The sequence below is a fragment of the Lissotriton vulgaris genome, chromosome 6 (genome assembly GCF_964263255.1).
Source record: "Lissotriton vulgaris chromosome 6, aLisVul1.2, whole genome shotgun sequence".
Taxonomy (NCBI): Eukaryota; Metazoa; Chordata; class Amphibia; order Caudata; family Salamandridae; genus Lissotriton; species Lissotriton vulgaris.
Window position 1 is genome coordinate 1866125807 of NC_141694.1, and position 224918 is coordinate 1866350724.

The 224918-nt window shown below is 44.6% G+C and overlaps 2 protein-coding genes across 5 annotated transcripts; one reads left to right on the plus strand and one right to left on the minus strand.

The window, feature by feature from the left end:
• Window positions 1-19638: 19638 nt before the first annotated feature.
• LOC147709692 (uncharacterized) lies at window positions 19639-176525 on the plus strand. 4 transcript variants are annotated; one of them, XM_086928204.1, is made up of 12 exons: window positions 19639-19832; window positions 31923-32069; window positions 58264-58410; window positions 89961-90101; window positions 94392-94547; window positions 100626-100772; window positions 108934-109077; window positions 130575-130724; window positions 147996-148136; window positions 154988-155137; window positions 166751-166900; window positions 176227-176525. In XM_086928204.1, exons 1-12 carry the CDS (start codon window positions 19754-19756, stop codon window positions 176265-176267), a joined length of 1593 nt encoding a protein of 530 aa, XP_086784330.1. In that variant the 5' UTR covers window positions 19639-19753; the 3' UTR covers window positions 176268-176525. The 4 variants fall into 4 exon arrangements, with proteins under 4 accessions (XP_086784330.1, XP_086784331.1, XP_086784332.1 ...); XM_086928205.1 differs by having other exon boundaries at window positions 19680-19832; window positions 108940-109077; XM_086928206.1 differs by lacking the exon at window positions 108934-109077 and having other exon boundaries at window positions 19680-19832.
• A 6817-nt stretch (window positions 176526-183342) lies between these two features.
• LOC147709693 (antileukoproteinase-like) lies at window positions 183343-196461 on the minus strand. Its single transcript, XM_086926073.1, has 3 exons — window positions 196323-196461; window positions 185488-185643; window positions 183343-183521 (listed from the first exon to the last, which is right to left on the minus strand). The coding sequence occupies exons 1-3, from the start codon at window positions 196333-196335 to the stop codon at window positions 183343-183345; spliced, it is 348 nt and encodes a 115-aa protein (XP_086782199.1). The 5' UTR covers window positions 196336-196461.
• Window positions 196462-224918: the final 28457 nt, after the last annotated feature.

The window sequence follows — 224918 nt, forward strand, 5'->3', positions numbered from 1 at the left end:
CGTATTACTTCAGGATTCCTGTTTTCGTTCTCGGTGCGAGAAAATACGTCAGCATCTTATCATGGAAGCTCTGACTGGCTATTGAATATAGAACTGCACGTCAACTCTAATGGGAAGTCTGTGATGATCTGTGGGCCGCCTGAGGTATACTATTGTACTCACCTACTGTCACTCATTCCTAACCAGGATCGGCAAAGCATTACCTTCCTAAGCACAACGAAACAAGGTGTGTTTTTATTTTGTCTTCAAACTAATTCTCCAATAGGACCATGCGCTTTTCTATCGGATATACATTGCCAGGATGATGACATTTCTTGTCATCTGACAAATCTTTTGACTTTAATACGGATTCTTACCTTCCTTGATTACGAATACAAGAAGTTCACAAACAATGCAACTAGCCCTGATGAAGTTCCCTTGGCACTGGGGTACGAAACGCGTTGGCTGTGTGCCGCTATTGTTATTCAATAAAAAGAAGAACATTCAAAGAATTCACTTCTCTCTTGACTGTTTGTGTAGTGCACCTTCCTTTTGTTTTTCAATCTTTTTTTAGATGTCCAAAATTGAGGAACCCCACCAAGTCTTGGCAGGAAACGGACATAATAATATTTCATAAGCAAGGGGAAACCATCGACACTGCCTGGTTCATATCACCCCATTTCATTGATAAATTCGGATGCAAAGGTGTACTCTAAAATTTTAGCGACTGGGCTTCAGAGGGTCATAGCCAGATTTGTTTCGCCATGGCAACATGGCTTCGTACCTGGTAGGGGAAAAATTAATTACCAATTAATAATTAATTTACAATAAATTAATTAACAATAACGATAAATACAAATTAATAATACATTACTTATAATTAATATAATTGTAAATTAACGTATTAATATAAATTAATTACCAATTCATAATTAATTAACAATAAATAAACAATAACAAAAATATAAACATTTTAATTAATTATAATGAAATTACTTCACATCCTATTCCCCTATAAACCCACAACTCGCTCTCATACTAAAACGCAATATTTACTTTAAAAAAACTACTATTTTCTTAATATTTAATACATATATTTAAAAATAATTACAAAAACATAAAAATGTTTTAAACACACATATAAAATATATACTAAAATACATAACACAAAAAAATCCAATATTATTTACAACTATATTTTTGCTAACAATATCATTTTCTTCGATATTACTTACTTCGATATTAAAAAAATCAATATTACTTACCTTAAAGTCAATATTCTGGTCAATGATATTTTTGACTTAGATATTCTGTCCCTACAATATTAAAAACTCAATATTAATGTAGGTCCATATTATAAATTCGATATTTTGACTGCGCACCAGGGCACTCAGTAGCTTCCAAGCTCATAATACCAATTTTGATGGTTGCTTTCTTTACTTTCATGGTCAAACCCGGCATGTGTCCTTCTGTTGTGGTCAAGTGGAAGCCTCCTCTGGCTGACCAATTGTGCCAGTATGATGGTGACTGCCCACTAAAAAATACATGCTGCAAACACTACAGTAATAATTGTTTAGACGCAGTACCAGGTAGGGATGACGCTGGTGCTGGAGGTGCCTGTGATCTAACTTGAAAAGCTGGCATGGGCAGAATACATTATTAAGAGCTCAGCATGTGAAAAAACCAGCCAAGAAATCATGTCTAATCCCATCTTAATGTGTTTGCTGTAGGAAGGGTTCCGGAACATCTGAGTGGTGGCAAGTGCTATGACTCTGCCCCTCACCAACTCAACTCCAAATGTAGTTTGTGAATCTGTACACCCCCTTTCTAGAGCCTAGAAGCAGTGGAAGGATGTTTGATTTCAGTCTAAGGATGTAGGGTATTACAGAGGCCTTTAGGTATGGAATATCTTAATGTTTCAGTTAAGGAAAGCCCTTGTGTAAGGCCTAATTAATATTATCTATATCACTGTGTGATACCTATTACATATATTTCTGGAAATTATATTTCTATTCACTGAACAGTCTCAATGCCTCCACATGTCTTTCTTCCTCATTATGCATGAAGACATGTTTGCTCCATGGGTTGCTTGAAGTTGACTGTGAGATGCGTCTATTGGGCAGCAGTCGCTCACTTGTACAAGAGATGGATGGAGTCAGTGAGACTGCTGACCCCACCCCACCCCACTCTCTTGCAAGGTGTTACTGATTGATTGACCCTCAGCCCAGGGCTTAAAGCTGAAATGCCCAGGTCTGAGAAAATCAGTGGCGCTCCCCCTCTTCACAAGGGGAAGGGCCTCAAGGCAGCTCAGCTCAGGCAGCCAGCAGGAACCTCCACATTTAGCACATGTCTAGCCGCTAGCTGCCTCACCTGAACAAGAATAGTGTTTTTCAGGCTGACCTTTGTTCATCCTGACAGACCTTGCTTCTTTCTGGAAAAACATGAGGGGTGTGGCCCCTTCGCCCGTATGGACCGGTTGCAGCTGCTTATATCTTACTTGTCCATTGACTGCAATTCATAAAGGGAGTTATGCACAAATGTTTACTCTTGTAGTGCTCATGAATTCCATGAGTAAGCCAGATGGGCGTGAAGTAGCACTAGGAGTGTTACTTTACATACTCAAAGGTAAGGGGATTATTATGAGAGCCCTGCATCACTTTTGCACCGCATAAAGTGGTCCTTGCGTGATGCTGGGCTCTCATGAAGATTTGAAAAGCCATGCTAAGCTATCCTGTGTGGCTTTGAGTGACCTCATAAATCATGAGTAAGGCAATGGAGCGCAAATCAATTTGTCACCTTACTCTGCACCCGAGAGGCGTTGCAGTGGGTTTTCCTGTGCAACGCCTGAATTTGAACCTTCAAAACCGTTGCTGGATCTGTGTGGGCCGCTGCAGCTAGGAGAGAGCTGCAACCGCTGAGTGCCCGCACCTTTGCCAACTTTGTATCACCCTTCCTCCTGTGGGCTGCTGCATCTAAGAGAGCTGCTGCCGCTGAGTGCCCACACCTTTGCCAACTTTGTATCACCCTTCCTCTTGTGGGCCGCTGCAGCTAAGAGAGAGCTGCCGCCGCTGAATGCCCGCACCTTTGCCATCTTTGCACCACCCTTTGTCCTGTGGGCCACTACAGCTAAGAGAGCTGCTGCCGCTGAGCGCCCGCACTGTTGCCAGTATAATACTGGGTATTATATCGATCCGTCCTGTGGGCCGTTGCGGCTAAGAAGGAGCTGCTACCGCTGAGTGCTTGCACTTTTGCCGACTTTGCATATTTTGTGATTTGTCCTGTGGGCCGCCGCAGCTGAGAGAGAGCTGCTGCTGAGTGCCCGCACCCTTGCTAACTTTGCCTCATTGTGATTTGTCCTGTGGGCAATCGCAGCTAAGAGAGAGCTGCTGCCGCTGAATGCCCGCAGCTTGTTCCACATTGTCGAGGATTGCCGCTATAATCTCGTGGGCCACCACAGCTAAGAGAGAGCTGCTGCCACTGTGAGCCCACCACGAATCTGCAAGATAAGAGTTATTGCCACCACCAGCCGGGCTGCCGCAGCCACGTGCTGCTGCCGCTGAGAGCCCACCTGTCCCTGAGTGCCCGACCCTTGTGGGTGCACGCTGCGGGCCCCTGCAGCCAAGACTTGTGGTCGCTGGGAGTCCGCCTGTCACCTTCTCTACTTCTTCGAGAAGCTGCGTGCTGTGTCACTTTTCCCCGGCAGGTATCTGGTGCGTCCTGGGTCGCGTAGGCCCCGGCCTTGAGCTCAGTCATTGTCATGTTCTGGGAAATACGTTATTGCCTTCTTGAGTCGTTACTGGTTTATGTGCATTGTAGCTTGTTGGACCGCTTTGAGAGTTTTGAGTTGAACTTTAGATAAAGATATTATTTTTCTATACTTGTATCCTTTTGTGGTGTCATAACTGCCTTATTGTGCATGATCATAAATGCTTCACACACTGCCTCTGAGATAGGCCTAACTGCTCGTGCTACGTTACCACAGGGTTGAGCAGGGGTTGTCAAAAGGGGTAGCCCACTTGCCCTGACTTAGCAAGAAGGGTCCCTATTTTGACACTGGTGCCAGCCATTGCCAACTATAGACCCCCATTTCTAACACCTAGCAAATATTCTTTCCAGATAAGTAGGAAGAAATGATGGCAGTGCTTAAAATGGAAATATAGAATTATAGGTACTCAGTACTCCAGAGCACTTGTTTGTTACTGAAAATTACTGGTACTCTCCTGTTAAAGGTGTTGCACAACTGCCAAGAACTGAAGGTACTCGCTTCCTAAAAATAAAGAGGTGCTAATACTCAGTCACTAACCTATCCATTAAAAGCATTGATGTATGCAGTATACCTATTCTCTTCACTCAAGCTGGTAAGTTGGTACACATTTGTTTGTATGTGACTAGGTGTCTGCAGGAAGTTATTAGGGGAAGGGCCTTGCCATTCTACTGTGGCAGGTGGCCCACCCTGGGTGGAAGAGGAAGGCAAACACTGAGGCAGAATAACACCAGGTACCAAACCCGCCATACCAAGTCTGGCATGATTCAGATCACATGTGCACCAGCCATAGCTCCCTCAGAATACAAGGAACCAGGAATTGGTGAAAGTGCTAAATGCAGATCAAAGTCCCAATTCACTTGAAACACATCCACAAGGGTTCTATCAGAAGAGCTGGAGGTCTCAGTGTAGTGGGCACTATGGCCCTCATTTATGGGATTGCGGTGAAAGGCAAGAAACAGGCTACCCTACGCCAAAGTAAAAGGGCAGGAATGTATTATATTTGTGCAATACGGTGCATTTCAATCCTTTCTTCCTGCATTAGCACAGTTTTGGCAGTCTAGCGCCAACATAGGTCCCCGTGCACCTTGGTGCAAGGGTGCCTCTGTTGCATGCTGGATTGTTTTTGTGCAGGAAGGGCACTCTCTTGCAGAAATACAATCCTAGGAGGCACTTCAGTCTTTTGATGTGTGAATGCAGCACACATAGAAAGAGGAACAAATTAGGATAAATAAAGATATTTCACCTTGTTATGCTTCAAGGTATATGGATTTGGCGCTTCCCCAGGTTTACATCTGTTTGTAAATCTGGGCAGCGTCAAAATCCACGGGTGTTGCATGAGAACGCCCACAGTAATGCTCATAGAATGCCTCCTGGGCGCAGACTAATGGAGCGCGTCAGGCATGCGTTGAGCTGCCTTACTCAAGATTTATGAGGCTACACAAAGCCATGCACAGTGGCTTCATAAATCAGATTCAGAGCTCTGCCTCATGCATGTACCACTTTACGTTGTGCAAAAAGGATGTAAAAGTGTTGCAGATTTCTCATAATTGAGCCCCTGTATGCTTTTTTAGGTCTCGCCTCGGCAGCGCATGTGCTGTCTCGTCGAGAGATGCTGTATACAGTACAGCGGTGAACCTCCGCCCACTTTCCGCCTATCTTTTTAATTGGCCAAAATCCTAAATGCTGTAATCTAATTGGTTTTCCTCAACTTACTCCCGCCTCCTGACTGCAATGTCGTCATTTTTCTCCTTCCACATCTATCGGCCCCTTTACTTTTAAAACTCTTTTGTTCCTCTGCCTCCCCCCGTTCTTCCCGCAGCCGGTCATTTCTCTGCCCACCACCACCCCCCCACCTGCCTTCTTGGACACCAGCATTTTTGTTTACAATGCAATAGGTCTCACATAAATATGAGTTCTATTGCATTTGTAAATGCTGTTTTTCCCTCTGATTGGCTGGCTGCATTCGCACTCTATTTTGCCTGGCCTGTCTAGACTCTCGCATGCGTGCGAAGCTATACATCGTAAGCATGCGACCCAAAAGTCTGTCTCTGCCTCTTGTAAGGACTTGTTCCTACAGCGCTTGATGGGATACACTTTCATTTCATAAGAAGTCTTCAGTAAAGAAGCAGAACGAGAGCCTGTAACATCGTGTGCAACGTTTAACAGTAAATGGAAGCCCTGCTTTCCGTTCTCCCACCTGCTTTCAGTGATCGTGCCGACTTCGTCTCCCAGCTTCAGTTGACTCTGCGATTTCAAACATGAAGCATGCCTCCTTTTCATCTGGCTGCCACAATTAAAATGTAATTTGTTGTATTTCAGCCAACATTAATGAGACGTGAGTCAGGACTCATCAACCAGCTTGCCCGAGGGTGGAGACCACGGATGGCTGTTCCCTTGGCCAGTCACATGAATGCTGTAATCATGCAACTTCTGAGCTTGGAAGTTTAATTCAGCATCGTTTCTGGTTAACCAACCACCGTACAGCCAGACGAGGAAGCGGAAAAGACGCGCAATCCATTCTTTGACACAAAGGCAGGCAACGGGGACTTATCAGGTCATCCCTTGGGCACCGCTCTGAAAAGTTTCCGTGAAATTAGGTTTCTCACACCACAATGGAAGGGCACTGCTGTTCCAATGGTGTACTTCATTGTTACACAGTTGGCGCCATACGCCACTATCAAAAGGGAATTCAGAATATATTCTGCTTACACAAACCTGCCTTCTTAGCCCTGATCACAACATTCTTGGAGCCTCCAACTCGACATCGGGGAGGGTCAAACACAGTGTGGTCTGCAGACCCTCACAGTACAATATTCTATCAATTGGGTACAGGAGACATTTGATATCAGCAATTTATTACCTCATACCTCATCGGAAAGGATGGGGTAGGGGTGTTCAAAGCCAATCGGTCTCGCCATAATGAGGAACCCTTTGCAAAGTTTTCACTTTGTCTGTTTTCAAAAATCATATAAGTGTTTTTTACGTCCAATTTTAAGCACCTTTATGCTAAGCAGAATAGTTTAGTGACACTGCACACATAAAACGTAAATACAAATGGATTTAAGGAGCACTGACAGAAAAGTCTGCAGCAAGCACTGTTTTTTTGGGGGGCTATGCTACTGCAGAGGTCACAAGTTGTTCAACTACATTCTTATGCCTAAAGCCATTCTAATCACAAATAATTCCCCCAATGGAAAAAGGAAAGCCGGGCAGGGCCATTTGTTTCAGAGAGCTGCAGACATACATACACACCGCTCAGAAACCAGATGGCATTTATAAGAGCCCCACAAAAAAAGCTAACATACTCGCAAATGATGCTTTCAGCGTAAGTGGATGTCATTGAGATAGCTCAGCTGGTTAATGCATCTGATGTGGAGCTCTGTGTAAAAACAGCAAGGTTGAATGTTGCTGTGGAAGCCTGTCATCCTTCTAAAGCTGATAAAGTATCATGAAAGCTGAGTATATCAAATTGCTGCAATGACAGCGCTATGGAGCAATAAGTCTGTATGTTAACTGTCCTCATGTCTTCAAGCGTAACATAGTAATACAATTTCTAATTATTTACTGCTACATCTGCTGATGGACACAAAAGCGCTCCGAAACGGTCACTGATCAGGGTTCAAAGAACGCACGTGGACTCTCTTCCTCCATAGGGTTGATGGAGGAGGTTACTGCTTTGTCTGCCTACTGCTGATGCCAGCTGTGCAGCACATCTGTTTCTTATTACTCAGCTTTACAATAAACGTGCACCCATTACCAACTCAAAGAACCTAGTCACGAATGGTTCCTCAGCCTTGTGATGAATAATGTGACCACCAACATGATTTGCTTTAAAAATCCTTTAAAGAAAACTACCGGTGTTGACAACTGTTATTATCAAAAGCTTGTATCAACTGTTGATATTTATTTGTGTGCCCAGGTTTCTGTGTATTCATGCAGAGGGAGGGGCTTTTAGCTCTTCACTCACTTAGGGGTTTTGGGTTTTCCCTGTTCCTGGAGGCACCTCACACAACCACTACATACTCATCTCTACTAGCTACCTGCCTGAGCGCCATTTACCTGCTACCCCAAACCCTGCACAGTAGCTTTTGTGCAGCACATCTGTTTCCTATTATTCAGCTTTACAATGAACGTGCACCCATCACCAGCTCAAAGAACCCAGTCACGAATGGTTCCTCAGCCTTGGGTACCGCAAACGCTTATGATGAATAATGTGACCACCAACATGATGTGCTTTCTGAAATAGCACCAACAAGGAATGCCACTACCGGCAGCGTCTTCTCTGCACCACTGTCAGGACTAAATATTAACCTAGTATCGTTTGTTGGATATCTGCCAACAATGCAGAAATGTAGAAGGCCAGGTTGCACCTTTTTCCTCACAGGGCAGACCTGCTGCCCCCGGCAGTGCCACTGTCTGAATCGCCTTTAGGACCTTATAAGTATTTAGCCATGTGGCACTTTATCCTAGGTGCTGCAATATCTACTGTTTGCAGATTTAGATGTCTGAAAAAAATCTGCAAACAGTAGATTTTGCAGCACCCAGGATGAAGTGATGCATGGCTAAATACTTATAAGGACCCAAAGGTGAGACCAATTGCATTGCAAATGCTTGTTTCAATAGCAATAACGTCCATTTCAAGGGGGTCACGGAGTGAGAAGACTGACTGCCTCCACTGTTTATCTGCAAGGTAACACCGGCTCAGTTCATGAATCCTCGTGTTGCGGGAACCCTCTAAAAGACTCGTCAACAGCGAGACTTCAGGAGCAACAACCCCTTGCCAAAAGCACTGCATTTCAAAGCATAGGAAAGCAAGAGTTTAGCACTGCATAGAAAAGCGAGAGCTTAGCACTGCATTTCAAAGCATAAGAAAGAGGGAGCTTACAACTGCATTTCAAAGCATAGGAAAGCGAGAGCTTAGCACTGCATTTCAAAGCATAAGAAAGAGAGAGCTTACAACTGCATTTCAAAACATAGGATAGCGAGAGCTTAGCACTGCATTTCAAAGCATAAGAAAGAGAGAGCTTACAACTGCATTTCAAAGCATAGGAAAGCGAGAGCTTAGCACTGCATAGGAAAGCGAGAGTTTAGCACTGTATTCCAAAGCATAGGAAAGCGAGAGTTTAGCACTGCATAGGAAAGCAAGAGCTTGGCACTGTATAGGAAAGCGAGAGCTTAGCACTGCATAGGAAAGCGAGGGCTTAGCACTGCATTTCAAAGCATAGGAAAGCAAGAGCTTAGCACTGCATTTCAAAGCATAGGAAAGCGAGAGTTTAGCACTGCATAGGAGAGGGAGGGCTTAGCACTGCATTTCAAAGCATAAGAAAGAGGGAGCTTACAACTGCATTTCAAAGCATAGGAAAGCGAGAGTTTAGCACTGCATTTCAAAGCATAAGAAAGAGAGAGCTTACAACTGCATCTCAAAACATAGGATAGCGAGAGCTTAGCACTGCATTTCAAAGCATAAGAAAGAGAGAGCTTACAACTGCATTTCAAAGCATAGGAAAGCGAGAGCTTAGCACTGCATAGGAAAGCGAGAGCTTAGCACTGTATTCCAAAGCATAGGAAAGCGAGAGTTTAGCACTGCATAGGAAAGCAAGAGCTTAGCACTGTATAGGAAAGCGAGAGCTTAGCACTGCATAGGAAAGCGAGGGCTTAGCACTGCATTTCAAAGCATAGGAAAGCAAGAGCTTAGCACTGCATTTCAAAGCATAGGAAAGCGAGAGTTTAGCACTGCATAGGAAAGCGAGGGCTTAGCACTGCATTTCAAAGCATAAGAAAGCAAGAGCTTACAACTGCATTTCAAAGCATAGGGAAGCGAGAGCTTAGCACTGCATTTCAAAGCATAAGAAGCGAGAGCTTAGCACTGCATAGGAAAGCGAGAGCTTAGCACTGCATTTCCAAGCATAGGAAAGCGAGAGTTTAGCACTGCATAGGAAAGCGAGAGCTTAGCACTGCATAGGAAAGCATAGGAAAGCCAGAGTTTAGCACTGCATTTCAAAGCATAGGAAAGTGAGAGCTTAGCACTGCATAGGAAAGCGAGAGCTTAGCACTGCATTTCAAAGCATAGGAAAGCGAGAGCTTAGCACTGCATTTCAAAGCATAGGAAAGCGAGAGTTTGGCACTGCATAGGAAAGCAAGGGCTTAGCACTGTATTTCAAAGCATAAGAAAGCGAGAGCTTACAACTGCATTTCAAAGCATAGGAAAGCGAGAGCTTAGCACTGCATTTCAAAGCATAGGAAAGCGAGAGCTTAGCACTGCATAGGAAAGCGAGAGCTTAGCACTGTATTTCAAAGCATAGGAAAGCGAGAGTTTAGCACTGCATAGGAAAGCGAGAGCTTAGCACTGCATAGGAAAGCGAGAGCTGAGCACTGCATTTCAAAGCATAGGAAAGCGAGAGTTTAGAACTGCATAGGAAAGCAAGAGCTTAGCACTGCATAGGAAAGCGAGAGCTTAGCACTGCATTTCAAAGCATAGGAAAGCGAGAGTTTAGCACTGCATAGGAAAGCGAGGGCTTAGCACGGCATTTCAAAGCATAGGCAAGTGAGAGCTTAGCACTGCCTTTCAAAGCATAGGAAAGCGAGAGCTTACATAGCACTGTTTGGTAATGTGTCACAAGGACGTCATGTTAAAGATAAGATGAGGACCATAAAACCCAGGCCACAGGCTGTAAATCGTGCCAGCCAACAGAATCCCCTGCAGCACAAGTATATTGTGTTTTTTAGGTTGCCAAATATCCTAAATTTTCAATTGCGTCTTGATGACCCCCCCTCCCGATTTCTAGGAAAAAGCTGTGTTTACAATCGCAGCAACTGACCAAGAGAGAGCAGATGACCATGCAGCACACAGCACTGCAGGTCCAGACACACTCCTGATATGTCAAGAGGGACATGAACTCAACCACTTACCTTCCAGAATAACCACTCCAGTATCAGTAGTCTCAGCTGACACATACACACCAGCAGGGGAATTGGGTTTGGGAGAGAGGAGAGACTGAGAACAAGTTTTTTCAGGCTGGCGTATCCTGATTCTGCTGCAGGAAATGGCTTATGTGCTTTGGCCTCTCTGAACTCCTAATTTACGAGAGAAACAACAATCACATCAAAATGCACTCATACAACATTTTGAACGTATACAGCTGTTTCCTACACACAACTTGAACATTAATCTCTTGCCTTTACAAATTCTTACCAGAATCTTATTTCTCATAAGCTTCTATTCCAGAGTGATTACCCCATTTACATTCAGCATGAAATTGTTCACGCTGTAAAATATGTATATCCTCATTTAAAAAAGAATGGTGACCACTGCTGGGTGACTGGCAACCGTTTCTCCACTTCTAGGTTCCAAATTTGCCCACGTATACTTGAACTTGAAATGAGTATTGTTGCATTCCACAGACACACTCATTCTTGAATATTCCTCATGGAACAGTTCTGTTGTTAATTAGTTGTTGTGCTGTGCTAACACACGCATCACATGAATTTGTGTTATCTGACCTAACTTCTCCTTGTAAATTTATTCCAGGGTTTCCAGGCCAAGTGCTTCCCATCAGGCAGTGCTTCAACAGCAAATACAATTTTGCAGGTACGTTGGGTATCTTGGGGGGATTCAGGGCAGGCTCTTCTTGTGCTGGATCCAGCAGTATCTTTTTGTGTGGTCTACAAAGACTGGACCCAAAGAGGGATGCCCCATCATGTAACTTTGGAGGGCTGCATGATGAAAGGGTTATGAGCGGCACAACAGGTCAAGGATGGGGCACAGTGCACTAGAGCGCAAGTGATGGAGCACTTGGTAATGGAGGCACAGAGCACTTAAGCGCAAGTGATGGAGGCACAGAGCACTTTAGCACAAGTGATGGAGCACTTGGTAATGGAGGCACAGAGCACTTAAGCGCAAGTGATGGAGGCACAGAGCACTTTAGCACAAGTGATGGAGCACTTGGGGATGGAGGCACATAGCACGCAGACACACGTGAGGGGCCATGGTAAATAGAGCACACAGACACACGTGAGGGGCCATGGTATATAGAGCACATAGGCACATGTGATGAGGTACAGAAAATGCAATGATGTAATACTGGGGAGATCGGAATCCTGACCAAAAGGACACACATATGTTGGGGCTGCTTGAAATGGAAACCATGCTGAAGAGCTTACATATGGGGAATGAGCAGAATGCAAGAAGCCTCGAGGCCCAGCAGTCATTGGGCTGGTAAAGTCGGAAAATGAGCCCCGGACAATACCACAGCATCATAACCTGAATTTCTTGGTCTCAATGTAGAGGGGAAACACCCCCAAGATAATGGGGCTCCTGGAGATAAGACTTCAGACAGTTGTTTTTAACCCCTAGGTTGATGAGCTAAAGGACTGAGCTGTTGAGGTGATATGACACCAACTGTCATGAGCCCACCTTTAAACATAATTGACAGGAACACATGTATTCTCCACTTGCAGAGATAGGCAGCAGCAACCAAGAAAGGAGTTTAGGGCTCAATGATCCAAAATGCCCTGAACCCGCTTTCTTTGTTACCGACGTAAAGTAGATAGGATTACCATCCCTGGTCAGTTTCCGTCTTGTTGATCAACTGTATGGTTACCTTGCTGAAATAGCATAGCACCTTCATGTGGAGGATTGGAGAATAGTTGGTTGACATGGCAGAATGGATGGGTGGAAAGTAGGTGGGGAGTATGCAAAAACAGAGGGGTCTATACATTTTCAAAAATGTTGAGAAGTAATGGCTTGGCAGTTTATGAGAAAATATGAAATGCTTCTCCCACTGGGCACCTGTGCTCACCTGAGGACAAACAAAAGTGGTTCTGAGGCAAGGGTGTGAAAGTGGGAGGAATTAGGCTGTTGCTGCTGGTGCTAATTGACTTGGCAGGTCCTTGGTCTTTGAAGCCCCAAAAACTGCTGGGGCTGGTGCTAATGACAGGACCCCTCAAGAACACCTGAAACTTTCACTGTTGGTGATGGAATTTGCTCACCAGGGAAACCACACCTATGGAGTCAGCTGTAGCACAGATTTGATTAAATGGATCATGTGGAACCAGTGGAAAGCATCCGTGCATGACACCAAATGGCATTGGAGGTGCCTATGCATCTGGGAATATAATCTGACATGTCAATCCGGAATAGCCCCACATGTGTTCCTGTAGGTAACGTATTGCCACTTCATCCATCTAAAACAATTGTTGGAAGTAGGACACACACAAGCCGGTGACATTAGAAGAATGCTGGAGAGGACTTCCAGAAGAGAACACCTTTAGCATCAACGCACTTGAGCTCCATTTCTAGGGGAGAGGCTGTGAAGGCACTTGGGTTCTGAGTAGAAGATGATGCCTGAATGACAACTTTCACATTGGGTGAGCATAAAGTAACTTGAGCTCCCGTTACTGCCCACTGGTGCCTTGTGGCCTCATAATTTAGAGCAGGAGCATAGAATGGGTCCAAGACTACATCAATAAAAGGCAGCAGAAGCTATGCGGCAGACAATTCAGATTGTAGAATTTACATCAGTAAGTTTGCCCTGGACTCTTCAATAAGAAGAGGAGGTTCCAGAAATGACACTGCTTTTTAGATAAGTCTTTTACAAGAGGCCGCCTCCTCTGAAGGTAGACCAGTGGGACATTCAAACTCATCTTTAGGAGAGAGTTTCAGTCTGCTAGAATCCTACAAACCTGTTAAGTCCTTCAGTATGGTATGGAGGAAGGAGGTGCGCCCGGGGTATTCTGTTGGACAATGGAGTTCATATAATCTCAATGTATGCAGAGGATGTGCTTCTTTATCTGCAGGACATTCGCATGGGGATCATTGTGAATGCAGGAATACCGGAGGGATGTCAGCAGGCATCAGGATTGAGAGTCAACTGGACAAAACCTTGTATATTCCCTCTATGTGCAGATTGTCCCCCACAGGAGGTTATATTGGGAGGCCAGGTGGTGAGGTGGAAACCCCAAACTTTCCATTATCTGGGGATCCTCATCTACAACACTACGCAGGATGTAATTGAAGGGAATTTGACTCATACTATACCCTCCCTGCAACCACAGACCGCTTACAGTACAAGGGTGAATATCTCTTTTAAAATGGTAAGGCTTCCCCACATTTTAAACTTTTATAAATATTTTACCAGTGCTGGTACCCCAATCCACTTTCAGGGCACTTCATGCCATTTTGGGGGAGGTTCATTGGGAACAGGGGCAGGAGAAGGGTGGCACTCAATAGACTCCAGTTGCCAGTGGACAGGGGAGGCCTAGGGGCACCAAATTCTGAACATTATCATTTAGTTGCACAGCAGTAGTGGTCTGCAAGATGGTTAGCCAGGAGGCAGCTGGATGAGACTGGATGGGCTGTTTGCCGATACTTTTTGGCCTGAACCTCGTGGCGCCATTTTGCACACCCATTGGTAGGGAAGGTTTGGTGATATGGAGAGATGTTGGATTGACCTTTGTAAGAAACCTAAACATGGATGCTAATACCCTTTGGGCAATTACAGGAGAAACATGAGTTGCTCGTGGGGGCACTTTCAAGCCCATGGCTCGCTGGTGCTAGAGTTGGGTGATCTGTGGAATATAACAGTCGCCGAACCGGAACAACACCGACTGACTCACGCCCTGAACATTATGGGGAATGGCCTCAAACTCATAACCTGGTTTGTCAAAGCCTTGGCTGACATGATTACCGACCCCTTGTTACCCAAGAGCTGACTCTGGGAGACAGATATAGGCCGTGACCTGACACTTAAGGAATGGGAACGAATCAATCATTATCGATATAAGGTGTCCTTAAATGCCAAATTCCAGTACATACATTATAATGGACTGCATAGGGCATATCTTACCCTGCGGTCTTACATGAAATATTGCCCCCCTTTGCCCATATGATCTGGTCGTACCCAGCCACCGTGGCTCTGTGTACTGCAGTTACAAATACACTAATTACACTGATACATCGTACAGACCTGCACACTCTGGAAGGTGCATTACTGGGGTTATATAGGATTAAAAAGACCCAAAGAGTGACCAGCAGATTCATAGATTTGGCGATGCTTATCACTCATTGTGCAATAGCAATGCAACGGAAAGCAAATACAATTTCAACAATACAGCATTGGAGCACAGCAACACTAAAATGGGAAAGGGCTGAGTCGGTTGCGCTGCTGAGGGAAGAGGCTAGGGTCCTGCCAAGGGTCCCTATTGCTGAGTATTGGGAGAATATGTTGCAAGAGCTGCAAGAAATATAAGATGCTTCCTCGAAAGTGCAATGGTTATAAGAACATGGGGTGTCCTGAACCCCATCGGGGGACCTTAGCAGGGTCTGGTGAATACAATTAGGCGTAATTATCTCATTATGCCTGATGGGTTGGCGGTCTGGTGTTCCTACGTCTCATGTGTGGGAGGGAAGCAGGGGGCTCTGGGGCTATGTGATGGTTTAAGTTGGATTCGGATTAAGTTTATATGCTTGATCTTGCGGGATGCACCCAATGGATGGGCGGCAAGCTATAATGCATGTAGACATTATAAATATGTTGTTGAATCAGAGAGGGGGAGAAGGAAGTGGTTGTGATCCATTCAGCTTCCTTAATGCATAGTTCAAAAAATCAGAGGGAGGAACGGATCACTTGTCCTGGGTCACCAGGGTTTTTTGTTCTTTCGTTTCACGCTACCGATAAAAAACCCTCAATCACGTGCCAAGGCTCGGGTGGCGGTATATCTTGGTTCTCCGCCTTTATAGGTACATGGCAGCATCATCATTGGGTTAGTGGTTATGCTTCCTCCACCCGGAAGTAAACCACTGGTAGAACCAGTAGTGATCAGTGATCAAAATAGCAGTGAGTTATAAGTGAGTGAAAAAAGTTAAAAAACCATGAGTATCCAGAAAAAGAGAAGTTTATTGGGTCTGGGTTCAGGCTGTTTAAAATCTTAAGTGTGCATTGGAAGGGGAGTTAGTGGTCTTCCGCACTGATATTAGTCCATTAAAAAGGTCGACATGTTTCAGCCTTTGGATGCACAGAGGGGTCAATTAGGCTTTCATCAGGACCAAAATTAGTGAAAAAATGTGATAATGACCTTAATATTCAGGTTTCTTTTAGTCAAGGTATATTATCCTGACTGTGGTAAGGTCTATTAGTATCTTAATGTCAGTAGTTTCTGACCTCTTCGGGTGATCCCAGATGGGGTATGCCTGCTAGTGTGCAGGGTGTGCACGACTTGTGATGTCTCTGCCTCTTGGTCCTTGGAAGTCAAACTTCAGAAACTACTGACATTAAGGTTTCCCGGCGCCTAGCACACAAATTGCTAGAAAAGGAGCAGTCAAGAACCATTTGCTACTCGTCTTTACTCGATTCTATTGCATAATGTGCTTACTATGACCTCAAAATCAATATTGGCTAAATAAAATAAGTATAAACTCAAACGGAGCAGAGGGTATCCAAGTTGTCGGTAAGAAGGACAATTAAAAATATGTAAAAAGAAAAATCAAGGGAGTAGGTTATTGGCCTTGCTATAATTATCATCAGTTTGCGGCACACGTGTAAGCATCTCAATTGCACAGGAATCAGAGCCAAATAAGGAATTTACCCTGGTTAACAATTGGGAAAGGGTTATATGGTTTGCGCAAGGTGTCACCTAAAAGGAGTATTTGACCTGCTCTATAAATTTTTCGGACAAGACGGTCTTTAAAACAGAAAGAGTCTGCTGGTGTTGGCATTGTCAACCAAAGTGGCAACACTTGTGCTAGTGTCATGTCAACTTTTAGCAGAGCAATAGGAGATGGCCTCAGTGCCAAAGTGGTTGTGGGACTGATGTTGAAGCAGCACCGTTGTTGAAAGCTTGTTTGGTGGACCAGAAGTTTCCCTAGGATAAGAATGTCCACCAGAGAGAGTCAGAGAGGAGTGGAAGAGCTTGAACATTAAACAAACAAATTGGCTTGATACCCTCAGAGAAATGTTTATTTGCTTAATCAGCAAATCAGCAGGTTACTACCAGAGACCCAATGAGTTCTCTGTGGGCTGCTAGTTGTTTGTTACCTAAATTCAAGGCAATTCCAAGAATCGGATGAGGATGGCTCACTCATGGAATGTTACATGCTTCATCAGTTGCCACCTCGTCCCACCCTGGTAATATGTTAGTACGAGGGCAGACTCAACCTCGGAATTTGGCTTTTCTGAGGGAGTTCTTAGATATTTTTTCGCTCAGTTCAATGATTTAGGTCAAGTTTATAACTTTTAAAAACCATGGGATAATCCCCTAAAGTATCCTTTCATTTGGTGGTATCACTGGTTGATTAAAAGATTACCAAGGGGTAAATACAGGAGGCATACTTAGGTGTATTGACCTGTATGCGTCACTACAAATAATTATGCCCACATCTTTCTGCCACGAATCAGCCATGGGTTGAAGGCATTTGTCAGGGAAGTGTCTATGCCCCCTACACTGCAATTAGTAAGTGGTGGGGGGTTTAGATATAAAAAGAGGACCTACCTCTCAAATGGTATCATAATTCGTGATAACCTATGAGATAAATACAAAAAGCTGAAAAAATTCTGGTTCATGAAATAGGTGAACAAATATTTACAGCAGGCTTAACTTAGCACAGTGTTCAAGTAGAGAGATGGTTGCTTTTACCAAAACATTTAATATATGTAGCACTGTATGACACAAATGTATTAGCAACAGATGATTGATTAGGGTGAGTAGACCAACTTCAGCCCTTGGTGACATATATAAGGTTAGTCTTGTGCATATCATTTAACAGTGCAGTGATTAAAATAAAGAAAGCAGACAAAATTAAATACCTAGAACTATTTATCTACGTGCTTCATGGTCTGTCTGGGGTGGGTCTCTCCTGTCGTCACACTCTTGAGTCACAAATAGATATATAAGATAGAGTTTAGACAGATATCATCGCAACCACAATTAAATAAATGCAGTGATGCTTGAGTTCTAGAAAGCAAAGTTAAATGTCATGGGGATCCAAGCTCAACATCTTATTAAGACAGGAATAACATTGGTTGAAACCTTGGACCTTACGGGGTTACATGTCCCTAAAAGTAAAGTTAAAGCTTTGTTGCCACTACCACACCTGTGCATAAACTCAACAGATTTCTGTTTAGGAATGTAATCTTTCATCAATGACAGACACACAGTAAAACACATCTCTATTCTTGTACATTGTGTACATCAGCACTTCATAGGTGGGGAGTATAGAGAATCTGGGACCGTATACATGCATTACATAAGCACACATATACATATGCCTGTATATGTGATTTTAGTAAATGGTCACGGACAAGCATAACATCAATGGGTCGTAGGAGGGGAAGCTGGATTGTGGATGGTTAATGGATTGTTTTGTAGTGTTCTTTTAAGAGGTAAGTCTTCAACTGTTTCCTTCATTTTAGGGGCGTGGGCGCAGATAGATATGGGGATATTGTACCAGATCCTGGGTTCATAGATGGAAAAGACATGCCGTCTTTTTTTTCTTTTTTAGACTTCTTATTCTGCAGTCTGATGCCGGCTGAGTCAGTCTAAGTCAGGTGTTGTGTGCAAAGAATCACCAGAGATCGTCAGCTTGTCTGCAAGATAAAGGGGTGATGCAATAATATTTCCTCAGTCCCTAAATGATAAGTGCTGCAATGTGTCAGATGCCCTAAAAGGGTGCCAGTGTGGAGTCTGGGAGAATATATTAGAGAGCAGGTACAAGGCCCTTTTGACATTTTAGGAATGTGTTTCTTGAGGGTGAGGTAGGTGTCCAGGGTGAATCTAAGTGACTTGGCATTCAGTAAAAGTAGGGATTTGGAGGTATCAAAGTTTGTGCCACTGAGCCAGGTTTGTACATAGTTTTAGGGGAGCCTTGAGGAGCAGTAGTACAACCCTCTTGTAAACAGGCAGCCTCATGCTGATGTATGAGAGGTGCTGATGTATGAGAGGATGCTCATCATCTTTAGAGTGACTATACGAGGCAGAGCAACAACATCCATCACTCTCAAAAGTTCTTGTTGGTTTGGGAGGTTAGCAGTTGATGAAATTTGAACATGCAGTTTAGTTGAAAAGAATGATAGTGAGCACATGGTATGGCCTCACTGCTTACCATAACCTCTGGGCAAGAGCTTTGGTATCTGCCTTTGTGAATGATTGGGTTGTTCAGCCATTCACCTGAGTGCAAGGACAGTGGCAGACCCAGAGTGAACTCTGCCCAGTCCAAGGACATCTAGCACCTGATAATCCAAAGCTTCTGTTGGTGCATCTGCATTGCTTCTGTCAGGATCACTGCAAAAGGAGTCTCCTGTGCAGTCATTCTGCAGAACCGGATAGTTGGATGTGAGCAAAATAGGCTCTTCCATTCACACACGAGCATTGGCTGCCAGCCTGGTGGCGGCTTTGTCAATGTTTGTTTTGGTTTGTCATGGCTACCAGTCCTTCATGAAAATATTTGTAAAAATTCTGAAAGCAAAAATAGATTTAAGCTAAAAAAATACACCCTGTCACCGCCATGCCTGGCAGTGAAGGGAACTGCTTTGTGTTTAAAGTGCTCCTTGTGAAAGAGAAGAAAGCTGCCCCCCACACAGTGAGGGCCCCCACTCTGTTTGCTGGACAGGGTGGAACAAACATGAACAACACAAGACACCAATGGAAGAATTGTGGTTGCAGAGAAAGTATGTTGTATATCTAATTTAACTAAAATCAAAAGGCCTTGGCTAACCCCACACCTACATTTGTTACTACCAGACACTCAAGCAGACGAGCAGAGAGCAACAGAGAGACAGTTGTGTACAGAGGGCAAGAAACAAAAACAATTCACAGAATGAAGGACACTTTCCTAGAATATTTCACCCCAGTAACCATGACCCGCGGTTCAGAATGATTCCTGCCGTGAAACAGACTATTATGAAATAGTCTTGGCAGAGGTTCAAGGCATGTTTGTTAATGTTAGTCTACCACCCACACCATTTCGATTAAAGCTGAGGCAGGAGCGCTGGTGATTCAGACAGTCCTGACTGCACCATGTGGACATCCATTGGCTGCTTGCTTCTGCTGGCCCTCACAGCCATCTGCAAGGGGGGCCCCCCAGACCATCCTGGAGGTATGTGGGAAAACTTCCGAGTTTACTGCATTCTTATGTGAGACTTTAACGCGGCCCCATCCAGTGTAGAGAAAAACAGGTCTCTTACCATATCCTGCCTTGCTTGTAACTACCCACAATAGACCTTTCAGAATGTTCCTTTCTTTGTTAATGTTTACTTGGTTTTAGAGGTTTAATGTGACATAAATTCTGGGATGGCCCCTTTAATGCCACTTCCACCAACAAATTCTAGATCTAGTGAAGGTGCAACCGGAACCTACTTGTTTCTCCCTTGAACGTAAACAGACACGGTTTAATTTCATTTCTCACTGGTTGATTGCATCGGGGCATTGCAATTTGTGGAATTAGATGTGGTCAAAGTGCAAATATGGAAATGTTTTTTCGGCAAAATATACACTTTAATATGTAAATGTTGTGGGGGTCCCAAAAGGTGGTTGAACTCAATGCATTTTGTTTAATTTATTTGAATGTGTATATTGCGAAAATGCGACCTACAGATTTGGTGAAAAAATGGCTGGATTAGGTACTATGGTGTGCAAATGCCTATTGTGGGTAGTGCAGGTAAGTAGTGTAACTGTATATTAACGTAAACTTTATTTAAAGGTTGTGAGGTCAGTTTGCGCGGTACGTTTGTTTAATATTGGTGTATTTTGCTGTACTACCACGGTACATAGTGATGACAAATAATTAGGTGATTGCCTAATGACTGCCTTTACAAAGTTGAAGCCAGGTGTTTTGTTTTAAGTAAACTTTTCCTGTGTCTGCCTTATGCCTTTGGCTTAGGTAAGTATTTTGTTTGTTATATTTACCCTACCTATTAACACTACCAAAGTGGTTATCCACTTTGCAAAATATGTATACATTCATATAAATAGGTTGTTGTTCAGTACTACCTTCAAATTTCATCAAAAAGACAGTTTTCACGCTATGTAAAAAACAATGGTCTATGGAAAAATGCATTGGACTTAAAGCCTGTTTTGGAACCCCCCTTTTTTTTTCCACCCTATTCACAAAACCCTGCAAGACGTTCAAGACTCCAAAAATAAAACAGGGCCATCAGGTCTCCCCAGTTTTAGGAACATTCGCCAAATTGGTGCAAAGTTATTAAGGGACAAAAATCGCAAAAATCCCTATCTCTGGTCACTCTAATAATGACTACAGAGTGGCTACCACCGGTGGTAGTTTATCCCGTATAATATATGGTCACACCATCACCTTTTCCTCAAAACAGTAAAAACCTTGTTGAATATATGCAGGTTTTTTGTAAAGTTTTTTTAATTAAGGAAGTTTTTTTCCTATATAACACTCACACAGCAGGAGCCAAACACAATACAGGTCTAAAGCCCAGGCCTAATTTCCAACCTCCTACATGGACTAAACCAGTGGAAGTATTGAATTGTGACCCGGCAGTCATTCAAGCCGTTGAGCCAATTAAACTAAAAACAAGAGTTTTTTTCATAGTTCGTCACACCTGGCCATCAGGGCTCTCGAGAACAATCAGACCCTTGGAATAAAACCAACACTTAAGGGAGGAGCGATTGTAGTAACAGCCTATGCTAAGCATGACCAGGAATGCAAACACCTCATATTTGATGCCAATAGCTATGAGATTCTCAGGGATGATACCAACCCCAGACTTAGAATTTCCTTTTGAAATATGCCTCCTCGAAGGTATTACAATTTATGAGAGCAGTGAACTGCATATCTGAATGAACATAGAGGCATTTTACACAAGTATGCCCAAGGAACATACACTTGAGGTTGTAGATCAGGGGTCTCCAAACCGGTCCTGGAGGGCCGGATACATGCCAGATTTTTAAAATAACTACATGTATCTCAATGGGGATATCCCAAAAAATCTGGCATGGATCCGGCCCTCCAGGACCGGTTTGGAGACCCCTGTTGTAGATCCAGCCTCAGTAGCATAGGGTGGGATGTGTTTCAACAATTTGTTGTTTAGTAGGCCTGTTTCTATGTCCATCAGTCTGAATGCATCTTCATATGCACTGACACAAACCCTTACAAGAACTAGAGTATACTGAGGCACATATATGAGATTTTGATCATGTGGTGCTATGACAACTACACTGCTTTGGAACATGTCCAATACATTATTAGATGTGGTCCTTACCTATGATTCACCCACACTATAAATAAGACTAGAGTTACCTTCCTGGACCGTGACATAGCAATCAAGGATAGTGACTTCACAGCAAAAGTGTTTTTGAAACCCATTGATAAAACGAAAGCTTCTCCGATTCAATAGCTGGATTACTGAACTGTTTGCCTTGCCCGGGGATCTTGAAATACCCAGTCGTGCTGCCTGACACTGGATGTAGAGAGGCTTTCTCTACACGGGGAGTTCCTGATTGCGAGGAGCTAGAGCGGGCGCCCGGGACTGCGAGGACCAGCATTCTCCTTTCCACCTACAGCTGGTGCCTTTTCCCGGGCGAGCTCCACCTCCCTTTCTGCTGTACTTAATTGAACTCCCAACGCGCATCGCGGGACGCAGCCCGGGACGAAGCCCAGGCAAAGGGCGGGCCGTTTGAGGCCGTTAGAGGACGGTAGAGACCGGACCGGGCCACCCCCCTAAGTTTTTGCTCAGCAGGACACCTTAATCCCAAATCTTTGCCTGGTTACCCTGAAGTATGGCGTGATCGACATGACAACTAGGGAAACAAGAAGCAAGGCGGCCACCATGGTTACAGGTACTCTGGACAGTTTTCTTGCTAAGGCTAATACTGTGGTAAACAAGGGTCTCACAGTCCTAGAAAAATAAATAGCAGAAGGGATGGAAAGCTCGCACCTAGTTTCCCCAGGGTCATCTTCGAACGTTAGATCGTCAAAACTGCTGGATGCTACACACTTATCACTTATGGATAGCATTTCTAAAATTTTAGAGTCAGTTCTGCAGCAGTTGAGGACTCCATCTAACTTACATAGGGATCGAGACTCAGCTCATACCATCAATGAGGCGATATCTTCCCCGACTCCACAGATAGTTTTAACTAGGGACATGGGGAATTCTTCTACTGCAACGGATCTCATGGGTCTTCGAGAGGGCGTTGTCTCGAAAAGGAAAAGATCAAGGAAGTCCAAATGTGCTAAAAGGGCTAAAGTAGATTCCTTTCCAGACACTGTTGATGACAGCACTGATGCCCCAGGAACATCTTCCGCAGTGAGCGTCACTGAAACGGCGAGCCCTGTACTCCCCGCCCCCAATCACATACCTCCGCATATTGGGCCATTCATCTTTGGAGGGGGACTTTCAAACACCTCGGAGCACATTATCTGCTCAATCACTGACATTATTAAAAATCTTTTGGATCCCCTCTTGTTTAAATTGGACTGCATTGAGGCTAGACTTCTAGCAATAGAAAAGTTAAGTGGGGGTAGGGCGGACCAGCAAGGGTTGCGATTAAGTACAAATGGAGCAAATGGGACTAATGGTGGGACTTCTCTCCCGCCTAGTGCTTCTACTACTGTGGTTTCCACCCTGCCAACTACCCTTTCCACGGAGAACGTCCCCATATTTACCCCATCCCAACCTGTTCCTGTTCCTCTCCATAGGCAACTCCCTCCGGTCCCGCCTGTCAGGAAGTCAAAGTTACCTACTTCGGCTACCACAATGGGACAGGAGAGACCGCCCAACGTAATGGCTGACTGCCCCAACCGGAATAGCAATAGCCTCAACCGTCGAAAAGCAGTCAACTTGCCTCCAGAGGTGGCAGCTTATACTGTAATTCTGATGGGGGTACCTGATCTCTCCAGTAATGTGGTGGAATCTTTTGACTCCCTACGTAACAAAGTTATTAGCTGGTTAAATGTTCACAGGCCCCTGCCACCCAATCTGAGAGGAGAAGTATTGATGGTTAGAAGGGTCCCATGGGTTGGGTACACTGTTAAGAAAAAAGGGGGAGATTGCATAATCATAAGTTTTAGTAGTTCTCTGGTTGCTACCTACATCTGCAATTGGTTTGGGAGTTCAGGGAATACATCCATAGAACTGGTCCCCCTGTCGTTCTTCTATCCTAATGTTGGAGACGCGACCATGAGGAAGGACGACGGCTGGACCAAGGAGGGATTTGCTGTTGATGGGTCAAGGTATAGGCCCCCTCGCTATGATACCCTTGTCTATAGTAATTATGTTCACCCTAATAGATACAGTTGCCTCGACCAGGTTGACTGACTCCCGATAGGCGCATCTGATGGGGATACTCAAGGTGTAGCTTCCTAAATTGCTTGGTTGGGAACAGGAATAGATGTAACTGATATCACCAACCCAGACCTTGTCGCATCTCCTTCGGAGAGCACAACTACCATCAGTCCCCGGGGCCATCCCGCTAATCTATCCCGAGACCTTTCAGTTCTAATCTAACATCTGAAGCTCCAATTGATTTGGGAATATTACCGGATAGTTCTGCATTACCATTAATAGGTAACACTGCTGAGAGGACCAGGGGGACGGCATTTAAGACTCCCGTAGGACCCATGAAGGTCCTCTCCTGGAATGTGGCAGGTATCGCCAACAAATTAGATTCAAATGATTGGATTTCCCTAGTAGGCAGCAGCGACATCGGTCTCTTTCAGGAGACCTGGGCTAGGGAACCCTTTCTCAGGGCAGGTTACGCAACTTTTTACATCAATGCTAAGTGGAATGGTAAAGGGAGGCCTTCCGGTGGACTCGCTGTCTGGTGGCCAGTCATATTGGTTGTAGTGCAGAGATAATACCAACCTTCTCGGAGGACATACAATGTGTTCTTCTTAAATGGCCTAACGCCTTCCATCTGGCAATTGTCAATGTGTACTCGCGCCCAGTCAGTGCGTCCATGAAATCACCCACTTCGGATGATCTATCATCATTATTGGGGCAACTTCCCACCGACTGTAAGTTATTGATAGGTGGAGACTTTAACTGCCACTTCGAACCCCTGGAAGGTTTGAAGGAGGGTGGCCTAACTGCTGAAGACGATTATTGGGGGATCCCTCCATGCCAATCCCCCCATCCAAAATCATGGTCCCCTCTAGCGGTGCAGATTATGTCCCTGACTCTGAACTTTGCCCTGAGGGCTTGTAATGGGCGTACTCCATCAGATACCCCTTCAGCGTGTACCTTAAATAGGAAGGAGCACGAATTGCGCCTGGACTACATTTTTGTAGATACAGGCTTGTGGTCCAAGGTCCAGGATTTTAGGGTAATAGAAAGATCAGATAGCGACCATAATGCCCTCTGTTTAGATATGGCTCATCCTGCTCCTGCAGCAGGGACGTCATCTATTGACCCCAGTGAAGACATAGGGAATTTGGATTTATGCAACAATAGACGCAGGGTAAGATGGTGGAAATTAGTAAGTTCAAAAGAAAGCATAACTAAAATTTACGAATTGACACTCCCCAAGCTAGATGAAATAGATGGATTAATTAACCAACCTAGAGCCACAGATTTTAATGAGAAATTAGCCCAAATCCACACAGATTTAGTGGAGACTTTAGGAGAGGTTTTTTACCCGGTGGTGGTGACCAGGAAGAAGAAGACTCGAACTTCAGCTTGGTATAATTCTACTTGTAAAAAGATTCAAGACCGAGCTGATTTCTACAATAAAGTCCGGTATTAATAAGGGCAAGGTAGCTGAGCTCAGACGAAAATATAGGGAAGCCATGGCACAAGCAAAGTCAGAATGGGACTGGAATAGATGGCAGGACCTATCCCTAGCACTAGAAACAAGGGATTCTAGAAAATTCTGGTCTCCGGTCAACACTGGTACAGGAGAACCAAAAACAGCCGTGGAGCCAAATATTGCTGCCTCTGTATGGGACTCCCATTTTAGCAAATTGTATCAAGATACTTCGGAATTTGCTAATGAGGTGGCCCTTGATATTACATTTGACCCCGCAGGTAAATTAGAATTTACATTGGGTGAGGTAGTGAACGCCATTGAGAGACTGGCGTTGGGGAAGGCCCCGGGACTTGACAGACTGCCCGGCAATTTATTTAGATATCATCCAGAGATCTGGGGCCCGTACCTCCTAATTCTTTTTAATTCCATCCTAGGAGGCATGGAGATCCCCTGTACTTGGCTCGGGGCAGAGATAGTACCAATTTTCAAAAAGGGCACTCCTCTGCTCCCAGCCAACTACAGGCCGATCAGCCTTATAGATGTACCCCAAAAACTCTTTTCCCGCCTTCTCCTGGACCATCTCCTCGACTGGATGGAGGATAATGCGATTCTTAGTCCCTTCCAGGCGGGCTTCAGGAAAAACACGTCCACCATGGAACAGATTTTCCGCCTCGTCCTTCTCTACTGGAAAACAGTGAGGATTGAGGGGGGGAGTCTGTACATGGTGTTTGTGGATCTGAGGTCCGCATTTGACTTGCTTCCCCGTAAGAAATTATGGGAGGTTCTAAAGGAGTTGGGCGTCCCTCCACAACTACTACAGGCTATAATTAGGCTCCACGAAGGCAATTTTGCCCAGGTTAGGTGTGGGAGGGATGGAGCGCTGTCCTCTAGCTTTCCAGTTCTCAGAGGGGTAAGACAGGGTTGCGTTCTTGTGCTGACCCTGTTTTGCCTCTTTGTTAACAGTGTCATACTCCACCTTGACAATGTCAGGGACAACGACGCACCCTTGTTGGCAGGCAGGAGGGTTCCGGCTATCATGTTCGCCGATGATACCCTCCTGCTTTCCAAATCCCCAATGGGGACTCAACGGATATTAGATGGGTTTGGGGATTTCTGTAGGTTACACGGTTTAGAGATCAATACAGAGAAAAATAAATTCATGATATTCAATCCCTCCTTTACTACTAGGCCCAATCCAACACTGGGTTCTGCAAGGCTGGAAAGGGTCAGAACTTTCCAGTATTTGGGGGTAACTTTACACAAGAACTTATCATGGGGTCCTCAGATAACTAGATCCCGGTTAAAGTTGGCCCAAATGTCGGGGGCAATTCTGAAGGTCGCAAATACATCAACCTTTAAACCCATTAGTCCAGCAGCCACATCCTATGGCGGTGAGTTGTGGGGTCAAAAAGCCAGGACAGAACTTGTCAGGGTAGAAAATAACTTCCTCAGATGCCTTTTGGTTCTCCTCCAAGGTACACCCTTGTTACCTCTAAGATTAGATCTGGGGCTCCCTTCAATAGGGGATGAATTGGAACTAAAACCGCCTAGGTTTTGGCACAGGCTCTGGTACACTGGGGAACTTGCCCACTATAGGGACGACCTTAAGCACGTTATGAATCTCAACCAGCGTGACAGAATCCCGTGGTTGGCTTTAGTGAAAAGAGAACTCTATCGTCTGGGACTTCCTGAGTTATGGGAGGTTCCTGAAAGAGGTTGCCAAAGGGTGCCACGCAAAAGGCTGGTTGAAATATCCAAAGAGTAAAGTCTAGGCTCTCTTGTGTGTGCATCCAAAGTCGGCACCCTAACTGAACAATTTCTGGACTCCAAAAATTCTTATAATTTTGAAGGTTTTATGGACATTATATTTCCTATTTTGGCAAGGAAACTGTTCATTCAATGGAGGCTAGGCACCCTGCCCCTCAAAACTTTCACTTACAAATGGACAGTGCCCTGGGTGCAATATGAATGACGAGGAAGAAACACACATCTTGTTTGTCTACCCTGCCTACACTAGACCGAGGAAATACTGGCTAGTGTCATTGTGTAGGAATGTGAGCATAAGAAACTATTTACACTCATACAGAATTCTGAAGACAAGTACCCTCCCCCATAAAGTTTTTGCAGTTGCCAAGTTTTTAATGGCCATGTGGCAGACAAGGAGAAAAATACTAAAAGATTGATTTTCTATAAAAAGTGTTATGAACTGTAATGAAATTGAGTTAATCGCCTCCTCATGCCCAGACCCCACAGGGAATTGTACTACTTGTGAAATGCACCCTGCCATGCTTTTATTGTGTGTCTGATGTGTTTTAAATGTTTTAAATGTTTTAATGCTCTTTTATGGTCTCAAATGGCCGAAATAAAGAATTTTTGGATTGGATTCGATTCAATAGCTTTCATCCAAGATCATTCTAGGAAAATCCCACATTTGGTCAATACCTACCAATGTGTAAGAACTGTACAGATATCAATGCTTTGACGATCAAGCTGATGCACTTATGAACAAACTCACATCCCACCTATACACCAAAAAGATAACATGAAAAGCCTGCAACAGAGCAGGCAATAACAATTGAGATACCCTCCTAAAATGTCAGCTGTAGCAGAAAACAAATAGATTAACCTGTATCACCATCTATTCTGCAGGCTCCAATTTAGTAAAGAAAATCATATTGTGGCATCCTACTTTGACAGAACTGTTAGGAGACTCAGGGTCTCCCACTGATGCAACCACAGCGCTTTCTGGAACTTGGCTTAGTATAAAATGGACCTCGATTTGCAGGCTCGCTTACTGGGTGGAACATTCAGTGGCTGTGCCACATCCCACACAAGTAGGTAGGATCCAATGTCACAGCACTTTACCTGCAAAAGTTGTGTAGTCAGTGAGAACAAACCTCGTGCAAGACAGAGTACACAACTCTGCCTTTGGCTTCTTACTATGAAGCATATTGTTTAGAATTTATCTTAAACATTGTTGTTAGAAATTGGGTTTCTGGTTGGCAGAGGTAAAGCCCCTGTCCAAGCGGGAACCACAAACCTAGTCAGGGTGTCACTACACAACCTAAATTATCCTGTACTCACCCTTTGGCAGCTTGGTACAGAGCCATCAGGCTTTACCCAAGATGCAATATGTAAAGGATTTTTGCAACACTTAAACTGTAAAACCTTGAAAACACATCACAAAAAGCATCCACACCAGTTTAGACAAATAGAACGTAATTTAATAAATAAAGCAAGCCCAAACTGAAAAACATCCAATGTGTTCTAGTTGAGATATGATTTTTTAAAGAATAAAAGCAAAAAGAGAGCTTAAATGCAAATGGCATCTAAAGAGGTAATTTGTCACGCCGGACTGTGACAAAGTTAAGAGTTCAGACCAACCGCGATGGAGCGTGGGCTGGATACAGGACCCATGCAGGGCCCGCTGAGCAAAGAACCTTAATCCTGGTCACAAGCATGAGATGTGGAGTGCAGGTAAGTGATACGTCAGCGATCCCCACACAGTTGAGTTCATGTGCTGGATTTCTCCACCCAACAGTGCTGAGGGGATGGTTCTGTGAGTGAAATAGCAGTTCAGAAGTGCTGCAATTCCGAATGCGATGAGCCGGGTTTCTCCACGCTGTACAGATGATGCATCGATCTTCTCCAAACAGTGGTGACAATGTGTTGCTTTCGAAGAGGCAGTTCCGAGTGCGATGCAGTGTTTCCAAGTACGATGTGCCGATCCGGTTCCCACAAAAGCAGTGATGCCTTGATTCTGCTCATGCAATAGAGGTTTGGTTCCACTGGAGAAAGCACTAGGTCCACTTCCAAGGGCACAGGACTGGGTTGGCACCACTTGATAGGACAGACTCACAAGCTGATGACCCAAGGGTTCTTAAAAGAGGGTTCTAAGTCTTTTGTATCCCTGAGACTTAGGTAACAAGGGGAAAGCCAGCAAGTTCATGGAGTCACTCTAGGTTGAAGTGATTCAGGTCCAATCCATCTCACCCAGGCAAAGAAAAAGCAACAGGCAGCAGGGCAACACAGCAAGGCAAGAGTTCAGCAAACAGAATTTCCAGGAGATTGGCAGTCCTTAAACAGCAGCGCTGATCCTCTTCTTCCTGGCAGAGCGGTCACAGGTCCAGAAGTGTGCTGAAGTTGTGGTATCATGGGCCCAGTACATATACCCAGTTGTGCCTTTGATGTGGGGGAGACTTCAAAGAAGGTTTGAAGTGGACAGAGGTCTACCCTTCCTGCTCTGGCTCCAGCCTCACTACAGGGGATATGCAGCCATTCGTGTGTCTGTGGGGAACAGCTCATTCAAGTGTAAGTGAAAGGCTATGCCCAGTTCCTCCCTCTCAACCCCCCTGGAAGATCCAGCAGCCCCACTAAAGTGTCCTTTGTGTGTTGCTGCTGCAAGGGAATACATAAATCCCAGCTGTCCTCCCACCCAGACTGAACCGAGACGGGCAACATGCACCAAATGGCTAAAGCAAGTAAATGCCAATTTTCTAACAGTAAAACTGCCAAAAGGGCGACACATGGCGCCCCAGCTGCTGCACTGCTAAAGTGAAGAACTTTTCCTCTTAAAGTAAACCACATTTTTTTCACTCTTAAACAAAGTAATCCATAGTAATCCCCAAATTTTTAACTATCAAATAATCCATGTACTCAATATGTATTCGATCACTCCAGAGACAGGTGGGTTGAAATAGAATGCTTTATTCTGCATTTTCAGATACCATTTGCTGCCAATCCAAGCTTAAAAACAGATGTGCTGTCAAACATCCTTCGAGTCAACAAAATGATAACCCAATGCATTTTGAACTTTTAGTTCTTTGTTAGGGTTACTGCAATAAATCAGAAAAGTGTGCATAAACAATTCGCTTTATTCTTGTAACTCGTAATATCAGCAATGACCATACTGACGTGTAACCGTGATCTGCCTCATTAACTCACCTCATAAGTATTTACATGAACAAAAATACATGAAATACATAAAAAACATGATGCGCTTAATACAAATAAATTGTAATGTCAACCACAATTGATCTTCCCAAATTCTCACATAACCCCCTTCCTAATCCCCCCACGCGAATGCACGTGCTCAAAGTCCAATGGTTAAAGTTAAATAAAATGCTAAATCCAACGAAATCTGTTCTCCTACCCCTTGCCCTTTTGGCAGTATCATTGATAAGTTGTGTTTGGACAGTCACAGCGCTGTTTTGCATACAGCACTAGTCATTCAAAGCAAAATTTAATTATTTTTGAAAGGGAAGGAGTGCACCTGCCTCTCTACAATTGCTTAGCAACTTTCTAGAAGTGGCGTTTACTAAAATGTCATTTAAAAACCAACTTCACCATAAATTGTGATTTAAAGTGTGAGTTCAGTGACACCCACATTGAAAAGTATATCTCTTCACAATTAGGAATTACCTTAAATGATGTAATAAGGTAATCCAAATGTTATACACCCCAAGGCTGTTCGGTCTAACGATCGTCCTTTTCCATTCAAGTCACTATGACAGTTTGCCCACCCAAACTTGGAAACCTCAACACTTCCTCTAGTGCAACATCTTCTATGATAGTACTTCTTATTCAGCAAAGGGCAGTAACATCTTCACATCAACAAGACTGAAACTGAGGTGCTAGAGGGTACTTGCGGGAAGAAATCACACAGCAAAGAGGGCCCTGTTTTGCTTGTACGAAGTTACGCTTTTCGGCTTTGGTTTAAAACTGTAATCACTGGTAAAACACTCCTAAACTTCTACAACCAAAAAGGCGTTAAATGAAAACTACATTTGTCATTTTTGGTTTACTTGAGGAGTCAATAGGTCTGACTATTACTTCTCTCATTTTCCTAATCCATCTGACCTTTACTTTCATGCAATTTCATGGATAGCACCTATACCAAGTCTGCATTTACTGATTTAACTATCACTATAACTTTAAACACAGCTTCACAAAAACACATTTTTAAGGTGACTCTCAGTCTTATGCTTAACATATAAGGTTACATTTATAGTTTATTATCATCTTATTGTAACTTCATTTAGGGATGTGGTCATAATTCCACGTAAAATAGATTAAGTACATATTGAATTAGATAATTTAAACAACGTTATTTCCCATCATCAAGTGAAAAAAAATGAAATTGAGTGCAAATTGCAGGCCTGCTAATTAGCACACTATCATTCACGGAAACTATCCAGCAAAATGCGGTCCAGTTGTGGTCATATCCAAAGAATACAAGTCATTCAGTTCTACAACTCCATTCAAGAATCAATTATTATCATTTACCACTTATGTTATGTTATTTGAAAAATGTTTTATCTCTGGCGAAGGTATCCTGGTCTCTACGCCTGTAGTGCTACACTTTATGTAAAGATTAGGAATATTTTCAGTGCTTTTGAGTAATTTTTTATTGTTCACTTCGAAGTTATCTGATGGTTTGTGGGACTTACACCAGTGAATTTCTTTCTTGCAGTGAAGCAAGGGGAGTGTCCCTATCAGTTTAGAGATTTTGACACTCCACCGCCATATCTTCATGAATGTAACGCAGACACCGATTGCCCAGGACCCCGGAAGTGCTGCATCAGCTTCTCCAGTCGGGAATGCAAAAACGCTGTGCCAGGTAGCGACCTCATTCAGTGCATGAGATTCCTGTTGAACTTTGTATTAGTATCAAACAGCTTGCATTGTTTCCAACTGCTCATAGCCAATGGCCTGCTCAGTGGGTGTGATCTGATTAGCACTTTCCAGCCATAGGAAGTTAGTGTGAACACCCTACAACCCCCACCCCACTCCCCAACAAGGGAACTAGGCAGTACCAGAAAAAGGTTCTGTAAGTGCCTACCACAGAAGACAGTCTAGATAAGTTAATGCATGTAGCCAGAGAACTTCTTGGCAGCTTTGAGTAAACTTTCGTGATAACTATTAAGGATTTATTTAAAATCCTTAGGGAGTTTACCTTTGTTCAGTGTTTGTTCAAGGACATATGCATTATTCACTGTAATGTTGAGTGCTACTGCAATTCCAGGAAGAACTGAAGAATTAGCCCCACTAGGTGGGCTTCCCTTAGTGGCCTTGGGTGATAAAAGTCACAAGTAAGTATGGAGTTCCCCTTCGTGAGTACAGTAATAATCAAACTCGATACACTGCTCATATAACATGATCCAAAAAAGTAAATTCTTTTGTTTTGGATGACCACATAAATGTAAGGTGGTCATTTCATGTGTTGACTCAAAAAGAAAAGTTAACTTTTTGAGAAGGCCACTCCAGATACAGGTGTAAGAGTTCAAGAGTTGTATATGACAGCATTAGAGGTTCTTATATCTTAGAATGCAAACTCCTCTAGTTCTTCTACATAAAGCTAGGCTTAGATCACATTTTGCACACCTAGAGGAGCCTCCTACTTGGTAATCAAATTATTCAGAGGCAGAGCAGTACACATTCAAAGAATTCTCAATGAATTGCTCAAAAAGACTCTGAGATGTGAAAGAAACATTTAGAGACCAGTCTTGCTAGTTCCACGACAACAAGGGTAGAGGAAGGTGTTGTATGATGCTTCGATGTCACAAGTAAGACATATTTAATATGCAGGGTCATATTGGAATTCTTTGATCACATTACAGACCTGTGTGTTATTCTTTCTGTATGAATCCATACTAAGGACTGGGGTCATGTTTACTAATGCAACTCATCTCAAGGCAATGCAAGTACTTAAATGGTATTTACTAAGCCACACAAAGCCATCTTGTGTGGCTCTGTGTGATTTAGTAAATCCAAAGTACCGCAAAGAAGTGAATTGCACTGCTTTGGGTTACCTTGAGGCAGGGAGTCGTTCCATGTGTGGAGTGTGGGTGATCCCACTCATGCATCCATTGTTTTTTACATAATCCTAGATTTATTGAAGTCAGTAAACCTGGGATTGCGCAATAATGCTGCTCCTCCCTGCCCGAGGCTTAACGGCTCAGAACCAATCATCTTGGGCAATATCCTAAATAGAATTTCAAATGCAATAGCAAGGGGGGTACAGATCCCAAATATATGGTGGGGGGCAGAAATGTTTCCAATATACAAGAAAGGAGACAATCGTTATGAGTTATTAGGGGTGGGTTGGGGGGTAAGTTCAAAGGGGATTGTGTATGTTGTCCAACCCGATGCACTGATTCTACTATTCCAAGACGGTATGCACTGATACATGACTATCGATCACTACATTCTGCAACCAACATAGCTAAATGAATCCTCCTTGGGCCAAATACATATCGCAGCTGGAACGTTAGTTGCATGCTAGACAAGGTAAAGCAAGGCGCAATACTCGACCAAGCACGGTGGATTAAAGCAGATATACTATTACTACAAGAAACCCATCTTATGGGTACTAAAACACACTTTCTGGCCCGGTTTGGGTATATACATGTCTTTCACGCAGGTTTCGAGGGGTTCGAGTGGTGTAGCAATCCTAATACATCATAGACTGTCATTTACACTTACTCATTTGTGGAAAGATACACAGCGAACATACATAATAGTTAATGGAAACGGATGTATGTCGTTACAGCGCATACTTTTACAACGCATACCTTTACAACGTATTTTTTACACCGCAACATCCATTACAACGCATTCCATTACAACACATACCATTACAGCAAATTCTTTGAAACTACCTTTACAACGCATTCCACTACAACGCATACTACATTTCCAATGCATACCATTACAACGCATACCATTACATTGCATGTACGGTAAGTATTGGATAGTGTAGGGGTAAAAATTACTATTCTAACTCCAGGGGGTGCAACAGTAGGGTTAGTGTTGGATAGTGTAAGGGTAAAAATTACTATTCTAACTCCAGAGGGTGCAACAGTAGGGTAAGTGTTGGATAGTGTAGGGGAAAAAATTACTATTCTAACTCCAGGGGGTGCAACAGTAGGGTAAGTATTGGATAGTGTAGGGGTAAAAATTACTATTCTAACTCCAGGGGGTGCAACAGTAGGGTAAGTGTTGGATAGTGCAGGTATGCATTGTAATGGTATGCGTTATAATGACTACGTTGTAATGACATGCGTTGTAGTGGTATGCGTTGTAGTGACATGCGTTGTAATGGTTGCGTGTAATGGCATGCGTTGTAATGGATGTTGCATTGTAAAAGTTTCGTTGTGAAGGTAGTGCATTGTAAAAGTTACGTTGTAAGTGTTGTTTCCAGATGGAAACATATCAGTCTACTAAATAATGATTGGTAGCCTTTATGCCCCCCCCCCCCCATCACTCACTTTAAAGCTTTATTGATCGCCTGGTGGATATCTGGGGAGTAGTGCCCGAGGTACTGGCAGTTATAGGTGGAGATTGGAACAACACAATAAAAATGTCCAAAAATCACTGGCACACCACAGGAATTATAAAGAACCCAAAGGGATCATGGCTTAAATCCGTCACTGACTTGGCGGGCTGGATAGATACTTGGATGGCTCATCACCCGCAAGAATCAGGATACACATATTACTCCTCTGCCCACAATTCTTTTTCGAGGATAGATTACATTTTCATCCCAGATCGTTATTGTCACAGAATATTACACGCTACAATCCTGCCCCGGAGATTGCGGGATCACTCTCCTATCACAATACAACTTTGACAGGCTCAGGCTGAGGCCTGTTTCGGTGGAGACTCTCTACATGGCAGCTACAACATCAGGACTACAGAACCCAGATCCCTAAGGCACTAACAGTCTACCCCACACTTAACATGGAGACAACCTCTTCCCCAGAAATACTATGGAAAGCTATAAAACCTAGTTTTAAAACATTAGTTACTGTGTTGCAGAATGTAAACACCACAACAGTAAACTCTCACACTTAGAAGACAGAATAATGATGTTAGAAAGACAGGGACGGGTATATGGAGCTCATACGACATGTAGGCAGCCCTGCCATACCCAACAACAGTATAAAGCAAATTGATGGAAGAGGCCCGAAGTGTTTAGCTAGCATCTCAGAGCAGGATCCATCAATCGGGGGACAATCAGGAAAACTCCTATACCGATTTTGTAGAAAGGCTACACATTCAATCCGTCTCCCAACTATACGCGATCCACAGGGAGTGGTTCTTAAAGACCCGGTTGAAATAGCACACAGTTTCACTGACTTCTATGCATCTCCATATACGCCCAAGGAGGTAATTGATTCCACCCTGATTGAGAGCTTTCTTGACAATATTCCACCGAAGACTGTACCTGATGATTCACAGAGGGCCCTGGATACAACCATCATGCTAGAAGAATTAGCAAAAGCAATATCGGAACTACGAACAGGAAAGGCGCCCGGCCCAAATGGATACCCCAGTGAATTTTACAAAGCCTTTATGCCCCACTAGGACCGCACCTTCTCGGTGTCATTTAAGAAGCAGTTAAGATAGCCCGCCTGCATTCAGATTGGCTACATGCGGAAACAGTGGTCTTCCTTAAAGCAGGCAGACCTCCCGAACAGCACGCCTCCTACCACCCTAGATTCCTTTTGAATACAGAAGTGAAACTACTTGCCAATAGATTAATATCACATATGCCGGAACTGGTCCGTCCAGATCATGGAAAGTGTTATACCCCATCCTTCCACTCGCTATAACATAAGAAGAGCCCATAACGCAATAGCAGCAGTGGACTGGCTGGGCAGGCTAGCCGCCATCTTATTGGCAGACATAGACAAGGCCTTCGACTCCGTCAGATGGATATATCTCTTTACATTGCAAAAACGGCAGAGCTTTGGTCCAAGCTTCATGGCTTTTTATTCGATTATTATCCACAGACCTGACAGCCGCAGTATGGGTAGTCAGTAGTGTCTCAGCCCCCTTTCCCTTTACAATCAGACGAGGTACTCCACAGGGGTGTCCCTTTTCTCTTGTGTTATTTGCATTAGCAATTGAACCACTGGCTAACTGGATCTGTACAGATGCTCTAGTTAGAGGTTTTGAATGGACCGCTGAAATTTCGTATTGCATTATAAGCAGACAATGTTTTATTTTTCTAGGAGACCCACATGCAAATATTTGGAGAAACTTCAGGCCTCCATATGAAAATACATAAATTGGTCATTTGGCCAATACAGGGAACACTTTGGAACAGTAAATGGGTGACCGACTTAACCCTGGCTACAGACGGGCTGCAATACTTAGGGGTCTTTCTGTCTGATGTGCAAAATATATTGTGGGATTGTAATATAGGCAATAAGACTTAAAAAAGTATAAACAGACATATGAACCTGGACGGGACTACCATTGTATCTCTATGGGAGATCTTCTATATTTAAGATTATGTCCCTCCCATGACTGCTTTATCATTTACAGAAGCATCGGTACCCAGTTCTGTTATCTTGATTTCACCAATTTAATGCTATACAAGGTCAATTCCTGTGGGGAGGGGGACATCCCATGTGACGCTGCGCAATGCTTTCAATCCACATACTGTGGAGGGATTGCGGGCACTGACGTCCGAGTTTACCATGCGGCATCCCATCTACAGGTGGTGAATGGCTGGTGGTATGGATCCAGTGAAGATCCATATTGCGCTGTAGAACGATGGCTGTTAGATGACCCTACACATATCTCATATTTATACAGTAGATCGGACATCCAGACCCTACCACCTGCCAGTAGAGTGGTGATATTTGTGTGTCGACAATCTCTCAGATGGTTGGTTTGGTGGGGACGCATCACTTGTGGAACACCGTTGTGGCGGAATAGATTGCAACTTCACCTATTGGGCCCACCTATTGGGCCTGCAGGGTTTATGTTTGTGGGACCAAATAGGGGTCTCCACCATCGGGGATGTAATGCTCAGCCTTCCACTTAAGTAATTTCAATGCCCCACTCCCAGTTCTATCAATACCTACAGTTTTGTCATTCTATCTCAGCCTACATCGCTATGATGGAGTCACTCTCAGATTTTAACCCACTAGACGGCAAACTTTTAATGGGTGATTTAGGGGATCATAAGATCTCAAAATGACACTGATGATTGGACTGAGGCACTTTCAGGGGACAGCCATCTCATTACGTTTACGCGTGATACAATATAAATACATACATAGGGCCTATTACACACAATATAGGTTATGGAGAGCGGGAATGATAGAATCCCAATATGCTTAAGATGTCGGAATGACGAGGGTCCCTTTATACCGACCATGTGGACATGTACAGCCTTGGATAGATTATGTTAGACAACAAAAATGGGGTAAACCCAGTATCACTATGAACCTGGGCAATTAAGTTAAATTGCAAAGAAGGCTGTACAAAAATGGTGAATAGTGCTGTCCGCCACAGTCCTGATGAAGACCAGTTGTTGACTCCACATGCTTGCTAGTTAAGGGTCGAAACGTCGACGTCGACGATTAAGTGGATTACGTGCATACATATTGTGTACCATTACTGATTAGTATGGTGTACATTGTGATAATTGTGTAATACGCATAGACCACACGTTTTTTCCTTTCTCCCATTGTATATAATAATTGTATAGTATTCACTTTTGCGCCGTAAGCACTGAGCACTTTAAGTCACTTTTGCACTATTCAAAATTTTTGTACAGCCTTCTTTGCAATTTACCTATGAAACTAGTGTTTATGAATGACTATAATTGATAAAATAGTGCATAAATACGTAGAGGTCTCTGGATTCTGCTTTGTGTGTTTCAAATATCTACATAGTCTATGAGATAAGAAAAGTAATTTTGTGTTCCCCTATGAACCAATTGTTTTTGAATATAAATTGGATAGATTCTGGTCGGGTGATCAAATGCCTGGCTAATGTGCTGGCATGGGAGCTCCCTAAATCCCCTAGATTAATACTCCTTATTTCCAACAAGATCGGGGGTAATAGATATCAGCAATATCTCTTATTGCTGGGCCTGACTCTTGCCAAACAAGACATAGCTAGGCTATGGAAGTCCGACAACCCCCCTGCAGAAAGGACATAATTTGACAGACATGGGATGGATTTTTGCATGGGACTAGAAATACCTGTTTTTCGGGTTTGCGGGTGCCCCCAGAAACGTACGAAAATACGGTAGCAATGGGCTGGCTCATGTGGCATTGTCCTAGAATAACAGATATCGATGGCAAACCCCATAGATACTGAAATCCAGGCATATGACATATTAACACAACATATCTCATGAAATATTTTTTGTGAAACCTAGATATTACCGGAAAACATTTAAATTAGACTAAGATAAGCAAAAGTGCAGGGGTTACATTGTTACAGTTTAATATAAATATGATGCAATATTACTCATGAAATGCATGTGTAGCCCAATGGGCTGTTTGATCATAAAAATGCAATAAAATGTGTTGTAAAAAAAATGAAGGGAGACAAGGGGGACACAATTAATTACAGACCCATTAGTCTAATAGGTACATCACAATAAATCTTTTTTAAGCAGCTACGAACTAAAATACAATCATGGATTGAGGAAGATCAGATGTTATCCCCCCTGTAGGCAGGTTTTAGGGTTCACTCGAGCACCATAGACCAGGTGTTTTGGTTTTATTGATTTTATGGAAATGGGTTTCAACTGGTAAAGGAAATCTATGTGTGTTGTTCGTTGATCCTAAATCAGCATTCAATTTAATACCAAGGGTGGAAATGTGTACAGCTCTGAAGGAAATAGGGACGCCTTTAGGTCTGCTGCACTTGGTAATCTGTCTCCATGTGGGGAATATTGCACAAGTGAGGTGGGGCAGTGTTGGCAAATTGTCTCAACTATTTAATGCAACCTGTCCAACAGGGATGCATTTTAGCTCCTACACTGTTTCACGTTATTAAAATTGCATACAAGTGTAACAGCAATTCAGTGAAACTGGTAGACCAGCAAATACCAGCTCTCTTATTTGCTTCTTGAAAACCCCTATGGGTTGCCCTATGGCATGTACATCTTATGGTTTGTAACTAAACAGGTCAAAACCGAAACATATGGCTTTCCATTCTCATAAGTCCTTCAAAGGGAAAATGAAGAGTGTTTCAGGGATCTTAGAACAGGTTAACCCCTTGTATGCGGGATGGATTCCCCCGCTGTGCTGTGGGGTGCGGACAGCGCCCCGGTTGACATGACGAGCTGAGCTCGTCATGAGCCACGTTGCTTGTGTGCTCATGACGAGCTGAGCTCATCATGACTAAACCCGTTTGGGTAGAACGTTCGCACAGCAGGGGAATTTCCCCAGTGTGCGAGCGTTCTAACGGTCATAACGAGCTCAGCCAGTCATGAGCACACGACCACCGTGGCTCATGACGAGCTGAGCTTGTCATGAGCGTTCAAGGGGTTAAGGAATGCGATTACCTAGAAATAAGGATGGCAAGTAATCTATCCTTGAGGGCCAAGAATACAAAGAGCCAAATGAACCTACAACATGTGGTGATGGTCACTACAAAGAAAATGAACAGAACCCACTACAGTACTACTAACTCAATGTTAGATATTTACCGTACTAGCGGGCTTGGCACTGCCCTTTACAGAGGGGAACTCTTGCATCAGTTCTGGTTAAAGGGATGGAAAAGATTAAAAATACGTTTATTTGAGCCATATTAGCTATGCCAATGACTGACCACGTGTACCAATCCGCATTGACTTAAGCATGAAGAACATTACACATATTGCAGCCTTAAAGCCGTTACTTTATTGGGTTAAAATCTGGACGGAGAAAACACAGATCCCCATTAAACAAGCTGTACTCGAGGTTAAAAAAATGGACAAAAGTTAATGGAGCCCCTGCTTCAAATATTGTTTGTTTTAGTTGCTCAAACTGGGCCTAAAAGAATTCTGGGATTAACCAGACACTGGTCAGTAGTATGCTGGCCACACGTAAGACAAGATACTGGGCTCATACCATAGAAAATTGGTTGTTTACAACGTCACATGGCACTTTTAACTAATGATTTTAACAATATTAAATTTATTTTAGTTCACAAATCATTCATGGATTGTATAAAACCCTCTACTGCAAAGACATTACTTTTCAAATTTAGATATGGGATTTTACCTGCAAATGCAGAAAAAGCAAAATCCCATTACCCCAGCATGTACGATATTTAACCATACTCTAGAGTCTGTTGAGCGTTTCATGTTGTTCTGTCCCACTTATACGAAAACTAAGAGGCGGTGCATAGTGCCAATTCGTCTGCTTCTACCTTTTAATCAATTAGCAGAGGCTACCTGTATTCGTGGATCGGAAAACACTGATTGGCTCGTGTATGGAGTATCCTGATATTTATCAAACATATGGGAGATCTGTTGTATGGGTTGAGGTTATACAGACTCAGGCATCTTTCAGCATGTGATTAATATAACTTAAAATAGTTTTGTATTTTATATATTATTGCCGATTTGTAAGGAATTTTTGTTTTTTGTATACAGATATACTTACTTATTGCCTTCGGTACAGCTACCAAATGGCTGTATGTGCCTATAGTTGTTTTTATGCTCTTATAATTCTTTGTTGAATTGCGAGTTATTTTAATATATGGATATTGTTTATAATTGTTTTAGGTATGTGTTAGACGGGGACCCGGAGGGTCGGCCGAGTACAGGGGGAGAGGCCTCCGGTTATGTTATGTTATGTTATGTTGTTATTTAAAATTTATAAAGCGCACATACGCCCAGGAGCTTCTTGGCGCTGGAAAGAGATAAAAAACATAACAAAGGATGTACCAACAAGAGTCTCTATTTCAAATAGGCCTGTGTGAGAAGGTGAGTCTTGAATGCCTTTCTAAAAGCAAGGAGATCCTTGCTCTGTCTGAGGGCCAAAGGCAATGAATTCCACAAGGTGGCTGCTAAAAAGTGAAAACTGCTGCCTCCCTGTTGTTTCTTCTTAAAGCGTGGTACCTCAAGTAAGTCTTTATGGGCTGATCTCAAGCTGCGTAAGGGGATGTATCTTCTAATCAGCTGCCTGATGAATAGGGGGCCCTTACCTTGCAATGCCTTGAAAATGATGCACCCGGCTTTGAATTCGGCTCTTTGAGCCACAGGTAGCCAGTGCAAAGTCTCTAAACCTGGTTTTATCGATTCCCATTTGGGTACATTGCAAATCAGTCTAGCGGCTTGATTCTGCAGGTACTGCAATCTTCTAAGTTGACCTACAGGTAGGCCAAGTTAGAGGCTGTTTGAAAAATCGATGTGGGAGAGGACTAGGGCCATGACCACCTGAATTAGGGCAGTATGAGTAAGGAGGTGTGCAATTTTCCTAATTTTCCTTAGTTGAAAAAATCCAGAGGATACCACAGTTCCAATCTGGGATTTTAATGTAAGGTCCTCATTGATGGTCACTCCCAGACTTTTTACTGTTTGTGATTTTTTTTGGGGGAGACCCATGTCAGAAGGCCAGAAATTAGGGCTCCAGCTGATTTCGCTCTTACCGGGCAAAATCAGCTCGGTTTTCCTCGGGTTTAATTTGAGGTGATTTAAAGACATCCAGCTCTGAATTAAGGTCATGGTTGCCTGAAAATCCTCCACAGCATTAGGTGAATTGAGTACGAAGACTAGCTGCAAGTCATCTGCATAATTATATACAGTGACTTTGTGCTCTCTTAAAGCAAAAAGAAGGCGCCGTATATACAAATTAAATAATAAGGGAGATAAAGAAGAGCCTTGAGGGACCCCACAGAAAGAATTGATTTTAGGAGCTGAAAAGGATCCTAGGCAGACAGACTGGGTGCGTTCAAATATGAACGATTTCAGCCAGGCCAAGGCAGAATCTCTGAGGCCGGCCTGTTCGACACGGTTGACCAGAATGGAATAGTCAACCGTGTTGAATGCTGCGGACAGATCAAGAAGCACCAGGGCTTGGTGAAGATTTTTGTCGGCATTGGACCTCAAGGTGTTCTGGACGGCCAGTATTACTGCCTCGGTAGAATGACCAGGCCGGAATCCCGCTTGGTTAGGTTGTAGATAGCCCGATTCTTCCACAAAGTTTGAGAGGCAATTGGTAACATGAGCCTCCAAAATGTTGGATAAAAAGGGCAGCAGGGATATGGACCAATAATTCGTGAGGTCCAAAGGGTCAATACCAGGTTTCTTAGTGAGGGGTATCAATAAGGCTTGCTTGAAGCTGCTGGGGACTGTCCCCGATGTGAGAGAGTTGTTAAGCAAGGGTATCATGCTGTTGGGGATGGCCCGGCCAATTTCCCTCATGATTTGAGGGGGACAGACATCCATACGGGAGCCTGATTTGACTCTAGACAGTAACTCTGAGAAGACTTTCAAATTGATGGGAGGAAAAGAGTGTAATGTTAAAGGATTAAAAAAGATGTCATCCACAGGGGCACAAGCTGGAAGTGTGGATATGTTCTGTTTAATCAGTAGACTCTTTTCGCTGAAGAAATCATTCAAGGAGTTGCAGAGTGTTTGTAAAGGAACTACCGGAGGAGAGGTTCTGTCATCATTGCATAAGTCGTTCACTATCCTGAAAATTTCTTTCGACTTGTTGGTAGAGTTTAAAATTTTAGTTGAGAAATAAGCAGTCTTATGGTTATGTAGAATTTTTTGGTATGCTTTCCTGGCTAGGCAATAAGTAGCCCTAGCTTGAGGGCAGTACTGAGAGCGCCATGCCCTTTCCTGTTGCCTCACTTCCAATTTTAATTTTTTGAGCTCCGGTGTGAACCATTTATGTGCGTCCGAGCTCCTAGAGCTGCAAAGACGAGTAGGAGGGGCATAGATATTGATCGCTGAAGTTAGCCATTCTTTAAACCTGAGGTCAGCTACCTCCACATTAGTACTCTCTAGGGGAAGGGAAGTATTTAAAAAGTATAAGAAAGCTGACATATCCATGGAAGTCCATTTCCTAATGGTCTTACTGGTTTGTAGCTTAAATTGGATGGTCTTGTCTAACTGGAAAGAGAAACTTATGCTGTAGTGGTCAGACCAGCAGCAGGGTTTTATAGCAATAGAAGATATTGGTAAGTTCGAGGACCAGATTTGATCAAGACTATGACCTTTCTGATGAGTCTCAGTGTGAATATGTTCTATCAGATTGATGTCGTTAAAAAGTTCTTTCATCTCTGCTGCTTGAGGGTCTAGCAATGTATTATCAAACCAAAAGTTTAGGTCCCCGACCAAAAGTAATTTAGAGTGGTTTGTAACCAGCGGAGCCAATAGCTCTGCTAGGGTTGAAGGGAATGTGACCATAGTTTGAGGTGGACGATACAGTAGCACCAATGCAAGTGTTCCCTTAGGAGTGTCTAATTTAGCAACTATATTTTCTGTGTTGGGCAAAGGCAAGGATGTTAGTTGTCTAAGTTGGTGTTTTTTGTTAACAATAATGGCCACTCCTCCCCCAATTTTCCCTCCCGGACGTGTTGCTGATAAAATATAATAGTCTGCTGGTAGGGCAGCTCAAATGTCCGGTAGTGAGTCCGGGGTGAGCCAAGTTTCGGTCAGTAACAACATATCAGGTTGTGTGTCCGTTAATAACAGGAAAATGTCCGTCTGATGTTTAATCATGGAGCGAGTGTTTAAATAGATGCACCTAAAAGTGCAAGTTGCGCTGGGTGTGGTAGTGAGCACAGCATACTTGGGAGCGGGGTCAGCAGTAAGAATGGCGGGGTTACTTATGCCCAAGCGAGATATTCGTTTTGTCGTGTTGTGAGGAACGGGAGGACACATCATAGTAGTTGGTCGTAACACTTGTAAATCAGCGGATGTGTATGTATAGGAGCTAGCAGTATCCTTAGCCCCTAGTCCCGGACGCTCACGGACGAGCGCAGACGAGCTTGACTCTAGCGCGACTCCGGCGCGCCTCCGTCGCGCCCGCTGCGCTCGTCCGCTGCGCTCCCTCCAACACATCACGTTTTATGTTAAGGAGCCTTGAGCAACTGGACCGCTGCCTCAGGTCCCAGTGCTCTCTGACTCCTCCCAATATGGCGCCAGCTCTCACCACCAGACCAGTACCAGGAGCCGCGGTAGATGAGCCGCCCTCCACTCAATCGGCAGAGGAGCCGCGGTGGACCGGGGCAGAGGGGCTGCTGTCTGAAGGTAAGAGAAAGGTGGCGCTAGTAATCAGCAGCGCTGCATGCCTTAAACATTACAATTAAAATACTCCTTCAGCATGTAAGAGAATCTCAAATTAAAAAGATTACCGTTTTGCTCACAGTAAATCAGTAATACATGAAAAAAGTGCAGATAAACACAAGTCAGGATTTAAAATACGATTCTCAAGATATGCCCTTGTGCGATGTCTCTCTTTCTAATGGCGCCGGGATGCTGCCACCAACCCGGAATCCACGAGGGGAAAGCGAATCCCTATTGTTTTATGGGAAGGAGCCTTGAGCAACTGGACCGCTGCCTCAGGTCCCCGTGCTCTCTGACTCCTCCCAATATGGCGCCCGCTCTCACCACCAGACCGGCACCAGGAGCCGCGGTAGATGAGCCGCCCTCCACTCAATCGGCAGAGGAGCCGCGGTGGACCGGGGCAGAGGGGCTGCTGTCTGAAGGTAAGAGAAAGGTGGCGCTAGTAATCAGCAGCGCTGCATGCCTTAAACATTACAATTAAAATACTCCTTCAGCATGTAAGAGAATCTCAAATTAAAAAGATTACCGTTTTGCTCCGGTGAGGGCCGTCTCCGGCGATCGTACAGACAAGTAACTTCCCCCCCACAGATGGACACCACACAAGGATGAGTTCAACACACTTTATATACGAATCTTGAGGCAAGGTGATAACGATACAGTGGAACCAGGATACGAGGATCCTGCCAATTCTAGTCTCTGTAGGGAAAAGGGGTAGCGGGACAGTCTTAGTACCGGTCCGGTACAGGTGCGGTAAAAGGGAAGCTCACAATCCTCAAGCCTGGGGGTCCGCAAAGATGAGCCGCGGCAGCGCCAGCAGGCTAGGACAATGGTTCACAGCGAGGAGGGCCGCGGCAGCGCCAGCAGGCTAGGACGATGTTTACAGCGATGAGAGCCGCGGCAGCGCCAGCAGGCTAGGTCGATGGTTCACAACGAGGAGGGCCGCGGCAGCGCCAGCAGGCTACGAAGGTGGCGCACGATGAGAAAGGCCGCAGCAGCGCCAGCAGGCCAAGACGATGGTTCACGTTGAAGAGGGCCGCGGCAGCGCCAGCAGGCTTCGGAGATGGTTCACAAGAAAGGGCCGCGGCAGCGCCAGCAGGCCTTCAAGGATGAGTTCCTCACGGGGTCTCTCGACTCCAAGATACAACTGGCTTCCTGCTCTGGAGCTGCCCCAGTTATAGGTCTGGTCTCCTTTGATGTCCGGACCCTCGCACTCGGAGGTCGGGAGGTCCGGGATGAGGGAGTCCAGACACCCAGCAGGGGGGTGGAGCCAGCGCCCGGGGAGGCCGAGGCGATCGACACCTGGTGGATAGGAGCCATTGACACTCCTTCTCCCATTGACCTGCCAAGTGGTCTCTTCACCCCCTAGGTGGATGGTGGTGCCTCGATGTCGGGGCCTGACCAGGCCCAGGGTTGGGGTCGAGCCGAGGCCACGCGGCCTTGTTACGTAGGGTCCAAAGATGGCGGCTGGGCCGGGGCAGTGGTGCAGACGGGGGCCTGGGCCAGCCGATACCGGGGTGTTCGGGGGCTGGAGTTCTGTTGTGGACGGGTCGTGGGTTGCCCCCGCGGGTTGCCGGGGTGGTTCTTGTCGGGAATACAAGGAGAGCAGGGGTCCGGTCCCCGTCGTGCGGGGAGGGAGCGGGCCTTCCCCGAGGCCTGTCCAACATGCGTCCCCCCCAGCTGAAGGCAGGGAGAGTCACCCATCCTCTTGGGTACTCTCCTCGCAGAGGCGGAAGAAGCGAGACAGGCCGTCTGCGTTGGCGTGGTCCTGGCCTGGACGATGTTCCACAGTGAAATCCATCCTCTGCAGGGAGATGGACCATCGAACAGTTTTGGGTTCTCCCCCCGCATCTGCATCAGCCATTGAAGGGGTCGGTGATCTGTCTGCACCCAGAAGTGGGTACCGAAGAGATAGGGCCGGAGCTTTTTGAGGGCCCATACCACGGCGAAGGCCTCGTGCTCGATGGTGCTCCAGCGCTGTTCTCGGGCCAGCAGGCGTCGGCTGATGAAGGCCACTGGCTGATTGACGCCCTCGGTGTTGAGTTGAGAGAGGACGGCCCCAATGCCGTGATCTGAGGCGTCCGTCTGCACTATGAACTCCCGGCTGTAGTCCGGGGCCTAGAGCACGGGGGCGGTGCACATGGCGGCCTTCAGTTTCTCAAAGGCCGCTTGGCAGTCCGGAGTCCAGTTGACGGTTTTGGGGTTCTCCTTGGATGTGAGTTCTGTGAGGGGCCCCACAATGCTGCCATAGTCCTTCACAAACCGCCGGTAGTACCCGGTGAGCCCCAGGAAGGCTCGGACCTCGGTTTGGGTGACAGGTGGTTGCCAGGCCTGGATGGCAGCGATCTTGAGCTGGAGGGGGGCCACCAGACCGCTCCCCACTTGGTGTCCCAGGTAGGTCACGGACCCTTGGCCAATCTGGCATTTGCTGGCTTTGATGGTGAGCCCGGCCTGCCGGAGGGCGTGCAGGACCTCCCGGAGGTGGTGGAGGTGGTCTGCCCAGTGGCGACTGTATACAGCAATGTCGTCTAGATAGGCGGCGCTGAATTCTTCGAGGCCCGCCAGTACTTGGTTCACGAGTCTCTGGAAGGTAGCTTGGGCGTTTTTCATGCCGAATGGCATCACCTTGAAGTGGTAGTGGCCATCCGGGGTAGAGAATGCGGATCGCTCTTGGGCCCTGGGGGTGAGGCCGATTTGCCAGTAGCCCGCTGTTAGATCGAAGATGCTCAGGTAGCGGGCGGCCCCCATGCGGTCAATCAGCTCATCCGCCCGGGGGATGGGGTGAGCGTCGGTTCTGGTAACGGCGTTCAGGCCCCGATAGTCCACACAGAACCGGAGCTCGGGGGCCGCACCCGGGGCGGCAGCCTTGGGGACCAGTACGACTGGGCTGGCCCAGGGGCTGTCAGACGGCTCGATCACCCCTAGTGCCAGCATTTTGGAGACTTTGTTCTGGATGCAGGCGCGTACTCGATCTGGCACTCGGTACGCCCTGTGTCGAATAGGGGGGCTATCCCCGGTGTCCACGTCATGAAGGCACCAGGGGGTGACTCCGGGGATGAGAGAAATCAGGTCTGCGAATTGTAGCAGGAGGTCTCGACAGTCTTGGCGTTGCTCTGGGGACAAGGCATTGGAGAGTCTGACCCCTTCCACCGAGCCATCCTGCTCGAGTGTCCTCAGTAGGTCAGGAAGGGGCTCGGAGTCTTCTTCCGTCCCACTATCGGTAGCCATCAGGAGGCTGAGTTCTGAGCGTACGAAGTGGGGTTTGAGTCTGTTGGCGTGGAGGACCCGTAGGGGGTTCCGGGGGGACTCCATGTCGATCAGGTAGGTGACGGGACCCTTGCGCTCTACCACCTTGAAGGGCCCTGTCCATTTGTCCTGTAGGGCGCAGGGTCAACCGGGGACATCACCCAGACTTGTTGTCCCGGCTCGAACTCGATGGAGGAGGCATGCTGATCATACCATTTCTTCATGTCCTCCTGACTGGCTTCAAGGTTGGCCCTGGGGAGTTCCCTGAATCGCCGGGTCTGGTTGCGGAGGGTCAGGAGGTACTTGTATACATCCGGAGGAGTCTTCTGGGGGGCCACCTCCCACCCTTCTTTGACCAGGCTGAGGGGACCCCGGACGGGGTGTCCATACAGGAGTTCGAATGGGCTGAAGCCCAGGGATTTCTGGGGGACTTCTCGGTAGGCGAACAGGAGGCACGGGAGCAGCACATTCCATTGGCGACGTAGGGGTTCTTCTAGGCCCATGATCATCCCCTTGAGGGTGCGGTTAAACCGCTCGACCAGTCCATTTCCTGGCGGGTGATATGGAGTCGTGAATTTGTAGGTGACCCCGCACTGTTGCCAGAGAGACTTCATGTACTTAGAGATAAAGTTCGTGCCCCTGTCGCTGACAACTTCCCGGGGGAAGCCCACCCGAGAGAAGATCCCCATCAGGGCTCGGCCCACCACGGGCGCCGTCACGGTCCGAAGAGGGATGGCCTCGGGATAGCGGGTGGCGTGGTCCACCAGGACTAGGATGAACCGGTGCCCTTGTGCTGTTCGGGGGTCCAGGGGCCCCACAATGTCTATTCCCACCCGTTTAAACGGGGTGGTGACAATGGGGAAAGGCTGCAAGGGGGCTTTGATCTTTCGGCCGCTCTTCCCACTGGCCTGGCAGGTTGGGCAGGCCCAGCAGTGGTTGGATACATCATTCCGCATTTTGGGCCAGTAGAAGTGGGTCACCAGGCGGCTGTACGTTTTGTCCTGCCCCAGGTGTCCGGCAAGGGGAACATCGTGTGCTAGGTTCAAGAGGAAGTCTCTGAAGCGGAGGGGGACCACCAGCACCCGGCTGGCCCCCAGCTCAGCAATCTTTTGCTCACTGTAGAGCAGGTCATTGTCCCAATAAATCCAGTGGGCCCCCGAGGCGTCTCCTGCGCTCTGGGCGAGGGCTTGTTGCCGGAGTCCCTCGAGGGAAGGACAGGTTCTCTGCTCCTGACGGAATTGTTCCTGGGTGGGGCCACCCTCTTGACGCCACTGGGCCAGTTCAGGAAGGCCCTGGAGCCGGTTGAGTCCCTCTTCGCTGGGTTCCGGCGAACTGGTTTCCAGGGTGGCTCCCTCTGGGACGATCAGGGGAGGAGGCTCTGGCCATTTGGGTTCTTCGGGGCTGGGGATGGCGCGGGCGGCCATGGACCGGGTCGTTACGCAGACCCATTAAGGGAGGCCCAGCATCCCCAGGTGCTCTCTTCTCTCGACGGCGGACCAGGGGGAACTTTAGAGGTCGTTCCCCAGGAGGCAGTCCACGGGGGCATCATCGCGGACAGTTACTTTCAGCATTCCGGATACTCCTCCCCACTCGAAGGGGACGCAGGCCATCCGACATAGGCTTTCTGAGTTGTCGGCCGACCATACGGGGCAAAGGATATTTGGCAAGATCTGGTCCGGGGTCACCAGATGGCAGCAGACTGCGGTCACACTGGCCCCGGTGTCGCGGAGGGCCTCAGCCCGGTGCCCATTAATGTTGACCCACTGGCTGTACTTCTGCGTGTTGGCGGGAAGGGGTGCCCGCGGAATCAAGTCTCTTTCCCCTAGGCAGACCAGGGACATGGCGGCTGGTTCCCATTCGGGCTGGTCTGGCTCGTACTCTTCAGTGTCTTCTTGTGTTTGCTCTTCTCCCAGGGCGGCGGCAGCGACCTGGCGGGGCATAGGGCTCTGGTTCTTCGGGCAGTTGGGATCATTGGCGTAGTGGCCGGGTCGCTGGCATCGGTGGCAGGTAACGTTGGCGCGGAAACCTGGTCGCATTGGGGGTTCCCCCTGCCGGCCGGAGGCGGGGTGTTGCTGGCGGGAGTCACGGGGACGGTGTCTCTGCCCCGACCCTGGCCTCCTCCTCCCCCTCGGGGGCGATGGAACCCTTGGGCGGCTCTGTTCTGTTCGCTGGGCCCGTTTCTGGAAACTCGGGTGCTTTCCCATCGGTCAGCCTCGGCGGCAAGTTGCCGAGGTTCAGTCAGCTTGCTGTCAAGGAGGTGCTGCCTGAGCTCGACGAAGCAGTTGTTAGAAAGGTGCTCCCATACAATAAGGTCAAAGAGTTGCTCGTAAGTGGTCACCTTGCTGCCCTTGATCCACCCCTCGAAGACTCGGCTAAAGAAGTTCACGTACTCCACCCAAGTCGTACCCGGGATCCGTTTGCAGTCGCGGAACCTCTGGCGGTACATCTCGGGCGTGAGTCCGTATCGAGTGAGGAGGGCGGCTTTCATGTGGTCGTAGGATGTCATCTGATGGTCCGGGAGTTGCAGTAGGGCGTCTCGCCCTTCGTTGACAAACGTCCCCCATAACCCGGCTCCCCAGTCGCTCCGGGGAATCCGGTGGGAGGTCATGGCTACCTCGTAGGCTCTGAACCATTGCTGGATATCATCGTTCCGGTAATATTCTCTGACTACATCCTTGGGGATGTGGACCTTGGGGTCCGTAGTGACAGGTGGGCTCGGGTGCCCGGGGACCCCGAGATCTTTGTTCTGCCTCCGAATCTCTAGTTCCTTCAAGTTGCGCTCATGCTCGTAGGCTAGCTTTTTCTCTTCTAACTCTCTATGCCTTTGTTTTTCTTCTCGCTCCTCTCGGAGCCGTAAGTGTTCCAAAGTTATTTTTTGTTCCCCCAATTTGAGTTCTCCATCTAATCGAAGTCGAGCTAGTTCCAATTTGTGGAGCCTGCTCTTTTCTCGTTCTCAGGCCTCCTCTGGCGAGAGACCCGGTCTTCTTTCTTCTGTCGGCGCGGTGCTTGTTTCGGTTGTCTCGAGGCTTTGGTTTTGGGGTACGGCCGTACCCGTCTCTGTCCAAGATTCCAGGGCGTGTTTGAAGTCCTCTTTCGTGCTCAGTCCTGTGGTAGCAATGCCCAGTTCTATGCAGAATTGTTTTAGTTCTCTGTGGCTGTATTCTTCTAGTTTTTCCATCTGGAATTTTTCCGTTGTTCCGCTCTCTTTTGTTGTCATGGTGGTTGTGTGTCGTGGGGTGAGTTACTCTCTGTACAATTATGCGTTGGCTTGGATCGCGCCGCTGGCCACCAATGTTAGACGGGGACCCGGAGGGTCGGCCGAGTACAGGGGCAGAGGCCTCCGGTGAGGGCCGTCTCCGGCGATCGTACAGACAAGTAACTTCCCCCCCACAGATGGACACCACACAAGGATGAGTTCAACACACTTTATATACGAATCTTGAGGCAAGGTGATAACGATACAGTGGAACCAGGATACGAGGATCCTGCCAATTCTAGGGAAAAGGGGTAGCGGGAAAGTCTTAGTACCGGTCCGGTACAGGTGCGGTAAGAGGGAAGCTCACAATCCTGGAGCCTGGGGGTCCGCAAAGATGAGCCGCGGCAGCGCCAGCAGGCTAGGACGATGGTTCACAGCGAGGAGGGCCGCGGCAGCGCCAGCAGGCTAGGACGATGGTTACAGCGATGAGAGCCGCGGCAGCGCCAGCAGGCTAGGTCGATGGTTCACAACGAGGAGGGCCGCGGCAGCGCCAGAAGGCTACGAAGGTGGTGCACGACGAGAAAGACCGCGGCAGCGCCAGCAGGCCAAGACGATGGTTCACGTTGAAGAGGGCCGCGGCAGCGCCAGCAGGCTTTGGAGATGGTTCACAAGAAAGGGCCGCGGCAGCGCCAGCAGGCCTTCAAGGATGAGTTCCTCACGGTGTCTCTCGACTCCAAGATACAACTGGCTTCCTGCTCTGGAGCTGCCCCAGTTATAGGTCTGGTCTCCTTTGATGTCCGGACCATCGCACTCGGAGGTCGGGAGGTCCGGGATGAGGGAGTCCAGACACCCAGCAGGGGGGTGGAGCCAGCGCCTGGGGAGGCCGGGGGCGATCGACACCTGGTGGATGGGAGCCATTGACACTCCTTCTCCCATTGACCTGCCAAGTGGTCTCTGTCTTCACCCCCTAGGTGGATGGTGGTGCCTCGATGTCGGGGCCTGGCCAGGCCCAGGGTTGGGGTCGAGCCGAGGCCACGCGGCCTTGTTACGTAGGGTCCAAAGATGGCGGCTGGGCCGGGGCAGTGGTGCAGACGGGGGCCCGGGCCAGCCGATACCGTTGTGTTCGGGGGCTGGAGATCTGTTGTGGACGGGTCGTGGGTTGCCCCCGCGGGTTGCCGGGGTGGTTCTTGTCGGGGATACAAGGAGAGCAGGGGTCCGGTCCCCGTCGTGCGGGGAGGGAGCGGGCCTTCCCCGAGGCCTGTCCAACAGTATGGGTGCCAAATATCCAAATGCCACCTTTAATACACTTACAGGACTTAAATGCTCATTTCAAATATAGATAACTGACCCAAGGTCTAATTTTCCACCTGCGGGATTCTAGATACAATTTTAATGTTTTTAAGATATAGTGAAACTCTTATACTCAGTGCTGCTAATTAATGTGTACATATAATCTTCCTTATATATAAGATGCGTGCAGTATGGAAATGAAAATGCTAACTAGGAACCAGTCTGTGCACTTTAACTGGATTTCTACCATTTCATTTTAACAATCTGTGTGAACTCACAATGATGACGTACTACATTTAGACTATATGAAATGACCTATTGTGTTTATTCTTTATGTGTGTGTATTTATATGATCATATATTGATCGAATACATTATTAGTACTACTCCTTCAAAACATTGGGTCTGATTCACAAAAGGTAATCTGAGACAAATGTCTAACTTTACAACTTTTGGTATTCACAGAAGTAATTTACGAGTCGTATCTATACGTCTGCAGTCGGGCTGGAATCTCTGGCTCAAGCCGTACTCTCCAGTTCGGGCTGGAATCTCCGGCGTGGACCAGATGAAGTGTAATCAATACCCTGTAATCAATACCCTGGAACACAATTTCCACTCCCTTCAGTGTTGACTGTACTGAGACAACACTGAGGGGAGCGCAAATTGTGGATTGCATGTACCATGATGCAAAGGAGCAAACATTTCTGGGATGTGGCGCAGTGTCTGATCACAAACTTTTCCCTGCCCAAACTGATTTTTGTGACTGTAGGAAGGTGGATATCTGACTATGGTTACCCCCAAACTTTTTGCCTGGTGTTTAGCTGGTTTTTGACTTAGTTGGCCTGGGATCCTGCTATTCAGGGCCCCAGGCTGATTGCTCTCTCCTTAAAATGGACTCCATGTACCTTAGGTGCATAACACAATTGGAATTGGTTCACCTTATAGGCCCCTGTAACAGTGTACCATAGGTACCCAGGGCATAGGTGTAGCCAAGGCCTGCCAGGGGCTGCAGCATGTATTGTGCCACCCCTAGCCTGGCCTCCATATTTGACACAACTGGCTGATCACTCAGCTGGGGTAAGTTGGTGTAATCACCTCTTACTTAGGTACAGTATGCCTGTGCCTAACCCTAAACTGGACACATATGTTCCTATCAGCCACTCCTATGGAAGGCCTCATCAATCCTAGAGGCAGAGTGCTTGGAGATATGTGAGATGGTGCTCTGGCATGAGCTGAGCCTGTCTGCAGCTGTCGGGAACCACTCCCTAAGCTGTTCCGGGATATTGCCATACCATATACTCTTAAGTGCATTATAATCCTCGCGGTTAAATGCTATCTTTGGTTTGGCTTTATCAAAACATGTCGAGTAAGGTGTCATACGAATTGGAATACTATCCCCTCGCCAATTCTGGCGACGGGGATAGCATTCCACCCTTCTAGAGGGATACGACATGTGTGTAACCTCAACCCCGGTTAAAGTTAAACAGAGCCTCAGCTTCACAAAATGGACGCTGCCACCACAGACACAAGTCTGGCCTCCTGCTGCTGACCGAAACTCGGCAGATGGTGGCCTGGACAAAGGGTTTCCTGCCTTGGGAGGTGCGAGCACCACCCCAGACAGGATTTTGTGTATTGGGTAGGACAGGGCTGAATAGAATCAGACATGCCCGGGGCACACAAGGTGTCCCCGTGCATAGGCCAGCCCAAACCGGTTCTGGGGCCTTCCAGCCCCAGTCCTGGCGCGGAGCTGGACAAAGGAAAGGGGGTGTAACCACCCCCCTTCCTGGTTCCTCCCAGAGGAGGGACCTAGTAGGTGATCCACCCCCTAGATTGGGAATAAGAGGGGGAGCAGTGCCATTGCACAGCAGATCATCCCGAAATCAACTTAAAACTAAGAAGAAGACTGGACTTCGACATTCTGCTGCACAGAAGACTGAAGAAGAATCTCCCTTGTGGCCAAGGAGTGACCACCCTGTGAACACAGGCACCAACCAGCAACTCGACGTCTGCTTTGCCGCCGCCTCCCGCCGGAGCCCGAGCCCAGAGCCCGACAAGAACCAGATTCCCAGACCTCTCAGAGCCCGATCCACAGTCCCTGCAAAGAAGGGACCCGTGGAGGCACCGAGTGACGTGGGACCGGACCTCTTGGAAGACACTCGAAAAGCTGATTGCGCAGCTTCTGAGGCATCCTCGATGTTGTGCTTTGGGGACTGAGAACCCCCACCACCGAGCAGCCCTTGCACCGAAGATCAGCCCTCCAGCATCTCCACGATCTGCGTGGGGCCCTTTTGCATTGTGCCACTCGACGCGCCATCCCGGCCACTAGCCACGTGGTCAGCGGCCATCTTGGCGACGAACCCGAAGATTTAAACAGCAGGTCTGGTTGCTCCAGACCTACCCAAGCTCCTGTGAAAAGGAGCACCCGCTCTGACCTTGCTGGTCCGAGTGAACAGCATCTTTCAACTTCTGCGTGGCTTGCATTTGCCAAGGCCTGTTTGCTCCGATCAGGTCGCCGACACCGCCAACAGCGAGAAGCCTACGTGGGACAGCTCGTGACCAACTCCTGGACGTCCTCGACCCCGGGTATCCACGTGGCTGCAGAAAGAAGCTACCCGACAACGCCTGTTTGCACCCGACATCACCTGGTTCCACTCTGGTTCCACGGCAGTCACTGGCTAGTGACTTTGAACACTGTCCCCTCTGCTTTCAGGTCTTCACATCTACAGATCCACCCTTGGATCCACCGGAACTCTTCTCATCGAGCCGCCTGCAGCATCTCCTGCTCCAAGCACCATCGACCAGCGTGACGAAACCCGACACATCTTCGACCCTGTGCACCCGCTTCCTGTGGGTGAGGTAACTCAGCTCCGCCGGTGCTCCTGCACTGGTACACATCCCAAGGGCCTGTGTTTTAAGTTTCAGCTCCGTAGGTCACTCGGAAGGTTCCTAACTTTCTAACTTTGTGCTTTTTACGCACCATTGACTTTGTATTGCAAAGTGCGTGCACTTTGGACACTGCACCCGAGTCCCGTGGGCCTTTCCCGACTTAGTTAACTCCAGTCTCGAATAGCTCCAGCGATTCCCAAGGCCCTAGGCCTCTTCACTTTCCTCCTGGTATCTCTTATACCACTTATTTAGTATATGGTTTAGGTGGCCCCTAGGGCTCATCCATATTGTGCAACTTTTGTATATTTTAAACTGTCTTGTGATTTTACGCTTGTGCTTCTGTGCTCATAAAGAGTCCAGGGGATTTTAATAGTTAATAAATCAATATATATTTTCAATATATATCTGTGTGGTGTCCCTTTCATTTGGTATTCAAGGGGGTTGTGTATGGTGTAACAGCTGGCTTCACATGCCTTTCAGAGTTTAGCCTAAGACTGCTTTGTCCACGTTACCACTAGGATAACTGGTCTACAAGGTTGAATTACAACCATCATCATAAGGGTTGCTTGGCATGGTACAAAGTGATCACTAGAACTAGTGAGCATTATATACCAGGCCAACTTCTCACAGTGACCTTCTTCACCATTTATCTCACGTTCATAATGTTCCTTTTTTTGAAAGCCCATTGATTACACTTCATCCAGTCCAAGCCAAGGAGCAAGGCTTGAGTCGGAGAGGATGGCTTGAGCCAGGGATTCCGGCCGGACTGCGGACATAAAATTTACGACTCGTTAATGATTTCTGTGAATACCAAAACTCGTAAATTAAGACATTTGTCTCTGATTGCTTTTGTGGATCAAGCACATTGTGCATATCACCCCTGGTGTTACAGGTAAAAATGCACTTGTAATATAGCGGACGGGACAGCCTCCACAGTTGTGATGGAACATCATATCTGCTGGATTCTAAAGAAGGCACTAAATGTCTCCCTATATTTACTTAATTAGATAGAACCGGATCACTGTAAATGAGTACATTTTCACATCTCATTTAGTTGAACTTACTCACCAATTGGGGTGAAACTTGTAGCTTAAGTTCCCAAAAAAATCTATGCTCTTCTGTCGCTAGAGTAAACTTTTGGTTCAGGTCATTTGAGAAGAATGGCTGGGAGTGTCCCCTTGAAAGGGGCCCTTCTCTTCGTTCTGAAACTTTTCTAGTGACACTCCCTGAGGAAACCTTTTGACAGCATTAAAGTGTAAAGGGGTAAATCGTTATGTAAAATCAAGCCTCGCACCAATTTGTGATACTTAATTACCAAAGGACCATTAAGGAAGGTTAGCTAAGTTTTATTACAAAGCCAAAAATAATTGAAAATAAACACATCTCAGCACGACAGATTAGAAATGCAAACTTATTAGCAGAATGCCAAATTTGTGCATCCAATTCAAATGATGCAGCATAAGTAAAACAATGAATTCAAGAATGAGTATACAAATGATCAGGAAACAAGAGTCCGGATTTCCATGCATTGAGGATGGATGAATGAAAAGCATCTAACCCATCCCTACACTATCACTAAAATGGCACCCCTACATTGTTGGCTAAGTAGTTTAAGTCAAGAGGAAAATAAGGTGTCAGTCGTGGAATCTCCCTGAGAATCTACGCCACTGTCAAGATGGGTCAGATAGCATAAAGCCAACATCACAAAAGAAAGCACTCACCCTAAGATGCTCTCTTTCCAAAAGCAAGGAAGATGTGGACACTTTCCCTAGCTCCAACAATCAGTTATCCACAGGTAGAATTTCCATAGAGCACCTCGCACTTGCCATCCAATCTGAGTGTAGTCCTCAGCATACTTTTCCACAGTGTTCTCCATGTACCTCCTTTGCAACACATTGTCCTTGGCTCCCAGGCCTTCTCTTGTGTAAACCCCAATTTCTTTCCTTTATTAACCCAAGTCACACAATTGTAACTTCTTCTCGGCTTGCCTAGCTGCTAAAATAAGGACATTATTCTGCCTAAAAATTGCTTCTTCACCTGCAATACAAAACGTGCGAAAGAACAGGTTCCACAGCGCACATGAAATTCAGACCATTAACTATAAAGCGAGACTTTAAGGGGCTTGCATTTCAGGCCTACGACTTTAGCTAACATAAGAATGCATCATTTGAGCATTACGGATTCACATAATCATTATTACATTTCAACAAATATGTTTACCTACTTATGAAAATATCATCATTAATGAACCCTTTTAGTACATGAGCATTGTCAGTTCATTGAAGTTCTTCATGTTAACGCTTTCTGCTAGTCACATCCATTTCCTGGGTTAATTCTCCACGGCACTTGTCAATAGCCTAAAATATGTCAGGTAGTTATGTCAATACATTTCACAATTCTAGCACTTCACGTTTACTCAAACAGGTGTATGTGTAGGTGGGCTCATGATGATGATGCACCCTACAAATAAGAGTATGCAAATATGGAATCTCTGCTCCTTTACCCTTAATTTGATTATGAAGTCAATGTGCATCACCTGTCTAGACTTCATCGCTGGCAGTAACTGATTGAATAGTATGGTAGCCAAGTGATGCATAAGGGAGTAAGTGCATGTCACAGTGGTGTCTGTTGCCTTCCTTATTCCCTATAACAAATCTAAATAGCTTCAGAAACATGCGTCTTCATACAGCGCATGCAGATGAGATGTCATACAGAAGAAAATTAAACATACTCGCAACAAACCTCTTAGACATCGGAGTCTTATTCACAGACATATTATTCAACGTATTTCAGGAGATGCACGTATGATTGGGGCAAGTCCAGTTGAATTGTCTTGCAAGTTTAGAGTCAAAGCACGATGATGGCACTTCTAGTCCGGTTTCCATGCCAGAAGAAATGAAAACCCCACAGTTTGCACATTTGGTGGTATTTACATACCTCTTGAAGGCTATTTCACATCATAAGAATACATTTCTTCCTAGAAAGTACAGGGGCAAGCCTGTTAATAGACTTGAAGGAAACACCATCATATTAATGGTACTACAACAGAAGGGGCTTTTTGTCAGAGAAAACAAGCAAACACTTTAACAGAGCCAAATGCACATTTGCCCTTCATTTATATATGTGATTGTAACCCATGCGCCTCTTTTATCAGCAAAAGGAAAGCCAGGAATCTGCCCAGGACAACAACGGGACATGTACCCTGATTTTGAGGATTTGTGTATGGTCGACAGAGACTGCCCAGGAGAACTGAAGTGCTGCTACTTCCATGGCGGGAACACATGCATGAATCCTGTCAGAGGTAACTATACTTCTAATTCTGGTCTAATCCGTAGTTTCACTGTATATCTGTTCTATATCTTGCCTCTCTTTTTGATTAATGGTGCCACAATTGCACACCTTGGAATTGCCGTTTGATTCATGGTGCAGCTATTGCACACCCTGGTTTTGCTATTTGATCCATGGTGCAGCTATTGCACACTCCTGTCTCGCCCTTTGATCCATTGTGCATCTATTGCACGCCCTGGTCTTTCCCTTTGATCCATGGTGCAGCTATTGCACACCCCGGTCCCGCCTTTTGACCCATGGTGCAGCTATTGCACACCCTGGTCTTTCCCTTTGATACATGCTGCAGCTATTGCACACCCCGGTCTCGCCCTTTGACCCTTGGTGCAGCTATTGCACACCCTGGTCTTGCCCTTTGATCCATGGTGCAGCTATTGCACAACCCGGTCGCGCCCTTTGACCCATCGTGCAGCTATTGCAAACCCTGGTCTTGCCCTTTGAAGCACGATGCAGCGATTGCACACCCCGGTCTTGCTCTTTGACCCATGATGCATCGACTGCACACCAAGGTCCCGCCCTTTGATGCATGATGCATTGATTGCACACCACAGTCTCGCCCTTTGACCCATGGTGCAGCTATTGCACACCATGGTCTTGCCCTTTGATCCATGATGCATCGATTGCACACCACGGTCTCGCCCTTTGATCCATGGTGCAGTTATTGCACGCCCTGTTGAAGCCCTTTGATGCATGATGCATCGATTGCACACCACGGTCTCGCTCTTTGATCGATGGTGCAGCTATAGCACAACCTGAACGTACTCTTTGATCCATGGTGCAGCTGTTGCACACCACGGCCTCACCCTTTGATGCATGATGCATTGATTGCTCACGACGGTCTCGCCCTTTGACCCATGGTGCAGCTATTGCACACCATGGTCTTGCCCTTTGATCCATGGTGCAGTTATTGCACGCCCTGTTCTCGCCCTTTGATGCATGATGCATCGATTGCACACCACGGTCTCGCCCTTTGATCCATGGTGCAGTTATTGCACGCCCTGTTCTCGCCCTTTGATCCATGGTGCATCGATTGCACACCTCGGTCTCGCCCTTTGATCAATGGTGCAGCTATTGCACAACATGAACTTACTCGTTGATCCATGGTGCAGCTGTTGCACACCCTGGTCTCGCCCTTTGATGCAGCTATTGCATGATGTAGGTATTGCACACCCTGGTCTCACCCTTTGATGCACAATCAGCGATTGCACACCCTGGTCTCTCTCTTTGATCCATGATGCACCAATTGCACACCATGGTCTCGTCCTTTGATCCATGATGCATCGATTGCACCCCATGGTCTCACCCTTTGATCCATATTGCATCAATTGCAACCACGTTCTTGCACTTTGATCCAGGGTGCAGCTATTGCACGCTCTAGTCTTGCCCTTTGTTCCATAGTGCAGCTATTGCACGCCCTATTCTCGCCTTTTGATCCATGATGCATCGATTGCACACCACGGTCTTGCCCTTTGATCCATGACGCATTGATTGCACACCACTTTCTTGCCCTTTGATCCATGGTGCAGCCATTGCATGCCCTAGTCTCTCCCTTTGTTCCATGATGCATCGATTACACACCACGTTCTTGCCCTTTGATCCATGGTGCAGCCATTGCATGCCCTAGTCTCTCCCTTTGTTCCATGATGCATCAATTGCACACCACGGTCACGCCCTTTGATCCATGATGCAGCTATTGCATGATATAGGTATTGCACACTCTGGTCCTGCCCATTTGAGCGATGGTGCAGCTATTGTACCTCACGGTATCACCCTTTGATTCATAGTGCAGTTAATGTGTGAGGGGGCTCCTGTGTATTCTGGTCTTGGGTTGCGAATCATGGTTCAACTACTGTACATCTTCCACACTTTGCTACCATGATCGTAGCTCTTGTTTCACTATATCCATTTTGATTTAGTGTTTCGGTGTGTACCTATTTTCTGAGCAGGTGACATACTAATATTCTCATTCTTAGTTTCAGTGTTTAGCTATTATTTTTTAATTACTTAGTAGGAATTGAGACTAGGGCCCGGATTGAGAGTCTGTCAGAGGAGCAGGTTCAATTCATATCAACTATTTATAGTTTTTGGAGAATCACATGAGAATTTTGATGCTAAACGCAGCAACATCCAAGTGATACAGTACATATATTTGCACTTTCTCCCTGTTAAATTTCAGAAGGTTGTACCTGTCAGGGTGCAAAAACGCATAAGTTATGTAATGACCAGAAATTACCGGTTGTGTTGAATACCACCCAACTCAGAATTTGGAGCCCTGAACAAATAGGAGTTTGCTCAGGGGTTTGATCTGAAACCAGTTATGGACCTTACAAGACGCTGACTTAAACCACAAACTAAGGGAAACTAATGCACATATCGGCATGTTTGTGGGACCGAATGTTGACAGACAACCTTGACATCAGAAACACATTGGTCCATCCACAAGTCTGATCGGACAATTGTTCCTTGTTTTCTTCTGCTACTCAAACCTGAACTAAAAACACACCTCTTGCAGAAAATCAATCTCCCACCCCTCACAGAAACACCACAAAATGTTGAGAAAATATGAAAAACCATCATAGACAACCATCACATTGTCCTGTTATAATGCTTTGTGGGTTTGCACCACACAATCCCAGGTCTGCAGGGTTAGTCCCAATTGTGGACACAAACACTCCTACATCATGCAACTTATACTCAAGGCTTAGGCCTTTGAATTTGCTGTCCAAGTACATCATTGCTGACTCTCCAACTGTGCCCTCGTGGTAGCTGTGTCCAATTCCTCTAGGCAGAGGCCTGTAACACCACCTTATGTGTTCCCTCAGAATTACCCCTGAGAACTGTTTTGAGATCATCGAAAAGCAGTTCCCTTTGGAAATCAGTGTTGATATAGTCTTCTTTCGGATGATCACCTGTCTGTCAAATCCAACGCGGATTGCAGACCTGGGGCCTCATCTATTAAAAGTGACGCATCGCTGCGTGAAAACAGCACTGCGTCACTTTTCACTGCGCACTCCTTGCGACATTCTTGATGCGTCATATTTAATGTATGACGCATCATATCATAAGGGGTTACAGATATGTCAGTATTTCTGATGTATCTGTAAGCACAAAAGTGACGCATTGCTGGAGTGTGTCACAAAAGTGACGCAACTCCAGCAATTAGTCCTTTCACATGGGGAAAGCCCCATGTGAAAGGGCTTGCGTCAGTCTTACGCCTGCTGTGAGGCAGGCGCAAGATTTTGACGCAACAGCGTCCTAAAAGTGACGCAGTGAAATCTCATAGATTTCACTGCGTCACTATTACGAGGCTTTTTGCGGGGGAACGCCCCCTCTGCATACATTATACCTAGATGCGTCACTTTTTAAATATGGCGCAACAAGGCGCATTTTTTACACCGCTGGTACGTCACAAAAAGTGATGCACCAGCGGCGCAAAACTGACACAAGGCCTTCATAAATAAGGCCCCTAGTATTTAGGACTAAGGTGGTGTTCTTTTCCTTGAATCTTGAAAACTACATGCTCTGTTTTGCTTATACCAGATTCAATGTAGAGTCTAGATTGCCTGCCTGAGTATTGGACTTTTTATTTTTTGGTACCCCATCAGATGCCGGTGAATGCACAGCTTGAACAGAGGAAGACTATCAGAATGTACCTTAAAGATGACCCTTTCTTCTGCTTACAAGGAACTACTCACATGTGTGTTGTTCTTCACCACATTGAGTCTTCTCCCAATCCACCACTTTACACAATAGTGACATAGAACTCAAAGTCAGGAGTATGTCATACAAAGCCACAGAACAGAATGAAGTGCATACACCAACTTACCCCCCGTTAGTGTTGTAGAGATGAAAGAGATCGCACAGAAAGTGGTGATAGGATTTGGGTCCTGGCCCCTGCTTTGCCTGCTGTTCTATGTCTATGAAGATGTTATGGAGAAGTAGCCGGGTCTGGTAGCTGAGTGGACTAACGCATCCACTGCTGGCGCCTGTGTTCGACCTCATGGTCACAGGTTCAAATTCTGGTGGGTCCACTCAGCCTTTTATCCATTTGAGGTCGATAAAATGAGTTCCATTGAGTTGGGTAACAATATACATCTGTTATTTCAGCGCCAATATGCCCCGTTGCTGGGGTGAACGTGCGCTTTACAAATACACGTTATGTTATGTACGTAGAAGTCAGTTGTTGCGTCTTCTCCCTCCCCAACTTCAAGCACTGCAGTGGATGTGGGTGTGGGCTTCAAATTCAATATCTACCAGTAGCATTGGACTGGAAAGGGATGCTACCTGAAGGACATTTTTTGAAAAAAATGATGTCAGCATAGTATAACAGAGTATGTCGAATTAGTCATCGATATGACTTCAGGCTTCGCCATGGCAGCTCATACAGTCATAAAAGCAGCCTCCAAGCTTGCAGGCCAGAAGAGAATTGCCACAATGCCATAATAGCCAATCTGGCTCTGTATGCACAGACTACACAATTCTAGAACATGACCATTCCTGCGCTTGCTACTGCCCCAACAAAGTCAAGCACATGAAGATCAACAACACACCTGCTCTCAATCTTTCTTTTTGTGGGCAGCCATCCTACCCCTGACCTTACCCTTGCTTCATCATGCAGCTGATTTCATCTTGGTTTTATTTTTTGATCCAGTGTTTATTCTGCATCAGATCACTTTCTTTTTTTCTGGGTGAAGCTATTCTGCACCTGTCTAGTGTGATACCAATGTAGGCAATTGCTTCACCACCCCACATAGGGGTACTAAGCATTATATAAATGTGTTTAAGTTGTAAAAAGCTGCATAGTCTTGAATCCGCCTCATGTGTTTGTAGTCTACTACCAGACACTCTCTGCCCCTTTATCTCTCTCTTGCAGGTTCCTATTTCCTCCCTTTCTGGTGGCTGATCTTATTCTCTTACTCCTTCTTTATCCTGTGTTTTTTTCCCCTCTCTCCCTCCGGTCAAGGTCTGATGAAGAAAAATAAGTATTGGTCCTTACAATTGAGTGCTGGTGGTGTCCATCGGAAACCAGCAGCTTAAATTAGGCACATAAAACAATACAGTACAATACAACCTGCTTTCATGCCATGGTTTGAAGGGTCGCTACTCTTCACATGGTCTCTCTTGCCTATTTCCTTTCCTCTTTATGTTGGTACAGAATATTTATAGTCAATCAAAAAAGGTAGTGACTAGGAGCAGATTGAAAGTCCAGAACCCATGCTCCAATTTAGAAATATATTAATACAAGTGGAGGGTAACTGTTCCTATTGAGAAAAAGATATGTATAGAGTGAGGTGTAGGCACACAATCTGAAAGTTGAAGGGGTCCTCCCTATTGGAAGTTTTACCCAAGTGGGTGCCATGCTTCATCATAGGGCTTAGCTCCTCTTGTGGCACGTGCTGCAATGTCCCCACGGGCCCCGTGAGGGGGCTCTTTGGCAGAGATTTTCTCTTTAAGCTGTATGAGTGAGTGAGGGTCTGTGGATCTTTAATGATAACGTACATTTTTAAGTCAAAATTTTGAAAATGCCACTTTTCGAAAATTTCAATTGCCTAGTCCTAACCATTTGGTGCCTGCAGCCTGTTCATGACTAGGTGCAGTTGGCAGTTGGCCTTTGTTTATTCCTCCCAAGAGTATCATGAAAGGGGGACTGGGTGTTGGCAGGATAAGCCATCCTGACATAATGGGAGGAGTGGGGCTGTCACCTACCACACCTACCACACCTGAAAGTTAAAGGAACAGCCTCAACCCAAAGACAAAGAATTTTGCAATAGCCTGTTGTGACAACCCCCCACTACCCCCTCCCCAGACCCAGTAGAGCCTGGGCAGGGAGACAGGAAATTCTAAACACTTCAATGTGGGAAAACTCCAGAAGCTGCTTTAATTTAAAAGTAGGTGTAGGAAGGTGAATACCTGACTATGCTTACCCCAGATTTTCTGCCTAGTGTTTAGCTGGTTTTCAACTTAGTTGACCTGGGCTCCTGCTAATCAGGGCCCCAGGCTATCTGCTCTAACTGTAAAATGGACTCCATGTACTTTAGGTGCATCTCCAATTGGACATTGGGTCACCTTATGAGCCCCTGTACAGTGTACTATAGGTAACCAGGGCATAGGTGCATCCAAGGCCTACCAGGGGCTGTAGCATGTATTATGCCACCCCTGGCTGGCAATTCACATTGACAAAACTGGCTGATCACTCAGCTGGGTTCATGTAAAAGGGGTGACCCTGTGTCCCTCAGAACCTGGGTAAGCATGGTTAAATACAAAGTGGTTCTGTTGGGTAACGAGAAATTACTTTAGCCCCTTGTATGCTGATGACAGAACCGCTCCGTCATCAGCTGCGGTGGCGCTGTGCTGATGACGGAGCGGTTCCGTCATGGCCCGCCCGCCGCTCATGCGCGGCGCGAGTTCCGCACCTGCGCTGAGCGTTCTATTGAGCGGGCGGGGCCATGACGGAACCGCTCCGTCATAAGCACACCGCAACCGACGCTGGTGACGGAGCGATTCCGTCACCAGCATGCGCCCGCCGCTCTTCCGCCCCACCCCCTTAGCACTGCGGCGGAATAGCCGCCGCAGTGAAGGGATTAAAGGAAGGCTGGATCAGCTCATTACACACTGAATAAACCTCTCTGAAAACAACTGAGAATCAAGTCTTTATATTAGTAAAAAGCAATCACGATACACAGGAATTACTTCATTCTGTGATGCCACAAGTTTCAATAAATGGTAAACCGTTAGGGAAACATGTGATAAACGTGACTGTTGGTGAACAAAGTGATCAGTGCATTAAATTCAGTGACACATATATACAAATTATACATGGGGAAGTAAGAAGGCCAGAGTATTGAATTAGTCCTCCAAGGGGACAAGGGATAACTGTACCAGCTCCTGGAGTTATCTTGACCAGTGGTAAGCGTCGACGTTTCGACCCTAAAGCGCCCCAGTTGGTGGTCGCGGCGGGTCTTTATCAAGACAAGGGACAGTCTGGAAAGGAAAGGGAGAATGTTTTCAGAAAGGTGTGGGATTAAAAAACGTCAAGCTTGACGTGTGTGAGCGAAGGTTACTCACATGGGAAACAGGTGGAGATATCGCAGCCTGATGAATAGTCAATAGGTCAAACCTAGAAAGGGGAAAAACGGACTAATTCAAGGCGGCTGTACTCCCAAGGGAATTGAGGGTCTCTCTGAACGTGCTTATATGTGACCAGATTGTGGTTTAGAAGTGGTCAGTGAGGGAGATGCACAGGTATTGTTATATTGGTTAAGAGTAATCCCTTTGTACTGAGAAAGTTTAAATCATGAGACTAACAAGTGAACTGATTCCCACTTAATAGGAGCTACAACAACGTAGTGAATGAGACGAGTGCAGTGACCTTCCACAGCAAGCCTAGGTCTGTGTTGGGAATCGGTAAGGTAGCCAAGCTCTAGTGGTGAAAGCGGAAAGCGTGGCTGAGCACAAGGGTTATAGCGACGGTATTAGATCATTAAAACCGAACGAAGGTGTTCACTACTAAGTTAAATTGCCGTTTACGGAGCGCTCGCTACGTAGAGCAAGTCAGGATTCCCGATGGTGTCGGAAAATAGGTACTCAACCCCTGAGTTAAATTTAAATTTAGGCGCCTGGTACGCAGTGCCTGCTATGCGGTGCCGGAAACTCCAATGGAGCAGGTCGTGATTCTCGATGGTGTCGGAAAGGGTTCTCGAACCCCTGACTTGAATTAAATTAGGGCACCAGGTTTGCAGTGCTTGCTACTTGGGGCAAGTCGTGATTCCCAGGATTACACAGTGGAGATAGATAACTTACCCCGTGTGGATCAAACGAAAGAACCGGATTACGCTGTTCATCCGAACGCGATCACAGCCAGCGATGTGTGCCGAGGCCACAGTGAAAGTGATTAATGAAACCTCGTGTACGTGCAGTACGTCTGTTGCTAGGCAACTCGGGCTAGGTTTACTGTATTACGCCTAAGGCACGGTGACGGGGGCAGGCAAGCACGTTGCTAGGTAGCGCGGGTGCGCGTGCCAAGTATCACGCAAAACACGTGATTAAAAGGGGATGTTTAATTCAAGGTTAAGATTGGGATCGAGAGGGTTATTCAAGTCACACAATGGCCATCGGTGAAAGCGAGATGGTGGTTGGAAAGATTCTCGCAAGTGGGACAAGATAATCAAACCTCGGCCAGGGGTGAGGGCAAGCGGGTGAATGAGACGAATCTCACAAGCAGAAACGCAGGAAGCAGTTAAGCCAGACAATGAATGTATACACATTTTGCAATTGAACCTGTTAAAACATAGCACAATCAAACAGTATAGGGCCAAGCAATTGCGGGATAAACAAATTATACAAACTACGTAGTATATGGTGAAAGTATACACATTTGGCAATTGAACCTGTTACAACATAGCACAATCAAACAGTATAGGACCAAGCAATTGAGGGGTAAACAAATTATACAAACTACATAGTATATGGTGAAATGTTCAAAGGAATGATCAGTTTATAAATAGCAGGCAGTATAGGGCTATGCAGGAGGGAAGCTGAATCAGGCCAGAGAATTTACAGTAAGCCCATTTGCTTAGAAATTTCCTCGTGCTCATTTAGTCCATGGGTTACAGAGTTCAAAGTATGGATCCATTTGCACTCTTTTCTGTTGAGTGCGGAAGTCATGGATCCTCCTCTTGGATTGGCATTGATCTTTTTAAGTATTCGTGGCAGGCCCAGATGGTCTCTTAGGGTAAGTGGCTTTGGAGGCTCCAGAAATGCTTTGACCATATTGTCCTTTATATTGCGCCCTCTCTTGAATGCAAATAATGGACTTTCATCCATCTTTAGCTCCGAAGAAACCAAATTCCAGTATTTATTTACTGTTTTTTCATGATGTTGCTCCTAGAATGAAAGGTTGTGACCCAGACCAGGTTGTTTGTGGCTGGTTTCTTTTCTTTCGGAGTAAGTAGATCCTCTCTTGGGCAGTACAAAGCTCTCTTTTTAGCACGTTTGAGTAAACCAAGAGGATAACCCCGGTCGCGTAGGCGTTTAGTGAGTATCTCACTTTCTTTGAAGAAGTCTGTTTTTTTGGTACAGTTGCGCCTTATTCGTAAATACTGGCCAAAGGGTAGATTGTCGCGTAGATTACGCGGGTGATGGGAGTCATTCTTGAGTAGTGTATTCCTTTCCGTGGGCTTTCTGTATAAATAATAGAATATTAGCCCATCTTCCACCTTGAACAGGAGATTCAGGAAAGCAGTGCTTTTTCTGTCATAGTTTATAGTGAACTGTATATCATTGCATCTGGTGTTTAACCATATGAAGACGTCTTTCAAATCAGCTTCTTTGCCTGACCAGATCATGATCACGTCTTCGATATACCTTTTCCATATCGATATAGAATTTATGTGAGGATTTCTTCTGTGTATAGGTGTTGTTCCTCGTAGTTATCCATATACAGATTCGCCAGGCTCGGTGCATAAGTCGCACCCATCGCTACTCCTTTGCACTGTAGGTAGAATTGCTGTTGGAAAATGAAGTAGTTGCGTTTCATAGCGATCTCCAAAAGATTGATGAGAAAGTTAGTAGGCATCCAGTGTGGCGCCGGGGGCTTGTCCAGTATGGTATGCATGACATTGATCGCTTTGTCTTGGGGCATTGAGGTATACAGGGAGGCGACGTCAAGTGTGACCATAAACTGTGTGGTTTCATCATAAGGATGACCTTCCAGCTATTGGATAATATGCATCGAGTCTCTCACATATGACTTGGTTTCAGATACCAAAGGTTGAATGAAGTGATCAATTAATTGGTTCACAGGTTCCAACACAGACCCACAACCGGATATGATCGGCCTCCCTGGGGGGTTTTCTAGCCTCTTGTGCACCTTAGGTAAGGTGTAGATCATTGGGATAGGGGTTTCCTTTTTTATTAGGAAGTCTCTTTCTGGCAGACTGAGGAAACCCTTGTTGACACCATCCTCAGCCAAGGTCTTGATCAATGTTTGTATACCTGTAGTGGGGTCTCTTGTGTCGGTTGATAACTTTCTCTTACATCAAGTTGACTCTTAATTTCAGCTACGTAGTCCTCAGTGTTTTGTAACACCACTGCCCCACCTTTATCTGCTGCCTTCACAATGATAGAGGTGTTCTCGCGCTACCTAGCAACGTGCTTGCCTGCCCCCGTCACCGCACCTTAGGCGTAATACAGTAAACCTCGCCCGAGTTGCCTAGCAACTGACATACTGCACGTACACGAGGTTTCATTAATCACTTTCACTGTGGCCTCGGCACTCATCGCTGGCTGCGATCGCGTTCGGACGAACAGCGTAATCCGGTTCTTTCATTTGATCCACACGGGGTAAGTTATCTATCTCCACTGTGCAATCCTGGGAATCACGGCTTGCCCCAAGTAGCGAGCACTGCGACCCGGCGCCCTAAATTAATTCAACTCAGGGGTTCAAAGACCCTTTCCGACACCATTGGGAATCACGACCTGCTCCATTGGGTTTTCGGGCACCGCATAGCGGGCACTGCGTACCAGGCGCCTAAATTTAAATTTAATTTAACTCAGGGGTTGAACACCTTTTTTCCGACACCATTATGAATTCACGACTTGCTCTACGTAGCGAGCACTCCGTAAACGGCAATTTAACTTAGTAATGTGAGCACCTTCCTCGGTTTTAATTATTTAATACCGTTGATATAACCCTTGTGCTCAGCCACGCTTTCACCACTAGAGCTTGGCTACCTTACTGTTTCCCAACACCGATCTAGGCATGCTGTGGAAGGTCACTGCACTCGTATCATTCACAACATTGTTGTAGCTCCTATTAAGTGGGAATCAGTTCACTTGTTAGTCGCATGATTTAAACGTCCTCAGTACAAAGGGATTTCTCTCAACCAATATAACAATACCTGTGCATCTCCCTCACTGACCACTTCTAAACCACAATCTGGTCACATATAAGCACGTTAAGAGAGACCCTCAATCCCCTTGGGAGTACAGCCGCCTTGAATTAGTCCGTTTTCCCCTTTCTAGGTTTGACCTATTGGCTACCCATCAGGCTGCGATATCTCCATCTGTTTCCCATGTGAATAACCTTCGCTCACACACGTCAAGCTTGACGTTTTTTAATCCCACACCTCTCTGAAAACATTCTCCCTTTCCTTTCCAGACTGTCCCTTGTCTTGATAAAGACCCGCCGCGACCACCAACTGAGGTGCTTTAGGGTCGAAACGTTGACGCTTACCACTGGTCAAGATAACTCCAGGAGCTTGTACAGTTATCCCTTGTCTCCTTGGAGTACTAATTCAATACTCTGGCCTTCTTACTTCCCCATGTATAATTTGTATATATGTGTCACTGAATTTAATGCACTGATCACTTTGTTCACCAACAGTCACGTTTATCACATGTTTCCCTAACGGTTTACCATTTATTGAAACTTGTGGCAACACAGAATGAAGTAGTTCCTGTGTATCGTGATTGCTTTTTACTAATATAAAGACTTGATTCTCAGTTGTTTTCAGAGAGGTTTATTCAATGTGTAATGAGCTGATCTAGCCTTCCTTTAAAGTAATTTCTCGTTACCCAACAGAACCACTTTGTATTTAACCCTGATCACTCAGCTGGGGGAAGGTCGTGTAATCACCCCTTGCTTAGGTGTAGTATCCCTATACCTACCTTTACATATAAACACATGTATACCTATACGTCACTCCTATGGCAGGCCTTAACAACCCTAGAGGCAGAGTGCTTGGTTTTATGTGAGATGAGGCTCTAGCATGAGCTGAGCCTGTCTGCATCTTTCGGAACCATGTCCTTATAGCTGTTCTATGATATAGCCATATGATATACTCTTAAGTGCATTATCATCCTCGCAGTTGAATGCTAACTTTGGTTTGGCTTTATCAAAACATGTTGTGTAAGGTGTCATACACTTTGTAATACTACCCCCTCGCCAGTTCTGGCAACGGGGGTAGCATTCCACCCTTCTAGAGGGAGGAGACATGTTGTTCCTACTAAACCCTGTTAAAGTTAACCAGAGCCTCAGCATCACAAAATGGATGCTGCTGCCACAGACACAAGTCTGACCTCCTGCAGCTGGGAGTCCTTCCAGTGAGGGAGGCTTGGACAATAAGTTTCCTGTCTTGGGAGGTGCTAGCACCACTCCAGACAGGCCATAGTGTATTGGGGCAGGAAGGGCTGAATGAAATGAGACACTGCCTGGAGCACACAAGGTGTCCCATGCATAGTCCGGTTGAAACCAGTTGCTGGGGCACTCCAGCCCCAGCTCTGGCGCAAAACTGGACAAAGGAAATGGGGTGTAACCACCTCCTTCCCTTGTCCCACCCATAGGAGGGACCTAGCAGGTAATCCAGCCCCTTAGATTAGTATATAGGTAGGAGCTGAGTCTTGAGACTTTAGATTTATCCTGACTGAAACTTAAAACGAAACTCTGGACCTTCAACGTTCTACTTAAAGATAAAAGACTGAAGAATCTCCCTTGTGGTCAAGGAGTGACCACCCTGCACAAGCAGGCACCATCAAGCGATCAACAGTTTGCTTTGTCGACACTCCCGCCGGAGCCCGAGCACAGAGCCTGACAAGACCCGGACTTCCAGACTTTCTTTAGCCCGATCTACAGCAACAGCAAAGCTGAGACCCTTGGAGGCGACAAGAGAAGTGGGACTGGCCATCTTGGAAAGCCAGCAAATTGCTTTCCGTGCAACTTCTGAGTGCGGCCTTCGACACTGTCAGCCACCAGGTCTTAACTCAACGCCTGGGAAACATCGGAGTGAAGGACAAAGCACTGAAATGGCTCGCATCATTTCTCTGCCAACGCTCCTTCCAAGTATGGGAAAGTGACAGCCGCTCCCCTGCCTTCGTCATTAAGCCCCACGTTATTTAACGTGTACATGGCCCCACTGGAGGAGGTGGTCACCCCATTTGGAGTTACTATCATCAGTTATGCTGATGATACTCAGCTGGTGGTAACGCTATCTCACCCCAAGCAAGAACCCTCCAACCTACATGGCTGCCTCTCCAAGATACATCAATGGATGAACGACTCAGCCCTCAAGCTCAATGGGTCAAAAACAGAGATTCTGCTCCTAGGACAAAAAGGGCCCTCTCTACCCCCGAACATCTGGCCCGCCTGCCTTGGGGAACCTCCTGCCCCCAAGGCGGAGGTCAAGAGCTTGGGAATATGGTTAGAAAAAGATCTCACCTTTAGAACACAGGCAAGGAAGACGGCCAGCGTCTGTTTCGGCCTTCTAAGGTCATGTAGGAAGGTGCTCCCCCTACTTCCTTTTAACACCCGGAAACTGCTGATCCAAGGCCTGATTGTTGCCAGGCTGGACTACAGTAACGCCATCTATTTGGGAGCCCCCGAAGCCACCCTTCGGACCCTACAGAAAATCCAGAATGTCGCTGCCCGGATGCTCACGAACACCCCGGCCAGAACATCCGCGAAACCCGCCCTGAGGACACTGCACTGGCTGCCGGTCAGGGAAAGGGTGGTTTTCAAGGCCCTCTGCCTGGCCCACAAATTGCTCCACAATGAAGGCCCACCAATTCTCAAAAACTGTATTACCCCCTATAGACCCACCAGAGCACTCCGATCGGACCACGAAAACCTTTTAGTGGTACTTAGAGTGAAAAAAGCCCGCTCAGGAGGTCGCCGGTTTTCGGTTCACACAGCGAAGCAATGGAATGCGCTCCCTCTGAAACTAAGAACAGAACCGAACCTCCTCCGCTTCAGGAAATCGCTCAAAACTCTTCTCTTCCCATAAGCCCTCCATCTCTTCTGCACGCCTTCCCCTCTGGATTACGAGGCATAGCGCTGGGATACTCACGGGTGACTACGCGCTCTATAAAAACCTTAAATAAAATAAATTAAATAAACTGCTGAGGCACCCTCGAAGTTGTGCATCGGGGATTGAGAAGCCCCTGCCCCGAGCATCATCTGCACCAAAGATCATCCCTCCACACTCCACCAGTGCTGCGTGGGGCCCTTTTGCACTTTTCTGCTCAACGCGTCTGTCCGGTCACTTGCCCATTGGCTAGTGGCATCTGTGATGACGAACCTTTGAATTTCCACTACTGCCTTGTTGCTGTGGGCTGGCCCTTGCTTCCCTGAAAAGAAGAAGCCCATCAGACTTTGCTGTTCTGATCCAGAAGCCATCTTTGATTCCTGCGTGGGTTGCCTTAGCCAAGGCTTGTTGACTCCAATCCGGAAGCAGACACCGCCGACAGCGAGATCCTTTGTGGTACAGTCCGTGCCCAGCTCCTGGTCATCGTCGACACCTCCTGGTCCACGTGGCTGCAGAGACAAGCTTCACAACATTACCTGATTGCTCCACAACATCGCCTGGCTTCTTCCTGGTTCCTTCCTGGTCACTGGCTAGTGACCCAGACTCTGTACCCTCTGCTTTCAGGTACTCTTCATCCTCAATCTGCCCTTGGATCCAACCGGACACTCTCTCCTGGTCGCCTGAAGCATCTTTCTCCAAGGCTCCATAGGATTCAGCGACGAAACCCGACACAATTTGACACCTATACACCCGCTTCCTGTGGGTGAGGTAACATGAGTACTCCGGTGCTCCTATGGCTCCTATGCAAATTCTGAGGCACCCTCGAAGTTGTGCATTGGGGGTTAAGAAGCCCCAGCCCCGAGCATTATCTGCACCAAAGATCATCCCTCCACACTCCACCAGTGCTGCGTGGGGCCCTTTTGCACTTTTCTGCTCAACGCGTCTGTCTGGTCACTTGCCCATTGGCTAGTGGCCTCTGTGACTACGAACCTTTGAATTTCCACCACTGGCCTTGTTGCTGTAGGCTGGCCCTTTCTTCCCTGAAAAGGAGAAGCCCATCAGACCTTGCTGTTCTGATCCAGAAGCCATCTTCGATTCCTGCGTGGGTTGCCTTAGCCAAGGCTTGTTGACTACAATCCGGAAGCAGACACCGCCGACAGCGAGATCCTTTGTGGTACATTCCGTGCCCAGCTCCTGGTCATCGTCGACACCTCCCGGTCCACGTGGCTGCAGAGACAAGCTTCACAACATCACCTGATTGCTCCACGACATCGCCTGGTTCCTTCCTGGTTCCTTCCTGGTCACTGGTTAGTGACCCAGACTCTGTACCCTCTGCTTTCAGGTACTCTTCATTCTCAATCTGCCCTTGGATCCAACCGGACACTCTCTCAGCGAGATCCTTTGTGGTACAGTCCGTGCCCAGCTCCTGGTCATCTTCGACACCTCCTGGTCCACGTGGCTGCAGAGACAAGCTTCACAACATTACCTGATTGCTCCACAACATCGCCTGGGTTCTTCCTGGTTCCTTCCTGGTCACTGGCTAGTGACCCAGACTCTGTACCCTCTGCTTTCAGGTACTCTTCATCCTCAATCTGCCCTTGGATCCAACCGGACACTCTCTCCTGGTCGCCTGAAGCATCTTTCTCCAAGGCTCCATAGGATTCAGCGACGAAACCCGACACACTTTGACACCTATACACCCGCTTCCTGTGGGTGAGGTAACATGAGTACTCCGGTGCTCCTATGGCTCCTATGCAACTTCTGAGGCACCCTCGAAGTTGTGCATTGGGGGTTAAGAAGCCCCAGCCCCGAGCATTATCTGCACCAAAGATCATCCCTCCACACTCCACCAGTGCTGCGTGGGGCCCTTTTGCACTTTTCTGCTCAACGCGTCTGTCTGGTCACTTGCCCATTGGCTAGTGGCCTCTGTGACGACGAACCTTTAAATTTCCACCACTGGCCTTGTTGCTGTAGGCTGGCCCTTTCTTCCCTGAAAAGGAGAAGCCCATCAGACCTTGCTGTTCTGATCCAGAAGCCATCTTCGATTCCTGCGTGGGTTGCCTTAGCCAAGGCTTGTTGACTACAATCCGGAAGCAGGATTCAGCGACGAAACCCGACACACTTTGACACCTATACACCCGCTTCCTGTGGGTGAGGTAACATGAGTACTCCGGTGCTCCTATGGGCATTAATTATCCTAGTGTCCTAGTTTTCAGTGGCTTTCTCCTAGTCCATCCGGAAGTGTTCTAAAAGAACTAGTTTCTAATTCTTTCGTTCCCATTCTAACTCTATGGTAACTCACGTGTGTGCAAAGACACTGCACACGCCTCCTGTGGGCCTCCTACTTCTTATCCATTGGTAGTACAGTGTAGCCCCAGCGATTCCCTAGGCCCTAGGCCTATCCTTTGTTTGTGACGTGGTTCTTATACTGTTAATCAAAAGAGAACGGACACTGGTATCTGCAGAAACCATTAGTTTTTATCGAAAACCCTCATAGACATCCTGGAGTTGTTATAGCGGTATATCTTTTCATCCGCCCCATCAGGAGTCTTGGCATAGTCATAGGGTCAACGATTGACGTGCAGTATGCCTGCCTCACCCGAGGCTACTTCTGGTGTGTACAGAAGTGTCCAGAAATGAAAAAAAAAGGAATATTTTTAAAAATAATGACTTAGCCTAGAGGACTTGGTTTTTAATCTAAAAAATTTGACTAGTCACTAATGATAAAAGAGAATCGGATATTGAGGTAGTTGAGTTACTAAACTACCATATCACTTTTGACAGGAGTCGACATGTTTCAGCTCTTCGGGCCCACAGAGGGTCAGTGGAGCTTTCGTCAGGACATAAACAAAAAACATATGAACAAAAAGGTATAACTCATACACCCTTTATGTGTATGGTGAAAATAACACAATGGAATTTCCGATCTGTGAAAGAAACCAATAAAGTCATTGTAACAACAGTGCGTTAACTGGGTTAAGGCAGACATATACAAATAGTAGCATTGTTAAATGCGGAGACGGGAGTAAACCTAATTATGGCTTGACTCTCGTGGAGTGAGTACGTAGGAGAAAACTCATGGGTTTGGAAGCTACGGGCAAACACTTCCAAGCTTTATATTTTTCGGGGTTTTTTGTGACATAATATATGTACAAGTCTATTGTGGGTGAATGATTTGGCGCGGAGTTCAAAAGTCGATAGAGGTGATTGCGGACAGTTACAACAATTCAGGCTTAAAAGTAAAAAGGCATGGTAAGAATACATATCGCCGATTGTGAGTCAATACATTATATAAGAAACGACTCGCGTGTTCAGTGAATCGCGGGTGTTGGGAGACCTGGGTTTTACAAAAGGGGTTTACAACATTTGTGGTTTGTGCTACCAACTCCATGCACACCCCAAAGAAAACCCGTAAGGTACCTGGTGTTTTCAGAAGTTTGGTATCCAACAGGGAAACCTTCTACAAACAACTAGATGTGGATCCCACTGAGAGATTGACCAATACAATCGCAATGATGGTACACGAAGCAGAAATGAATAGATGGATTTCGAAAAAAGAGGCCGAATTTTTAACACCAAAAACACCCAAAATACCTTTCTTCTACTCATTACCCAAAACCCATAAGAACAAAACACCTCCACCTGGACGCCCGATAGTCTCGGGAATCGGTTCCTTACTCGAGCCCCTATCGAAATTTGCTGACGAGTTCTTAAAACCATTGGTACAAAAGACACCAACATATCTTAAGGACACTAGAGACCTGCTGAACCAGATTGGAGATGTAAATTTTGACCAAAACAACATGCTACTGGTAGGGCTGGATGTAGAATCCCTTTACACCAGCCTACCTCAAGAAGACACTCTAAAAATGTTGGAGGACTTGCTCTTCAAGCTTGATTGGACATACAAAACCCCACGTCACTTCATACTCGAATGCTGCAGACTTGCATTGCAAGAAAATTACTTCGAGTACAATGGCCAATTGTTTTTACAATGCCATGGCACCTCCATGGGGAGTGCGTTTGCGCCTTCAGTGGCGGGACTCTACGTGAGCCGCCTTGAAGAAGAAAGCATCCTTCACGAAACCAACCCATACGTTTCCAGTATAAAATACTGGAAACGTTATATTGATGATGTTCTCCTTATCTGGGATACCAAAATTGACCTCCCAATATTTTTGGAATGGCTAAACAACAGAGACCGCTGGCTAAAATTCACCTCCACAGCACACAAGTAGACAATTGATTTCTTGGACCTCACCATATTTGTGGAAAACGGGAGATTGGAGACAAAAACATTTACTAAACCAACAGCTAAAAATTGTTTGTTGTCCTATCACAGTTACCATCCCCGTCCCCTGCGAGACAATCTCCCATATAGTCAATTCCTGAGGCACAAACGGAATTGTAGCAAAAAAGAGGACTATAAAAAACAAGCAGACGAATTGAGCCAAAAACTCAAAAAGAGGAACTACACATCATCAATAATATCGAAATGCAAAAAAAGAGCCTCTAACCAACCTAGAGACTGTCTACTACAAAGTATACAAAAAGAACCAGTCAAAGATCTCGTCACCTGCGTGACTACGTTTTGCCCAGCAACCTATGAGGTGCAGAAACTAATAAAGAAAAATTGGCAGATATTGACCTCTGGAACATTGAACTGGCCAAAGCTGCGCTTTGCCAACAAAAGAACCAAGAACTTAAAAGACTTCCTTGTACACACAAGACCTAGAAAAACACCCTTAAAATCTACAGTCAGAGATGTACATATGATGCCAGTCACTGGACATTATCCATGTGGCACGTGTGGAGTATGTAAGTTCACGTCGAGTACCAAGACCTTACAGTTAAATGACAATCTCAAATGGACTCAAAGGAGCCATACTAACTGTAACTCCTCACACGTGATATATCTGATCACATGCCCTTGCCAAAAGCAGTATGTTGGCATGACGTGCAGGAAAGTCAAACTCCGCATAGGGGAACACCGGAGCAATGTCAGATTAAAAAAGAATACAACCAAACTGTGCACCCATTTCATAGAAGCGGGCCATACATGTGATGAGCTGAAGTGGACAGTACTAGAAATGCTTGAAATCAAGGATCAAAACGCAGAACAAGTTCTTTTTAATAAAGAACAGAGATGGGTTGATCGCCTTAAGACTGATGAAATAGGAATGAATGACCACATTCCGTGGAATCATCTTTACTAAAAATGTACTTCATCTGTAACTGTTAATATACTGCATCTCAGAATTTCACATGAATATGTGGTCAAAATATAGGTTTCAGGATACGTAAAAGCAGGTTCCGTAAGTCCAATACACTAGCCTACTATAGCGGCCACATAAACAACTGGTCCTTCCTTTGTGTTATTGGCCAGTACAAAAGACCAGCAATTCATGACCCGCCCACAGCCGGGGGCAGAGTCAGCACAAGGCTCACAGACTGATGCCGCATGGGTAAGAATGGCGTTCTTTGATTTCTCACGAACAAATGAGGTAAGATGACGGCCAATAATAACCTGAATGAATATATATTATCCCGAATGTAGAGTAAATCCAGATGCGACTCTGATTCCCTGTTGGATACCAAACTTCTGAAAACACCAGGTACCTCACGGGTTTTCTTTGGGGTGTGCATGGAGTTGGTAGCACAAACCACAAATGTTGTAAACCCCTTTTGTAAAACCCAGGTCTCCCAACACCCGCGATTCACTGAACACGCGAGTCGTTTCTTATATAATGTATTGACTCACAATCGGCGATATGTATTCTTACCATGCCTTTTTACTTTTAAGCCTGAATTGTTGTAACTGTCCGCAATCACCTCTATCGACTTTTGAACTCCGCGCCAAATCATTCACCCACAATAGACTTGTACATATATTATGTCACAAAAAACCCCGAAAAATATAAAGCTTGGAAGTGTTTGCCCGTAGCTTCCAAACCCATGAGTTTTCTCCTACGTACTCACTCCACGAGAGTCAAGCCATAATTAGGTTTACTCCCGTCTCCGCATTTAACAATGCTACTATTTGTATATGTCTGCCTTAACCCAGTTAACGCACTGTTGTTACAATGACTTTATTGGTTTCTTTCACAGATCGGAAATTCCATTGTGTTATTTTCACCATACACATAAAGGGTGTATGAGTTATACCTTTTTGTTCATATGTTTTTTGTTTATGTCCTGACGAAAGCTCCACTGACGCTCTGTGGGCCCGAAGAGCTGAAACATGTCGACTCCTGTCAAAAGTGATATGGTAGTTTAGTAACTCAACTACCTCAATATCCGATTCTCTTTTATCATTAGTGACTAGTCAAATTTTTTAGATTAAAAACCAAGTCCTCTAGGCTAAGTCATTATTTTTAAAAATATTCCTTTTTTTTTCATTTCTGGACACTTCTGCACACACCAGAAGTAGCCTCGGGTGAGGCAGGCATACTGCACGTCAATCGTTGACCCTATGACTATGCCAAGACTCCTGATGGGGCGGATGAAAAGATATACCGCTATAACAACTCCAGGATGTCTATGAGGGTTTTCGATAAAAACTAATGGTTTCTGCAGATACCAGTGTCCGTTCTCTTTTGATTAACAGTTATCAGTTAAGGGGAAACGAATGGACTCTCTATCCTCTTCCCTCCCTTTTGTTTGATATAAGTGGTTCTTATACCACTATTTTAGTATATGGTTTGACGGGCCCCTAGGGAGCTACTGTATATTGTGCAACTTAGTGTATGATAATTAAGTATATTGTTATGTGCTTGTGCCTCTGACCTCATAAAGAGTTCAGAGGGGTTGGGTTAGAAATAAATACATATATATTTTATATATAACCTGTGTAGTGTCCTTTCACTTGGTATTAAAGGGGTTACATATGGTAAAACAGCTGGCTTCACATGCCCTCTTGAGTTTAAGCTAAGACTGCTTTGTCCATGCTACCACTAGGATAGCTGGTCTATAAGGTTGACTTTACAACCATCACCATAAGGGTTGTTTGGACTGATACAGGGTGCCCACTAGAATAGTGGACATCACATATCAGGCCAACTTCTCACAGTAGGCACCAGGTAGAAAGCTAAGACTCTCAGACCCACTCTTTAGATCACTCCTGGGCCTATGGACACTACAAAAGAAGGACTGTCCTGATGCCCGAAGATTGCCCTACTGCATGAGGCCTCCCCTACTGTCTGAGAAGGAAGACTGGAACTATTTCCTTCTTCCTAGGCTTCCGGAGTGACTCAAAGGGTTAGTTAGCTAACCTCCTCTTCTGAGTGTTCAGGAACAGAACAAGCTCCAAAGGCCTCCCTTCATCTACCCAACTGACCTGCTGTGCTAGACATGCCTGGACATGCATCTGGATATGACTGAGCCCTGCTGGTCTCTACCGGGTCAGTTCGCGCCAATATCTTGCCATCCAGGCCAATCACCATTGCGGAGTTCCAGTGAACACCACTCTGCTACAGCGACCATCATTGACAACAGGCCATGTGAGATCTGCACTCCGTGCTACAGCATCAACAGCCCCCGTGATCACCACTGTGAAACTCTAGCAATGAGAGTCTGTGGAGCTGGGTAGGCGCTTTGCGTCAGTGACAAGCCTGCTCTTTGCACTCCAGTGGCAAACACCTGCAAAGCTCCCCTTGCGGCCTCCCCTACCACTCCACAGAACTCTTTACACTAGACTATGGAAGGTAAAATTTTCAACCATACAAACCCTGGTCCCTGTATCCAGCCCATGCTCCATCGCGTCCAACTGAATTTGTGACCTTTACTCAGTCTAACATGACCAGATGCCCACAAGTGGCACTTTGTGCTTTTAGGTGCTATATTTACCTTATTATATTTTCAGCTCTAATGATTGTGTTTTTGCTGTTTTGGTTTCAAGTAATTTAATACATTCTATTTCATTTTTCTAAGTTGATGTGGGATTTTTCTCGTTGTGTGTTTTCACTGTATTACTGTTTGTGTGCTGCATAAATACTTTACACATTGCCTCCAAGTGAAGCCTGGCTGCGTTTTGCGTCAAGCTTCCGGAGGGTAAGCACAGGTTCATTTAGTGACTTTTCTTGTTCACCCTGACAAGGATTGCCGGTGTTGTTTTAGAAGGGCCCACATCCCCCTCAAACAACAACCCAATTTCTCACAGTCTTCAATTCTGAATTTGGGATCAAGGCACCTTTGATCACCCTATTGTCAAAATCATATTAGCAGTCCATCAAGGTATGAGTACAATAAACCAGTTGAGTCTGCCGGACCCTATCATTCAAAATTAGCATAATAAGATAAAGACCCAAGAGGTAATTACTCACTTCCTGTCTGAGAATGGAAAGAACAACATAACCATTAACACAAGGCGGTCACTAGAGGCTCTTTGTTATGTAGGCCAGAATGAATTGGATTTTATAAGGTAACTTTTTCAGCAGGACTCACCTGGTCCTTGTATTCTGTCCGCACTTCATCATGTCAGACTGAAGTTCTAGTCTTTGTTATGCATATGGAACCACTGGCAGAGCGGATGAGGAGAAATTAATATATCTCAGGCAGTAAAACTGGGGGTGATATACATACATTACAAATGTATGCTGATGATGCTCTAGTCTCACTGAGTGGCCTCATAAAATCTCTTTCTGGCCTCATAGAGAAAATGAAAGACTTTTCCCAGTTCTCAGGGTTGTGTTTAAAACTGCAATAAGCTCAAATGTTGACTACATCCACCCCTCCTGACCAACAACCCCAGGTATGAAAACAATTCCCTACAATGTGGGCTGCACACTTAATCACATATTCGGGGTTCCATATGCTGCATTGATATGTTCTTTAGGAGAACCTAGATTCACAGAGATCAGAGATGCGATCTCCTTTCACTAAGGACTAAGAGCCATATTTAAGGTCAAGCTGTGCAGTGGCGCTGCGTGACAGGAAAAAGCAGCAATGTGCCGTATTTAAGGCAGTACAACCGTTTCCCCTGCGCTATCGTCCTTTCGGCTGCCTAGCTCTAACGCAGACACCTTTGCTCCTTCATTGCATGCAGGATTGCTTTTGTGCAGGAAGGATAACTTTCCTGCAGAAAAACAATCCCCTGAGTCAAATTCTTCTATCTATGTGTGCAGCATTCTGCAGCGCACAAAGAAAGGGGAAGTAACAAGGACAATAAAGATATTTCTTCTCATTACGCCTCCCCTGGGAAGATGGCACATTTTCATGCATGCCCAGGTTTGCCAGTTCTGGTACATCTGTGAATGCATCAAACTCCATGGATGTTGCCAGGGAACACCCATGCAATGCCCATGGAAAGCCTTCCCGGGGCAGAGTACGCAACCCCGTGATTTGTTCTGCGTTGCGTTACTCCAGAGTTCAAGTCACAGACGGCCACCTTAAGATCCCTTTACGTGGCTTCAGATATCTGCCTTTAAAGTTGTGTTGCACTTGCACCACGTTGCGTGCTGCATTCCCGACACAACTGGGATCATAAATATGACCCTAAATGTGACAACTCCACCGCAACCAATGCACAACCCACTGAGCAATGTTTGCATAAGATGTGTTTCTGCTAACGATCTATCCCTTGAGACAGAACACAGGGACCGTGTGTGGAAAATCAAAATCTCTTTCATTATTCAATAACACTCAAGGATCACTAGAAACGCAGGATGCATTTTAAAATGTCAATTTTACAATATTAATCTCATTCACAATTGTAACAACACATTATTTGTGACAATGCAAGATCAATTAAATTTACAAATAACACTGCAACATGGTTGTTGCATGTTTATGGCCCTAGCAGCACCCTTTACATCTTCTAGGCACTGTATTAGTTCTAAACATTAGAATACCTTTCTTAGTCATGGGTTTCAAAGGGGGGCGCCACGCACCCCTGTTACAGCACAACAGGGTCTGTTGTGCCGATTGAAATAGCAATCCCACTGTTCCTGTCACAAGGCAAAGGAAAATGGTGGCTGCCCAAGATCACACACAGCATCACACCAGCTGCTGAAGGCCAGAAGCCTCACAGGAGCCTTTGATGACATGCACGACCCCTCTCGATTGCTCATTTGAAGTCCCTCTAGCCTCTCATTTTCTAAGTCCAGTTTGAATACCATTGATTCAGGGCCTGTCAAAAACCTTAAAAGTAAACAGTAGACATGGAATGATAAACTGCCCTTGCTGCTACTGCGGAACGGCCGTGCAGTCCTCTTTTCTGACTGATGCACGCAGTCACTCTGGGGACGATTCACAGAACTAATCTGGGACAAAATCCTAAATTTACTATTTTGGTATTCACTGAAGGCATTTTGTAGTAGTAAAGTTAGGATTTTGTCTTAAGTTTGACTTAAGTTTGACTTAAGACAGACTTAAGACAGAATTACGACAAACTTAAGACAGACTTAAGACAGACTTAAGACAAACTTAGGACAAACTTAGGACAGATTTAAGGTAGACTTAAGACAAACTTAGGACAGACTTAAGACAAACTTAGGACAAACTTAGGACATAGTTAAAATAGACTTAAGACAAATTTAGGACAAACTTAGGTCAAACTTAGGACAGATTTAAGATAGACTTAAGACAAACTTAGGACAGACTTAAGACAAACTTAAGACAGATTTAAGACATACTTAGGACAGACTTAAGATAAACTTAGGACTAACTTAGGACAGATTTAAGATAGACTCAAGACAAACTTAGGACAAACTTAGGACAGATTTAAGATAGACTTAAGACAAACTTAGGACAGACTTAAGACAAATTTAGGACAAACTTAGGACAGATTTAAGATAGACTTAAGACACACTTAGGACAAATTTAGGATAAACTTAGGACAGACTTAAGACAGACTTAAGATAAACTTAAGACAGATTTAAGACAAACTTAGGACAGACTTAAGACAAACTTAGGACACACTTAGGACAAACTTAGGACAGATTTAAGATAGACTTAAGACAAACTTAAGGCAGATTTAAGACAAACTTAGGACAGATTTAAGATAGACTTAAGACAAACTTAGGACAAACTAAACTTAGGACAGATTTAAGATAGACTTAAGACAAACTTAGGACAGACTTAAGACAGACTTAAGACAAACTTAAGACAGATTTAAGACAAACTTAGGACAGACTTAAGACAAATTTAGGACAAACTTAGGACAGATTTAAGATAGACTTAAGACACACTTAGGACAAATTTAGGATAAACTTAGGACAGACTTAAGACAGACTTAAGATAAACTTAAGACAGATTTAAGACAAACTTAGGACAGACTTAAGACAAACTTAGGACACACTTAGGACAAACTTAGGACAGATTTAAGATAGACTTAAGACAAACTTAAGGCAGATTTAAGACAAACTTAGGACAGATTTAAGATAGACTTAAGACAAACTTAGGACAAACTAAACTTAGGACAGATTTAAGATAGACTTAAGACAAACTTAGGACAGACTTAAGACAGACTTAAGACAAACTTAAGACAGATTTAAGACAAACTTAGGACAGACTTAAGACAAACTTAGGACAAACTTAGGACAGATTGAAGATAGACTTAAGACAAACTTAGGACAGACTTAAGACAAACTTAAGACAGACTTAAGACAAACTTAAGACAGACTTAAGACAAACTTAGGACAGACTTAAGACAAATTTAGAACAGACTTAAGACAGACAAGACAAACTTAGGACAGATTTAAGACAGACTTAAGACAAACTTAAGACAAACTTAGGACAGACTTAAGACAGACTTAAGACAAACTTAAGACAAACTTAGGACAGACTTAAGACAGACTTAAGACAAAATCCTAACTTTACTACTACTAAATGCCTCTGTGAATATCAAAAGAAGTAAGTTTAAGATTTTGTCTCAGAATATTTCTGTGAATCTGGCCTCACGTCAGTAACTCATCACAATGATGCACTCACCCTGAGAGGCTGAACAAGGGCTGTAAGTGCATAACCTTGATTATCATTTGCAGAGAAGAACATTCTGGGAAGATGCATTTGGTGAAATCAGTTACTCCCTTGTTCCCTGTTTGAATAACATACGATTCCTGCTGTGAAAAGGCTTTGCTCTGGAAAAACACAATATTTTATACGTCCTCGGAACTATAAGTAGGTGCATTAAGAAATATTCATGATTATGTGCAATGAATATATGGGCAATGATAAATGAAAGTAAACTAGACAAACCATTCAATTTCTAAATATGACGGCTGGGTGTAAAAAGGAGAAGGAAACACATTAAGAAATTTACAAAGGTACAAGCTGCACCGTATGTGACATTCAAACATGCAGGAGCAGCTCCTTCTTTGCATGGTGATGCAATAGGTTAACATTTGAGTTCTCTCGGCTGGCGATATTGACATCAACTTTCCACAGAACTCAGAGGTCACTCAGGGTTCAAAGCCATGGAAAATGGTTTAACCCTTTGTGGCCCAGCGAAGGCTGCAATACCTTGTGAAGCGGTGGCATATGTTTTGAGTAAGACAGCTCCCCCTGTTGATGGTCTAGAGGAAGCCCATGGATATCCAGCGAAGAAGAGATGCATTGTGCTTGAGTCTGGCTAGAGCGGGGGCTGGTACTGCTGGTGCACCGGGTCTTGGTGGCATTAATGGCCCATGAACCCCTGCATCTCTCAGGATGGCCAACTGCTGTGCAATGGGACTGGCTTGGCCCAAGTGCTTCCTTCCGGTTGAGATGGGCAGTAGGCAGCGGCGACTAATGAATACCAAGCCAACAGATCATTGACCAGGATATTGGTCTTATTTGTGGACCTTTAAATTCATCCAATGAGAGAGTTCCCTGTTCACAAATGGCTGATAAGCATTTGGTTCCAAAATAAAAGGGTGTGGCTCCACAGCACTGCTTCTCTTATCAGTAGGAAGGCCTCCATTCGTATTGCTGTTCTAGCTGGCTTCATCTCTTTACTAGAAGAAAGGTGAGAACAGTTCAGCCAACAACCTAAAGTATTCTTGGAAATGCAACAAACAAACTTGAGAATAATGAAATGAAGAACACAAGGATGAATCCTAACATGCTCCTAAGACCAACCAATAAACTAGGTTCACTGCTTTTGAAAGCATAAGTTATGCTATTGCAGAGGGAGTTAGCAGGTCAGTGAAACAAGGCAAGGAAGGAATCTGAGGAGCTTCTGAAACACACATGAAGAGGGAGATGTTTGTAGGGAAAATATTTTCGCCTGTTTGCATCAATATTGCAACAAGCTTATTTAATGCATCAAAAATGTAAACTATCATGTCTATTTTGGGCCAAGGCAGACTTTAAAGAAATCTTCATGGTGGGGGATATACAGTAATATAGTAATATTTCCCTGTTTTTGCACAGCTACCATGTAGGCCTTGATGAGAATGCAATCATTGTTTAGAAGTGTATGAGAACTGCAGTGAGGCTGGAATGTGCAATCCATCGGTGGCACAGTTTACCTATATTGTATGTGGTCACTGTCATGGCAGTATTTATATTATAGCTGGAATATGGTCTGTTTACTAAGGGACCAGGAACCTTGGAACAAAACTGTTCATGTTTACAGTAGTGTCTCCTGGTCACAAACATACTGCATTAGAAACACAGACAGTCACATTGTAAGTACCACTTTGATCATTTAATTCAAGTCATTACAGTAATGTTTTAATTCCAATGTCAGCCTGAAGACTGTGTAGAATTGAGCTTTGGAATGTATAGTATTTTAAATCTATGGTGGGAGCAGGGGGTCAGCTGAAAAGTTGTATTCAAAGCCATCATTTTTCTCTGTATCAAGCTTGAAAATATTTTTTTAGCCAGAGCTTTTACTGGGCCCTCCAGCTTTGATGTTGACTAATGACATCACCCTCAAGTGATGGGAAGGTCAGGTTTAATCTGAAGTATAAGTCAGACCTGCATCTCGATGAAAATTAGAGGTGTCGTAATTCCACTCATTCTACTCCAAGTGAAGGAAAGTGTCCTTTTTGTATCATCTCCCCACACATTTTTCTCCAATACTGCTGTTCATGACTCTGAATGTGCATTAGAGGCTGCCGCCCAGTCCCCAGTGCACTCTCCCTGAAGTATGATGTATGCAAATTGGTAACCCCAATTGGCAAGGTCTTTACCCCCTTATACGTTCCTGGTAAGTGGTACCAGTGGAACGCAAGGCATGGGAGTTAAAGCGGTCACCAGGGCCTGCAGCACACACTGTGCCATCCAGACTGTCCCAAGTAAAAAAAAGTCCCAAGTTATGTATTATTGACTAGGAAGAACGAGGAAGTTGTTCGCTTATGGGGAGGAGCACGAGGAGCCCATTGTGGCATTCAAGCTCATCAGTGATATATTTGTTCACCTGCTGCCTGGCATGATCTGCTAAATTATATGGATGGATGTAGCCAGCTTGGAAATTTTCGATATATCCTTGGACGGTCTAACATCACGCCCGCCCATCTTTTATTTTAATATAAATTTTGGAACTCTATTCTAACTAATGCAAGCAATACAGGGTTGGATTGTTATTCAAAATATAATTTTTGGACGCTCAATTGACTTCCCAGTCCTCATGATGACCGTGTAATTCTACAGAGGTCGAAATGCCGTCGACGCATTGTGCCCATAAAATTAATGAAGGACACATTATTTTCTTCTATGTTGTTCCCTCCTTGTGACGTGTATTTTTTCGTTTGTCTGGTCTGTAATATACACTGGTTTTGTACCAGCACATTGTATTGAGTGCCATTGTCTCAATTGCTTTAGTGTTTATAAAATGTAATACATTTGTCATATTTTTTCAGAATTATTTTTGTATATTGGCATCCCTACACTTCCTCCTGTTTTTTCTTTCTTTGCTGCTCAGTCATTGATTTATTAACTGTTCTGTTGGTAATTTGTATTTTTTGTGAGTATTGTATTTTGATGTTAATTGCTTCTTTAACCTTTGTTAGGATTATGCACTCACTGCCCCTGGTTCAGGTGTTCTGGGCTCCCCCTGTGACTGGTAACCAAGTAAAGAAAAGGCAGGCCTGACATTACAGCCTGCAGGAGTAGTGCAAACTACATATATAAATGCAAGTTTCTATGTCACTATAGTAGCTTTTTTTGTAATAAGGGATACTTAAGTGTTCAGGGGACCATAGGATAAAAATGGGCTGTCACCCAGGCCCCCCAAGGCTGCCTGCTCCATTAAGGTCCCACTGAAAAGTGTCATTTTGGTATCAAACAACATGTTTCATCAAATCTTGACATGTTTCCCATTTCGGATTTGATGTGGCATGTACCCTTGCTAGCTAAGGAGTTGCCCACCTGGTTGCCCCTGTCTTTCCTGTGCACAGGCGGACAGTCTGCAGCTGCTGCCACCGAGACAGGAATCTGGCCCCCTACCAAGAGGTGGGAACACTCCAAGGAGTCAGTAACAAATGCCTGCCTGGGTGGGAGATGTCACCTCCTGCTTTGAGAGGATGGCTAGTGAATTTGCACATCAAGGCGGTCAGCTTTAAGGCTCTCACCGCCTCTGTAACCTGGCTGTTTCCCAAAGGAGGAAACAGCCAACAACGTGCCCTCAGACAAATTTGCTCCAGGGCCGGGGGTAAAATCAGGTAGTCAGTAGGCAGACACCCCCAGCAGGCTAGCCACACCCCTAGGGTTAGCTACATGGTCTCTACAGTTGAGGATGGGTGTTGTCATTTTTAAAAGTAGCAGAATAGTGGGTTTAGGGTAGAAAGGACACCACACACCCCTGAATGTAGTCACATCAGGAGCGTATTAGCCGCTGGGGCTAGTAGCCGATTGGCTACTTGTACCCACACCCCTAAAGCCTCTAAATCTAGGATTTAAGAGGCACCCCTGGCATCAGAACCTCAGATCTGCCTGAATTGCAACCAAGGACAATGAGGAGACCTGAGTGTGTGACTTCAGGACCTGCATAAAGCAAAGGTGTGATAATCTGCACCTGTGGAAACTACTCTGCATCTGCACAACTGTCACTCATCTTAGACCAGAGACTTGTTCAATCCTATCCACTAACAGTCATAGGAAGGTATACTTTCTTTAGGCAGCAGTAACTGTGCCACAATTTTAGAATTCTCCACATTATTCCACCTTTGTAAGTGTGATGCACTGTACTATAAACATGCAAAGTATGAAAGCTATTAAACCATAGTTTATGTACTGGACACGTTTACTTCCAGAACAAAACCTATGCTTGATGGAACGCATGCACCAATAACTGTTATGCAAGAGTCTGTGGTTTGCCTCTTGACAATTTCTTTTGGGGGCGGGAGTTTTATGTAGTGGAAACTCACCCCACAATTATCAGAGCGCTTTACACAAGCACCAGTTGGATTACAGACAGACATATTCATTCTTTTGTTAGACACAGGGAGATTAAGTGATTCACAAGATGTGGAGTATCCATGCCGATACACGAACCCGGTTCCCCATGTTTGATGTCGACTGCTCTAGCCGTTAGGCCACATCATCTCTAATCTCAAGTGCACCACTACTGGGGAAGAGAAACACTGCAGATCTCTCAGCAGATATGATGCTGTTTTTCTCTCACTGTTTGACATGATGCAGTGCAGCAACTTTGGCTGCTGTGTTGTGTTGCATCAAAACCAAGTAAATCTGCCCCTTAATCTTTTCCTTTCTGCAAAGAGCCTCGTTAGGATCACCCTCGCATCTGGCATAGATAAGCTACTGCTTCCAATTCCATGCAAGACTCCTGAAGTCTGAATGATCATACAATTCAATCCTTAGATATGTCCTTTAGGCTTACATCCCATCCACCACTATGTACCAGATGGTAGTGGTAATTTGGGGCCAGATGTATCAAAGGGTTTTACCCATTCTGTGTCTATGGGAACATGTGTTCATACATATGGCCTTTGGTCTCATATTTCTATAATAAAAGTAAACATTATCTAACGTGGCTGTATAAGTGCCTTCACCTTTGCATCACAGTGTCCGCTCACTATTTCAAGACCAACTGTGGCTGCTGCATCTGCTGAACAGCCCAGCAGCCCCCTCCTATCTACCTCTAGAAATGTCATAACCACCCCAGAGTTCTCAGCCTCTTCTGGGTAACTTGGCTCTGCCTCTCTTGGCTTAACCTATAGCTTGGTCAAGTAGGAAGCCCTACCCCACCTATCTGAAGGCAATCTTGGTGAACTCAATGATCTCTTGGATAGCTTCTACTGCATCTTTCCTTTTTGATAGACAACCACCCTAGTACTACCGGGTGGAGGTCGTATTAATGCACCAGATGACGGCACAGAGGATTGTGCATTTATGCAACTCACACTCCTTCTACAAAATGTCAAACGACACAATTAAGAGCAGCACCTAGAACCTCACGCATGACCACAGTCTGCAACTATAGATCATCCTACCGCCATACACTTTTCCAACAACACATTCAGTCTCAGCCATCATCAAGGTTGAGGGATGCAAGGCCTCACAGGTAGCACTAGAGGGCCAAACAGATCCAAGGAGGAGTTGCATGGTGGCTGTTCTTAGCTTTCTCCACATTAAAGGGGGGGTGAATTGTTCTGGAGATCTCACTGAACGACTCTGAAATGTGTATATTTGACTCCATCTGTTTATTGTGTCTACTTGGAAGTGTTTCTGTTTAAATAAAGAATCTTGTATTCCTACACTAAGTGAGGCAATACAAATGAGCCAAGTATGTTGTTATATTGTGATTTATTTTACTATGTTACAGCAACAACATTTGGATGTCCCAAAAAGGATGCACTTTGTAAAAAGCCGCGGTGGGGCACATGTGAGGATGACACCGACTGCCATGGATACGAGCGCTGCTGTGACTCGCACTGCGTTTTACCCTGTGAAGACCCTGTGACAGGTAGGAGCTGTGGTAATTCAAAAGAGGGTCACAGTATGAAGTAAGACTTAATCAGGCTTTTTACAAATTATTAGCTATAATACAGAGCATAAAACAAGGACTACTGGCCTGCTCTACAAGAACCAAACTGTATGAAAATGTAATATAACACACCTACATAAATAATTGTAGACTGTGATAATCATTCCACTTAAAGGACACAATTTAGTAGGCGATGCATTCAGAGTAACTCTAAGTAAATGTAAATGTAAATGTATAGGCATTTATATAGCGCACTACTTACCCGTAGGGTCCCAAGGCGCTTCGACCGCTGCAAAACCCTTCCTGGCTTCCCTGAGAGATGGTCCCTTAATGGGTATCTCCAGGGTGAGACCAGGCATCCCCGGCGGTCTGGTGGGGCCGTTGGTGAAGATGAGGCAGGCTAATGCCCAGAGTTGCCGAGTGTGATCGCTGATCAGAGTGGGCACCAAGGCGAGAGAATTATCGAGTCCACTGACCCTGGTCCAGAAACCTGCCGCGCCGAGAATCGAACCCTGGTCCCGGGCCGTCCTCTGCTCTTGGGTCTGCCGCCTCTAACCAGTGAGCCACACTACTTCACTAGTTAACTTTTCCTGTTTTCTTGTGCCTTATATTTTGTTAGAATGGAAACTGCTTGAGTGTATCCCCAAATGTTATAAACAAGGAGGCATATTTATTATGATTTTACATCGCCCTTGCCCCGTGCAAGGGGTGACACAAAACCTAGAATTATATTTTCCTTGTCTTTTTGGTCCTAGTGGTACTGCAGCCATTGATATTGGCTCTTCTGATCCAGGTTGTACTTGTTCAGGTCATCTGAAGCCTGGGTATTTTGTTCCTGGTCCACCTGGCCACAATTATTCCCTATCTTTCTTATCCAGGTTTCCTGGTACAACTGGCCAGTGCCCTCCAGCACATGATCTTTGTAGTGCTCTCCAATGGTTGTGATCCTCCTGTCCCTAGTCCTCCTGCTCCTAGCTAGGTCTGCAGCTAACTTTACAACGGACAGACTCTGTACTTCCTGGTCTTTCTGATCATCATTCCCATGTACTGCTGCAACTAGGCCTTTGTACCTTGGGACTCATGTTTCACCGACTCTGGGTATTGGACCGTTTCACCCCCCTCGCTAATTCTGATCCTCAGCTATCCTTGTCCTGCTGCCCGGGTTTATCTGTTCCTAGTCCTCCTGCTCTTGGCTGTTCTGGCCCATGTAGTCCTGGTCTTAGTTCCGGTACATCTTTGTTTGGTCCCAATGCATCAAGTTGTTATGTGCTGGCCCCATTGACCTTGGTTTCATTAGTCCTCCCAGTCTCCAGGTCCTCCTGCCCCCCATCCTGGTCTTACTAGTTCTCCAGGTCCCCTGGTGTTCCTGATCCAACTTGTTTATTTCAATCTGAGGAATGGGCTGCATTTGAAAAAAAGTGATCACTTTATTTAAAAGCAATCACAGAAATGAAGGCCTGCTGATTCCAGCAGGCCACCATCCCTGTGATTTCATTAATATTCATGAGGTAGGTCAATTTACAACCCACTAGGACTCGCTAAATGAAATTCTATTAGTTTCATATATTAGGAATAGTGATTACCTAATTGCGATACGCAGACAATGTCAGTTAGGTAATCGCTATTCCTAATATTGATACACCCAGCCCCTCCTTCACTGTTTATCCATCCTCAGGTCAAAGTGTACATCATCTCTCCTATTTAGGCTGCGTCTGGCTAAACAGCAGTGATATGTACTATTTTGAAAATTGCCTGGTAAATAACTGATATTATGTCCTATTTGGCAGCGGCATGATAAATAGCCACTTACTTCTAATATATGACATAAATTAATAGAATACTTTTCTGGATTAGTCTTTAGTTTTAAAGCATGTTATTACAAAAAACGCCCAGCTGATCCTCTCTCTCACTAATGAACCCACAGTCACCAACTTCCACAATGGGATGAAGGCCGTCGCCACCTGGATGAAGGACAGCTGCCTCCAGCTCAACTCAGAGAAGACCTCATCCTATGCTCCACTCCCTTTGCCTGGGATGACTCCTGGTGGCCCACAGCTCTTGCCCCCACACCCACACACCATGCACAAAACCTCTGCATCATCCTAGACTCCTCGCCCACCATGAACCGCCTGATCCATGCTGTCTCATCATCTTGATTCCATACACTATGCCTGCTCCAAAAGATCTTCAAGTGGATCTCTGCCGAGTCCAGAAAGATGATCACCCACGCACTCCTCAGCAGCAGACTCGACTACGACAACGCCCTCTACCCCAACATCACCCAGAAACTCCTCAAGCAACTGCAGAACATTCAGAACGCACAGCCAGACGTGTCCTCAATATACCCTGCAGCAGCCACATCACTGGTCACCTGAATGAACTCCACTGGCTCACAATCAACAAAAGAATCACCATCAAGCTCCTCACACATGCCTACAAAGCCCTACATGACGTGGGACCTGTGTACCTCCACAACCGCCTTGTATTCCACGCACCAACCAGAGATCTTCGCTCTGCCCAACTGGTCCTGGCCACTGTCCCACGTATCCGCAAGACCACTGCTGTAGAAATATCTTCCCCTACCTCACAGCAAAGACTGGGAACACCCTGCCTCTCCACCTCAGGCAATCACCCTCACTGCCTCAATTCAGGAAGACCTCAAACCTGGCTCTTCGACTGTACCACAGTGCCTTCAATTGATCAGCTCCCCCCCCCCCCACCAGCGCCTTGAGACCCTTACAGGTGAGTAGTCGAGCTTTACAAGTCACTAAATTGATTGATTGATAGGGGCTGAGGGGCAACGTTCCCTGACCTTTTGCCCCTCAAGAAAAGTGTCGATCTGGCTGAACTAAGGTCAGCCTGACAGACATGCTTCATTCTCAGGTCAGCAAAACACACAAGATGATGGAAGGAATGTTGCACAATGGCAAAACATTCACCCCCAGTCACAGATCTGGGTTAATCCATTGTTATTTTGCTCACCAAGCCACCCCAGTTCAGACATGGCCATAGGCAAATCAGTCTTGACCCTGTGCCTGATGGGAGCAGTCCAGCCAGAACTGCCAAGCCATGTCTTTCCTGGCCCAGAATTGAGCATCCTAGGACCGGTTTCTGGCTATCAGCCGTCTTCAGCCAGGATAGCTTGACTCCAGTGCCTTAGTGAGCACGGGACCCACGTCTGGGCATACCCTTCCCACATAGGGTTAACAGCAAAACACACAAGATGATGGACGGAATGTTGCACAATGGCATTGAGAATGACATTCTCAGGTCAGGCAGCTAGGATTAAACATGCACTAAATGTGCAGGGTCCTGGCTGCCTGAGCTGAACTTTGCTGGGCTGAGGATGTCAAGGCTCCTGTAGGCGTGACCTGCTCAGCTCAGTAACGGTTCCTGGAGCCCTCCTTCTTGGTGACGCGGGGTAGAGTCACTCATTGCCTCGAACCTGGGAGCTTCCAGTTTAAGCCCTGAAGCGCACAGTGCTGAGTGCCAATCCATGACACTTAGTCACAGTTGTGGTGGGGTCAGCAATATCACTGACCCCATCCCACTCTGTGATGAGTTTGGGACTGCTGTCTTCCACCTTAGGTAAACCAATGAGCAAAGGCCGCAGTACAAAGATTATTGTTTGGTGGGTGCGTGTGAGCATGTATGTTTGAATATTTGGTAATGAGTGTTGTGAATGGACGTGTGTATGTGCGCGGGTGTGTGGATGCATGGGTGTGAGTTTGTATGTGTGCGTGTTGTCCCGTCCCTCCCTCCTAAAATTACCACCCTCCATTGGTCTGTTATCACAGCAGCAGCATGAGTGACTGTTCCAAGAATCTGGAATTTGTTAGTTATTGAAACTATGATATTACTACATGTAAGATCAAAGCGAGAGACCAAATAATATTTGAACTAAATTTGGAAATGTCTTTTCTGGAAATTACAGACGTTTGAAGTGATGTTCTTGTGCTTCAAATCCAGAGGGAGATTTAAAGATTGTGCTCATGTAAAGCACTGCAATACCTTCTCGTCAAGTGTGAGCTATATAAATCTACAAAATATTAATAATAATAAAAATAAGGGTTAGTGAATAATTTTCCAAAAGTAACTTCTGTTTCTCCTACTCTTTGCGCCTGAACTGATTTTTGCACAACAAACTAAAAATATTTAATGGCAATTTGTAAAATATGTTTCTATGCTGTGGTTGCTTAAGTCTTCATTACTTTCCTCTTAAATCTCTCACCCATTCTAAAAAAATGTTCTCTGCTTTTTAATCTGCAGAGAAGAAGGGATCGTGCCCACTGCCTCCCACCTACCCGACGTGTGCTGACTTCCACAGCCCACCCATGAATGCGTGCTTCACAGACCAGCAGTGCCCGGGAGAGGAGAAGTGCTGTGAATATGGCTGCCAGCTGCAGTGCAAGGAGCCCTTGCAAGGTACTGAGCAGTACCAGCTATGGAACCCGCGCGAGCACGCGCTGTCGCCGGGGTGATCCTGAGCCGAGCCCCAGGGCCGGCTTTGGAACTGGTGGCGCCCTGTGCGACGATGTTTGTTGGCAGCCACCTCACCATGGATTCCCTCACTACCACCATTTGACAATGCCCCCCCAGTCTCCATAGCCACTGTCTCTTATATTCATTTATACCAGTTTAAGGTGGCAGAAAACCTTACAACTCACACATTGCACAAATGATTATACAAGAATAAATTAGTGCATAGGAAATGTTATATAAGACAGAGGTCTACAAGGTGTAGGATTCACATGTCATCCATTTTGGTTTTGAGGAAAGTTTAAAAGCCCTTAATCTGGAAAAGGGCAAACTCAGAATGTAACATGTAACACCGTTGTTAGGGGTATTCTTTAATAATAAGAAGTTATTTCTACTCAAATGAATACTTTTTGCAATATTATGATAAGACTGGACAAAAAACATGTAGCTATAATATATTCCTTGCAGTTTGCATGCAGCTCGTTGAAGACAGTTACTAGCTCACTGCTCTATATTAGGATTTTAACTTTTAAACTGCTAGTAACAAAATGAGATGTCTGACAAAAGTGATAACCCATTGACCTAATTATAGTGTATGCACTGTGTGATCTGAATGGGGCAGGTTCTTTGCAGCAGGCATATTAACCCTCTGCCCTATGATGAGTCAAAACTTCCTCTTCCAGACAAAGCTCTGGTGTCTCTCCAGGAAGAACCTAAATCACTGGAGTTATCGTGACATTTTTATTGATGCTTGAAAACTGCTGGGACAAGGAACGTGGCATCTGCTGCTTGGTGGCCCACCCCATGTCAGCGCCCGGTGCGGCGGCACCGATTGCACCGCCCTAGAGTCGGCCCTGCAGAGCCCCAAAGAGAAAAGTGCAGGTTATCACCGGAAATACCCCGTACTCAACATTTGACATTAACGGGGAAGGGCCTGAAATGAGGCATAACATGCAGACTTTATCCGCATGTCCCTGTATTTACCTGTCCTTTTCTGTTGTTCATTTTTTATAAGTTATCGACTGTCAACATTTCTTGGGGGCGGGATCCGGGGGTGCAATCTCCATCCAGGCACGGTAAACATCGCACAACTTCCACACAGACTGGTGTTCACGCAGGGGTCATAATGTCGAGACGGCCTCGCACATGAGACATTAGAGGTGCCAGAGCGTGAAAAGATTACACCGAGTGTCGATTGGACGCCATTGCTTGACATCTAAACACCTGACGATGCATTTAGCCGTTAGTTGATACAGGGGGGAACACTAAAACGTTGGTAATTGCCCCTTAACATAGGAATAATTTTGTGTTTGTCTTGAAAGGTTTATAAACTATACTGAGTTGTTGGCGCCTAAAATCAGAAACGCAACACATTTCTTTTTTCGGGGGGGGCTTATACAAATTTTAGGGGGGCTAATTCTTTCAGCAGTCGTCAGTGCGAAGATGCAGGGGCTCTAAGAAGGGGTGAAAGAACCACAAAGCCTCGTTAACAAGTAAATGGTCTTTTAAAGACCTGTGAAGTACTCGGGTAGGGTTCTGTGTGTGCCCGAGAAGCTGCCTCTGCCCGGCTAACGCATACAAGGGGGTGGGGCTGAAGCCCTTTGAGCCCAATGGGCGTTACGCACCTACCTAAAACGTGTGTAGTTACCGAACACTCCAGCAATTACAGAGGTTCAATGGAGTCTCGGTCACTGTCCCTACAGTGATCATGATCCTGTCCAGTGTCTTCTTTACTGTCCACTCTACAGTTCTAACTCCACCACTACTACGTGGCCTCTATGAATGATAAACTGGGGTGCCCTGTCGGTGACCTTGGGTCAGAGTGCATCTTTGTGTTGGCTGGAGTGAGTCTTCCACAGTGTCACTCTGGTCTATTTCCCTCGACCTTATAGGAAGGTGGATTATTTGCCATGTGGTGGGCCTAGTAAGATGGTGTAAAGAGTGGGTTACTTCTAGTGAAGGTCATTACTTACAGTATGTTCACTGCATCCTTCATCGTGATAGAGAGATGCTGTGTGTGGGGACAGCGTCCAGGTGTTGACATGTATCCCTGTTGTGTCATGGGCTAATGTGCTGTGAAGTGTTCCATTTCCTATCTTTAGTGTGTGCCTTTCTCGTGCTGTGGCCACAGGTGGATTTCCTTTTTTGTTTGTTGTCATGGTGGGAGAAGTCCACAGTAAGGGGCATATTTACAAGCTCCTATAGCCACCACAACGCCATTTTCAGTGGCGTTGTGGTGGCGATAGGGGCTTCAACCTATTACGAAGCAGCGTTAAGCCATTTAACATGGCTTAACACTGCCTTGTAAATACGGCTCCCTTTCCCGCTCTACTTCATGTGAAAGGCGAGGGCAATGATTTATTTCTTCTCAATGTTGCTGTTTCCTTGTGTGCTCCCTTGTGCAACACACATGGAAACAGCAACTTGCACATTAACAATTAAAAAAAAAAGACATTGAGTTTTGCAAATTCTATGTTTGCTGCCTTAAGCAACACACATACAAGTTATAAAACATCATTTTATTATTGTTTATGTGTCTGTGTTGGGGAGAAGGTTGTTTATGTGCAGGAAGGCTTCTCTTCCTGCACATAAACAACCTTCCCCTCAACACAGACACTCTTGCCCTAAGCTGCAAGGGTGCCTGCGTTGGCGCTTGGCTGCTAAGTTTAGTGCCAGAGCAGGGAGAACCACAGGGCTGAACCATATTGTTGTAAATAAGGGGCAGTCTTGTCTTGTCTTGTCAGTACAGCGTTAAGCCAGGAAGGCTGACGCCGCTTCGTTGGTAATATGCCTCAATGTTTGACGTTCCACTTTTGAATGAAGTGCATCATTTAATATAGATTGTTTTATATGCATTTTCTTCAGCCTGCCTTATCTACGAAGTTGGGGGGAGCTGCTTTATAAGATTTAGGGGAATATGTACAAGCCGCTACTGCCATCACAACGTCACTTTCAGTGACGTTGTCGTGGCGATAAGGGCCTCACCTTTTTTACAATGCAGCCGTAAGCCACTTAACGCGGCTTAACGCTGCCTTGTAAATAACACCCCATTTCAAACTATGCTTAACATTAAAGCGGTGGGCAGTGGAGTGCGTGTTCCCCCGCAACACCCATTGATTCTGACTCTGCCCCCTATTTACAAGGGAGGTGTAAATAGGAGGCAGCGCCAAAATTAAGACCAGGGAAAGCCTGGTCTTAACTCTGTGAAACGAGGAGAAATGCTTTATTTCTCCTCGTTTTTGCTTTGTCCATGTGTGCCTCCTTGTGTGGCACACATGGTAAAACGCAACAAGGCTTGGATTGTTTATGTACAAGAAGGTCCCCTTTCCTGCGCATAAACAATCTTTAAAAAAAAAGTCATTTTGTGACTTTCATGTGTGCTGCATTAGGCAGCACACATAGAAGTGACAAAATGGAATTTAAAGATTGTTTATGTACAGGAAGGGGGACCTTCCTGTACAGAAACAACCTTTACCCTTCACGCAGACACCCTTGCTCTATGGTGCAAGGCTGCCTGCGCTGGAGCTAGGCTGCTAAGTGTAACATCAGCGCAGGGGGGAACGCAAGGCTGCACCATATCCTTGTAAATATGGTGCAGCCTTGAGTTTCTGAAGTGTCAGAGTGAGGCGTTAAGCCAACGCGCCTAACGCCTCACTCCGCCACTTCCTTGTACATATGCCTCTTAATTTTTGCACCTGAGTCCTGTTACCAAGGAGAGCTGAGACATCTTTTTACACATCTGCCTGATCATCTACTATATTAACACAGGTAACCAAGGCTTTTATGCCCAAGGAATGAGTTGAGGTGAAGATAACTTCGGCAGACAGAACACAATATCTTCATCCTTCATTTGGCTGAAGGTCACCTGAGTTGTTGGCTCTATTCCAGTTTGGGAGCTTACAAATTCAACCATGGTTGGTTGGTAACATCTCATGTTCTGGTTTGTGAGTCTCTACCAGGGGTTCAAGAGTAGGAGTGTAGAATCTAACAGCTCCCCAGTACTGATGGTGTGGTTTATCCCAAAAGGGCTAACGAGCTTCATTGGCCAATGGGGGAAGGGTCCTCCCGCTGCATGGATTCTGTACAGTGCATGCATTCTGATATCCGTAGTGCAAATGCTGCAGTACGGATTGGTGTCAGTACAACGCGAAATATTACATCGCATTCCGTTACAACGGAATTTTTACAACGCAGGATCCATTACATCGGATGCCATTACAACGCATGGCATTACATAGCAGATGGTATTACAACGCATGGCATTACATCGTAAGTATAGGTAAGTATACCTTTTTTAAAAAATGTTATTAAGTTAATTTAATTAATTTAATTAAATTAAATTAAATAAAATACATTTTAAAATAGCCATTAATTTAATTTAATAAAATAATATCTATTTAATAAATGTAATTTTAATAAAAAATGGGAATAATTAAATTTAATTAAAGTAATAAAATTAACTTAAAGTACATATTTTTATAATTGATAATAAATTAAATTAATTGAAATAATTTATTTAATTTAATTAATTTATTTTAAAAATGTAATTAATGAAATAAAATTAATTTAATTTATTAAATATATTTTAATTAATTTAAAAATGGTAAATATAATTTAATTAACCCAAAACACAAACCCCTGTACCCCAAAACCCAAACCTTGCCCTAAAACCTAAAAACACCCCTGTACCCCAAAACCCAAACCCTGCCCTAAAACCTAAAAACACCCCTGTACCCCAAAACCCAAACCCTGCCCTAAAACCTAAAAACACCCCTGTACCCCAAAACCCAAACCTTGCCCTAAAACCTAAAAACACCCCTGTACCCCAAAACCCAAACCTTGCCCTAAAACCTAAAAACAACCCTGTACCCCAAAACCCAAACCTTGCCCTAAAACCTAAAAACACCCCTGTACCCCAAAACCCAAACCTTGCCCTAAAACCTAAAAACACCCCTGTACCCCAAAACCCAAACCCTGCCCTAAAACCTAAAAACACCCCTGTACCCCAAAACCCAAACCCTGCCCTAAATCCTAAAAACACCCCTGTACCCCAAAACCCAAACCCTGCCCTAAAACCTAAAAACACCCCTGTACCCCAAAACCCAAACCCTGCCCTAAAACCTAAAAACACCCCTGTACCCCAAAACCCAAACCCTGCCCTAAAACCTAAAAACACCCCTGTACCCCAAAACCCAAACCCTGCCCTAAAACCTAAAAACACCCCTGTACCCCAAAACCCAAACCCTGCCCTAAAACCTAAAAACACCTCTGTACCCCAAAACCCAAACCCTGCCCTAAAACCTAAAAATACCCAAACACCCCAAAACATATACATCAGTACCCCAAAACATATACTCCTATACTCATACTTATTTTAAAAATTACTTAAATTAATATATTTAATTTATAATATTTAAAAACGAAATAAATATTTTTATTTATAATTAATAATAATTAAATCAATTATATAATATTAAATAAAATAAAAAAAATTATATACTTACCAATACTTACGATGTAATGGTATGCGTTGTAATAGCATCTGCTATGTAATGCCATGCGTTGTAATGGCATCCGATGTAATGGATCCTGCGTTGTAATAGCTGCGTTGTAACAGCATTACGTTGTAATAGTTGCGTTGTAAGAGTAACATACCTGCCCTACAAATAAATGTTAAAGTGTTAAAAGTAGGGACATCTTGGGAGCTGCAGCACTTTAACATAGTACCACTAGTGTAGCCAAAAAGAAGAGATTAATTGGGTCTTGAATAGGAAACAGCAAACCGGTGAACAAAGGTGAATTGGTGAAATAACTCTTGCATAGCATAAGACAAGATTTGAAGAGAATGATACAGGTTTACCATGGATTTCAAATTAAATTTGGCTAATTGTTGCAATTTTAATAAGAAAAAATGGTGGAATCAAATGTTTCTATAACTGCATATCTATTTTTTAATACTTTATTATTAACTGAAAAAAGCAGCAATATCAGAATCTAATTCCATTCTGATGAATTCCGTTTCAGATAAACCTGGATTCTGTCCAGCCTTCAACGGGTCCAGCTGTCTGTTTTCTCCTCCTGCTCCTGCAGAATGCAGCAGTGACAAACAGTGCCCAGGGACACAGCGGTGCTGTTGCCATGGAAATTGCAGTATGGCGTGCACAGAGACTGGTGAGGATACTTTGCACTTCAATGTGAGACTGGCTCAGGGCAAAAGTTACAGTGTTATGACAATTTTTAGAAATTGGGCAGATTTACAAGAAACTGACGCATCTGTATAGATTCTTCAGTTTCCCTGCACCTGAGTGAAAAACCCTTGCGCCACCATAGATGCCCCGTATTTACAATATAGCACACTACGACGTAAGGATTGATCCGAATTTCGGACGCATCTGTTGGTGGAAAAGTCACGCATTGCTGGAGTTATGCAATGCGTGTTGTGGCCTATTTCCAATACACTGCCTCACTCCTTACGCCTGCTTCAAGCAGGCGTAAGGTTTTGACGCAGTGGCGTCCTAAAAGTCACACCGTGAAATCTTGTAGATTTCACTGCATCACTTATACGAGGCTTTCCTGCGTGGGAGTGCCTACTCTGCATACATTATACCTGACGCAGGTATAATGTCACCTAGGACTGTACAACGTGATGCATAAAATTGCCGAATTTTTTACCCCGCCATTGCATCACAAAAGTGACGCAACAGCAGTGTAAAAGTGACGCAAGGGGCTTGAATCTGCCCCTGGGAGTCTGGTTGGCAGTGTATACACCCTGTCCGAGCAGGAACCATAGTTCTAGTCAGGGTAAGTTGGATACACAGAAAAAATCAACTTGTGTTCATCCAGTGGACACTTAGCACAGAGTCCGCAGTCTTAACTTAGGAGGCAATGTGTAAAGTATTTGTGCACACGGTAACACAGTGAAAACTCCACAAACATGATCAACTTGAAAACACCACAAAGATACACAATAACATTATAAAATAGCTGTGGCTTGGGGAATGCAAGATTAAGTAAAACCATGTGAAATAAGACAGGAACTTAATCACTAAATAAATTGCTGTAACATTTTTATCATTCATTATTAGTGAATCAATTCATGTATTTGGCATCAGGGTTAACTTAGGGGCATGAAGACAGGGCCAATTTGAAACTCATACTCTTGCACACTGACTGCTTAAATGGCAGACACACAAGCATGTTGGGAACCTGGCACAGAATGTGGGGCTTTTCCACTGACAAGAGGATAATGTGCAGGTACAGTGATAGAGGGGCACAGATGATGTGACCAGGGCTGTGACCTGAGCACACTGTCATGAGGGCACTAGCAATAGTGGCACAGGAGCATTAGGGCGAATATGACTGTCTTGGGATAATTACATGAGGCGCTGGACAGGAGGACACTGTAATGTGGAAAAGTCCTATAGGTGTGGAAATGGTCGTCCACAGTACACAAGTATACATGAGCTCAGAGCACGTACACCTATATCTTATGCATGGTGCAGCGTTCTATCCTGTAATGCTGCATTTTGTTCCCAAGCCTTGCAGCCATTCCTGCAAGGAAGGGGTTGGGTGTGTTGTCAGCTCTTGCCAGGGATTCCCTGGTCTGCTCAACCGTGGGGACAATGGAGTCTGTTCTGTAAATGAGAGGCCTTGGTTTCTTTTAGCTGGAATTCCGAGATGTGCTGAAACGTAGGGATGAGGTTGAGGGCAGCGCTACCATTGGCGTAATACATCATAATGGTGAAAGGCAAGACACTAAGCTCATGCCTTGCGTCTTCCAAGTTTTCAGCTTGAGCATGGTTCAAATGTTAGTGACCTGGTAGCAAATCTGGCCTAAAAAAAGCCCCAAAATACACAACTAGATACACATCTAGTGTAAGAAACAATCCTTATTGTTTAATAGATTTATTATGCTCTCCAATTCTAAAGAAATTTTAAGATTGCACTCAGCCATTTCACCACCCTAGTCTCCTCGCTTCAAAAGCGGGTGAAGAGTTAGGCCCACATGCATCAATATCGGCTTTTGCGATTTCTAAATTGTGAAAAATAGCGATTCGCAATTTAGAGATCGCAAAATCCTATGCATGATTATTCTTTCATTTTTTATGCAATTCGGTAAAAATCGCTATTTTTACCGAATCGCATAAAAAATGTGAATTTCTAATTGCGAATTCGCAATTCCCATTCATTCCTATGGGCCAAAATGCCCATAGGAATGAATGGGAATTGCGAATTCGCAATTTGAAATCGCAATTCATCAATCCATTTCAAGGGTGGAGAGGGGGGTCTAAATGACCCCCCCCCCCGCACCCATGACATGAACTTTTCAGTAGAAGTTACATACACACATGTCCTAAGGTGTCTGTAACTTAACAGTTTAAAAAATGCATTTTTGTGCATTTTTAAACAATTTCGCAAATTACCACGAGGTTGAACTTCGTGGTAATTTGCACTTCCAATTTGAAAAATCGCACATTTTTTGGAAATGATGCATAGCATTTAAGAAATTGCAAAATTGCGATTTCTTATATGCTATCGCAATTTTAGAAATTGCAAAAAAGTTGCGATTTCTAGAATAGCATGATGCATCCCAAACAGCACTTTTGGAATCGCAAACGGCCGATTTTAAGGAATCGCACCGTTTGCGACTCCAAAAATGCTTGATGCATGTGGGCCTTAGAAGCCACTAGCATCAACATGCTTGCTCAATGGTGGTCCATATTCCCACTATTATTTCATGTACCTCTTCATCTACGATTGATATTTAGTGTTTTAGGATCACTCAAGAAGCTCTCAGGCTGTGACTCACACTGGATCTTAGTAGGGCCATCATAGTACATACATATTTGAAATGCTGGTAATGAACAAATAATGAGAGCCATGAGGACCTCTTATCTAACTTGTTGGAAACCATCATACATCAGAGAACTGTCCACTGTAAGCACATATGTTTCACTATGCACACATTTTTTACTTTTAACTCAGATATTTGGATCAACTTCACGAGGGAAAAGGAACCCTGGCTGGCCTGCTCATCTTTTGGATCAATTTCACATGGAAATATATGCTACAGCTTAATTTCTAATGGGGCCAGCGACGTGCAGCCAGGGCCTGGGGTGTCACAGTTGGGGAGGTTAGCACAGTGAGGGGTCTAAGCACAATATATATAACACCAGAGATTAGTATTCTAACACTTACCATTACTGAGAACTAGATACCAAATCAGACTTGCTTGCATCCACTCCCACGTATGCCTAAAGGGTGGGACCTTTTGGGTGTGATTGACAGATTTCGGAAATCACGCAGGGATGAAGTTTCTGATGCCCGAAACCGTGACACTGATCACATCACAGGCCTACAGATTTCATACCACCACAGACCACAATGGCAATGAAGGGCTTTACAACCGAAAGACCTGTGACCTGCGTCACATTATAGAAAGTTGATTTAATGCCTGGCTTCTGTCTCCTGCTTCAGAACGAGGCGGAGCAGGCAGACTGAAACATACAGCCCCAACTTAAATACATTGATTTGTTTAGCGATATTTTGATCTATTTAATATATTTGTATGTAATCGTGTAGCAATTTAAGAGGGGCCCAGCGGGTGTGCATTTACTGGCCCTCAGCAACTCCAATAAAGTATTGCTTTCACAAAATGCTGTCATCATTCTATTCTTGAGTTATGTGTGATTCTGTAATACTTCAAATAGAGGGCCCCACCAAGTTAGTTAATGAGTGCCAGATTTACTAATGATTCACACAACACAACTCAACAAGGCAACTCTCTGGTGGTAATCACCCTGAGCCGGTGCTTGGTTTTGGTTTAGATGAGGGTCTGTTAGAGAATATAGCATGGATAGTGACTAGGAGCATTTCTTTAAGGTTTGCTATTCAGCCCGAGTGGGAACTTGAACTGGATGCAGCAAATATGAGGAGAATTGAAACATTTCTCATCGTATCGACTGTTTAAGATCAAGTATTTCCTGGTCTTATCTTTGGCGCTGCTCCATATCTTGTAAATATGGGGCAACGTCAAGGGTGTTGTGGTGGAACGCCCAATGCAACACCAATTACCTGTCCCTTTCACTCTGAGTATAGCGTGAAAGAGTGCCTTTTTTACAAGGCGGTGTTAAACCACGGTAAGTGGCTTAACGCCGCCTTGTAAATCAGTTGAGGCCCTTATCGCCACAGGAATATCAAAAAAGTGACGTTCCTGTGCTGATAGGGGCTAGTACATATGCCCCTGTTTTTTTTGTTTTTAGGGACTGGAACTGTGACTTGTTTTCCATCAATAAATCAGTTCCATTCAGAATTGATTGGCCTCAAACCATGTCTTTTGTTCTGAATAGTAACTCCAGTGAGAATGATGTAGCTCAATAGAATAACAATTTTAACCACATTTAGAATTCATTTGTTTTTCTCTCTTTTTATATTGCCCAAATTTTTCACTTGCATTGTATTTGACATTAATATTGTATCTCATTTCTTTATTGCATTCTTTTTGTTCAATAAAGTTCTTCTTTAAACTAGAATTCATTTGTCTTGGATGCTCGAGAGTCAAACCTTGTGTAATAGTTAAGTTCTGGCTCCTACTGGAGCAGACGTACAGTAGTCAGGTTTTCATAGTCTGTTGCTTTTTATTTTACTCCTAACTTTGTCGCCGGGTTTTACCAGACATCGCAGACACCCAGCCACAAAAGGGATGTTGATTCTCCTGATCCATTGAGGCAGTCGGATGGGAATGAATAACCGTGGTAGGTTTGCTTTTTCTGAATCCAATGAAGAGGAAGATGCATTACCTGCTAAAGTAGAATTAACTTTCGGCATTCAGGGAAATTGACCTTCACAGTAAAAAATCGCATGCCTTTTGTTCGGAAATCTCAGAAAAACAAATTGAGCCCAGTCTTTCCATCCTTCAACACCAGCAACCTTATTATTTTGTGAAAAGTTAAAGTGTCAGGTCATGGAGTATCATATTGAGCATAAAAATCATCATCCAGTACCAATCCCGGTTTAGCCGCGATGGTGGAGATCACCCCATGGTAATAAAATGCCTCTGCATTCAACTTAATTTTGAATAAAATATTTTTTAGGGTTGCCAATAAGTTTTGCGTATTTGACAAATCCCCACTTTTTTGCCGAGTTTGTTAATGGACAGGTGCAGGGAGATCTGTTAAGGGGGGGGCTGAAAAATACATACTCCATAATTTGTTTAGAACACAATATTGCAAAAAACGCTGAACAGAATGTCACCATATTTGGCAGAAAGCTAGATCTTGGTCCAGAAAGAATGCTTGTTGTGATTGGTTAAAATACGTTCAGTAGTTTTTGAGAAATTAAGGTTCATATAGAATAGCTATTTGGATAGTTGGTGAGCAGATATGCTCAAAGTATCCAATTTGAAGCAGATTAGTGAATCCTGATTGGTTGTTGACAACTTGAACATTGTGTTTTGGCAGCTTATGCGAGGCTTAGGGATTTGGTCCCTTTGTCCTGAAAAATAATTGAAAACACAATCATGAAGGCAGAGTGAGCACAACCAGGCCCCTTAGGGGCGTCCCGAGCGAAACACGATTCTTGGACATGGACCCCATTTGAATGCACTGTAGTGAATGGCAACTTTTAAGGATTACGAAAAGGAGCACAAACTGCACTGACACACTCGCCCCCTCAAGAAAGCCGCAGGACAACATATCAAGAAAGCAAGCTGATTCACCCCTGTACTCCAAGAATCCAAAGCTCCTGCTGATGGCTTGAAAAGACATGAAGGAAAAGCATAACCTCAGAAACACGCACCGTCTACAGAGCAGCCACCACAGCACACCACCAACTCACCAAATCCACAAAGAAAAAATCCCATCAGCAATGAATTTGCCAAACCATGCAGCAAAACAAACGACGCCCCACCTTCCCAAGTCCTCCGCCACAGTCTATGCAACTATTTTTCACCTCAAGATTAAGATGATCTATGACAACTTCGATAACCAAGACCTACGCACCACTCCAGCTCCCCTTCCTAGCGACGCCACCCAACAGACCCTGCTCACTTGGAAACCACTTACAACAAAAGACACCTTGAAGACCATGAAGAGCATCCACTCTGGAGCAACCTCAGACCCCTGCCCACCCCACATCTTTCACAATACGCTGGACAATCAACTGCTCCCTTGAAACCATCACATTTCCAAACGACTGGAAACATGCCAAAGTCAATCCCTCCTGAAGAAACCCTCCACAGACGCGACAGACCTCAAAAACCTCAAGCCCATCTCCCTGCTTCCATTTACAGCCAACTTCATAGAAGCTAACAACGTCCTGGACATCTCCCTATCCGGATTCCGCAGCAGCCACAATACCGAGACAACCCTACTCGTTGCTACAGATGACATCTGCTCCCTCCTCGACCGGGGTCACACATGAAATGCTAGCATCTCACTAGACTCATTGCTCACAATAATTCTCAAGATCAACCCTGTTTCCTTGGGCTGCTTCAACAACCTCTTCTCTCATCAGTAGCAGCCTTATTTATTATTTCCATATACACCACACTTAAAATACACAAACATTTAGAAATTCTTAAGTCATAGTTATACCCTAAATGTATAACTTACCCACCACCTTTAAAATAATATAGCCTGATTTATTCTTTATCTACAAAAAAAGGTTAAAAACACAAAAATTAAAGTTAATAAATTATACTTATTCATTTAAGTTATAATTTACGCTAAACATTCAAATGATTATAATTTGCCCACCACTATCCACAGTGTCTTTAACTCGGTAGCGACACTACATTACTTGTTCCTACTCCATGCACTACTTACACCGTTTATATTATTTCCCTTATACCATGTAACATAATAGTATTTCCAAGAACACTAATGACATCACAAATCAACTCTTTTGTGAGGACACATAGCATGGTAGAGTGGAGAGTTATAGTTAATGTACTGTGGCAATCCAGTTGAATACACTGTGAATTGAGGTGCGCAAATTATAATAATTTGAATGTGTTGTGTAAATTGCAAAATAGAAAGAAAATTGGATCTCCTTGCCTTGAACTCATGCCCTCAAGACGTGACTCCAAGTGTCAGTTGTCTGACCTGCCGTTTGAGCGACAGAGACACATCAAGCTTCCAGAGGCCTGCCCTGCAGCTGCCCAGCTAACCAGCAATAATTGGATTTAGCAGGACCTGACTGAGCCCAGCTGCTGGCCTCTGCCTGAGTGAGTCCCGATTCCTAAGAGGAGCCCCTCAGGTCCTGATACCTTGGTTGGCGTCAGAGTGTAGTCCTCTGACTCAAGGAGAAGATACAGAGGTTCCCAACTCCTTGCAAACAAGTTTCTGCTGAACAACGACCACCCATGACAGCAACAGCTAAAGCTCCAGCAAAACCTGCACTTCGTGCCGACTGCGATCACCTGCGATGACCGCCAATGCAAAGTTGCAGTGAGACTTGCTCTTCATGCTGACAGCATCAGCCCGCTATGACCACTAACATGAAGCTCCAGCTACTACCGGGTCTTCACGCCAAACCAGTAACTGTCCGTGACAACCTAATCTTGCTTCTCATGCTGACAATGACCTCTTTGCGCCCCCCATGTGAACAACAGCTGCTCATGAAGACTTGAGGAGGTAACTCTTCAGATGGATGAACCTGGTCCATCCTTCCGCCCCTGCTTCATTGTGGCTGGAAGGAACGTATGATTTTCCCTTGGTCCAGCATAGTCATATAACCGTGAGTGACTCTGTGTGTATCTCTGGCTATTTTTACCTACAATTTAAAAAACACATATTTCCATGTGTATTAATTGGATTTTTGTTGTTTTGATTACATTTTATTTTTTACATTTTATCCTATTCCTTAATTGGTTTGGGATTTGTCTAGTGTGTTTTCATTATGATACTGTTACAGTGATAAAAGAAGTACTTTATACATTGCCTCTAAATTAATTCTAAATTCTTTTGTGCCAGACTAACAGATGATTAAGCACAGGTATATTTAGATACACTTGTGGTTCACCCTGACAAGGATTATGTTTATTATTTGAGTGGGGCTTCCACTCCTCTCAACTAATTAACCAATTTCTTACACATAATATGTTGTAATCTGCTCATTTCATAATCAAGTGCACGCTTCTGTTTTTGTTACCTCTCAAACCATTATAAATTATTTAAATCCCTTTGTATTTTGAAAGGCACTTTGTTTACTTGACTTGTTCATCAACTGCGATGGATTTATAACATTCTGCTCTACCCAGCTGCCAATCAGATTTTGGAAGTGTGCCTGAAAAATAATAATGTAAATTAAAAAACATACTTTTTTTTCTCAGTTACAGTGAAAACAGGAATATGCCCACCACCACCAGCCGAGTGTGAGCTCCAACTGCCTGCGCAGCAGTGCGAAGATGACCGTGATTGTCCAGACAGAAAGAAGTGCTGTTCCCAGTGTGGGATAAGGTGCACCAATCCTTCAGGTGTGGTTTGGTCGATATTTTGTAAGGATGGAGTAATGTTGGGGTTTGGTAAAAAATTACTCATTCGAAAGTTTTCGAAAGCTTGACCTTGGGAGAGAGCTGTTTCATGATAAGGATTCAGAAATAGTGTGCTTAAATTTCGAGATCATAGCTGAAGTCCCGGGTCAGGCACACAATTTGAAGAATGTTAACCCACTTGCAGCTCATGGGACTGAGTTGAGTCTAATTTCCTGGCTGTCATGGCTAGAGTGAGCACTTATTCAGGACTTTTAGAGTAACTCCAACATCCACAAGAGAGAAAGGGTCTGGATATTATGTTCTTGGTCTGCTTAGCAACCATAACAGGATTAGATGAGAACAAAGCATCCCCAAGGCAGTAGTGCTGTCTCTTCCTACTGTCTTTTTGTTTATATTTATAGCATTTTGAAGACAATCTAATCAGGGAATCCAGTTTCAGTGCGATGGGCAAAGTGTTCCTTCGGTGTTACACCGCCTCCGGACCCTGACTTGTTACTCCCCCATGAGATACGCTGTTCCTAGATCCAAGGGTTTTCTACAGCTCTCCTGAGATACAAAGGTTTACTACAGCACTCCCTAGATTGAGGAGCATACAACAGCTGTCTGGAGATACAAAGGCTCACTACAGCTCTCTCTAGATCCAAGAGCTTATTATAGCTCACACTAGATCCAAAGGCTTACTACAGCTCTCCCTAGATCCAAGAGTTTATTAAAGCTTGCACTAGATCCAAAAGCTTACTACAGCTCACCGTAGATCAAAGACTTTACTACAATCTCCCCTTAGATCCAAGAGCTTACTTGCACTAGATCCAGTGGCTTACTACAGCTGTTCCTAGATCCAAGAGCTTACTACGGCTTTCCCTAGATGCAAGGGCTTACTACAGCTTTCCCTATCAGCAAATTATAGAGGATAGTGGTGGTTTCATTTTCGCACCTCATGAGGAACAAGATATATACTGTGGGTATAGTGTAATTAATAAATAGTAAAATAATGGAGGATGATGCTATTTGGTTAAGACCTGCCTAATACCGGAGGTGTTATATACAGATTGGGACTAGGACCCCACCTTTAAGTAATATTTATAGAATTGGAAGCCAAAGCACTCATGTAGTGTCACAAGAGTATGACAGTATGAGATCCAAACAGTAAGGATTTTTATTAATCCAGTTTGTTCACATATGTATATTGCTGTGTTTTTCTGTACATTTAACTTTTTATAGAACCAAAATATATATATATATATATATATATATATATATATATATATATATTCACTGAAAAAACCATAGGTTATAGACCATATATAGTTAGGAATTTGCATTTACAAAAACATTGAAAATTCACTGAAAAAACCATAGGTTATAGACCATATATAGTTAGGGATTAGCATTTACAAAACTTTATTTTACTCGCACAAAACCATAGAAATTTGCATATATAGTTAGTTGCAATAACTATATATCGCGCACCCGCAATCCACTGCTGATGATGTCACATATTACATCATTCATGACATGGTCAGTGACATCACTGATGACATCACTGATGACATCATCCAGTGACTGTAAGTTTCTGTAAAGTTAAAATATGTCTTACATATTGAAGAATGAGTGGATGTATAAGTGTCTGGATGAAGGATTTAGTAGGTGCATGACTGACTGTATGAGTAAATGATTAAATGTGTCTCACTGAGTGCATGGGTTAGTGACTAAACTGTCTGAATGTGTGCATCAGTATGTCTGTTGTTGTATAAGATGCTGCATGTGTTGATCAGTAGCTATATGAGTAACTATATGGGTTATTGATTGGTTGCCCAAGTATTTGTATGGGAGACTGAGTGGGAGGTGTGTGACTCTGTGCATAGATGTGTGAGTAGTTGATTCACTATATGTATGGGTTCAAAAGTGCATGTGGAAACAGCTGTATGGGCGGTTGACTGTCTGCATGAGTGTATTTGCTACATGTCAAAGTAAGTACATATGTAAAACACAGTACATGTGAGAGTTGACATATATAAATAACTGTGCATAAGAGCCAGGGAATGTGTGAGTGGCTGTATGGATCATTGTGAACTTGTATCAGGGATTGTATAAGAGAGTAAATATGTGTTAGTATATGTTTGAATAAGTAAGGTGTGTATAACTGTATAGTTGAGGAAATGGAGAAGTGATTGATTCTTTTCATGACTGACTAGGTGTGTGAGTAACTCCATGGATGTGTGACAGTCTATGAGTGCCTGTTTACACTGAGTGTATCTAAGGTTATATTAGAGTCTGAAGATGTATTATCACATAAATGATATCATCAGTGATGTAATCAGTAATGTCAAATGAGATGTCAGTGATGTCATCAGTGATGTCATTTGAGATGTCATCAGTGATGTCATTTGAGATGTAATCAGTGATGTCATTTGAGATGTCATCAGTGATGTCATCAGTGATGTCACTGACCATGTCATGAATGATGTAATATGTGACATCATCAGCAGTGGATTGCGGGTGCGCGATATATAGTTATTGCAACAAACTATATATGCGAATTTCTATGGTTTTGTGCGAGTAAAATAAGGTTTTGTAAATGCTAATCCCTAACTATATATGGTCTATAACCTATGGTTTTTTCAGTGAATTTTCAATGTTTTTGTAAATGCAAATTCCTAACTATATATGGTCTATAACCTATGGTTTTTTCAGTGAATTTCATTGGTTTTTTAAAAGCTAATATCTATAGCTGTAAAATATATTCGTTATTACGTGACGTATCACGTAGCCACGTGAGACGCCTCATGACACGTCGCATAAACGTGACGTATCGTCTCTGCAGCGCAGACAAAACCCGTAACGTAAGCGCGCCGGAGCACGCTTACAGATATATATATATTTTTTTAACCTTAATTAGACAAAATCCACACGTGCACATATCTTGAGGCCTTGCAAAGGCACATCAAACAATTTTGCCAAGTTTGGTGGAAATCTATTCCTTTAAATTTTATTTTACTGTTTCTCTTGGTTTTCCCCTTGTTACGCTTACCGGAACGCTACCCGGTACGCAAACCGGACGCTCCAAAAACACAAGATGTCGGACTCCCGTTACGCCGCCGGTTAGCTGGGAAGCGCTCTACTGCGAAAAATCCCAATTTTTTTTTCTTTTGCCCCGCGGGGAACTTTAATAGCCCCCTCATCAATCCTAGGGGGTCAGGAGGGGTCTACCTTACCCTTTTCCTTCATTTACACCTTTTTTTTCCACCTCTTGTCTCTCGATCCTACCGAGAGACAAGATGGCGGCCGCTCCGGACTGTTTACAATGTTGACAGCCAATCAGCTTCTCCTCAGACTCCCGTTACGCTGCCGGTAAGCTGCCCAGTTAGCTGCCCGGTTCGGGTACCGGGACGCGCCTCTACGGCGAAAAATCCCAATTTTTTCTTTTTTTTTTTGCCCCGCGGGGCACTTTAATATCCCCCTCATAAATCCTAGGGGGTCAGGAGGGGTCTACCTTGCCCCCTTTCCTTCATTTCCCCCTTCGTTTTTCACCACCTCCTGTCTCTCGATCCTACCGAGAGACAAGATGGTGGCCGCTCCGGACTATTTAGAATGTTGACAGACACCGGAGAGCCAATCAGCTTCGCTTCGCAAAGCTCCGTTACGCGAAAAGTACGCAAACTGGTTCGCTATCCGGGACGCTGTCACATATATATCTGTTTTTTAAAACGTTAATTTCTCAAAATCCACTGGAGCACATATATTGAAACCCAGCAAAGGCACATCGGGCTAACAGTCCCTACAATTTTGCCAAGTTTCGTGTGAATCCATTCAGCCGTTCGAGCTAAAAGTGAGGCCAAACGCCCTATGGAAAAATGAATGGGAAAAACGCGTTTTGGGACCCCCCTTTTTTCTCGGCCCCCCCTTGACGAAACCCCCCCAAATTTTCAGAGGCTGCTCAGAAACAAAATGTGCCATTTTCCTGAAAATTTCAGCTGATTCCGTCCACAAACGCCAAAGTTATTAGACATAGAATTTTCAAAAGTTCCATAGAGAAAAAATCCTAATTATATATACCTACTGGCTATCGCCAGTAGGTAATATATATATATATATATATATATATATATATATATATATATATATATTCACTGAAAAAACCCTAGGTTTTACACACGTTATAGTTAGGAAGTAGCATTTAAAAAACCTATGAAATTCACTGGAAAAACCATAGGTTTGACACATGTTATAGTTAGCCGGACATTTTACTCATATAAAACCAATGAAATTCCCCGTTATAGTTACTTCAGCTAACTATAACTCGCGCGCCCGCAATGCACTGCTGATGACTTCACATATTACATCACTCATGACATGGTCAGTGACATCACTCATGACATCACTGATGACATCATCCAGTGAATGGGTTAGTTCTGAAAATTAAATATGTTTTATATATGTATATCTGAAGGTTAATGGAAGAAGAATTGAGCATGTAAGTGTATAAATAGCTGCTTTTTAGGTGAAAAATAGATTGTATTACTGACTGATTAAGTATATCTTGATGAGTACATGGGCTAATGAGTAATGTTTAAATATATACATATCTGTATCTGTCTCTCAGTTTCTATGTAAGTGGCTGCATGTGTTGGTGAGTAGCTATATGAGTGATACATAATGTCTATATAGGTTATTATTTGTTTGATTATTAGTTGGAGTGTCTGAGTGTCTAAGTGTCAATATGCTTCGTTGGGAGATCTTATGTAGTGCATAGATGCATGAATGAGTGACTTACTGTTTGTATGTGTTGTAGGCAGCATATATGCTAGACTGTATGGGTGAGTGAGTTTGTGTGGTAAAAGGCATATAGGTTATTATTTGTTTTTTTTCTGTATGAGTATATATATAACTGTCTAAGTGAATGAATAACTGTTTTAATAGTGTATTTCTGAGTAAGTACATATGTTTTAAACTAGTACATATAACTTATGTGTGAATAACTCTATGGTTGAGTGTCGGTGTGTAACAGGATGATCAGGATGTATCAGTGTATAAGAACATATGATGACTGAATACATATATGAGTGACTGTATATAATATATGATTGACTGTATATATCTGTTGATGAATAAGTGGTTGTGTATATAGATCTTCGAATTACTAAATAGGTGTGTTTTAAGTGGCATTGGTATGGCTATTGTATTGAAATTGTTATTTTCTACTTTTTGAGTGTCTGTAATAAAAGTTATATTAGGGTGAGTGAAGGTCTGCCACTCTTCCACAAGGATGATGTCATCAGTGATGTCATTTGAGATGTCATTAGTGATGTCATGAGTGATGTCACTGACCATGTCATGAGTGATGTAATATGTGAAGTCATTCGCAGTGCATTGCGGGCGCGCGAGTTATAGTTAGCTGAAGTAACTATAACGGGGAATTTCATTGGTTTTATATGAGTAAAATGTCCAGCTAACTATAACATGTGTCAAACCTATGGTTTTTCCAGTGAATTCCATAGGTTTTTTAAATGCTACTTCCTAACTATAACGTGTGTAAAACCTAGGGTTTTTTCAGTGAATTTCATAGGTTTTTGAAATGCTATTTCCTAACTATAACGTGTGTAAAACCTATGGTTTTTTCAGTGAATTTCATAGGTTTTTTGAATGCTAGTTCCTAAGTATGAAAGATATACCTGAAATAAATATCGACATACCAATCTTACGTGCACAACTGAGTGCACGCACCCACCTATTTATTTCATGAAAGCTTTCCAATTTAAACCTAATGAATTTCTTCATAGGCCAATGAAAGAACTTATAGTACGTTAAGACACTGAACCTAGGCTTTTTTTTTGTCATACAAACCTTTTAATTAAATGGAGCCGAATTTTTTTTAATCGTTCGTGCGTGACTGATTGTACACACCTTAATATTTTTTTTAAAAAATTTAAAAGGTTTTATAATTTAATAATTGTATACTTAAATCGAGCTCTAAAAATATGTGAAATCCGTATGTGTTTGAATTCACTTCTTTTCACGTTTTTAAACTTCACTAAAGAACATCGCTACTTCCAAATCACGTTCATAACTAGATAGTGTCACCGCCTACACGTCCTGAGAAGCGCATGTAAAGTCATGTGACTTGAAAACAACACTTGCAATTGGTTGTTGGTAGTTTCTATTCTGGAATTTACACGCAGCACTCCACCCACTTCCATCACTTTCTTTTCTACTCTCAATAGAGAACAACGTCGAACATCTTTCCGAAGACTTTGCTGCAATGGCTACCGTTCCGCATTCATCTTCCGAATCTGAAGGAAATGAGCGACCACCTTTGACTAGAAAAACGGAGGCCACGCTATTACCATCAGAAGTGACCAGCACATCTTCTGCAGAACGACCTGTATCTCCATTGAGTGCTGACATAGACTTGAAACCATATCTGGCGAACGTGCACATGAAATGCAAGAACTGTGGAAAACTTCTTGTATACGGAGAGCAAAGCTTTATTCTAATTAAACACAAAATTGAGAGTCATAAATGCTCCAAGAAAAGTTAAATTTCTTCACTTTATTTGGATAGTATGACATACTGAAAAATGTCGTAGCAACTTTAAGAAATCAAAAGCATCATAACACTTGTTTCCCCCCCCCAAAAAAAAAAACAGTTCTTTTCAGAACTAACTCTGTGTACCAAAACGAGCTCCAAGAGCATATTAGCTGATATTTTCTCGCCGCTTTCTTTTAGTGCGCGATCGGGTGCGCGCACCCACCTATCGCGTAGAGGCAGCGACACACGCATGTGAAGTCATGTGACTTTAGAACAACACTTCCAATTGATTCTTACTAGTTTCTATTCTGCAATTTACACGGAACACTCTACCCACTTCCCTGGAAAACCAGTTTATCGAAAAACTTTTAAAGCCTCCTCTTATGAAACATTCGACATCGTTCACATAGCAGTGTAGTAAATAGCACTATATACACTCCGTCCCTTAATTATAAGAGACTTATTGCTATGTGAGAACAACTTTTGTTTTCACGCGATAATGTGAAATGCTGAGCCTGTTACATAATTTTCTTTCACATATATGTTACTATTCTCCTTCGAGCACTAACACCGTAGAAAATACCACCAATAACGGTGATATTTATTACACCGAGAACGGGCGATTTGTATCGCTTAGAGCCCTTACAATTATAAAGTTTTATTTCCTAAGTCTCTGATCTCCAACTGTGCAACGTGGCTCCCCTGTGTTGTAATGAGGTCCATAGACAAAAACTACAGGGCCAGCATTATACACATGCACAGAACCACAAAACCACAAGAGCCACCATGTTAATATATATCCTTAATATAATAAACCTCTGAGAATGGATACATATTTCCGTGGCACCCCATAACAGAAATGTGGCGTCCTCTGACTATGCTCCATTACCAAACACCCTAACCCCCGCCCCCCTCACTCTTCACTAAACTCCGCACTCCACCTCACCCGGACCCCCTATTACAAACCCCCAACCTACCCTCCCTGCCCAAGCCCACCATGAACCTCAAACCGCCCCTGGAAAACTTATAAGACACAGGATTACTAAAACTCAAAGAATAGGCAACAGGCAGATAATCTAAATAGTACATAAAGGCACATATTTTTTCCATAATACTATTGAAAAACATGTTCTATTTTTTATAAATCTATCATGCATCTGACCCTCTAGAACCGCTTTCAAAACGTGAACTATAAACCTCTACATTTCATTTTCAAACCATACACTTTCAATTACATTTTTTTTTTTTACAATTCATGTAATGTTACACACCTTTTCTAAAATACACCAGTCCCTGTTATTTATAAGGATTTATTTTCAGTCTTCATCAGTGACACTTTTTTAACATATAATGAAAATCACTGTAACTTTTTAAACGACAATGCTAACGCGGTAAAAATAACCCTCCATTTGCTTTCCTTTAAGAATGCAGACTATCTACCCCACGCATGCGTATCTTGATATTTGCATTTGGCAGCGAATACCGACCTTGAATCGGAAGACATGAACAAGAGCTCCATTGTCACATTTAAAACTTAACGCAGCATCTGCTCACACACATATCTTTCACTTAGCTAACATTCACAGAAAACAGCATTGATGTAAAAAAAAATTGACCTTGCTTTACAACTTGCTCAAATGACTCTCTTATTTTTTAACGCATCCTCCACTTCAAGACAGGCTACTTTTTTGATAACTACTAAGCAATATGTAAGTGACTAGACTCCTAGAAAATTTATCAAGTCATTCTGCTCCTCTCCACTGCATAGCCGGCGACCTAATTCTGTGGAGTTGCTATACAACCGGCAGTGCTGCGCCGTTTCCTTTACCATCTTGGGAAATTCAAAATGGATGTCCCTCCTGCCTTCGCAAACGAGCCGGACCACTTAGAACTATTTCGACAGAGAATGCTTCTGTACTACGGCACCTTAGCACTCTCAACTTTGAATACTTCATATCGATTATCATTTCGATATTCGTATTTCACCTGTGTGCAGCCTGTATTTCATTGCCTGAGCTGTGATTTCACGTGGGCCCTGGATTTATGTCTCTGCAATTTGGTACCTCCTGAAGCGAATTACAATCACCTCATGAATCTGTTACTTGATCATGAACAGCTTTGTTACAACGGAGGGTTTATGGCCTTTGCAGCGATACAAGGAGTTCTGGGTCATTGGAATATATTCGCAGCGGCGCAAGATTTCCTAACAGAGAGCTACATCGAAAACCCACCGAGCTGCCCTATGATGGTAAAAGACGCTCCAATAATGAAAGATCATGAGTGCTCCTTTCCTCTTCTCAATTGGATGGCTGACATGTTTTCAGATAATAACAGTGATTTCTTGTTAGAAGCACTTGCTGCCTATTTTGCCTACACAAAGGACGGTTAACTCTTTCCTAACAGAGAACTACATCGAAAACCCACCGAGCTGCCCTCTGATAATAAAAGAGGCTCCAATTTTAACAGATCATGAGTACTGCTTTACTCTTTTCCATTGGATAGCTGACATACTTTCAAATGATAAAAGTGATTTCCTGTTAGAAGCAGAAGCTACCTATTTTGCCTAAACAATGCTTCAATAACTCTTATACAAGCCATTGACGTCCTCATTTCCTTTTGCTTCCCTATATTCTTCACGTTCTTTTCCATATTTTCTTTTGAAGAACAGACCTATTGCCTTTACTAACAGTGGACATTATGATTTCGTGCTGGTTAAATTTTGGTCTTTTATGTGGACTACATTTGTTTCTTCAGCTACTCGATTTTCAACTTTATTTTTTTACAGTCTAATCTCAACAATTCTATTGAATATCTTATCTAAGGTTATTTCAAAAGTACTCGATGCAAAACTCGCTAATATATGCTACATGTGCCCTAATTAATGTGTAAATTTTAAACGAGTTTTTTATAACTGTAAACGCCATTTCGCATCTCAACTGCTTATTTCCGCCTCACATGCCTCTACTCCTTTAATTTCCTATAAAATTATGTTTTTAAAATACTTTACAGAAAAATATGTTCTTTCAACAATATTTCCATTATTACTTGTGCTGTATTTCAAATGCAATACTGCAACCTTCAAAAGATATCTCAATACAGTAGTTCTCCTCAATAGTGATTTGCGCAGCATCCAACAGATTACATACATGCACCTCTCACCATTTTATCGCTTTTGGCGCCTTTTTTTCCCCTCACACACTGACATAACACAAACTTGATAGTGCTTCGCATGTAGACAGCTGATTCATAAAGTAATGATGTATAACCACTTGCATTTTCATATATCGTTCCCTAACTGAAAGACCAGAGACCTTCTTCCATTTATTAAAATATGATATACTTCCTTATAAGAGTGTACAATGTTTTTTTCCAACTATATTCATTTTTCTTCAACTATAGCGTTTGTATTCCATGTACTACTGACAATACCAATTACTGTGTTTTCTGCAATTTCTGTACTCATATTACATAATGATTTGCCTTTAAAACAGTACATTTCTAAATAAACATTTCAAATATTCACGGTTTCTCTTTTAATCCATAATTTCAACTGAAATGATTTCATATTGAAAAACTATTCATGGGTCCACATAACCTTAATTGTAGTCACTGTGGACCTTATTTATGAAGACCTTCCGCCGCCGGTGCCTCATTTTTTAAAATGGGAAAAAGTGACGCACCGGTGGCGCAAGGCCTTCATAAATAAAGTCCTGAATGTTTTCTTTTCTCGACCTTACTTACTGATACTAGAACCTGCAAGCCAATTACGGCCCGTGAACTCTTTCTTAGTAGGTCGCGCACCGTACAGACAGTTGTACCTCTGTTAAAAAAAATGTTTTACTGTTACCAAACACCGCCACAGTTCCGCTTCACTCAGAGTTAATCACTGCTCCCACGCTTCTACAGGCCAGACGCTATGCCGTATTTCTCTCCTTATCACCCTTTCATCTCCACAATAACAAACAGTTCTCCGCCTGCCACCACAGAACAGAGTCAGATGCAGAGGCACCAAAGAGTGAACCCATCACCAACTGCCATCTCCAGCTGTTTCCATGGTTACACCTCATTCTGCACCTTGCTGAAGGCAGAGGTCAAAAGTTCATGTCTCAACGTTCTACAGCAAACTAAGAACACTGTTTTCCCTCCTGAAACACCTGCCAATCCACAACTCTGTTACATGTCTTTTTTTTTCACACCCAATAGTACTTTTCGTTTAACATAAACATTAACATGCAACGTACTCTTCAATCTCCACTTATTACAATCAACCAATCATTTTTATCTTTTTAACCACACCCAGCCTCTTCCTTTTTCTTTATTTAGAATTTCAACTTCTAACTACCATTCCACTTCCAGAACCGATCGGAGGACGACTACAAATCCCTTGAAAATGAAGGTCTGGCTAATAGGACACAGTTATATTCACTGGAGTGAAAAATATGCAGTAAGCAGACGAATTTGCAACCTCGGCTTACCAAATGTACACATAACATGGATTGCCAAAAGAGAATTGAAATGTCACCAATTGATTCCATTGGTGAAAACTTTTATGCATCTCCCAGAACCAGACCTTATAATTGTGCACTGTGGTGGGAACGATCTAGGCACAATCACTGGGGTAGGTCTGGAAATGCTTCTAAAAGACACCTTTCGACAATTGATGACACTTTTTCCTCGATCTGCCTTGGTATATTCCAATATATGCCAAAGACAGAAATGGAATTGGTCCAATCAACATTGTGCACAATTTGAGAAAGCAAGGAGACATGTAAATAAATCTGTTTCTGCGTTCCTCAGAGATTATAGCATGGGTTCTATTTACCACAACAACTTGCGATACCACATGCAAGACGTCTATAGGAGAGACGGTGTTCATTTCACGAATGAAGGAAACAGAATCTTCCTCTGCAACATCAGGCTCTGCATCGGTACTTACTTATAAATGCAGAAAACACTCAATTAACACAAGGGCTCTTTTCAGAGCCACCTTATATCTAAGCACTCAAACTTCTGATTTATCTCCATTTTCACACTCTTGTAAATAGGTGTGCGCGACCGGGTGCGCGCACCCCGTATTTTTTTTCGGAAAAAAATTATGTCTTTTCGCGTTTAAGGGCCTTACTGCACACCCCGAGAAAACCTACGCAGCAAGACAATCTCTACCTTCTCCCCTTTCCATGTTTCCACGCTTTGAAATGAACAATATATTTACTCGCAGTGACAAAATGGCGGACAAAACTTCCTGATTTCCTTCGAATCGAACGTTAACAGACGTCACGCAGCAAAAAAAATTCCGCTCACGCGCAGCCGCTTGAGTGCGCGCACGCGTGCGCGCCTATAGATATATAATTGACTTTAACTTTAATTTTCTCAACAACTACTGAACAGATTTACACCATTCCAAAAAAAGCGTAATCTGCGAACCGGACTCTACAGTTTTGCCAAATTTCTTATAAATCCATTCAGCCGTTCGACCTGTAGCCGAGTCTAAAGGTCCTATGGAAAATAACATGCAGAAAACACGTTTTGGGACCCCCCTTATATCTCAGCCCCCACTTGACCAATACCCCCCCAAACTTTCAGGGAAGGAGCGCAACGGACCGAGCCATCTTCTTTGAGAAATTCGCTAAGATTCTTCAACCAGGGCCAAAGTTATTCCAAATAGAATGTTGAGGATTTCCTATGGAAAACAATCCTAACTATAACTACCTACTGGCGACCGCCAGTAGGTAATATATATATATATATATATATATATATATATATATATATATATATATATATATATATATATATATATATATACATATTTATTTATTTATTTACAGCATAGTGTGTGCTAACAGACAAAGCCTACATCCTGGGGGTGGTGTTGCTATTATATACAGATCCCACTGGACTGTCTCCTCTTTCCCTTATAATCAATTGGAAGTCATTGAAGCACTTCCTTTTTGTATTAAAACCACGCCCAATTTCACCTTTTCTGGCCTTCTGGTTTACCGTCCCCCCAACTCTAAAACATCTCATCTCCCTGCTTTCCTAGACTACGTCCTACAAGCCACACTGCGATACGCCAATTTCACCCTCCTTGGGGACTTTAATCTCCATGTTGACAATACCGAGGACTCTACCTCCCTTTATTTTGTGTCCACTCTAGCAGATGGAGGACTAAATCAACTTATTAGTTGCCCTACACATAAAGCAGGCCACACCCTCGATCTGATCTGCACCAACCTGGACGGTCTGACTATCAGTGATCCTGTTCCAGTAACATGGTGGGATCACCTTCTTGTCCCTTTTTTGTTCTCCTGCCATCGCAAAGATCGCCCCATCTGTCCGGTCAAACTACAGAGCAGAAATTGGAGTAAGATCTCCCCTGACAGCCTTGCTCCTCTCCTCCAACCTACTGACCTGTTAGATACAAGTTCTGATCTAGATACTCGCTTGACCAACTTTAACGATCGGATCTCTACTATAATCAACCTTCTGGCCCCTACCAGGCCCATCAAAACCTATCGCTCCACTCCATCGGCCCCATGGTATTCTAATGACCTCCGAATTCTCAAATCAGAATGTAAACATCTTGGGAGACGTTGGAGAATAACCTATTCACCCAATCGTAAATCTATTTATAAGTCTGCCTTAAAAAATTATAGGAAAAAGATCATTGAACATAAAAGAATTTTTCTTGAAGGAAAAATTAATCGTTCACAGGGCTCATCCAGGGAAATATTTGACATAGTCAGATCTTTTACGGATCCCTTGGCTTTAAAACACCCTCCAATGGTGTCGCAGATCCTCTGCGATAGCCTTTCTGATTTTTTTGAGAATAAAATAGCTACCATTTATGATTCCTTTCCCAATAACACCCACGTAAACATTAGTTCCACCACCTCTCCTATCCCAGGTCTTAGGTTTACGTTCTCCGATTTTAAAGAGATTACTCTGGATCAATCTCTTATGGAACTTCTAAAAAGCAAATCTGGCTCTCCCCTTGACCCCTGGCCTGCTAAGCAATACAAGTCCCTAGCTCCCATCCTCAATCAAACCTTGAATGGAATCTGGAATGACTCGCTTCAGGCAGGAGTATTCCCTGATTCCTGGAAGCATGCGCGACTAGTCCCCATAATCAAGAAAGCTAACGCCGACCCTAGTGAACCCTCCAACTACAGACCAATCTCTCTTTTACCAGCCCCCGCTAAAGTGCTCGAAAGACTCGCTCAACAACAATTAGCGGGTTTCTTAGAAACATCAGGTGCCTACCATGATTCTCAGCACGGCTTTAGGCCAGGATACAGCACTGAGTCTGCACTAATCGAGATGTCTGATGCAGTACGATGGCGGATGGATGAGGGATCAAGAGCGGTGTTGGTGCTGCTGGATCTGTCATCAGCATTCAACACCGTCTCCCACCCCCTCCTCCTAGACCTCCAATCTAAGGGTATCCAGGGCACAGCCTTAAAATGGATCACATCTTTTCTGTCCAACCGTACGCAGGCTGTGTTCACTCCCCCATTCACCTCAGATAGTCGTCCGCTTCGGTGGTGAGTCCCTCAAGGCTCCTCGCTGAGCCCACTTCTATTTAATGCTTATTTTTCACCCCTTTTTGATATCATCGCCCAAACAGGAATAAGGGCCACCTCTTACGCCGATGATATCCAACTTTTGTTTTCATTTAACAGTATCACCCCCACAACCTTTGATCCCCTAAAAAATTGCCTCCGCACAATTGCCCCGTGGATGGACAACAATTTTTTAAGGCTAAACGCAGGAAAAACTGAGGTACTTTTCTTCCACCAGCCTTCTCCCCTTGACCCCAACATCTGGTGGCCCCTTGATTTGAGTGCTCCCCCTCTGCCCAAAGACTATGTGAAAAATCTAGGGGTTAGATGGGATTCCAACCTCACACTCCACCATCAAGTCCACACAGTCTCCGCTGCATGCTTCGCCAAGATCAGAATGGTAAAAAAGTTTATCCACTTCTTGCCTACCAACACCAGGAAGACTGTAGTCCAGGCGTTGATTACTTCGCACCTGGACTACGCTAACGGCCTGTATACTGGCCTGTGTGTGGGGCTCTGTCATCGCCTCCAGACAGTCCAGAATGCTGCAGTCCGACTGGTTAGTGGTATCCCCTTACGCGAGCACATTTTGCCCCATCGTCGTAGACTTCATTGGCTGCCGATACAGAAAAGGGCAGAATTTAAGGCTTTGGTTCTGGCTCACCGAGCCTTAAGAGGCAAGGGCTCTGCTTATCTATCCACCTGTTTGACTCCCTATAACAACATTAGGACCCTCAGTTCCTCCTCAAAAAACCTCCTCACGGTTCCCAGATTTAGGAAAACTCGTTCAGGCGGGAAAACTTTCCAAGTATTGACCTCGGCCCTCTGGAACAAGCTACCAAATGCCATTCGGTTGATTCAGGATGAACAGCCTTTCCGGAGAGCCCTAAAAACCCATCTGTTTTCTTGATCATTTCTCCACTTAATAACACCTCAGCCAGCATGTGATCACACAAGAGCGCCGGGACACCCTGTTGGGGTATCTGTGCGCGATATCAAAATACACTAAATAAATAAATAAATAAATAAATAAGCGGATGATTATGTTCTTATCTCCTTGCACAAGTATTGGCCTACAACTTTTATTTTCACTTTTGCCGATTTTAGGGAAAGTCTGGGCCTAAAGATCATTATTATAAATCATATACTATGATAATGGAACCTAGAAATAATTAAACTTAAACCTAAGCAATAAGGGATCATGTCATGGGAAAGGCGGATACATTTTCCTAATTAAGCATCTTACTGGAGGAATAATTGTCCTGAGATCCCTTTTTGAAAGCACACACCCAATCTTTTAATTGGGTCTCTTCCAGTTTTGATACCTTCTCTAGGCATATACGCTATAGCCAAGTAAAATCTGTAATATTTATTTATTTATTTAAGAAGCTTATAAAGCGCGCGGCTACCCCCAGCGGGGGTGTCCCGGCGCTGAGAGCACAGGTTAATCACTAGAGAGGGTTGCCTGGTTCAAAACCATCCAAAAACCATGGGCTGCGGAGGCACACCTAATCAGCATTTGGTGAACAGCCAGGTTTTTAGTTTGCGTCGGAAGATTTGCTCTGACTCAATGAACCTGAGGTCCAGAGATAGGCTATTCCAGTGCTTGGCTGCTGTAACGGTGAACGTTCTGCCGCCACTTCGGGTAAGCCTAAATCTGGGAACAATCAGTAAGCGAAGGCTGTTTTATCTCAGATGTCTTACTGAAGATGATATATTGAGTCTTTTGCTCAGATAGGCCGGGCCAATTCCATGAATAGCCCGAAAAGCAAGGATCAGGATTTTGAACTCAATACGTCGGGCGATGGGAAGCCAATGTAGCTCATCCCGATAAGCTCTGACCGAGTTGCGGGTAGGGATGTTTCCAATAAGCCTTGCTGCCGCGTTCTGAACGATTTGCAATCGGTCTATAAGATAATGGGGGGCGCCGGCATATAGGCTGTTGGCATAATCAAGATGTGCCGTAATGAGTGCCTGGACAACCGTTTTGCGGGATGTCTGGGGGAGATAGGGAAAAATCTTCCTGATCATACGCAGCTTATAGAAACAGGCCGCAGTGACTTTGTTGACCTGCGCTTTGCAAGACAAGGTGTTATCAAATAGGAAGCCAAGGTTGCGGGCTGACTGCACTGGATTGGGCGTGGGATTCAGGACAGTAGGCCACCACAAGGTGGCAAGGGGAGCAGATCTCTGGCTAAAAAAAAGTACCTCCGTTTTATCCGTATTTAGGGCCAGATGATTAGCAGCCATCAGAGCGCAGATATTGCCAAGGCAGTTTCGAAAGTTGGAGAAGTGGGAGTCTGAGTGGTCTCTGAATGAAAAAACAAGCTGAGTATCATCAGCATATGAGACCACCCTGACCCCCCACGACTCAACTACCCTGGCAAGCGGGCCCAAGTATGCGTTAAACAATAGAGGGCTTAAGGCGGAGCCCTGAGGCACACCGCACATAAGGGGTTTATCCTCTGATTCGAATGGGTGCAGCAATACCCTTTGGGACCGTCCGGAAAGAAAGGATTTAATCCATGCCAGGGCTGTGCCACCAATCCCCAACTGTTGTAAACGAGTCACAAGTATGTCATGTGACACAGTGTCGAATGCAGCGGACAGGTCGAGGAGGACCAGCATGGTCTCCTCGCCCCTGTCCACTGATTCCTGAATAGTCTCGGATACTTCCAGCAGCGCAGTCTCGGTGCTGTAGCCGGTTCTAAAACCAGACTGAGAATCGTGCAGCAACTGATTTGTTTCTAAATACTGGGCCAGTTGTTTCTGAACTACTTTCTCCAGCACTTTGGCAGGTTTAGGCAAAAGCGATATGGGTCGATAGTTGCTGAATTGGGAAGGGTCCGCATCTGGTTTCTTCAGGATGGGAAGCAACCTAGCCTGTTTCCAGACTGAAGGAAATTGACCACGAGTCAAGGAAGAGTTCCAGATGGAAAGGAGAGGGTTGATTAAAACAGGGGCGAGATTACCCATCACTTTGGCAGGGACTGGGTCTAGTGGCGAGCCTGACTTGACCTTATATAAAAGTGTCAACGCTGAATCTGGCATCAGCTCACTGAAAGAATTAAAGGAGCAATGTTGGAGATGTGAAACATCTGACTGAGGACTAGGTGAGACGGAGTCAAAGGAGGAAGATGGTTTAATGATTTTCTCCTGAAAAAAATCAGATAGTCCATTGCAAAGACCTTGAGTGGGGACGCACTGGTTTTCAAGGCAGGATGATTCACAAAATCTTTCACAATTGTGAAGAGAGTTTTAGAGGAGTTCTCCGCCAGTAGAATGAGTTTTGAGAAATGAGCTCTCATCGTGGCACGTTTGAGTTTTTGGAACTTGTTCAGGGCCGTTTTGTAGGGCAGTTTGGTAATGGGGTCATAGGCCTGGCGCCATTTGCGTTCCAACTGTTTGCACCTACTCTTTTCCTCACGTAGCGTGGGGGAGAACCAGGGGGCGGAAGGGCGAGATCTGGAGGAAGTCAGAGGAGCTAGAGGGGCAATGGTATCTAGAGCAGAAGTAAGAGCAGAGTTATATCTGACTGTTTCCTTATTAAGATCTTCCATCAGATTGAATTGATAATGAAAACAAGAGTCGATGGACTCACACGTGACTTTGGTCCATTTGTGACCACTATCTCTGTTGAGGGAGGAGGGAAGGGGCGGGGAAGGAATAGTAATTACAATGGGGAGAAGGAAATGGTCTGACCAGGTGAGGGGTAGGGGAGGAAGGGAAGATATACCGGGATGATTCGTAAAAATAAGATCAAGCGTGTGACCTGCTTTGTGAGTGGGGCCTTTAACTAATTGGGACAGGGAAAGTCCTTGTAAGGTTTCGAGAAGAGAGGAAGCTTGTGCACAAGAGGGATTATCGATATGAAGATTGAAGTCTCCAAGCACTGTAAAGTTGGAGTGTTTAAGTGAGAAGTCCGCGATTGAGTGCAACAAGGAGTTGAGAGAAGAGGAGGTGGCCGTGGGGGGGTTGTAGACCAGGATGCCGGCAAAGATAGTGATGGCGGAATCCATAATCGTGAGGTGCATGGCTTCAATAAGCCCAAGGTTAGGTATTTTTGTAATATTCAGGATCAGGTGGGATTTCACGATTACGGCGAGGCCCCCTCCAGATTTGGAGTTGTCTCGATTAATGCCTAGTAGTCGATAACCAGGGCGAATGGCCAGGTGTATGTCCGGTTTGGACGAGTCTTTGAGCCAAGTTTCATTAAGAAATAATATGTCCCATTTGTGAATGTCCAGCGACAGCCAAATATCAGAGGCATGAGCAGGTAGGGATCTACAGTTTATTAAGGCTGCTTTTAAGGTAACAGGGGGCTGGGGTTTTATGACATTCAGAGTATGGAGAATCCGTTTTTTAAAAGCGGGAATAGGGAATTTACACCGTGAGCAGGAATAAGTAGATGTTTCAAGGCATTGGGGATTACAGCAGGTAACGGGGCTGCAAGCACCTTGTCTTAAATGAATAAGCTGATTACTGGTCCAGGTGATTATTGGGGGGCGAGAGGCAGGGGGTCTGGCGCTAGGCGCGGGTCCGGCGTGGACGGGCGCAGACGGGCTTGCCTTAGGCGCGCCCGCTGCGCCCGCCCGCTGCGCGGACGGGATGGCCCCTTGCTCTTATCCATTTCCGTCTGAGGGTGGGAGGAGGGTGGGAGGCGTCCAGGAGCTGGAGCGCTACCCTGCCTCCCCCCAAGATGGCGGTTCCGCGTTCTCCCAGCCGGCGAGAGCGCTGTGCTCGGCTGCGCCGGGGGAGAGCGAGCAAGGTCAGGACCCCTGTGATGAAGGAATCTCGTCAGGTCAGGCAAAGAGGTCTTTTTCCCGATTTAAAATCGCATCGGTTAAAATATTTACAATTTTTTAAATGAGTCAATCGTAGTTACATCTGCACACACCAGTATTCAATCACCATGCATACAGATTTAAATTCACACTCCCGCTGTATTGCTTTCCGCTAAATAGTCAAAGAGAAAGGAGATGTCCCCGGCTTCCGCCTCAGGGGTGAAAAACAAGTAATACACTTTTATAATGTAAAGTGTGTTCCAACTGTATCCTTCGGAGCAGTGGTTTGGGACTCGCAAACTTCAGTTATTATTCAAGCGGCGGAAAATACATTTTTTAGAAAACTGTTATGAATTGCGCAGCATGCACCTGCAGAAATAGTACATGATGAGATAGGTGCAGGCTTTATTGACGATTACATACATTTGGTTCCTATACTTTTATGGCTTTCGATATGGGTAAAAAATAAGTTGGAATTCAACAGATTGATTCTGAGAGATTGTCTGCAGGTGCAACATAGCCTGCAATACCTTGGTTAATTTATATAAAAACAACACTGACAGATTTGGGTAAACCTGATCTTTCTAATGATCCAGAGCTGATTTCTAAATCAGATATGCAGGGGTTATGAGAGCATTTAGGTACATACTAAGGGAATTAGAACCTTAGGTTCCCCGCATAAACATTTGTATACGTATTATGTTATGGTGAAATCTATGGAAAAAATTTAACTTTACCTCAAACTGGATATGGCAATTATGCACTGAAGGTTTTTAACATACATTTGTCTGTAAATGTTCCCTCAATTATTAGTAGGATGGCACAAGCCATCAGACCCCCCTCTTGTACACGTGATGCGTCCTCTGCACTAGACACTTTGCACATTGTTTTAATTTGGCCTATATGGGCCGACCTTCAACATAAATATATTTGTCCATTACGCGTGCCAGCTCTTGTATATTTGCAATTTTTAGATAAAATTGAAATAGTTTGTTATTTATCTAGATTTTTAGTAGGGTGTATTTTGCTTATGTATGATTTAGTAAATGTGTTGATTGTTATGCTATGATCATGAATTTATTTATGTGTTTACTGTATTTATATGATTGCTGTTGCTAATCGAAATAAAGAACTAATGATGAACGATGATGATATATATATATATATATATATATATATATATATATATATATATATATATATATATATATATATATATATATATATATATATATTCACTGAAAAACACAGAGGTTACAGAGATGTTATTGTTATGAAGTAGCACTATAAAAACCATAGAAATTCACTAAAAAGACCAAAGCTCACAGGGCCGTTATAGTTAGACTCACATTTCACTCTTACAAAACCATAGGAATTCAGCAGTTATACTTACCTGAGCTAATTATAAGTTAAACCCCACAATGCACCGCTTATGACATCACTCCTGAAATCTTGAGGGACATCACTGATGACTTCTCAAGAGACTTCACTTATTAGTGACCGTCAGGTAACACAGTTTGTATTGGGACAGCAGGGGAGTCTCAAGGCCATCTTGTACCTGGCGTCTCCCTGCTTCCTGCGGGACCAAGCATTGCTTTCAGCTCCATGTGTCTGAAAGCATCTCATCTGTTTTCCTGCTAGCTTGACAGAGGACAGAGAAACAGGCACATGCTCCGCTTTCAGCAAGTGAGATCATTTCTCCACTCTCGCCTGCTGGAATCAGAGTGTTTGCTATGGCTTGTTAAGACCTGTCAAAGCTCTTGCCAGGCAACAGCAAACATCTATGTCCTGGGTCTGGGCAGTTAGTGACATTGCAGGAGCCGCCCCTCGGGGGTGGCGCTCTCTATAGCCATATAAGAAGCTAACCGAGGAGAAGGGCGCGCCCCCTCCATTGCAAATCTTTGCCCCGGGTAGGTGGTGGTCCCCAGGGATTTGTGACAGACCCCCTAGATTGATTTATGTCATCCTGCGGAGTCCCCATGGTAGTGAGGAGGGCTGCATTCATTTAATTTGACTTTCCCAGGGAGGTGGCAACTCCTGGGGAGCAGGCAGACCTCTTGCATATTTATTTTGATAGTGCTCTGGGGAGGTGGCGGTCCCCAGAGCTGCGTGGGGGCCGCGTAGGACCCCCACATTTATTAAGGAGGGTGGAGCTCCAGCACCCCCCACATAAATTACATGTGGTAATGACCCTGGAACCTTCCCCATCCAGGAGCCTATTACAAAAGAAGAGTTGGAGCCCGCACATTTTGTTTTTTTAAATTTCGGCTGGCACCACTGCTCCAGCATGGCTCCCACCAATAAGTTTTTGGGGACCCTGGGGCAACCACAAGAGGCCATGCGATTAGGGAATTCCTACCCTGTCCCTTCTCATTTCTTTTACTATACATATATATATATATATATATATATATATATATATATATATATATATATATATATATATATATATATATATATATACACACAAACACACACACACTCACACACACACACACACACGCACACACACACACATACAATTTCATATATTTCTTGGACTTGCTGCAGTTGTTCAAAGGCACATTTTTTTTTCATCCTCCACATGCCTCTATTTGTGTTACAGAGAACCCAGGATTTTGCCCAGTTGATCCAGAAAAAGAGAACAAGTGCAGCTATCTCCCCCCACCGCAGTGCAGCAGTGACAAAGACTGCGAGGCACATGAGAAGTGCTGCTTATTCGGCTGCGGGGTGCAGTGTGTCAAAGCCCTGTCAGGTACGGGTTTGCCCTTTTTTCTTATCTAAAATCACTTGCAGAGGCTGTTTGTCCTACTTCTAATAACAAAGTCCTTACACTAGGTATTCAAGATTCAACAACAGAGAGGTGTTCAAGATTTAAGCCTCATCCCCATCCAGATCTCAAGGGGGCCTCATTTAAAAGGAACTCAATTTACTTAACTCATCTCTGTGTTTGAACTGTTTGGAGGAAAATATTCATTTTGCCCTGCGGGATTTTTTTTGCTACTTTATAAATGTAGCGCATCCTGATGAAAACACATGCTCAATTTTCTTTAAAGGTATGTAATAGTAAGACACTTTCAGGCTACTCACACCTTTGACAAGTTATATCTATACATAAGTAACATTTACGCTTACTGCTGATCCATTCTTGCATCTCTGCTTGGCACTTTTCCATATATTATAATCCTACTCCAGCTCGTTCCGTGCAGTTCAGGACCTTACCGCTGGTGGCCAACTGGCAAAGATGCAATTAGTGACATTTCAAATGTATTTATATATTTATTACATTCTATTGACTAGCTACAAAGGTATCAAACTAGAATCCAATGTACAAGAAATCAGAAAATACACTATTGTGTTAGATCCTTTCAATAAGGTACCGTTCAATTGATTGAACCAGAGATTAGGCGTGCTATGTTAGACATGACATCTGAATCGAAGTCAAAAGTATACGACAAACATTAAGGAACAAACAGTAGCACACATATTTTGGAGGTCACTAAAGAAACTATCTCAAGGTTTAAATAACTCAAGACAGCCTAGTGGTAGGCTACTCAACTCAAAATTCGGATGACTAAGAACATTGGGAATTCACAGAACGGATATAAGAGGCTGCAATACTAAAAATGGAAGTAACCATGTGAAATAGGACCCTGACCAAAACTAAAAATGGCAATCTAAAAAAGACCTATCATTAATAATCAATCAGAGTACTTGTAAAGAGCGCTATTTATCCGTGAGGGTCTCAAGGTGCTGAGGGGAGGGGGGTGCCGCTACCGCTCGAAGAGCCAGGTTGTGAGAAGTTGGCCTGGTATATAATGCTCACTGGTTCTAGTGATCACTTTGTACCATGCCAAGCAACCCTTATGATGATGGTTGTAATTCAACCTTGTAGACCAGTTATCCTAGTGGTAACGTGGACAAAGCAGTCTTAGGCTAAACTCTGAAAGGCATGTGAAGCCAGCTGTTATACCATACACAACCCCCTTGAATACCAAATGAAAGGGACACCACACAGATATATATTGAAAATATATATTGATTTATTAACTATAAAATCCCCTGGACTCTTTATGAGCACAGAAGCACAAGCGTTAAATCACAAGACAGTTTAAAATACACAAAAGTTGCACAATATGGATGAGCCCTAGGGGCCACCTAAACCATATACTAAGAAAGTGGTATAAGAGATACCAATAGGAAAGTGAAGAGGCCTAGGGCCTTGGGAATCGCTGGAGCTATTCGAGACTGGAAATAACTAAGTCGGGAAAGGCCCACGGGACTCGGGTGCAGTGTTCAAAGTGCACGCACTTTTCAATACAAAGTCTATGGTGCGTAAAAAGCACAAAGATAGAAAGTTAGGAACCTTCCGAGTGACCTACGGAGCTGAAACTTAAAACACAGGCCCTTGGGATGTGTACCAGTGCAGGAGCACCGGCGGAGCTGAGTTACCTCACCCACAGGAAGCGGGTGCACAGGGTCGAAGTAGTGTCGGGTTTCGTCACGCTGGTCGATGGTGCTTGGAGCTGAAGATGCTGCAGGCGGCTCGATGAGAAGAGTTCCGGTGGATCCAAGGGTGGATCTGAAGATGTGAAGACCTGAAAGCAGAGGGGACAGTGTTCAAAGTCACTAGCCAGTGACTACCGTGGAACCAGATTGGAACCAGGCGATGTCGGGTGCAAACAGGCGTTGTCAGGTAGCTTCTTTCTGCAGCCACGTAGATACCCGGGGTCGAGGATATCTAGGAGTCGGTCACGAGCTGTCCCACGTAGGCTTCTCGCTGTTGGCGGTGTCGGCACCTCGATCGGAGCAAACAGGCCTTGGCAAAGGCAAGCCAGGCAGAAGTTAAAAGATGCTTAACACTCGGACCAGCAAGGTCAGAGCGAGTGCTCCTTTTCACAGGAGCTTGGGTAGGTCTGGAGCAACTAGACCTGCTGTGTAAATCTTCGGGTTCGTCGCCAAGATGGCCGCTGACCACGTGGCTAGTGGCCGGGATGGCGCGTCGAGTGGCACAATGCAAAAGGGCCCCACGCAGATCGTGGAGATGCTGGAGGGCTGATCTTCGGTGCAAGGGCTGCTCGGTGGTGGGGGTTCTCAGTCCCCAAAGCACAACGTCGAGGATGCCTCAGAAGCTGCGCAGTCAGCTTTTCGAGTGTCTTCCAAGAGGTCCGGTCCCACGTCACTCGGTGCCTCCACGGGTCCCTTCTTTGCAGGGACTGTGGATCGAGCTCTGAGAGGTCTGGAAGTCTGGTTCTTGTCGGGCTCTGGGCTCGGGCTCCGGCGGGAGGCGGCGGCAAAGCAGACGTCGAGTTGCTGGTTGGTACCTGTGTTCACAGGGTGGCCACTCCTAGGCCACAAGGGAGATTCTCTTCAGTCTTCTGTGCAGCAGAATGTCGAAGTCCAGTCTTCTTCTTTGTTTAAAGTTGATTTCAGGATGATCTGCTGTGCAATGGCACTGCTCCCCCTCTTATTCCCAATCTAGGGGGTGGATCACCTACTAGGTCCCTCCTCTGGGAGGAACCAGGAAGGGGGGCAGTTACACCCCCTTTCCTTTGTCCAGCTCCGCGCCAGGACTGGGGCTGGAAGGCCCCAGAACCGGTTTGGACTGGCCTATGCACGGGGACACCTTGTGTGCCCCGGGCATGTCTGATTCTATTCAGCCCTGTCCTACCCAATACACAAAATCCTGTCTGGGGTGGTGCTCGCACCTCCCAAGGCAGGAAACCCTTTGTCCAGGCCACCATCTGCCGAGTTTCGGTCAGCAGCAGGAGGCCAGACTTGTGTCTGTGGTGGCAGCGTCCATTTTGTGAAGCTGAGGCTCTGTTTAACTTTAACCGGGGTTAAGGCTACACACATGTCGTGTCCCTCTAGAAGGGTGGAATGCTATCCCCGTCGCCAGAATTGGCGAGGGGATAGTATTCCCATTCGTATGACACCTTACTCGACATGTTTTGATAAAGCCAAACTAAAGATAGCATTTAACCGCGAGGATTATAATGCACTTAAGAGTATATGGTATGGCAATATCCCGGAACAGCTTAGGGAGTTGTTCCCGACAGCTGCAGACAGGCTCAGCTCATGCTAGAGCACCATCTCACATATTTCCAAGCACTCTGCCTCCAGGATTGATGAGGCCTTCCATAGGAGTGGCTGATAGGAACATATGTGTCCAGTTTAGGGTTAGGCACAGACATACTGTACCTAAGTAAGAGGTGGTTACACCGACTTACCCCAGCTGAGTGATCAGCCAGTTGTGTCAAATATGGAGGCCAGGCCAGGGGTGGCATAATACATGCTGCAGCCCCTGGTAGGCCTTGGATACACCTATGCCCTGGGCACCTAGGGTGCACTAATACAGGGGCTCATAAGGTGAACCAGTTCCAATTCGTGATGCACCTAAAGTGCATTGGCATCAATTTAGAGAGAGAACAGCAGGCTGTGGGTCTGATTAGCAGGCCCACAGCCACATTAAGTCAGAAACCAGTGAAGCAAAAAGCAAAAATTTGGGGTGACCATAGGATAGCAGACCCTACTCTCCTACATAACCCCCCCCCCCAAATGCAGGGACATTAGACTAACCTTGACCAGTTGTGTCTTCATGTTCTAAGTGGAAGTACCTGGAGAGACCATCTGCGTTGCCATGGTCAGTCCCTGGGCGGTGCTCCACTGTAAAGTCCATCCCCTGTAGGGAAATGGACCACCTGAGTAGTTTGGGGTTTTCACCCTTCATCTGATTAAGCCATAGGAGGGGCTTATGGTCGGTCTGAATCTTGAAGTGAGTACCAAATAAGTATGGCCTCAACTTCTTCAGGGCCCACACCACAGCAAAGGCCTCCCTCTCTATAGCTGACCAACGTTTCTCTCTGGGGGTCAGCCTTCTGCTAATGAAAGCAATGGGCTGGTCCTGGCCATCTACATTAAGCTGTGAAAGCACTGCTCCCACTCCCAACTCAGAAGCATCTGTTTGGACAATGAACTCTCTTGAGTAGTCAGGACTCTTCAGGATAGGTGCAGAGCACATGGCCTTCTTCAGGTCATCAAATGCCTTTTGACAGATTTCTGTCCACTGAACCTTTTTGGGCATCTTCTTGGATGTCAGATCATTAAGGGGAGTCACAATGGACCCATAGTTCCTAACAAACTTCCTGTAGTACCCAGTCAGGCCCAAGAAAGCTCTGACCTGAGTCTGGGTGGTTGGAGGGGACCAGTCCTTGATGGTCTGGATCTTACTCTCCAGTGGTTGAACTTGGCCTCCACCTACAAGGTGGCCCAGGTATACAACCTTGCTCTGCCCTATCTGGCACTTTGTTGCCTTGATAGTGAGGCCTGCCTTCTGCAGAGCCTCAAGCACTTCCTTCAGGTGGACCAGGTGATCCTCCCAGGTGGAGCTAAAGACAGCAATATCGTCCGGATAAGCTGCACAAAAGTCATCCAACCCAGTGAGGACTTGATTCACCAACCTTTGGAAGGTGGCAGGTGCATTTTTCAAACCAAAGGGCATCACCACAAACTGATAATGCCCACTAGGGGTAGAAAATGCTGTCTTGGCTTTAGACTCCTAAGCTAACCTGATTTGCCAGTAGCCAGCTGTCAAGTCAAATGTGCTCAAATATTTGGCAGAAGCCAACTTGTCAATGAGCTCATCTGCCCTTGGAATAGGGTGTGCATCTGTCCTGGTGACAGCATTGAGTCCTCTGTAATCCACACAGAACCTCATCTCTCTCTTGCCATCTTTGGTGTGAGGTTTGGGGACCAGAACCACTGGGCTAGCCCAGGGGCTCTCTGAAGGCTCAATGACACCTAATTCCAGCATCTTTTGCACCTCAGTCTTTATACAGTCCCTGACGTGGTCAGGTTGCCTGTAAATCTTGCTCTTTACAGGAAGACTGTCACCAGTGTCCACCACATGTGTACACCAGTTAGTCTGACTGGGTGTCAATGAGAACATATGCCTGTATGCCTGTAGAACTTGTCTGCAGTCATGTTGCTGATGTTCAGTGAGGCTGCCACCTAAGGCCACACCATCAACTGAGCCATCCTCAGGGTTCTGAGTGAGCAGGTCTGGGAGAGGGTCACTCTCTTCCTCCTGTCCCTCATCTGTAGCCATGAGCAAGCCCATGTCTGCCCTGCTGACATATGCCTTCAATCTGTTCACATGGAGCACCCTGTGGGGGCTCCTGGGAGTTCCTAGGTCCACCAAGTAGGTAACCTCTCCCTTCTTTTCCAGAATTGTATGGGGTCCAGACCATTTGTCTTGGAGTGCTGCTGGGGCCACTGGCTCCAACACCCATACCTTCTGTCCAGGCTGAAATTCAACAAGGACAGCCTTTTGGTCATGCCAAGCTTTTTGCAATTCTTGGCTAGCCTCAAGGTTTTTTGATGCCTTTTCCATGTACTCTGCCATCCTGGAGCGGAGACCAAGTACATAGTCCACTATGTCCTGTTTAGGCTTTTTGAGAGGTAACTCCCATCCTTCCTTCACTAGACACAGGGGTCCTCTTACAGGGTGCCCAAACAACAATTCAAAGGGGCTGAAGCCAACCCCCTTTTGAGGGACCTCTCTGTAAGCGAACAAAAGGCAGGGCAGAAGGATGTCCCATCTTCGCCTGAGCTTTTCAGGTAATCCTTTAATCATGCCCTTTAGGGTCTTGTTAAATCTCTCAACAAGCCCATTGCATTGTGGGTGATAAGGAGTGGTGAATTTGTAGTTAACACCACATTCCTTCCACATAGCTGTCAAATATCCAGACATGAAGTTGGCACCTCTATCTGATATTACCTCCTTAGGAAACCCCACTCTGGAGAAAACTCCAAGTAAGGCCCTGGCCACAACAGGAGCTGTTGTGGTCCTAAGTGGAATTGCCTCTGGGTACCTGGTGGCATGATCCACTACCACCAGTATGAATCTGTGCCCAGATGCTGTAGGGGGATCCATTGGACCAACAATATCAATCCCCACTCTTTCAAAGGGAACCCCCACCACAGGTAGTGGTATCAGGGGGGCCTTTGTTGTTCCACCTGCTTTACCACTGGCTTGGCAGGTTTCACAGGAGCGACAAAACTCCTTGGTGTCTTCAGACATGTGAGGCCAGTGAAAGTGAGGGACAAGCCTGTCCCAAGTCTTGTTCTGGCCTAGGTGTCCTGCTAAAGGAATATCATGGGCCAAGGTGAGTAGGAAGCCCCTAAATTGCAGAGGTATAACCAACCTCCTGGTAGCACCAGGCTTGGGGTCTCTAGCCTCTGAATAAAGGAGTCCATCGTCCCAATATACTTTATGGGCACCTTGAGCATTCCCAGCAGCCTCAGCAGCAGCCTGCTGTCTGAGGGGTTCAAGAGAAGGACAGGTTAACTGAGCCTGCCCCAAGTCTGCCCTAGAAGGCCCCCCTGTCCCCAGAAACTCAACCTGATCAGGTTCAAGTTCTTCAGAGACAGTTCCTTCAGGGGTCTCAAGATCAGTTTCCTGTGAAGCCTGATCCTCACTTGTAGGCAGTTGGGAAGGCGCAGCCTTAACCCTCCTGTTCTTCTTCTTGGAAGGTGCTTGGTCCATTGTTCCAGGATCCAAGACCTGAGGTTCAGAGAGGCACTTTTTGGCCTGTGACCTGGTCACAGCAAGGACATGTGATGATATCCCTAACATCTCTGCATGAGTCCTGTACTCAACTTCTGACCATAGAGAGTTCTCCAGGTCATTGCCCAACAAACATTCTACTGGGAGATCAGCACTAACCACAACTTTCTTTAGGCCAGTTACCCCTCCCCAGGAAAAGTTAACAAGTGCCACACTATGTGTAGTAGTGACATTGCTGGCATTGGTCACCAGGTAATCATCGCCTGGCATGTATTGTCCAGGGTCCACAAAGTTAGGTGTCACCATAGTGACACTGGCACATGTGTCCCTGTAAGCTTGAGCCACTTTGTTGTTGATCAAAGGCGTCTGTCTGTATTTGCCCAGGTTACTGGGACTTATGTCAGGGGTCAAATCTATGTCCCCTTCACAAACCAGAACAGCCTGTGTAAGGGTTCTGACTAGGTCAGAATCTCCTTCAGTTCCCAAAGTGATACCCACTAAACCCTTGGCTTGAGGACCAGCACTGCTAACTGTACTAGTGGGTGCAGGTGCCTTAGGGGCTGCAGTGCTGGGGGCTCCACCCTTTTTACACTCACTTGTCCAGTGAGAGGTGTTCTTACAAGTTTTACACCAGGGTTTCTTCTGACCTTCTTTCTTCTTCTTCTTGGAAGCTTGGGACCCACCCTCTGTCTCAGTTTGGGGCCCTGTTGAAGACTTCTGGTCTTTAGCTTTCTGCTCCCCACCCTTCTGGTCTGTTTTCTTCTGGTCACCACCCTGGTTCTGGTTCTGGTTCTTTTGCTTAACTCTGGTTCTTACCCATTTATCTGCCCTCTTTCCCAATTCTTGGGGAGAGGTCAAATCTGAGTCAACCAAATGTTGATGCAACTGCTGGTTCTGACAATTATTTAAAATTTGTTCTCTCATCAGCAAATTATACAATCCTTCATAGTCTGTAACCTTGCTTCCCAGCAACCATCCCTCCAGAGCCTTAGTGGCACACTCAACAAATTCAGACCAGTCCTGAGTCTGTGTCTTCTGGGTATCTCTGAACATTAACCTGTACTGTTCAGTGGTTAAGCCTAACCCATCAATCAGAGCACTCTTCAGGACCAGGTAGTTTCTAGAATCCCCATCACTAACTGTGAGGAGTCTGTCTCGGCCTCTACCTTCAAAGGAGAGCCACAAGATTGCTGCCCACTGCTCCTGAGGGATCTGCTGTACTCTGCAGGCTCTCTCCATTGCAGTAATCCATTTATGGATGTCATCCCCAGCTTTGTAGGGGGGCACAATCTTACTCAGGTTTCTATTATCAAAAGACCTGTCTTTATCCTTGTGGATATTGCTGCCACCAGTGGGTTCTATTACCCCACTCTCTCTAGGCTGTCTTGCTCTAGCAAGTTTCTCCTTGGCCAGGGCAACCTCTAACTCTTGCCTCTGGATCCTAAGCTCAGCCTCTCTCATCTTGGCCTCATGTTCCCTTCTCTGAGGGCTAGTCATCTCCTTCCTGGAGTGACCATGAGAGCCTCTAGAGACATGGGAGGTATTGGATTCACCTGAGTGACTCCTCCTCCTCCTATGTCCCTGGTTAAGTCCACCTGGGGGTCTGAATGGGTTGTTACCTGATTCATTCCCAAGTAAGCTTAAGTTAGCCTGGTTCAGCCTACTGACCAGCACCTGACTATCTCTGTCATCATCTGACTCACTGCTTTCCACCTCCTCCTCCTCTTCTTCTTCCTCTACATCTACCTGAGGAGCTCCAGTGGTGGAGGCCTCCTCATCTACCAGGATGATAGGGGCAGGGGTGTCTACAGTGTCATCCTCTGAAGGATGGCCTCCTTCAGCTTCCCCTGTGGGGTTTGCCTTAGAGGGCTTTAGAGTCTCAGACTGGTCTAAGAGCTCTCTTAGGTGGTCTGTAGTAGGGGAAGGCCCTGTCTTCAGACCCCTTAAGACACAAAGCTGTCTTAATTCCTTAAAGGAAAAAATAGCAAATTTGGATGGTGCCCTTGGAGGGTCACTCTCAACAGGGGTAAGTCCACTGGACCCCTCTGCTCCAGACATTGCTCTAGTGTGGGTGGATGTGTTGCAATCTACCTACACTGGTGTTTACCTACTAAACCTATCTAGTAGTTGTAGCTAGGGTGTGCTACTCCCTTTGCTCTACAACAACTAAGTTCAGTAGAACTTAAGTATACTAGTCTTGTTTTATATGTACCTAGCAGGTACCTGTGTGATCTTTCAGATGATAATCTCAAAGATTGTAATGGTAAAACAACAGCAAGCTCAGATCCCACCGCTGCCACCAATGTGAGAAGTTGGCCTGGTATATAATGCTCACTGGTTCTAGTGATCACTTTCTACCATGCCAAGCAACCCTTATGATGATGGTTGTAATTCAACCTTGTAGACCAGTTATCCTAGTGGTAACGTGGACAAAGCAGTCTTAGGCTAAACTCTGAAAGGCATGTGAAGCCAGCTGTTATACCATACACAACCCCCTTGAATACCAAATGAAAGGGACACCACACAGATATATATTGAAAATATATATTGATTTATTAACTATAAAATCCCCTGGACTCTTTATGAGCACAGAAGCACAAGCGTTAAATCACAAGACAGTTTAAAATACACAAAAGTTGCACAATATGGATGAGCCCTAGGGGCCACCTAAACCATATACTAAGAAAGTGGTATAAGAGATACCAATAGGAAAGTGAAGAGGCCTAGGGCCTTGAGAATCGCTGGAGCTATTCGAGACTGGAAATAACTAAGTCGGGAAAGGCCCACGGGACTCGGGTGCAGTGTTCAAAGTGCACGCACTTTTCAATACAAAGTCTATGGTGCGTAAAAAGCACAAAGTTAGAAAGTTAGGAACCTTCCGAGTGACCTACGGAGCTGAAACTTAAAACACAGGCCCTTGGGATGTGTACCAGTGCAGGAGCACCGGCGGAGCTGAGTTACCTCACCCACAGGAAGCGGGTGCACAGGGTCGAAGTAGTGTCGGGTTTCGTCACGCTGGTCGATGGTGCTTGGAGCTGAAGATGCTGCAGGCGGCTCGATGAGAAGAGTTCCGGTGGATCCAAGGGTGGATCTGAAGATGTGAAGACCTGAAAGCAGAGGGGACAGTGTTCAAAGTCACTAGCCAGTGACTACCGTGGAACCAGATTGGAACCAGGCGATGTCGGGTGCAAACAGGCGTTGTCGGGTAGCTTCTTTCTGCAGCCACGTGGATACCCGGGGTCGAGGACGTCCAGGAGTCGGTCACGAGCTGTCCCACGTAGGCTTCTCGCTGTTGGCGGTGTCGGCACCTCGATCGGAGCAAACAGGCCTTGGCAAAGGCAAGCCAGGCAGAAGTTAAAAGATGCTTAACACTCGGACCAGCAAGGTCAGAGCGAGTGCTCCTTTTCACAGGAGCTTGGGTAGGTCTGGAGCAACCAGACCTGCTGTGTAAATCTTCGGGTTCGTCGCCAAGATGGCCGCTGACCACGTGGCTAGTGGCCGGGATGGCGCGTCGAGTGGCACAATGCAAAAGGGCCCCACGCAGATCGTGGAGATGCTGGAGGGCTGATCTTCGGTGCAAGGGCTGCTCGGTGGTGGGGGTTCTCAGTCCCCAAAGCACAACGTCGAGGATGCCTCAGAAGCTGCGCAGTCAACTTTTCGAGTGTCTTCCAAGAGGTCCGGTCCCACGTCACTCGGTGCCTCCACGGGTCCCTTCTTTGCAGGGACTGTGGATCGGGCTCTGAGAGGTCTGGAAGTCTGGTTCTTGTCGGGCTCTGGGCTCGGGCTCCGGCGGGAGGCGGCGGCAAAGCAGACGTTGAGTTGCTGGTTGGTACCTGTGTTCACAGGGTGGCCACTCCTAGGCCACAAGGGAGATTCTCTTCAGTCTTCTGTGCAGCAGAATGTCGAAGTCCAGTCTTCTTCTTTGTTTAAAGTTGATTTCAGGATGATCTGCTGTGCAATGGCACTGCTCCCCCTCTTATTCCCAATCTAGGGGGTGGATCACCTACTAGGTCCCTCCTCTGGGAGGAACCAGGAAGGGGGGCGGTTACACCCCCTTTCCTTTGTCCAGCTCCGCGCCAGGACTGGGGCTGGAAGGCCCCAGAACCGGTTTGGACTGGCCTATGCACGGGGACACCTTGTGTGCCCCGGGCATGTCTGATTCTATTCAGCCCTGTCCTACCCAATACACAAAATCCTGTCTGGGGTGGTGCTTGCACCTCCCAAGGCAGGAAACCCTTTGTCCAGGCCACCATCTGCCGAGTTTCGGTCAGCAGCAGGAGGCCAGACTTGTGTCTGTGGTGGCAGCGTCCATTTTGTGAAGCTGAGGCTCTGTTTAACTTTAACCGGGGTTAAGGCTACACACATGTCGTGTCCCTCTAGAAGGGTGGAATGCTATCCCCGTCACCAGAATTGGCGAGGGGATAGTATTCCCATTCGTATGACACCTTACTCGACATGTTTTGATAAAGCCAAACCAAAGATAGCATTTAACCGCGAGGATTATAATGCACTTAAGAGTATATGGTATGGCAATATCCCGGAACAGCTTAGGGAGTTGTTCCCGACAGCTGCAGACAGGCTCAGCTCATGCTAGAGCACCATCTCACATATTTCCAAGCACTCTGCCTCCAGGATTGATGAGGCCTTCCATAGGAGTGGCTGATAGGAACATATGTGTCCAGTTTAGGGTTAGGCACAGACAGACTGTACCTAAGTAAGAGGTGGTTACACCGACTTACCCCAGCTGAGTGATCAGCCAGTTGTGTCAAATATGGAGGCCAGGCCAGGGGTGGCATAATACATGCTGCAGCCCCTGGTAGGCCTTGGATACACCTATGCCCTGGGCACCTAGGGTGCACTAATACAGGGGCTCATAAGGTGAACCAGTTCCAATTCGTGATGCACCTAAAGTGCATTGGCATCAATTTAGAGAGAGAACAGCAGGCTGTGGGTCTGATTAGCAGGCCCACAGCCACATTAAGTCAGAAACCAGTGAAGCAAAAAGCAAAAATTTGGGGTGACCATAGGATAGCAGACCCTACTCTCCTACACAGGTCTTGAGGCGTCTTCTGAAGGCGAGTAGGTCTTGGGTCTGTGGTAGGTGTTCCAGGTCTTGGCGGCGAGGTAGGAGAAGGATCTGCCGCCGGAGGTCGTTCGTTGGATGCGGGGGACAGCGGCGAGGGCGAGGCTGGCGGAGCGGAGCTGGTGGGTGGGGTTGTAGAAGCTGAGTCTGCTGTTCAGGTAGGCTGGTCGGGCGTTGTGCAGTGATTTGTGTGCGTGGGTGAGGAGCTTGAAGGTGATCCTCTTGTCGACGGGGAGCCAGTGTAGGTCTCTCAGGTGGGGGGTGATGTGGCAGCGGGGGGGACGTTGACGATCAGTTGGGCGGAGACGTTTTGGATGCGTTGTAGTCATCGTAGGTGTTTGGCTGGGATTCCTGCCTACCGTGCGTTGCTGTAGTCCTGTCTACTGCTGACGAGGGTCTGTGTCACCGTTCTTCTTGTTTCGATCGGGATCCACTTGTAGATCCTGCGGAGCATGCGGAGGGTGTTGTAGCAGGAGGAGGAGACGCTGTTGACCTGCTTAGACATGGAGAGGGAAGAGTCGAGGATGAATCCTAGGTTGCGTGCATGGTCGGTGGGTGTCGGTTCTGTTCCCAGTGTGGTCGGCCACCAGGAGTCGTCTCAGGCTGAGGGGGTGGTTCCGAGGATGAGGACCTCCGTCTTTTCCGAGTTCAGTTTCAGACGGCTGCTCCTCATCCAGTTGGCGACGGCCTTCATTCCCTCGTGGAGATTTGTTTTGGCGATGTGTGGGTCCTTGGTGAGGGAGAGGATGGGCTGGGTGTGGTCGACGTAGGAGATGATGTTGAGGTCGTGATGGTGGGCCACTTGTGCGAGGGGGGCCATGTAGACGTTGAACAGCATCGGGCTGAGGGATGAGCCCTGGGGGACGCGGCAGATGATGTCGGTGGCTTCGGATCGGAAGGGTGGGAGGCGGACGCTCTGGGTTCTGCCGGAGAGGAAGGACGTGGTCCAATCAAGGGCCTTCTCTTGGATTCCGGCTTCTTGGAGGCGTGTCTTTAGAGTGTAATGGCAGACCGTGTCGAAGGCGGCTGACAGGTCCAGGATGATTAGGGCTGAAGTTTTGCCGTTGTTTAGTTGGCGCCTGATGTCATCTGTGGCGGCGATGAGGACTGTCTTGGTGCTGTGGTTTTATTTGAATCCGGACTGGGACGGGTCTAAGATGTTGTTGTCTTCAAGGTGACGGGCAATTGCATGTTGACGATATTCTCGATGATCTTCACTGGGAACGGGAGCAGGGAGATGGGCCGGAAGTTCTTGAAGTTCTTGGGGTTCACCTTGGGCTTCTTGAAGAGGGCGTTGATTTTGGCGTGCTTCCATCTTTCCGGGAATGTCGCTGTTTCGAAGGAGATGTTGATGAACTTCCGTAGTTAGGGTGCGATGGCTGTGTCTGTTTTGTTGAATACGTGGTGTGGGCATGTTTCTGACGGAGATCCTGAGTGGATGGAGTTCATGCCTTTGCGTGTCTTGTCGTCGTTGACATTGGACCAGGAGGTCAGGCGGTTGGCGCTGGTGGTGTTCACAGGGGAGGTGGAGTCTGGCATAGTTGGAGCGGTCATGGTGTTGAAGCTGTCGTGGATGTCAGCGATCTTGCGGTGGAAGAAGATGGCCAGTGAGTCGCACAGTGCTTGTGAGGGCGGGATGTCATTGGCGTTTGCGCTGGGGTTGGAGAGTTCTTTTACGATGCTGAAGAGCTCTTTGCTGTCGTGTGCGTTGTTATCCAGGCGGTAACGTAGAGATTCCAGAGTTGAAAAACCTATGGAAAGTATCTAAAAGCACTCTATTCTACTGTCAAGTCTGCTGTCTTCAGAAAAAATATAAATTCGTAATGTTGTTTGGAATAGATGCCGGATATAATACTAACTTTCCACCTGCACAGAGGAAACCTATTTATTATTTGATCCTCTTGGCCAGACAGTAAATCTGCAAAAACTGGGTAGTATCACATCCTTCTTGGGTGAGGAGTGACTTACGTCAATCAATCATACCAGCTAAACCCATATGGAGAAATTCAATGTCCAATGCATACACCTCATTCAAATCTGTGGTTACCAGCTAAAATATGTATTGGATGGCTAAGAACAGCTTCAATCCACTTGCTATACATATTTCATGACTGCATTTGAAGGTGATAAGGTAAAATAGAATTAGGACATGCTTGGAAGGGAATTGTTGAACATTAAAACCACTTTTATATAATTGAGAAACTACCTCCTAGGTGCATGACTTACTGTGACTATTTATACTGATTAATGGAACCTTGAGTTCCTTCACTTAGCAAAAGTACCATATTCTAGACAACTAAGGTGTATCTAGCTTTTAATTAATAGGATTTAGGTATCATGTTCTAAGTAGGAGCATAGAATGCCAAACAGACATATTGTCACGACTCAGTAAACTTGAAAACACTGAAAATATTTCCTCCTATCCTTACAGAAAGGTCAGTGCTCAGTCTACTAAACGCATTATATTATCATCAGCATGTGAACTCTGAGACCACAGAATAGAGTAAGGCTAGAAAATACAGAAAATATGTGTCAGCATTAAAATACATGGGTGAATGAACAGGAATAGCCATGCTCCGTTTATGTAATTTATCCCTGACGCAAAGTATACAAGGCAGGCTATGTGATTTCTTGTGTACCTTATGGGTTTAAATCTCATGCAAAGCCACCCAATTGTTGATATGGGTGGTGTTTGTAAATTCCAGCGTGGAATTTGCATTGGTGCTGCACCACGATAGTACGCACCGCCATCACAAAATATTTCTGAATCTCATCTGGTGATTCTTTGAGTATAGTAAGCAGGAGTCCTCAAGTTCAATTGAAATGAGTCTTGATGCAAATTTTTAGGATCAGCTTTCAATGGTCTGACACCAAATACAGACTTTATTTATGGTGACCGAAGATTTATAGGGACTCTCTTGCAAGATCAAACACCTTCCAAATTCACCTGTTCCTGGTCTCTTCATGAGAAATGTTTGCATCTCAAGAGCAGAAGTTGAGAGACCCTTAAGGGTAATGCTGGTAGAAACACGTGTTTTGCAATAGAAAAAGAGTGGGCAGGGTGTGTCAGGCAAAAAAAAATATCTGGAAAGTGGAGATTGCATATTGGCCGCACTAAATCAGTTCTGAATTCAAAAGACAATGCAAAAATCTGAGTTGAAGTGACCCCCAAACTCTAATAAAGGTGAGGTGGATGCACAGGTTGATCCATCAAAACTTCCTCCTTGGAGAGAAGTCCTGCCTGTGGGGCTGATCAATCAAAGCGCCATTCTCCATGCAAAATGTCTTGTTCTACCCAGTGGGCACACACCACCAGAGCAGCCTCATACGAATGGAATCAAACTACTGGACGTCATGGCGAGGGTCACTATTTTACAGAGTGGCAAGGACAATGCATTACAGGAAGGAAGGGATGTACAGCTTCACAGGGTCTTGAAGGCACATCATGACAGTGAAGAAGGGAATCAACGTGGCAGTTGTGTTAGTCCAGGGCCAAGGACTTGTGCTGTTGACTCACTTAATGACTGGAACATCAAAGAAAGACACAGTCAGATAGATACTGTTGTACAGGTAGTCGAAAGGGCATTTCTCTTCCTTTTGCGAACGTCGTCAACAAATATGCCAAACAAGGTTTGAGCCTGCTGGAGCACCTCAGACCATGCCCAATTACAAAGCATCTATATTTGCGTTGGTGAAGGAAAAGATACTGCAGAAGGACACACCACTCAATAGAAAATGTGTAAAGTTCCTCCACATTGTGTGGTGGACTTTAAGGCCCACATGTGTCCTAAACAATAGGTTCTCCTGTTGATATTAAGCAATGTGGGAACCACCTAGCTGCAGTAAATATTAAGCAAGGGACAACTGCATGCACGAAGTAAAATATTCCTGAATATCGGCCATGGAATAGCAAAAGAGCAGAGAGAAAGGACACAATTTTATCCGAGGCCATGAGACATCTTTATGAACTTAGGGGCATATGCACAATCACCTATCGCCACCAGAAAGTCATGTTTACCGACGTTGTGGTGGCGATAGGGGCTGCGCCTTAGGTACAAGGCAGCGTTAAGCCAGTTAATGTGTCCAAAAGCTGCCTTGTACCTAAGGCTCCCTTTCAAATTATGGTTAGCGTGAAAGGGGTGGGCAGTGGGTGTTGTGTTGGGCATTCTACCGTAACACCCATTCATTTTGACGCTGTCCCCTGTGTACAAGGGTGACGTACATAGGAGGCAGCACCAAAATTAAGACCAGGAATACCAGGAAAAACCTGGTGTTAAGTTGGTGAAATGAGGAAAAATGCATAATTTCTCCTCGTTTTTGCTTTTTCCATGTGGGCTGCCCTGTGCAGCCCACATGGAAAAAGCAAAATGTCATGGTATGTTTATGTACAGGAAGGTGTCCCTTCCTGTACATGAACATACCTTTTAAGAAAGGCCAGTTTGTCACTTTCATGTGTGCTGCATGAAGCATGAAAGTGACAGAATGGCATTTTAGGATTGTTTATGTGCAGGAAGGGAAAGCTTCCTACACATAAACAATCCTCCCCTGCACGCAGACACCTTTGCACTCTGGTGCAAAGGTGCCTGCCTTGGTGCTAAGTTGCTAAACTTAGCGCCATCGCAGGGGGAAACGCAAGACTGCACCACGTTCCTGTAAATAGGCTGCAGCCATGCGTTTCAGAAGTGGCGGAGTGCTGGGTTAATCCAAGGTAGCTAATGCTGCGCTCTGACACTTCCTTGTACATATCCCCGTTAGCGTATTCCCAGCTGCAACTTGAGCCAATGATTCACAGTCAGTAACTATTTTTTAACACAAAGCACTTTTGTTTACTGCACAATGGATCGGGACCATCACAACACAAACATTTGTTAGTAATCTACAAAGCAATCGTAATGGCAGGGCATGTCTGTCATTAAGGCTGATTCAATCAAAAACGTTGTTGGCCTTAGGTTGTCCACCCAGGATGACCATTTTCTAAAAACTAGTTTTATTAAACAGTAATCCTCAACTCTACAGTTCATTGATCTTGGCAAACAACTTGTGGTTGTTAAAGGGTATGCCCTAATGGGAGTGGTTGAATTTTACTGAACTAAAGAACGTATTTGATCATTTTATGCATTTCATCTTTTATTTAACATGTCATTGAAGTAATGTTATTTTTATCTTTGTTTAGTTCTTAAGCATCTTAAAGCTTGTTTAGGCCTAGTTTGTTTAAACTACTCAGTGAGGTTTATAGAAGTCAATGCTGATTCCCTGGAAAATACTGTGGCTTTCCCAAGGCCACTTATTTTGCTATGGGACACACCTTTGTACGTAGTAGGTAGCTTTAGAGCTCAGAATAGCAGTATTGATGGTTGTTGTTTTGAATTTCACAGTCAAACCTGGCATGTGTCCTCCTGCTGTGGCCAAGTGCAAGCCTCCTTTGGCTGACCCAGAGTGCCAGGATGACGGCGACTGTCCACTGAACAAGAAATGCTGCAAACACTGCGGTAATAAATGTTTAGAAGCTGTAGCAGGTAAGGGTCTTACCAGTGCTGGAGATGACTGTGATCTAACTTGAGAAGCTGGCATGGGCAGAATGAATTACTAAGAGCTCATGTGAAAGAACCAGCCAAGAAATCATGTCTGACCCCATCCTAATGTTTTCACTGTAGAAAGGGTTAAGGAACATATGGGCAGTGGCAAGCGTTATGACTGCTACTCTTCAACTCAACTCCAGATGTAATTTGTGCATCTGCACACTCCCTTGGTAGTGCCTAAAAGCAGCGGAAGGAAGATTGATTTCAGTCTAAGGAAGTAGGGTATTTCAGAGGCATTTAGATATGGAATATCTTATTGTTTCAGTTTATGAATGCCCTTGTATAGGGCCTAATTAATATTATCGATATCACCGTGTGATACCTATGAATTATATTTGCGGGAATTATATTATTTTTTTACTGAACAGACTCAATGCCATCACAAAATGTGTTGCCTGTGGCACAGTGTAAGGCCCCTGCTTCCAGCTTGTGGAACCTCGGAGGTAGTCAGAGAGTAAAAGACTACCTCACATGTTTTCCTCCCTCATTATGGGCCTCATAAGGATGTCGAGCACGACCACCAACAACAAGCTGTTGGTGGCAGTCCGCGGGACTGCCAGATTAAGATGCTTGCAGATGGAGTACAGCAGACAGGGGAAAAGACCACTGCCTCGAACAGGTTCAAGAAACCCCCTGGAGCAGCGGTTGGATATAATTCCCTACAATGAAGGCGGTACTTGCGCAGGCACCACTGTAGGAATTACAATGTCTGTTTACATATCAGTGCCCCCATCCCTTGTGGGCCTCCAATATGTGGCTGGGGGGCACATGTGGTTTCCCCCCAAACATCCATGTGCCAGACACCATGGTTTGCTTGAAGTTGGCTGTGAGATGCTTCCATTGGGCAGCAGTCCCTCACTTGTTACAGAGAGGGATGGGGTGAGTGAGACTGCAGGCCCCACTCCACTCTGTGACAAGGTGTTACTGATTGACATTAGGCCCTGGGCATTTCAGGGCGTAAAACTGAAGTTCCCAGGAACAAAGAAATCAGTGATACTCCCCCTTTTCACAAGGAGGGCTCCAGCCTGCTCAGGTCAGACAGCCAGCAGGAGCCTGTGCTGTTAGCACATGTCCAGCACCTGACTGCCTGACCTGAACAAGAAGAGTGTCTGTCAAGCTGACCTTTGCTCAGCCTGACAGATCCTCCTCTTCTCCAGAAAAAGGTGACGGGGCATGGCCCCAACCTGGGCCCTGCGCTTCCTGGTTTCAAGGTTATGCCTATATGTCTTTACAGGGTCATTGAGATTCTCTGTTGGGTCAGTGGTGATTTGCTTGTTGAATTGCGCTCCTCTACATTCTCCAAAGGTGTATGTTGTGTTCTTCATCCAAGCATGACTGGAGGCTTCAGTGTAAGCAACAATTGACGTTTATTCAGGAGATGAAATCCTGTGCATGACAAGCCAGACCCCAACAGCTTCTTACCGTGCTGCTAAACCACCTCTGCACCCTAACATGTCATAAGGCTTGCCTCTTACATAGTCACATTCCATTATATTGAAAGATGCCCCGTCCATGTACATAAAAGGTAGAACCCCACAGGAAACTACATCATAACAGTGTTGCTCTTTGGTGAAGATTTTATATTTCTTGGTATGTGATTACAAGTCATTTCCATCTAAGAGTGGTATCAATTATTGTTTGGTGAGTGTCTTCAAAACAGCTTATATGCCTCATATTTCTGCAGTAAAACGTTAATAAATCCATCGGAAAATAAGTACACTTATTTTGATTCTTAATCAGGGATTTCACAAAGTACAAAGGTTAACAATAAACATTAAATGGGGTCTATAAAAGGGGCAGGGATTTTTGGAGGACCATAGTTGGACATAGTAACAGATGGGCCCGCTGAGGATGGTGACCAATCCAGTGGGACCTTCTAAGATGATCAATAGCTTCGTTTGTGGGGTTACAATGGATTGGCCACATGTGTTGATGCTGAATGATGCCCCTCATGGAGGATTACGTTATGGAAAACAGGGTTAGACCCAATAAAGTCAATGGGGACCTGGGTAACAGTTAGAATGAAAGGAAGGGGTCCTCAGACTTGGAACAAAGAAATTTACAAATTCATTTAATTATATTAAATTAGTTCAGAAAACAAAGTTATTGGATGCAAATGGAGTTTAATTCAACATTGCATATACATCCTATTCAAATAGGTTGATGGTTCATATTATAATCAACAAATTTCATTAACATGTGTGTACCCACATTCACAACAGGGAGGGGTGAAGTGAGGGAAGTGTCGGGGATAGGATAGATGTGGTCTGAGTCATTCAGTGACAAATCTTATTCATAATCCAAAAAACAACTACAAGTGGTCCTTTAAAAGTAAAGGCCACACCATGAGGCTCATAAAGAGTCCAAAATATAACTCGCAAAATTGGCCTAACTCCGTTAACGCGATAAATGTCTGGATTGGGACCGGAGTTGGTCGATGGATGTGTAGTCGTCTACGTTTCGACCCAAACAGACTGTAGTAATCTTTTCCTTACGAGCGGGTCTTCATCAGGACAATGAAGTTGTGGGTGGGCAAATTCCTTCCGCCTGGGCGAGAGGGTGTGATCAACTAAACGATGGATATTCTTGGTCCGGAAACTGGATTAGTACCTGTAGAAAATCTACAGCTTTGGCGGGTGTCAGCGCTTTTGGTTGAAGGATGTGGCCCCTTATCCGGTGGAGAAGTAGTGGACTATTGCCTCCAATGAATTCATTCATTCAGGAATTTGCCCACCCACAACTTCATTGTCCTGATGAAGACCCGCTCGTAAGGAAAAGATTCCTACAGTCTGTTTGGGTCGAAACGTAGACAACTACACATCCATCGACCAACTCCGGTCCCAATCCAGACATTTATCGCGTTAACGGAGTTAGGCCAATTTTGCGAGTTATATTTTGGACTCTTTATGAGCCTCATGGTGTGGCCTTTACTTTTAAAGGACCACTTGTAGTTGTTTTTTGGATTATGAATAAGATTTCTCACTGAATGACTCAGACCACATCTATCCACATCTAGGTGGCAGAACGGTTCCAAAGAGGCATGACAGCTATCGGTGAGTGGATGGCAGGAAACTGTCTGAAGCTCAATTCTGAGAAAACGGAGGTTGTCATTTTTGGCAATCTCTTGCCATCCTGGCCGACTACTTGGTGGCCATCAGCATTTGGCATTCCACCTTGTCCTACCCCCAAGGTGAGAAATCTAGGAGTTACCTTTGACAACCAGCTCAACTTTATGGCTCATGCCAATAAGGTAGCGTCCGCGGCCCATTTTAAACTAAAAATGATAAGGAAAATTTTGCCTTTTCTGCCTGACACAGCCGCTAAGACCCTGGTCACGTCATTGGTTTTAAGCTCACTAGACTACTGCAATGGACTCTTCCTGAATGCACAATCCAGAGTCACAAAAAAGTTGCAGACGGTACAGAATGCGGCCGCACGCCTGCTGTCCAAAAAACCAAAATTCGCACCCATCTCAGATACTCTGAGGACCTACCACTGGCTGTCTATCCAAAACAGGATAAAGTTTAAAGCTATGTGTACAGTCTATAAGGCAATGCAGTACCAGGGGCCTCGTTTCCTTAAAGATCATCTAATACCTTACTGTCCAGCCAGAAAGCTACGATCTGCATCACTTAATCAATTAGTGGTCCCACGTAGCAGAACAGTCACATGGGGCGACCGCCGCTTCCTAGTTGCGGCCCCCAAAATCTGGAATACCCTACCATACCACGTCAAAGCCAGTCCATCACTCTTACAGTTTAGAAAAAACTTGAAGACATGGTTATTCAACCAATAACACAGTACACCCACCGTATACCTCACCTCTATGGAATGATATTACTGCAGTCTAGCGCCGAGACACCCAAGGGTAATTGTTCGCGCTTTATAAGTGTCAGTAAATAAATAAAATAAATAAATATCCTATCCCCGACACTTCCCTCACTTCACCCCTCCCCGTTGTGAATGTGGGTACACACGTGTTAATGAAATTTGTTGATTATAATATGAACCATCAACCTATTTGAATAGGATGTATATGCAATGTTGAATTAAACTCCATTTGCATCTAATAACTTTGTTTTCTGAACTAATTTAATATAATGAAATGAATTTGTAAATTTCTTTGTTCCAAGTCTGAGGACCCCTTCCTTTCATTCTTTCTTCCTCATGGAGGATTAGCTTATTGTACACATAGTTTCCTAGTTCCTCCAGCCCCTCAGGTGAAATGCTGCTTCCTTTAGTAGGGCTAGTGATTGGGCCTTAGATCACTTTTACCAACAGCCTTTCAGAAAATAGATGCCTCGGTGTGCCCTCATTCCGGTCAGAGAACAGTAAATTGTCAATTTAATTAAATAGAATAAAATTAGGGGTGGAGTTGAAAACTACTTTGTTATAAAAATAATAATTTTATCTACATTAAATTTAATTTAATGTCATTTAATTTAGCTTTAGGAGTTTTGTTTGAATAAGGGAACTTATCATTTTGAATTATATGAAAAATGGCATTCCATTCAATTTGGAGTAAGTATAAGAGTTCTCAGTCATGAAATTTAACATATTAAAATTAAATTTAAAATATAGCAAACTGCATTATCCTAAAGTTTAGTGTTATTAATTTAGGCAGAGAAAATGTTCGATCATGTAAATGCGTGGAAGTATAGGTATGGTAATGCATGCATAAAGACATACAGGCTGCAGCCCTCAGAGCGATTTTCCCAGCACTCACCAGCCCAAATACAGAGATCATTGCTGGGCGAGTGCATGTGATGGCCTTGGCGCCTTCAGCGTCTTGTTCCAATGGGCACAGAATTGAACTAGTTATGAAAAGCTGTTGATGATTCTTTTTCCTGTATTATCTATGAATATGTTACAGTCAGGCTTGTTTTGTGTTGACAACAAAAAGCATTGTAGGCAAGCAGTGCTTATTTTGATCAGGTGCTTTCAGGTGCTCAGCACCTGCACTCCTTTCACAGGGCCGGGGCTACAATTTCTGGCCCTGCAGGTGGTGCTCTCAATATTAATTGTTCAAATTCAAAATAAAAAAGAATAACATATATTGCATGGTGACTGGCTGGTAAATGTTCATAGACAGGCCAGCATACGCCTGTCCAGGCAGGCATGATTGTGTATCACCACGTTTGTGATGATGTCATCTCGCTGATCACAAATCCAAGAAGTCATTGACAAACTATGTCTTGCATTCTATTCCCCGAGAGTGCTGCACCCTGCCACTGCCTGAGCCTAAGCCTCCCATTGGATAATTGTAGCTGGGAGCTGGCTCAAGACGGAGTTGAGGCGAGGAAGCTGTGAGAGCGCATTTGGAACTTGGGAGTGAGGGCTCTTGAGGAAGAATAAACAAAAGTAAGTGTGGACTTTCCACTTGCTGTGTAGCCAGAGTAGCATATCCTGCAGCCCTGCATTGCTGCTATCCTCAACGTGCTCGATGCGGCTGAGGCCCAGCACAACTTTTGTGCACCATGACGCCACCCGTAGGATCTGTGCGCTGCAACCCAGCATGGTAATTGCTGAGCGTGCGTGAGTCCAGTAGGCACCTCAGCCATACTTACTGGCATTGGTAGCATTATGGCGGGGGACAATGCCTGTGCTGTAGCAGGCAGGGTCACAGCAAGCTGAGCAGTGGATGCCAATGCTGTCGCCATCCCTGGACCTACTAATTGCAGGCAGCACTAGTAGTGACATCAACTGCTGTGCTCGAGCAGCTACCGGTATGCAAATAACCCAGTTATACCGCTCTGATTAATATATGCAAAAAAAAGCATTTTTATTTGGTGTACATTTTGTTTTTGCACTCATTGTAGGTAAGAAAGTAAAACACGTCATCTTCCTCATATTTAGGAAAGACAACAGGAAAACGCAGAGTTCAAAATAACAGGGACATGTACAGGCTGACGACAGGGGGCACAGGCAGCAGCACTGTTATAGATGAGAGAGAGAGCAGGAGTAAAGAGGAGAAAGAAACAACAAAAGAGGAGAGAGAGGAGACGGAGCTAAGTAAAAAAAAAGGAGAGCAAATCAGATACAAAGAGAACGCAGCCATGATGTGAAGAAGAGAGAAGATAGAATGAAAGGATGTAGAAAACAGGACAGGGGATAAAAAAAGCAGACAAATTATAAAATGGAGACAAGGTTAATCATTGCTAGACGAGTGATTGTAAAGAGCCAAGATCAAAGGGAGAGAGAGCAGAACATGGATAAAAGTGAAAGGAAAAAGGGGCAGGGGTAGAATGAATAGAGGGCAAATCAGAAATGCAGGGAATAAGGTAACACACCAGGTGTGAGAAAGATGAACAACTAGAGAGGTGAGATGATAGACTCTTAGAGCAAAGACGTAGGGGACAAACAACAGATGAAGGTTAGAAGATAGAGACTGAGGCAGTGAGAGTGTTGAAAGTGGGGCTCACCGGAGGAAGATGTGAGCTGTGGCCTCCTTGGCAACATTTTCAGCACCTGCACTTCTTTTTTTACAAATTAAGCAAGAGTCAAAGAGAGTGCAGGAATATTGCCCATGGCTACCACACCTGCACAGTAGACCCTGTGTTGGTTTGTTTGGCATTGATTTATAAAAATCGTCAGTGTTTGCACATAATTAATTATTAATCTGTGTGTACATGGAGCACAGGGCACCCTGGAGACTCCACGACTGTGGAGCGGGGCCTTTTGTTTTTGGCCGCCAAACTCATAAACTTGCTGTATTTGGCTTTCCACGAATATTGTTTACTGCATTACCGCTATGAAAACAAGGACACTATATGTTTATTTTTTTGCAGATCATGAAGGTGTCTGTCCATCATATATTTCAAAATCACTGGTCTGCCCTGCCGTCTACTTGCCCTCCTGTGACCATGATTGGAACTGCGCCGCTGATGAGAAATGCTGCACTGTGGGCTGCCAGCGGAAGTGTGTCAAGGCGCTGAAAGGTGCATTTCCGTTAGAGTAGAGGAGGAGGGGGCAACAGAGCAGGACCTGTGAAGATACTGATAGCAAGTAGAAAGAGACTACATATAACTTTTACAGGGTCATGTGTGTTACAATCCATCTTGAGGCAGGGGGCTGCTGTGGGACATCATTGTTGTCATGGCAGCAAGTTCTCTAAAACGTATATATGTCAGTCACAGCACTCACATTTATACTATGTTTTATGATTTATAACATCTGTTCAATACCACTGATCATGGATCCAGGTGTGCTGTGATCGCTGTGACAGGGGCAGGAGTCACACATCTCTTGAGTACACACGTGTGAGTTAGGGGAAATGACTATGAGTGTTAGATGGATGGTTTCTTGTCAGTCCAGGACTTACTTACAAAACATTTTTATTTGGGCCAGCTCTTGTATGTTTATTTTGTCAAGATTATGTGCAGAAGACTCCGGATCAGTGGTAGTCATCTCATCTGGTGAGATTTATGGGCACAGCTGTGTGATTGGTTATGGTGAAAGTCTCAAATACAGTGTGTTGATAAATTGTCAGTAAGTGTGCAAAGAGTACAAGGGAATACAAATGTGATCTGATATTGCAAACATTGGTGCACAGATTCTGGAACCACCTCAGGCTTTAATATCTTTCAGAAGAGATGGATGTTGTGCAAGCACCCAAAAAAGAGGATGCAATCAGTGATCATTGTTTACCCGCCACGATCCACTTTAATTATATTTCTTTAACAGCTTCACAGCTCACTGACGGGAGAGAGCTTTACATAACACTTCAATCATAACATATTTTCATCTTTACAATTTATACACTATATAGAACTGCTTGTGAATATGCATATCAAAGACTGAACCAGACATGGGGTAGTCTAGGGAGTCAACCTAGCATCACAATCATAATGGGAGGAAGGGATATTATGGTATTCTTACTTATAATATGTTAATAGAATAGAGAGGTATTATCTTGGGTACATTAATTGAACGATTGACAAAACATATCGTATTATAGTGATTCAATCTATCATAGGTTTTGTGAATCAGTGACTATTAAAATGATTTTCTTATATGGAATCCGGACACAAAGTAAAATATCCCCGGGAACACACAGAAAGGCAGGAACCAGGTGAATCAGTAACACGTCATAGTCTGTACCTCTATTGATTATGGGGTATATTTAACAAAGAGTTGCGTCGCCCTGCATCACGTAACGGGGCGCAAGAGCGACTCAAGTCTTAAGTTAGATTTGCAAGACTTTCATGGCCTTGCCTGGCTTGAGCAGGAGGTGTCCCATCCTGCACAAAAAACAATCCTGCTTACAGCGAATGCACCCTTGGATCCAAGTGCTGGTAAACAATAGGAAAGTGCCGTACACTATTAGGTACGGTTCATTGCTGCCCTTTCCTTACCATTCAGTGCAGCACAGCAAGGAGACTTGCTGTACTGCATGATGTTTTTATAAAGAGGCACCTATCATCACAGCCGGTATAAAAACAGGCGGATCCAGAGGGTAAGAGAAGATAAAATGGAGTAGCTATTGTGGAGGACCAGAGCACATTAAGCACCCTTCAAAAGGAGGAAAAGAAGGGGGCAATAATGATGAAGGGAGGGTATAGTTCCAAGGTTTGTGTTCCCTACCAGTGACTGCACGGGTTGGGACCACAAACCAGCACACCACCTCAACATCGTCTCTTACGCCGACTATACCCAGCTGATCCTCTCCCTCACCAAGGACTGGGCCACCGCCAAATCCAACCTCCACAAAGGAATGAAGGCCGTCGCAGACTGGATGAAGACCAGCCGACTGAAACTTAACTCAGACAGCATGGAGGTCCTCATCCTCCGCTCCACCCCCTCCGCATGGGATGACTCCTGTGGCTGGGGTTCGTCCTGGACTCAACGCTCTCTATGATCAAGTAAGTCAACACTGTTTCCTCCTCCTGCTTCAAAACCCTACGCACATTCCGCAAGATCTTCAGAGGGAGTTCCACCAAAACCAGTAGAACAGTCACACAAGCACTCATCAGCAGAAGGCTGGACTTCGGCAATGCCCTCTATGCAGTAACCATGGCTACACTACAGAAGAGACTCCAACGCATAAAAAACGCCTCCGCATGCCTAATCCTCGGACTCCCTCGCCTCAGTCACCACCCACCTATGAGATCTGCATTGGCTACCGGTCAACAGAAGCATCACCTTTAAACTCCTCACCCATGCTCAAAAAGCACTCCACAACGCAGGACCAGCATACCTCAACAAACGGCTGTCCTTCTACACCCCGAATGGCCAGCTTCGGTCCTCCCACCTCGCCCTCGCCACCGTACCACGCATCTGCCAAGCAACCACAGGCAGTAGATCCTTCCCCACCTCTCCGCAAAGACATGGACCACCCTCCCCACCCACCTGCGCCGAACCCAGGACCTACTAACCTTCAGCAGACACCTCAAGACCTGGCTGTTCGACCAGTAGCTGCCTCCCACCTCCCCCATAGGGCTTTGAGAGACCCTCACAGGTGAGTAGTGCACTCTACAAATGCTTGATTGATTGGTTGGTCCAGTGCAAACTTTTTCTAGAAAGCCGGAGCCTCCAAGAAAAGGGGCTATGAGCTATGGATGCAAAGAGTTATCTTATATGAATTTTTGATTACATATTCTAATTAAAAATGCAGCACCCTTCTGGAAGGATCATCAACCATGAAGAATACACAAAGCCTCACTGATGATTTGTATAATGATGCTTTCAGTACTACACACTGCTGCAAAACACAACTGGCAGTCATCCAAGAGGTGGCGCCCCCTGATAATTGTGTGCACTGGTTATTTACACAACTTTACAGTAGTTCGGGCAGGCATGTTCCTTGACTATTACCTTGCTCCAGTTTTGTGTTCTTCAATTAAATCCAGCAGCTCTGAAATGAGCAATGGATATTGTATTGCTAAAGAATATATATATATATATATATATATATATATATATATATATATATATATATATATATTACCTACTGGCGGTCGCCAGTAGGTAGTTATAGTTAGGATTTTTTTCAATGTTAAATCTGAAAATTCTATTTGGAATAACTTTGGCGCCGGTTGACGAATCTGCCTGAAAATTCCCTCAAAATGGCCTCGCGGCGTTCCGGTCCTTCCCTGAAAGTTTGGGGGGGATTCGTCAAGCGGGGGCCGAGATAAAAGGGGGGTCCCAAAACGCGTTTTCCCCATGTTAATTTCCATAGGGCGGTCGATTTCACTTTTAGCCCGAACGGCTGAATGGATTTCCACCAAACTTGGCAAAATTGTAGGGACTGGTAGCCCGATGTGCCTTTGCTATGTCTCAAGATATGTGCTCCAGTGGATTTTGAGTAATTAAGGTTCAAAAAAATATATATATCTATAGCCGCGCTCCGGTACGCGCACCGGTACGCGCACCGGGCGCTTACCGCGACTTGCGTGCAGAAAGCTGATTGGCTCTGGGATGTCTGTAAACATTCTAAACAGTCCGGAGCGGCCGCCATCTTGTGTCTCGGTAGGATCGAGACACGAGAGGTGGCCAAAACAAAGAGGGAAATGACCATAAGGGGGCAGAGTAGACCCCCCTTGACCCCCTAGGTTTGATGTGGGGGCCATAAAAGGGCCCCGCGGAGCAAAAAAAAAATTAAAAAAAAAATTGATTTTCGCGGGGTGAGCGCCCGGTACGCGCACCGGTACGCGCACCGGTAAGCATACCGGGGAGCATACCATGGGGAAAAAGAATGACAGTTTTAAAAGTAGCTGTTTAAAAAAAAAATGTTTTGTTGTTTTTTTTTATACATACACATACATATATATATAAATGCATATGCATATATATATATGCATATATGTGTATATGTGTGCGTGTAGAGAGAGGTAGAGAGGTAGAGGTGTAGAGGTAGAGAGGTAGAGAGGTAGCGGTAGAGAGGTAGAGATTAGTAGAGAGAGAAGAAGAGAGAGGTAGAGAGGTAGAGAGTAGAGAGTGAGTAATAGAGAGTAGAGAGTGAGTAGTAGAGAGTAGTAGAGAGCAGTAGAGAGAGTAGCAGAGAGTGAGTAGTAGAGAGTAGTAGAGTGAATAGTAGAGTGAGTAGTAGAGAGTAGTAGAGAGTGAGTAGTAGAGAGTGAGTAGTAGACAGTAGTAGAGAGTAAGTAGTAGAGTGAGTAGTAGAGAGCAGTAGAAAGTGAGTAGTAGAGAGTAGTAAAGAGTGAGTAGTAGAGAGTGAGTAGTAGAGAGTGAGCAGTAGAGAGTAGTAGAGAATGAGTAGCAGAGAGAATAGTAGTGAGTAGTAGAGAGTGAGTAGTAGAGTGAGTAGTAGAGACTAGTAGAGAGAGAGTAGTAGAGAGTGAGTAGTAGACAGTAGTAGAGAGTGAGAAGTAGAGAGTGAGTAGTAGAGAGTAGTAGTGAGTAGTAAAGAGTGAGTAGTAGAGAGAGAGTAGTAGAGAGTGAGTAGTAGAGAGTAGTAGATAGTGAGTAGTAGGGAGTAGTGAGTAGCGAGTAGTAGGGAGTGAGTAGTAGAGAGAGAGTAGTAGAGAGTAGTAGAGTAGTAGAGAATGAGTAGTAGACAGTGAGTATTTGAGAGTAGTGGAGTAGGAGAGAGTAAGTAGTAGAGAGTAGTGGAGAATATTCCAAAGTTTGGCACAGCACCACTTTCACAATGAGTCCAATCAAATCATATCACTTAGAGTCCTTATTGAAGCGCTGAATCTTGGTGTATATTCAAATGCTTTTATTTTCCTTAAGTTTATGTACCACAGCCAGCCGAAAGGTTTCGTTCTGTACAACAGAACTTCTTCAGGGCGTTCTTATTTCCTTCAAGTTATGTCGGTATCCAGTTGTCATATAATTAGATATTTCTTCCAAATGTTAGACGAGACATAAGTATATTCTTATTCAAAGTGACTAGGTATCAATTTTACCCACACAATTCGGGCAGACTTGAGTAATTTATAGCATCCTCAAAGTCAGTCTTTCAAAAATTCCAAAGTATAGGACATGATAATCCAAATCCAAATGTTTCTCAAGAAAAGTAATTTACAATCGTTCGGAATATCGGTGTTTGGGCAGATATGATCCAGGGACCCCCAGTATGCAAGGGGAATTAGTCCCCCCTCTACAAACGCGCCAGTGGCCTGCATTGCAGAGAGGTGTAAAAAGGGTGTGGCCTCATTACACTTCTCTGCAATGCAGCTCCCTCGCGCATACTGGAGGCTCCTGGTGGACCAGTTGACCCCAGGGACCCCCAGTATGCAAGGGGAATTAGTTCCCCCTCTGCAAACGCGGCAGTGGGCTGCGTTGCAGAGAGGTGTAACAAGGGGCATAGTCTCATTACACCTCTGCAATGCAGCCCCTGGCGCATACTGGAGGTTCCAGGTGGGCTAATTGGCCCCCAGGGGCCCCCAGTATGCAAGGGGAATTAGTTCCCCCTCTTCAAACATGCACGGGGGCTGCGTTGCAGAGAGGTGTAAAAAGGGTTGTGGCTTCATTACACCTCTCTGCAATGCAGTCCCCTGGCGCATACTGGAGATTCCTGGTGGGCTTTCAGGTCTTATATAGTTAGGAATTAGCATTAAAAAAAACTTTGAAATTCACTGAAAAAACCATAGGTTTCACACCAGTTATAGTTAGGAATTAGCATTTAAAAAACCTTTGAAATTCACTGAAAAAACTATAGGTTTCACACCAGTTATAGTTAGGAATTAGCATTTAAAAAACCTATTAAATTCACTGACAAAACCATAGATTTCACACCATTTATAGTTAGCTGGAAATTTTACTGACATAAAACCATTGAAATTCCCACGTTATAGTTAGTTGGACTCACTATAACTTGCGCGCCTGTAATGCACTGCTGATGACGTCACATATTACATCACTCATGACATGGTCAGTGACATCACTCATGACATCACTGATGACACCATCCTTGTGACAGAGTGACAGACCTAATTTCAGTGTAATGTAACGCTTGAAACACATATTCAAAAATAGAAACAAACATTTTCAAAAAAATGGAGATACCCAAACCAGTAACAACAACCAATTCAGTAATTCCACCATCTATATACACATCCACTCATTCACCAACAGTTCTATATAGTCACTCATATATATACTCACTCATCATATGTAGTGATACACCTATACATCCTGTTACACATCAGCAGTCATCCAAAAGTTACTCACACACATACTCACACATGCAAATAAACTATTGAACATCCATTTATTTGCATATACATTTATACACACACTACCACCTTACTTCTAAGGAAACTTACCCATACTTACTCTCTTAAACAATCACTTATAGAAACACATACTTATTTAAACAGGAACTCCTACAATCTCTCACTATATATACTATACTCACTTATATACATCAATACTCACATATACTAGATTAAAACATATGTCGTTACTAATGAAGACACTAGTGAGACAGTCATTCACTCACTAACACACACATATACACACTCATCCACCCATACAGTCCTGCACATATGCTGTCTTCAAAACACATACAAACAGTGAGTCAGTCACCAACCCCTGCAGCCACTTATACACAAAGAGAAACACTGATACAAACATTTAAATATTTAAACAATACTCGCTAATATATGTATTCACTAAGATACACGTAATAAGCCAGTTACCCAACCAATTTTTTTTTATAAAAAAATCCATTTACACACTTATTTAAACATTTATTCTTCCATCGACCTTTACAAATACATATATAAAACACATTTATTTTTCAGAAAGACACACATTCACTGGATGGTGTCATCAGTGATGTCATGAGTGATGTCACTGACCATGTCATGAGTGATGTAATATGTGACGTCATCAGCAGTGCATTACAGGCGCGCAAGTTATAGTGAGTCCAACTAACTATAACGTGGGAATTTCAATGGTTTTATGTCAGTAAAATTTCCAGCTAACTATAAATGGTGTGAAATCTATGGTTTTGTCAGTGAATTTAATAGGTTTTTTAAATGCTAATTCCTAACTATAACTGGTGTGAAACCTATGGTTTTTTCAGTGAATATATATATATATATATATATATATATATATATATATATATATATATATATATATATATATATATATATATATATATATATATATATATATATATATATATATATACATATATATTGGACCCTGCAGGCTCCCCCAACCTCCCTGCAATGGCAAAACATCTTAGATGTATGGGGGAGATCTGCTGATGATCTTCTTAAATCTTAATCAACTACTTTTTCAATGCGGAGTTACTGTCATCAGCAGGTTCCCTGCAGTTCTATATGTTCTGCAATTGCAAGCAAATAGTGGTTGTGTCTCTGCCCTGATAGGCACATTTCATTGCCATGGATGACATTGGTGTGGCAGTTACAGTCTTAGTCTAGTTCAAATCTTTTGAATTAAATTGCCATTAATCTGTATTTTTATCCTCTTACTCTTTTGAAGCCACATTGTTGCCCAGAACAGTTACTCAGGGCTCATTGTTGCCACGTGATCTGTAGCTAAGCTGGACCACACATTTGGGTAGAAAATTATCAAGCCCCTGCGTTATCCTTGTGTCACACAAGGCGAAGCAAGGACAATGCAAAGTCTACAGTAATATGTACAAAGCCATTCAAGGGGCGATTTGTGCCATCTATGTGGCTTTGTATAGAAATGTAATGCAACACTGCAGCTTTTGTTTCATTTTGTTGCATATCACTATTTTCCCAGATTTACTAAAATTAGTAAACTTGGCAATGCGTCAACATGCTACGCTTTTGCAAGTGACGTGTGCCAAGAAAAATATCTATATTTCTCCGTGATACTTACTCTTTCTGTGCACTAGGCATTCCGCATCACACATAGAAAGAGGAACATTCCTCTCAGGGTTGTTTTTGTGCAGGTTTTCCATTCTGTACAAAAACAATCCTCCCTGTACGGCATTCTCCCTTGTAATCTGGTGCACAGGTGCCTGCACTGGTGCTAGGCAGCACCAAGTGTGTCAACCCATGGAGAGAGCAGAAATCCTCTATATCTTAGTAAATATGGAGCATTTTTGCACAACCTAGCACAGCAAATTTGCCTGCTGCACTACGCTGTGTGAAAGATAAGGTAATATACCCCATAATTTGTACTTGTGAGCATGTAGCACCCAGGTACTCCTTAATGTTTTGTGGAACTGATGATCATGGCTTAATCTTTGCAGTGCTTGGAGTGGGAAATCAGGGACTGGATGAGTGCAAACCAGCATGAGCAGTACTCTTAAAGTGCTTGGGGTAGTTGGAATGGGTAGAGGGCACCTGCGTCATTCTGGTTACACTTTGAGCTTACTCAGGTACTTCTTCTGTGGATGGCTTTCTCTATTACTTTGGCTGGGTTGGGAAGGAGGGAGATAGAATGGGATTTGCTCAGTTGACTTTGGTCGGCTGATGGCTTCTTGAGGAGGGTGCTGGCCCCTGAATGTTTCTTGTCTTCCAGGAATGTTTCAGGTGCAATGAAGGTGTTGATGATGTGGGTGAAGGTGGTGCTGATGGGTTATGCTCCAAGTTTATAAATGTGGTGAGGGAATAGGTTTCTTGAATGCATTGTTTGCATTGTCAATGCTGTGTCTTCTCTCAAGAGAGTTTTCCATTTGGTCAGGTGGCCTTGGTTGGTGATGGGTAGGTCTGCGGTGTGATCACTGAGGTCTGGTTGGTGTGAAAAGTTTCTGTAGATGTTTGCGATTTTGTTGTGAAAGAAGTTGGATAGTTTGTCGCAGAGTTCTTGTGAGGGTGTAATACCATGATGGAGGCTGGAGTTGTGGTGAAGTTCTTGATAATCAAGAAGATCTCTTTGCAGCTGTTGGAGCTCCCTGTGATGCATTTGGTTAGCACACATTTTCCAGTGAATGGGTCTCCTTTGGATGAGAATCGGTTGGCTAAAATTCACCTTCATACTATCACTAATAGCAGAGATAATTCCACTAGACTATACTTCACACTGGGAAAAGTTAAAACAAAGCGTTTATCATTTTTTTCACAAATATATTACAACCCATCTTCACTTGGGGACTGACCACATGTTAAACTTTTTTGGTTGGATATGTTTGTCTTCAATCTTGGTGGGTTTGTTGGTATTGGTAAATAAACTTTTATATAGGATGCAGAGGCAAAAAGGTATGACATAAATATAGGCATGCACACAGCTCAGACAAATTAATTTGATCCTACCACGGAGTGCACTCCGACACTTAGATTCACATGATGGTGCTCAGTTAGGAGCTAGTTTGAAGAAGATGAGGTCCTGGGGACTGTGAAACCGTGAATAACCAGAGGTGCTTTCACAGGCAAAGAGTCTAGACAAAGATGGTTGCACTGTGACTGATGGGGATCTCATAGCTATCTGGTCTCCAGCATGTGATATATGGCAGTTAGGGGTTGGAGGAAGAAGGCAGAGATGAAATGATGGACACCTTGCCAAGCATAAGGTTAAAGTGAAAAAACGGAAGGCTGGTATTGAAGGTGAGGGGAAAAGACAGCAACAATTGTAAAGTTCAGTGATGCTATAAATAATAATGTGGTCAGACTCTAGGAGTTTATTACTCTCTGGGAACTGAGGATCACTTCCACTGTGGATGGCATTTCCTTGGGTGTATAGCAGTAAAGGCTTACCCCTTAAATCTCCATACAGATGCAAGAAAAATTAAAAAGATATGTGCATGATCAATCAGAAATTCAGCACAAACTGGTGTGGTAGTGGGCACAAAAGCACATGGTTAATGGGAGAAGCCTGCAAACTCTGAATTTTTAGTTGAGGAAAGTGTAGTAATATTCTGAGGCAGCTGCTCTGGCATAGTTTAAGCTCTGGCTTGAATGCAAGAAATAGGTTTCCACACCTACAGATGAACTGCTCAGGATGCTGATTCACCATTGGATGGAGGCATTGAAGAACTGGGATAGAGAGTGACCTCCCTAGTTACAATCCTCTCCCATAGGTGGCTGTCAGAGAGAGAGAGACAGTCCGAGGGAAGATAGGTTTTCTATTGAATGATGTACATTAGGCTGTGTTTGCCTCAAGGCACTCCTTACTTGCAAGTGGAAGATTTGAAGTTAACCAGTGCAGGCTTTGGGGAGGCTAGCATGGATTTTTGCTTCTCGTGGGCCGTGGCTTCAAGTAGTTGTCCAGCGGCAAAGAGAAACTACTTGTGGAAAATTGGTTCCGTCCTCCCTTGATTGTCGCTGGAGCTGCACCAGAGGAGAAACTGTCTCTCCCTGTATGAATAAGCAGGCCTACAGGCGCTGTTTGACCGTGTCTATTCTAAGGAGAAGTAGAGCTATTGTTGGGAAAACATCCCTAAGCATCCATGACATGCATAGGCCCATGGGATAGCTCAAAGGGCTCTTTTGATGCCCTGAAGAACTCTGTGTTCCTTACGTCTAGACTGGAGTGATAGGTGATGTAATTTAATGTCCCTTTCAGAGCAAATATATAACTTGCAGGAGGAATGGCTGAACCTTTTCTTAAAAACACAGCTACCCATTTAGACATATCAGCTTCCCTTGCATCATGGTGATTACTTGTTACCTTTGAGTTCTCACATATTTCTACCCCATCATGGAAAATTCCTTTGACCAATGGTGTGGCATCTGAAACTACAGGGATACATTAGGAGAAGATGCACTTTTAGTGCTGCCATGTCCGTGACATGCAGGAAACATTTGCTGATGGTAGGGGCCAACTGGTGCCCACTGCTAGTGTTACCTTGGTAGACAGCCAAGCCACGCAATTGCCTAGAAGTGGCAATGTGAACATCACAGCCATTGACTTCAACCAAGTAGAAGAGCCTGCCTTTCTCAAGTGAGAAACTGGGTCTGCAACTCCCTGTCTTTCGATTTATATACAAATGTTAAGACCCCAGCATCTTCTCTTCCTAAATGTAGACCCAAGGTTCCATCAGAGGACACTGTTCTTGAGGGGTCTGTGAATCCTGCCCCTCAAAACGCTTCCCCTTACCAAAGGACGTATAATCTGTAAGCCTGAGCGCTGTCTCCTTTCAAGCATGTATCCTTAGTTTGTTACTAGTACTACATAATGTTTGTACATATATCAACTCTTCCCGATTAGTTCCATCTTTTGGGATGCATTGTTCACACCATTATTGTAATACAATACTTTGGATTGGAGGGCATGCTAACTTTGCAGGTGAAGTGCATGGAATGATAAATACCTAGCAAGGCAATAGATCATATATGGTTCATCAGAAAGAATTAGTTGAGAAAAACAAAAGAATTGAGCCCACATGTTTGGCAAGTCCTTTTTGCATGCATGTCAAAGGAATTAACCTACATAGAAAACACTTGTGGTTGGGAATACCACGTAACACTCAATCATGCCAATGTTTTTGCTCTGCTGTAGCATTCTTTGCAAGTGGATACAATCTGGACAAGAGCAGAGTGCAGGCATGAGTTCACTGCGAGTCAGCAGGCTGAATGGTCAAGTGGTGGGTGGAGTCTAATTGGTCAGAAGATTCTACATCGGGGCATCAGGTTCCAGACTACATTAATATTTGAAGATCACAATGTTGAAAATGCTTTTTCTATTCTATATTCCAGAAAAAATGGGTGAGTGCACAAAGGTGACAAATGTTCCTGAAACAGTAGATATCTGCAACAAATGTAATAATGACAAGGACTGCCCAGGAAATGAAAGATGCTGTGATAGACCGAAGGGGCGGGAGTGCCGTCAACCTGCCAACTTTGTGGGTAAGAAGTTGAATGACAGTGGATCCATTACACGATTTTAAAATTCCATGTACATGATTTCATCAAAACATTGGGCTAGCTATGCAAGGGACCTAATATACATATTCGTCTTTACACTTGCCCCAGGTGGTAGATTTAATATATCAACATCTTTCATACCAGATGATGAATTTAATATCTGTTTGAAATTATCACCAGTGACATGTAGTCAGCAAGTCAATCATCAATTATACACAGCCATTCAGATGATCACTCTGTGTAAGCGACCACACCTCCTGCTGCTATGTTTATTGTTTGTTGTAGTCAGCCATTTTTCTTTCTGGGAGGGACTTTGATCTTCTTCTGGGTATGTACAGAAGTGGGGTCTGCTTCTGATTTGCTCTTTGATGACACTGTCTACATACAAAAGAGACCAACAATGCCAACGTGCTGCATGATGGGAATAAGCACCAAGAGAATACAAACAAATTCAGTAGCACTGAAAGTTTACATTTCTTGTTTGTCAGAATTCAAAAACAATAACAAACTATTTTGTATTGGTGGGTACTGATAAACCATTAATCAGCCATGAGCTTAGTCCATTCAGGGCATAACAGCCGCTTTTCTTGATGAGAAGACAGATTAAACTCTGTTGGAGAAACCCAACAAACAATAGTTTTTTTTTATTTATTCCCAGACGACTCATCAGGAACATCCAGGAGACTGGACACTTGAGCGTACTGCATTCAGATGACATGCAGCCTCAGGAAGAAACATGAATAATTGCAATTGAAGCTGAAATAATAAATCAAAAGCATTTATAGTATAGATAAAGATGTCAACATTAGAGAGACAACATTGATCTCTGTGTCTTTATTAAAATCAAGACTTTCCTTTTCTATTTGAGATTGGAAAATCTACATTTTAACACAGAATTAGAGGATCATATTATACTTGTTTAAACCCCTTTGACAACTATTAACAAGGCGTGAGCCACTGGTTTCCAATAAAACACTCTGAATGATGATACTCCAGTCCAATCTGCAGATCCAAGAATTTCCACGAACCCTCTTTTAGGTGAGAAGACTCGGACGGCCAAATTTCGTCTAGTGGAAAGAGCCCCAAATAATGTTGTATCTTTTCAGCCAAATATATAGCCTTAGTACATCAGGCTAAAGTAGGAAAAGATACAGGAGCATGTTTTTTTCATGAAGATTAACCATTGCATAAGAGGACATTCCTAAATAGGTAGTCTTTATTGTTTAAGGTCACACTTCAATCAACTTTGAATGGGAAGGAAAGTAAGGCTAATCAAAACTAGAGAAGGCATTATTCATGTATCTAAAAACAGAAACTCTGAAGGGGAAAAATGTCTTGTAGAAACACCTGGAGGACTATCATTTGAGTCTCGCTCAAAAGGAAATAAAGAAGATCACGGAAGTTTGCTTTGCAATGATAGGGAGACATTGTCAGACCATGTTTGCAACATTTGCTGAATTGGCTTAGCATCCCATGTTGAGGAACAATGGAGTTTAGAGGGTTGACTGTCTGGTACCAATCATCAATTTGCAGACTAAAGGATGTCCCCCTGTGAGATTTTCCTCAAAAAGCAAATCTTAGGTCCAGCAGAACAGCGGATCTGTAGCCATTCTTAGTTCTGAAAGATTTGCCGTAGGATGCCAATGAGTGATAGTGATTCATTTGCACACATCAACCAACTCTAAGCCTGCCAAGCTTTACTTTAAGTCTTGATGTCACCTGGGTCCAGGAAGATGTCATTAGGCTAGCAGCTGAAGTCAAAAGGCCCATTAGTGACCAAGAATACCAGACATTTTGAAGCCATCAGCTGTGGCTTAGCAGATCGGAATGATTGTGACTCTTGCTAAGGGGATCTTAGAGGAGGCGAAGGTAGAAAAATAGGAATATGTATGGCCGTTTTGCAGCGAGAGATTGGAACAAAGCCTGAGCCATAGTGAATTAGGAAATTAGACCAAGCAATGCCTTCCATATATCAATCTGAGCCAGGCACCTGGAAATCATGACAAGTGGAAGAAAACCAACTAATCTTGCAAGAATATGTCTATATAAAAACTATACTGTAAAAGTGGGGCAATTGTGTGTTCAAAAATAATACAAATATAATTTCAGGCCATATTGATGATTCAAGGTTTGGTAAACTACCATATGAAGTCTTCGTTCATGAAGGTACCCGGACTGCAACCAGAAGCCATTCCACCCTGTGGATGCCAGGAAGAAATTTAGTTCAACTGATATTTTTTGATTGTGACAGGAGTGCCAAAATACATTTGCCAAATCCTACCGGGGTTTAGGCTTGGCACTTCAAGATGGTTTATATATTAAACCAAGGACGAGATGTCCAGCCACAAAAGAACAGTGAAACATTCCTTGTTCTTGACAAAATTGAACGGCCAAAGGAGACTACAATCTATCTAAATAATTGATATCCATTGAGAATTGTTTTATAGAGTATGTCCCAACAGGTTGAGCACTGGTCACATCAAGGATTTCATCTCTACTGACTGGCAAGTGACTAAGACTAAATCTGGATATCTGGTGAAGATGGTAAAACTATTCGGAGCAACAAAATAGTTTTGCCACCATGTTATCTTATTTTCTTCTCAGTACCTTTTGTCTAAGGCCACTATAACTCTGTAGATGGTATTCTGCATTCCTTTAGCATACTTGGTAACAATGCGGGGGGTTATAAAAATAGGGCTTAGTAGGCAATTGCAAAATCCCTACCATTGTGGCCCAACAAAACCAAAGGGGTGACATTTAAACTGGTAAACCCTGGTGTGGAAAATACATTAAAAGAACCTCCTATGTTCCAGGCAAATTAGAAAATATAGGTAAGAATATTTGTGGTGTAGCTTCACCAGCCATTCTCCCTGCAAAAAGAGCTTTTCGTAGAAGAATAATGACTTCCATTTTGAAGTGGCGGTTCTTTGTTCGTTCCTTTTTCATTTTCAAACTCATTTTGCCACAAACACACTTTGGCTGGAGGGAGCTCTCTTCTGTGGCTCCCTTGGAAAGAAGCTTTCAAATATTTTATATGCCTCTGTTTTTCCCACGCAGACATTAATTGTCTTTAGAGAAAACCTTACAAAGGAGAGAAAAACTGCTTTTAAACAAATGTGTACTGTTTGAAGAACCCAGGGATTATCTTAAATTACTTGCTAAATTCGAATAAACACATATTTTGCAACACGTAAAAAAGGTGAAAGAAATGGAATGTTGACCTTGAGAAAGATCTTTTTCTTATTCTCTGCTGCATGGAGAATATCAGCCCCTTCTCTGTTGGAGAAAGTAGTAGGTCCGTTGATATAGCTGGAAGTAGCCACCACATGGTTACTGTTGTAACCCATTACTGAAGTGCTAATGGTTGATGCAAACATTTGCAGACCTTCTGGCTTTGTTCAAAAACATATTTCCCAAACACCCTTTTCAGAGAGTACTGTAAATCATATAGAAAGAGAAAGTGTTGCCATGTAAAGGAAGCTCTAAGCTGCAGTACCAGTCTCTGAGCTTGTAGGTCCAGACAATTTGTATTCAGTCCTAAGTAATACAGCTTTGTACCTTTCCAACAAAATAGCCACATTGGCATTAACAGTGAAACAAAAACCTTCATCAGCCCAGTTACACAAGACAAACCACTCAATCCATTGACTCCTTGGCTTGTTCTGAAAGTTAAAACAATTACTATGTGGATCCACCACATCTAAGAAAGTGTCTTGGTCTGAGACCAGCCCCTCTCAGGACCATTCTTTGGATATCACTGAAATACATTAATTTAATTGTTTTTTTTAAATCCCAGGTGTAGAAATCAGAAAGGCCACGCTCATGTAATCCGTAATTTTAATTTCTAATATTTATGCCATGCACCAAAACGCTCTGACTTCTGTAATAACAATACCATCAACTTTTACCCCATCATATGTTTTCATCAATGCATTCAGAGAAAGACATGAATAGGTACCCCAAGATCAAGCCGTAAATGTATGTAGGTAATCATGGTACCTATACTTAGTAAATTACTCCTGATCTAAATCTACTCCACAATAGGAATGCTTGCTGTTCTTTCTAGTGCCCCTGTCATATCGGTAAACAAAATGTCAGTGTGTGAAATATAGTGTGCCAGCCACGAGGCCATGGGACCCCAAGTAACAAGAAACAGATACAAATCCCCCAAAGTATGCAAAATGTATATGATTTGTGATTTTGTGGTTTGGTTTTGTAGAAATGTGGGGCTCCCAAAACCTTAAACGCACCATGAACCCTAAAAATACCCCCGGCACCCCAAAACTCTAACCTGCCCTTTCCCCTAAATATACCCCAGTACCCTAAAACCTAAACACACCCTGAATCCTAAAATTACTGTCTACACCCCAAAACCCGATTTCACCCTGACCCCTAACATAACCCCAGCACCCCAAAAGCTAAATGCACCCTGAACCCCAAAAATTCCCTCGCACCCCAAAACCTTATACACACCCTGACCCCTAAAAATACCCCAGTTCCCCAAAACCAAATCGCACCCTGAACCCTAAAATTACCCCCTACACCCCAAAACCCAAACCCACCATGACCCCTAAAATTACCCCAGCACCCCAAAACCTAAACGCACCCTGGACCCCTAAAATACCCCAGCACCCCAAAACGTAAACCCACCCTAAACCCTAAAAATACCCCAGCAGCCCATAACCCAAACATACACATAACTCTAAAATTACCCCTGAACCCCCTTAACATATACTCCCAACCCTAAACCCTATACTTACATTTAAAGAAAATACGCTTTAACCTTTCATGCATTTACAACATATTTCGTTGTAAAAGCATGTGCGGTAAAAGCATATAAAATGTAATGCCATGCATTGTAACGGGATTGCGGAGTAATGGTAATTGCGTTGTCATGGTATGCAGGGTGATGGTATGCGGGATAAATGATTTGTGGTAATCGTTGTTTACCGCTTTGAAGTAGTGTTATTTTTTGGTGCAAAACTCTGTTTACTATTGTTAGTAGATAGAGTTGTTCATCAAAATAGAATTGAATAGGAACGCTCCTGTATCCTCCTTTGCACTGCTTTTCATTACGTTTAGGCAACTTCTCTGTATAAAACAAGTTTTGCAATGGAAAGTAAGTTAAAAAAAAAGTTTGCACCGGCTTACTTCAATTTTGTTAGGCAAACCCAGTGCAAATCTTTTGTAAATCTCAGAAAAGTAATTAAAACATTCACTCAGTTCTGTGTTGCGCCAGTAAAGCCCATCATGATACAGCCCATTGCGTCCAACCCTTGCTCGCGGAGATTGGTAAAAATTTAGCTCTTTGCAAAAAACCAGGTAGCACCAAGTGACATACGTCAACCTCACAAGATTGCCACATATAAAAAAGAAGTTGTGGATCTTTGCTAATGAAACAAAGAAAGGACCGTGGTACTCAAAAAAGTGGACCCTGGGTCAACAAGGTAAAACAAATTAGTGGGAATTTGAGGTGTACACCTCCTGTCCGTGAGGTGCCGAGTGGCAATTGCGAATAGGATAACCTTACACAGTGTAAAGTATAACCTCGAGTTCACCGTGTGCGAGGACCTCGCAGTATAAAAGGTAGTCAGGTAATCGCGAATACCTGACTACCTTTTATACTGTGAGGTCCTCGCACACGGTGAACTCGAGGTTATACTTTACACTGTGTAAGGTTATCCTGTTCACTTTGCTAATGATGCCTTAACCACTAAGAGTTGACAGCATATTTTGAAAAACAGTAACAGCTAGATTCATCAAGCATTTTTGCGGGCGCAAACGGTGCGAATTGCTGAATTCGGCCGTTTGCGCACGCAAAAATGGCATTTGGAATTCATCAATGGGTCATGAACTCGCAATTTGAAAAATCGCAAAAAATTGCAATTTTTCAAATTGCGATCGCATTTAAGGAATCTCAATTTGAGATTCCTTAAATGCTATTCATGAACCATAAAAAAATTGAGATTTCGCTATTTTTTGCCGCTATTTACTGCGAAGTCTGACTTCGTGGTAAATAGCGAAAACTGAGAAAAATGCACTTTTGTGCATTTTTCTCAGTTGTATGTTACACACGCACATGTCCTTTGGACATGTGTGTGCGCAACATAAGTCTAAATTCACATTTCAGGGGTGCTACAGGGTGTCCTTTGGACACCCCTGGCACCCTTGAAATTGCATCCTTATTTGCGATTAGCAAATTGCTAATCACAAATAAGGAATAACTCCCCATTCATTCCTATGGGCCTTTGGGCCCTTAGGAATGAATGGGGAGTTATTCCTTATTTGCGATTAGCAATTTGCTAATCGCAAATAAGGAATGTGTAGGAATCGCAATTTATTTAGCGATTCCTACATGAATCCCGTTTTGCAAGTCCTTAATAGCGATTCCTTAATAATCGCTATTAAGGACTCGCAAAACGGACAATGATGAATCTAGCTGTAAGTGTTTCAGAATGGCCCAAAGTAAAGTTAGAACAATTGCCCCTGAAATTAAAGTACTTTTCCTACAATATATGTTGAATGTAACCCTGTGTACAACAGATGTGTGGAAGTTTATCATGTGCATTTCTGCAAGGAGGTAGATTTAATGGAATGGTCTTGGTCTCCTTTACTCTAGTTGCTCTTCAGATGCAATGCACATAGAGCTTTCTTTTTTGTTTCTTTTTACTTTTTTTTAGTGATGTTCTACTGGTGTTTTTCTATTGTTATGCAAATTTTGGAAATCAGTATTTTATCAATGTTTATACAGCTTTCTAATGGAAAAAACTTTCCCAGTGCATGCATAATATGCTGTTTTTATTCCAGTGCAGCATTTGTCTCAGATTAACCCGGGTTATTCCCGCCCACTCCATTGACAGTGTTTGCTGGGCTTCTGGTACACTCTCTGAAGCACAGCCTTGGCATTTTGTTTTCCTACCTATGTCTTCCAGTATAGTGCCTCGCTCAGTCTGACTGGTTTAGTGCATGCTTAATGGCTCAGGACCTTCAGCTTTAGAGTTAGGTGATCAGCATACTCCATCCACCACTCTATCGGGAATGAGTGAACAGCCAAGGGTCCACCAGCAAAACCTTACGCTGATGGTCAATGGCGAACCCGAGTCGGCCCTAAACTTGGTTGAAAACACCCAAGGTGCCAGGCAAGAGAATTGTTTGACATTCTTGAAAAGCTCCAGTGCTTTGAGGGAAGCCTTTTGGTGCCAGTTTCTCCAAAGGCCTGAAATCTCCACAAGGCAGGCTCTGATCTCTAAATATGGCTCACTGCGGTGCATCTGCCAGCTTTCAGTTACGCCCCTTATTATGTAAGAAGATAATAACCTCTGTGCACAGTTCACTATCCTAATCCATCCTAAAAGCTCTAAAACATGTAGTTGTCGTCCAGGGGCCCACACTATGGTACTTTGTGGAATAATTACCCATCCGATTTGATAATGTTGCTTTATTAGGTACCTGGGCCAAGATTGATCAAAAGACTATGTTGCTCTTGCGTCATGCAGGGTGACACAAGGGTAGCGCCATCCTTTAGTCAGATTTACCAAGCATTGCAAACCCACCTTGTGTAGCTTGGTAAATTGGAATAATGCAAGGCACTGATAGTCACTGCATTGCGCTTCCCTGCGCCGTGAATGTTTTACATGGGTGGAAAGTGGGTGTTTCCACGCACCCACCATGTATTTTGCTGCATCTCGGATTCACCAAGACATATAAACCTGGTAATGCGTCAAAATTGTAGGTATGCCCAATGCAGGTGCCACAATGAGAAATATCTTTATTCTTCAGCACAATTAAATCGAGGACAATGCCTCTAAGGATTGTGTTTAGGCGGGAAGGTTTCCCTTCCTGCACAAAAGCAATCCTGGCGTAAAGCTGTCACCCATGCGCCAAGGTGCAAGGTCTCCTACATTGGTACCAGGAAGTCACAAATGCCCCAGTACGAGTATCGGCTGCATTGGGCAGCAGTGGTGGGGCGGGGGGTTAAAAAAGAAAAGGAAAGGACATTTAAACTTACCTTAGAAGCAGCTGCCTCTCCTCCGTCCTCCTTGCCACGATGCAGGAACAGGAAGCACCCTCTCTTCTAGAATCTTCTAGCCAATCATGACACTGCTGACAGTAGCGTTGTGAATAGTCTGAGCGCCGTGGTTCAGTGCTCAGATGGGAACAGGGGCCTGTATATGTTCTCCATCAGGCTGTGAATTGTAGCCAGTGTAGAGCATGCAAATGTGCACATGACTAATTGGCCACCTCAAGACGGGCGGCCAAACTGTCATGCGCACTTGGAGAGTGCCTACCCTATTTAAGTTTGAGTTATCTTGCTGCATTGCATTGCATCAAATATTGATTAAACTTCTCTCAGAAACCTGGCAAATTTATGCACTCTTCACATTTCAGTGAGTGATCTAGCAAATGTGCAGTAATTCATACCATGTTATGCCCCTACTATGAAGCGTGACACATTTAACCACTATTGGCATTTTACTTAACCCCTTCCATGCTTATGATGAGCTCAGCTCGTCATAACTGCTGCGGCCCTCCCAGGCGAGGCTAATTCCCCGCATGTGCGGGCGTTCTTTTGGAGTGGGCGGAGTCATGACGAGTCCAGCTCGACATGGGCACAGCTCCACTGTGCAGCATGATGAGCTGGACTTGTCATGAGTACTGCGGCCCCTCCCTTTCCGCACCGCTGGGGATTTTGCCCCACGTGGAAGGGGTTAAGATCTGGGAAGTGATGTTTTCACTTTTACAACTGTATGTGTGGGTCAGTGGATCCTTGCGAGCAAAGCACTGTTGACAAAAGCATTAGAACTGGTTGAAGGTCTTGCACATGACATATAGACATTGTATCGGTAAATATTGGCATTACTCTTGTCCAGAATCTGTAAAGTGTTCAACACCCTCTACACATACAGTGCTAATACACTTTCAATGTGTACCTGTCACTCCGCCATACATAGAATGCTTATGCCATGCGTCCTGCAATAGATATTAACTTGCAAGAAGGGATTAATGTGAAAGACACATTTCACAAATCTGTTAGCAGACCCTGTCGTGGTTGGTTTGCCCACACTCTAAAACCACTCTGCGTTGACCGCACTGTCCAGATCACCCACGGTGGTTACCCTGTGAGACCGCGCCATCTGATTAGACTGTAAAAGTGCTTGGAAATGTTCAACGGTGTATTAGGGATGCCATGATATGCAGAATGATATTGTACACTGTACATTATCATGCAGAGTGAAATTGATATCTGTTTCCAGTGTTGAGTGTAAATCTTCTCTCATTGACGCTGCTTTCCTCTTTCATGGTTACAGGGCTTCCAGTCCCTGAAGAGGACCAGGGAACCAAGCCATGACCACTGGAGCTTCAGATGAGCAGCAGTGGCTGGCGGCTCACACTCATCTTGATATGATGATGGTGTTTTTGGAACCGCTCTACATTTGAAACGGGCAGTGAGGACTCACAGAAGGACTTGTTCAAGATTGTACATCACAGGAAGGAGAATGTTGTTCTATCTCCTGTCTTCATGTCTCTGTTGCTGGGTCCTGGGACAATGACATCTGATTACTAGCCCTGCTCAATAACATCACAACATAAAGGCTTACAAAAATTAGCAGTACTGTCCCAGAATTCATTCTTTCATTAAATGCCACAGCTACGTGTTGTAGTATTTTTGTTATAGAATGGAGAGCTACCTCCTTCAACAATAAGAAACTACTACAGCATGTTACTATGTGTTGTTTTAACACGTTCCATGCTGATGACGACCCCCAGCCGTCATGCACTACGGTGCTCGTGTGCTGAAGACGGCTGGGGGCCGTCATCAACCCGCCCACTCGCGATTCTGCCGCACAGGCGCAGAATCGCGGCCGCATGGAAGGGGTTAAAAAGAGCAGTGCTTTCCTGAGTAGCACAATGATAAATTGCAATCTGAAAGTGCAATTCTCTCTCTTGTGCTGTCCTTCTTTCTATATCTCTCACTCTCTCTTTATGCTTATTTTTCTCTGTGTCACTCTGGCGGTGGAACAGGGGCTGGAAAGCAACTTTTTCAGGGAAGTGACGCTGAAATTGTTTTTTTAAGAAACTAAAGCAATGTGAGAACAGATTACAGAGAAATAATAGCAGCATTTTGGGGGCTCCATGATGTACAGAGAATATAACAATGAACATCTATCTATGCCTAATGAACCTTTGCCAGCATCTTTGGCCCAAAGGAATCGAAACAAGTTAGGTTGGGCAGAAATCATAGTGTGGCAACGATGATGCACTGACAGCACTAATTTTGCTAAGTGTTGCTACCAGATTGTATTATTGGGCAAAGAAGGATGAAATAATGTAGAAGATAAGGTCGAAAGGGACTCTGTCTAAGACTGAAACTACTTCTATCAAGAGACACCCAATGCAAGTACAATGGAGACGTCAATCTACTACAAGGGACAATAAAAAGTTACAACAACCCACATATTAACCAGTAAATCAAGGAAATGAGATATTGAATATTTCCGAATCGTTACCTTGTGAAGGAAGACCGCAGTAGTCTTTAGGGCATTCTGGCCCTGATTTACTAAGGAGTTGCTTTGTCCTTGCGTGCCGCAAGTCGCCGCAAGGCAAATCAAGTCCTTATATGGGATTTACTTGGCCAAAACAAAGCTCCTTTGCATGGATTTGCGTGGTTTAGTAAATGCAAAGTAATGCAAGACAGTGCATAGGGCTGCCTTGCATTACTTTTTGCTGGGAAAACATTCTATGGAATTTGGGACCATCCTACATTAACAAAGGCTGTCAACCCGGAAAATCATAAAAATATTGAGCCTTCCCAAGTGAGTTGTAACATAGAGAAATATCTTAATTTTTCCTCCACTTGTGTCGTATTCCACAGCACACATGGAAAGGGGAAAACTCCATTAAGTTTTGTTTTTGTGCAGCATGGTGTGCCATCAATCAATCAATCATGCCCCTTTTTCCACAACTCTGTAGTGGTGGGGCGAGGAGATCCCCTTGTGTCTTGAGGGCCTCAGGAGTAAAGTGGACTTCATCTCCCAAGCAGCAATGCACCAGGAGGCATGTTTGCAGAGTGGTGGGGAAAGGGGGCGTGGCCTCTGACCACCTCTGAGCAATGGGGCCTAGGACCACCTTTCAGCAATCCCACTATGTGTGGCTTAGTGGAGGTAACAGGTAGGCTAGTTGGCCCCTAAGAACCCCCAGCAGTGAAGGGGACTTCATCCCCCAACCAAGAGCATGACAGGTGGCACATTTGCAGACTGATAGAGAAAGGGGGCATGGCCTGCTACCAGAACTCAGCAATCATGCTATGTGGCACTTACTGGAGGTAAGGTGACACATGGTGGCCTGTCATGTTTAGATTTTCTATAAATTGGAAGATTAAGAGGGTCAGGCTGTTTAGGTTTGCTTTTGTGATCGCCGTTTTGATGGCCAGGAAGTTGCATAGCTCCACTTCTGGCAGGTTAAAACTTCCCTTTATGGTGTTGAAGGTGAGTGGTTTGCTTTGCTCCTCTAGGTGTGCCGGGTGTGAGAGGCCTAGGGCCTCATTTATGAGGCCTTGCGTCAGTTTTGCGCTTCCGATGCGTCACTTTTTGTGACGCATCGGCGGCGTAAAACATGCCTCCTGTTGCGCACTATTTACAAAGTGACGCATCCAAGCAGATGCGTCACTTTGTAAACCCTGCGCTACATTATACCTGTGTCAGGTATAATGTATGCAGGGGGGGCGTTCCCCCGCAAAAAGCTTCGTAGAAGTGACGCAGTGAAATCTATGAGATTTCACTGCGTCACTTTTAGGACGCAGTTGCGTCAAAATCTTACGCCTGCCTCACAGCAGGCGTAAGACTGACGCAGGCCCTTTCACATGGGGCTTGCCCCATGTGAAAGGACGCATTGCTGGAGTTGCGTCACTTTTGTGACACACTCCAGCAATGCGTCACTTTTGCGCTTACAGATACGTCAGAAATACTGACGTATCTGTACCTCCTTGCGACATGATGCGTCATACTGTAATTATGACGCATCAGGAATGTCGCAAGGAGTGCGCACTGAGAAGTGACGCATCACTGCTTTCATGCAACGATGCGTCATTTCTCATAAATGAGGCCCCTAGTGTCTTCCATGTACTTATGTCTAGGGGTTTACCTCTGTATTTTATCTTGGGGTTTGCACAAAGAGCTTCCCATTTTGAGTTTTTGAGGCTTACCTCTAGTTTCTGATCTACCTTCAGGAGCGCCATTTTTGTTATTTTGAAAATTGGGTTCCTTTTTAGTGACTGTTTGTTTGCTGTTAGGAGAGTTAGGGGGTCCGAGTTGTTAAGGATGGCTTTCTCCAGGGATAACCAGGTGGGTGTGTATTTCTGGTTTTGTATTATCCAGTGCAGCCCCTCCCGTGCCATGCAGGCTGTTTGAAATGTCCTTAGGTCTGCAACGTTGAGGCCTCCTAGTGCTTTTCTCAATCTTAGTTTTTGCAGGGCTAGTCTGGGTCTTTTGTCCCTCCAAATGAATTTGTTCAGTGCCTGGTCTATTTTCTTATGGAAGTAATTTGTTAGTGCTAGAGGGAGCATACTGGCTAGGTAGTTAACTATTGGCGTGACCATCATTATGACCATCTCTATTCTTCCCCACCAGGTGATAAATTTGGGCGACCAGTTCTCCAGCAGGCCTTTTATCTTTTTCAGTGTGCTCATTTCGTTCTGCTCGAGAGTGATTCCTAAGTTCCGCCCTAAGTTGATTCCTAGATATTTAATTGATTGCGTTTGCCATGCAAGCCCGAGTCCGCTAGTATTTCTCTGGTTGTGTGTAACTTCATGGGCATGCACTGTGATTTGTTTCTATTTAGTTTGTACCCGGAGTGGGAGGCATATGTCTCAATGGTGTTCATGAGGGCTGGTAAGGATTCTGTTGGATCTTCTGTAATGATCAACAGGTCGTCAGCGTAGGCCGCTAGCTTGGCCGTGGTTTTGTTGATGGAGATGCAAAAAAAGAAGAGAGCGAAAGATTGACTCATGTTCACAGCAAGTGATCTTTGGGGAAAGCCATACCCACCAAAGTAATGATCTTAATAGTGCTTAAAATTATGATCTCAGGCACAGTAGCACTGTTGCATTTGTGGACTATTGGTTATGCATAGTTTTCACCACAGGGATCAAAGCTGAGCCAGGTGACAAAAAACACATCTAACCCACACAAACTAATTGACTGTTCCACCCATACTCTTAGATGTTTTCACTGTGTCAGCACAAACCTCACAATAGTTACCAATGGCACAGAAAAAGATGCGGGAGAAGGAATGGTCTGAGCTTCCTGTGGCTACTTCTTACCTGCGCCCAGTGAGGTTATAATGGCTTGGTGGTCACCATGTACCCGCGCTTCCATCTCTTTCGATGGTGGGACTGAAATTCCAGGCCAATGGGGCATATTTACAAGCTTGTGTGCTGCCTGAACATCACTTTTCAGATGTTCTGGTGGTGCACAGGGCTCAGGCATATCTACAAGGCCACGTCGTAAATCCTCCATGCATGGCTTTTTATGGCCTTGTAGATAAAGAGTAAGGCGAGGAAGCGCAAGTCACTGACTTGCCTTATTCTTAGTGAAAGAGGCGTTCCAAGGGTGTTGCTGTAGGTGTTCCCACTCAACATCCATGGAATTTGATGGTGCCCTAGATTAACTCATTTAAGTAAAACTGGAGCTGCACCAAACCTTGCACCTCCCTAGAGCAGTGTACCGAGGAGAAATGTTTGCAATTCTCCTAGTTTTTTATCTTTCTACATGTAGAATCAAAGTTTTGTGGTTCCATTCTACTCTCTATATTCTGAATATTAGCAATGCCTTGTACCCATCACCAGGGACATGGAATGAGGCCTGCCCAACGAGGTCCTTCTAATAACCACATTTAAAATAAATTATTTTAGCAACTTTCCTCCATTCCAAGTTATCACCCCAGGAGGGCCGCACAAAAATCTCTAGGTCCTGCAACTGGCTGCTACACTCTGTTCTCTGCTTTAGCAATGGTGGAAATAAAGAGGACATGTTATGGTTTTATCTTAACACAAAACACATGCTTGGTGGTCATTGTCTCCTCACACTGGGGCCTTCCGTGTCATTCCAGAGTGTTAAGGCTGCTCTTTTGACGGCCCTTGACTCTGTTAGCTGCAGCATATCTTATGACCCTCCTTTACAGCCGGTGACTGTATCAAGCTTCAACAGAAGGGCAACGTGCTGTTGACCATTCACCCCTTCCTTGTTCAGTAGGCTTCTTAAGATCCAAAAGATACACCTCAATACACAGAGGTCACCTTCAAAAAGAGGATAAATCTACACCTCCTGCGGCCATTCTCCTTTAGTGTTTCTTCATTATTTAGCCAAATATTAGACATCGTAAAGACACCGAGGTGACACGTCAGCACATGTCGTCTGTGGTGGAAGCCTATTGAGTATAAAAGTATGGATCCCTCCTAAATTGTCCTTGTAGAAATGCTGGGCTGGAGACACCCAACATATCACAGAAAGAAGGAGACAAAGTTTAGGGTTCAGCTTGGAAAACAACTAGATTAAAAGGGGATCAGATCTAGCCTGAATCGACTGATATCTGGAAAGGGACCCAGGGCACAAATGGCGAGCAGGTCAAAGCCATAAAGGAATGAAGGCAAGCAGCACAGAAGCCACAATGGATGTCCATCAGCTCAGAGTCAATGTACCCTGTGGTCACTTTCAGTCAGCACAGCGCGTAGGCATGGACATTATCTGGATCTGGTCAGTAGACGGCGCCTTCACATGTATCCAGGAACGGCGCCTGCTCCTGTGACCACCATGCATTGCCTTAATGGCCTGGGGCAACCCACAGAGCAGAGAATGAGATGGGTTGTGAGCCTGAACCGTGTCCAGAGTTGTGTCTGCTGAGAGTGTTTGTTTGGTGTCTGCTGAGAGTCCAGGCTTTGAGCTTGATCAGCACCCAGTGGTGTGTCTGGTGTGAGTGCAGGCTCAGTGTCTGCTGAGACTCTGAGCTCTGCACCGCATCACCTTTGTCAGCTATTAGTGCAGGTTTGGTGTCTGCTGAGAGTCCAATCCCAGAGCCTGATCACTGTCCAATGCAGTATCTGCTGTGAGTGCAGGTTCAGTGTCTGCTGAGACTCTGAGCTCTGCACCGCATCACCTTTGTCAGCTATTAGTGCAGGTTCGGTGTCTGCTGAGAGTCCAATCTCAGAGCCTGATCACTGTCCAATGCAGTATCTGCTGTGAGTGCAGGTTCAGTGTCTGCTGAGAGTCTGAGTTCTGGGGCTGATCCATAGCCCATGATATGACTGATGTGAGTCCATGTTATGAGTCTGAACAGTTTCCCATTCTGTGTCTGCTGTGAGGGCAGGTTCGATGTCTGCTGTGAGGACAGGTTCGGTGTCTGCTGAGAGTCCAGGCTCGAAACCTGATCAGAATCCCGTGCTGTGACTGCTGTGAGTCCAGGTCTGAGCCTGATATTTTACTTCAGGGCCCAATCCTCTCTTGTCAGCCCAGGATTTGAGACTTGGGATCTGACTTTAGGAGCAAATCCTGTGTGAGTGCGTCTCAGAGCTCAGGCCCCTGCACCCATGTAGAGTTGTTCCTCCTGCTGACCTGTCAGTCAGCATTCCTGTACTATTTGAACAGGACTCACATGGGAACACCTGTGAAACAGCACCCAGATAGACTGAAATGGTGGCTGGAGGCGTGCGGCATGTCCTTCATACCGTGCATTACTGATCCTGCGGGAGAGCCCTGTGTATAAGCGGACACACACTCGCACACCCAGACTCAGTAATGCAAAAGTTATGAAAACTTCCTTCATAAGTGGGACAAGAGCAGCAAAGGTATATTCTTCATTCTCGAGGGCGGCCAGGGCTCTTTGGGTTGTGTGGAATCAAGAGGCACCACGCTTGTTAAGCATGGTCTGCTGGATGATAGTAAAATAGCTCTACAACAAAAAATAAAGCAGTGCAAAATACCTCAGACTCTCCCATCATAGGTGTTAGCCTTCTACAGGCTTAACATAAAAATGTGAAGAAACCAACTAATAAAGGTAGAACAGGGGCCTGAAAATCTCATTGTCAAAAGCATTCAGTAGTCTAAAAATAGTATCATCCTGAAAAAGATGTTCCTCAACAAGGGTCCCTAAATATATTCTTGGAGTCCTTCTTTAGCATGCATTGGCAAAGCCAACAGGATTGGCTTTAATGTGGTGTATAACACATGCAAACAGCATTTGGGCATGCTTGGGCCTGCATGTCTTAGCATGTCAAAGCCAGACATATTAGCTTTTCCAATGCTTGTTTAGATTTCTGTAAATCTCACACAATCTGCCTTTGTTTGAAGGGAAAGCAGAAACAGGGAACACTGGGTTTGATGCAGTAAGTTTACATCAACAGACAATAACTAGAACAGGAACACAGACTAGATTCAGATGTCCCCGCGGAAGTAGAATTCATATCCCTCACCTGCCACGGCTTCTAAGCACTTGTTCCCGCACAGCCGGCAGCATTTCTTGTTCAGCGGGCCATCGCCATCATCCTGGCACTCCGGCTTGTCCAGGGGATCCCCGCAATTGGCCACGAAATAAGGACAAATGCCAGGCTTGGCTGTGAAAGACAAAACAGCACAATCATAATGAGGATGATGATGCTGATGATGATGATGATAATGATGATTATGATGATGATGATGGGGACGATGAAGATTATTTTTTATTATTTTTCATTCCATTTATTACCTTTATTTCGGCCGCAAGCGCCATAAAAGTGCAGACAGTAAAACAGATAAAATATACTTGTGAAAAAAAATAAAGGCAACTGACAAACAACTTCTGTACAATGATTATCCCACGAATGAGAGGGAAAAACACACAATACATAGGAATACAGCGGGATGTGAAATTATACATAATGCTGTGATATACCTGTTAAAAACAGAATGTATTATTATTATTATTATTATTATCATTATCTATAAATAAAAACATAATGTGTTCATACAAAACCAAATCTTAGGATCCTCTGCTTCTAAGTGCATTGCTTTAGTAATATGTTCTGATAATACTTAAACTGCTGGACCCTTCAGCCAAGAGGTTTCACAAGGTCCTATCTGTTTTCAAGCCATCTATTCCTTTGATCTTTAGAAGTGTACTAATATTCTCCCCAGATAATAAGCTGTCCTGTGTCTCAGTTGTACCTCATATTTTCAGAGTGTTACATTATTCGTAAGGGTTTCCATTCAGTCCATGCAATATTGGTTTTTACAAGATGTTAACAAAAGCTGATCTTAATATGCTCTCCTGCAATCTTTCTACTTTTTAGATCCTTATTTCATCCCATGAGTGAAAATGAAATGTTCTCTGCATTAGATATGTGGACCACATTCCCTTGAGATGTAGTCTTTGCTAGAACCTACCTGAGTAGCATGAGAGTCAGCTCCACATCTGTTTAGCTGCCTCAGTGAGACAAATGGAAAGGGAGTTACAACTGTGAATGTGAACCCCTTTTACCATCTGCACGACCTGCCACCAAACCAGCCCCAGCAGATCTTGGTCCACAGTCAAGTTATTCCTTTGCTTCAAAGGCTTTCCCAAGCTTCACACCTGTAAACCTTGGAACAGTAATTGTGAAATTCATAGGATCTTCTACCATGGCCCTTGTCTTGCAGGCAGTGACTGCTGGCCTTGCAAATGTGATGAGTTGGATTTCCAGTGTCTTGTTTGTTGTTATGAATGAGGTCTGGTGCAGACACTCTCAGGTGGGTCATTTTCACAAACTTCTCATTGGGCTGCGTCTGAAGGGACGGTAAGCTGGGATCGCCATCGCTGGGATCTCTTTGCGAGTGCTCAAACTTAGGCTTGGGAGCAGGCTAAATGCTTGTGTCTTTTGTTTGGCTTTCAATATAAGTTGGCAATATAAGTGGTTGAAAGAGTGCTTTAGGGCAGATGACAAACTTGAATCCTCTAACACCATACCTTTTCCCACGGACGAAGAGTGGGTGAACGATGCATGTGTTAGGCAAGTAACTCTTAATGCTGGTGAACTTTGACTGCATTAGTCCCTGATGTTTTTCTGTAGCCTTGCTCCAGTTTTGACTCGAGTGCAGTCCAGCTATTGTTCCTTTCCACTGAGGTGACATTCCTACCTGGGGGACAATTTTTGGACACACTTCCCTTCTGATCCTCATTTCATTTTCATTCTGGACTTTGGTGTAATCAAAGGGTTAGTGTCTGCACAACAGAATAGGCCATCTTCTCCTGACAATTAATATTTATAAAGTTATCACCTGAGGGTACTCTGTATTTTATGTGGCCCTCTTTGAGAGCCAAAACATAATAAATAAATTGAATAGTACATGTGAGGTAGGGTGCTTCTCTGGTTTTGTGGTGATGTACTTCCAGGCACATTCAAGCTTTGCATGTGTGCAACAGCCAAGAATGTCCTCACCTTTTCTACAACACATCATGGACACAAAGAGGCAGTGTGCCATCTATGCATATGATTTATGTTTGAATATACAGCTGAAGGGTTCAATGACTCTCCAAAGACCCCAGTCTCTTATGTGAATCAGTACCTGGCAGGGCCTTCACACACTGCACCCCGCAGCCAAACAGGCAGCACTTCTCATGTTTCTTGCAGTCGGTGTCATTTCTGCACTGTGGTGGGGGGAGGTAGCCACACTGATTCTCCTTCTCTGGATCGACCGGGCAAAACCCTGGGTTCTCTGAAACTTAAATAGACAGGGTGTGAGCAAATGTATATCCTGCAAACAAATTTACAAAAAAGGCAAATGAAAAACTGGCAAATTGCAATCCTTTATTGTATAGTGTAACGGAAAATAACCAAACACAAAATACATTCTTTGACAGGATCCCAGTGAACGTCATAACATAAAATAGTATACATCAGCCTGACTTAAGGTTATGAATGTTGTTCTGTCACTAAGAAAAATAAAAGCATGCAGCAAACAAGAGGTGGGAGCCAGTGGCGGATCTCAAAAATATCAGTGGTTGTATAGGTTGTGTAGCTCAGGATCCCCAGAGGACCCATGCACCCCCAAGCAGTGGAAAGAGCTGTCCCACTCGGTAATCCATGTTCTGAATCATAAATATGGAGTACATCACTTGCTTCAGGTATCTTCCCTGATACATGGAAATATGCCGGGTTACTCCCCCTCAGGCAAAAACTCGATGTGGATCCAGGGGAGCTAAACAATTATCGCCCAATCAGCACCAGCAAAAATGCTGGAGAAAATGGTGTGGGATAGTTGGCTAACTTAATATAGAGCCAGGACATTTTATATGATACACAGTCCAGTTTTTGGTCAGGCTTCAGTACCGAATCTGCAAGGTTGGAGGTGGCAGAGTCAGTTAGAATGACTGTGGACGCTGGATCATCAGCTATGCTTGTGCTCCCGGACCTATCTGCAGCGTTCGATACCGTGGACCACCAAATCCTGGTGCAGAGACTCCAAGCAATAGGAATTGGAGGGGTGGCCCTCACCTGGCTGAAGTCCTCTCTTAAAAATCGTACGCAGAAGGTCCCCCTTCAACCCTACCAGTGGGAACCCAAACAACTATGGTGTGGGGTACCACTGGGGTCAGCTTTAGGCCTGCTTCATTTTAACATATATCTGGCCCCTCTGATGTCACTCATAGCAAACCGGGGAGTGAAGGCAATATCATACGCCGACGACACCCAGCTGGTTTTCCTTTAAGGACCAGTCTGTGGACTCCTTTACTAGGTTTAAGGGATGCCTGAGGGATATCGCCCAGTGGATAAACAAAAATATACTTAAACTTAATGCAGAGAAGACAGAAGTGTTGTTCTTCGGCAAGGCTCTTCCACCGGCGGCTGGTATTTGGTGGCCGGCTGAAATGGGCCTGCCACCTTTTCCAGCAACTACCGCAAAAAACTTGGGCGTGAAATGGGAAGTGGATCTCTCTTTCACAGCTCAAATTTGGCAGGTGACAGCCTCATGCTTCAGCGAATGAAGAAGCCTGAGGATATTTTTACATCTACTGTCACAGAGTCATTGTCCATGCCACAGTGGCATCTAGGCTGGACTATGCTAACTGCCTATACCCGGGTCTGCCCGCTTACCTAGTCAGGAGACTGCAGATGGTACAGAACGCAGCAGTTAGATTGATTAGATGTTCTACTGTTTCGTCACCATATCTCTCCGCACATAAGACAGCTCCACTGGCTGCCGGTAGCGAGAAGGATTGAGTTTAAGGCTTTAACTTTGGCTTTTCGGGTGATACATGGCAAATATCCGAGTTACCCTAAACACCGGTTATGCACCTACCAACAAAATCGCTCACTGAGGTCCAACACTGAGAGCTTGCTTTGCACACCTCACTTTGTTAAAGCGCACTTAGGGGGCAGATCTTTTACAATGGTGGCAACTCAGCTTTGGAATTCCCTGCCAACAATATCCACCAAGTCCAATTCTCCTTGGCCTTCTCTTCTCATCTCGCATGCCGCTTACTGCTATACTGCCGTGACACTTCTGTTAGAGGTCGCTGTTCGTGTTTTATATATTTCTGTATTATTATTTTTGTGTAATGGTATTTTACATTTTGGTTTGCCCTTAGAACTAGGGATACATCTAACTATTCATGTCTGCTCTTAGTCAGTCTATGTATCTAACCACTTATTATGCACCCAATCAATGTAATGATTCTAAATTATATATTTCAAAAGTATGTTTATTTGAGATATTTCAAAAAGACGTGATTGTGCTCACATTTATGAGAATTACTGAACAGATGCACAAACTGTTGTGTTAGCAAAAGGTCATTGAGCTTTGTAGATGAGCACTCAATATCAAGATTGGTTACTGACATGAAGTTAGCTGTGATAAAAAAAGAATAAAATGTTAGGTTGTTGAGGCATCTGTAAAGTTTGAAGGAGATACTGCAAGCGGCTAAGCGGTAAACTAATACTTTTTGTTAAGCCTGCAGTTGTGTATGTTACCGACTGATGCACAGTTGAGTCTCAAATCTGCCATAGACTTTTTAAAGGAATCTCCAGCCTTAGAACTATTGCAATATAATGTCAGAAAGCAGCAATATGCTGTAATTGAATGAAGGTGGAATGTATCACTGTGCTCCAAATCCAAGAATGTATCTGTGGGGATTTAGGACGGTCTGTATAAAAATAACTGTTTATGTGGACCAGTGAATGGAGTTTAATATTCTTTTGGGAACAGAAAAATAAAACACATCATAGTGGCAGCATCAAGCCAAGCAGCGAAATTGAGGCCCTCAGCTTGTGTGCTGGGATAGTCCTGGATAGGGACACACATGCGACCTACAGCAAATGTGGCCAGAGTAGGCAGAGGGCAATGAAAAGCCTCCAGTCAAACTGGGGTTGTAGGGTATCATTTCTGTCTCAAGGTAGCAGTATCCCAGCTGCACACATCTCCGATGCATCATTGTTCTGTACATTGGCTGGAGGGAAGTTTCCCTCTCTAGGTCTTCATCAGGGCTGAGGTAAGAGTTGTTAGACAATATGGAAGGACCTCAGGAGCTGGCCTGGGACTTTACGCTCAGGCTTCGGGCATCACTGGTGATCTTGTGTGGATCTAAAAGAAATACAGCTAGACAGTCCAACTGCTAGCAAAGATGAGAAGCTGCTGCCAGGATTTAGATTTTAATGGAAGAATAGAATGTGATGTTATTGCTCCAAAGCTGTGCAACTTAGTCATTTACCGGTGGCAACCTGTCCTAGGGGGATAGCGGGCTCCTATTATCCTATGCAGAATGTCTCGCCTACCTGACATCATTACCAAAGAGTAATGGATGTCCTTCGTAGTGTGTCTGTGAGTAGGTATCAGAGATCAATCAGACCAAAGCTAGGCCCTCACAGTTTGGACCTGTAGGAATATTACAGTACCTTGTACCCAGCAACGGGTATGAAGGCAATCAGGATCCTAAATAGTACCAATCACAGATGCAGAGATAGCATTGTTGAATGTACTCCCGCTCATTCAGAACGCCAGGTAACAACGAATAAATGTGGAGAGGAGAGGCTTGAAATTAGGTTGCAATAGATTCAAACCACAGGACTGGTTATCGTCAAAATGAAAAATACAAACTACATTTACGAGATTGAAACCAGAAACATGAATCAAATCCATATTCACAATAGAGGAGAAACATGAGTTCTTCACTGAGGCACCTTTCAGATCAGTCTTGCAATGGCCACTAACACTTTCCACCCTGCCTTCATACACATCCTTCAACCAAGTTTGGATTAAATTCTAAGAAATTTGCACATGCATGTCTCATGACATTTCCTGCACACTCATCTGCCCTTGTGTTGCTGAATTTAAGCTACACTGCTATGTCACTATAGTATAATGCTGAGTATGCATGTTCTTATGCTCTTATGCTCAATGCTCAATACAAGAACTTGTCGGTGGTGAAAGGGATATGCCGTGTAACACAAAGTGTAGATCAGATTACAAACAGTAGTGTGCTGACTTTACCTGCATTCTTTATCTCGTTAAACCGTCACCTAGAGTAGTTTTTGGTTAGGAAGAGAGTGCCAAATGTGCAAAAAAAAATTATTCATTGACTTTACTACAATTTTTGTATTTAAAGAAAAGTGTTATTACCACATCAAAAACCATTAATGTTGCTTATATGCACATGAAATAAGTTTAAGTTTAGTTTAAGTTCAAGTTAAGTTTGAGAGATTTTTAGAGCGCATAGCTGCCCAAGGGCTTCCCAGTGCTATGAGAGCGATACAATACAGAAGTTAGAAATGAATTAGTGGTACTGATGGAACAGCCAGGTTTTAATCATTTTTCAGAAAGTTGATTCTGTTTCCAGTAATTTAAATTGATGTGCAAGAGAATTCCACAGGTTGGGTGCAAGATGCGCAAAGAATCTTACTCCCCATCTGGCTCTCTTAATTCTGGTGGTTTTTATTAACCGTTCAGAGCTGTATCAAAGGATTCTGTATGGGACATAACGGCTCACCAGTCTTGGTTTTTAGTGGGGCTCTAGTTGTGTATGGCTCCATGTGTCAGACAAAGTGGCTTAAATTTGACTCTAGCCTCAATCGGTATTATGGCCACATTTTGGACAACCTGCTGTTTTTTAATGACATATTTTGGTGCCCCAGATGGAGGAAATTTCCATAGTAAAGACGTGATGTGACCAGGGAATGGATTACTGTCTTTCTGAGCTGAACAGGAATACGCTCCAGTATTTTGCTGAGAATTCTGAGTAACCTGAAATAAATGCCTATGAGTTTCTTGGCTTGGGTCTTCATTGTTAATTCCCTGTTGAGCCAAAAGCCACGATTTTTGATAGTCGTGTTCAGAGTTGGTGGACTACCTAAACAGTTAGGCCAACTGATGAGAGGCCTGGGAACCGCATTGTTTCTGAGGACCATCAGCTCCATTTTGTTTCCGCTCAGCTTCAGACACCTGTTTATCATCCATTCTACAACCCTTTCCAGGCAGAGTGCGAAACTGTCAGATTCAACGTTGGTTCTGGGGTCCAGGGAGACCCCCAGTTGTGTGTCCTCCGCATATGATATCATAGAGATACCGAACTCTCGAGCTACCTGGGCTAGTGGTCCCATGTTTATATTAAACGATGTGGGACTGAGCGAGGAGCCCTGTGGCACCAGGCAAATCAGTGGCATGATCTTAGAGAAAAGGTTAGCTTCCATAACTTGAAAAGTTCTTCCCTTCAAAAAAGATGAAAGACACTCCAGGGCTTTGTCTTGAATACCAAGATCGAGCAGTCTATTTTGCAGAATAGAATGGTCCACGGTGTTGAGTGCCACACTAAGGTCAAGAAGTAATATAGCGACTGAACTTCCTTGGTTCGGAGTAATTTTTGATTCTTCTACCACTGCTAGGAGTACTAAATTTGTGCTGTGCAGGAAAGCACATCCATGTGGGATGGAGTCATTGGTTAATTTCCAGAAACTCTGTTATAACTCCATTTACATGTTTCTCTAATAGTTTGCCAATAAATGGTAAAAGTCAAATAGGACGATAGTTCGCTAGTTGTGCAGGGTCGAAATTAGATTTTTTTCACAATGGTCCTATTATTTCGTGTTTTCAAGCTCTTGGAACTTCACCTGCCTCTAATGAGAGGTTAGTAATTTTGACTAGTGTTGGGAGCAGAGCCTCTGTGATCTTAATCAGCGATCTCACATCATTTATGTTAGTGAGTGGTAAGCGAGTGAGGACAGGCTTTGAGGAGATCTACACCTGATCACTGTTCGGACTGGTAGATGTCTCTCTCCGTGTCTGGAAGGAGCTATAAATATATTTAACTTTTTTGAGGAAGTAAGTGGCGAGATCATTACATCTTACTTCTGTAGCCTGAGCGATATAGTTGTCATGAGTTAGGGAGGTAATGATTTGACCACTAAAAAGAGTTCCTGCAATGAGTCCTGAGCCTCTTTAATTTTTTGCTCAAAAAATGTGCCTGTAGTGCTGAATTAATGAATAAATAGTATAAGCACACTCTGGATACAACATTGTTTTGTTCCATACTTGATCAATTGCTTGTTTAACATTTATTGTTCTAATGAATCAATAGACTCTGACCATTGCCATTGTAACTACCTAAAAAATTTGCCTGAGCATCATTAATACTGTTATAGTAAAGTCTAATGTCTGCCTTATACCTGACTTTAAGTTGTACATCATAAGTCTTCCTCCATTCCCTTTCAATTTTTTTGCAGTTTTTCCTTAGAGACACTAGTTGTGCATTAAACCATGGTGCCTTTTTAGGCGTGGTTTTTGGTTTGGCAGGCGTTTACCAGTGATTGTGTAATCCAGCTTTCCCAGTTGGAGTATCCTTCTTCAATGAGGCTTGGAGATTGCCCCATGTGTCTACGTTCAGCTTAGACCAGTTCCTCATCTTCGTGGCAACCGAAGGTCGGTGATTTTTCTTTCTGGCTTCCTTATTCCAAAGTGCAAACGAGATAAAATAGTGGACTGACCAAGGAACAGGTATTGGGGGAGATGCTGACATTTTAGGGTTGCTTGAAATTAGTGGATCAAGTGTATGTCCCTTAATGTGTGTGGCAGACGTTATCAGCTTAGATAGTTGTAGTCCTGAAGGTTAAAGTTTTAATCTCCTAAAATGGTGAACTGGGCTTTCCTCACCAAAACACTGGCTGGAGTGTCATTCAGACTGTCTAGAAAATCCCCATAGGGACCCGGGGCCTATATGTGAACAGTCCTCAGAAGGTGTATGTTGGTGAAAAGATAATGGTGAATTGGCTGCTTTCGCAGTCGAGAATGGGGATGGGGTTAATGACATATTTAAATTAATCTTTTATCAGGATGGCAAGTCAACCCCCCACCTTCCATATATGATCCAGTTTGTAGATTTGAAATCCTGGGGAGGGCCATTAAGTTATCTGGGGTGGACCTGTCATTAATCCAGCTTTCAGTGATGAACAAGGCGTCAAGATTTACCTTCTCTAGTAACAGATGAATTTCAGTGTTGTGTTTAGGTAGAGATCAACTGTTATTAGGCCTAGTTTCCAAGCCCCAATCTCAGTGTGTGAGCTACAAGCATACAATTTAAGCTCAACAGGTACTTTTATCTCAAAGTTGCAGTGCTTGCATACCTAAACTCCCGCCAACCCACTATCAAATTGCCAGCCCCTCTCACAGCGTGGTTCATTGGGAATCCTCAATCTACGTAGCGGGTTACTGGTATAGAGGGTCCATGGGTGCTGGATTTATGCAGGGTTCCTGGCCCCTGGTCCCGTTCAGGCACGGACGGGTACAGACGGCTTGCCTTTGGCGCAACTTTGGTGAGTCAGCTGCATGCCCATTGCACACGTCCGCAGCACACCTGCTGCCTAGCCGTCATTTTAAAGTTTCAGAGTTTCAGAGGTTTGGAGACTAGAATGCTGACATCTGACACTAAGTTCCCTCTATGGTACAGAGGGGTAACTACTGGTTAGTAATTCACTAAAAATTGTGGAACATTCATTTTTAAAAACAGTTAAAATCCTGCCATAGATCTTAAAATAGAGGAAAACTGAAGAACGCCTTTTACTTTTTTGCTTGAACTCGACTGCGCGCCCGCTGCCCAGCCATCATTTTAAAGCTTCAGAGGCCTGGAGACTAGAATGCTGACCTCTGACACCATTGCCCTCTATGGTAACTGCCTGCCTGCCGGAAAAGGGGAGCACCCGCTCTCACTACCAGTGAGTAATTCACTTTAAGTAGTGGAACATTCAATTTTAAAAACAGTTAAAATCCTAGCATAGATCTTAATTTTATGCTCGGAATCCGCTGCGCTTTCGGCACAATCAATAAGCTAGTACTAATTTCACACCAATTAAAATGTGGACAATCATGGTAAACCATAATTTCCAGATGGTTTTTCAAATTTGAATCCAAGTTTTAGGTAGGTTCGCGCACCAATCACTAATGAAATTATCTTAATCTTGGAATTACCATACTACCTGACCTACTCTAAATATGTTCCTTAAAGTCAATTACAAACACTAACCTGGTTTCTCTGGCTTTTTTCCACAAAATCACTTAAAAACAGAAATAATCCAGCAGCAAAATGTGTGCTCATCCACTGTTCTAGATCCTGCAACCTCAGTGTATCTTGAAAGGAGGCAGGTGCAGTTTGGACTACCTGCGACTAACAAGACCCCACAGCTCGCACTCAGGACATATGTTGTACATGCACGTGTATCTTCTGCTCCTGTAGAAGAGCCTTCAAGTAATCCAGGCACACTATGTAATATTGATACACTTTTCCAGTATATATGATCGATTAGCTCTTGGATGCCATGGTTGAATTTCAAGTATAGGGAGTAAAAAATAGAGCTTTGCTTACTATAACCACACAGCACTGAGGACCTCCTGCAAGAAAGGAATGATTACATTCAGGCTCTTAACCTTTCCCTAAAATTGTAAAACCAGACAAAGCACTTGGTTTTATGCTAAAGTAGCATGTAAAATATCACATCAGGGAGATAACTAGAAGAGCCAATTTCAAATGAAGATACTGCAGAACAGTAGGTCCTTCTGTAACTAGCACACTGCAGGACACATAGATGTAAGCCTCCTAGCCACACGTGGGCAGCTAAACACCCATCACTAGTGGCACCACCATCCCAGTCCAAACAGCATCATTCTTCAGTGAAACAGAAATGGGTCATTGTTATGCTGGCCCCACCTTCTAAGAAAGAGCATACCACAGCGGAAGAATAGCACACCTTCCTTCATAAAAAAGATTTGAAAATTGCAACCCACTCTCTGGTGATATCCCACATTAAATATTGGAATGCCTCCTAACTCGACTCCCTAAATCCCAATTTGACACTTTCATCGCGATCCTTCGTCCTGCAAGCAGATAGATCACTGCCATTGAAAGATATGAAAAAAACTCACCCTCCCTTAAACATCTAAAATGGCTGATCCTCAATACTTGATCTACCTTTAAGACTGCCCATCTCTGTGGAGATTCTGCAACAAGTGCGGAGACTCAGCACTCGTAAATCTACTACACGTACGTCTATTTGTGAATCAGACCCTCAGTTTACTAGGCATGAATACATGTAGCTATAACCCTCCGAAAGATATCTCCATCTCCTTTCATCCAATCTTGTTTTACAATGTATTTTTTATGGAAAATCACCTGAAATGCAAATTCTTAAATGATTTATTTACTGTTTTCAACCTGCATGCCTGTGTCCCTATCTGATGTTATTGATATTAGATGTTAAGAATAAAGCTTACTCTCTTAAGGTCAATTTTCAGATTACCATAGCATTCTTAACTATGTTGTTTGCCCATATTTTTTTTCTGCCTAAATTATAGCTCTTGTACAGCAAAATATTTGAAAAACATAAATATGAGCCCTTTTGCTGGGGTGCACTATTTAACATTGTTACAGTTGCTCAATACCTTTGAGGTAGACCCCAGATATAACTTTACAAACAATGTATGCAGATTTAAATGCAACGCAATGAAAGATATGTCTCTCTGTTGCGCCTCTCGGTGGCAGATACACCACTTTAACACAATCCTGCTTTTAGTCAGTCTAGGACTGTGTTTAATTAAATGGGTGTGTGCACAGGAATGCCAGTGCCTCACCCATGGACAGCCTACCACAATGAAATGTGGCACAATGCAGCTTTGAGTTATATTTCTTTACAAAGTCATGCAGACCAGTGCATATAGACTCTTGTGCGGATTTGTAAATACAATTTAAGGACATGGGTTGCCTTGTGAAGAATTGTGTCACACTAGGACAGTACACCCCTTAGTAATACTGGCCAAGTCCCTTGCATATCACAAAAAACATCTTCTCAAATTTTTAACCCTGGACTGGATAACAGCCACCCACGAAAGAACCTATGTCGCATAGTGGTGGATGATTCAGTGAATCTGGCTGCTCTATAACATCCTCCACAAGGGTGGCCTACCCAGCCGCGGTCGGTGCAAGTAACAGCGGTGGGGCGGCGGGCCGTGTAAGGGGAGATTTTTAGGAACGATGCCGATAGAAAATTAATTATTTAATATTCCCTCGTCATCGTGCCTCGGAATCCCCCCTTAACAGGCCCCACCAATGTTACCTGCATGGACCGCGGCTGGGCCTACCATATATATAGTGTACAGTGTAGTTTGCAAATGGGTTTAATGCATCCCTGTGATAGTCATTGCTTTGAATTTACTGTCCCTAAGTTATGAAACAGATCCATGTCACAGCTGAAAGCTATGCCTCATCTAATAACATTTCATTTTTTCTTCACTTAATCAAGAAATATATTAATTTCAACTGACCGTATCCAGTGGCAGCATCTAAAGGCCTCTCCTTTTATAAAACAAACAAATACACATAACATACAAATGAAAGCCATTACATCATGACTCTTAAGTGCTTTCTATATATAGTTGTGTATATGTTCATGTGGATCAGGTATTTCGTTTCCTCTAAAAATCTGCTTTTCCGCTGCAAGAATCTAAAATCCATTTTAGAGAAGGTATTTGCACAAACAGCTCTACATAATAATGATGCACTTCAATCGTGCCATGCTCCTTGCAATATAGTTTCAACAGTTTCCATGCTGGCTCTACTCAACATTCACTTGTAGCATGAAGATTACAGGATTTTTATTTATTTACAGCCAACATGGGTGTTTTGAGTGATTACCATGACATTAAGACTCGTTAGGTGTCCTGGGCATATTTGAAAATTGGTTAAAAAATGTGGAATCTTATTCCTGACATTGGACTTCAGCTCTGATCTGGAAATGCATGCACTGTCTTTCTGATTCCTGTCCACTGCACAACTCTCAGCCCCTGTGAAGGTCTGGCAGACCCTGACTTTTCAGTGAGCAGTCACTGGCCATCCCAGCATTAGTCCAACATTAGAAACTTCAACATACCTAAGGGATCCATGCACTTTATCCCACACTGGGAGCAGCACTTCTGCTTGCCGTCGCAGTCACTGTCGTCCTCACATCGTTGTGCAGGAAGCGGTAGCGGACAGTCCCTTGGTGCTGGTGGACATGATCATGGTTTTCCTGAACCTGAGAACAAGTACATTAATTACTATTAAGACAGCAATTTTCTTCTCACAGATATTCAAAAAACATAGATGATAACTCTGAAGAGGATGATGGAACCTACCCAGAAGGATGAATAATACAAAATCTTGAAAAGATTCAAGTTTTGCAATTAGTGAATGCTAGCATTCTCCAAGTTAAATGATGAAGCAGGCATACTTAAGGCACAAATATTTCCTAAGATTAATCATTTGACGGTATTCCATTTCAATTCTTTCCAGGTATGGTTATACATGAGAAAAATGTAATCATATAAGGGTACAAACAGTGGGGGGGCTTTCATACACAAGATGTGTTGTTAGCACCTCCAATGTGAACTTTCAATCTTGTCTAAGCAGACAATGAAGTAATCCTATCAGACGTTATCCAAAAATATAAATGTGTCTATTATGAAAGAGATATACCTATAGTAGTGGCCATATATTGCACCGTGGCACCAACATTGAATTTAATTCACTAAAATGCAAGAGGTAGTGGATGTAAAACTACACACATTTTGGCACCCGATGACGTCAGAGGGTTGCCACTGCTCCACACTTCAATAACCATCTTTTTTGCTGCTGAAGGGTTAGGGAAGGAACAGTGGGTGGAAACTGTAGAAAGTAAATATAGCTTTTATAGTTAGGGTGATCATCTCCATTCAGGTCATTAGGGACACTGTGTCCTCCCCAGGAATTGTGTGTGATAGCCTAAAGAATTCTGGGGCATATTATCAAGGATGGGCGATACATTATCGCCGCTTTTATCGGCAGGAAACTGCTGATAAAGCGGCGATAATGTGCTTGATAATATGCTCTACGGAATTCCAATCGAAGCCCATGTTAGATGTCTTCATATCTAACATGGGCTTCGATTGGAATCCTATAGAGCATATTATCAAGCCCATTATCGCCGCATTATCGGCAGTTTCCTGCCAATAAAAGCGGCGATAATGTATCGCCCGTCCTTGATAATATGGCCCTCTGGGTTTTGTAGTCTAGTTTTGCTTCCAGTGAACTTATTAGACAAACACACTTGAACCCATGGATTTGAGGGTAAATGTTAAGGACTGCAGACAGGGTCTGTAAAGTCCTAGAGTGAGGTGGTCACCTTTTTATAGCCTTACTTGTGTTCTTTTCAAACAACCACCTTTATGAAGAAGAGATAGCAGTGAGTACCAACATGGATCATACAGCAATATTTGTATTTCTTCAATGCCATAGTGTGATGGAAATTACCTCTTTCTTAATTAGTATGTAAGAATAGAAAGTCGGCAAGTCAATTTCATTAAATAAAATGAGTTCGCTCTTATTTTTATGAAAGGGGCATTGTAGACAGGCATGAGGGACAGTTTTTTCATAATTCATATCACATTTATTCAGTTGTAGTTTCTCAAACTTTAGAATGTTGTTGGAAGATGATGAATGTAATAAACCCAAGAACTCCAATTATCGATTTTTTATGCAGGACACATTTTATCAATGTACTTCTATTATCTATGGGATAAGATCTAGTACGGAAAGAATCTCTAGATAATTTGATGTCCATTCATCTCCATTTGTAGAATGTATACCTTCCTTTATTAAGGGCACTAAAGATTTTTTTTATAATAGGGGTGTATGATATTCCATGGGACTCTAGCCATCTATTAGTACACTATTATACAACATGATTGTTGGAAGCCGGAGTCCCAGTCTCGCACTACTGGCACCAAGTGCGCGACCCGGAGCTCCCCACTCACCTTTTGAGATAGCTCTGCTCACCCCCTTAGTAGCGTGACACCAGCAGCCAGGCCTATCTCCAAGGTACGAGTGTTCAGTATGTGCACCACACCCACAGCAACCACCTGGTGACACCACAAATGGACTCCACACGGGTTTGATAAAAAACAAGTATAAACTTTATACAAAAAGATATACAATCCGACCACATGATACATAAGCCAACATAGAATAAAGGGTAATATTTGTTCCGGCTGGCTGGTAGGTTCAAATCCAAACCACTGCTTTCAAAATGCTTTGATGGTCCCAATGCTTGAATCACACACATTGCCATAGATAAACAATAGTGCACTGCGTAACGATACAATCCTGTGCTGGACAAAGAAGAAATAATACAATGCGTAACTATACACCCTGGTACCTGCAATGGGAGAATTAATACAATGCGTACCGCTACATTCATGTACTGCACAATGAAGGAATAATGCGATGCGTCACAATCCAATCACGTACTTTGCAATGAAGAAATAATGCAATGCGGGCCGCTAGAATCATACTTTGCAATTAAGGAATAATGCAATGCGTAACTACAATCATGTACTATGCAATGAAGAACTAATGCAATGCGGGCCGCTACACTCCTGTACTTGGCAAAGGAGAAATAATGCAATGCGTAACTCGACAATCGTGTACTTCATTAGGTAATAATAATGTCAGGTGTCCTAAGACAGTCTGGCAGTTCGTTAGCAGCAATTTTGGCAATGTGTATTACGACAATCAGCCTCTTTGATAACAGTTGCCCCCCACACGGTTCAACGATGACACAAAGTACAGCTTCTTACTCTGGCACCTGTACTGCCACTCCTTTCGTCAGTACTGGCCCCACTTCCTTGGTTAGAACAGCAAACTGCAGACCAACCCAAGATCACAAAGCAAAGGTTAGTCTTTCCCCAGCAGTCTCTTCCGTTGCTCCTTCCTTAGCAGAGGTTCCTCTTTTCCACGAAATGGGTCCAAGCCTTTTCAGTCTCAATCCATTCTTTTCTGGGGCGCTGAAACTGCTGTTACCTTGCTGCATTTATTGGGGCGATGAAACTGCTGTTACCTTGCTGCATTTATAACCTTGCTCCTGACAAAGAGGATCGGAAGGGCATTCCAGCATTCTTGCTACTTTTCACAGCCCCCGCTTCGCGGGCACCGTTCACGGACTCGTGGGGCAGAGCACTGTGATATTGAGGGACTGCGAGGCCCAGCAGGCATAGCGACACACACCTGCTGCCTCTTCCCTCATCGGACACGCCCCCCTTGGGAGGACCTTAAAACTGAAATAAATTTCTAGCGGCGCGGGACACGCGCGGGACGAAGCACGGGGCTAAGCCCGGGCCAAGGGTGGGCCCGTTCTAGCCCATTACAGCCCGGGCCAGATCGGACCGGGCCATCTTTCTTGGCCTTGTTGTATTGCAGGACTACTCATCAAACTTCCTTTCTTGGTCAAGCGACGCTGTTACTAGTGAGGATATGGCGACCCGTGAGTTGCGAAGCAAAGCCACTACTTCTAGCACAGTGGTTGCAGGTACTTCGGATAATTTTTTAATTCCGGCCAGTTCAATATTGGAAAATGAATTGAATGTGGTGGAGAAACGCTTATCCTCAGGGATTGATAGTGCCAGAAGATCCTCACTTGGACTGATAGCTAACGCGAGGACTCCTGATAAGGAGGGGGGTTTTGCTGACCCAATTTTGGATAGTATTGATCAGGCTATCACCGCAGCAATACAGGATCTTGAGAGAAGTTCGGGGGGGTCTAGAGTTTCACTGTCTCCAATCCTAGGGATAATTCCACCTCCTATTGTGCCTATTGTAACTATTGAGAACCCAAGTGTTAGGACAGGCACCACGAACTCACGGGGCATAAGGGAAGGTGCAATCCAAAAAAGGAAGCGGGCTACACAGACGAAAGGGGAAAAAAAAAAAATTAGACATTAGATCTGAAATAAACCCACCCTTGGACTCGCATGATAACAGGGAAACTGATATGGTAACTCAGAATCCTCCAATCCCAATCCAAGTACCAGAGGTTTTTTCACTAACCCAACCAGTAACATTTAGTTTTGGGGACTCAGTGCGGGAGGGGGGGGGGTGAGTTTTTACTTGCTCTGGGTAACACACTAAGACCCTCCTAAAACCCTTAGCGGATAGACTTAGCCTAATTAAATCAACTTTAAAAAACTTGGAAAAATCGGGGAGCTGTTAAAAAACTCCAGTTCACACACAGCCACCCAAAGGCCCAAAGGGAATATTACTCAAGGGGCAATGCCACCCAGGGTCATCAATGCGGCACAAATTAGTGACCAATCACCCACCCTGACTGATGTAGCAGTGTCCGCAGGAGAAGTTAGGCCTACTTTGGGAGGCAGCACGGATAAATTAAATGCCCCCCTAGAGGTGGGTAGTGGTGATAGGCCCATCGCCAATAGGAGCAAGGATTCGTTCAACAACAGAGAGCCCAGGCCTATAGCTGAGGGCCAAAATTTGAAATGGAGCAAGATTGTCAACCTACCGCCGGCTGCCGCACCCTTGGTTGTGGTACTTACGGGTGTTCCGGAGCTTACTGGGGCCTCATCGGAGACCTTTTTTTCCTTAAAGAATAAAGTGATCAATTGGTTAAACATTAACAGGCCACTTCCATTACAATAACTAGCTGAAATAGTGATGGTTAGAAGGGTTCCATGGGTGGGTCCCACTACAAAAAACATAAATGGGGATTGTGTTCTGGTTAACTTTAAGAAGGAGGGTATTGTATCCTATATTTACAATTGGGCGGGGTACTCAGGGAATACTCCTATTCAGACCCGACCCCTTGTTTACTTTTACCCTCCAAAGAGTAACAGTTCAGGCAGTGAGAGGGAGCATGGATGGACCAGGGTGAATCGCCCAAGACGGTATGGTGATTCTGGGCCATCTCACTATGCCACTAAATACCTACTTACATGAGAATAGGTTTGCCTCCCTGGATCAGGTAGATTGACTTCAATTGCAGAGTACTGTGGGGGGATTACACAGTAATGGTCTTGTGACTATCCAGCAAGTGACCAATTCGCGCCCACCCCCATTGTCGTAGGTCCTCCAGAAGCCTAGGAAGTATCGGGTGCGTTCACAATTAGTGATTCATTCCTGAGGACAAACACAACCTCTACTGAAGTTCCACCACGGTTGACTACAGGGGACTGTATGGACAGACTGACTCTCCAAATTCTGTCATGGAACATTGCCGGGCTATCAAATAAAGTAGCATGTCCAAACTGGGGCTCATTTATTGATGATAACGCTATCTGCCTCTTTCAGGAAACATGGGCAAAAGAGGAGGTGTTCCGTTCTGTATTTGCCTCCTTTTTTGTTCCTGCAAAGTGGGGAGGTAGAGGCAGGCCCTCTGGGGGGCTAATAACTTGGGTGAAGATTGACCTTGGTTGTACTGCCAAGATTATGGTTACTGGTTCAGAGGACATACAAAGCACTCTTTTAGAATGGCCCAATATGCAAAAAATGGCTATTATTAATGTATACTCTAGGCCGGTGAATATAGCAGCTGAATCTAAATCAATTGAGGAGCTCTATGGTCTGATTCTGGAAGAAGACCACTATTGGAAAATCCCTCAGGTGGTGGGCCCATCACCAAAATCTTGGTCCCCCCTGAATGTTCAAATGCTTTCCCTGACATTAGCCCATTCAATAAGGGCATGCAATGGTCGGGTATCTCCGGATATCCCAGCAAGGTGCACATTCAATAAGAAGGGACAAGAGACGCGCCTGGATTATATCTTTGTTGAGACAAAGGCATGGGCAAGGGTTAATGAGTTTAGGGTGGAGGAACGAGGTGATAGCGATCATAACGCTCTGATCCTATGCCTCTATTTCCCCGTCACTCCCAACCCTCTAACTCAGGGTGAGAATGGCCCAGCTAGTAGAGCAAAGCTATTGAGCAACAGGAGGAGGATCAGGTGGGAAAAGGTAGTCATTCGCCCTGATTTGTTGTCCGTAATTTACGGCCATGTAACCGAGGCATTGGAAGCAGCCAGTGTCCTGATTACAAGGGGCAGTTCCCCTTCCTTGTTGGAGGAACTGGGGGTGTTATACCAAGCCCTGACAACTAACCTTGCAGGGACTTTTTATCCTGAGGGGGGAAGGATTAGGCCTGGTAGAAAACCCTCCTGGTTTACCCATGCATGTAGGAGGGCTAAAACTGATCTTATTCAAGCCCAGAAGCAAAATACTAGCAGGGACCAAATTAAGCAAAAAAGGTCATCCTACGGGCATCTGATCCATCATGCAAAAAAAGAGTGGGAGGTCGCTCACTGGGAGAAATTGGTTGAATCATTGGCAGTGAAAGACGCCCGTAATTTCTGGCAAGTTGTAAATACAGGATCAGTCGACCCAGTGGCGGCCGTGGAACCTAACATCGCTGCCGTGGTTTGGGAGGATCACTTTGCTAAGTTATATCAGGGAGACCAGGATTGTGACTTTGTGGAGTGGCACGAACCTGTGCCACCTCCCCAAAGTGATTTGGAAGGGAGTGAATTTTCAGTGAGGGAGGTGGAAATGGCACTCATGAGCCTGCCTTCCAGGAAAGCTCCAGGTTTGGACAAAGTTCCTGGGGACCTCCTGAAGCACGAGCCAAGGGTTTGGGCCCCTTATCTAGCACTCATATTTAACGCAATCTGGGGAGGCATGTCAGTGCCCGATACTTGGCTGACATGCCTCCCCAGAAGAAGGGATCGCCTCTGCTCCCGGCCAACTATAGGCCAATTAGCCTCATTGACGTGCCTCAAAAACTTTTTGCTAGACTGATTCTAAATCGTATTTTAGACTGGACAGAGGAACACTCTATCTTGAGCCACTACCAAGCTGGCTTTCGTAGGAATGTTTCCACAATAGACCAAATTTTCCGTCTTAAGATGATTTATTGGAAGGTGGTGAAGGCGGGCGGGGGTGCTCTGTACACAGTCTTCGTAGATCTCCGCGCAGCTTTCGATTTAGTCCCACGCCGGAAGCTGTGGACTGTGCTAGGTGACCTAGGGATTCCATCTCCCTTGCTGAAAATCTTGACACGCCTACACACTGGGAACTACGCTAAGGTCAGATGTGGTGGTACAGGGTCGTTAACAGCTCGATTCCCCGTTGGCAGGGGGGTAAGACAGGGTTGTGTCTTGGCACCAACCCTGTTCTGCCTCTATGTCAACGGGGTAATCGCACACCTGGCGTCTGTCTCGGACACCGATGCCCCGAAGTTGGCCGGGTCAAGGATTCCAGCGATTATGTTCGTGGACGATACCCTGCTTTTATTGAAAACACCGATGGGTATCCAGCGAGTCCTTGACGGTTTTGTTTCTTTTTGCGAGGAGCGAGGTTTGGAAATCAACACTTCCAAGACTAAATTTATGATTTTCAATCCTCTTGCCAAAACTCGCCCAAACCCTGTTATTGGAGGAGTCTGCCTTGATAGGGTATTTACTTTTGATTATCTTGGCTTGACCCTCAACGAATCTTTTAACTGGGTGCATCATCAAGTTAGGTCACAACTTAAATTAACCCAGATAGCAGGGGGCATTGTGAAATTACTGAATAGATCAGCTTTTAAACCACTCGGCCCCCCTCTGGAAATTTATAAACTAAGAGCAAGAGGAGCGGTGACCTATGGGGCCGAGCTTTGGGGTTTTAATCCTCTGCCTGGGATAGCAGTAGCAGAGAACAGATTTCTCAGGCAGCTCGCAGCCTTACCGCCTACCACCCCCCTGTTCCCCCTCAGACTAGACCTGGGAGTTCGGCCTATAGTAGAAGATCTCGCCTTAAGACCAATAACCTCCTGGAGTCGGCTCTGGGTTACCCCAGAGTTAAGTGTTTATAGGGGAGAGTTATCAGAGATCTTGCGACAGCCCAATGCTGCTAAATTACCTTGGTTTAAATATGTCAGAGGGGAACTTTTGAAACTAGGTCTTGAGGCACTGTGGAAAGAACCAGAGCAGGCATGTGCAGCCATTTCGAGACAGCAGCTGGTTCATTTGTTCTGAGAAAATAGGAGAGCACGCTTGTTATCTAATTTGGATTCGGGGTCACTTACAGCCACTTTCCTAATAACCAAGGACAACTATTTCTTTGAGCAGGTCTTGGATGAAATTCACCCCACTTCGTCAAGGAAGCTCTTTCTACAATGGCGTCATGGTTCTCTCCCCATTAGAGCCCTAACCTCGAAGTGGATCACTCCATCCCTTGTGACTTGCCCAGGATGTACTGCTAGTCTTGAAAGTGAGGTTCATGTTTTTTTTTTCTGTCCTGCCTTTGCTGGTCCTAGGAGGACATGGGTTGTCCCGTTATGTAAAAATCTGGGATTAACACATTGTGCTCAAGCTTATAGGATTTTTAAAACTGATCCCTCATCGGTGGTTGTATTTGCTGTAACAAAGTTTCTCGTGGCCATGTGGAACAGGAGGAGGTCTTTGCTGGAACCTCCTAAAGACTAGATTTGTGTCTGTGCCAGGACAATCGTGGGCCTGATTTGAACTTGCATGTTAGGGGCTAATTAATTGTATTCTATGAATTTTGTATGTTTAACCTATTATTTTTTAATGGAATTTTAAGTCAGAATTTTGACCTTTTTCTTTATTTTGTTAAATGTATGCAGCTGTATATGTAATCTTTTATGACAAACAAATTTGAAAAAAAAATCTGTTTCATTCCAATGTTCATGGGTTTCAGCTCTCATAATTTTACCCCTTAATGTCTTTGAAGTTTGTTGTGCTCCGGGGTCCCTGACCCCTCCCTAAATCAGTACTGGATGTCTCCCTCCCAGTGTCACCTTTCCCCCTTTGATACTGGGGTTCTAGATCCTTAATCACTCAGCAGGAGATAGGTTAACTGGTTTATAGCACCAGCCCAGATCTTTTCCACTCCCGGGCTTCCCCTCCCCTACTTTCCACATGCAGAGCAACCTGGTGCCACCTCAAACCCTCTCTGGGTCAAGAACTCTCCGAGCTCCTCTCACCTCTCAGATCCAGACAGTCGATCCACATTCAGCAGAGACACACAGAAATGCTTAAAGCCCAAAACTCAGCCACTTTCTAGAGTGGTTTCTGAACACACAGTGACAAAACCACTTTTATAGAAAGATGTGTTATGACACTGTGAGCTCATACATACTAAACTTCACCTCTCCATTATAAACTTACAGGAAACTAGGCTACCAAAACACAATACCCAGCCTCCCTCATTCTTTCCTATGGGCAGAATGGCCTTTCAGCAGTGAAAAAAGGAAATGGAGTGTTTTTCTCAGTTACTTGCTCTCTACAATGGAGCCATTCGCCCAGAGGGCTTGTGATAATCAGAGGGCTACAGGGATACATTTTGGGGAAGAGGAATATCTCATAAACTTGTACGCCGACAACGATATTTCTTCTCTTGAAAATCTAAAGGAGGCCCTCTGTGGCTTTCTGGAAGAGGTGAGGCTTTTTGAGGCGGTGTCAGGATTCAAGATCAACCTCAGAAAATCACCGGCACTGAGCCTCACAGCCTCACAGGACACACAGGCATATATCACGCAAACCCTTTCTATCCACTAGGCCCAACACTCCATTTCCTACCTTGGTATTCAACTCGCCCGACAATTCAAGAGGTGGTTTCTCTCATCTACCAGAATCTGGTCAGGAGGGTGAGGACTGACTGCGCCCAATGTCAGTTATATCCACTGTTGTGGTTGGGGTGGATCACTGAACTGAAGATGGCAGCCCGCCCCAGGATTTTATATATGTATTGCCTTTGTGGCCCTCAACGGGGACACTCCAGACACTGCAGAAAATCTTCCAAGGCTCTGTCTGGGTGGGTAGTATCTCTCAGATGAGGCGTGACTCCACTTGGCGGACCCTAGTGGAGGGCGGTCTGTGTATCCCATGCATCTTACTCTACTTTCACGCCACGCAACTTAGGTTCTTAGTGGAATGGTCAGGTCCTGAATCAGAAAAGGTTTAGCTGTTCATGGATAGCCAGACCTGCCCTGTGAAATAACCTCTTCCTGGACAGGCCTAATCACCCTGCCAACCTCTACGTATCGGAAATTGCAGCGCCCTGTCTGAGAGTATGGGACACACTGACAGCCCGAGGGGGGGTCTCTTTGTTCCCCTCCCCACTCTCCCCAGTGGTGGAGAATCTGGACTCTACTCCAGGAATGGATAGAGTCGTATTTAGCACGTGGCAAAAGTTGGGGTGTAGATCGATTGGTAATTTTTTTGGCAAGGCAGGCCTCATCATGGGTGGTGGGAAGGTATGCAGGCCCTGATGGGCTCTGCGCTGCCTTTAAGGGTAATGCAGGTACAGCAGAAGGTGCAGTGGAAGAAGGGCATAACGGGTGCCTCAGAGCAGATCTTAGTCAAGTTAAGCAGTGGTCATTATCCTCCAGCCTCTCTCAGTTGATTCCCTTTACTGACCCTCAGAACCACCAAACTCCAGCTCTCCAGATGAAAGGCACATTTACTCCCTGGTGGGGCAGGTAGTGTTCCCTCTTTCTCTTTTAAATTTCAAAACAGCATTGTTTTCCTCAGTTCTGGAGTAATTCCCTAATCCTCCAGGAAAAACGACCAAACCTTCTGCCTCCTCTTCCAAATGCATTTTTGGAACGGGTTGAGCCTGCAGGGTGCTGCTTATATCCAGTGCATGTATAGTTGGGCTCCAGCTACACACATTTAAAATGGGCCCTGTATGTTCGAGGGTACCTGCATTGCAAATCGCGTTTCCTTCCTGTGTTCTATAGCACCCTGCTACCATGGCCACTGTCCCTGAGGTTGTGGGTTGGCCACCAGTGACCTCTTGCCATGCAGAAGCTCTTTGTTGCTGGCTTCTTAAGCAGGACTTACTTGTAATCCATCTCCATTAGTAACATGCAGTTCTGCACGCTCAATAAAGAATGCTCTGCTGCCATCTGGTGGACAGAGACGTTTTATGCTTTCACTAAACAATTCCCATTTCTAAGATGTTACCGCAATTTATGACTTTAAATTGAAACTGAAACCTTTGGAGCGCGGCGCCCCTGGCTGGTTTCTGCATCTTATAAGTACACTCCTTTGTCAGGGGGTCTCGGGGGCCTGTAAGTGTGTTTATTATAAAAATATTTAAATAGTGGAATCCAAAAAGGGAAGGCAGAGTTTTTCAAACAGGGAAAAAGCAGTAAAACACGATGATAATATTTGGGAATGGATTAGATCTCCCTTCCTGTAACTGGAAGGTTCATTTTTTCCCGCGCTTGCCGCTCATCGAGACGTCTCATCCCGCCACCGGACATAGAGAGCCTTGCCGACCAGTTACAGGCAGGGAGATCTTTTAAACTTTACTCTCAACACATCTAAGGACTAATATCCTTCTTGCACCTGAAACCTGAAAAAAACAAGCATCCTTCTTCTTTTTAGGTTATCAGATCTTTAAGAAAAATACACCAACAATAGACCAGCTATCAATTTGGAATCTATTGATAAAATCCAAAGAAAACTAGATATAGTCTAGGAGAAATACCCAAGAACGAATTTTATCCAAGACCATCATAAAAGGGTTCCGGTTGGCGGGATTAACTATCTAATCATCAAAACAATCAGTCTAAAACTATTTGCCATCAAAAGAATTCGAATGAGAGAACGAAAATTTATCTTTAAACAACTCCTTGATAAAACGAACCATTAATATTGTGTGGCTGCTCCAGGAAGAAGGCGCTGGCCGCCGAAACGCGCGTAGAGACCGAATTTTCATGCCACTTATCCCTATATTTTTTTAAAAAACTGTTTATGAATTAACAATGTGTAATTGTCAATTATATAATGTGATTTTTTAACTGTCAATTGATGTCAGATAAATGATTTTTTTAATTGTGTTAATTGTTTAATAAAAACTTGTATTTTAGCCAGCTGTAGTTTACTTCTACATCTTTTTTGATCTATATGTGATTTGTACCGTCAAATGTCCTAGGTTGTTACTTTTCAATCGGTTCGCACTTTTATGACACCCCACAAGAAGCTTGGGAGTGGTTTGAGAAATACAGAGCGGGGACGGACAGGACGGAGCAGAGGGCTCTGGACTTAGTCGAGGGACTCCCGAAGAGCCCGTCGCGGCGCAGCCGAAGCAGAAGGTTGAGGGTGCGGAAACCCTCGCAGTCCCAGCCAGCACTGGGGAAAAAGAAAGTACTGGAGGCGGTCTCGATGCTGGCGAACAGTCAAGCGTCGAAGTCACCGGAGAGCACGGACACGGAAGGGGATAAGCAGAGATCGGACACTGAACTTTCAGACACTGGGAGTACCCACTTGCCGCACGTTACTGCGGGCACTGCCGAAGACTACTGGATGAGTAACAGACTGTTTGTGAGTGGTTGAGGGCGTATGCTGGACTGCTTGGTATGCAAGGCTGAACTGGCGGATACGGCGCTGACTGCTGGAGGGGAGGCTCGGGCGGCGCCAGGCAGAGCCCGGGCAGAGGGCGGGCCGTCCGTGGCCATCCAGGGTCGGAGGGGGTCGGGTCGGGCCACCCCCCTAACGTGCACCGAACAACATGGGTAAGCGAAAACTACAAACATCTATTAATGGAGGGGGAGTCAAAGCGAAAGTCCCATGTAACTCTGCCAGCATAATTTCTTATTTAACTTCCGCTGTCGGGGCATTAACTACTGAAATTGCAAACAAAGAACGAGAACTGGGTCTGGAAGGCATTGTCCCACAGACACAGGGGCTGCCTGTCAATGTCAGCCCTCTTAGCAGGCATATCCCCCTGGAGCCAAGGATTATAATCGAACTACCCAAGAGCATCATACCATCGTACTTTATCACCCCACTCGACCCTGAGGAGGTCAACCTTGTTAACACCCTGACCGTGTTGGGGCCATCAGGGGGAGGGCGAAACACAGCGAAGAAACGTGGGAAGAGGCAGTATATAAAGTAGAAGCTGCCAAAGGATACCCTGCCGAATAGAGGAACACTTGTACCCAGCAACCTAGAAGGCTCCTTAAGGGACTTGGTGGAGAACATTTTCACAGAGAAATTGGAAGCGACATTGATACAGGTATCTAAAGACATTATTGACACTTTGAATGAGTGTGTAGCAGGGATTTTAAATAAATGTGAGCGTTTAAACACTTATTTGTTAGCAAAGGAACAACCCCCTCCCCAGCCAACAGACACCTCTCCAATTAATTCTCAGGCCCAAAAAGAACGTGTTCTAGGAGTGAGAGGTGTGAGCGCAATACCATCCTTCACTAAGCCTCAAAGTCCTGATGTGCTCCCTAATAACACAGTATCACCCCGGGATGTTAATGGTTTTAAGGGTCCGTTGATGGGACCATGCCCTAAAAGCCCCACCTCTCCCAAGAATATTTTGAAAACTAGGAGGGATTCTTAGAATGATAAAATTTTGGTACCCCAACCTTCTATTAATCAACCCGCCGAAACTACCCCTTTTGTTGCTATATTAGTCAACGCCCCCCCATTGAAAGCTGGAGAGGTAGAGTCCTCGGATACACTGTTAACAAACCTAAAGAACTGGTGTAATGAAAATTGTACTGGGGGAAAAAAACATCTCTTCTAGTATAATTATGGGTAGACGTGTAGGGTGGTTGGGTTATACACAAAACCATCTGAAGGGAGATTGCCTCATTGTGAATTTTAACAAACCGAACGAGGCGACACATCTTCTTTGGGATGCCTCAAAATTAGACCCTGAGGATGGAGGTATTAGAGCTATGCCACTGGGTTTTTTCTATCCACGGGCTAGACTGAGAGAGAAGAGATACCCGGCTTGGTACTCATGTGACCTAAGTAGGCCAAGGTTGACAGTGACCAAACCTCAACACACCACACTTCTAGGCCAAGCAGTAGTCACTGCAGGCTTGCCTTACGGGCAATGAGGGGGGTCTTGATGCCAACGGGTGATCGCTCCTGCACACACAACAATTCCGCAGTGATCCCCCCAACAACCCCTCCCCCCCCCAGGCGCCAAACATCAATTCCTCTTGATATCAATCTCCCCTACCTTGGACAAAGGGGAAAATCGATTTGATAGAACTAGACCCTCCCTAGGCTCCTTACTGAAAGAGTTGTAAGGCTTAGGTAGCAACCCCGATTTTTGTGTTACCCAGCTGGGTTGATAGGCAGGCGACACGGGAGGAGCAGCTCGTTTTTATGCGCCTCCGGGCGTGGAAGTGTTAGGCGGCAGTCTGCGTCCCCATCAGCCAGGAAGGGGACGCTGGGAGATGTAGGTCTTGGTCGCTCTCCCCTATCAGCGGCCACGATACCAGCAGCGGTGGCGGGGGAGAGCAAAGGTGTCCACGGGTCCCCTTAGGAAGCAGCCACGCAGGTGGATGTTAAGCGATGCCCCCAACGAGCTTAAGCGTAAGCAAATGTTTATTGTTTAGTCAATTAAAACCATACCAACATAAAAGCCTTCTGCTATACAAAACTAATTAATAAAAAAGAATTATACAAAACAGATTAATAAAATAGAATTATACAATATATTCATTTTATCGCTGCTTGACACTCATAAAATGTCATTATTAAAATTCTGTAGCCATGAGTTTGTCCTTTTTTTCTTTTACCAGAATTCTGACTCTTTTAACAAAGCTTCGAAAAACTTTGAGTAATTTGATCACTCTACTATTCAGTTGTGGGTCTGAAGGGATTAGGCACGCAATTATAGCAGCTCTACAGGCCTAATGCCTCTCACATTAAAACTTTGTTTGAGCAGAATTGCTTTTTCATTGTAAAGTTTGTTGCATGTGCAAATTACATGAATAAAGTCTTCTTTGTAGTAATCACACAGCCGGCATGATTTGGGACCTGTATGCACCCAGGTTGGCTGATCCGCCAAAGATGGTAATTTCCAAAATGTAATGCCATTAATTGTTTTTTAACGTCAATAGAAAATGACAAAATCAAGTATGACGCCGGTGCAAGAAACTTGTAATTATTTATCACCATCCAAGCGTGCGGCCTTAGCCTAAAGATATGTTTGTCAGTTTGTGCTGAATAAGTTTTAGCTACTTTGTTTATAGCTTGTTTGAAAGACTGATACAGCAGATTTTTGTTCCATAAGTCAGTTGTACAGGTTACTGAAAGAGATTTACAAAGGTATTGATTAAAAGGAGAATTTCTGTCCTCGTCTACTTCGGTCCATAGGGGCTCATTAATTTGTGATATGGCTGCATTTTGTTTCAGCCGGTACCAGGTTTTTACTGTAGCGTACATTCTACCTATGTCTTAATTTATTAAGCCGAATTCAAGACGGACCTGTGCCGGCGAGGCCAACCTTTGCATCTGAAATACCTTTTTATAAATGGATGCTGTTAGTTGGTTTAAAACTTCTCCGTCTTCACCATGAAAAGCAGCGCTGGCGTACGTTATCATTGGAAGGATTTTCGCAGTCATTACTGCAAGCAGTGGTTTGTATGATGGACCTTTCAACTTTTTTGCCAGTTGACTGAAGGCGAATATGAGGGCACTGGCTCTCTGAATCAAGTACTTTTTTTGTTCTGTGTGTTTTTGTGAGTTGTCAACGTAGAATCCCAGGTACTTATATTTTTTAACTTCCTCAAGTTGGTTGCCATTAAGCCAGATTGTCTGCTTACATCGCCGCTGCCTGCCAATCACAATAGTTTTAGTCTTTGATGTATTTATTTCAAGTTTATTTGCTGAAATGTAATCTGACATTTCATTTAGGACTCTTTGAAGACCGATCTTTGTTTGACTCATTAGCACCACATCGTCGGCATATGAGAGGTGAGTGAGTACCAGTTTACCAAGTTATGGCGGGTGAGAGTTATTGCAGTCTAGCCCCTGCGAAAGATCTGACATGAACAAATTAAAAATATGTGGGGCCAGGACACACCCTTGCTTGAGGCCTCTGGTCGTTGTCAGCTTCCTCGATAGTCTGGTCCCATCACCTATCTTAATTCTTAACCATGTGTTGGAATAGAATAGCAGTATACCTTTTAGTAGCCTTTCAGGTATGTCCCATGCTCGCAACATTTTCCACAGGAGGTGACGATCAACACTATCAAAAGCTGCCTTTAGGTCTTTAAAGCAGAGGTAAAGTTGTTGTTTCCTCTGCTTGCACTTGTTAGCTATTAGAGATAGTGCTAAGATGTTCGTTATCGTCCCTATTCCTTGCCTGAAGCCTGTCTGGTTGACAAGGATAAGGTTGACGTTATCAGATCAATCCTTCAGGTCTTCTAGGAAGAGCGTGGCATAATATTTGGCTTCAACGTCCAGGAGGGCTATTAACATGTAGTGTGAGGCATTAGTTCTCTCTCCTCCTTTAAAAATAGGTGTCAATATCGAGCCTTGCCAATTCGGTGGTATGAAATTTAGGAGCTCGATTTCTTTATATAGGTTAAAAAGATGATTGCCCCAGAACGATGTATCATGCTTAAAAATTGCTTGAGGGATTCCATTAGGGCCAGGAGCACCGTCACTTCTACATGTCTTAATACATGTGACTCCTTCGCTTGACAAAGATGAATGGCTTGTCCCTGTTATCGGGGAATGAATGCCATTTATTCCCAGCGACTTCCCTTTTTCCTCTAATTGCCTAGTCCCCACATCCTTTTTTTCTCTCGTATGACGTGTGGTGACCTCTCCTGAGCTGTTCGGTTAGGTTACCCCCGTGGATATATCTATTCCATCGGCCTGGGTCTGGAAGTTTACTTCTGACGTGTCTTGGGTAACGGGTTCTATGAACTTTGTGGTTAGTAATTCAGCCCACTCGTATTCTTGAATGTTTGATGAGAGTGCGTTCGCCGGCCTGTGTAATTTGTTTATAATTTCCCAAAACTTGTTTGAATTCATTTTATTAGCGCTACAAAGCAATTCAGCCCAAAATGTATTGTTGCTCAATCGTTTTTCTTCCCAAAGCTCTTTTTTGTAGGTTTTCCTTAGTTGCCGTACCTTCTCTTGGTTGAAAATATGACTTAGTGATCTGAAAAACGTTCTTGGGTCATTATTAACAAACTCAATATGAGAAGTGAACAATAACTTTTTAGCCTCCTTCATTAGGTCGTGATACTGTCTCAATCAGGTTTATATCTAAGTTTGTGTTCCAACTTATATTGATTCCTCCACTCCAATAAAAAAACTCCTGCACAATGCAGTTTCAATGTAGTTCTTTGACATCAGTTCACAACTCACTCTGCTAGATTACGATTGTAACTTATGCACTGCACAGTAACAAAAGTATCTCAGTGACAAAGGCATCTTCCTGAGCTATGATGAGCATATTATGCTGTTCTGTGATCTGCATGGTACATGTTCTTTGCAGCAGGCATATTAGTCCTCTATCCAGTAGGAACATTATTCATCAGAGTTTTATTCTCGCCTGAAAACTACTGGATATGCAAGGAAATCTGCAGTGCTTTTAAAACTGCTGCAAGGCTCCAAAAGCGGCCCCCAATAACAAAAGCTGCCCTATGCTTCTGGCCTCCCGCGGAAACGTCCAATGCCCAGGATGGCCAGTGCAGCTTTGAAGAAGGGTGCTTGAAAAAAGAGGTCAACAGACAGTTCCTCTGTGAAAACTTCATACAGACCAGGCGTTTCTCGTCCTCCATCAGGCCCAGAGTTAGTGGCAAACCCTGTCAGCAACCGCAGTATTAATATAGGGTTGTCCCCTATGAGTGCCTAACAATCACATTTACTCAGCTAAGTAACATTTTTAACTTACTTTGTCCAAAAGGTTGCAATTATGGCCTTGTACCCTTAACCACATTTTCTAAAAATATGTACTGTGCCCCTCGCCAAACAGGGTGTACATATAAGTTGAATTTAATTACAATAACGGACCTTATTACTAATGTAGGTGAATATTTCTGTTGGTCCTTGCCCTCTTTTGCAGAGTTCCCCAAATGTTTTGCATTCCTCTTTATTCTCCTACTAAACCCATTTGTGTTGGCTACTAGGAATTTGTGCACCTTTTCCCTGCTAACCAGTTGTAAAGTGTTTGTGCTGTCTGCCTAAAACATAGAACAATTGGGATCTACCTGATTGTTACATTTAATTTACCTGTAAGTCCCTAGATAAAGGTATTACATGTGCCCAGGGCCTGTAAATTAAATGTTACTGGTGGGCCTGCAGAACTCATTATATCACCCACTAAAGTAGCCTTTTAGACATGTCTCAGGCCTGCCACTCCAGTATGTAGTGCCATTTTAAACTGCCATTTAATTCGGGCAAAGTAATCTTTTTGCCAGGCATAAACCTTCCTTCTTAATATTTATGTCACCCCTAAATTAGTTCTCTGGTGTGAGGCCTGTCTCTCCCATTGACTATCACTGGGTTATTTAGTATTAAGTGTCAACTTTTGATTGGGAGACGATAGAGATATGCTGTTTGTACTCAAATAAATTGCCATTTAAAATTCTCTTTAATGGTGAAGTTGAAATTTAAGTTACAATTTTGAAAATGCTGCATTAAGAGGGTTAGCATTTTCCCAAGTAACTGTGCCTTTCTGCCAGTGTCCTGGGTCACATGACTGGGATGTCATTAATGTGTCTGGAACCCGTTCCGGGGCGAAGGGTGCTCTGGCTGGAGGTGACTGACATACAGGAACCCCTAGCTCTACGAAGAACACATTCCAATAATGAAAGTAAGGCCTCAATACAAAATGGAGACCACAACACAATAAAGAAAAGTGTCAGCAGGGCTACACTAAAGCTAAATACAAGGGTAAACCCCTAAAAATGGACAATATGAGAGGAGCATTAAATCAGACCAAAGGCACAAAGCCCCCCAAAAGACCAAATGGTGGTGGTGCCCTAAAGCAGTTCACAAACTTGAAGGTAGGAGGGAACCCCACTAAGACAGTGCTTTAAACCCGCAATTTCTCCTTGACTCCCTCACTGCACCGGACCATTCTCACCCAAGTAGCATAAACCAAGAGAATCCAACATTTTGTTCAGGAATGTTTCAATGCTATTAAGGACACAGAGACGAGGATTAGGCTTTCAACTTTCACCATTTATTACACTCCAGCCGCTTTTCAAAAGTCCACATTAAGCATAAAAACTAAACTTCCCATGATGTATAAGAAAAATGAAAAATGAAAGGGTCCAATGGAGGTAGCCAATCAATAGAGAGGACATCCAACAATTTCCATCGAGGACGCTCTACCCTTTTCTTTCTTCCTGCGACCACAAGCCAGTCTTTGCTTATTCTTGTTTGCCAGTGTCCATTCCTATCCTAGGTCAAAGAAGGGTAGATGTAAATCTGGGGTATAAGAACCAGTCCAATTATTCTCAAACAACAGTGACAACAGTAATGTCAACAAACAAAGCGCCATTAAAAGTCATTGTCAACCAAATCTAATCGTAAACGTTTTACTCACCATAAGTACGTAGGTATTCTGGAAGGGTTCAACTGAAAGGGTGGGCTAATCCTTGCCTCTGCATCCTTCATAGAATTGAAACTTTTCTGTATGATCACTAGGAAATTGTACATTCTGTGGCAGGATCGGATGCTTCAGATGAGGCTAGTTTAATGCTTATCCACCACTAAAGACCCCAGTGACACCACTGGTTTAAAGTAAAACCTCTTGAAGGTGAAGTTCGAGGACAAATCTGTGGCGTTAAGGATGTCTTCCGGCCGCGCTCCCAGGGAAAAAGCCTTGGATGCCATTGCACCCCAAACAGAATGAGCCCCAAAACAGAAGGTATCTATACCTGCCTCATGCATCTCCCAGCGAACCCATCTCGCAATCGTAGGGGAGGAGACCCTCCATGTGGTTTGGTGAGGGCGATAGACAGTTGTTTGACACCATTTGGGCATATGTCAATTGTTGCCACTTCATAGGCCTTTAGCGCTCTGACCACACGTGATTGGAGATATCAGGAAAAGCAGGATAGTACACAGACCTCGATTTGCATTGGTTCTTCTGGATATTTGAAATTGAATTCCCTCTGGGGCCCTCACATTAGAAACTCTGTGACAGGATATCAAACACAAAAGCATTGCTAGCTTAGCTGACATTTGCTTCCTAGACAAGTACTTATTAGATGGCCATGAACGGAATAAACCCAAAACTGTGTTAAAATCCCAAAGAACAGATTAACTAGGTTCTGGGTGCTCAGATAACCTGATACCCCTCAATAGTTTGCAAACCAGAGGATGGTTGCCAATCGGGCAACTATCAACCGGAAATTGATGACCGAAAAGTATTGATCGACCTATAGGCCAGACCTTCTTTTGCCAAAGAGGCTAAGAAATTAAGGACGTAGACAGCATCTTTCCCCATCAGATCCACTTGTTGTCGAATACACCAACTTCCCCAACGTGACCATGCGGAACGATATCTCTTGTTGGTATTCTCTGCCCAAGACTTAGCGAGTAACGAGGCAGCGTCTGCCGAAAGACAACCCGCCTGGTCATCAATTGGGGACCTCCCGTGACAAGGAGATGATGGGGATTCCCCTGAGGATCTTTGAGTAGACCTTGACCGGGGGGTAGATGGATTAAAAAATTCCAGGAAAGTTCCATCAGAACTGGAAATCAGGCTTGTGACCTCCAGATCGGGATGATCACCACCAGATCTGCCTGTTGACTCCTCACCTGCGAGGATACTGTCATTATCATTGCGAATGTGGGAAACGCATAGCCCTGTACCGCGCTCCAATCCTGGAGGACTGCATCCACTGCTAATGCTTCCAGATCCAGACGCCAACTGTAGCACCGTTCCAGTTTGGCATCCATTCCGGAGGCAAAGAGGTCTACCGAGAAGGAACCCCAGTGAGATTGGATTTCCCGAAACACGCTGGGGTGTAGCTTTCACAGGCTGGTATCCTTCCAGTGATGGGAGCACCAATCTACCACCTGGTTTGACGATCCCGGAAGATGTTCCACTGGCAGAGATATATTCCCAGAGGTCACGGGCCTGATTCAAAAAGGCAGTGGAACTTGTCCCTCCTAAATGGTTGTTGTAGCGGATTGCTGCCACATTATCCATTGTGTGTAAGACGCAACTCTGGGCCCTGTTCTTGGTCCAGCACTTCACAGCGAACAAGCCCGCCATTAACTCCAGACAATTGATGTGAAGGCCCTGTTTGGAGGAGGACAATTTTCCGCCGGTAGAAACTTCTTCGCAGCGGGCACCCCAGCCTGAACCACTGGTGTCTGACTCTATCACCAGGTCGGCCTCCATGTGGTAGTTCCACCACTGTAACTCGGTTTTGGCTTCTTTTGAGAGGGGCACGAATTGGGAGTAGGTAAAACCTTTGCACAGATGATAACCCTTGAGGTGTTGAAGGACCCTGTAGTGAAGGGGCCCCGGCAAAATGGCCTGTATTGATGACGATAAAGGTCCACCACTCTGGCTAGGTGGTGTAAGGATATTGTGGGCCTCACTAGCGTACGTTTCAACTTGTGTCTGATCTTGGATAGTTTGCGAGACGGAAGGAATAAAGTCGCGTTGAGCCGAATTTATCATGAAACCCAGGAATTGCATACTCTGAGAAGGGATAAGGTATGACTTGGATTCGGTGATCACAAACCCAAAGGACTCCAGAAGTGTTACTGCCTGTTGCAGTTGGATGAGGAAGTGTTGGGGACATTGGCTCATAATGAGACTGCCGTCCAGATAGATTATCAGCCGTACCCCCTCCACTCTGAAACTCCACCACTGGCTTCATCACCTTTGTGAAGCACCACGGAGCAGAGGATAGAACGAAAGGAAGGGAGGCAAATTCGAAGATCTGGGAGTTCATTGGAACTGAAGGAGGGAAAACTGGAATTGTAAGGTACATGTTCTTGAGGTCTAAGCAGTTGAGGTCCAAGCAGACCAGGCAGTCCTGTTTCTGCAGGAGGTCCCTGAGAAGGTGAATCCCTTACATTGTTAAATGACGGTTAATGAGCCTCTCGTTGAATTCCTTGAGGCTTATTACTGGGCGGTAGCCCCCATCTCGTTTCACCACTAGAAAGATGTTGCTGAGAAAACCTCAAAAGATGTAAGATTGAGGGAAGGATGGCTCCTTTCTGCACAAGTTCTGTAACTTCCTTGTCTATGAATTCCATCTGATCCCGTGGGAAATACAGGGGTTTTGGGCAAACCGGTTGACTCGGTGAATCGAAAAACTCTATTTGGAACCCCTTGATAGTCTGTAGAACCTAGGCGTCTGAGGTTAGCGAAGACCAATTGTGCAGTAAAAATTGCAAGCTGCCCCCTAGTTTCACATCCCCCAAAGTCTGAAGTCGTACCTTGTTGATTATTGTAGGAACCATTTCCTCTTTCTCTGCCACCCCTGTGGCGTGGATAAGTTTTGGTGGGGTAGAAGTTCCAGAATTTCTATGGATCCTACCACTGTCCTCTACGGGGTTCAATCAACTTGTAGGAGGCTCTGTTGTAGGGACGACTGGTCGAGCGCCCCCTGCCACGACCGGCTGCACCAAAAACATGCGGGTGAAGATGCGTTTTATGGATGTTTGGGCCTTATCTAATGAGTTGAAAGTATTTACAAATGTGCCCAGCTCCTTCACAAAGGGGGTCTCCAAAGAGATTACTCTGTGCAACTGGACCATCCAATGAGGTGGCCACTTCCCCTAACTGTGGGTCTATTTTATCAGCAAAGACCTGCGATGCTCTGTAGAGATTGCCACATTGGCTTTTCCTAGAAAAATGATTGCCCTCTGGGCCCAGCTAGAGAGTGTGTCTAGGCAGATAAGGTTGCCCGAGGCCTTGGCATCTTCAGCCATGTCTAAAATCTTAGCCAGGGAGCCTGCCGTGTCCAAGAGTTTATCTTGGCATGCTATCCACAAGCGGTCAATACCTTTTTTAGGATCACAGATAAATTTAGCTAAGAAGGTGGCCATTTTAGGGTCCACCTCTGGAGTGACTGCACCCTTCCTATCTACGGCTGGTCCTGGACACTCTGCTCTCAGGAAACTTCTGACTTCCTTATCCAGCGGTTTGCCATGTAGGCTGCTACCTTAGGGACTGGAACCCACTCTGCCGAACTAGGGTGTAGGAGATCTTCAGGATTGAGCACGTCATTATCTGTTTCAGGGTTTCCCGTCTGATCTACCTTCGCTGGGCCCCATGGCCTTACTGAGTCTCCTTCCCCATCAGAGGTCTGGGGGACTCCTCTGGTTCACCCGTAGGTGAGTCATTCGGAAACCTAGAAGGTCCAGCCAGAGCTTTCACAGGTTTATTGGGCGCTGTGGGGGATGGGCATCCATAATGCCTTTTTGAAATATGCAAAGGTGTCTGTATCCACGCCAGTGATGTCAGAGCGTTTTTGGCTGGAATTGTGCCTGAAGTTGGTCTAATTTCTTCGCCTGGGGCGCAACCACTTGAGAAGCTGCTTTAAGGATGGAGGAGTCAATTACCTAGCAAAAGTGGTCATCAATAGGTAAATAAGTAATTTCCTCCTCCTCCTTTTCATTATAGTCGTCAAAGTCTGCCATAGTCTGTTGCCACTAGAAATTATTAGCAGACAAAGGGGATCAGATGAGGTAAACCTTAGCGTGGTAAGCCAAAATGTATAATATATACATATTTTAATATAGAGGGCTTAGACCTGGGACCTCTACACCCTTCTGGTATTGAGGGTAATAGCCTGCCTGTGCTGGTCCCTTCACAATCCACTTGTTTCTGACTGGGTGTACAGGTGTTCAAGCTCCAGGCAGGGGCTCTCGAATGTAATTTGCCCAAGCGTTAAAAACAAAATCCATTATTACAGATCTTCCCCCGCGTGTGATGAAAGGCACGCAACCGAGCCAGTCTCTCCGCGATAATCTGGGCGGAAAAGATGACTCGCCTGCATCGTGGGGGGTAAACGGGCGCGCGGTCCCCTAGCGGCAGGAGGTCCGCACCGCGCCAAGAGCCTGACAGAGACCCTGCGTGCGCGAAGGAGTTAGAGACACTCCCGTGGCCGTGAGTAAGGAAAAAATTCATCGTTAGCACACGCAGCAATCAGTCAGAACAATTGAAATGCTTGCGTGCAATGAACATGCAATTTAGCTCATAAATATGATCATCATAAACACCAATCTTTTAAGGAGAATCAAAAACACTCATCTTGATGCTGCTTGAGCAGTGAAGAAAGTGGAGGGTAGAGCGTCCTCAAGGGAAGTGGTTGAATGTCCTCACTCCGGATTGGCTACCTCCGTTGGACTCTTTTGTTTTTCATCCTCCCTATGGGGAATGTCGTTTTTAGGTCTGGCCTACGCAGCGCGCCTGCGCACCATAGGCAGAAAAGACCTTTTGTGATCGCTTTGGATTTTCAACCAACAACATGCACCCGTTCCATTGCCTTCAATGGCAATGCGTGCACGTGAGGCGATTTACTTGCGCCAGCGCACGGTGCCATGTGTGAGCAATTATGGCTCCTGGCGCTGCACGCTCCCACAAGTGAAACGCTTTCACTCGCCCCCTCCTCTCGCCCCTCCCCCTGCTGCATCCTTTTAGCGCGAGGAACACACTTGTTTATAATTGCTTTGGGGATAGAACTGCTCCTTTTAATTTAGGAAAGCCACAGGAGGGCGCTCTATTCCTTGTTTTAACATACTGTTGAAAGTGGATGGCCCTTGGACAACTAGATGTCTGTGTGCTTGTTTGTGACTCTTCTCGTTTCCATGCTGCTGAGCCTGCAGCTTCGTGCCAAGTGCGGACCCCGTGTAAGACACAACCCTCCTTTTAATTTAGGAAAGCCACAGGAGGGCGCTCTATTCCTTGTTTTAACATGCTGTTGAATGTGGATGGCCCTTGGACAACTAGATGTCTGTGTGCTTGTTTGTGACTCTTCTCGTTTCCATGCTGCTGAGCCTGCAGCTTCGTGCCAAGTGCGTACCCCGTGTAAGACACAACCCGAGCTAGAGTAGGCAAGCAGGTCCGAAGCACCTACCGTTCTTCGGGGGATCCAACTATAGCAGTACACCTGCCGGGAAGGAACAGAGCGGGCAAAGCTCACTTCATGATGGAAATGCCGACCCTCGGAATAAAGTAATGAATGCATTTGCTGTTCTTTCAGCTTCATGGGAAAATGTGTGATAGAGGTGTTACAAAGAAAGTGATAACTTTCTTGTGTACGATTTAATTGCAGAAATCCAGTTCACTTTAAGAAGGAAGCCATTTTCTCGCTTAACCTTCTCAGTCACAAGCGTCTCATTGTATGTTTGCAAAAAATCAAGAATCACAGCTTTGATTCCCCCTTTCCCCCAGATTCACTTTGTATTGGTCCTAGCCTTACCTCTTACATTTGTAATGAAGCTGGCAAGCTTTTAGAGCCCAGGTCGGCATATGACACAGTAGGGAATCACAAGCCCCCAATCTTGCACTGTTACCTTTTCTATTAGCAGCACCAATCTTTCTGCATGCATTAATCAAGAATCACAGCTTTACTTATTTAGCCAGCGCCTCTTCTGAATAGGTCCCAGTACAGCACCAGGTAGAACTTTCATTTTCCACCTGTCCTCAAATTACCGGTCCTCAGTACCCCCTTATTCAGCCTATACCAGAGCATGCCCCTACGTAGCAGTAGGAAATGACTTGTCCACTCAACCATAGAGAATATTAAGAGACTCTATGGGCCTTACTCATCTTTTTGCCTTAAGAAAGCACAAATCCTAGAGGCCCCTCTCATCCTGTTTTTATTTTAGGCATGCCAGAATATGATCAAAACAAGGCCAGAGATTTGGTTACCCGGCTCCTGCTATGTAAATCACTGAATTGTACTCGACCTGTTGCTACCACACATTTGTATCTCCCATAGATCTTCATTTTTGCCATGCTACTTTGAGTAGAGAGTCCGGAGGTTACATTTGTTTGCTTTTGCCAGGTCGACTACTTCGCAGCTGAGTAGGCCTGGGCACTGATAGACAGTTGGTTCCTGGTAGCAAGAAAATACAACTGACTGCAATAGTGTTCGCAGTTTTAGCATGCCTGCATTGGTGCTGATAGAAATTAATGTTAAACATAGATTAGTATGTGTGTCCTGTGTGATAATATATCTCTTATGAGGGATGCACCATTTAAATCTGGGTGGCTGGTTATCAGTAGCTTTGCTTTGCTTTGCTTTGCTGGAAGACCTACCCCTCTCCGCCTGGACCGGATAGACTATCCGGTCCCGGCGGAGAGAGGTAGGCCTTCCAGTAGGAGCTCGGAGTTTCACAACCTGAAAACTGAGAGGTTGAACCTGTAGCTCTACCTGCCGGGTGCTGTTGTTGTAGCTCACCCAACAAGATAGGCAATCACAGCGCAACACAGGTACTTTTGTCCCTTTACACTTATTGGATAATGTCCTCTAGCAGGTATAGGCAACATGTAGATAGTTAATGATTTGCAAACTTTTTGTTTAAATTTTCTTGGTCCTGAGGAATCGCTAGTCAGAGGACTTACAGCGAGAAAAATGTCGACCGATTGATAAACTCTATAGTCTAGTCTCGCACTAGGGGACATTATTTCCCTACGAGCCTACTTTATTTTCCAATTTTAATTTGGAATAAGGGACCGCTAGAATAAACTTGATCCTGGTACCCTTTACTCCAATTTTAACTCATTCCCCACGTCTACATACCACTGGCCCCTCACCCACACTTCACCCATACGGCAGTGGGAAAAAGATCTCCGCCAAAGAGCCCCTCTTTGAGGTGTTGCCCATTGGGTATTGCACCGCCGACCCAACGAGGAGCATTGCCGATGATGAAGCATGACACCTCCAAGGGTGTGTGAGGCCACTATATCCAACACAGTGGATACCGACGCGTTCATCCACGACATTGAGTAGTCACCAATAACAATCTTTCACTCTATATAGGAACAGCTTGGTACTTCTTGTGTGTCATACCTATTTGGGCGAACACCTAGCTGGACCTACCGCTCTCTCTTTTGAGTGGGAAACTCGCCTCCCCTATGTCCTTCCCCTCTTTGAAGATATAGCTTTGCTTTAGCAAAGGAGATCTCTGCTTGTGTTCGTCACTTTAAACATTGCAGTCCAACTTTTGCATTAATTGATGAGCAACAAGCAGTCAACGGAGAGCAGGGGAGGTTTGGATGATGTGGTGAATTTGTTAATTCTAAGTAGAAGACGGGCAACAAGGCTCTGGATTCTATTTCTGGACTCTTGAACTCTTTAGAATCTGCACAGAAGTGGCATAGGCAGGCAAAGATGTCAGGTGTTTAAAGTTTGATGTAAGTATAAGCACTAATTGTGAAGGCATTCAGGACCCCACAGAACGTTGCACAGGTGAGTGTCTTTGGTAAGGCCTATAGCATTGTGGTAGATGAAGTTTTGTGGTCAGTTCTATGCTTTTTATGTCTGAGTTTTACTACAATCTCTGTTGATATCTTTGAACATTGTGGCTGTCTGGACACTTGGTCTGCTCCTGGGGCTGCTCCATTGCTGGCACAGGTACTTTACGATTTGAAATATTCTACAGCGTTCCAACTTGGTAGCTCCAGAGACGGTTTGGATCCTCTGACAAGCATTACAAATTAAATAAAATGAAAGAAAATTGCATCATTGTGAATGAAACCACACAATGTAAGTGGAAATGAATACTGAATAAGGTATTGATAAAATGAAGGATGTCATTTCCGTCAGTGCTGTGGGACCACTGTGAAGACACACACCTGTTCCAAGCATTGACATAGCCAATAGGTCTCGCCTTTGGGACCCTATAAGTATTTAGTTATGCGGCACAATATCATTGGTGCAACAACATCAACTGTTGCATGGCTAAACACTTGTAAGGTCCCAAAGGTGAGACCTATTGCCTATGCCAATGCATGTCATATTTAATGTGGACTTTTGAAAAGCTGCTGGAGTGTAATAAATGGAGAAAGTTGAAAGCCTAATCTGAAGCCTTCGGTTCTGCCGTAGAATCTCAGTGTCTTGTTGTGGCTCTGTTCTGACATCGAGGAGTAGGTAGGCATGGGGAGTTGCAGATTGACCCCTTGCATTAAGACATTAGAGCCTATTCTGGTTTAGGGGCAATCTCACTGTCTGTGACTGCATCTTAGTCCATCAAACCTTGGGAGCTCCAAACAGAGGAAAGATGGAAGTGCTTTATTAGCAGGACCAAAATAAAATTGTACCTTAGGGCAAAGTTGCACAAGACACCATGTTATAGTACCTCCCTATCGCAGTACTGATTAGAATAAGTTGTTGTTTTCATACAACTTCATATTTCTGCAGCTATGAAATAATGTAAATAGCGAAAAGATGGACCTTGGAAAGTGGAAAACTGACAGTGATCCTGAAATGTAAACTTGCGACCTGCAGGTGCTGTAAGGGGCACTGAGTCCTCCGCACATGAACACAAGTGCCAGCCATTCATGAGGTAAAACCTTCTCAAGTGGTGCAGGACTGTGCAGGTAACATGGGAGAAAAACTGGAAATTGGAATTTCTATGATAAAGAGAACCATGAAGGTAAAAAATGCACAAATTACACTAACAAACCTCTAGAAAACTTCAAATATAGCCAGCAAATACCACACCGCATCTTTACTTTCCAGTGTCCAAAGGATAGCGATTGTCCTCAAGTCCATTACCTGGGTTTGTAGACTACCGATTTGCAATGAGAGACAGGAAAAGTATTTGTGCTTACTGTGTACCATGGGCACCATGATCAAAGAAATATTAGTGAAGCCCAGGTCATGCAAGTAGCCTTTCCCTCAGAGTCTCAGGGTCATACATGGCCTGCTGAGAAACTGCGACTCACGTTGCACCCT

What these genes read in the sequence shown, in the direction of transcription:
- LOC147709693 (XM_086926073.1), bottom strand. An exon ending in GTGTGTGAAGGCCCTGCCAG is followed by an intron (nt 183,522 to 185,487) that starts GTACTGATTCAC and finishes TGTCTTTCACAG; the next exon opens with CCAAGCCTGGCATTTGTCCT.
- LOC147709692 (XM_086928204.1), top strand. Translation starts at nt 19,754, where the DNA reads ATGTGGACATCCATTGGCTGCTTGCTTCTGCTGGCCCTCACAGCCATC. An exon ending in ATGCAAAAACGCTGTGCCAG is followed by an intron (nt 32,070 to 58,263) that starts GTAGCGACCTCA and finishes CTCTTTTATCAG; the next exon opens with CAAAAGGAAAGCCAGGAATC. An exon ending in AAGGTGCACCAATCCTTCAG is followed by an intron (nt 109,078 to 130,574) that starts GTGTGGTTTGGT and finishes TTTGTGTTACAG; the next exon opens with AGAACCCAGGATTTTGCCCA.